The sequence below is a fragment of the Plectrocnemia conspersa genome, unplaced genomic scaffold, assembly GCF_051122295.1.
Source record: "Plectrocnemia conspersa isolate PC_06_02 unplaced genomic scaffold, ASM5112229v1 ptg000014l, whole genome shotgun sequence".
Taxonomy (NCBI): domain Eukaryota; kingdom Metazoa; phylum Arthropoda; class Insecta; order Trichoptera; family Polycentropodidae; genus Plectrocnemia; species Plectrocnemia conspersa.
Genome location: NW_028277178.1, coordinates 212,741 through 461,197, shown reverse-complemented (window position 1 = coordinate 461,197; position 248,457 = coordinate 212,741). Strand labels below are relative to the sequence as shown.

Genomic DNA, 248,457 nt, shown 5'->3' with positions numbered 1-248,457 from the left:
ACAAATCCTTCCTGGTTGATACATCTGCATATCTGGCGGATATTTTTACAAAGTGAAATGATGCTAACTTATAATTACAAGAAAAAAGTATTACAATTTTTAATATGAGAGATAAAATTGAATCTTTTGATAAAAAATTACAATTTCAGATTTTATCGGTTGAATCTAATAATTTTGATTGTTTTCCTGTCTTGGATATGAATGTTTAAATGAATTGAATTTTCAAGTAGATAAAAAAGTTTCACAAGTATTTTTAGAACACCTATATTACTTGAAAATAACTCTTTAGGAATATTTTTCGAAAACTAGTAAGGACGATTCCTGGGTTCGGAATCCATTTTCTGTGACAGTAAAACCAGTGGGCTTAAGGGATTATGAGAATTTAGTTAATGACTCTGATTTGAAACAAAAATATCAGCCATTAAATGATTTCTGGGCGAGTATGACTGAAGAGTTCCCCAAGGTGTCAAAACAAGCTCTGGTTTGTTTACTTCCGTTTTCTACGACATATTTATGCGAAGTGGGATTTTTTAAGTATATTGCAACAAAAACCAAATACAGAAATAGACTCCACGCCACGGCAGATATGAAAATACAACTAACCAAAATTGTGCCTGATATAAAAAAAAATGTTATTTAAGAACCCAAAATCATCAGTCATTATGAGTTTTATTTATTTGTATTTTTATGTTTATTAAATAAATTTAATAACATTTCTTTAATAACATGTTTTATTTTATTATGAATTACCCAGCCTAAAAAATAAGCTAAGTGTTCCGCCAAAATTTTCGAATTTGCCAAGTGTTCCGCCAAAATTTTCGGATTTGCTAAGTGTTCCGTCGCTGAAAAAGTTTGGGAAACCCTGCACTAGAGCATCGCCCTGTCGTAGGCTGTTGAGTGTTCGCAAAGGTTTTCCTAGATCATTTTGTACTCTCACTTGGCCATTGACATTTCTCATTGTGAGCTAGTTTTTTTGAGCCGATGTAATAAGTTATTTAAGTATTAATGAGGGGGCGGGCGCATATTTAGTTTTTGCGCCAAATAACCTAGGGCAAGCCATGTTCTCTATCACAAAAAAATAATTGCTCTATTGGCTTTGAAAATATCTTTTGTTAAGTAAATTACACAGAATTTAGTCCTTGCAACTACATGTTTCTTATTTCAGTATTAACACTATCTACCAGGCACACCAATTGGCATCATGAGCGTGCCGAATGCTAAATACTGCGGATGCCAATTGGCGTCTTGTTTCCATATCAAAATAAAAATGTATGTTTAGTATTTTAGGAGAATTTCAGTGTGTTTTTAAAACATGACTAAATATATGTATGTATGAATTTATATTTTATTTAAAAAAAATATATTTAAATACATATATTTTGTATTTCTTTCAATTTTGCCTTTTTATATTCATATTAAAATATTCTTTGATTATTTTTGCGAGTGAATTTATAATATCATTAACCCTTAGATAGTGTTGGATTACTGAGAATCTTAAAATTATCAGATTAGTGGGATTATTTTGTGTTTTTGTCTGTCCTGTAATAAGGAAATTTCAACATTTTTTGTGACTAAATATTATCTACCGTCATAAATTCAGTTATTCAGTGAATACCACATGAATAACTATCTGTACTATATTTACTAAAAAAAGAGGATTATATTTATAAATTTGCAACAATATTTTCCTTATATAAACGGTTTAAATGTTCTGACCAACGTTCGCTCACACCTAACCAGTTTAAATTTTAAAACGTATTTATGTAGTAAAGTGTTGTTAGTCAGCAGTATGATGCAGCGTGAAGCAACATTCTTAATAAGTACCATTTTTTGATGATTTTTTCTAACGAAGTTGAAATATTTGAATAACCGCCATTTTAAGACAAAATAACTGATTCTGATTTTACATAGTCATCTATTGGCAGTATTAAAAACTTATTATAATTTCTATTTTTATTACTTGCATTTTTTTAGTTTATATAAATTGCCAACAGATGTCTATAGCAATATATAAATATGATGTTATTATAATTAAAATGAGAGCGCTTGAAATTTAAGTATTTTCATTTAAACTATAATAACATATTATTTATATATTGCTAAAGACATCTGCTGGCAATTTATGTAAAAGTACAAGCAATAAAATATTATTTTAAATAAATTTTGAATACTGCCAATAGATGTCTATGTAAAATTAAAATAAGCTAATGAAAATATATATTTTTTTACATTATATATAATTATTATTTTGACGCTATACTTTAGATTCAGTTCATAATTATGCTTGAATAGTTTTTACACACTCTGCAAATCTTTATGACGCACTATTCGATGGCAGAAATTATTACAAATGAACAGTTTACAAATCATTTAGGAAGTAAATATATGTTACTATTATATATTTCAGTTTTTCTTGTGTATATATATTACAGTTACCAGGTACGTCATTGGGAGAAATGTGGGGTAGGGGCATTTGCACCTCTTGATTTTGGCCAGAAAAATGCATGTTATTTTATTAAATATTATTAATCTTAATGAAATCGAAATATTAAAAGTAGCTTTAAACATCTGATATGACATCCCTTATTCTAAACCAGAAATTCTTTCAAAGAAAATATAAAATAAACAGTCTTGAATCAATTCCAAAAATATTTTTTTAAATACTCCATTTCAGTGAAATCATATCGGAATACATTTTCATTGATAGGTATATCAGTGAAAATACAATTTATATGGCGGATGCTAGTAAAATTATATGATTTCAACTTTTCCATATGTAGTAATGTAATTATATACTGTACAAATTTTGTATTTTTTAGTGATTTCCAAATACATTTTCACGAGTATATATATATTTCTACTAGCGAAAATATAATTGACTGTTTTAATTCTGCTCAAAAATGTATATTAATTCGAAACGTTCATTTGCTGTTCAAACCAAACCTAACCTAAGTAGAAAGTACTAAAACTATAGTCTTAGAACTTTTATTAGGCCTAGTCAGAAATACAAACTCGTCTCTCAGGGAAAATTAAGCGGAATAATAAGTACAGTTTGACGTCACATCTCACATGTTGCTCAATAGTTTGTCTGTACTTGGATATTACACTATGTTTTAAAAATATAATAGTTATCCTTACTGATTCACTATGAATTTCTGATATTAGGGTATTAGCTAAAGTATATTCAAACTGAATTTTGGTCAATAGGAGGGCGCAAAAACAATTATCACTTCTCAGAAGTCAAAAATTCACGTCAAAAGTAATAAAATCGTGTCGGCGCCGTCGCAGTGGGATGGCGACGGCACGATTTTATTGCTTTTGACGAGGATTTTTGACTTCTGAGAAGGGATAATTGTTTTTTGTGCTCTCCTATTGACCAAAATTCAGTTTAAATATACTTTAGCCAATTACCTTGCGTGGTATACAGTACCTAAAATCACATTGAAAACTTTATTAAAATCATATCTTCATACATAGGTTTTATATCTAAGCGTGTGAGTGATTTTTTCGCAATGTTTAGAACTCGTTTCTCGTCAAGATCAAGGTGAGGCTTTCTTGCGTGCGTTCGACGGTCGAATCGCGAAACTACTTTCGATCGTCGAAAAAAACCGATCCAAGAATGCGCCTCGGACTTTCTTGCGTGCAAAAATAGCGAAGTTAATTATGCGAGCGGATTATAACGTCACGGGCGTCATTACGAACGAAAACACGCGAATTTCATGACATTTTTGGAATTATCTCTAAGGTTCCGCTCAAAGACACATCGACCTTCGATTTTTCACACTCGAACGGAGAACGTTGTGTATTTTATACGCTATCTGATGTTCATAATTGTTCAACAAACATACAGATACATACGGAGTACATAATTTTGTTATTAATATACTACAAAACGTAGATCTGGATACTGTATAGAGTCATTTTCACTAATTTATTGGGATTATAAAATATGACATTTTTTAAAAATATCTAGCATTGAAGATTAGTAATTCAGATTTGTGCTATTTTTATGCTGAACGTAAAAGCTATGAGCCATTTTACTTCTTATTGCTAAGGTGCGGTGTCAACTGCGAGTTTTCGAGTGCCATAGATTCGCGATCGCATTCCTTACTCCTGTCTGTTGCGGCCAGGACGTCAGCGCTTGAGAACGCTCCTCACTGTTATCTTGTCTCAAAGCCCGTGTGAGGAATACTTTTAATTTCTTAGATTTATCACGGTACTTTGCTCTATATTTCAAAACTGTTTTCTCACGGTGGTGTTCCATTTTAACAAAGAAAGCTTTTTTGTCTTAGACGATTAAAATCCATCTTTGTATATCACATACTGATTGGCTTTTTCACTAGAGCTTATGATTTAGTAACAAAATATTTAGATTGTCACACCTGTGGATTTGCCTAAAATTTTTTTGACCGTCATGTAATTGAATATAGATTAATGTTTGTATATATCATATATTGAAAATATTGTCGATCGAATGCAGAATTGTTAGCAATGAATATTGGTTCGGTCACGATCAACGGCAATAATAAGCTTCAAGCTGAAAGGTCAAGAGTTCGCAGATGCACAAATTGGCCGATAATGTTACGACGTATTCTAATAAGCAATTTTGCTAGTTATTGTCGATAATTTTATTAGTAATTGGTGAACTTTCGTTTTGTGTCATTGTTTGCGTCGGGTGAGCCGTAAGTCGTGATTGGTGTAATTAGAGAAGACGAGATCAACGAACTAAGAAGAGAATGTTCGTGTGACAATGGCGGTGCGTTCGTGTGCTCAAAAGTAAATCGAGTCGCGAGAAGCTGAGAACTTTCGGCATCAAAAGCAGACGACACGAGACCAGCCCAATTTCAGCGAAGGATTAAAGTCGCTGGCGTGAAATTAGCACGATTGGGTGGTCAGGTAAAGAGTTGCGCTCTCAATTTTCCGATTCCAAAAAATATTGGCTCTCAACATATTTTTTATATGTATGAAGATCGACAAAAGGCTAACCCGGAAATGATGAGTCAAAATAGATAATATTTTGGCTTTCTGACTTTCGTTTTTTTCTGGATTCTATTTATAACATATTATAATAGGCGTCATTTTTCAAGCTTCTTGGTTTTCTTCATGTGACGCAAACATTAGCTACGGTTTATCGTGTAACTCTTCTGCATATTATTTTTGTATAAAAAATAGATAAACCGAACATTACTCTTTTTGTGTATATATATATATATTTATAGCAATAATTATTTATATATAATATAAAGCAGTATAAATAGAAAATTAAATCTGTTATAAAAAATATTATATTATTCAAATTTTAATTATTGTTGTTGTGTTTTATAAAGAGAGGCGATGTTTTTTATTTATAAAATTCAATATATGATAATTGTTATTATGTTGAATATATATTTACATAAATACTATTAATATTCATACACAAATAACGTTTTAAATCATGCTTTAGAAATTTAAAGTTATATAACTATAGTAATTCGATATGCAATCTAGTTATCGTACTGTCGCACTTTAAGCAAAGCAATAATTATTTTGTTAATACTGAAATAATTGCCACAACCTATTAAAGCATATTGAAAATTACAGAATATGTAAGATATTGATCTAAATATATTACTTTTATATAAATTAACAATGAAATGAAATGGAAAATAAATGTAAAAATTGAATTAAGCGAGTTTAAAAGATAACAGTCGTTTTACTCTTATTGAAATAATAAAGTAAACATGATTGATCCGCTTTTTCCTTTTAAAATGTTTATTGGTTTAATATCTATAGGTATACTTTTAAATTAGAGTGTATACGTAATAATAGATTTCTTTAAATGTTAATATTGAAATTTTATAACGTCTGATGCGCACATAACGCAATAATAAATTATAGTGAAATTTCGCGCGACTGACTTTCGCGAATGTGAATTATTGCGGTATTGTTTTTTTCATCGGAAAAAACGTAACAATATTTATGCGAAAATGGTTCTTTATTGCCCGATAATTTGTTTCGGCGGTTTCACACTATTTATAGAAACAGCTTTATTTAGCTTGATGTATAAAAAGCTGCAATAATTAGATAGATTTCTGAATATAAAAATGTGTTAAGATAATAAAATTTATATCAGGTTATTCCATAAGTATTTAGCACAAATTTGCGTTAATACAGTCAGTTCAAGATTTCATCATTATTCATAATTGGGAAAGTGATAGCTCTGAAGCCCATGATACGGATATACGTTCAATATATTTATTATTACTCCCGTTTAGTTTTTGAACAAATAAATAGAAAATAAAATCGTTATTATATTTTTTATATTTATTAATCAACCGGAGTAATGAACCGGAGTAATTTAAAAACTTGTACCACCAAATATATTTTTAAAAATAAAAATTAAATAGTGTATATGTAAAATTAAATCTCAAAATTTTCGTTAGTTTAAAAGCTTTTGAGTTTAGATTTATCTCTTTGCATTGTAGTTGTACGCAGTGCCTTTTTTAGTTTGAAAATGATTTTTTTTAAAAGGCGCATAATTTTATTGCCAATTTTAAAACTAAATACTTAAATAAATATGAAAATCGAACTGACTGTGTTAACGCAAATAGAGGATAGTACTTTTACTTAATTAAATTTTACTAATTCGAAAAATTATGTATAAATTAAGCAATCATTTTTTTAATGTCGTTTTTTATATCCGTTTTTGTAAAATATTTTTTTTCACCTAAAAACTGTTGCAGGGATCTAAATAGATGATAGCCATTTGAAACAATGTCTGAAGAATACGGTAGATGAGAAAGGAGTTCTCAAGAAAATCCATTGATTTTCCTATCGTCTTCTTGGACACACGAGGGCGGGCGCTGTCTTGGTGTAAAATTACTCTTCTTTAATTTATAAGGTAAGGTATTTTATAGTTTGATTTGATTTTAAACAAATTAGTTGAGCACACTATGTGTCTCTCGTAATTATCTGCCTAAAAGCCGATAACTCATACGGCATTTTAGCTTTTTCCTGGCGGGAGCAAAATTTGGCCAGTATTTCGTTAAATGACATGCTATTTTCTGGCACAATTCAAAGGGGAACGGAAAATGTCCCCATTTGCCCCCCAAATGACATCTTAAGGCACATCTAAACCTACTTTTGACTAATAGGAGAGTGCAAAAAACAATTGTCACTTCTCAGAAGTCAAAAATTCACGTCAAAAGCAATAAAATCGTGCCATCGCCATCGCAGTGGAAACGCTCGTTACCGAGCGTTCCCACTGCGACGGCTCCGACACGATTTTATTGCTTTTGACGTGAATTTTTGCCTTCTGAGTAGTGATAATTATTTTTGCGCTCTCCTATTCGAATTAAATATACCTTGAACATACTAAATAATATCAGCAAAGATAGTTATCATATTTTTAAGAGTGTAATATGCGAGACGCGTCGTCTGCCTGTACTTTTTTCTTCCGCTTCATTTCCTCTGAAAGATGAGTTAGCTTTGTACTTGACCCAAGGGTACTGTATCTTCATCGGCAGAGATTTTTTATCACTGGCTTTTATAGACCTTGTTAAGTAATGTTTTCGAATCGCATTAACAAACATCTGCTGTTATTGGTTGCGCTGACAAAGTCTATGTTATTAAAAAAAAATAATGCAAGCCAATTTCATTTAACGCGACGATTATGCGTGGTTTTAAATCAAGAAACAATAGACTATTTATGTATAAAGTAACCATTAAAATTAAGCCCACTGATCTTTCAAAAAACAAAATGAGTACCCAACATTAAGAAAACTAATTCCATGCAAAACATTTAGATACTGTGTAAGTCAATTTTCTGATAAAATTCGATAATATATTATTTTAATAAATAAGATTTATCTTATCAAATGTACGTCCTCATAAAATTATCAAGATGAAGATTAATATCAATAAAACCTTAGCTATAATATTATTACTGAAAGTGTTTTGTTATTATTATGTCAATTTTAGATTTAATATAAGAAAAATGCTTTAGAAACTCTGTATTTGTGCTTATAAATTTTTAGAATGTTTTTTCAATAGCATATTAATTGCATATAACAAATATTGCTTTACACTAATTGGATTTTAATGATTTTTTCAGTATAAATATACATATAAACACATATGTTTATACTTAATTATTAAAATGTCCTTGGAACATTATTTTATTTTTAATTTACAAATCAAAAGAGACTGTTATTAACTATTTTTTATTGAAAATTTGCGTAGTGTTATTGAAATCGGTTGCATATTTTTGTTATCACAATTGCATACACAACATTCTATGATATAAAAATAAGCAAAAAAAATCAATGCTTGATACCTAATAGGATTTTGCCAAAATGTAATGGCGCTACATTCGAACATAACCAATACGTATGGGTGTAGAAATAACAACACAAAGAAATTATCATACTTTAAGGGTTGCACAATGATAACACCTTTGTATGACGTTACCCAACTTCCTAAACAATTTGGCTGACAAAGTTTGTCATTTCACTTTCGTTACGTTCTTCCTTAACGATAATTTTAATCACTGGCATTGTCTTGCGTTCACAAAAGCCATTGTTTATACTAAAACGACTCTATTTATATCTGTGGAACAATTTTTCTAAAGTCATTTGTTCATAAAAAGTGTAGTTGCACAGTCGTCTATGCAGTTAAACAAATTATGGTAAATAATCAATCAAATTTTACTCTTTCAATAATAAAATTGGCTCACTTTATTTTATAATATAATATCCCGTACTTGCAATTTTAAATAATGAATTTAATAGATTATATCTAATTACATTTTTATCAACAAAAATTAAAATATTCTTTTCAATCGAAACAGTAGTTATATAATCTATTTTTTGTGGATTTATGTTAATTATTATTTCTAATGTAATTGAATATTCGATACATCAAAATAAAATTAGAATTGAAAGCATGTATTTAGTATATTTGTATTTAAACGTCAATGATTTGCAACTAAAAACAATATATGTATGAATTTAAAACATTTTTGACTTCTTAATTCTTTTCTCGAGTATTTTTTTAATTAAATTTTATATTTATTCATTTCTATTTTTAAACGCTTTTTAATGTCTTAACTAATTTTTTTTAATAAAGTAATATTTTTTTGAATAGCCGCCATTTTGAAACAAGATAGCGAATTAGGTTGACTAATTTATAAGAGCTGTATTTTAAATAAATTTTAAGTCAATATAATTAAAATTACGACAGTTCTCTAATTTTGTTATATCTCACAAAAACGACAAAAAATAAAATAAAAAAACATTTTTTATATTTATATTTACTCATAGATTTGTTTTTCATGTTTTAAGTATCTAAGTACATTTCAAAGAAAAAAATGGCGGATCAGATTGGCTAACTAATTTAGACGAGATATTTACAAAGTCTATTTTTAAAATAAAATTTTAAATACAGCAGCTATCGTGTAATTAAATTAATATTTTTTTATGACAGGATTTGAAGAGCGTTTTACTTTTTGGATTCTTACCACTAATATGGTGCGTCCACGAGATTTTATCTATAAAAGTTCACGAGAACGTCAGCGATACTCAACAAGCACCGTTTACAATAGACGCGAGTCCTCCGATGGACAAAGAACCAAATTCAACTTCTAAACCAGAAACGCACTCTATTAGTCTATTCCTACCGGAGAGTAGTCAAGAAACGGACGCTGCTGCTAAGCATATAAAAAATCAAATGCACGTAAAAGAACATCAAAAATTACACTCATACACTGCTATGTTGACAAAGACAAACAAGACATTAGCAGAGAGAGATGAGAAGAAAAAGAAGCTCCAAGCTTGGCAAATACCGTCACCGCTATCTCCACTGGCGACATCTGATCCTAAATCTACTAATTCGAGCAAAAGGCAAACTGAATTCATCCAAAGTCCGGAGTTGTTCATTCCGAGTCAAGAGATAGGATCTTACGATAGCACAGAAGGATTCGTGCCTCACTTAATTCACCATCCAAAGTCTGTTCAATACTATCCTCAGCCCAAACCGATTAAACACGACGTTAACTATGGTTACGCCCTAGGAGAGCCCAGATTACCACCTTCCGCCACCTATAGGGATTTCAATTCTTTCGAACAAGATTTAGAAGATCTCAAGTTGAAATATCCAGAGTTTAATGACCTAGCTAATAATTATCCTATAATGGAAGAGATCGTTAAGCAGAAGATTGCTGAAAAGTTTCATCATACTTATCATCCGAAGCATCCGATAGAAGATCAAAGCTCAGATGAGAAGTATCAAGAAAACGAAGATAAGTCCAACGAAGACGATAAAAGCAGACCTCCTAAAGCATATCTACCCGCGTATCCTTTCGAAGGTGATGATCAAAAGTGGATTTCTACTAAAAAACCGTACGCGGGAGAGTATTATCAAGATCAGAAATTTCCATCTGGAGATGTTCCAAACTATGTAAGCGGAGAGAATCTTAATGGAAGCTATCCTGAAATAGTGAAAGAGAAGAAGATGTACGTATATATTTTTTAACTTAATTCAATGAATATATGTAGTTTAATGAGCTTGTTAATTATATTAAAATCACTAGATGGTTACCATTGCAACCGTGCCCTGGTTACCATTGCAACATTGTATAGCAACTTGATTTATCTTATATGAGCAAGTAATCGTCGCGACACTGTACAATTATACTGCCGTTATACTTAACAAGTACATGGTGAAATTTAGATTTAAATATATGGACGAACGTTATGTCTTTTCATATTTGAAAATAGTAGAGTTACAAAAGTTATTTTAGCTTGTTGACAAATTAAAACTGCTCTACCAATGTCTGACTTATGAAGAGTAAGACCCGAACACACCGGCGCGATAATTTGGAGCGATGGTATAATACACACGCGCCGGTGTATTCGTGACTTAAGTCTTGTGCTGCATAACTAAGGAAGTTTGTTTTGTTTCAGGGTCTCGCCATGGAAACGAGTCCTGCATTTAGTGACCGCTTTCTTGCCGGTCGGGCTGTTGATATCGGCGCTGACTCCGAACGTCATCAATATCTCTAACGTGCCGTAAGTGTGCGACTTTCCGATCGTCTGTCACGAGACTCACCGATGTGCACCGGACAAAGTGAAACTGACACACGACAACGACCTGTCGAAACACACGACACAACACATTCCCTAAATCTGTGCACCTGATTAATGTGACTTTCCATAAAAAACACACATATTCACAAACACAAAGCATGGAACGAGGTCGTAAATGCACTTATATCAAGCGACGAAGCAAAAATCTCGAATTTTTAATTTATATTTTTTCCTTAAGGTACGACGGAAAAGGTCTTTTCGTATAAGTCATCTTGATGGTGATAAAATTTTAATCAATAATTTATTTTTTATTAAATATATTTTAATATAATGATCAGCGTTGTAGTAAATACATGATTGCGATCGGTAGTAGTAAAATCAGGGACGGTATTTTTGGGGATGGGCAGATAGGGGCATTTACCCCGCCTTTAATATGGCCAGAAAATGCATGTCATTTAATTAAATATTATGAATCTTAATGTTGTTCTTGATTCTAAACCACAAATTCTTGGATTACCTCTCAGAGAAAATCTAAAACAACAGTCTTGAATCTATTTCGAAGATATTTTTTTAAATATTTCATCGGTAGATATATATTTTTATAGTGAAAATATAATTTATATGGCAAGTGCTACTTTATATGTGTAGTAATGGTTATAGTGAATGAGTGTTTTTCAGTAAAGTTATATTTTTACTAGCGTAAATATAATTTATTATCAGTTATTAATTAAAGTTTTTTAATAATTTTTTTTTTTTTTAAAAAACTTTTTTTTCATTTTTTAAAATGGCCGGTAATACCGGCCATTTTAAAAAATGACGGTAGTCAAGATTTTGGCAAAATATATTTTTTTTAAAGTTAATGAATGTCTTGTTACAAAAAAAGCAGTTAGTGTTTACTGAAAAATATGATGTTGCAAATTAATGACTTTTTTCTTAACTTTAATTTAATTTATATTATAGCACTTTTTGTAATTTTTTTTTTATTATATTTTCATGAATTTCTAAATATAAATTTGTAAAAATCTGGTTTAAGTTCATTAGTCAGACATTTTGTTTCAAATTGGCGTATATTTAAAAAATTAAAAATGGTGAAACAAATGAAAATAAATTAACGTATTTTGTCATTTATGCGATTTTATGAAACACGAAAACTGCCATAGTGTTAATTATATTGAAATAAAACTTGTTCTAAAAATAGACCTAGTAAATATTTTTACGAAGTTTGCTAGCTAGTATGATCCTCTATCTTGTTTTTAAAAATGAATTTTTAATATTTTTTTAAAAATATTTTACTTTACATTTTTTTTGTCCTTTATGTATGTAGAATATACCGAAATTTGAGAACACAATACTGCCGTAGTTTTAAACATATAGACATGAAACTTGTTTTAAAAATGGTTCTTGTAAATAGCTCGGGTGAGTGTATTAGTAAGCTTTATTCCCTATAATGTTTCAAAATGGCGGCTATTAAAAAATCTTAATTTTAGGGAAAAAAGTGAATAAGTAAAAAGTGACGCAAATATTTTTTCTGAGTATTAAAAACACTACAAAACAAATTAAAGAAAAAATACAAATATATTAAAAAAAAAAAATTTAAAAACATAAATTTTATATACAATATATTTCTTTGTAGCCATTTTAAAACCAGATGACCGAGATAAATTCGATTAAAATTACGGCTGTTATCGTAATTATAAAAATAATTATAATCCAAGTAAAATATGGCTAAAAAAAACAGTTTTGCTTGAATTTTTTTAAAGACGTTTTGTTTCTTTACACTTTTTCTTTATAATTATTTAACGGAATAGGATGTTTAAATTGTCTTTTTTTCAAAACAAAATGGTAGATCAAGTTTGGTTATGAACCTATCTGAGATATTTATAAGGTATATTTTATAGAAAATAATAAATCTATGACAGTTGTCTAATGACAAAAATAAAAAATATTTAAATTCCAATTGTGCATAATAATATATTTTTGACCTCTTTACTTTTTTCTCAAGACGTTTTTCCGGATTTTTTTATTCTTTTTTGAATGGCAGTTAGCATAAAATAAAGAAGTTCAAAATGTGCTGTAATAGAAATTGAAAAAATCGTTTTTATATATATTTTTCTGAACATAGTTTTAGTGAAACAATTTTCTGTGACCATTTCAGTCGAATATAATATATAGCTTGTATTTAATGCAAAATTATTTTATTCGACAAAGCAAATTTGTATGTCAATACTTAAATTAATAAAATAGCAGACCTTGCTCTAGCGATCGAGAGCAGGACTCGCGATTAAAGCGAGGTATGAAGCTTGTCTTCGTACGTCTCAGCGATTGAAATGTTTTTTTAAACACAAGTATTTAATCATTCTTGTCGAAAACCAGATATTATACACAACAGCATTTCAAATTTGACTAATATTAAATTTTTATATTTTAATTCGTGGCGATAGTATATTTTATATTAAAATCAATGCTTAGAATAATTTTAAGAAAAAAATTTGATTTTTTTTTATAAATTTTCTTTATTTTACTTATACATTCATTATTGTTATATAATTAAAATATTATAGAGCGTTGAAGTTAAATTACCTATATTACATTAAAACTCTTGCTAAACATATTTTTTTTGTTTAACAAGAAAGACAGAAAGAGAGATTGTTTTAATAGATATAGATATCTTTATCACGTATTTTATTGTACATGTATATTACAACTGTACTTGACATAATATCAAATGTGAATTTTAATACTAAGTATCGGCGTATTATATGTGTATGTTATTAAATGTAGAAAGAAGAGCTACAATATATAATCAATTACTTCTCCAAAATCACATTTCTTACATTGATATATAGTGCTTATAGTTTTTCAATTCGAATATTTTATAACAAAACTAGGTGCATTAGTGATTGCATAAGCAATAGAACAGGTTATGTTTTTTTTTTAATACTTCCTGTGTGTTTGAAAAATCCGAAAGCAACTCACCCGTCGGCTAGAGCATCCATCTTTGTCTCGAGACAAGAACAAATCGAGCCGAAAAGCCTTTTCCGCTCTTTTTAAGCGACAAATAAATAATCGCGTTTTTTTACCGGTAATTGACACGTACTGACCGATTTCACCCCTAGTGCGTAAAAAACGTCAGCTTGTTAATGCGCCTTTTCGTCATCAATCAAAGCGGTGTTTCTAATCTGCATTCCGAGACGGTTAATCGGTTAATCGACGGAGTAATGAGTCGGCGGGTCGCGAAATAAGAAGACTCCGGGTCACAGGTGAGATCGATCCGTGACCGGACTTTTACAATTTCCGATTTTTTTTCTTTCGTTTCTTCCATTACGATCGGTAATGATTCTCAATAACGGATTGAGTGAAATCAATATCTTTATGATGTGATAAACGGTTATTTATAACCGTTGCGTATTTTGCGTTTGCATACTTATCAATTTGAAAGTCAATCGTGCTGTATTTACATGCATACATAGATCGGATGATGGTTCTTAAGGGAAAGTTCATCAATTTAATCTCACTTTAAAATGTCATTTTTTCGGTAAATTGTATGTTTTGCGTAGACCCCAAAAAGTAATAATTTGTTTAAAAATTAGTGGTAGAATGATCATATTTTTTTCAGGGTCTTACGACTCGACTGAGTAAATTTCGCGATAGCAAATGATATGTGAAAGTATATCTAAAAAGTAACAGTGTTATCAAATGTTTACTAACTTTTTAAACTTATGGGCTGTAAGCAACAATAACTATTAAACAATACTTTGGTTCAATTTTATTTATTAATATAAAGGCAGCTTCTTCTAAAACATAATTGACCATATAAATCAGCGAGGAATCTTACATATCAATAAATTGATCTAATCTTTGTGGCAAAATCTTATTTCATAGTAATTAATATATACATGCAATATTTAAAAGCATTCAAGTAATTCACAGTTTTTAATAAAATATTTTTATATTTTTAATTAAAAATGGCGGAAATTGTTTTGTATGACGTAATGGCGGTTTTAAAAATGAATAATACAGACAATAATGTAATTCTATGGAACGGTTGTCCGAGGAATCAGTATCTGTGGCGATGATATGCGACGCATTTCTTTGTATTTGGCGCCGACTATTCGGTTTTGTTGGAACTGCTTCGTATTGATCGATACGGTGTAGCTTTACTTGTTGCGAGTTTGGCTAAACTTTTATTATTCCAAGTCAGAAGCGAAGTGGTGGTTCTGGGGTCAAGTTACAATAGGGAGTTTTACTACAATGCTTGATTGTATATCATTGAATAATATAGAAAAATTCAATGTTTTCTTTCAGACATCGACATTTTTATGAATACGGATGATTTTTTTTGGAAGGGAGGGGGGTTACTAAACTTATCTTATCAGACTTTGCGTGTATATACATAACATTTAATCAGTTTAGTTGACGAACAAAACACTCGCGTAAATGAAAAAAAAAAATTTTTTTTTTTTTAATTGTCACTATCAATATATCTATTTTTAGAAAATGTTTAATGTCGGATATGATAAAAACACAGTAGTTTTCGTGCCCTAAATTTCCTTATTTACCATTTATTTATAGTAAGTGATTTAGTTATTAAGTCATTAAAAAAATATTTATTCTTACTCGTTGATAATTCATATAAATATTTGATTAGGTTATATTTAGAATAATTTAGTAATAAGATAAAATTGCTAAATAAATGTAAATGCCACCGTTTTAAGTTGATTAGAGATCGCTTAGTTAAATTCAAAGGTTAAATTTGATCGATGCCGGATGCATTAGACAAAATTATTATTATTATTAACTCATTACAGCACTAACACTCCGTTGTGTCGCTTTCTCGTCTGAAATGCGAAAACATTTTTTTATCCTACCAAGATTTATATCTGCAGACTGAAGACCTCACGCAGAACGATTCCCGTCTCGTAAGAGAAATATTATAGACAAAAAAACACAGGCGTTTGTTTTGGCACAATTTATGGCGGCCGAAATAAATCGCGCAAATCGATTCGTCATTGTCTTCAATTACTTCCAATCGAAATTTCAAGCTACACTTGTCTTTTCTATGAATGATGATAGAAAGTTGCCATTTCTTTATGTTTTCCAATCGGCACCGGTAAAGTTTTCGATTCGTTTTATAAAAATGATGATCTGAAATGGATCGTCATATAAACGATAGATAAAGGTTTGTTCTTCGGTGAGTCAAATCTTTAGGTCATCTCGAGAGATTGTTTCTGAGAAACTGATACAGAACGTTAACGATTCGTTTAATTTCCGTTTTATTCAGCTTCCGGAAATAACTCACTATTCGAAACCTACATACGTAGGATCAATATTGGTCATGGGATAATAACCTCAAAAATTTGAGCTTTAGAATATATAATAAATATAATATGCAGATAAAATATATTTTAATAATATATTTTTTAATGTTGCAGAGATAAGCGATATCCAATCAGACAGAGGTCTGAATCAGACGTTTCAGATGATCTCAGAAATATTGTAGGACTTTTGGGCAACACCCAAAACGGCACCAATAGTGACCCCGAATGCGACGAGAGAAGATTCTGCGATTTTGCGATTAGAGGAAAAGATGAAGAGTCATCTTCAGCTGAGAAGATCTATTGGAGTTTGGCGCACAGGTAATATTATATATACATAACCCTTTTATTACCAAACAACACAATAAATTTTCACTTAAGTTGATTATTAAATAACTTTAACAAAGCAAATTTATATTACTGATTTTAATTTTAAAATATTTTTATATGATATTTTCTTATTATTTCCATATATATAATATATGAATATAACTTATGCGATTTTTCTTCCTTGTGTTTATGGTATTAAAAGGGTTAAAGAGGCTGGTTTTCTGGTGGCGATGGATGCAAGTCAGAAATGTAGTAACCTCGTTGCCGATTCAACTTTCTTTGGCATTGAAACCGAATCGTGTAACCGCAACTATTTGTCGCGGTTGGTAACGATCAAAACGTTTTTTACTTCTTTTTATTCTTATTATTGATTTTTGAACTTAGATACGATCTTTAATACTTGAAATCTAACCTCAAGAACTCGTTTATATGAGGTTAATATCGTAGGTTATGATTCATTTGTGATATATGTTTGAACCCATATCACTATCTATTATTGTGATTGTAATAGTGTGATTGTCCCTCTCAACTGTTAGACAATTTCTACACTTGTAACAAATTGAGAACTTCATGCCACACAATCAGAGAACACACTTCTCAAAAATATGACTCAACTCAAAATAAGTGCCAAAAAAATCTATAAAAATATTAGTGCAAGAAAAACAATTTTTAAAAGAACTTTCGTCTAAAAATATCGTGTAATCTTTAGGCTTAAATGTGTATTAAAATATAGCTGATGTGGTAACGATACAAAAACCACACAAATTGGCAAAGAAGGTCATTTCATACTATACATTTCAAAGCTATTTAAGAAATTATTTTTTTAACACCATTAACTACTACTTGTGAAAAAGCGGGTACTTCCGTTTTACAAAAGAGTAGCTGTTTTTGATAGATATAGTTTTTCAGCCATTTCGGTCATTAAATTTGTACGGTATTGAAATAAAATATCATATTTTAAACAATATTTGAAATAACGACTGTTTGGATAACCCTTTGCTTTATATGTCTTATATATGATTTTTATAAAGTCGCTTTCAGCGTCGAGCGGGCTGGCTTCAAAATTGAAACGGCCCACGTTAAAGTTGTTACTCTGTAAATTGTACTTCTTTGTATGAACAGTGAGAAAATACACGTAAACAAAAGAAAAATATGTAATTAAAATTATAAAAAATCTACTTTAGAATGTATATTAAATGAATATATAATTTAAATAATTAAATACTAAAAATATATTCGAAAAAAGCAAAATTAATTAAAATAATCCGGTATTCATACACTCGCTAGCTACGGTACCTCACGGTAGTGATGGACCGCATGTATCCGGCAGATTATCTCAAGGCAGGGCCGGCCCGAGGATAATCAGCGGCCCGGGTAAGAACTAAAATTTTCACCCCCCCCCCTCCCTGTTTTCATTGCACGTGCAACACAAAATAACTTTAAAAACATATTACATACAAATCTCTTCTGTCATTTAATTTTTATACCATTTTTGAAATTTCGCGATGAAATCATAATGTTTTTAGAAATAAATGAAAAGTCAATGATATAAATTTAAATAAAGTTGTCACTTTGTGGGGGACTACAATGAAGCATCTAAATTAAAACTTGGAATTTAGAAAAATAAAAATAAATTAATTTTCAGGCATGAAAATTGATCTTAACAAAAAAGACAAGATTTTCACTTATTTAGTGACTCGTGAATTCTGAGTTTCGCTTATTATTTTGGATCGAGATATATGTATATGAACTATAACTTGGTAGGTCAACAAGAAAATAATCTCCCTTGTCTACCGACCTCGAGTGTTAGTTGATCCGTTCTCTACTAAATGGACCACAACTCCGTTCAGTTGATGCCAAAAGATATCGACATTATGATCGCTGCTATTTCAGACCTTCTTAACGTAGGACCTAGCCTTTCCTTTATGTTGACGCAGACAGGACATCATAAAATGTGCACTTGCATATGATCTTAATCCGTCTTGCACTTAAGAGGAAATCCTAATAATTTAAATTATACAAATAGAGAAATTGATCCGTTACTAATAATAATTAACCAAGAAGTGGTACCGTATGGCAATGTCGCGGTGGCTGGGCATGACATTGGACGCAAAGTTGCGATGGAACGAACTTAACGTAACTAAATTATCGCTTTGATAAATTGTTATAAACTTATGATATACCACCAAGATCTAAATCCTATCCAATTATGGAGAGACGTACTAAATTAATTTATCAGTGTTACAGTAATGCTATAGAACAAACTTTTTTTATTATATGTGATATGTCACATTGTACGATCTAATTCGATATTAATTATACATCACAATATTTATTCATGAGATAAGGAAAATCTAGTCAAAAAGTTTCATAACCATTTTAGAGCAGCATATTTAGCGCCTATTAGTTAAATTATATTTTTGCTAGTAGAAATATATATCTGCTAGCGAAAAAGTATTTGGACTTAATAAGTGAAAATATAATTTTACCAAAAAATACACATTCGCTGTAACATTTATACATCGGATGTAAATATATATTCAATAATACTACATATAGAAAAGTAGTAATCATATAATTTTACCAGCATCTGCCAGATAATTTATATTTTCACTGGTAAAAATATATATTTACTGGTGAAAATGTATTCAGATATGATTTTACTGAAATTACATATTTTAAAAAATATTTTCTGTCTCGAGTTTACTCGAGACTATTATTTCTAATTTTGAATGGGCACATGAAACTGAGTTTATTATTTTTTATTTTTCTGCATTAAATCCAGTTGTCAAAGTACCGATAATACAATCTATAAAAACTTTGAATTTATATAATTCATCTTGTGCTGTGATTGATTTTTCGTTATTTCTTTACTTCTTCCTTAATTTACTGCTACTAATTTACATTCGTTAAATATTTCCTATCATGTCTAATATTTTTTAAATGTTCAAAAAGCAATAAAGTTAACAATTATTTTTAAACAAATTTTAGCACAAACGAAGCTGCGTCAAAAAATGATCTTCTGTCCCTTTGAATAATAATGTTTATTGCGAAAGTACTACTTAGAAAGTGTGTGCTTTTGAAGGCAATGTTCCGCTCCTTTTATTTCCTGTATAATATGTATAAAAAAGGCTAAAAGAACTTATACCTGAAATACATCAGTATATAAGTACATCTCAAGCAATTGTAGTTTAGTTTAGATTCATTATTTAAAGTCGATTTTTACTTTTTTTGTAAATATATACTTGCCCCTCAAGGAGAACGGGTCCGGGAATTTGCCCCCTCTCCCCCTTCCCTGCTCTTGGTGAGCTTAAATATAGAAATATATTCTTAAGCGAATGCAAAAGTAAGACACATGTAATTTATAAAAATTACCAGCACATAGATAAAGTAGTGATAAAGATTATGAGTTACATAAAAAATAATGTATCAAAAATTGAATATAATAAAGTTTGAGTATTCCATTAAGTTTAAGTGCTGCAATATCTCTATATGGCAATACTTAAACATATTAAACGTAACTAATAAATAATAATTTTTATTAAATTGCTTCTAATGATAATCTTTCAAGTACTTAATTTTAGATTGTATTTATAATTATCATAAAAAATATAATTTATTAATTAGAAATATATTAAATTGATTTCGATTTATAATCCTTGAAGTGTTTAATGAGGAAAACTCAAAAGGCTATTAAATCAATCAAGAACGAAAACAGAATATGAAAGTCGAACAATAATATTATGATAATCAATTCATATTATTATTTAGTTTTTTGGAAGCGGATCAAGGATACGGTTTTAGCATAATTTCTCTTCAAGTGTGAGAATCGGGGAAATCTTATTTTATGGCATTAGAATCATCATCGTCGAATTAAATTTTATTCTCGCTGGTGTGAGCTACAAATGAGTTTTTAGCGGAAGCAAATCTGCACAGTTCGAAATGAGTCGAAAACGGCATGAAAGTGTAAAATTTTAATTGTCTCGCATCTGTACCAGATTCGAAGATTGACACACATACACCATATGCGTCGTCATATTGTACCACTCTTCCGGCTAATTACTGTCTTATTTATTTTGTAAATATTTAATCCATGAACGTTACAATAATTATACATAATAGTAAATATATAAGAGTCAATAAATAATTTCAAGGGCATTTATTTCACTTAAACTTTAAGAATATTTAAAGGTATAATATGGAATTATTCTTACAAAAATAAAATTTATTGAAAAACTGTTAATGGTAAAAGTAAAATAAATGTAGGGTGTGAATGGAATACATAAAAAAAATCTGAAGCGCAGTGAAACTGGAGTAATGTAAAAAGGGCCGTATATCCAACATTCCAAGGTAGAGAATGCAGTTAAAATTTCAGAAACCAAATGGAGCCGGATGGAATTCCTATAGAATTGTTTTAATTCTTTATTTATGAAAGCATACAAATCGATGCAATGACTATAGACTTATTAGTTCAATAGTTCAATTAAAAAAAATATAGTATATCCAATCAATAGTTAAAAATATATTCTACGGCATAATCTGTGATTCAAAATTTGGATTTCATATAAAATATGTTATGTGAATGTTTGAATATTCAGTTTAGATATACGTATATGTTACGGTGATGATTTATCACCAGCAGTTCACCGTCAGCAATTAATCTTTAGCAGTTTACTGCCGCGTCAATTGCTCGCATAAACAATTTATAGCATACAAATAATCGCTAGCATATTTAATCGCCAAGTAGTACACATAATTTATATATATATATTTATTAGTCATTTTAAATTGAAAATAAGATTTAGTTTCACTTACCGCGCAGTGAATAAATACAGTTTCACTAATATTATAACCAGTAAAATGATAAATCAATTCCTTGATACATTTTAACTGACCTAATTAGTAAAATTATATGCATACTATTGAAAATATAACTTCACTGGAAAAGTTTCGAAAAGTCCATTTGCTATTCAAATTTAAACCTGAGCTAATAGAAGTTCTAGAACGAATTATAGCTTTAGAACTTCTATTAGATTAATACCTCTAAGTAAGGAATAGCAAATGCATGTATTACAACTATCAAAATGAATTTCATAGACGTTTCAGAAAAGCATGTAATTTAAATCCCCTAAAATACGTCACGATTTAAAAAAAATCAGACTTTCCAATTAACTAATGAAAAAGCAAGTTTGTATAAAGACATCTCACTGTTTTTTAACGGTAAAATATGCTAGCAATTATTTGTAGGGCATAAATAGTTTATGCGATCAATTGACGCGGAGATAAACTGCTATTGATTAATTGCTGGCGGTGAATTACGAAGAATAAATTTAATAATAATAAACACAATAAAACTTTACGTATTAATTATTTATTTTGCTGCATTAAATCTAGTTACATATATATATTTTGCCTACATATTACGGATTATTAGAAGCTTTCAATCTAAAATTCTTATTCTTAGTTTTTTCTCTAAGACTTTTTTAACATAGTTACAGTTTTTTGTCGTAAATTATATATATTATTTGTCTTTAACTCTTTGAGCGGTATCGCCGTACATGTACGGCGGTCAATCTTTCACTGTTTTGAGGTACTCAAGATAATTATATATTTACATATATAACTTAAGAAATAATAAATATAAGAAACATTATATTTAGATCATATTTTTAATAATTTGAGTTAATGTATATGATTTTTATAGAAAATAATAATTTAAGAGTAGAAAATAAATAAATATAACAAAAATTTTATAAAAAGTATTAAGTGCTTCTGAATTTATATAAAAAGTTTCACAAAAATCAAATTATTATATATATATATATAATAACAAAATTGTATAATAAAAAAGTGATCAAAAAAATTATTAAAACATACTAATACAAAAAATAGTGAAATAAATCAAAGCAATAAAACGTTGAGAATCGCTGAATTTTTCTATAATTTATTATATATGAAATAAATAACAACACTCCCAGGTGTATACTAACAAATTAACAAATATGTATAAATTAACTCACTACTCAAAGATTTAATATATTCTAGTTGTTTTGGGAGTCGACATTTTAAATTATTTTTAACGTCCTTCAGCTGGAGTTTTTCTTCACAGAAGTTGAAAACGTCACGAAAGTGTAAATTTTTAATTGTCTCGCATCTGTACTAGATTGGAAGACTGACACACATATAGCATATGCGTCGCCATATAGTACCACTCTGCTAATTATCGCGTTGCTTTCCACTTCCGCGGATGAGACCGATAAAAATCGATCCGATTGAGCAATAGTTTGCGAACCGAAAAATGCGATATAAGGTCAACGAGTGTGTCAATAAGTTTCTCTTTCGGATATAGAGAGAAGACGTTGAAGAGTTTCACCGTCATTTGGTCGGCGAATTTTTCCATCGGTTACACTCTCGCATCCGAAAAGTGAAATAATTTGACATAATTTCTGCAAAACGTGTTCTCATCGTTTTGCTTTTATTTTATGTTGCAGCACCCCCGACAGCGTCGCGGAGGCCGCCGGACTGAAGAAGATCTTCGGGGCGATCAAAAGTGAAGAATGTCACCAGTTTTTGTGCCGGAAGAGACGAAGGAGTCGACCCAGAACTAACAAGCACAATAAATATTCAAATAAAAAATAGAAATGATTAATATTAATATTATAATAATTGTTGGTAATAAAGCTGGTTATTATTTACATAAAAATGTGTTGAAATAAAATAAAATCTTTATTTACAAAACAATATTTTTTGTCTAAGGATAAATGACTACGTAATCGACATTAGTTTATCTAATGTCTGCACTACACTCTCTGGAAGTTGGCCAAGAACGGAGAATATAGTGAGTTACTTCAGTCGAGTTTGGTTCTGCCTGCTCTAAGATCTCACTGAAGTTGTCCGAGGTTGCCGAGAACGGGAGGTAATTCAGTCGACTTGGCTAGCTTCGAGTGCTTCCGAACATTGTCGGCAAACGGACCGAAGTAGGAACTGCTTTTTCGAGCGCGAGCGGTGAGATACTTCCCCTTTCGCTCTCTCGCATGTTAAGTGACGACAGTGAGAGAGGTAATGATGTGGTTTTTCGCAAACTGAGATAGAACGAGTAACATGGTTCAATTTCAGTATGCGCGTAGGCGTCCTATGGTCAACACGCATGTCGAGCGCTGCATCGTGGTCACGTGGTCAAGTTATAATACCACATGCTTATCGGGGACTTCAACAGACTCTTACTGACATATTTGAATATTTTAGGGCACCAAAAGGGATTAATTATATTTTTGATAGTATATTCTTCTAACAGATATCGTTAATATTTTTTTTCATATAAAATTAAATATTTAAAAAATAATTAGTGGTACTTGATTTTGGTACAAAAAATAGTTTCGAATATCCTTATGTATTTTCCCAGATCGGTTTATATACAATAAATGTCACACCATAACGAATTCTTATTTAGAATCGTTGGCGACAAATTTTAGGATAGTCACAGATGTGGTGTTCATATTCTGAAGTATCATTTTTATGGCATTTTGCAAAAGCCGACAAAGATTTTGCGTAAATTGAATATTTACGACCGAAAAATGTTCATTGATATTGTATTGGTGAGTGCCCACACAAACTTAATAAAGTGTAAATTTAAAAATTGCGATTATTTGGTACATTTTTCGATCGCGCGCAAATATGCCAGCTGTACGTAACAGAAGCCGCCGTCCGGATGGCATATGAAATTTGTGACGTAGGTCTCGGCCGACTTCAGCTGTAACTTCGGTTCGGACAACTTCCAGAGAGTATAGTGCAGGCATAATATTTGAAAATCATGTAGTTAAAAGTAAAACACCAAATATAATGTCGGGTTTACCAATTGAACCACATTTCCATTGAACAATTGGATCATTCAATGAAGTGATTAAATCGGCAGTTCTAAAAACGGTCAAAAAGTTTGAGCATTTGTCAAAGGAGACAATGCAAAATTGTACAGTAATTCAACTTTAAGCAAAAAAGTTTCGTTATGTACATATAGATAATAACCAATCGTCGTTTTTACATCCAAAGTCGGTCATAATTATTCGAACTAATTAAACATAATAGACAATAGTATCGACGTTCGGTGAAAATGGAGGTTAATCCGTCCCACGTCGAATAATCTCCCACGGCAATCTTCGCACTTGTTAGAAGTGTCGGTATATCACGTTTCCGTTGATTGGACACGTTATCGTGCCTCAATAATTAAAATAAAATCGGACATTAATTAAAGACGAAACGTCCGATCACAATGAGCGAGATAAATTAAGATCGATAAGCGGACCCTTTGAAAAGTCCCAAATCGCTCGCAAGTGGGCCATAACGGCTTTATTTAATTAGTTTTGCGCGTACCTGTCCAAAATTCGAGCTAATGCCGCTTAAAAAACGAAAGTCCGTTTCTTTTTTTATTAATTTCATTTAACAAATCGAGTGCATTCACCGCGTGCATTTTTTCCGTTTCGTGATGTATTAGCGTGAGATTTTATCGATGGATTAAAATTCACGATTAAATCATGAGAAATTGATAAATTATATTTTTATATTCCACTTCTAAGATTAACTGTGTATTAAGTTGCACTGTCCTGTTAAAATATATACTTTGAACTCTTATAAATTTAATAAAATAAATCTGCATAGCAAAGTATTTGTTTTATTATTTTTTTAAGATGTGATCAAATTAGACTCAAAACTAATTTAAAAAAGCTAATCTATCAACATTATCATAGATTTTTTTGAAACAGTGCAACTAAAATTCTAACTACACTTTAAAAAAATGGTTCCTTATAAGTCAATAACTCAAGGTTCGACAACATAGCTTAGAAAGAACCTACATCAAATTTTTTGTACTTCACTTAATTCTCACTTCTTGGAAATCGTAATTTTATTATAAAAAGTCATATAACGAACACTAGATAATCGAGCATTGCTAATTTATTAAGCATATACATATAACATTGTTGCACAATAATTAAATTGATACTATTGTATAACTTAACATGTTTTTCATCCTGGATAATGTATTTATTTTTTATTATGTAATTACGTTTCTTAAAATTTATTTTTTCATCAACTATTATTTTTAAATATTATTCTTACAAGTGAGTTATTTAAAACTATTTACATATTATTATTAAAAAATAAAGATACGCTAACTTTTATTCTTATTTAGTTTAAATACATTATTTTTGTGGCGACCACACATATAGGCACATTTAGAAGGGCGATTGTCTCATTGTCCGAAATACGAGACGGCTGAGGCACGAGACAAGAGACGTCACCAGACAGTAGAGCCAGCGACGCAGACGACCAGAGCAGCCATTCGGAGGAACCAGCCACGCGCCCTCACCGACAGACCTGAAGATCACACCTGACACTCGCCGCACGCAGCTACAGAGCCCTTACACACCTTCATCGCGAGAAATGTCACGCCGTAATCGTCCATAGTCAAAATTATAATTATAACTTAATAAACAATCTAATAGGATTCACCGAAGAGTCTCATTGGCCGCGAGGTCAACCACCCCTAGGGCTACGACCCCCAAAATTTTTATACCATATTTTTACTATACTTAATTAATTATTTAATTATCTACAACTTATTTAACATTATCACCTATGGAATATATTAAAGTTTCGTTCGCAAACAGACGTATTTTACATTTTATTTATAATATTAATTATATTAATAATATATAATATTATATAAACAGCAATGGTCCCAATGTAGCATAATTTATTTAAATTCTTTTTCATACCTAATTTATTTATCATTATTTTTTTGTCTGTTGTTTAAAAAGCTCTCTTGAAATGCAAGGAAACTCCACTGATGATTTTGTTTGTATTTTGCCTAACAACCAATTATTTATAACTATTTATAATGCATACTCAGTTAAATGTTTTTCTCTGAACCCTGATTGTTGTTAAAATAGATTAAATAATTGTTTGCTCACTACTTCTTCGATCACATTTTCCATACAAGGCAACATGATTATTGGTTTTATTTCATTTTACTATTTTTTGCGATCAATATATGTATTTCACTCGATTTTTTTTAAATCTTAATAAAAACGTTATCTAAACCATTTATTTATGGAACAATATTGATTTTAAGGGTTCAATGATTACATGAATTTCTGTCATATTAATTCTTGTTTTTTGGATATTGCGGATTTTTAGAATCACGCAAGAGACATAGTTTTGTGTTTGTAAGAACATATGTATGATAATATTGGCATAGGAAGTTGCTTCAGGTTTTTAGCGAAGAAATGTTGCAATTTAAATTTTTATTATTTGTTAATTAATCAAAACATACATAAGTTGAAAACATATATGTGTTCCGGAACGTCTTCGAAAATCAAGATTGCGTCCTCTTTTGATGCCCGTTAGGGCTCGTACACTCGCACTAGTCGACTCGCCTATGGATGTCGCCATTCGGCTCCTTAATACGCTGGCTGTTTATTATCAGCAATGAGGAGCTGGTCCGGTTCGTATTATTTAATTTTAACATTTTATGTTTCTTTTAAAGAATTATTTTTAGTATATATTTAAAGTTTATGTTCAATATAAATATTAAATTAAATAAAATAATTTATATATACTTCCGTTTCTTTAGTATTAGATAAACCCTAGATTTTTTATATTACCGAGCGTTCCCACTACGACGGTGCCGACACGATTTTATTGCTTTTGACGTGAATTTTTGCCTTCTGAGAAGTAATAATTGTTTTTGCGCTCTCCTATTGCCTAAAATTCGATTTTAATATACTTCATCCAATGCTCATTTATTAGAAGTTAGAAGTTAAAGATCAACTTCAAAAGTAATAGGTCGTCGTTATAGTAAAAACAATAAATAATTATGTCTAATAAAAATATGGTTAAAAAATAATGTACTTAAACAAAATGAGAATAAAACTAAATGTATGTTTATTAATTATAAAGTTATGCTAGATATTAATATAAAAATAGATAATACTTGATAATATAAAAATTTTAGGCATAATTGTAGATAATTGCAGATTAAATTTTAGAGAACATTGTAATTACATATTAAAATAAAATAGTAGAGAAATAGGTATATTATAAGTATAAACACAAAAAAATCTACAATTGCCCAATTCAATTATTGTGCAGCAATATTATATATGCTTAATAAATTATATAAAACGATGTTGCAAAATTAAAAAAATAGGGCAATGAGAGTAGTTTTAAATAAACATAGATTAACTAGTTGTGAAATTGTGATTCATAGATTGGAGTGGTTGGATGTTCAAGAATATTTTAGGATTAATATATAAGTTAGAAAATAATATGTATTTTAATAAAGACGTATATAGATTTAATACTAGTAATAGAGTCAATTTAAGTTTGGTTAGGTATAAGAAAACGAGTACGGCCAGGGGAATAATGCTCGGAGGTGCGAATTTGTATAATAATATTCCTAAGACAATCCGCAAATGTAGTGGGTTTCTTAAATATTATAATGAAACACCTTCGTGCATTAAGAAATAAATTATAATATTTTTTTTATATATGTTATGATTAAATTTGTTTAGTTTTAAAATCATTAGCTTCATTAGCTAAGTAAATTATTAAAATAATAATAATAAATAAATACAATTATTTATTCACGATATATTTTCCATTTTGTAGATCATGTGTACCTTTGTATTATCAACCTGATAGTCATTCAATATAAAGTCCTATGCAGCTAGATCGTGAGGTCAAAATGCTCCTTAGGATCAAAAGTCAAAGATGTCCATGATCATGTTCTTATTGTCGTCAAAAGTTTTTCCATTACGAATGTCAAGGTATACGTTACGTTTACAAATCACAAACTACCTGCTTTGTCTTTGCCTGACGCATGCACATAAGCGGCAAAGTCGTAAAACTAAAGATGGTGAGAATTCGTATCTTATATAATAATGTTAACGGTGAAAAATGCGCGTGCGTGAAAGCGAGATCGGTCGCCCTATAAAGGACACAGGTGGAATTCGAGTATGGCCGCGGCGGTGTCGGTGGACCGAGTCAAAAACGGCCAGTTTCAGTGAAAGTCCGTCTAAATGTCGGACGAATCCATGTCACGGCGCGTATGCGATACTCTTATCGGCTTACGACTTTGTTCAAATGACAACTTCGAAAGTGAAAACGCATTTTGCATTTTTACACACAGATTGTTCACCAATAAACGCGACGGCATTCCGCGGCCGCTCTTTCGGATAAGATTGGAATGGAGTCTTGTTGAGAATTTTATGTCTTTATATAATTTTTGGATAATTTAATCTTATATATAAGCCTTGAAATTAATATAATTTTATAAATACACATATACTGTTACCTCTCGCAAAGTGCACTTGTTATAATTTGACATAGAGTGCCATAAGAGAACCTAGATTAATGGTGAAGCTAAAAAACACTTTATTTTTTTTCTATTTAATTGTCTATTGATGTTACATACAATGTCATCAACTTTTCTGATTGTTCTCGTCGAAAGATTAATATTTATATTGAAATAAATATAATTATTATATTTACATATTTTTCATCAATGTCGTCATTATATTTTAATATCATGTGATACGATTACAGTATTCTATAAAATTTCATTTTTATTTACAATTAGTCCTGACTATTTTATATTATCAAATATTTCTACAATATAATTTTATATACTTATATTCAACTATTTTCATATTTTAACTCCTTTATAATTATTAATCATACTTAAAAAAAGTACTTAAAATATATTATTCTATAATCATATTTATATTATCTGTCCGGGGTATTTATTTGATTAAGACAGATAAATTGCTTGTTTCGCAACAATTGAGACGGGTTGTCCGTGGGTGCATCCGTGGGCTACATGCGTCTCTGAAGTGGTTCGCTCTGGATTCCGGACGTCGAGCTGGATCAGTGGATGAGAAGAGAAAAACGGCGGTTTATGCGATCTTTTGATGTTCCGAGTAGAATCTACCTTTTCTCGGTTGCCGCTAATGTCATACGAAGTATTGAAGAGGAAGTCTTTATATTTTCTTTAAATCAGTATTTATATTCATGGTACCTCTATGATCTGCTGCTTTGTGGTGGGACGATCAATTATAGAAGATCGGTGAATTTATTAAAAAATAAATTTCTGCTGCCCGATAAGGTAGATTAAAATCATCCATGACCGATTGTTGTCCGTGGGCGGGCCAAATCCGCTAGTCTATTCGAGTGTCTGTCTGGTCCTTATTAAAGACCAGCTTTATGTCAAAGAATCGGAAACCTAATTTTTCTAGTCGTAACAAAAGCTTTGTGTGGTTCTACTATTGTTTAGATTATCCTTATTTATGAATGATAGGATCCTTCACATAAAACATAATATAAACATAAACATAATATAAAAAATCCTTACCGTTTTAATTTATTTCATAATGCACGAAGGTGGTTGAAAAAAATTACTACATTTTTGTATACTTATACTGTATTGCCGTATTTATTCATAGTTTATAATATTCCTAAGATTCGCTAAGCATAGCTTAAAGTAGAAACTTAAATAAAAATAACTTTTTATGATTGGACTGAACAAATCTCATTGCTTCTAGACAGTAATATATGCTAACGATAATTTGTAGGATATAAACTTTGTATTTGCGATTAATTGACGCAGCGGTAAATTGCTGGCGGTGAATTGCGGGCGTTAAATTTTCTTAGACTCGTCTAGAATTTAGAACCGAACGCTTCCACTTTTATTTATGTAGCTAATATAGCTTATTGTTTATATACTAAGCAAATTACACTGTAACATACATATATAACATACTATAAAAATAAAAAAAATAATAAAAAATACCTAATATTAAATTTTATTTCTTAATGCACGAAGGTATTTCTTTATTCAATTGAGAAAACCCACTACATTTTTATTTTTGCGGAGTGTCCCAGAAATATTATTATATAAATTCACACCTTCATACATTATTCCCCTGGCCGTACTCGTTTTCTTATACCTAACTCGCTATTTCAAGTATTATATCTATGTTTATATTTATTTTTTAATAAATAATCAATAAAATGATTTAGTAACATAATTTTTTCTTATATATAAATACTAAGACATTTATCGTTATTATTTTTTGAATATCCAACCATTCCAATCTATCAATCATACTTTTACAACTAGTAAATCTATTTTTCTTCAAAACTACTCCCATTGCCCTATTTTGTAATTTTTGCAACATCGTTTTATCTAATTAATTAAGCATATATTTATAATGTATTAAAATGTAAAATTATAAAGAAAATTTGTGCTTCAACTTACATATGAAAAATAATGAAATACGCAATTTGTATTTTAAATCATAACATAATTTGAAATAAAACTGTTTTATACATTTTAAAACAGTCCGATAAACAGTAAAAATTTGGGAATTGATTTCATGATTTTCGGGACAATCGTTATTACAAGATTTTTAAATGGAATGTGATCCAAAAGAATAAAATTACCGTCCTGTCTTCCCTAAATTTATCTTTCTAGAGGAAAATGTTCCCTGCTCCACAATTTTGCCATATTCAATACTTAATTTGTAAGCAACTATTTTTAAGGATGTGTCACACAAAATTAAAAATTAATTACAAAATCTTACTTATTCCACTTACATGGAATTAATAGTCTTACAAAATCGGGTTCAAATATACTTTATTAAACTTTTATTACAATAGCTCTATTATATATTTTATGTGTAGCCCAAGAAGATTTCTTTTAATTCAATGTGGCTCAGAAAAGCCGAAATAATGGTACTGAGGTAAAGCTTTTAAAATTGAATCAATTCCATAACCGTTATAACAAAAGAATATTGTAAATAAATTTTCAAGGCATAAATTGAACTGGTTCCTAGCAATCTAATATTATCTTAGTTACGGTGAAAAAATATTTGAGCATCAAACAAAATATCGATTTTCAAAGCACTCGCTGTTTAAAATAGATAATTTTCTCACATCGAAATACAAAAAAACAGATAAATTCACTTCTCGTTAGAAATTAGAAGTGGTATGCGTGTGTGTATGCGCGTAATGATTCATTGGTGAACCGCGTGGTGCTATCTCGGTAGAAGGTAAAAGTAGTATGGCCATCCCACCACCGTTTCTTCTTCGCCAGGTGCCGAGGAGAAAGAGTCGAACGAGTCAATCGTGAATCTGACTTCGAAGCTCGCGCCACGGACTGACTGACACGACAATTGTGCGATTCGGGTGTTTGGGACATTGTGTGACAAGTGTGACATGAACCGACTGTGTGATAATTGAGTGTTGAGTGTTGAACCTGAAAAGTGCATTGCAATCGGCGAACACCAGTAAAGTGCACCAGTCATATCTGCAAGGTACGCATCGTTTAATCAATATATTAAAAGTCTGAATCGGTCCATACCGACCATATGCAACAGTGTAACGTTCGGGGAGTAGGAACAGCATACTATTTTTTTTATAAAAAAATGATGGAATGCTGTTCATAATTGTGTCACGGTGTTGTAATCCGACCCTTTATCTATACACGCTCTAAACAATCGATCTATGACATCATATTGAACAATGGTTCTATTGAAACAAGATCATTCTTTTCACATTTGTTCCAACACGTGAAACTGGGTCAAAAACGATCGAAACTCACGCGCGTGTGCTTCGCGTTAATAACGCTCTATGCGTTTTTTCCCCATTTTTTCTCCATTTATTTCCAAAATACAAATAGCAGATAAGACGCATTCGTAAACTTTCCCTTTTAAGTACACAAACGTTCGCTAACGAACCGCAAACTCAGACCGCAAACGATTATTGTATCGGCGAAATTTTTCGACTTTTTTTTGCCGGTTCGACCGGTTAACGATATTCAAACGTCAAACGTCTCAATTAGCAATTAAAACGCGCAAAATTTTAATTCGCGATATTTATTGGAGAAACTGTCATAATTGGCTTTCGCGCGGCGTGCGTGTTAGTGCATTAACTTTTATTGCGATCCATACCATTTGCATTCATTTGAATGGCATTATCGGCGATGTGGTGCGCGGATTAATTAAGCGGCGCACTCAAAAGTAGCCCAGTTTTACTATTTTTCTAAATATAAAACTATTTATCAACTGACCAAATTATAAATACCTTAAATAACATATTCTAAAATTTTTTTTTTTTGCTTTAAAATTTTATTTGCAATTTAAAGTATAATTTTACCGTCAGAAATTAAACTTTGCATTAAATATTATACGTATTAAAAAACCCACATCTGTTGAAAAGTCAACGGTAAGTTTTTTTAAATAAATTGTAATAAATAAACAGTACAAAAAGAGAGGGTTTGAAATACAATTTTTGGTCTTTTTTACCATTAAAATAATATTATTATATAATCACACGATTTTTGCCCCAAAGATGAGAAAAAATTTTTTTTATGGTAAAATATGAAATATTCTTTTATTATTTTGGGTATTATAAAATCATAGTTTTTTTTAAAATATGTGCCAAATTTACCATTTTTAATAACTAAATTAAATTCTAATTTAAAATCAGTTATTATGAAGTAAATCTTGATTTAATACCATTTTTTTTAAATAATCGATCTTTTTTAACATACATGATTAAAATATTTTTAATTGCATTTATATAATTTATTTGTTGTATATTTTTAATGCATTTAAAACAGTATTTGCGCAATATGAATTAATAACATCGTAGTTATAAAAATTATTATATAATGTCATAAATATTTGTTAGTAATATTACATATTTTAATTGAATTAATATTTTTTCTAAAGAATTCAAAATTATAAATGAATTGTATTTTTTTATTCTTGATATTTTAAAATCATACATTATTTTTAAAAATGTGCCAAATTTATCATTTTTCTACACAATTGATAACATAGTCTTGAGAATTATTATGAATTGCATTTTTAAGACTTATTAAAATAAAAAAATCTGTAGTATATTTCAGCTTCATTTAAAACCGTTTGAGCTTCACATTAAAATTAAAATAATTTAAAAACAGGAAAAACCGATTTTTTCCACAGAGATGAGATAAAAAATAATGCATAATTACACATTTATGTAGTAGTATCATACATAGCTCATTTGAAAAATCGTCTATTAAAAAAATGTGTTAATAAATTAATCTTAAAAATTATATTTTAAACGCATTTTTATGATTTAATATAATAAAATAGTATCTGTTCATTTTAAGTTTTAAATTGAAATAAATATAATTTGTATATATTTTAATATACCTAATAGTTTAAGCATATAATATTAATAATTTTGGTATTTTTGGAGCATTAAATAAATATAATTGCACAATTTTTTCTACGGAGAAATTATGATATTTTGGCACATTTTATTTTAGAAAAAAATTTGCAAAATTCAGTGTTTTTTAATACAAGTTGTAAAAATATTTTTAAATGCATTTTTTGATTTAGTACAGTATTATTTGCTCTTAAGTATGTTTTAAACTTATTTATAGTAAAGGGAATAAAAAAAATCGACGTATTTTATTATAATATAATAGTAAATAAACATACAGTTCAAAATAAAACTTACGGTATTTTTGTACCATTAAAATTTTATTAAAATAAAATGATTTTTGGCACAAAGATTAAAAAAATTAATTGTAATGCATAATTACACATTTATTTCGCCAATATTATACTTTTTTTGTTGCTAATTGTTCTAAAAACATATTTTTTTAATATCAAAATAATCTTAAAAAAATTACACTTGCATTTTTTTGACAAAATATAAGGTTTTTGCATTAAATAAATAAAAAAATAATAATAAAAAATGTATATATTTCAATATAAATTTTCTGTATTTTTATACTATAGAAATTACATTTTAATTAAGCACTTTTGCCACAAAGATAAAATAAATCAATTGTGACGTATGGTTACCCTTTTATTTTATCATATTATTTAGGACATTATTAGGTTTATTTTTTTTTAAATATGAAAAATACATTTTTCTTAACAACAAAATAATCTTAAAAAATGTATAATTTGCATTTTTTTAATTATATTATAATATATAGTTAATTTTTAAACTCATTTAAAATATTTTAGATTTTGAATAAAAAACTAATAAAATATCAATACATACAAAATTTGTATGTATCTTAATACAAAAGTTCAAAAGGGATTTTTTTGTATTTGTGTATTATTAAAATTATATTATAGTAACGCGATTTTTGCCACAAAGATGAGAAAATTAAATGCTAATTTAAAATCTGCTTTTTTTAAGTAAATCTTGCTTTTTAGATAGAATTTTTTAATACACAATATTGAAATATTTTTAATTGCATTTTTATAATTTATTGAAATACATATTGATTTGTTGTATATTTTTAACGCATTTAAAACAGTTTAGGCTCAACATTAAATTAAATATGAATTACAAAGTAGTCATGAAAATTAGTTGAAATTAAAAAAAATATTATATAGTGTCATAAAAATACACATACAATATTTTTTCTTAAGAATTAAAAATTATAAATAAATTGGAAATGCTTTTTATATCGATTGTTTTTTGAGTCCATTTTTCACTACTTTGCTATAACTTATAGCCATTTTTTACTAAAACACACTTATTTTACCACAAAGCATTTCACTAAAATAGCATTTTTTAAATTATGGGGCTATTTCAATTTATGGCACAAAATTCATACGGCAAATTTTACGGCACAAATAATTTATTTTAAATATACAAACGGCAATTTGTTCCATAATTTTTCATACGGCATATGAGTTACTTCAGTGATACTCCATACATAACCATAGTTAATGTTTTAAATCACACATCTATAATAAAAAATAATATTTTAAGCGTTATTATTGCGCAGTCTGATTGATTTCGGTGTCAAATTTAAATTTCGTAAAATTAACACAATCGTTTCTGATGAATTGAAATTATTCATTAGTTCATTAACCTCAATTGTATCGAATCGAAAAGTTATCAAAATCGAATCGAAATTGAAAACTAGCACAAAAGTCCGATGGGTTTTTTGTTTAGTTTCTTTCTTATTTTCTAATACGTAAATATTTTTTTCGCGTAAATTGCTGACCTTGCAAACCTTTTCTTGCTATAGGTCGGCGACCGTCGACTATTTTGACTTTTTTCGAATGGTTTTGTCGGCGAAAAGGCCGCTCAGAGTCTAATGTGAAATTCATTGAGTCATTGAGTGTTTCGATTTCACTTTTAGTCGCGCTGAGCTACTTACGGCCTTATGGCCACGAGCGGTGCTATCAATTAGTCCGTAATCTTCACGCCACAATTCCTACAACTACTACTAGATATTGCTAGAAAAAAACATGGAAAAGAAAAAAAAACATCAACATGTTGTTTTCGTTTTGAAGCGCCGTTTTAATGCTTGAAGATACATATAAAATAAAGTTTTGATATCATAATCTTTCGAAAACGATCAAAACGACAAGATTAAAATATCTTAGCCTATATAAAAATTATTAAATATATCTGTAATTAGAAGGCAATCCTAAATTTATTTATATATTTATATCAATTAACATTGATAAAATTGATTGACTCATAATTTCGAATTGAAAAAAAAACATGTTAATTTTATGACGTGATGATATTTTTTCCTTTCAATTTCATAGACATTTTTTCTCACATCAACGCAACAATGGACGATTAATCGTGTCAAAGTGCAATAAGTTCACACTATAGTAACCGCAACCGTTAATTGCGCTGTGAGAATCCGATTGTGGAAGACTCTATTAACAACGGATTATGTACACATATTGAATAACAATTCACAAAAAATATGAAGGATTATTTTGAAATTACACAAAACAATACGCTTGACTCACTTCGGAGTCCAAATAGTTTTTTTCGACCTTCGCATAAATAATTTTGGATTATTGGAAAAAAAATATGCAAATATGCAACTCTGCCCCGTTACTCATTCGGATTCATATTGAATAACAATTAGTAAAAAAATAACAAAGGATCATTCCTAAATTTTAACACTAGTTTCTTAAATATCAACTCACTTTATATTCGAACATGTTATTTTTTTTCGACCTTCACATACGTAATTGTCGATTATTGATAGAAAATATGAAAGCAACTCTTATCTATCCGGATTCGGCACTTTCCACTCTGCCGAATTTCAATGGGTCGTTTCGCGAAGTCGAGTTTGGTCTATAAATCTATAACAATGTATCAATGGGCAATAAATAAAATGCGCAAGGAGCCGCAATTAAGGCGCAGATATAATTTTTGTTAAGATTGATGCGACCAGTGAATACAGTTTGATATATTGCATACAATGTTATACACCTGTTTGTATCGAGTTGGATTTCTCCTAGGCTCGTATAAATTATCAGCTTGACAAAATACTTCGTGAGACGAAAATAATGCCATAGTTGATTGTATAGTTAAATCACATCAATAGCGACATTGAATAACGATATTTTAGGCGCAAAGATATATATTTTTTATAGTCGTAGTTTTTACAACTACTGCTATTAAAAAATATTCTAAGTGCATTTTAATAATTGGTTATAATAAAAAAATATTATACAGTAAATAATGTATATACATATATTAAAATAAAATATTGTCTGTAGACTAAAATTATGACTTATTCTTTATAGATTTGTAAAAAAATAGAATCCTCTGTTTTATATGTATAATTCTAGTTTTGAAGTTATTGTTTAGTCTACTCTAGAACCTTTTACAATCTAGTGTATTACTTGAATCAAAAAGAATAATATGAAATTAATTAAAATATATGCTTGAAATGTGCATAACTAAGAAAATTTAGTGCATAACTTTTTATATGAATCATATATTTTTAAGGCAAAATACATTTCATGAAATGATAGACAATGCTTAAATCAAGTAAAGTAATCTAAATAAAATTATTATATTATGATTTATATGTTTTTTTTTAGATTTATTGATTTGCATACATATGTGTATATAGCGTATTTTTTAGTTTTAGAGAAATTTAATAAGAACTTCAGCAGTAGTTGTTAAAAATCATTATATCCCATATACATACATATAAGGTCCATACCGTCTCAGACTAGTAACTCTGAGGTTGCGGGTTCGAACCCCAGCAGTGGTCTATTGGTTACAAATTATAATTATTAATATAAATGTATCCGATTTACAGACGATTTACAGTCTGGTGGTTAATACTTACAATTAGGTATTCATTATATCTGATTGATTTACCCCGTTGTAACGCCTTGGTCTTACGCCTGTCAGGTTACAATTGCTCTTTCATGAGTCATCCTGCTTCTCAACGAGCTTGCCAAACCAAGGATGTTTTCGGGGATAGCTTTATTTTATATGTACAAACATATATTACTAGATACATAATTTTTTAGAATTTTGTATAGAAATATGATAATAATTACAGTAGTTGCCTAAGATTCTTTTATATCACCAAATTAAAAATCTAGTTTTATCAAAAATTTGTTATATTTAATCTCTAGAATTTTGTATCTAGAATTTCTTTCAAAGGAACTATGAAATTCTTAATTGTACTAATAGCCGCCATTATGAAACTAAATAGTGGATCAAACCAACTAACAAACCAATATATTTACAAGGTCAATTTTAAAATATGGAAATTTGTCTAAAAAATCAGATAAAACAAACACAAATCCGTTATTTTCTATTAATATTATTATGATAAATTTTTTATATATAATTTTTATTGTAGACAAGGTTAGACCTATTTATATATCATTAGTAACTCTTCCTTTTAATTTTTAACGATATAATATTTTATATTTATAATAACCGCTTTTTTATTCATAAATCGACAATATATAAATAAGAATTTTCATTGGAAAAAACAATTGAAATCAGTGTGGATTTTTTAATATCTTAAATTTGTAACAAAAAAAATTGCAAAATTAATCTACAGTGTAATTTTAGCATGTAAAAATATATTTTTTAATAATTTAATTAGCTAATTTAGCTAATTTTTCATACTTAAAATTTATCAAAACATGCATTTAAAACATAAATATTATATAAAAAAATACTTCTTATAATAAAAAAATAATCTTAATGCAATAAAGTTTCTTTATTCCATTGAGGAAACCCGCTACATTTTTATTTTTGCGGATTGTCCTAGGAATATTATTACACAAATTCACACCTCCGTACAATATTCCCTTGGCCGTACTCATTTTCTTACACTATCTCTGTTTCTGGTATTAAATCTATGTACATCTTTATTGCTTATAAATACTATGGTAATCGCTTTATTAAGGCTTGAAAATCATCTACATAATTAATTAGACTATCACTCAACTCTACTTTATTTACTAACCCATCATTAGAATATTTTTTGTTGTAGTAGAAATGAAATCAAGTACGATCGGGTCGTAAGGATTCCGGTTCGCGTGCAATTAACGCTTTCTTTGCTCAGACCCACACTAGAAACGGAGGTCAAACGGCGACCGGACACAATAATGCATCCATTATAATGCATCGTGAGATTATACCAGTATATTATCTCAGTATAAGCGGATTTTCATCAAGAAAGTCGGATACATATGTACAATATGTATGTGTGTGATAATTGCGCGTCTGTTATTAGCTGCAATTTATAGCTTTAATAGATGCATTATATTTATTTATATAATTAACTATTTTAATGTACTTCAGTTGATTATTAGTGGCTTAGTGTTCAAGTAATAAAGCAATACGTCAAATCGACGTGCAGTAGAAACAATTTTTTAATTGAAAATTAAAGTATCTGTGTTTGTGATTAAATGTATGCTGTTCTTCCATTGAATTATATTAACATAGTGTATTAACGTATAACAACGAAGCGGTGATTAATTAATATATTTAAATATCACATATAAATAGTTTTAGCTCCTCATAGCTATCGCAGAAAACATCATTGTGTTTGGCAAGCTCGTTAAAAATCTGGTTAGCTCGTGGAAAAGAAATGTTTACAAGCGCTGACACTCTAGTGTATTCTATACAATGGATTGTCGACACCCCCCTCCCCAGTAACATTAAAAAATGTGCTATATTGAATACATGTTACGTCTAAAATGCAATGTATTTCAAACACTCCTAGCAAAAATGAGTAGGTTACAAATACAGATATGAATTTTACTGTGATTCTATACAATGTAACTATATTCGAAGACTTAATGGACTCGAAGGACCAGCGAAACACTTCGATTGTTCAAAATTCTTTATTGCGTCTTTCTTAATACTTATGACCTTTTTAGGCACCAACAATATAAAATCGAGCAAGAAGCTCCCACTCGGGTTAGTCCAAGCTTATTGACTGTATTGAGTAAATCTAAGCATATGTCACACAGTTGCATTTTCAAGGTTGTTTTTTTTACTAAGGATTTAGGTGTGACTTTCGAAGAACGTTGGAAATTTAGCCAGCACATTGCAGAAACTCGCAGCAAATCATTAAAAATGTTCGGTTTTATCTTAAGAAATGCACGCTACCTCAAAAATATTATAGTATTGCGCACTCTTTATGATGCTCTAAGCCGCAGAGTACTAGAAACTAGCTCTATTATTCGGATTCGAGGCGTAATGAGTAAATGTAATGAATTGAAGCTGGAAAAAGTACAGCGTAAATTCGTTCGATATTATACGGGTATTATCCGTTCTTGTTTCCCAGTGCTTTTATTTTGGAAGCGCTGGGATATGTTTTGAGCAAATTCCAGAAGTGTTTATATAATTAAACACTTCTGGAATTTGCTCAAAGGCATCGTAGACAATCCTTCGGTGTTCCAGCAGCTCTGGAACGTGGTTATAGTTTTCAGTCGCGTCCACTGTTCTTGACTGTAAAGTCTATAAGTGAAGCACTTACCAACTCTTCTCTGGCAAAGGCCGTTCGTCTGCTCAATACTGTGCATAGAGATATTTACATTTTCTCGTGCACAAATGGGGTTTTGGTTCAATTCGTGTGAGACAATGCACACTTGTTAAAGTGATCTTGTTTTCGTGTTTTTACTTATATGTGTGTATGAATTTGTATGTATGCATACGTATATATGTATATATTGGTATGTATTTTAAAATTGTAGTATATTTTTTGCTTTGAGCAATCGTGACGCATTAGATTAATCTTGGGTAAGGCAATCAAACATAATGAATACCTACAAGTTAGTATTAACAAACAGAGTGAATATCTGAAAGTCGGTGCCATCTATATAATTAATTACGAATTATTATTTATAATCATTTTATAGCTGGGCAAATTTTGGATATTAGCGTATTTTAAAAAATAAAAATTTGAGTCTGTTGCCTTGGCTCGAACTCTCAGCCTCTGGTTTACCAGTCTAAACCTTACATCATACGCTATTCCGAGCTTTAATTGCATCATGTGTGTCATTGATAAAGAGAAGAGTAGAGAACTCATGTAGCAACAAGTATGATTTGCTTAATATTTATAATAATTACTCTAGTTACAAATCATGTATTTATGTTACCTTCAATAAATAGAGAGTTAATAGCGCAAATTTTTGTATAAAAAATGAAATGAGAATTAAACCTAAGACTACTTGCTACACAAAATTTATTGTTATTTAATAGCTATTGCTTACTTTTAAATCAAATTAATGAAGCGTGTTATTTTATTGATATTTTTATGGCTTCGTTTGCGTTTTACGGTGTGCTAAAACTACAATTTGCTACTATATTTTACGTATAAAATTTTTTTTTGATTTTTTAATGAAAGAGTAAAATTAGAAAGTGCTTCATTTATATGTTTTAATTTTATACCCCTCGTATAATTTTCATGACATTTTCAGCCGCTACTTTCTATCGAACGTTTGCCGAAGCGATTTGTCGACTTTTCGCGATGGGAGCGATGGAAGAAATCGCCTGGTGAAGCGTCAACGTTTTCACCGAGAAAGTCCACTATTGTTTGCATAGATTCATGCCATAAATTTCGAACTGACCGGCAAATAGAGCGTCGTATCGGAACGCAAAATTGCATCGAGAAAGAAATCGATGCATTTCGAACCAATAAAAAACATATTCGATTGCGTTAACTGCTATGAGGCGCCACACTGTAATTGAGTTTTTGCAAACGTTTCAATGTCGCGACAAAATGGCGCCCTGAAAAATTAAATTCTCTACGAATATAAAAATCATATTGGCAATAAAAATATATTTGAGAAATTTCGAAATGCAATATTGCGTCTTATGTATAATATATTGATATCGTTACTTTTTTACTTCATACAATACACACGTTAAGTTAAAAATCAATTTGTTCGTTTCGTGATCCGTAGAAAGTTTCTTCTGCGGTCGCTATCCACTCAATTTATGACCGCTTGCGTCTAAATCTATGGTCGTGCATCCCATACACGACACAATATGAAATTTATTTAACAAATCTCAATAAGGCAACGTCTCGGCACTAAATTGTTTTGTAAAAGCGCCACCGTCGGTATTGAGATAACAGAAAAAAAGAAGAAGAAACATTCATAGATTAGTACGTGAGTCTCGTTGTGACAGTGAAAGATGGAGTAATAATCTTGGAATGCTCTTTGATCTCAGTACTGCATTGACTGGTTTGAAAAAAAAGAAAATCTTTTCATTGACATCTTGAATTGACATTTGAAGTTACCCTTCAATGAGTGATAACATCATTTCATTAATACGATTTTAAACGTCAATTGTAATACCTATAATTAAACACTAATTTAAGTTGCAATATTTTTTAAAGAAAATACAATAAAATAAATATTTCTAATAATTTTACTGTGTTATATTTTTAATTCATTATTTATTATTTATTATTCAGATGCAACTTAATATTTCAATACGTGTAGTTTTGATAGTGTTTTTGAGTTAATTAAATGACGAAATGTGTAGTTACTTATAACATATGTATTAAATCCACTAAAAAATTATATATTAAGGTTTTCTATGTGTTTTATAGTTACAACATAGGTATGTTATAAAACACTTTTTTAAGCAGAGTAGTTGTGTCAGCCATTTTTCTTAATCAAAAACACAAATCAACCAGAGTCATAAAATCAGCATTTCTTTAAATAATTAACTGGTTATTGTTAAGCTCTTGCTAGAATACAAGTAAGCAAAAATCGCGATGAATCCCGAGATTTCAAGTATAATTATACTCGCGAAAATCTAAAAATCTATATATTTTAGTGCATTCAGGAGTAAGAACTATACTAGACCATCCCATCGCGAATATGCCGCCCCCAAGCAAATACCGCCCGGGGCGGCCCGCTCTCTCGCCCCCCCTATAGCTACGCCACTGATTATAATTATTACTATATTTGAATAATTGATCGAATATTCGTAAAATATTCGTTTCTACAATCTTGAATAAAATTTGAAAAAATCACAGATATTTGTTTTTTCTCTTAAAATACCCGAGTGACGCTCCAAAATATGTGACGCTTTTTCTCAACAACAAAAAATACTTTTACGTATTCGTAAAATATCTATGAATATAATGTTTATCAGTTGTGTCTACTATAACTAAAATTCGCAGAAATAGTTCATTGAACGATACAAAATTTTGAATAAGCCCACCTTTTATTATCGTTTAATGCTCCTTTGTAAACTTCGTGTTACGTTTTTGTATTCGTTTTTACAAGAAAATTAATTTATTTATAATTATTTTACTCATAAGATCCGATCTTTATGCATTTAAAATGTTCTATCAATTTTGCTGAATTAATTCAGTCGCAGTTGATTTTAATTCTGTTGATTTAAAAAATCTGAAATGACGTCCCTGATAAAAGAGCATGTAATAATCAATAAAACATGTTTAACGATTATGAAAGTAATTATTGATTAATTAAAATAATTAATATTAGCCAATATTTGATTGATTTTTTTGCATTAATTGGTTAAATAAATTAATATCTGTAAAAACCGAGAAAAAAATACAAAAACATTCGAATACTTCATCCGTTTTTGATTCAATATTCGAATATTGAAAAACTACGAATAATTGAGAACCCTAATAGGTTAATAGAGTCTGAGTCACGGATTCGTGGTATTTTAGCAGATGCCAGAGTCATAAAAAAATCGATCGACTCTCAATCCTTTTATAATTTTCTTTAACACATTGAGTGCGCTGAAGTGCGTTTATTTTCTGCGCTTATAATACACTGATTTAAAAGCTTTCATAGACGTAATAGATTAAATTTAGATTTAATATTAATAAAGATTTAAAATTAGTTTTAATCAAAAATAAAATTATTGAAACAAGCTTTTATTATTAATTCGTTTAGATGTAATGTAAATATTTAATTTTTTTTAACGTATATTATGTATAATATATTTTTTTGCACTTACTTTTTTAAATTTAATCATCATAATACGTCAATAAGGGTGATTTAGTTGCCCTTTTTTATTAATTTTTATATTATAAAAATTAATTATTTTTTATTGTTATTAATTATATGCTAACAAAAAATAATTTAAATAAAAATTGTAAAATCAGAATCTAAATAAAATATGTTTAAAATTTTAATGACTTCACAGCCCTGGTTAATAGTGTAGTGACAAAAGTAAAAAAGACATATTAATATATTTCTTTTTATTTTAATTTTTATTATAAAATATTTTTTAACTCTAGTTTTTTGATAAGATTTTATATTTTTGATTAAATTTATAGCAATCTCAAATTCTCAAAAATTCTCAAAAACCATTGAATCCTATATTTATGTGCAAAAATTCTGAAAAAATATAAATCGACATTTGTAGTTCTTTATCAAAAAAAAAATAAGAGTATAATGTAGAAGTAAAGACTCAGCTTCATTATAATCAATCATAAACCTGATTTATTATTGTTTTATCATCAAAGCGAAACCATTCTATTTTGGATCAAAATACTGATACAGCTTAAATCTGATTAATACATCTTAACATTGCACCAAAATTGTTATACAGTGCTTGAATTAAATTCAAGCATTTTTTATTTCACTGACATTTTTTTTATCGAATGTTATTTAAGAACTTTTATAACTTTTATATACAAGTTGGTTTAGATTGCTTATCATTTCCGTTTGAAAGTGTCACATTCTGAATGCTAATATTCAAGTTTTCATATGAAAGTATGGTTATTAATAGCTTGTTTATCCTTTATTTCAGATGGCTGCTAAATCGGTGGTTCTGCTTTGCGGAATTTTCCTGCTGGCAGCCGCCATCGCCGCTCAAGAGGAAGCTAAAAGTGCCGTAAAAATACTTAGACTTTCACCGAGAACGACAAGGACAGAGTTGAAAGTGTCGAGAAGTCTAAACCCGGAAAACACTCAAACCATAAACGTGATGACGAACAGCGGTCAGGTGACGCAACTCATCGTGAAAAAACGCGATGGTAGATCATCTTCTCCCGCCGAGCTTTCCACCACTACCACCACCACCACGACAACGACTCCGTCGACTACTACCATCGAACCAAAAATTAACGTAACGCAAGAAGTTTCGACGGAAAAGGCGTTTATACCATCGCAACCCTTGTACTACAAACACGAAGGCAGGACTTTTTCCAAAGCTTCTAAAACCACCAACGATATCGAAGAAGCCAACTACAAATATTTTCATCCAAGCGGCGAAAGAGAAGAGACCGAGATCAAAACCGAGTATGGTAATTGGTCTCCGGTCGCCGTTATCCCAGAAGACGACTTCGAAGGTGAAAGTGCTCAGAGGCAGATGGAAGACGACGCGAAAAATTCCGACTCCCCGGTTTACATAACTTCCACCAGCTACGCCGAGAGTCGATCTCATTCCAGAAGCGTCGATCCCGACTACTCTAGCATCGTCATCAAGAACGACAGGAACCCGGTGCAGATCGAGGTGGTCAGCACCAAAGTGAAGGAGGACGACCTTTCGAAAAACGTTCCGGAACCGGTCTACATCCAGTCCGACCCCATGTACATCAAAGGGAGGCCCGACGCTGAATCGAAACGAGGCAAGTCCTTCATGAAGATCGGCGATGACGGCATTCCCGAAATTCACGGCATTCGCATGCCAGACGACGAATCGGATCTGAAGACTTGGAGAAACGCGAGAGTCATCAACGGCGAACTTCTGCCGTATCCGGTCGGATACAAACCAAAAGCCGTTTTCCCAGAATCGAATCCGAGCGAATCGGACAGCTCGAATCCCAGCATCGGACCGTTCATGAAAGAGGACAACTTCGCGTCCCACTTCCAAAAATCATCGGGCATCGGTCCTTTCACCACCGACGACAACCTCAGAAGAGAAGGTATCTTCCAGAGAGAGAACATTGGACCGTTTTTGACCAGTGATAATCCCACTTATAATATCAAAAATCAAATCTTGGCAGATTCTCTACGCAAAGGATACGGTCCATTCACTAAGACAGATAACTCTAGAGTGGCCAATTCTAAATTGATAGAATATATAAAGCAGATAAACGACCACGAACTCAAGCGAGACTATTTTGGCACTAGAAGTTCTAGATCGGAGAAAGACAACAACAACAACAACAACAACAACAACGTCAGATTCCCGGACGGACTTCAAAGGAGAATGCTTCATAATCCAGGCAACACTGTATACCCACCTTCTCAGATATATTCCCCTAAAAATGCTAATATAGTATCTAACGAAGGAGTTAGAAACCCAGTCTTGCAATATGCTCATCCTGAGTTAGGAATTCAGCCCGCTAAGACGGGAGAAGAGAAGAAACCTCAGAAGGTAGTGTATTATACACAAGACGACCGCACGCCTTCCACCGAAAGATATGAAGAATCAGACGATCATCTCATCAGAGAAGCGTACAGACCTAGCACTAGCAAGTATTACGACGGCAGAAATAGATACTACCAAAGAACTCCGTACAATAATTACGGATATTATAAAAGAGTGCCAGAAAAGCCGTTTTGGAGAAAAATTACAGATTCCATGAAAGATACCTTCCAAAGTGGAATAGAAACTGTGCAACAATTTACTAAGCCAGTTATGGATATGACGAAGCCAATTTTTGAACCACTAGCCAAAGTTACAGAGCCTGTTTTGGAGCCTTTGAGAGAAGCCACACATAAGATATCGCAGAATCTAGGTCTGATACCCAAGCCTTATTACGGACACGGATATGCAGCTCAAGATAAGGTCGGAGGAGCTGTAGCGACCGGTTCTGTGTTGTTCCCCGCTTTGGGATTGATGGCAGGAGGAGCTGCTTTAGGATTGGGAGCTGTAGCTGTCGGTAGATTGATAGATTTCGACATGAGAAGCATATCGGAGGACACGTTGAGTAAATTAAGGATGGAGCATAAGCGCTCCATGGCCAACGGACCTTATAATTACATCAGAGCTTATCGTCCAGATGAAGATAAAGATATGATGAGACAGCGAGTGTATACGGACAATATAAAAATGCCCAGTGAGAACGTTTTCGTGATTATGGAAGCTCCTAAAAATGGGCAAGGACAGAGAAGATCTAAGAGAGACGTACCTATAAAAATGTTGTCTGACGTTCATACGCTCATAGAATACGCGAACGCTTATGACAAGTTGCATTCTGTAAGAAGACGATCGCTGCAGAACGCGAAGGAAGAAGATGAAGTGCTGGAGAAAATGGTGCAAGATTTGGAAGTGGATAGGAACAGTCAAGGTTTGACGGAAGACGTTTTGAAGCATATTCACAGTACGGATTGGAGCAATACGCCGTGTGCTAAAAAGACCTTCTGCGAAGTGATGGTGGCTCAGCCGGCCGACGAGCTCTTCCACATGGAGAAAAAGATGGATTCGTTTTTAAAGATGTGAGTTTTTTTATTGTCTTACATGATGCACTTTTGACACGGTTCAATTAGCTGGAATCTCACGTTTTGACAATGTCTTCCGGTGTACTGAGAGGTCGCGAGTCTGTGAGAAATGTTACATTCTATTTTTTCATATTTAATAAATCAGAGGTTAACAACCTTTTCAGCTTCATTGGTTTAGTTTCATACATAAATACAATATTTGACTAATTATTTATATATTTTATCAATTTATTTAAATAATACACTAAAAAAATGTAATCAAAACATTAACAGAATCTAAAAAAAATACTTTACTAGCCGCCATTTTGATAATACATAGATAACAGATCAAAATGGGCAATTGTGTTTTTTAGGGAAATATAATTAAAGATATATGCATATATGTTACACCAAATTTGTGCAGTTATTAGGTGAAATATGCAAAAAAAATCCCAGTTCATAAAATGTGCAGGTCCGTTGCTTCGTTTATAAATTAGGCAAATTTTCTGCCGAATGCGTGAATTAATGCATTGAACGAAGTACATAGTAGCGCTCCAGTAGTGTTTTTTCTAACTATATCAAATGTCATTTGGATATATAAAAATAAATCAATCATTTTTCAAAAATTTTCATTTTTAAAAAATCTGATCCATTCTTTTTGAAAGCGGTGTAAGTCCATTTATTCATCATAAAAATATTGGTAAACGTTGATCAACTCGGGTAATGGTTTTAAAATGAAAAGCTAGTTACATTTTATTATGCAATAATAATTATTGAAAATGATTTTTAAGCTATAAATGTACTTTTTTTTAAATTTGAGCAATAACAATTTTAAATTTATATTTTATTTAAAGTTGGCTTTACTGAAATGTATTTTTAAATGTAAAAAATAATAATTAAAATGAAGACATGAAAGTAAAAAAATAATTGTAGTTACTTCAATTGTAATGAATTTATAAAAAAAATATAAAAAACTAGTATGAAAAATAAATTAGTTCGTTGAGATAACTAGTATTAACAAACTTATTTATATTTCAATCTTATCTATTCTTTACACTTGTGAATATGTATTTAAGGCACTAAACACATAAATTATAATTATTACGAATGGACTTATTCCACTTTCGATAAAACCATTCCTGCTATAACATTTTACAGTTCCACTTCTTTTACTTAATTTATAAGAATATTGTGCACCATTAAATGTGTGATTATAAATATAAAAATAAGACATTCTTATCTTACTAAAACTACATATGTACATACTTGAAAAAATGTGAACCTTTTTATTAAAATAGCCACCATTTTAAAACAAGATGATGGATCAGCCTCTCTGCAATATAAAACTTTCCGATCATAATCCACTTCAATCAATTCATGACAGAGTGAATAACTTTAAGTGTATCAAAATATTGAATCAAAATAACATTAACGAAAAAAAAATTTTGTATGCATTTCAACATAGAATTTTACATTTCTATTTAAAACTTTCAAATTTTGCAGCTTTCAATCCAATCATAAATCTATAATTTTAAACAATATAAAAACCAATTTAGTATATGTTTACATATTAATACATTTATTTTACCTTTGCATCTAATGTGATTCGCTTTTAAATGAAAAGAAAAACTAAGCAGCAATTACTTTTTATCAATTATTATAAATAAGCTGTATAGCTTTGCATGTGCTGACTTAGAATGCCAAATATTCGTTTAAAAAATAGACAAGCATATATAAAAAAAAAATTTGCCGATAATATATGTAATTACCAAAGCAAAAAATGAATAACAGTCGAAAAATGGTAATTAAACGAACGTTGAGCACTGTAAGCTTCTCTTCAAAATAAAAAAGAGATTCCAAAGCCTGTCGTTTTTATCTGTTTACTTTTTTTCCTCCTAAAAAAAGAGAAAGTCGTTGTGTAACGTCAGAGAATTATGTTATCCCTACATGTATCACAGTTTTCTACTATTTTTCAATCGAAGTGGGACGTGTCTCAAGGGTCAAGATAGGTTTGATTTTTTTACGATAATTTAAACGATACCTTCTCATGATCTGCGAAGAAGAAGGAGAAGAAGACAGGTCCAGCGGTACAGGTTTCATTATTCATGAGAATAAATCCACGTTTGTGTGGTATGCAACGGTATTTCGAGAGGTGCGCATGTCGAGCACATCTCACATCGGCAATTTACTGCTGAGAAACACTTTCTCCAGAGTCAGGTGCGCACTTATGTGTGCCGTCAATGTGCTATAAGCGCATTTTTAAAAATATTTGCCGTAAAAAATCTGTCAGAAAAGTAGTATATCTAATCAAATATACTAATGCAAATTACTTAGAAAAGTGTTTTATTATTTTTCATAAGTTATTATGAATATTAGAATGATAAAAAAACTATTACATACACGTGGATTTTTCTATCTGAATGTCTCAATAAGTTTATATTAGTAGCAATTGAAAAATAACAGTTTTTGCCTTACAGCACGCTTTTGAGTTGCGATATCGCAATCCAACTTCTGAACGAAATATCTGAAGAGATTGATCTCTTTCAAATGAGTACTTTCTAATCGTAGATCGTCTTTATTATATTTGTTCTATTTGTCATAATTATATAAGTTGTTTGGGCTCAAATACAAATTAAAATCTTTCATTAATCTCAAGTAAATAGTTTATTACACCACGGTAAAAAATGCTACCAAATATTTACGACTTCTGTTCAATGAATGAACGAAAGCGCTTTCAAAACCGCAAAACGCATTCTTTCATGCGTACCGCATAGCATAACTGATGAAAAACCGTAATGATTTTTCAATCATAGTATGATTTAAATGCCACAGTTTGACAAGCGTTGCGGTCGAGTGCGCGTGCGCAATAAATATTCTCGATGACATTCAAGATACCAGAAAGAAAGCAAATTTTTGCTTCAAAGCAACTATTTTACGATTAACAAATTAAGTTCAATATTCAGTCCATATAAATAATTATATTGCGTTCCGCTTATCAGAATACAGTAAAAACTAATCCCGTATAATATGTTTTTGTCAAAAAAAATTGTGATTGTATAGCAAATACTTGATCAATATCTCATATTAATGTTCTAAAATGTACTAAGAACGACGCCCGGCATATATTCATATCATATCATAACGCAAGATTTCAAGCGCGAAGCGCGAATTCATGAGCGCGTAATGCTTAATATCTGCCGGAAGTCTATGGTCGTACGCGTCCCTTTTCAATTGCTGATAACGCATGCGCAAACGTCGCTTTTGAATTATTTAATTATTTGAATTGTTCTATTGTGAACAAAAACCGTAATTATTATTATTAAGTGTTTTCACTTTTGATTTAACGTGACCGTAAATAATATTGCCGGTACCTGGTGATAATAGTAATTAAATTAATGTGAACGTGTGCATGATAATATAATTAATTGATGGTCGCGTTTTTGTTTGTTACGGCCGAGTGCGGCGCGTGCGCATTCGCGTCAATTATAATTATATGATTCAGTGTCAAGTTTATAATGCGCAATTAAAAACAATTTGATGTAATGCAAAAATAATAATTAAGTGACGTACGAAAGTGTGTATAATATAACACTAACATAAATATTGCCAGTGTTCTCCATTATTATTGACTGTCATTATTTAAAAATAACAAATGAAATATTCTTAACAGAGACTTCCAAACCTTCCGATTTGATTGAGCGCTAGCGTATTATTATTGCTTAATACATGTTTTTATTATTAACGATAAATGAATACTGATATACTAAAATATTGAAGACGATATAAGTTATGAAAAATGTTATACCTTACAAGCAATCATGTGAATAATTTTATTGGGAGTGGGCTCATTGTATTTTGTGCAATACAAAGTAAATTTATTATAAATTATTATTGTGCAGCTATTTTGAGATTGTGTAATTATTACGAACATACGCGAAGTTCTCATAGCTGGTCCAACTCATACGTTCGTTTGTATTGAATCTAAGTTATTGATAAAGTGAAGCGAGTTCCGTATAGAAGTGTAGATATTCGCTTAAATACGTTTGGTCCGCCTGGAAGAGGTTGTGTTGTTCGCTCTCTTTCGCAGTAACTGACAAATGCGTCGATTTAGAAGTGTAATTAGATTTCTTAATATTATTTAGCTAATATAGCTAATTGTATATACATTAAACAAATATAATTAAAATAAAATAATTTATTTTTAATCTATTAAAACATGAATTTTTATTTTTCGCACAAATATTTTTGTTAAATTATTTTATTTAGTATATAAAATGGGCATGAACAATGTTTTTATTTTTTTTTGTAATTTTTTATTTAGTACATTAAAGTAGCACGAAAAATATTTTTTTTGTATTTTCAAATAATATGCTGCATTTTTAAATAATATGCTGTACACTGTGATGTACAAAAAATGGCTACAAAAACAATCAATAAATTATTGTACATTGCAAGTCTGAAAAGGTTAATGTATGAAGGTGTTTTTTTTTATTTCTTTAAAATTAGTTTTTTCTCACAAAAAAATACGAATATGCCAATGCGTACCTTATAAGCAATACAGCAATAGGTCCCCAAATGTCAAATATAACAAAATCTTTAAGTAAAACTAGCACACTGGTTATATATAGCAATATTCTACGTTATTAAGTCATAAACAACGGCAGATATTTTGCGCCCTAAACAATTTCAAGTCATTCCAATCTTGAGGAAAAATGGTGATCTCAAATTTTTTGTTTAAATGCTAGCGGGAGCTAAAAAATGTCCATATCTCAGACATTTTACAAATAAAAATTCACAAAATGCCCTTTTTCATTTTTATTGCGGCCCACATTAAATTAAATCTTATATTTTTAAGCCATATAAAAAACTTTCCAGTGATTATGAATAATATTCGGTAACTAAATTTAATACAATTTAATTCGTATATGTTTTGCTTTATTATAAATATCGAATTTACTTTTTATTTTTTTTTTTATTTATATATTAAAGTTTTAACTGCCGTAAAATTTATGACAATAATATTTATGATTTTTTTTCTTAAATGGACGTATTTGAAAATTGTAAAAAAATAAAATAATAAGGAGGGGGGAAGGTGCCAAATAGTATATCTATTCTTGCTATGGCACTGCACTGCTGCTTTTGCGAACTTTGACTAAGAGAAAAGGCTGAGTTTCTTGATTTACGCTCGTATCAACTACGTAGGACTCCCACCTTAGCAATTTAGTTATCAAGTTTTGCAAATATTTATGATAATTAATTCTCTAGCGTAAGCGGAAGCGGATGCATTACCAAAAAAATATTGCAAAATCTATTCACATAAATTGCTGAGGGTGGAGTACTTCATAGCCGATACTGGAAATAATGCATAGCCATACAATTATTGAACAACTATTTATGGCAAAGTAGATTATTAAATTTAACTACTTAAAAATTATATTTGTGATATAATACAAACAAAATCTTCTATAAATAAATCAATATACATATACTAATATTGAAAAGCAAGTAATTTTATAAAATATTTTTAATCTAAAAAAATATTTTGTTGAAGAATCAGTTTTTAATTTTGTATGTTTTACAATTTGAGCAAAAATTGTAGAACAATGTATATGATAACAATATAGTGTTTTGTAAAGAAACTGCTAGTGTTATATATTTTATTAGTTTTCTACTGGATTTCAAAAGCTTCTAATAACAGTAATTCAATGATTAGATTTCACACGTCTGATTTTTTCTATATCGGACGGTCGCAATTGAATCAAGAGCGTCATTAGTTCTCGCATTAAAGAGTAAAACTGGTCGGTCGAAACTCGAAAGAGAGACGTGTTAAACGGATGAAAATTGAAAATTTTCCAGTTTGCGCTCTAAAAGGTCACGGCGATCGGACCTCGCAACTGGTAGTGTTCTTCTGGACCAGATATAGACAATGTAGCGTCTCGAAGGAAAACAAACTTCTCGACTCGTCGTTCAGATAACTTTCGCTGAGGTTTTAATTAATAGACGACCAGATGGTTTTGAGGTACGCATCGAGCTGAGGAGACTCTGAGGCGTCTCCGACTCATGGGAACCTGGCCCTGATCGCGGGTCAAAGACCCGAGTGTTTCGGTTTCTTCCGAGCGCTACTGACCCACATCCCGACCGAGAGCCGAAAGTGTTTTCCTCTTCCGACACTTTGTTTACTCGGAGCCGATCGTATCTGCGTCTCTTTCCGACTCTTAGAAAACATTATTTATTGCAGGTGGCTCCCAACAAACAGACATGTTTGATTTGGATTTCTTCTTTTCGGCATATCAAAGAGCTTGATGACTCTTATAATGTATGCCAAAATAATATTTAACAAAATACAAACAACGAATCAGAGTTTATACTATACCTGTCATTAAAATCAACTGTAAAAAATTCAATTCGCATAGACATTGTTGTAAACAGTATTAAAATTTATATAGTTAGCTTTACAAGACAATGTGTTGTGTTACGAGATGAATGAATCTATCCTTGGTTAGTTTAACATTCTCGATACAGTTTATATCGGAGAAAAAAAGATTGTATATAAATCATATACAAAGAAATGTAGATGCCGCTATCAGGCTTAAAATGGCAAGTCCTGGAAGTCGAAAAGTCTTCGCTGACTTGACGAGTTGTATTATTGTCGACTGTGATTTAGCTGAGCAGCTATATGTCGTTATGTGTTCCCATGATTATGCTAGACGATCCACTGATATGTCTCGTGTGCAAAGTGTCCTTGTTCATATCTGCTGCTTTGACTTTGCAGCAGCATCTTCCCTTCTGTGACCATGTGTCACATATTTTATAATCCTGGTTTGAAACATCTCTGGCAAATCACAGAAGAGAATCGCAATTGCATCATTTCTTTGACACGCCACGAAATAAGTTTACGCCTTTAAAGAGAAACGGTCTAAATAGCCACTTCGGCGATCGGTAACCAAAGGTAGAAGAACAAAAGTATACTATGCGCAGGATAGAACGTATTTTGAAAAATGTGCTTTATACGTGTCTCATATCCGTAAAATATTTTCAACTATTAACCCAATTGTGGGAATTTTAAAAATATTTAAAATTCTCACAATTTTATAGTTTCCACAGATATCTTTGTCAGATTTTTTTATTTCAACTCCATATTGGTTAAGCACTTCATTTAACATTGTTTTCAGAAGCTTGTAGTATTCACTTATTCTTAAATTTATAATATTTTAAGTAGTTTCCACACAAAAATAATGACGCATATATTGGTTCACCGGCGTTATTTTTTAATAAAAAAAAGTTTAATATTTTTTAACTATTATTGCATTTTGCCTAATCTAATCTAGATTGAATATTGAATTTTATAATCCACCAAATCGATTATGATGCATGAAATAATATTGTTGTATGTTATAAAATTAGCTTATTATTGTTACAAATAAATCTAGTATCTAGTAGATATTTACGAACATTAATTAAAATTACACTGCTTATTATATAGATTAAAATAATAGTTCAACATACAATAGATTATGATATATGAGTGATATTGTCTGTTTATATAAAATACAACAAAATAACAATTGTTTATATATAATAATATTTTTTTAAACTATTCCATTTAAAAATAAATAAAATATGAAACATTAGAATAACAAAAAATAGATAAATTATAAGATACAGGCTACTATTAAGTGCGCCTCTTATTTATTTTTAATTTAAATGTGTGTTTTTAAATATATAAATATACGATTTTTATCTCTGCATTCAACTGCGATTTTTCTCTCGATGTTTCGCCAAAAATGTTCTCAAGCATTTTCTGGAGAATATTTTTTACACACATTATTTAGCTTACAAATATTTTTAGATTTCTTAATACATTACAAAACCTAATACTTATTTATATTTTTTTTTAATTTAAATTATCGCAAAAGGATGCTCCAATGCGTCACGATGCTTACGGTAGTATTGAATTTACTAAAAAATATGCTATAATAAGTCATAAACTAATATTTATGTGTTATTATAGCACTTTTTTGTGTTTATGTTTATACATAAACGAATTTTACAAGAAAAATAAGAAAAAGCAATGTTACAATACTTATCTAGTTATTCAGATTTGGTCGATATTATTTTTGGGTATTTCATCGTTTTTTTTAATAATTTTGCTGAAACAACATTTATTTATAATGCATATTTATAATTGCTTAAAAATAAAACTTAAAGTAAAGTGCATTTATTTAATGCTTTATTAAAAAAAATAATTAAATTCATTATGAAAATATCTATAACAACTAAATCTGCAATTATTATGGTTTTATATATTTTATATTTGTGAATAAAATTAAAGATAATACAATTTAATAATTAAGTGAAGAGTACAGTTATCAAAAATGCGTTAGGCCTAAAAAAATACATACGTATTTATATTTTTAATATTCCGGTATTTTTTTAATATAGGCTAATTCAGATATATAAAAATCAGATTATATTATAAATATTGTATTTATACGACGGCACGACTCGCATAATTTACTGAAAGTAGGCAGTGTTGTTTCGCGGCCGTTTTTGCGAATAATTGAGTTATTTTCTAAATGATACCTTTGGAAAATTCGCCATCTGCGATTCGAAAGTATAACGCCGAAATATCATCGTACGCCGTTTTGCCTATGAAACTCAGATTGGATATGGACTAAAAAATGCTACGTGCTCGCCGCATCCATAATGCATCAAAAAATACAAAAAAGTGAAATAATCTCAGTGACCTCGAACGGTTGAAACATTTCACATTGTAATTTCGTAGCGGGACCTTGACTGAAACCGATGCACAATTTATGCATCGTTAAAATCATTAAGTTTAACATTCGAGACTTTCGACATTCTCTCCGAGATCATACATGGGCATGATGGTAATGCAGCGGATGTTCTTTAATGTTCATAGTGATATGTTAAACGTTCGCACAAAAAATCTCTCCCTCCCGAGAATGCGAATTCTTCTAATCCAGTTCATTCATCAAGTATCCATGACTCGTTAGCACTTCAAATCAGTGCTAAAACAATAAATTTTAAAAATCATGTTACAGAAAAAGATCTAACGCAAATATACTTTTACGAGTTCAAGTAAGCTATTTTTGTTATATTTACATACATGCATAGAGAAGAAGGTTGTTCTTCAGATTTTTGAACAATATTTTTTGTCTAAGGATAAATGACTACGTAATCGACATCAGTTTATCTAATGCCTGCACTACACTCTCTGGAAGTTGGCCAAGGTTGGCCAAGGATGGAAAATATAGTGGGTTAATTCGGTCGAGTTCGGTTCTACCCGCTCTAAAATCTCTCGGAAGTTGTTCGAGGTTACCGAGAACGTGAGGTAAAGTGGGGGTAATTCAGTCGACTTGGCCAGCTTCGAGCGCTTCCGAACATTGTTGGCATTATTTTCCGTGTCAAAGGGACCGAAGTCGGAGCTGCTCCTTCGAGCGCGAGTAGTAAGATACTTCCCCTTTCGCTCTCTCGCGTGTTAAGTGACGAGAGTGAGAGAGATAATGATATGGTGTTTGTATGCGCGTAGGCGTCCTATGGTCAACACGCATGTCGAACGCTGTATCGTGGTCACGTGGTCAAGCTATAATACCACATGGTTATCGGGGACTTAATCAGACTCTATCTGACATCTTTGAATATTTTACGGAACCAAAAAGGATTAATTATATTTTTGATAGTTATTCTTCTAACAGATATCGTTATTAAATGGTTTTCATATAAAATTAAATTAATAAAAAATAATTAGTGGTAATTATTTTGTTAAAAAAAATCGTTTTAAATATCCTTATATATTTTCCTAGATCGGTTTATATAAATGTCACACCATAACGAATTTTTATTTAGAATCGATGGCGACAAATTCTAGGATAGTCACAGATGTGGTGTTCGTATTCTGAAGTACCATTTTTATGCCTTATGGCATTTTGCAAAAGCCGACAAAGATTTTGCGTAAATTGAATATTTATGACCGAAAAGTTTTCATTGATATTGTATTGGTGAGTGCCTACACAAACTTTTATAATTATCTGTAGCGTAATTTTAATAATATGACATTTTAAGAATTGCGATTATTTGGCACTTTTTTTGATTGCGCGCAAATATGCCGGCTGTACGTGACAGAAACCGCCGTCCGGACGTCATTCACGGCCGCTGTCCGGACGGCATATGATATTTGTGGCAGTGTGGTCGCCGGCAGTTGTCTGAGTTGTCTGACAGTTGTAACTTCGGTTCGGACAACTTCCAGAGAGTGTAGTGCAGGCATAATAGTTCAGTCACGTAAATCCCAAGAATTAAACCCAATCTTCGATTCGACTCGGATACTACTGTGATTTTTTTATTTCAAAATATATGTGTATTTTAATTGTAAAATATTGTTACCTGCTTATCTACTTTGATGGATGTATGTACAATATTACCAAAAATCAATTTTATTTTTTTTATTTTACTAAATATTAATAACGTCCCCATAAGCGGTTAAAACGCCGTTTTACATATTTTTTACTGCATATTGACTATTTGCTATAAAATTTCTGTATTTGTTTTTAAATAATTAAAATGTTCACGTGTTGTATTGTGCGTGCTCATTACACCTTCACTATTTGTGACATATTTATTTTTGCTTTTTTTTTTATAAATCAGCAGATTTTGATGAAGCTTACCCATGCTAGCAATTTAATGTTGCTGCTTTTTTTATAATAATTTATATATATTAAAGAACATTTAAGACTTTTTTTATAATTTCTTTTAATAGAGTTATGATTTTTTTAATTATTGTTCGTAAAAAAAAAATTATAAACCATTTTTTTATTTTTTTAAATAGCTGCTATTTGAAAATTTGATTAGGATGACTGTCGTACTTATTCGAAATATTTATAATAATAGATATTTTTAAAACTAGTTAAGTGTCGATACGATTAAAACTACGGTAGTAATCGTTTCTTCAAATTTCGTTTTTAGAAAAAAGAATAAAAGTAAGAATAACATATAGTTTATTTTTAAAAGAAATACTTCACTTAGGCGATCGATTGTAACTGAAGTGAATAATAATTAACAATTATTGTGGGGTACCATAAAAATTACCTATATGCATATATGTAACGAATCGAGGAAAATTTATCGCCCGCAGTTCACCGTCAGCAACTAATCGCTAGCAGTTTAAGTCGCATAAGCAATTTATAGCCTACAAATGATAAAATCGTGTCGTTGCCGTCGTACACTACAATGCTCGGTTATCTAGCATTCATTCTATAACTTTTTATAGTAATATTATCAAATTTTGAGCACTAGAAGAGCGCAAAAACAATATTAACTTCTCAGAAGTCAAAAATCCACGGCAAAAGCAATAAAACCGTGCCGTCGCCGTCGTCGACTAAATTCTTTATTATTATTACTACAACGCCGACCTATTACTTTTCACATGAATTTTTACCTTCTAACTTCTAATGGATAAAGATTGGATGAAGTATATTAAAATCGAATTTTGGTCAATAGGAGAGCGCAAAAACAATTATCAGTTCTCAGAAGGCAAAAATTCACGGCAAAAGCAATAAAATCGTGTCGGCGCCGTCGTAGTGGGAACGCTCGGTAACGAGCGTTTCCACTGCGATGACGACGGCATGATTTTATTGCTTTTGACGTGGATTTTTGACTTCTGAGAAGTGATAATTGTTTTTTGCGCTCTTCTATTGGTCGCAATTCGGTTTAGATGTACTTCACTTATTTCACACTTCTTGGAAGTCGGAATATTATTATAAAAAACACATTGAATAAACGCTAGATAATTGATCATATACATTACAACGATAACGACACGATTTTATTCTATGTATCAATTATCAATTAACGCGGCGGTAAACTACTAGCGATTAATTGCTGGCGGTGAATTTGTTCGATAAATTTTCCGGACCCCAATATGCACACTATTTGATTTTTCAAAATTCATTAATATAATTCTCAAGCATTTGTTTTATAATATAAACAACTAATCGAAGAGTTCATGAAAAGTCCAGATTAAATTGAATCGATTCAGGTATCATAAATAAGTTATATTTTTCATGGGTAATAAAGATAGAAAGCTTCCGGTCAATTTATAATATGTTTATGCCTTCAACTGAGAGTCCGTTGATTTTTTAATGAGTATGATAGTTAATAATATCATTGAATCAAACAAATGTTAAATTAAAGAAATTCAAGCAATTAAAAAGTAGCAATTCTCTCATAAAAAATCGAGTTTAATGCTTTTACTAGTAAAAACAAAACGACATTCGGTAAAGTGGAATCGTGGACAAATAAAGCGAAATAAATAAATTGTGAACCTCGCCCGGTGGCTTTTCTTGCGACCTTTCCACTTTTTTTGCTTCATTGTTCTTTATCAGCGAGAGTCAGTGAACTCAGTAGTTACAGTGAACATCATGAATGAATCGACAGACGGAAGTTCCATAAAGAAGGTCCGAAAACTTGAATGAATCTCATTAATATTTAAGGTCCCGACTCTTGTTTTCGTGTCTTACTGTTTAAGGCGATCCCCCGCTTTCCACCTGTCTCTTTAATTACCGCCTTCTTCTGTAACTCGCAGCTTCCTGCGTCCAGAAGAGCGCAGAAGAAAAAAATCAGTACAGAGGAAGTCGATTAATGCGCTAATACCAATTTAATTGCTCTTTCGATAATTAAACATTTTCGCGGTGCGTTCCGTTGGAAAGTGTCAGCCGGCGCAAAACACTTTCTCTAATCTTGAGTACAATTTGCGCTCTTCGTTTTATTTACTTGCTGCCGCTTTGTGCTCTTCGCTCGTCGTTATGTTTGACTTGTCCTAAACGGTTTGCGGATTGTTTCGTAACCGAGTGTTCGTTGTGAATGTTAAATAACTGATTATTGTAAAGCGACACGTTCAATTATGAAAGTTGACGATGTGCTAATGTGTGGACTAAGTTATTGTCAATGTTCCTAAAATGTCGTGACTTAAGAATTGCACAACTTTGTAAGTTAGTGTCAGCTATTTGTTTTACTATTAAGGCACAGTAAATAGCCACTGATATCTAATACATATATTTTAAAAATGCGATGCGTCCCTTCGTTATTAATACCTAAACCTCGCTTTAAAAGCCTTTTTTACGTCATATTCTATTCTCAAAATTACTTTTTTCCGTCTGCTAAAATGCCGTTGTTTTTATGCATGTGCTTAGGCACGAAAAATTATATTTTTTCAATTGTAATACAATTCTATAATTACGACTTTTTAAAGTAGAGTAGTGAAAAATTTTGTATTCAAATTTTCAGCACTATTTTATACACAATTATGTATCGAATTTACTGCTGAAGATATTATTTTGGTATAGTAATTTTGTATTATTATTATGATTTTAGCGTTATTTTGTTTTTATTATACCGAATCGGTGAAAATTCCCAATTTATAAATAGTCCAAATCCGTTGCTTCATTCATGAACTAGCATATTATCTGCCAAATTCATGCATCAAGTCAAATGTCATTTCTGACAGTTGCGAAACGTCACGTTTATCCAAATTTGTTGCTCCTGTAAAGTGTATGAATAGTATCGCCGTTAAAAAATGTGGTCCATGTATTTATAGTTTATCTGGTCGTGTAACTAATGCCAGGAGATTGGCAGTAATATTGGAATTTAATGAAATAAAATAATTATCAACTTTAACAAGATTTTCATGTAACTTAAGCAAGCGAATAACTATGTGCAACGAATGTTCACTGTTCAACACACGTAACCTGTCCAAATTATGTTGTCATATTTATAGTTCTACACTTTTTGTTATTCTAAATGAAGATGAACATCGCTGTAGTTAATGATTGTTAATTTTTATATATGAATCAAATGACATTTGGTCTAGTTATGAAAAACACCACCGGAGCGCTACTATCGTACCTGACCACCATAAGAGATTAAAAATCGACCATATACTCACTATCTAAATTGGAAAAATACCCGTTAATAAAATTTTTATGTCGTCATATTTATCGTTCTAGACTTTTTTGCCATTCAAAATGGAAAAGAACATTACTGTAATTAATGATTTATTTATTTTTGTATAATAGAATGACACTTGGTCTAGTTACAAAAAACACCACCGGAGCGCTACTATCGCACATAACTTGTCCAACAATTACACCATAAGAGATTAAAAATCGACCATATACTTACTGTATTATTCGTGAAAATACGTGTTAATAAAAATTGTCTTATATATAATTCTAGACTTTTTTGCCATTCTAAATGAAGATGGCTATCGCTGTAGTTAATGATTGGTTTATCTTACATTATCTATCGTATTTCAATATGATTTCACTGAAGTTACATATTTTATAAAATATTTGAGGTATAACCCGAGAATTTATAATTTACAATCAAAGACATCTTTCAGATTTTTCTAGGGGGGGGGGGGGGGGCAAAGTTCGACCGTCAGTGGCTATTTTTTTATATTTCGATTTCATTAAGATTCATATTATTTCATTAAATGACAATCATTTTTCTGGCCAAATTTTAGGGAAGGCAAATATCTTACTTTCTCCCCCCCCCTCCTCCCAAATTTCGTCCCTGAACTTGGAGAAAAAATGTCCAGACTTAGGATTGCAATAATACAGTGATTGACATTATTATTATATTTTTAATAATTAGTAATAAAAAATACCAAAAAAATAATTTATATTTATTTGAAGTCGAACTGAATGATTTATTTTTTGTTGAAGATATAGTCACTATCGTCGTCTTCATATTTTTTTGGGAAATATAATAAACAAGCAGATCAAATTTCGACTTAAGTTGCTGACATTTATGAACTATTATCGGTCTGCCTGTTTATGCGTATTTCGTGTTTTAAATAATTTTCCTTACATTCTGGTACTTATAAAAATACTTTATACGCTGATCCTTTATTGTGTTGTCTACGAGTACTAATAAAACTCAATAAGACGACTGTGTAATTAACTTTTTTGTCGGAAAATCTTTCTTCTTTTGGAACAACAAGTCTAGAAAATCATTGTCTTTGATCGACTGCTTATGGATGCCTTCTAAATTTCAATGCCAGGAGCCTGAGAACCATTTGGTAATTTATTCTAATGAACATCCTATATTGCTTGTTTTTGGTCAGTTACGATTTTACGAAAAAACCTAATGAGAAAGGTGTGCGTAGAAAAGTATAAATCTTCTTGTTAAAAATGCGACATATTTTTTTCTAAACGAAGATGTTTGTTACATGTAGACAATAAACTTCAAAGGGTTAACGTAAATGTAATCGTAATAATAATAAAATCACCTATAGTAAAAAACATTGCGAACAAGTTTTATACAGAAAATTTTACTTTTCTACTTTAAATTCTCATATTTATCATTTATAGCCCGAAACTTTTAATTTAAATAAATTCAATATCCATTATATATATTATTTATTAACAAAAAAAAATATCAATAGAATCGGTGCTTAGAAAAAATATGATTTATATAGCATTGATGTAATTTTAGATATTATCTTTGTGGCAAAGATGTGCATAAACAGTATTATTAAATTATATTTTTGTATTCAATTATCCGAGAGTAAGAGAGAGAGAAAATGATAAATCTAGTCGACATTCTTGAGGCGGCAGCGTCGGACTTCCCACCTCTCCGTGTGGAAGCGAAAGTAGATTTTGCCTTTTGAACATTCCGACGACAGGTGAACGTGGATACACATTATGTCGTGGCCGAAAAACGCTTAATGAGCAAAAACAGAGTTCACACTCCTTAATTCCACCTCTCAAGTCACTTTATAAACTATTCTATAAAACTTATTCTCTTCTTAACCTTAGTTGAAAATGCATTGTATAAAAAATACAAAAAAACATAATGGCGCTATTCGACACTAAACATATTTTTTTTATAAAATAAGATCCAACGGTTGTATAGCTGATTTCTATGGTGCTATTAATAGACATGCATAATTGCTATTTTGTTTGCAATGTCAGTAAAAACTATGCTTCTCAGTAATTCAAGGGACACAATATATATTTTTCTCTCACTAATTTATTTTTATTTATATAAAAATAAAATATATTTATATTAAAAACACTTTTGTATTATTAATCTTGAGACATATCATTTATTCGATTCAATTGTTATTCCTCTCCTCGATGACGTCACACGTGAGCTGTTTGGCTTTGTATAATAGAAGGTGTTACGGACTGCTATAAATGAAAATTGTTAACACTGTGTTCTAAATTACTACCAATAAAAACAAATAGTTTCCACCTCACTTATTTCGAAATGAAAAGTATCTGTTTTTTGTTGTTGTTAATTACATTTTTTCAATTAATATCTGCGGTTTTATATAAGATTATTAAAATTATGCGTGTTCGCCTTAACGAGATTTTACCGTACGTTATTCATAAACAATTTCACTCGCGTGTCCGAGTGCCTTAGTATAAATGTATTCACGTCTCAATTAGTTAAATATTTTCATACGCGATTTCTACATTAATAATTTATAAACCACTGCTATCATTAAAAGCATTGATAGAATTATAGAGTACTGTATATCTTAAATTACAAACCAAAAACATAGGTATCGTGTACAGTAATTACTATACACATATATACATAAATCAATCATATTTATAAACTCATGAGCTACGCACTTATAATAATTAAACTGTACATTAAGCCGAGTAACGCAAAAATGTTGTATAATTTATTTCAAAATGCGATTTTTCACAAAGAAAATGTGAAGACATCAATAGTTTAAAATATTGTACTAAAAATCTGTTACCATTATTTTTAAATAGTCGCAATGATTGTACATATATTGTTTTATTATTTAATATGAAGATAATGTAGGCCGCGAAGCGCAAATTTTTTATTAAAATAAAACTAAAATAATTGAATTCAGTGGTCAGATTTCAAGAAGAATATTCTATATTTAAATTAATTATATTTTATAAAAAAAAACAAACAATGATATATAATATAATAAATCATCTTGTAATTTTACATTAAAATATAATTATCTATTCTTCGTGACAAAAAATTTGTTCCTTAGTTTGGCAGATAGATACATATTTATTGCTAAACTGAACAACATTTTTGCCACAAGGAATAGATAATTATATTTTTAATGTAAAATTACATCCTGATTTAATCTATTATATAGCATTATTTGCTTTCCTCTTTTTTTTATTAAATACAATTAATTTTATTATAAAATATTTTTCTTGAAATCTTTTTTAATTGTAATATATTAAAGTATATTGTTTATTTTACGGTTGAAGTTTAGGCTATATATTTTTAACAATTTTAAAAGTGAAATTTTTGTGTTGAAAATTTGTATAAAAAAATTGTTTTAGTACTATTTTTACATACCCATCTTATAAAAAATGTTTATCATAGTTTTTTTTTGTTATAGTTGTTTTTACTATTTTAACATTTTAGTAAGTAATTTATTAAAAATGGTCAGTGATTATGATTTTATTAACTCTTTAAACGCCAGCGACAAATTAGTGAGTCACCTGTTATTTATCTTGACGCGTTAGTATCTCTTTTCGAAAATAAATATAAAATACTTGGTTTACTTATAAATTATGCTAGTACAATAATCTTTATGGATTGAAAAAAATATGATAAATAATTAATTAATTTGTTTTAAAAACATGTTTTACAAAAATAATCAATAAGTGGCTCATTTGTGAGTCACAGGCGGCGTTTAAGTGGTTAAAGAGGCTGTAATTTTATTTTTATTTTAATGAGTAAATAGTGGTTTTTAATAAATGGTCATTTACTTATATTAATGGCTTGTTGTAAAACGATAAATAATTATGTTAAATGGTCAGTATGTATAAAGGGTAAGTTTTTAATAGTAGGTGTAATTTTTTTATTTAAAATTATTAATTATCTAAGCTTTTCTGACCATTTATCAAAAAAATACTGACCATTTATGACAAGGTGACTGATTATTTTTTATTGAAACTGACTATTTATCAATAACACTGATCATTTATTATAAAAAAATTACTGATTGAATCAGTTTTTTGTTAGATTTTTGTAAGTACTGTTCTTTAAATGGAAAAAAAAATAAGTAAAGCGTTTCAATAAAATAGGCAATAATTACTAATAAAAAGCTAAGCAGACTTTTTAGGCAATATTACTAATCATTTATTTATAATATAACTGACCGTTAAATTTCGATCTGTATTTGTTGGGATTTTATTCGGTAACTTAATTAAACGGACTTAAGTTCCAGTCAGTGCTCAGTCGTTGAACGGTCAGTCATTATATTAAATGGACAGTAACGTATTTAAGAGTATACTTTTATATACTGGATTAGAAAAAAACTATTTCAATACAGTAATATAGTAGTTTTAATTATATAGCCATTATTTTTTTAAATATCATTACGAATATAGCTGGACAAGCCTTGTTACCTTCTTTTTAAATGACAAATATTTAAAAATATAAAAAATCGTAGCTTCATTAAGAAAATCTACAGAAAATAGAAAAGATATTCAAAATGTTTTACTAAAAAAATTAGAAATCTACCTAATTCTTGCAGCATTTTTCATGCTGAATTTTTTTATATTAAACCTTAGGATTAAAGATAAATGGTTAGTTATGCTTTCACTGAATGTTCTAATATAGTGAGCTTAATCATAAAATAAGAGTTTGTACATCAGTCGTCGTGTTTTGTACACATTACAATATTATCTCATTTTTTTCAACATCTGTCGAAACATACATATATAAATTTATTTCTGGCTATTTCTAAAATGTTTAATGCAAGCATAAGAGCAATATATTTGCTTGTGATAATTTTCATGTCAACGTATATGTTAAAAGTATATGCATATATGCATAATGAAATTTATTAAAAACGGTCTCTGGGCTACGAAAGATCGACGTATTGACTACCCCTGCAATAGACCGTGAATTGATCATATTTTGACAAAGATCATTAGACCGATTGTCATACTTTCGAATTTAGAAATAAATACAGTAATCGGTCTCGTCTGGCACGAATCAGACCAAAAAATGCAAATGAGTGCTAACATACATTTTGTGTTTTTCAGGGTGCATCCGACGGTGGCCAGATCTGTCTCGACGCATTTGTCCGACGTGATGGCGGCTATCAAGAGCCACGATTGTTCCCAGTTCCGCTGCCAGAGGACCGCGCAGAGCAGAAGACCCTAGACGTCGCCTCCTCTCTTTTAGGTCATCGATACCAGTGATATGTCGCGAAAGTAAATCTTCTTACCTCCGTTAGAAACGTCGCACTCGCTTTCCGAATATGTAAGCAATTCTAAATCTTCCCTAAAAGACTCTCTAATCTACGATTAAATTGTTTCTTTATTCTATAACTGGGAAACGATAATAAAACGCGAATGACAATCAATAAATCTATCGGCGGTCGTCGTTCCAAAGTTTTATAATTATTTATTATTAAATATAACATTATTTATTTATATGAATATATATATGGGTTTTATTAAATAAGCGTGTAATTTATTCGATACATGTAGCAGTCACGCCATGTTATTTATTTTTTTAATTGTTAAGCGATTATTTTTAAGATGTGTGTAAAATATTGTGTAAGAGAAAGTATTCTATATAAATTGGATAAGAACGGATATCGAACGAATAACATTTGACAGGAAATTTGAAATTTAGATAAGATTTTTATTATTATTGCGTATATATTGTAGTTCTTGTACATTTATTTACTAAACGATTTCCTTTGATGTTGCCATAAGTGAATTTAAGAAGAAAAAATATACGAACGGACATACTGGAAATGTAATTAAAATATATTAATACATTTTTGTTTAATTTATATAAAGTAAATATAATTGTGCACCATATTTATACATATTTATATTGTTAATTCTGATCTGTTTTGTAAATATTATACTATACTACTCTGTTATAAATAATGTTATGTATTTAAATGAGATTGTTGAGAAATATATCCGTAAACTTAAAACATAATATTTTTATTAAAATATTTTCCCTAAACATATAATATTGTTCATTCAATAATGGGAAAAATTTCGCCAATTATTTGATTTTTTAAAAGTAGAGACATCTATTGATATATTTAAAAAATAATATAATATATTATTGGTTTTAAACTTTGATAATATAATAATATATATTATTACAGATGGCAAAATCTAGAGTGTTGCCAGTTTAAATAAAAAGGTTATCAACGGCTTTCAACATATAACGCCATATTATACGCACGCTTATGAAGAATATCATTAATATTAGTTTAATAAGAAATAAAGTTTATTACTTTATTTCTTATTAAAGTTTAATAAGAAATAAAGATGTACATAAATATAATACTAGAAATAGAGAAAATTTAAAGATAATTAAGTATAAGAAAACGAGTACGGCTAGGGGAATTATGTACGGAGGTTTTAATTTATATAATAGTCTTCCAAGAGAAATCCGAAACAGCAAAAATATAACGGGTTTTATAAATGGAATAAAAAAACACCTTCGTACATAAAGAAATAAAATATTATAATATTAAGTCTTTATTATTGTATATTTTTTCTTTCTGTTATGTATTTTTTATATATTTTATATATGTTTACTAAATTTGTTAGATGTAAAGATTAGCTATTAAGCTAAATAAATTAATAAAATAAATAAATAATGAAAAGGTATATATGGAACAACCTTCAGTCATCTAATATATGATTGTTTCAACCTTAATATAATGCTATTATTTTCTATTAAAAAATGATGATAGTTAATTTGTCAAAGAGACAATTTTTTTTTGTTTTTGTCAAAGAGACATGCGGTTTCACGATTTGCGTTTCTTATTTTATTATCCGCTTCTATATAAGCGTCCCACAATTCACAGTCCTGGGGTTACAAACAGTTGACTCTCATTCTTCATAGCAACAACTGGCAGTACTAAAATTTACAACATTATTTAATATTTGACAACGATTGCCATTTTAATTAATTATACTTTGAAGTTAAACGTCATCTTTATGGCACCCAATGATGTTTTTAAAAATATGGCTCACTCCACCCGCCCCAATACACAAAAAGGTTTGCTATGGCTTTTACCCACTCAGGAAAACAGTTTTTGCTAGCCTTCGAAAGACCAGGGAAACGCTAGACGTCTTTTAAAAAGAGCAGTAGACTTTGAGACGACTGGCTCCTTTGAATAAGCTTCCAGCAGCCTTTTATAATCCACGATTGCATTTTCAGTGATTGAAACATCTTACATCTATCTGGATCGAAGCTACATGCTAGGACAATGAGGTTTTGGCTGTTTTTCCCTTTTGCCACAAAATTAGTAATTTTTATATAAATATACTAAAGCAACATATTTATGTAACGAAAAGGTTAAATATAAATATTCTAATGAAATTATTGAATGTAATCTTTCACAGTTATTCTAATAATTTAATGTGATAAATTGTTACAAATTCGTTAAAAAATTGTGTTCTAAATAATAATATTATTTTGCTTTATAATACATTTTTGCGTGGTGGCAACACTGAAAGTTTGACGTTTGTGTGTGCTTTTTACATAACTAAGAGTCTGTCATCAAAACAAAATGTTCAATTTTCAGCGAATAGCACTGCGGTCATTAAGATGTGTCAAAATCGATTATAATCGAATGATCGACAAAAAGCTGTATAAAACACTGGTGATTAATGCTTTACCTAGAGTTTCAGTGACGCATAACAGTTTTGCACTGCCAATGTTGTGTGAACAATCTTGTTTTGTGACAGCTATTCGATACAAAAGCGAAAAAAAAGACGAAGAAGACGAAGAGGTATTTGTCTTCTACATAGTAGTTAAAATATTTTAAATGCCGATATCTAACACATAGTTTATTTTTATTGTTGTTCTTCAAAGCTTCAATTAACACAACTAAGCAAATTTTATACGTATTGAAATGAAAAAATACAATTATTTTATATCGACATTTAAATGAATTATATTATGTATTATTATTTTATTCAATGTTAAGATATTAGAAGAAGAGTTGACTGAATATAAAAATGAAGATTTATTGTTAAACAAAATATCAAAAGTATTGAGAATATCAGTACCTTCGATGCGCTTAGACTTGATTTTAAAAGGAGGATTGAAAATAAGTAGAAAGTGAGTTGTTTTACATATTATTGTGATTTATTTATTACTTTTAATTAAATATAATATATTTTTAATTTTTAGTAAACTGGAAAAGCATTTTTATGAGAGTAATATAAGAGTCAACGGTGAAAAAGTATTGAAGAAAAGCATTACTGTACGTATTTATGTTTGATGAAGTTTTTTATATAATCCATAGGTTTTATGTTACACTTGATTTTATCATTAACTTTTGGCTTTCCTGGGCTATAAAAAAAACTTTATATTTATTTGATATTTTTTAATTTCATTTAAAATAATAATACATAAATTAAAGAGTATGAAAATATATTTTATATTAATTTTATAAAAAATATGTAAAGTAAATTAACGAAATTTAATAATAAAAAAGTGTTAACAATAATTATTAAAACATAATAATACAAAAAAGTAGTATAATTTACTATAAATGCAATATTAAATAATAATAAATAAATAACAACAGAAATAATTACGGAGGTGTATAAATTAACTCACTAAAAAGGTTAAGACCTATAAAATATATGTATATAATACTCCACCCGTAAAATACATACTGTTTTTGTAAGACTAATCATTCAATGGCTGGTTTCATAGAAGTGTTCCAATCCTTGGTGTGATTCATCCTGAAAAATAGTTGCTCGCATGAATAAGACATGATTGTGAATCAAAGGATTTCTTTCTCCGGAAAGATATGTCTCTTAAAAGTTCAGTAGAGATACACAATCAACTTTTTTCTTTTGGCTTAATGTAATTTTTACCACCTTATACAATTCAAGATTCAAAATTTTAATGTCACCAAGGAAGCCATTTATTCAATGATATTATATTCGTTATCAATACCTCTATTGATAATGGCAAATTGAGCCCTATCCGTAGCATCAGTACTTTCATGTATCGCCGATGAATAAAATTTAAAATAGCAACTTTCCTATTTATTCGTTTCGTCTGGTTGTATAACTGAGTTTAATAAAATACTTTTTTTAATCAGGATAAATTATATTTTCCACATCCGGATAAATTATACATTGCTCAACAAATTCAATATCAGTTAATGGTTTTGACTTTTTTCTAATCAAACTTGCTACAAAATAACTGGTTTTTACAATAAAGTCTATTTGAGTTTTAACTTTTGTTACAAAATTATTTTTAGTTCTACAGATTTGTTTTTACGACACATTCTTTGATATGACTAATTTATCTGTATGTTTTTTTACCATATAATATCTTTGTATGAAATCCTCACTGGTTGTTTTTTACCATATGTAATTTTTTGCTAAATGTATTATTAACGATATGTAGGTTAATGAATACATATATTGAATTACTCTTTTGTAGAATTGCTATAATTTTTGTGTTAGTCTTAAAGTTTTTTTATGGAAGCAAATATATATATATAATATGTTAGCCCGATGTTTTCAGCTTTTACTGCTCAGAAAACCAATGGCCTTTTTTTTATTAAAAATCGTTTTCTTCTTATTAAAATTCGAATTTGCAAATAATTGGCATTTGATGAAGGCTAACCTAAGCATAGATATAATATATTTCGTCCAGGAAGCAGTGATATAAAAACAATCCATAATAAGGCTAACTAGTCGAAGACATAAGTAAACTGTAAAATTTTCTACATCATTTTTACCTTGATGTATATTTAGTCATTGACTTATTAAATGTCTAATAATCAAATTTATAGTTTAGCAAATTAGATGATAAAATAATAATAAACTTGCCTATCAAAATAATATTCATGCTATGGGATAATAACGGAATTTATTGACTCTTTGTGACAAAAATTATAACCAATTTGGAACCCAGTGAAATAATGCATATACATGTCACATGATAAAAACAGCTAAAACAGGTTGTTGCTTGAGAGGAGGCAAGTCCGTAGTCTATCGAGCATCGAGTATGTCTAGTCTGGTTTTGGTACTGCTTTATATATATGTTTGTGGGGCCAGCCGTATCCCTACCACGTAAGTTGGTAGGGATCGGAAAATCGCGAGCGTATGTTTCGACAGATACTAGGACTACAGGCAAAGCCAGCTCAGATTTCTGGATTTTTTCTGAGGTCCCGTTTACTGCCGTAAGATTGTCTCTTCATACATATAATATAACATTTTCCCTAGACCTCACAAATTTATATTTTCGCGGGTATCTATGGACTTTAAAACAAGTACTTGCGTAAATATGAGTCCTTTGTTTGACAATCATGATTTGCAATAAAAAAAAAAAAAATATTTAAAGTTAGAAAATTAACCAAATACATAGAAAACACTGAAATTTAATAAAATATGTAATTAATTTATAATTGGCAATTGCAGGTATACGTCGGAGACGAACTCGACGTAGTGAAAACATTCAATGTTAATAATCCCGAAAACCTGAACGTATCGAGGGTTGAGGTCTTAGATGCCAAAATGGGCGAGGAGGGCCCAGTAGTCATAGTTAGATCTTACAAATCCCTCGTCATTGAAAATTATGAGCGTGAAAACGCTTGGTCTGCTAGTAAACCTAGTTAATCTTGTTCAAATTTCACACGTGTATTCTAATTAAATTAAATTAAAATAAAATAAAATGTTACACCTATGGAATTATTGATTTTTTATTTCTGCATTATATAATATAATATAAAACTATATAAAACCAATGAAATTATTAAGGAGGATGAATGTTTCTAGAGAAGAGAAAATCTTTATTGCTTCTGGTATTGAGTGGTGCCATTTTTTTGAAAAAAGATCAAAGGAAGCGAAGAAAGCAATAAAACAGAGCGACTCGTATACACTTGTGTACAATGTATATGTAGGTGATATTTACAAAGTTTGCTGTGATGAAAGCGGGGAAGAAATAAATATACGTCTAAAGCAATGTATATGTATTCGTAATATTTAAGAATTGAGATATTTTAATATTACATTATCTTATAAACATATGCGATTTTAAAACTGAAATATTGTTTCATCTTTCATTTATTATATAAACTTAAAAATATACATGGTGTGTTTACATTTTTTGTTGTTTTGTTAATTTGCTTTAAGAGCTATTTATGTATAATTTTACTAAAATAGGAGCAATAAGACTGTTAATTGATTGAACTGTTATGTCAGCAGTACCAGCAACTGTTATGTCAAAACGTTCCCTCTAAGACGAGAGGTTCCCTGTGTGGAAAACCAAAAGGCTTAGTGAGCATGCCAAATAACTAAATATGCGAGCGCAACATAATTATTTCACATACAAACTTCAATGTCTCATTTGAATATCTATTATAAAATTTATTCTATAAAAATATAATAACCGTTATTTAATAAATTTTATTAATAATTGAACAATGGTAAAAATAAAAAGCAAAAGAATTTATAAACAAAATATATAGATAAAAAGGAAAGAGCTATTTTTTTAAATAATTAAAACAACAAAATCATGTTTTATTAATTTTTCTCAAAAAAAGTGGTGTGACTTCGCAGCTGGAAATTAGTAAGAAATTTATTTAGTTTATATTACATATGAGATTGTTATTCTCAGAGCGATGATGTCAGTGGAAGAACCTTAGAGTTCTGATTGGTGTGGCAGCTACAGTACAGCGGAGGTTGATCCCTCTGCTGCGGTGCTCGTATGGTGGAGTCCCCATCAGGATGTGAGCCTCCATGACCGTATGTTGTCCGTGGGCGGGCAGTGTTTGCTGATGTCTGTCCTCTTCTCATTTGAGACGTATTCAGGGCTGCAAAGCTCGCTGATTAATCACAACCATGCAGCGATCATCTAGCCCAGGCCTCGGCAACCTTTTTTGGCTGCGGGTCAAAATAATTAAAATGTGACTATTAAAAAAAATATTCGGGTCAGTGAATATTTTTGGTCCTAACAACCATATATGTGGTCTAGTCGTGACATCGTAACACGTTAAAAGAAATGATATTTGCAGAACTGAAATGGGTCACTTGAAATTACCAAACGGGTCACTTGGTGACCCGCGGGTCATAGGTTGCCAAGCCCTGATCTAGCCAATCGTTGCACTCTCTTCTTAGAACAACGAAATATGTATACGTCGCTAGAAAGTGACATTTGCTTGATGGACATATCCAAGGTCAAATTGTGCAAAAGGAATATTGTGACCTTACGGTGCTTTTTGACTTCCGGTGCTATATTTTTTTCTGTGACCATTTCACAACAAAAAAATATTATTTATGTGAAACCCTATTTTCTAGTCTTAACGAGGGCCTTTGTGTTGTCCCATCCTTTACACTATATTGTCTCGTTTCCATTTAAGCATTTAATTATGGGTTCATTTGATTCCTGAACTTGCTCTATGCAGTAATTTATTATTATATCATAATTTCTCTGTGCAGAAATTTATTATTATATCATAGCCATCTTACTTCATTGAGAGGTCTAAACGATATAACGTCAATATCAAAAATATCCGCTAATTCTTTAAATTTTTCAATTCTTATAGGTGACCTACTAAATATTGTATATATTGTTATTAAAAGGGCTTCGATTTATTAAATAAAAAGCACCCGTTTCCAGGCATTCTCTATTCCTAGATTTCCCCTGTAAGCCAAACAGTGTTGTTGATTCAAGTGCTCAATTTCATCTCGTAGCTGTGCAGCTACACAATTTGTTTTTTCCTAATATTGCAGAGGCTCCATCGGAAGTGAACAAAACCATTTTTTGAAAATCAATATAATTTTCTTTATAAAACTTTTTTAATTCTCTTTGGATAGAAATTCTGTAACATCAAATTAAATTAATAATTCCAGTTAATATTGTTTTATAACATAATTCAGAAACTGGTCTATATTTCATGTATAATATGTTTTTTTCACAGAAATATCAGTGCTTTCATCTACTATTAAAGTACGAAATGAAGATGTTCTTATTCCATCCGTAATTGCTTTACGCTTTTTAATTATGTATATCGTATCAGAATCACATTGCATTTTTTTATATTTTTGCCATAAAATTAATAATTTTATTATTAGATATGAATATTATAAAAAACAGCATAATTCATTATTTTTACAGTCTTACGTTGTAGAATGACAGGCGTTAGCCCAATACGCTATAAAGGGGTGTTACAATAGTAATACACCAGACTGAAATCCAAGTCTGTAAATCATCAATGACATATATTTTATTGATTATACACTATTATTACAGCTTATAATCAATATTTGATTCACTAATAGACCAGTGAAATTTTAAATCAATTGTTTGATACTAAAAGTGAATTATATCGCTTCGGGTTTTAAAACTTCTCGAATGAATTAATGTCCATTTTTCTATGAAAAGTCTTATGCAATTACCATGTACTGCTTTTTTAACAGAGTGTAAAAGTCAATTTTGTTACAATGTTATTTTTTATCCTGTACTACCGAGAATTCCGAACGCCAAATTACCATTTTATGGTAATTGAGACTTTGCTCAAGCTTTTTGTCTCTCCTCAGTGCTAGCATTACCGTCGTTTTATCAGCGATGAAAATTCTCTAAAGTGTTTTCCAAATGCGCTGAAATACGTTTCACTATTTAGATTTATTGTGTAATGGAATTTTGATGCATCTGCGATGAAACGTTTGAACGAGCACAGATGAAGGATTTTATTAATATAAAACATTGGCTCTCAAACTCTTGGGCGTGAATGTGCAATATTATATTATTAGATATGTGTTTTATAACAATTTTAAAACACAGTCTCTGTATATCGTTTCAAAGGTGTTCATCTGAGAATGCGCTGACTCAACGTGCGTACCAAAGCGTGTGCGTAAAAACATAAACATACCCAAAACGTGAGACCATAGATTACATTTTTATAAATAATTTTCATGCATTAGTAAAATATGATTTTAAATTAATTGATTTATAAATTAATAAAAATTGTACTTAAAGATGTATTATAATTAGTCAAAAATATTGAAGCAATGAAAATTACCAATACTACACAAACATTCTTAGATAGGGGAAAAAAATTGTGAAAAATATTTTCACGAATTTATTATTATTATTAAAGATAAAAAGCAGCTAGATATTAGGAGGAAAGAAATTAATACAGTTGTTTCAGAATCGATTTTATAATCTTATGACGTACTTTATAGTTTTTGCTGTGTGTTACTTCTCGAATATTGACGTGAAATTGCAATATTATTTTTTATGGAATTCGCTACCTGCTAGAGAAACATTCTAAATTAAAAATAATGTTTTCTAAATATTATAGTATCGGTATTTGCCGTAAACCATGAATAGACATTTTTTAATCGTCAATATAGTAGAAGTGAAATTCTTTGTAAGAATTGCGCTTATGATTCTGGCTTGAGGCAGAATAAAACATATCATTTTATTTTTGCACGTTGTTATAAATTCCTTTTTTATGTAAAAAAAACTTTGAATCTGTATTGAAAATTGCCAACCGTAATCCTTCTGGACACGTCATATTTCATCCTCTTGACGTGTTGATTGTTTGGCAGTCGCTAAGAGACTGAGAGAGTACGCAATCTGCGTCGCGTTGCTTGGTACTTCATCTGACAGCTATTGGGACTGTCTTCTGTTTGCCTCTGTTGCTGTCGTAGAAATTAATATGAATTTAGCTAACGCGTTGTTTTCACTATTTTACTAATAATTGATTAATAATTGAAAAAAAACATATATTTTTTGTCAAAAAAAATCTTTGAATTCTATGATCTCAAAAAAGATTTCATGTCAGTTTTTGCTGAATTTTCACCTTTTTCAAAATACACATTTTTTTATTATTTTGCATTTTAACAATATTAAATTGCGCTGAAAAGGAAATTTTACCTTCATATCACTAGTTCATTATTTCCTAAATTATGCACTTGCGTATAATGATTCTTAACGTATTGTTAATTTAAATAAAATAATATTTTCTTGACTTCGTGGCAGAGATTTATACATTCAAATATTATTTCAAAAGCTTTTTACTAAATTTAGTGTTCAGTACGTAGGCGTTGAAGGAAAAAAACAGCAAGTCATTTAATGACAATCTGGTGATTAATACTTACTTGTTTGTATCTTATTGACAAAATAAATTAATTAAGTACTGATTTACTGCTAGGTTACAACGGAAGATTAAATAAAAGCACTTGAATCATCCGTTATTGATAATTTAAAATTATATTATTTTTGTCTAACCTACATAAAAAATATAGCATAAAACCTTAACATTGCTTTAGATTAGACATTCGTTTTTTAAAACTTTCTGTTATACATATAACATGTTAGTCATTATGCTCAATGCGTTAAAATTCAATCTTATCATACAAGTAAGTAGTGAGACAACAGAATATGACCAAAACATGTAATTAAAAGCGACAGCAGATTACAATCAATATACATATATTTAATAATTTATTCATTCGTGATATTAGAAAAAGCTATAAATACCTAATCTATGATGATATATCGAAATCATAAGTATATATTAATCACTAATTACAATCGCCCAGATACCATATAAATTGAAAACCACTATTGTTCATACGGGATTTCAACCCAGGTCCTTAAGATATTAATCATCGATTTATATCATTGATTTATCGTGCTCGTTTTTACTTGAAACAATGGAGAAACTTCACCGTACTTCAATTACTATATGGGATTTTTGTCGGACCCGCCGTCGGGGCTTCGCCCTTAGTCTCAAAACGCAGTTACGCTAACGGAGGTATTGCATAACAAGACCACCAGTACATATATAAAACAGAAATAGTATACAATGTATGCTCTCAATCTAGAGTAAATCATACTAAAATATTAATCTAAATCTAATCACTACTAAAATATTAATCTTTATTACTGAAGCGAAGTATTTGCTTTTATTCGATGTAATCGTTGCCGTCGAAAGGAAAAAGCTCCTCTATATATACATATATATTTATATAGACGTTTCTTCAACTAATTAGAGCTAAGTGTGATACTATCAGCATCGTGGACTACGTAAATTTTAATATTTTGCAACAGCGCAAACAGCGTTTTTTTACGGTCCGGTCTATCTACATTGATGGAATAGTTTATCCGCATTCTTATTACGAACAGCATTTTATATAACAAAATTTGCAAGTCTAAGTTTTGACATTTAAAAAAATGTACTTTGCTATAAAAAGTTATTTTTTGTCGAATATGATGGTAACTTTTAGTGAATTCGGTTTGTTATCACCGCTTTGTCAGAGACGGAATTTGGGGGGGGGGGGTCCTCTTATTGGTCAAAACTCGGTAATAGTTCGCTAAAAAATAAATTTCTTAAAAAGGAAAAAATCTTTAGGTAACTTGTATGTCGTTTAAATACTATCAATTCATCACACCTTTCATAGTTAACATTTATCAAATAATTAGACAGGCAATATTTATTTTTGTCAGACTTAGCTTGGCATGTTTGCGTTCCAATCTGGCGAAGAGTGATTGATTATTTGCGGAAACGTGTCAGGAAAGAACTTCGCATCTCTCGAGGGACTATGCTAAATGGGACACTATTAGATTAATGCCTGCCTTTGAGGCCTCTTTTTTATCCTTTGTCTTAAATAAATTCAATTAAAGAACCTTCCCTTTTATTATTTCAGGCGCTCACCTTTTCTATTTGATATATCATTTGGCATGTTTTCACTTACCCATAACAATAAAGCTTATAACCCAGATTTATAGTTTAAGTTAAAATGAACGTTTATTTTTTTAACCAAGCTCTATTTACAATGAATCTATTGATAAGATTTACAATTATAATAATATTAAACTAGAAAATCAAATTTTCCTTTCCATAAAAAAATATATATTAAAAAATGTTCTCACTGAACGGTTTAATAATATTTTTTTATTGTGTTTAAAGAATGCTGGACGATTATTTAATTTTATAGACGGGTCGTGTGTTTGACGTGGCTTAACGTCAACCTATAAATTTTGATTATAACTTAAGCATCAAATAAATAGTTTCTCAGAAGTATAAATATTTTAGTTGGATAAAATCATTTTTAATGAACAAAGTGTGAAAAAGTAATTACTTGTTTGCTTGCACGTATAATGGAAATGCATTTTAAACGAAATTTGCACCTTTAATTTATGCGACGTTGAGAGGGTTGGATTTTTTAATTAGGATAGTGCAGCATAAATTATTCCTCTTGTGTGTATAATAAACGCTACCTTAGTACAATTTCTCGACAATAGAAAATGTAAAAAACTCTACGTACAACTTTAATATATCTGTTACAATGAATGTATAGTTTTCTGTAAAGTTATATTATCACTAGTATATATGATATACATATATAATTTCAGTGAAATCATATCCGAGTACATTTTCACCGATATATACATATTTCATTTAGTACTCATTGCTTTAGCCCCATTTTTTTAAATTATTTTCAAATTGTTTAATTTTTTTATTCTGCTTTGTCCATTTATTTTTATTTCTTTGAATATTTTCCGCATGTCATGAAGATATTGTTTTAAATTTCAGATAATTAATCCGACCATATCTTAAATGTTATTCAAAACTAAAAAATATTTTATTGTTTCAAGAATTCTGTAGTTATCTGAAAAAACTATTAAGTAATATATGGGTTGGTAAGATAACTGGTTTTGTAGCTAAATTATTAGCTAAGCAGAATGAAATTCGCTCCAAAAACAAATTATGTCCTAATTACTGTATTCATTAAAAAGTGTTAAATTTCAAAGTCATAAAATTAAAATATGTCAAAGTTTATTAAAAAAATTAATTTGATTTTTTTTCTAGAATTTAAACAATGGATTTACCTTATTACATAAAATTACACATAGGCTTTCCTGGTATAAAAAACTTATATTTAATTTACTGTGAGCAAAATGATCATTCATCAACAAGGAAACGAGACAATGGCGTAAAGAATGAGACCACACAAAAGCCCTCGCTACGACCAGAAAGAATCACATAACTAGCACGCAAGTATTTTACTGTAAATATTCTCCGGCATTGAAAGAATATTTCTTTGTTGCGAAACGGTCACAGAAACAATAAATCACCAGATCCACAAGATCCCCGTTGACAATGTCCATCAATCAAATATCGCTTTCTAAAGGCGTATACTTATTTCGCTGTTCTAAGAAACAAATACATCTAAAGCCTGGAATCCGATGAGGAGATGACAGTCACAAGCAGCCACTCGAAGAGACCAGCAGACTTGACAGATTTAAAAAAATGCCCATCTGCAAAGTGACGTCTATTAATTTTGAATTAAAATACATATAATAATTTATGATTCGTAGATTTTCAGTCTGGTGGTTTTAATATCTACTTTGTATTTATTCTTCTAGGAATTAATTTTATCGGATTGACTTATCCAGTTGGTACATATAAAAACCGTTGTAATGAATTGGGATTATGCCAGTCAGGCTCCAACGAAATATATAAAATAAATAAATAAAACTACCGGTAAAAAAATATTCTTATCAGTGAAAATATATTTTCATTAGTAGCACACATTTAATGTAACATATTCATATAACAGATATTGCGATCCACTTCAAAGTTCAAGACATCATAACCTTAGCGTACGGACTCTGACCATCAAAGATCACAGACTCCGCTGCTTCTCTCTTCACATCAACAAAGAGTTGAACACGCTTTTGCGTAACGGTCTCAATTTTTTATACAAAAAATATTAACATTTTAACACTTCTGACACAAGAATAGAATAATAAGCTCAATAAATATCAATTTATTATCACCCAATAACGTAAGTTAAAATAGTTAGGTTTGATTATAATTATAATTTTATACAAGTATTTTAAAAATAGTCATATTCTTAAAGAGGTTACTTTAGAATATGACTATCTATAAAATACTTCACAGCCTTGTGTTATTATAATTTGATATAATTATAAAAAATTATTGCTATTTAATCTAAGTTATTTTTTATTAAATATATGTATTATATTATAGCTTAGTTGTAAAACATAAAAATTATCTAGAAATTAAATAGCTCAATATACTTTTACATAAAAGAAAAATTAAAATTGGCATAACTGATATTTCAGCTGCAAGCAATCGATACGGTTCTATTGTCGGCATTTGTACAATTAAATTCGCTGGGGAATGCAAACTTGTTAAACCGAGCGGGAAATTATTCGACGACAAAAGCTTTGTTTTTTTACATGAACGATTTTTCCTCATTTGAACGTTTTTGTCGGCTGCATTGGAATGTTTAATTATATTATTATTGAATTACGTGTCAACGTATTATATAATTGTGAAAAGTAAATTACGAGATTAAGTTTTTAAAGCGGGCTATACGGTTTCTTTGTAAAATTTAATAAAATCCTAAGGGAAGGAGTAAGCTTATATTCTGGCTTCGAGTAAAGTGGAAAGAAGTTCAATTTTTCTTTCAACTAAATGGAATTATCAAATCAAAGGTAATGCTAGCCTTTCGTCAGCTTAAGTCTACCTTCATACATTATTGATTGCCTAAATCAATTTTACGCAAAGGGTTTTGGTTAAAAAATATTTGAGATAAATATAATATAATAAGTTTTCCTGAGAGGGAGCGCCGAAAAATATTGTATTTGAAAAGAGAGTATTGATTCATCGAAGTTATGGGCTCTAAATTATGTTTATGTACTTTTAAGATAAATATTTAAATACATAACAGCTACAGAGAGAAAAATAAATAAATACTTACAAAACAATAAGATATATTTAAATACAATAATTACTACATTATAATATAATGCGTTCTACAAACGATACTTGGAAATGCAAGCGCCAGTAATTAGGTGCCACACAAAAGCAAAATTCTTCGAGAATCTCTGCATTGTGTATGTTTCCTAGCAGCATTTCCAAAGTATCCCAGCAAACCTCGAGGGAAGCATAACTTATCAAACAAACCAGCAAATCACTCTTTAATGGAAATAAAAATTATCGAAAGTATTTGTTTTCAATGAATCGGTATGCTGTTTATTTTTTATGTATTTTATATATTGTTGATTATAATTATGACTATACTTAGTACAAGTAAATGGAGCAGGAACCCTCGACTTCTATTCTATTACCGACGGAGCTTTCGCGTTAATTATTTTATACCCCGATTACTCACCACACAACGTGAGAATTATTATCATTACCCATTGCACTAGAGTACCGCTTAAATGGTATATCATGGAACACATTATAATGCGCCGACAGCCTCTGTGGAATATACACAAATGGGTCAGTTGGTTGCCGAGCTTCGCGTAGGAAAGACGTCGCGACACCTCTGCTACTAGCATTAAACACCCGAACATGTAGTTGGACCTCACATCGGAAAAATAATCGAAAGCAGGTGAAAAATCTCATATTTATAAAAATATAACGTTTATCGAAAAAATAAAAATCCGTTGATATGTCAACGCGTGTGTACATTACTCTGTTCGGCATTTTTATCACGTCACTCTTCGAGAGAGTTTGGTTCAAGTTCGGAATCTAGGAGCATACGTGCTGTCTTACCTAAATTTCCTTGGCTATAAATCTTTCTGTTTTCCTCGCGAGGCCAGATTGCTGTTTTCGTACATGTTAATATAAACATATACATACGTTGCCGTCAATGTGTGAAAATATCATCGGTAGTGGTTATTTGATTTTTTTACTATAAACAAATATGTGTTGATTTCAAATGAATTTTTTTAATTTTCTTCTTTTGTTATAACGATTTTATCAAAGTAAATAACAACAAATATTGCTATAACAACGAAAACTATACGTACCAAGAAAAAAAAGATAGATTTTAAATTAGCACACTATGTACAATTGTTTGCATACTATAACCATAATTCATCAATCTTGGATTTATAAACATTAGAAATGATTTTTATATCTAGATGCCTTCATAAATATTGTATAGTGGTTTAAATATGCATTTTAATACTAATCATATTTATAATAAATAGCAAATATTAACGAAAATTGCGGTATAATAAAAATCGAAAACAATAACAAAATTGAAAAGCAAATTTGAGCTCAAATTAAAAAAATGTATTTTTGTAAAACACTTATTACAACGTTTAATCAGATATTGTAACAGGTAATACAGCAATTAGCATCTGCTTCTAATTCACTTTCACAAAACTACTGTGATTATAAAATGATCAAAATGGTAGTATTTCCCACAAATAATTTTCTATGCACATAAGCATACCATGATTGTTAATATAAATTGAATTTAACTTTTAAATTACCAGAAGCATTTATATCTAAATACATGCTTTTAAATCTACGACTATAAGTTTTGCTGCCAACTTTATAGGACAATCAAAATTGTAAAACATATGTGCCAAAGCTAACCTAACATCTTTTTAGGTAGATTTCTTAAGAAATATACACTGTTGCAAAATGGCAGCTATTAAAAAAAATAATTAAATTGTTATTCCTAAAAAAAATCTCAAGGAAAGATATAATAAAATCTGAAGACATGATCCATACTTTTAATTATATCGACATAAAACTTGTTCCAAATAGATTTTGTAAACACATCTCGTTTAAGTTCGTTATCCAATCTAATTCGCAATATTGTTTCAAAATGGAGACTTATAAAAAAAAATTATAAAGCTGGTTAAAATATTGTCAGAGGAAAGGTATAAATGTATGTTTTTATATTTTAAGCCACATATATTTTGCTGTAGCTTTAAACATATTCACATGAAACTACTTCTAAAATTTATTTTAGAAATATCTCGACAAAGCCTAATTCACTTTTTATTTTAAAATAGCGGCTTAATTAAAAATAGTATTTGGGTATCAATATTTTTTTAAAATGGTATATAAAAAAAATTATACTTCGTTAAATCTCTTATTGCCTAATTTTTTGCCCTTATTGACCTTTAAACTTTTTAGATAGGAAGTCAAAAATGTTTATTAAATATGTAATATTTTTTTACATGCATTTATATACAGAAATTTACCTTTGAAAAACACGAAAATTGCTGTACTTTTAATTATATCGACATGAAACTTGTTCTAAAATAGATTTTGCAAACATCTCCGTTAAGTTCGTTATCACGTCTGATCCATCATATTGTTTCAAAATGACAACTACTAAAAAAATTGAAAAATTGGTCCCTTAAAGAAAAAATAAAATCAGTAAAATTTGTTTTAAAATAAAAATTTAATTAAAATAAAATTTTAAAACATATTTTCTTTTAAATTTTTAGCCACATATGTGGCTACATATTTTAGCCACATATTTTGCCTTAGTTTAAATCAGGCGCGTACGGTAAAATACATTCCTTTTCGCTCGCTCGCGTGTTAAGTGATGAGAGTGAGCGAGAAGAAGTGGACGTGTAGAACGCTTAACGCACGCCCTTATTTCTCACTCACTCTCGTCATTTTACACGCAATCGAGTGAAAGAGCATGTATCTTAACATACGCGTCTGGTTTAAAGCATATCCGCATGAAATTTGTTCTAAAAATTTCTCAACAAATATCAGTTCGTTAGTCAAACTTGTCCGCTATCGTATTTCAAAAAAGTGGCTTTTCAAAAGCTGTGATTTGTTTAGTAAAAATTTTCATAAGTAGTAAATATAAAAAATTTTAACCTTTGTTAAAAATTTTTTTTCTTCTTTTACATAACATCATAACTTTTTAGTTATGATGTTATACAATAAATAATAAAATATTTTTTTACCCATTTTAATTACAGAAATCTACCTAATTCTTACGAACTTTGTCGGTTCGATATTTTCTAAATTTAATATTGTGTTAAAAACTCCACACTTATAATATTTTTATAAGTGTGAAGTTTTGCTATAAATTGATAAATACTATTTTTAAATTAGACGTAAAATTTTTGTTCAATAATTATTATATACATTCTTGTTTTTTCAAATCGTAGTTCTTCGTCACGTAGTCTTCATATCGTATCTAAGATGGTATTGGACTCTTGAAAATTTGGATAACCAGCTCGAAGCGGTCGCTTTCTCGGTCTTCGTAATCGTTTCGGCTTAGCTCCGCTTAGGGTAAGTTCAGCTGAACTCTCGCTTTTTAAGTCGGCAGTAAAGTTATACATCTAGATAAAGTTTCTAACCAATGTGTCTAAGATAAGTGTTCTGGTTTATATACCCTTGAGAATTATGGGAAGTACATCATCCTTTTCAGTCGTCAATCCTCTGACTTATATCGATTATTCAGGGTAGAATGTTATTGTCTAATACAGATCTTATCGGACATACTGACATTTTCTGCTGCATAATACGTAATCCATAGCTTCTGCATTTGCTTCTGCGTGGTTCAAAAATACTAATTAATTGGAAAAAGTATACCATGAACCGGATCTTAATAGACTTTTTGAAGTGTGTAACAGCGTAATAGTAAAGTCGATATTAGTATATTTTTAATGCGCGATACGAGAATGCTGTGTTTAGTGAGAGACCTGTTTGGTGGAAATATTTGACACCGCCTCTAATATGTGTTAAAGTAAGGTCCATGTTTTTTAGTCTGGTTCGGAAATAATTATGGACCATTAATGGATGTCCGCTTAAAAACGCATTTCTGTGCCGACGAAAAATTCAGATTCTTTGTAAATATAAGAGATACAATTTAGTTATATAACCCTTTTAGCAAGTCTTTCTCAACTCATTTCAATGCAATGATCTAGATAGTCTGGACATTGGCTTAATTTATTTTATTTGAAAAATTAAAATTTTATTATTTTAATTTTTTTTCTTTTACTTTTGTATTTATCATGATTTATATATAATTATATTGTCATTTATAATATAAAAATGTAGTAGCAATATATATCTTATTCGTGTATTAAGTTTTAAAAAACTACAACTAAAAAATCAAGAGTACAAATAATTGATAAAATATTTTCTACATAATACAAAAGAAAACTAGTATTACATTCATTGCAATGTAATTCGTTACAATAGATAGTACATATATATAAATATATTTACTTGATTTTTCAATATAAAAAAATATTAGTAAAATTTTGTTGTATTTTTTAAAAACAGACAGCGTATTAGGCTAGATTGAATTTTTACATCAGATTTTAGTTAAAAATTGGTTATAATCAAATCACCAAAAATATAGCTAAAATGGCCTGAGGTATACTTGATTAAGTATCTTAGCTAATCTGTTTCGCTACCCTGTATTAAAATTTTAGCTGTTCAAAAAATAAAAATAAAAGTAGCAAGGCAAAAACAGCTGTATTTAAAAATAAAACTCTGACATCTAAATACGTTACTTCCGACTGTAGTCAGAATCTGTCATCTATTATCTGGCGGAGGGAAGGAAGTTCTTGAAACCTAAACTTTTTAAATTTGGATTTCTCACTAAAAATTTTGTCGGTTAAAAACGGCGGTTTTTATCTAGTTCTGAGAAGCGGTTTGGCGTAACAGATGTATTTAATACTATGTTTGACGTTTTACTTATTGCGTGGATCATTTTTGCGACAAAACCCTGCAATGACTGTTAATTCAATGTTTTAAATCTCTAGTGTCTGCCAAAGTCCGAATTAGAATGTATTTTTACAAACTGGAAATTGTGATATTTTGTAATTACATCATTCATCGGCATGTTTCTTTACATATATATGTAAAAATAGTTGTAAAGCAATTATTTTTAGGGCTCAATTATTGTGCCCGTATTTCAAATACAATTTTTAAAGTTCATTTGCTTATAAACATTCTTGTCGAATATGACGTTTACTTTTAGCGAATTCCTTTTGCCTACGCCACTTTGTGTTAGCTATAAAGTATGTTAATTTTTACTGTATTATATAATATCTTTTGACATCATAAATACGATTTTTTTCTCTTTACCGGAAGTTAAAAAATCAACATAGATCATATATATTTATATATAAACAATAATGATAATGCAGTTCAGCTTTAAATATAAAAAAAGTTTAAATCAAAATAGAAAACTACATAAAATTCTTAAAATGTTGACAAGTTCTAAGCTAGAATAGTACGAATAAGCATGTTTTTTATGTATTCATATATTAAAACGGAAAGCGTAATTTTAGTGAATAACTAAAGTGACCATTAGATTGATTGGAAAAAATGTGTATAAAGCGACTAAGCACTTTTCTTCATCGTCATTTTAAATTTATTTTCAGCAATCGATTTTACACGTAAGAGACTTGCTCTGCTGGAATTATGTTTCCTTTGTGCATCCGATATCATACCTGGGTATTACAACATATTGTTAAGTAAAGCAGAGAGAGAGAGAGAAACCAATTTGTGCGGTTTACACAAATCTCGTCTCATCCGACAGATTAAGTGCACGACTCGACTCAGCAAAGAGAGAGAGAGAGAGCAAGAGATTTGGCTACCGTCACAACTTTGGTAGCTATATGACTTACTTTAATACGCTGGATAAAATGAACATGATTTTCCTAATGGAAACATCGAGGATTAATCTGATACTTGAAAGAGTGCTGTGATTAATTTTTCAAGTCGTACGCGTGCCAGATGTATGGCGATATAACTCAACAGGTCTGCCACAACGCCCTTCAAATATAAAATGGATTTCCTGGGCGGATAAAGCTCTTTTCCTTTTTCCAACTCTCGCGGAATACAACTAAAGTACCTATGCTCCCAAGGGGTTACGTAATACTTCATACTGCATGATACTATATATACTTTATATTTTATTTTTAGCAAAGTTTCCAACCATCTTTATTAGATGGGTTAGCGTCTTATTCAATTACTTAAAGTGTAATCCTATCTAGATTGAATTTTCCTAGTTCAATTTCCAGGATATGAAAAATATTTTCACGATAAAAATATTTTAAAAAACGTTTAGAACCACTGGCGCGCAGGCGAAGCGCACGTAAAATGTTTACGAGTGTTTGCGAGTGTTTCAATCTTGATGAATATTTGTACTGCTTTATTATATTGAGACTGGTACTTGTGCGTCTACATATTTCAAAAACGCATGGTGTCACGTATGTATAATACTATCAAACAAACAATAGTACAACGGCTTACATTTTAACTAGATTGTGTTAGCATAAACAGACAACTCAGTTATCTGTTACGTATCTAATATATTTTTTCCAAACAACTGCTTTTAAAAGCTGGAGATTTGGCAACGCACAGGGCAATTATATTATAGTCACACCCTACTGACTTGTCAGTACTTATATAGGTTCCTTTTTGTCAGTATAGACACCGACTATCGCTTGTTTAGCTCTATTTGAAAGGTGCATTTTCAAATGGTCTTACTCCATCCAAATCTTTGATCGTCACGTGCGCTTGTATAAAACTCGCGAGAATAATTAACTTGTTTTCTAAGTTGCAAATACTCATCTGCTATTTATTATAAAAAAGTAGCCATTTAAACGCGGAAATTATAAACGATTATTTTAGTGATATAATATTATCATCACAAAAAATTCATTTAAACAGTTTTTATGGATTTCATTATTATTAAATTATTAAAACAATATTCATGTTAGTTGTTTTTATTAAAATTTATTTTATAAGATATACTTGAAGTACTGTCTTGTAGTTTCTAAGTCATCTTGATGATCGAGTCGAACTCTTTAGCTAATTAGCTGAACCGAACCGGAAGGTTGATGTGAAAGCTACTGCTTTATCTGGCTTTTTGGGATTCAGGTGACAGCTGGATCTACTCTAATATCCAGAATGGATAATTCCTGCTTTCTTGCACTACTAAGGGATTTCTTTGTCAATATGACTATAGCTTGAGTTTGACTTAAGTCTCTTTTATTCCATGCTGGAAGCGAATTTGTAGTTATATGTTTGTTTTCGAAGGAAGTACCAGAAAAAAATATTTTTTTTATGTATCTGTTTTCTCCGTGAAAGTACGCTTTCAGTTCTCGGTTATCTGGATAATGTGATTATTCACAACGGAAACATACTATTTGTGGTTTTTTAATAAAGTTTGAGCAACGGTAATTTAAAAATTGTTTAAATTGCCAACGTTGTCTTTCTTCTAATTGTGATTTCAGTTTTAACTAGGCTTACTTACGGGATATCTAAAAAATGGCATATCGTAAATTTTTGCATTTTAAAATGCTGGGATGTGCTAGGTTGTAATTCTGGATGCTAAAAAAAGGTCATCTCAGAAATTTTGTAAACCGAGACTGATGGTATGAAACTGGGACGTATGCTAAGCCTATTTTCAACCAACTGTTGGTTTTTCCAAATGCTTTGAAGCTGTTAATGTATACCGTTTAAAAAATCTGCTCAGCTACAAAATTGATTGTTTACCACCTTAAAAAGTCCAGAAGCAGTATTGTAAGCTTTTAGTCCTTGACGATAGAAAATAGTCTTAAATAAAAAAAAATAATATTATTTTGATGCACTATTTCTTATAATATGTCTATATATTATTTTTGCGACAGTTTTTTGAGTTTATGTTTTTATTATTATGATTTGATTCTAAATGTATATTATCAAAAAATATTATAAATATCTAAAAACGACATTAAAAGTAAGATTCAAAAGCACAATTGAGTGACCATGCTCCAGCGATCGGGAGTGAGCTCGTGGAGGTAGCAAAGTTTTCTATTTTTATGGTTTTTTTACCTCACTCAATTAACGCACATTTACTGATACGAAAGCTATATAAATTTTCATTATTGTACTATCAAACTTTTCAAGCTACTGTATCACACCATATTCTAAATTTATACTTTTAAATAAGATTTTTAGAAGCCAGAAGGTGAAAATAAATCAAAAATTGTTATTGATAATTTGAGCTATCGCAGATACACGAACATAAAATATGTTTAAAAAAATATAATATGGTTTTAACTAACGGTCGGTAAATTATAGTCTGTACTTTGAACTTTATGCTAATTTTAATTTTGCCTGTCTACTTTTCCTACAAGGAATTTGGGTCCATATAATCAGGGGTTCCGTTCGTTTTTATTCCACCAACGTACAGTAGTCTAAATTAACAATCTACAGGTATAAGCACTGATTATTAATACTAAAATTTAATACAAATATGACAACAACATTCTATTATTCGGCAATGATTAATTAAAATATTACATATTTAGCATTTTAAGCCATTTTCAAACGTTCCTTTGTAGTATTTTTAATATTACACATTATGTATTTTTTATTTATTACTCACATAAGCAGCTAATATATTTATTTTCTAGTATTTTATTCAGCAGTGTCACTAGTATCTTAATATTGCACTAACACGTGTTACAAAGTGTTTTTTAAGTTTTCCCATGTATGTTTTAAACGTGTCAAAATACAATATTTAAAACTTACAAAAGTCACGTTATCAATACCTCTATCTAACAAAAATAATTCGACGCCTGACTTAATTCAAATTTAAACAAATTCCGAGGCGCAGCTGCAACATAACACACGCCACTGTTTAACACTATAAACATAATATTGTACAAAATTCCGTTTACACTTAATGAAAAGGCTTTTAATAGATAAAGGATTTTTCTCTCTCTCGAAAATTCAGAATTGAATAAGCAGTATTATAAAAGGATATTTAGAGTCGGTACTTCAAAGCAGTACTTTAATTTTTCTCTTTGGTTTCAATAAAGTTTAATTTAAGTTTAATTTGAGGTTTAAGACAACCGGTGTTTCAGTGGTGTTCTGACGAAGAACTACTACACAAACGATTGATTAAGTATTAATATAATAAATATATATACTCAATAAATTATAATACATGAGTATTATAATTTTTTTATAACACTTACTTGCTCAATCTAAGCATTTAATCGGTTACGGGCGAAGCCCCGATGGCGGCCCTTTGCTGTACTTCTGTAGAGATCCGACAAGATAAGAGCATGGTCTAGGTGTCTGACCTGAAGGTGTAGGCCCTCAGTGTTATTTCAATGGGTTTCGCGGAACCAAAACTTTTTTATTTTAATGAGGCTAGTTCCGAAAAACGTCGCCACATACATATATATATTAAAATAAAATTTACTAATAGTGTTATAAAAATTCATTTATAATGACTTTACCTAAATTTATTTACTTTCATATTGCCGAAGTCATCAAATAAAGTTTTACTGTTATTTCAACATTTTGATTGCCGAAATCAAAAAAATCGGTTTTTGCTATTTTAGCGAATTTTTATATATTTTGGTTAACTATATTTGCTTCAAATTTTTAAGAAACATCTTTTTTTTAATGTCAATAATAGCACACTAACTTCTTAAAATATAAAAAAATTTAATTTCAATTAGAATAGTATCTCTAAAATAAATTTTGCTTCAAAATAGAGGCTAATCAAAAATTTAAAAAATCATTTCTTCCTTAAAAATAATCTCAGAGAAAAATTGTAAGGGTAAAAATCGTTTTAAAATATAAATTTAAGGTAAATAAAAATAATTTAAAGAAATGTTTTTTTCACATTATTTTATCAATTATGCGGGATATAGCTAAATTTGGGGTAACGATAACTTCCGTAGTTTCAATCATATCGAGATGAAATTTGCTCTAAAAATATATTATGTTATATTTCATAATCTTGCTTCGAAATGGCGGCTTAAATTTTTTTTTTTAAATCGTATTTTTGTTAAAAATATTGATGTAATACATAAAAACATTTTTGTCGTTTATATGGGATATAGCGATATTTGAAGACATTATAACTACCGTAGATTAAATCAAATCAACGTTTAATTTATTAGTTTCTTAGTCAATATAATCCACTATGTTAATTCAATACGGCAGCTTTTAAAAATATTTTTTTTAAATAGTTTATATAAAAAAAATGTTCTATAATATTTGTAAAAATAATAAAAACAAAATTTACCTAGTTATTACGGCATTTACCGTTTTTTTTAATTAAACACATACATTGATTGAGAACAATTAGTTATCGAGTCAGTTAAAAATATTTACTTTAAATAATGAACAAAATCTAATTTCAATATAGCCCTGATTTTGGGTTTACCGCTACATAGTGACGAAAAAGGTTTTCGAACGCTAAGCTAGAGATATATTGATGTATGTATATACAGTTGTAACTCGCATTAGACACCTGTTTCTTCCCACAGAGACATTATTAAAAACAACCCAACCGCGAAAGCTCATCCTTTTCACTCTACCGGTATAAAAATTCGGCTCTAATTGTCATTCTTTTCTAAAAATATCATTCGAATAAAACATTTCTTCTGCTTTCAATTACATACTTCACGTTTATGAAAACATTTAGATTTCTCGTATGAATATTCGTTTTGCTATTCATAACATTCTAAAAGAGCGTACGTCGTGCCTTGAATAAAATAAAAGGGTTTCCTATCAAAGCTCAACGTTGGTCTTTTTCGCATATCTTATATATTAAACAGCGCAGTCTTGGTGAAATCCCGTTAAACGGGAAATTTCCTTATTAGATTTCGCTAGCGAACAATTTGGTTAGTAAAGTGAAAGCCCTAGAAAAGGTCTCGACTAGAATCGACTGTAAATTGGACGTCCTCGTGTGGGTTTAGGGGTCGAGGGAGAGTTCATTTCATGCATATTCATAAAGCGAGTGCGTAATGAAAATGATTAAAAATTAACAAAGTCGTAAAGCTATGCCCGACCGAACGGTAGCGATAATTAAATCCACGAATTTAATTATCAGCCGGGAGGGGTAGGAATTCTGTAGGATCTAAGCGCCGATTGGAGAGTGCTAATATAAGATCGAAAATCTGCGTCTAAATTAACGTGTATTTTTTCTTTTAACCATTTTTGAAAAATCACCCTACAATCTATGCTTTTAATCTTAATCATTGGTAACGACCGGTATAGACACATAGTGTTTAATGAAATTAGTTTTCAAAGCCCCTATTTTAAACTAATTCACAAAGGAAAGTGTACCACTATTCAGCTAACCTATATAAACAATGATATATTATACGTTTATACAATATATCATAAAACAGTTTATTTTATTATTTATTATACTATGTTGTATTTTCACCATTTGCATTTTTATAAACCAACTTTTTATCTTCGTGCTCTAAGAAGGGTGACTTGGATGTCTAGAATTTTTCTCGGTAGACCAAAAGCTTCCCGTTGTATTCTCCATAAAAAATCTAAAAGTAAGAAAATATTTTTTATGATCTTTTCAACTGAATTACGCTATAGAATTGCACCTTTTAATTTATTCTGAACCAAGTTCGCTTTTCATCACACTGGAATAAAAAATGACACCATTAACGGATATCTGGGTAAAGTTGGTAAGGTACTTTGTGAAGTTTATTTTAATAGTTAATACGCGGCTTTTGTGGTAATTTAAACTTACGCAGTTAACTAACTTAAAATAAGTCCACTGACAACACACAATCGCTCGCAACGATTCGGCCATCATCATTTTACGCGACAGCGTAACTTTATTTTTCGTATCATGGTGAAATACTTTCATAAGAGAAAAACTAATCGAAAACTCCCATAAATCTTTTCATGCGTGCGACTATTTTTATCTAAAACAAAGCCTTTAGTGAATCTATTGAAATTTAACAACGACGTTTATACACGAAATTGTGCAAATAACGGAAACAGTTCGAATATTTGATAAAATTCAATATAAAAAATATTCGCCTTTCATGTTATTATTCATATCATATTTTATAATTTTTGCTCGAAGTACACTTTACACTTTATGTGACTGCTTTAGCTGGACCAGATTTGACGGTGGAAGATATAGTTTTTATTTAGCTTCTAAGGGCCGTCTCGGGCGATTCGGTGTAGCTCTGCTAGTTGCGAGTTCGGTTTATCTCATCGTAAAATAAACACAGCGTTGTTATGGTTAAAATATATTTTAAAATCAGTAAGGATGTTTAACGCCTCTTCCAGCTCTCGTTATCTCGACCGTTGTTGAAGATTCAGGGCAATACTACTCGATTTTTTATTTTTGTCTAAAATAGATTTTATCAGACTTTATGTTTAAGTATATTTTCGCACGGCGTTATTTTGCATTTAGTATCAACCTTTTAGTGCATTTGTTTTACAGAGGTTTGAACATTGAATTTTTCTTTTGTTCAAATACACAATTAAATGCAAGTTCTTTTGAATTGTAAATGAATATCGTTTAATAAATGTCGTTTGTTTACGTCTACAAGAACGATAACCAGGAAAGCTAAGACATTTTTTTAACGAGTCTATAAATACGTTTGCCAAAACATAGGTACCGCACAATAAGATATATTTGTTTATATTATATTATTAATGTTATGGGGGCCGATTTAGATTTGTTATGGCCAAAACTGGTCGGCACTTGAGTAGCAAATATCTCAACACGGGCAATCATCGTCTCGCGTCCGCCCTTTTACAATGTAAACAGCTAATATCTTCAATAAAAATACTACTGCAGCGGCTCAATCTGTGTATAATTGCCACCCGCCACCATCACCGCCCCTAAAATATGTATATGCAAATATTTTTTATATCATTTTAAGTATGGAATTTTAAATCAAATGACATACGACCAACTTATTAGTTGAACTAACAAGTTATAACTTTAATAATACTATGCAATGTAATTTTTTTTAATTGCATACCTTGTTAGCTAAACAAAAACACGTTATAAAAATGACGAAGCAAAAACAAAATTTTGCTACGTTTAGTCCGGTATCCGCACGATGTTTAGCCTATCTCATACCTCATAAGAGTGAGCTGTCAAAATCCCATTATTTTTTTAACTGTTGGTCTTAACAAACGTAATATAGCGTCCACCCGAGGCGTCTCGTCCGCTGTATATTTAAAGAAATACACGTAAACCATATACTGGTACGCTAAAAGCAAAACTTTGTCGAACGCCCAGAACCATTCGAATCACAATCCATCGGTAGAGTTATTTTTTTATGCCATAATATAAATCTTTATTTTCGATCTAAGGTCACGCAGCGCCAGCTTTACTTTGTGTAACTCGCGAGACAAGGCGAAATAATTAAGCTCGACGGGAGGGTCGCGCTAATTAAGCCGGCCATTATTTATCCATAAGATCTTTACGGCGTATAATACAAGTTAATGAAAAACCATCGTTTCGAAACTTGCACTATGGCTGCTGCGTGCAAATCTCCCAGATGGGATTTAGTTTATAGGCCGCTCGTTAATTGTTACGGCGCCGCTAGGATCGATTTACATCAAAGCGCTACGGATTTGTTCCAGGGATTAATTTTCGCGGGGAACAAATATTAATCAAGACTTTTTAATTGAAAATTCGCATAGCGCTAATCCAAAATTGCCGACTAAAAAACCCCGTAATATACACGGTAAATTGAGTAATTAATATTAAATAACATTCGGCATTCCCGGGCGTGACATTAGAATGTTTATTGACATTTAAAATATGTAGATCAGGAGTGGTGAAAGTTTTTGGCCCCGCGGGTGACTTTCTACTAAAATTATTTATGGTGGGCAAACTTTGGATATAATTCCCTTCCGCTCTTTATTTTCGATTATATTTTATATAGATAATAATATAAAAACATCAGCAAAAATAATTAGAAAAACCTAAGGTCAGTTTGTCGAAATGTTTGGATATTTTACTTTAAGCTACCATTTTCAGTGAAAAGTCGTGTTACGGCCAACTAAATAACTAACGCTAATGGTCGGGTTCAATTATTGTAATTATTGTAATAAAAATAAATTCGCATAGTAATGAATAAATTATTAAAGAGACATCTTACAAGTCAATCAAATTGTATATAATTAAATTTTACACTTGTTGCACATTAATATGTAATTATCATTATTCACACGTAAAATTCTAAAAAATATATTAAAAACGATATATGATTCAGTGCTCGAGAATGTGCAAATTCTTTGTAGGCAATTGTCGAATTTTTGTTATGTTATATAGCACAATTTCAGCAACTTACTGTGTATTTATTATATTAGTAAAAACTAGGAAGCGGTTAAATTATATTTATTTTATTAAAGCCAAACTCACTGGCATCATATATTATTTACTTTACGCTGTACTAATTAAATGAAAATCACTGACCGAATAAAGTATTTTTACACAGCAACGAAGTAATTCGCGTAAAACAGCGTTCGGTTTTACCTCCCAGTTTACATTTAAAATCGATGGACGTTAAAATGCTGGTTTTGACCACGATAAATCGTAATGCAATTTGTATCGATTTTCATTTATATTTGTCACGCAGACGGAGAAGGATTAAAACCCCATTATTTCGATGATTGAAATGCAAAAGTGTAGCATTGAGCTGACAGATATTTTCATTTGAATTGTGTCGAATGACGCAAGCAATTTAATTGCATCAATCGCTCGGGACAAAACCAATTAAGCTACTCGCATGCGAGTAACATTAAAATTAGACATATCGACTTTGTTAATTGTAGTCCGAAGAGATAAACATGAACATTTTCAGCTTTAAAATATTATATACATGAGGCAGAATATTAACTATGGGGCTGTGGAAGCGTCGCTTTACCTTTTTCATTTTTTTTATTAAAAAATGCGTGGAATATACATTGAAATATTTTAAAAAAAAACACAGACTTAACATGTCATAATTGACTGGCTCGGTATTTTTTTTATTTTAACATTTTTTTATGAGCTAAATTAAGCTCATCATTTAAGCTTTTTTATACTATGTATGCACGATATAGCTCGATTTTGATAACTCATCCTAAGTGTCATCCGTGAGATTAGTAAAATAAAGTTGGATGAATTCATAAAAAAAATATTTTTTTAATTTCTTCGCAATTATTCCTAGTTGATTTTGTTAAATCATTAAAGGTTTTAAATGCAATATTATTTTTAAAAATTTTATTACTTCTGTTAAAAATTCACTTTTCACTACTGATTTTTACGTATTTCTATATTAAATAAAATTTAATGTAAAACAGTGATATTTTTACCGTTCCAGCTACTTTATATTATTAGCGTTACTTACGTTAGAAATCTTCGCTTGAGCTTCTAAGAATGCTCCACCTCTTCTCCTCTCGCATGGACATGTACGGGTAATATTAGTATAATGAAATTTTTTCATGAATACAAATTGTGCACGGAGCGAAAAAATGTCAAGTGACTTGTTCTATCGGTTTTGAAAAAATGGAAATATTTTTTTGCCCTTTTGTATTCTACGCGGACCCTCGTTGCGGTGCAGAGTCGATTCGAAACGACAGCGACCCCTGTCTTATATCCATATGCTACATAATACACAAACACATCGTATAATATATTAAAAACGAATTGAATTTACCCTGCGACCGCATTTTAATGATGCGCTCTCGTGTTTTAACAGTGCTAACATAATTACGAACGTGCTTAAAAATTATTAAAAAATGAATTCGTGAAGTGCTTCTCACCCTCCTTGATATAATTATAATAACGGGTAACTCGATAAGTACGCTTGAAATATTGAATTGCTAGATTTTTGGAATTGTATTGCGTTTTTATTATTTTATTCTGCTGAAAGATACATGTAACACGCGTATTATATAAGTTTCCTAAAAAATGTAGTCGTAGAATTGGCGGAGTAGTGGCAAAATACATTTTTTTATCCCTGTGAAACTGGCAACCCTTTTATATGTTCTCCCACAGAAGCGTAAACAACTGGAAAAATTGCTTATTTAGTCTATTTAGGCTGTATTAATGGGTGTTACAAAACAGCTAAACGCATAAATAAAAAAATTAAAACATGAAAATAAAAAAAGAAATATTAAAAACTGGAATAATGATCAAATAATTACCATTTTTTTGTAAATTTTACTGTTCCTTTTATATCATTTTAATTTTATGCAATATATAAACATGGTCATAATAATGGGGCATCCCAATAAATGTGTTATATCCTAAAAAATCGTGAAAATATAAATAAAAACCCGACTATGGTTGTTGTATTTAAAGCTTATATTTAATATTTAGTAGTCCCATACTTAGCTATAATTACAGCTGCAACTCATTTTGGCATACTATCAATTTATGAGTTGCGGGTGGACTGAGACAATTTTCTTCATTGCATCTGCTATTTTTCTTGCAGCTTAATTTTGGGTTTGCAATTGTGTTGGTTTTTGGTTGGTTTGAAGTATGGCATGGAGCGTTTTCTTACTGGAATTGGATGGTAGGTGCTTGAAAATATTTTTAGTAGGAATCCATTAAAGTGGATTCCAACATTGAAATATAAATGTCACTATCCATACTACTCTCGCAAGTTTACAGGTTTTCTACCCCTGCTGCTGTCATTCAACCCCAGACCATAACGCTTCCGCCATTATATTTAACTTTGGGTACTACGCAATCAGTTTGGTATTATTTTTCGACTCTTCAACGCACGTGTACTATACCAGGTGTCGCAAAAACTTTAAAAAAATGTTAACAGAGCATGATTATTTTTTTTTAAAATGCATAAATTAAGTTTTTGATATTTTTTTATAATAACCAATTTTATTTTAAAATTAGAATTATTAAAGTTGGAGTCATCGGACCAAATGACTTCCGCACAATCTTTAGATGTCCAACCTCGGCGTTTTAAGACCCACTCTAACCTTCGAGTTTTATTTATATATAAAAAACCACGGGTTGTTTTTTGTTTTCTTTTGGCTTTGATTTGTATGAACCACATTCGTTGAATCGTTTTAAACCATAACGACAAATAAAGGCCGAAATCACGCAACTGAACATAACATATTTTTTTTAAATTCAAGTGTGCAATTAAAGAGGACTAGTTCTTTTCTATAGTTCTTAGAATTACTGTTAAAACTATTAGCTAAAATATTTTGGTCAGACTATGCACTTGTAAAAAGCTACACACCACTTTAAGGGGTGCATCATTATTATGGCCAAGGCTGTATTTACTTTAATATGTAAATTCTCATTATTCAAGTTTCAAAATGTGTAAATAAAAAGATTTTTTTTAATTAAATCAAGTTTTAGCTTTCGTAAATAAAATATTTTGTTGCTGCGCCCTTTTGTTGCTGCGCCCTTGTCCGCGCTCTTATGTCTGCGCTTTTTTGTCTGCGCCCTTTTGTTACTGCGTCTTTTAATATACGCAAAAACTAATGACTCGGACGAATCTCAACAAACGGTACCATTGTATGCATCCAAATGATCAATAAAATCGAATTTTATTTTCAAAACATATTTTTTCAACATGCGTTTCTACGAACACAATACATTTTTTAACCCTGTCAATACGGACATTTATATAGTAACAGTAATTATTTTTTATGATTTTATTATTGTTTACGTCTCTTGGGTGCTTTAATTTGACGATATAGTTCGAGGGTTTGTTCGTAAAGTACTTTTGTTAAATTTTACAATTATATATGATCCCATTCCAAAGTTTTATGATAATAATAAGTAGTGTGGCATCTATACGTTAACAAAATATAAAAATAGCTGTAACATACTTAATTTACACGAATGTAAAAAAAGCATTTAAATAGCCCATTTAAAGCTAAAACAACGTTTTAAAGGTTCCCAAATTTTATTTATTTATTTCTTCACGTATTTCCGCACGAGTAAGAATTAACTCATTCTACAGTTATTCTCATTCTAATTTATTACATTAAATTAACATACATTACATGTACATTTAGAAAAAAAATATTTAGTTCACTTACATACAAATAATAAAAATAAGAAGCATAGTAAATGGATAATAAAAATAAAAATAGTATAATGTTTTATTTACTGATTAAATTAAATTTAATTATAGTTGTATTAATTCATTAAAAAATGTTTGAACTCTAATATATGTTAAAGAATTCTTAGAAAATGTTTGAGGGATGTGTAAATCATTGGCAGATCTAGTTTCATAATTATGAAGCTGTCTTCTAAATTTAAATTTAGTATTTATAATCGATTTTCTATATATCATTTTTGTACTTCACATTATTAGTTTATACTTTGGTAGAATATTTATGTGCAAAATTTTAGTTTTCATATAGATGTCTTTCGTGTAAGCTATTTTAAATAACCTGAAGTGGTTTTAATTTAAAAGACATACCTTAATTCTATATGAATATATATACAATGAACTTTTAACATAGTCTTATATGAACATATATTTTAAAATCTATATAAAGTTTTTGACGATGGTAAAAAAATATTACGTCATCAATATGCTTACAAAAGTATTTATTAGCAAACCTATTTCATATTTTCACGTTTTGTAAATAGATCATTTTTACAGTAATTATGATACCCAAATTATCATTAAATATCATATAGCTAGCTAGTCATATCTTCCAATATTTTAGAGTTATATGTCAACACTGTATCACAGCATATACCAGCATAGTTAAATCATTTATGTATAGATTGAATAATATAGGTCCCAAAATAGAACCCTTTGGAATTTCACACTTCACCTCACATTCGCTTTGTGTTCCATATATTACAACTACTTGTCCATTATTCAAAGTGTTGCTCCTACTATTATCATTTATTTTAATTTCTTTAATAATATGTTATGATGGTCTAGTCACTAGACCAGTGGTTCTTAACCTTTTCAAAGTCACGGTGCACTTTTGATCATGGGAAAAAGTGGCGGTGCACCAGAATTAAGAGGTCGAAAAAAATATGTGGACATAATTTTTATTACATATTTAAAAAAAATAATAGTTACATACAAAATTACATACAAATTTCTTACATATTTTTTTAAATTAAATTATATAAAAAAGTTTAGTATTGAAAATAAATTTAGGTAGTTAATTTTGCCTTAGAACCAATTCTTAATTACGTGTTTTATTAAAAATATTTGTATTAATATTTAAAGGTGCTCTTTGGATGGCAAATCTAAGTGGTGCATTTTCCCCCCTTTGTTTACCCAAAATGACGTTCCTGCTTAACATAATGGAATTTATATGATCGATCAAAAATTAATTATTGTGATACCTGAGCTTGTTGGCTTTTGCAGATATCAGAAATATTAGGTCGAATATTTTATGTAGTTACCCTGAATTCTTCGTTTAAATTTTTTTCTGTCTTTCTCGTTTTTTAGTATTCATATTAGTTCTTGTTGAGAAACCAAGCTCACACAAATATGATGTTGAAAACTGTAACAAAATTTTCAATGCCTTCATGTAAATAACTGAATATTCCTCTTGGACAGTAATCCAAAAATTCTTCACAGTTATTTCGGAAAATTTATTTTTTAAAGTACGATCAGTCGACAATTAGACTAATTTGATGATTTCGTATCCGGTCATAATTTTCTATATTTAAGAATGGAAAATAATGTGCAATTTTTTCTTCCAATAAAGGTAAATGTTCTATTATTGCGAAAATAACTTTCTTGGGAATGTTTTCGTTAAGTGAAGGAAACATATCTACTTTTTTTTCTACTGATTTTTCGAAAGAGTTATTTTTCTCCGAAATCCTGTCAATTTGTCAATGGATGTCATAATTTTTTTGTTTTTTCCTTGAATGCTTGTGTTAACGTTATTTAAGTAATTAAAAATATCTGCTAAATATGCCACTTTAGCATACCAATCATTATTTTGAAGACATTTTACAAAATCATCCATACCTTCATTTCGAAAAAAGATTAACAATTCATTCTTAAGTTCTTTGAATCGGCATAAAACTTTACCCTTAGATAACCACCTGACTTCAGTGTGAAAAAGCAAAGACTCGTACATAGCTTCCATAGAAATACAAAGTTTTTAAACATGCGTGTTTTTAAAGGTCTTGATTTTATGAAATTCACTATATTTACAACTTGATTTAGTACAGGTTTTAGTGTTGCTGGTAAAGTTTTCGAAACTAAAGATTCTCTATGTAAAAACAGTGCGTAAATATAATATTAGGTTTTCTTGTCTTTGCAAGTGTTACAAATCCTTTAAATGAGCCTACCATTGAAGGAGCACCATCCATACAAATTCCTACCCATAACTCCCATGATATTTTAAATTGTTCTAAATATGAATAAATAAGATCAAAAACATCTTGTCCTGTCGTATGCTCGGTAAGTTCTTTGCAGCATAGATATTGATTCACTATTTTGTTTTCATTTATGAAACGAACGAATCCTACTATTTGTGCCTTACCGCTATTGTCAGTAGATTCGTCGACTTGTAAAACAAAATATCGCTTGGAAAGTTTATCGTTAACTGTTTTCTCAGTATCATCCGACATATTTAATTATTTTTATTATTGTATGGTTTGAAAGAGGAATTTTCATAATTTCCTTTTTGCTTCATCACCAAACATAATTTTTCCTATTTCACAATATGCAGGTAAAATTAGAGACTCTGCTATAGTTTGTGGTTTTAATTGTACAGCAATCAATTCAGCAATTTTGTATGACGCCAGTTGTGCCTTATCGGAAATTTTAACAGTTTTTTCAAAATATTTTGCTTGTTTATTTTGCATGCTTAACAATCTTTTGAAGTTATCTTTACTTTTTGATGCAAGATCGGCGTGCTTTGTAGTGAAGTGGCGATTTAACTTGTCAGTATACATCGCGCTATTGGACAGTTTTTCTCCACATACAACACATAGTGGAATGTGATATCCTTCCTCATTGATGCTAGTAAAACTGAAACGTAAATATTCTTCAGAATACTGTCCATTTTTTTTTTTTTTACAAGATATATTTTCTTTTGTATGAGACGTATAATGTCTAGTAACATCTTCACTACTTCTTCCACTTGTACTCCCAGTGTCATTAATATTTTGTTCTTATTCACAATTTCGTTTGGTAATAAATGTATCCATTGTGGGGTATCACAACTATAATAAAATATAAATTGATTGAAACATTAAAATTTTACTATTTTGCGAAATTTTTGTTTTTACCAATTTTCTCGCGGTGCACTTGCAATAGGCTCGCGGTGCACTGGTGCACCGCGGTGCACCGGTTAAGAACCACTGCACTAGACCATCATAACACGCTTTTGACGCACTAGACTCTAGTGCGTCAAAAGCTTTTTTTAAGTCTTTAAATAATGCGAAAGTTGTATTTTTATTAGTTGTATTTTAAAGTTTTGCTGTATTTCAGTAATGAATTATAATTTGATTATTTTAAAAAATGTTTAGTCTATTGGCTAGAATTATTTCTTAGATAAATTTTTCAGAGCTTCTTATAATATACATAATTATCTATGGGTTTCACTTATTTGCTACAAATGAATCGTAAAATAATATGAAAAATCTAGAAACATATTTTTTTTAATAATATAAAAAATAAAAACGAAAATTTTCAAGCGCTTCTATACAATTTTTGATGGTGAAATTATGTTAGTCATTCCTGTAAATAAATTATTACTTATTTAACAAGCATAAAATCCAACTCTTTCGGAAAAAAAGCTAACGATTAATTGCACGCGGTGAACTATGTGCGATAAATTTTTCAGACTCCTCTAAAAATACACCTAATTATCTATGATACCCAAATTTTTCGAACCCTTAAATACACAGAGACGTACATACACTAGGGTGCGAGAATTAAGCACACGTCCTAATTATCCTAAATATCACCGTGCATCATTTGTCATAGTCTCTCGCATCACGGCATCAAGACATCAGCAAATCAATACCTGTGCCTATCACGACATTAATCGCCCTCACATTACACGTAATCACACATTCGGCACCTCACTTTGGAATACCTACTCAATGAAATATTATATAAACTTTGGTAAATAATTTATGCGTATTCTGTTGACTATATTAGACAAAGAAACATTGCGCAATTTCGTATCCAGCTCCACGCGTATTTCAATACCTACACATACGTGTTAATTAATCCCCAGTTGTAACGCTTTAAGCTAGCGCCTACAGTAGGTTTACAATAATAATAATAATTTGATAGTGGTGAAGTTTCGCGTTCTTCTCGCCACATCAATAGACGTTGATGAAGGATATATAGAAAGAAGCGTTTACGAGCCCCGAGAGATAAAGGGGCGGAAGAAAGTGCGAAATCGAATCAGCGCCCAAGGGGGTGACAAAAGTCGGTCGATAGATTGAATTGCACACAGTAAGAGATAAGAGAAAAAAAATGACACGTCGCGTTGAAATCGGTCAGCGTAAATTGTGCTTCTCAATTTTTCCCCGCCGGCTTATCGCCGTCTGGGATTTCAGAACTGAAATCTCTTGAAATCCTCGTAGCGGACTACCGACAATGCAGCCACCCTTTATAGCTTTTTTATTGTGTACGTATAGCGAGTGCTTCGTATTTCACTCGGTACTGTTTATTTACTTGAGCGGAGCTCTCTCCATTTTATTTCCACAATTCTATATTTTTAATATACTAGTTGTGGTACCCGGATACGCTCGAGCTACATGTTAAAATACTTAAAATACTCACAGTTTTTTATTCAATTTCGCAATCTCTTAAATCTGCACTTCAAAAATATGTCGATGTACTCAACTAGAGTAGTTTAAATATATTGTAAAAGTATTTAAATACCAGTGCATAGCTAACAGCAAGCGTTCCTACATACTCCGGGGACTTGCAGGTATCGCAGTAATAATCACCTGAATGCAGATCAATACACTTCTCGATTCATCTATTGATCTCGTCCAGGGGATTGCATGTCACTAAATATATTTATACACTAAATATATGTATGTATGTAAATTACAATTAATCTTTACATGCTTAATGTTTGGATATATCGAAGCAATCTTTCATATGAAAATATGATTTTGTTTTTTTTTGTTTTTCATTCACCAGTTTATTTTACATAATTTAAAAATATGGAAATAATACCTATTTGATAAACCACGCTTAGTCTACATCGTGACTATTTTTTTGTCCTTTCATATACATACTATACTATTATTCGGTTTATTGCTAGTGTTAGAGCTAATTATACTAGTTAAATATATTTTTTGGAAAGTGAATAATATAATCGAGTAGAATGGGCAGAGTGATCCAATTCGACTTTCGTATGTTGGCAGCACTGTAAATCAGACACCTGTCAATAATCACGTATGTTCAAAATGTCAAATACAGGAACGTCGTTTCAACTTTTTCCAGAGGTTAGCTAGTCAGTGTTTTTTAATATTTCGATTTATTTGTGATTCATAATATTTTTTATTAAATGAAATGCAGTCCTTTTTAGAATACACGTTAAAATCAATAAAATCGTATCGTCGCCGTCGCAGTAGAAGCGCTCAGTTATCCAGAGTTCATATTAAGACTTTTTAAAACAATATAACGACTTACATAAAAATAATGAGTTTGAATCTATTCCGGGCGAATCTGAGTAATATAGCTAGTAGTCATAAAACTTAATAAAAACGGTGAAATAAACAAATTACTGATATGCTTATAACCGCAGATCCATTTTTTAACAAGTGCATTAAAACCGTTAGACCGTATTTTAACAAAAAACAAAGATCGGTATTGCATCTCTGAATTGCATATTCCAGAAAATTTTGAACCAACCGTCTGATGGTAGCATGTGGTATCATAACTGTATATAGTTGAAACAATTAATTATGACTAAATTTTAAATATAAAAAGTGTATTTGTACATTACAATATAATTCATTTAACACATATTTTTTGCTTGATAATAGTATTGTCATAATACATAGTTTTCATAATATTAATTTTAAATTATCTGTGTCACTATAATCGTTCGGAAGTATCTTACTTATTATGAATAAATTTCGTTATATAATTATGGAACAGAATGGAGTTACGATACTCCGTGAATAATATGACTGTATGATCCTGTAGTTTTAGCGACTGATTGCTATATTAATTTATTAATTTCGTACATATTTAATTTAATTACACGTGTAAATAATTTGATTCATGTAATGTGTTTAATACAACACTGAGATAAATCTATAATAGTTTTCGTATCAATTATATTTATTACTTTTAATTAAAAATGACGAGCGCCTCGAGCCCGACATTATAATACATACATTAATTCCTATAAATGAGTCGCTAAAATATACAGTACAATGGAAAAAGCTGTGCCAACTCTAAAAATGTATTTTCAAAATAATATACTTAACTTTAAAATATGTAAGAGTACATAGAGAATGGATTTTCTCTACGCTGAGTGCACTTTGAACTTTTGAACATCACTTTTGCGTAAGTCGCATGTATCGTATTTTTGTATCTAAAAGTTTTATTTTAATTCAATACTCTTCTACAAAATCGTAAATCTTTTACGTTCCACACGCTCCGATCCATATTTATGCGAAAGCTCTGCAAAAAGTAGCAAAGCTTTTATGTCTATATGATCCGTTTAATACTTGGACAATAAATTACGTTTGCGAACTCTCGTTGAAGACATATTGCTCGCTTTAATGGAGTATCTTTGTCTTCGCTATCGTGCTTTTGACGCATTGATATAAAAATGAGAATTAAATTTCTCTAACACTATTAGTTATATTATGACGGACAAAAACAATAATGAGTTTATTCAATAATGATTTTACATTATTTTTATTTAAAAATAAATCATTTGTAATTATTTAATTCTTACAGAGCTGAAGCTCTAGAAATAAAAACTATTTGCGACGTTATATAAGCGAGCGTGATAATCAGAGATTTGGATGGATTATGGCTACTTATAAATGGATCTAAGGAAAGTCAGTTAAATATGGCAAATTGCTACCCAAATTGTAATTGCTCAGTGACTGTACTCCACAATATCTAGATGCTTAGATTATGACCATTAAGCAAAATTCTGTCTCCGCCACATATCTTCGCATTGGCCAGAAGGTCGAGAGTAAGAAAGAGGGAAAGCACCTCCATTATATAACACTTTCACTTGGAACTTATACAAGTCAAACCTTGACTTTCCTACAGCTTGGCTTCTTAGCTTATAACACGAGAGAGTTTGAGAGTTCGTATTTATTCGCTAAATATATTTTAGTAATTAATCGTTTCGTTATTCCTCGTAATTGCTATTTATATGATAATACATTATTTATTCACTTTGTTCGTCTGAATTTTATATACATATATACATTAATAACGTTGAACCTGTTAAAACGTTAGTTATAACCGTATTCATTATTCATAACGCGATTAGGATTAAAATAACAGGGGAAGCGAAATGTTCAATTTAAACGGAATAAATTACTTGGAAAATTTGCAACCGTACGCATTATTGCTAAAGTATGAAATAATTTGTAGTATTTCGTTAACATATTTTAAAAAACTCTGATTCGAATCGAATTTTGGAATAATTTTTAAGCATGAATTATTTATTTTTTATTATGGATAATTAAAAAAAATATATATAAATATATTCTTATATAAAAAATATTTATACATATAAAAATGCGCTGTATTCTATATAACTGTCGCTCCACCCCCTACGTGAAGACCATTATCGTGACCTAGTTGTCGAAAACATTTTGTTGCTAAACATGAAACATGGTTCCATCAGTACGTCAACATCGAGGCATCAAACTCCTCAATGTGTATTACTTAAAAAGGTATATTTATCATTACGGAACTCGTTTAGTATTGGTGATTGTGTACTGAACAACAATTTTGTTTTTTAATTTAAAACATATTTTTTTTTAATATAAAGTTAAATTATTTGCTGGTTATGTGTAAAAAAAGAGAATTTTCTATGTAAATGAACTGTGTAAATTACAATCTCTCACATATTTTTTTCTGCAAAATGCACTGGTATCTGTTTGTCTAATATGATGTTAGCTTTTAAATAATTCATTTTTGTCTTAGCTCTAATTTGCGTATAAATCAGCGGCATTGCATAAGTGTATATATGTATATCATTTTAGACTGTCTTTTATATGTATAAATACAGTATTTTTGGCTGCTCTTATTTGAATGCTTTTATTTACGACCACCAAAGTACCTATGCAATTAGTGAGACAGGCTTTTTGTAATTGTAATGTATCGTTGATGTGCGGTGTCATTAGTATATCACTTATATTTTCTACCAAATGTGTGGAGCCGTTTATTATTATTTTGATTATGGACACATTGCTTACTTTATTTTTACAAAAAAGAACTCTAGCGGCACAATTGAAATCCTCGTATACGATACTAATTGTTTTGGGTATCCTCGCCATTTGCGATGTAGACGTATTTAAGGTCGCCTAATTCGGGTAAGGCACTGTGAAACTTGGAAACGCAACACAATCTTCAGCAATATATAATGAACGTAACGAGTCCCACAGTGGAGACGTCCCATCGAGATTGCAGGAATTCAATTAGGGACCCTCCGCTCCGGGATCGAATAGTGAAATTGAATTCGTCAGTAGTACAAGTCAGCTGGTATTGACAAAGGGTGGATATGTGCCGTTACACCCACTTCACCCCGACCGTAAATTTTGTCAACACGCGCCTTTTTCCAAACTCGAACGAAACGTATCCCATCATTTCGTATTATTATATATATATTTATATGTATGGCAAATATTAGGGTAACGGAAAACCGTCGATAAATACGCTCGAGGCCGAAGTGTCATGTTACAAGTTCTGTGGTAATGGTGAAGGGATGAGTTTTATTGCTTTGCGATTTTCATCTCTCGCTGGAATGTGCGAAGCTTATAAAAAAATAGTATTCTTCTTCCTCGTTGTTTGCTTATAAAGACCTTTCAAAACACGATTCATACTTGTGCATTCAGTATCTTTAAAACAATGACAATGTACATTTTTTTTGTCACAAATAATTAAAATAAAAATATTCGAGTATGTAGTTAAAAACTAATAAATTGTGTGCGAATCTCTGGTGTTGCAATTTACAAAATTTCTATACAAACTATTTTTAAATCAAATTTCTATCAATTAAATCAAATTTCAAATTTCTGTCATATTGAAGATTGAGTTGCACAATGTCAGTTTGACGTAGCTCAGCTTAGTTGAGAGATGCTGTGTTTTAGTACACTTGTTCAGCAGAAATATTTAATCTCATTCTTGTTGAATACTATTTATTATAAAAGTAGTTGATTATTAAAGGACAACTACTCATACCTAATGTATATGATCTATATCGATTTTTTTTAATTAATCGATATTCATCCGTGAGATTTGGAACATCTAGATTTATCAATATTATAATTATATAATATTCACTAATTCACATCTCCCATACACGATAGAAATTGAAAAACACTAAGGTCAATATGGGAATCGTACCCATGTCTTTCAGATCAATAATCACTAACTTATATCATGCTGGTTTATTTGAGTAACGACTCTTCCCTTTCTTCAAGTATGGTCCACGATTTTGTGCAAATCGTTTGAAGCCGTTGAATGGACGTCCGCTCAACGTAAACACCGACGTAAAAAAAAGTATGCAATTCTTAGAAGCTACAAGGAACATAACGAAATTACTTTTATAAAACCCTTTTAGCAAGTCTTTTGCAAGTAATTTTGTCACAGTGGTTACGGGTGGTCTTGAAAATTTGTATTATATATATTCTGTATATGTATTATATATATTCTTTGAGGTTGATTATTCAATTTTTTATATATTACAAAATTTGTATATAATGATTTAAAAATACTAATTCATCGTAAATAGAGTTTAATATATTTAACTTAAAATATTTTTTTATATTATAAATATATAAATATATCATTAAAAAATGATTATAAAATATTAATATTTATAAAAAAAAACATATGTAGATATATAAGGATAATATTATTTGTTTATAGAATAGTTTATAAATAATAACATATTTTAAATTAGGACATGAAATAGATAGCTTTAAAATATTTTAACAAAACACATAATCTCAGCAAATCTGAAAACATCTATAATATAATTGTTTTAAGCCGTCGCTTCCTTTAACATAACTTTATATGAAACATTCTCCATTCTATTCTCTACTCTGTAAAACGTATCGCTTTGTATGAACGGTGTATAAAAATACACATAAACAAAAGAAATATATTTAATTATAATAATAAAAATAAAAATTGAATTTGCTTCATTGCTTTCCGAGGCACCGGTAATGCGTTCTGTTGTTTCGACCAATAAAAAATAAGCATTCAAATATAAAACAAGATGGCTTACAGTACCATGACAACAGTTTTAAATAATTATTATTTAATAAAATTTAGCTACGCGACAATAATTTTCATTAATTTATTTGACTGAATATAAATAATCGGATTGCAGATTAACTAGGTGTGTTATAACCATGAAAATTAAATATATACATAATGTGTTGAGGATTATAAGAATACATTGATTGAACTAGATAAACAATCATAAAACAATCTTCGTAATGAAATCTTCAAATTTTTAATTCCCGGCGACGGGATCCGAGGCCGAAAAGTGAGTTTTTTCTTTTATAAATAATCAGATTGCAAATTAACTAAGTGTGTTATAACTAGGAAAATTAAATATATACATAATGTGTTTAGGATAAGAAGAATACATCGATTAAATTAGATAAACAATAATAAAAGAATCTCCGTAATGAAATCTTCAAATTTTGAATTCCTGGCGACGGGCTCCGAGGCCGAAAAGTGAGTTTTTCCTTTTATATTACATAAACATTATCATTGCTTCCGATTTAATTCACATATTCGTTAGATTTTAAAAATTTCAAATAAATCAGGTATTTTTTAAACGTGAACGTGTAATATATCATTAGTATGTATGAGGATTGAAAGTTATGTCGATCAAATCGACGTTGTCGCAGTGGGAACGCTTATATATCAGCCAACGGACAGTTTATAAATGTGTAGTTTCTTGGATGTTATCTAATAAACTACATTTTACAATGATTATAAATATGTGATTGCATACCTGGAATAATCGATAGCCAAAATATCTAAGAGTGGGTTATTTTTAATTCTGATGTGGCAAAATATGTATACGTCATGGTTTTTATTCAATTTTTGTTCTGTGCCATCATTCCTCTTTCAGAAGAGCCAAATTCAAGATATTCAGTTACACCAAACTTATGTAGTATGTTCTTTATAAAAAGATAATACTTGCTGATAGTGACTTCAACATGAGAAGATTCACTCTTTGTTTATATATACCAATTTTACGGTGTAGCGATATAGGTCATCAAATTGTTCCATCATTGCTTCTGAAAATTAATTAAAAACAATAAGTAAACATTGAACACAGTATTACTACTAATATAATCCATAAATTAAATTTAAACGACAACCGAAGAACAAAATTGACGGAAGTTACTGTAAAGGATTAATCACGTAGATTGGCATCTCTTCATCTTCTACAAAATTGTCGCAATATGTCAAATTTTAATTGTTTGCCATACGTAAATGTTATTAGATCTATCATTGCTTCTTAAAATGAACTGTAAACGATACTATATAGTAGGTAAAATGTAACTTTTTGTTTATACTAATACGAGGTTTTTCATTATTACTAGCATTGTAATACGTTTAATTAACTTTGGTATGTATATCTCTTAGTTGCCAAATCACTGCTGTTTGTCTTTTAATATTAGATCCTGGAAAATCAATGGTAATTTTGTTAGAATAACCGTGATATATTATTCATATAACCAAACACTTACTGGCACACTCATAATTTATAGTTTTGATTATATTGTTTATAATTCCAAATGCTACATCACTTTGAATCATCTTTGACATTTTGTAAGAAAACGACGTAATTATAACATATTTCACTGTTTTTTTAATTGCACAGAAATGGGCGCAGCGAGCGCTTGCCAGATGACAGAAGAACTGTCATGTAAGCAAATTTGAAAGGGAAATTCCCGGTTTTGGGCGCTTGAGAACGAACTACGAAATTGATTTTAACAATTTAAATTGTAAGACAGCAAAATATGTATAAAAATCATCAAATTCTAAAAAAAATATTTTTTAAAATATGTTTAGTTTATACAGGATTTAAAATATAATATAAATAATGTGGATTTGTATTAGCTTCTTTATACAGAAAAAAATATGTGCTTAAATTTTGGTGAACGTTAGCAATTTAAAGTTATTGTTTTTAGAGACTTTTTAAATTACCGACAGCTAGTATAACATAAATATATTTTATATTATTTTTTTATATTTTTTTTTATTTAAAATACAAAAATATCAAACTTAGCTTAAAATAAATTTATTAAATGAACTTTGTGTTTCATAATCTATTATAAGCAGACATTAGTAGACGATCTATATACTTTAAAAACTTAGTGTTTTTAAATTTTTATTGTGTCTAGGAGATCAAAATTCATGATGATTTTATAATTTTATTTCATAACAAACATCCTAGTTTGGGTTTTTCAAGATTTTTCTAGCCTCACTGATAAATTTCTTAATAAATACCTTGATTTAAGCTTACCCCGTTATAACGCTTTGGGCTAACGCTTATCGTATTATCAAAATATTTTATTAGGAGTGCATTAATATTTTCTATTGAAATCGCTTATTTTTTTTAAATAAATATTATACAGTAATAAGGCAATTTTTTTTTAGCAAAATATATGTAATTTTAGCAACCAATTAGCTATCGGGATGTTTTTCTTGAAATAAAAATTCATAAAAATCTGCTGTATATATTCTTCGATCCGAAAAATAAGTTTAGTTTTTATATTATAAATTCCCCCTCGTGAATTTTGAAATATAGAGTGAATCCCAGTTCTGAAAGTTTTAATCATTTCTGTTTTAGAAAGATCACTCAGTAGGTCGAACGGCCACTGTACATTCCGTAGATCGGAAAATAACTTTTGAATAAAGCATTATAAGTTGTCAAAAGTTCCGCTCACCGAAATATCGGGAGAGAGGGAGAGATTTTACTTGGCTTAACTTTAAATCGGAAAATCAATATCTCAATGGGGAACTCCAACCCTTGAAAAGTGTGTCCAATTTAATAGCGGGCCATGATTTCGCTTCAAACGGCTCGGAAAGGGAATAAAGTACGAATTTGATAGCGAAACAACCGTAGGTATATACTTCCGATACATTTCATTTTTCGTGCTAACCCAATTGCGTCTAATTTGCATGCAAATCACGAGCTTACCCAAAAACCACCTACAAAAGTTATTTTCACGTTTTCATCCGCTTCAAACAGAATCAAATATTTAATTATGTAAATAATTTGAATTAATAATAAATAAGTTTATTTACCAATGGTTGACTACACCGCATATTTGTAAGCCGAACTAAACGAATTGCTATAAATTTAGAGATCCCATATATTCTTGTACTAATCGAATACCCTCATATTTAAATATGTTTTATTGATAGTTTTATATTTATTAATTTTAGAAGCTATTTTTTGATTTCTCAACCAGACGTTGTTCCGAGCAAGATTATTGTTTTTTTTTAATAATATATTTTTATAAGAAAAATATCATATGTTTATTTTATTTATTATTTTATATTTCAAAATGAATGCTATGGAATATAGCCATGGTAACTAAAACGCTATAATTATCTTGGACGCAATGATAAATCATACTTATAAATAATGTTCTACGTCTCTATTCGATGTGAGAAATAAACACCGATCGGTCAAGGCCCATACGCCTGAATTGGGTAGTTAGTTTTTATGGTTATTAGTCGCAATATAAGTAGGGTGGAGTCAGTAGGCCTCCCCTCGTTCGGATAATAGTCGGGTAAGTGGGGCGACGCAGTAACGCGTTTACCAAGAGCGAATTACATGCTTTATTGTGATGGCTGTAATTGGTGTTGTAGGATGAGCTGGAGGAAAGGGTCCACCGCCAGCGTGGAGACGAGCGGAGGCAGCAACGGCTCCAGGGTGGCAGTTTCCTCCAAGGGCGTATATCCGTTCGCCCTAGCGCTAAGAATACGAGTTGTACAGGTGATTACTTTTTTTTATATTCATAAGAGTGAAGCTTGAGGTGAGCATGCCTTGAGAACAAAGTATGACTCGACTCTATACCCCAGAAGAGTCGCGGTCTATTGATATCATAAACGATATGTTGTGCGATATTTTTTATGCTTTTTATATAAATCGCTATACAAGAACGTGTATTGTGTAAGTAAAAATGACGGTTATAACCTAATCGATACGCATATACTAGATTACTATTTAATACTCCATTTACACACCCCGAGTTTTTCAAATAAAAACTAGAAATTAAAACACTAAATTAACGACTCGAAAGTTGTCAATGTCGCAGAGAATGGGAAATGTCGTTAATGTCTGCGTAGTTGCCGGTGATTCGCTGGTTTTATCGACTATTTGCATATTTTAATTAGTTCATAGTTTGAGTTTTATTTTAAGTAAAGTTATTAAATGTTATTGGTAAGCATCTTCAAGCAAAGAATGTGTTACTCCCGCTGCCTCCGCGTCAGTGTTGCCAGTGTCGCCTAGCTTGTGGGCAAATATATCGGGTCTCATAAAAGTGTTTATGGTATATATACGTCTATGCTTGTGTATATGTTATATATACATGTATATGTTATACAATACAACTATTTTTTATTAAATTTTTTTATTATATTATTTATTTAAAAAATCTTAATATAATATATTTTTTAATCAAAATGCATTAAAAAATTAATGTTTAAAATATTAGCAAAATTATAGTATGTCAATTTTTTACCAAAATTGACAAAAACTAAATCAAATAAATATAAAATAACAGAAACTTTTATGAAACGAAACACATCTGAAAATAAATAAATATTTATTTTATTGTATTGCATTTTGTTTGATTTCTGTTGAATTGAATATCAATCGTTCGAAACAGCGAGTCGTCGGCAATTACGCAGACATGAACAATTCTCTCGACTGTTCGATGCACCTTGTCAAATTATTCGTCAGTATATAAAAAATACGTGTGTTGCTATTTATTCGATTTTGTTTTGAAATTTTCAAGACAAGATTCAGTTACATCGCTGACTTTGAATAACTTAGAGGGGCTTTTTTTAACGTAGCGTACGAAGCACGTTTCGCTATTACGTTGGGTTTACTGTATGTCGTAGCGCTCGCTCGCAATAATTGAATTGTCTTGGAAAAATGTAATTTTTTAGCGCGTTTTGCGATATGACGGAAAATCTCTTTTTTGCCATGCTTTTAAAAGCTTATTTTTTAGCATTCTCATTTTTTATGACGCAGATTTTATCGCGTTACCAACAGAAGCAATTTGTTCTAAGTAACATTTTCATAATTTATTTGCCCTATTTAGAATTTGAGAAGCATTCGAGTTAAATACACGTGAAAGAAACATGATTTATCAACTTTAAAGTTTTTTAACATGATGACTACAATCTGTTTATTCTCAATAGTCAATGTACAAAAACAAATACACACATAATTTACGTAATCACTAGAAACAAAATTAAATTAAAACATTTTTTAAAACAAGTTAAACATCAATCAATTAAGAAAAAAATAAAATATAAAAAACAGTTACAACATAAATAAAACATTAAAACATGTTATCGTCTAAAGCCAAAAAACGTTTTAACTACAGTTTTGGAACAATTTCTTTGTGATAATCAGCAAACAGGTCCATAGCGAATCTAGAACAAAACTTATGATCTGTTTTTTAATATTAGGTAATCCCGGAATTAATGTCGTTTTTTTAATAGGCAACTTTGGCTTAGTATTTTTGGGTCCGATGAGCAGTGAATACGTGCGTTGTAATTTTTTTCTTTTCTGTGATCCTTTGCCTTTCTTTTAAACAAAAAAAAACTTTTCTACCCCATTTACAAACAATGGCAGAGACGTGTCCTTCGGAAACACATTTAAGAAACTGTATGCTGTTTTCGTTTCATTCAAAAAAAAACTGCGACAGAAGCAACAGAATGCATTTATGACGTTTACGATGATATACTGGACAAAAGAAAGTGCCAAAGTGGGTTCAAAAAATTTCCAACGGGCAATCTCGATTTGAAGGACGAGCTTCGAAGTGGACGGCCCAGTCTAGTGGATAGTCCAGCTCTAAAGGCGGAAATCGAAGCAAATCCGATTATGACCATTGATGAATTATCGAAGAAAGTCGGCACATCACGGTCGAACACCCATCGTTATCTTGAGAAACTGCGAAAAGTTAAAAAATAAGGTATCTCGGTTCCTCACGCGCTCACCGACGCAACAAAGCTCAACGCCTCAACACATGCAAAATACTGCAAGAAAAGCAACATTTTACCCCGTTTCTCCATGACTTTATCACCAGAGACGAAAAATGGGTTCTTTATCATGATATAAAAAAATAGAAACAATGGTTAAATCGAGGTCAAACCCCAATTCCAACACCAAAACCAGGACTACATCCTCGGAAAGCATTATTGTGTGTGTGGTGGGATTCGAAAGGTGTAATTTATTATGATGTTTTAAAACAAGGGCAAACTGCTACTGCAGCCCTCTATTGTGAACAGATGGACAAATTAAATACGACGTTACAAAAAATTAGACCTGCTCTTGTGAATAAAAGTAATGTCATTCTTCAACATGATAACGCCCAGCCGCATGTTGCCGATATTACCCGTAAAAAAATCCAGGACCTTAGCTGGGATGTTTTATTGCATCCACCCTATTCTCTGGACTTGGTACCGAGCAACTTTCACTTATTTCGCTTTTTAGAAACGCAATTAGGGAACAAAAAATTCGACAATTCGACAAAAACTGAAATCGGGTCTTTCGGAGTTCTTCGAATCTAAACCAAAAGCCTTTTATGAATAAGGAATTTTAGATCTAGTAACAAGATGGCAAAGAGTCGTAGATAACACTAGAAATTACTTTGTATTAAAAAAATATTAAATAATTGAAAAAAAAAAATAAGTTTGAGTTTTAATAAAAAACGACATTAATTCCGGGATTACCTAATATTTTAAAAATAAAATTAATATTATGATATTGTAACAATTTTAAAAATCATTTCTATGAAATAATAAAACACCACTACAATGTGTCCTTACACGTACTAGTGCATCCTTTCCGGTGGAAAACCAATCACAGGACAGAAATTTAATAATAACTCTATAAAATTTAAAAATATATTATAGTTAAAATAACAATAAAAAATGTATATTATTATGTAACTAATATATGGCGGCTGTTTTACGCTACGTGCACATAATTTCATGTTTTTCGCTAAAAAACTATCGTTAGTGTAGCTCTAAACTCAATTATTGCTATTTGATTAGTAAATTTTGAGCGTTAAAATTAATCAGAAATATTTATTTAATAACAATTATAATAACAAACTATGCGAAATATGGGCTGTGTGATTTTTTTATTAAACCGTTTTTAATTTAGCTATTTAATTCACATGCTTATTCTTGTAATCTAAAAGTAATCTTGTAATCTAAAGTCAGCTAGGAGATAGGATAGAGCTCTTAGATCTAATGACTTATATAACTGTGAAGTTGCTGCTTTTTGGTCTTTTTAAAGGTCGTCTCAATCTCCCCTTGGTGCAATTTCAACGGAATTATCGTGTGTTCTAAAATGGAAGCAGGGAGGTAATTTAGAATTAGGAACAGGTGGGGGCATTCTCCCACCTTGAATTTATCCAAAATAATACATGTCATTTAATGAAATACTATTGCTAAAAAACGACTAGTGACTGAGCCTAAATATTATACTTCTTAGAGCTCAGTTGTGAATGTAAAGCCTAAATATTATATTTTATTTCCCGCATACCCTGCTCTTGATCGCTGGCGCGTGATAGCGCGTGTTTTTGTACACTCTAATATGACTGGTAAACTGAATATATAGATAGTAAACAATGATAATTACATAATAGTTGATATATGATATTAATCTAGCGCTGAAAAAGAACGCACGGCAATTTATACATACATATATATGTAAACAGGAGTACGTATATATATGTAAGTCTCATTTAGTTGGGGGATTATAAGATGAGGGGAAAAATTCGTAGCAAGATTTTCATCGTATTTATTCTCATTTTCAAACCACACATTTAATACATAATATCATATATCTTCTGATTTCATTTACAAGATTTGAACTTATAATGAAAAATTGGCTTCAGCAGATGAAACTTTTAAATCTAACATTAGCATATATTATATTTTCGTACGAACAATGCAGAAATACACAATGGGAGTACGTTCTATAGAGCGTTTTTCTTCAACAGAGACTTTATGACAGCTGTCAAAAACAGAACAGAGTTAATTTTATATATATATATATATTAAAATTGCAGATCGTCTGCGGGATTGCAGCTGTAGTTATGGGCAGCGTGGCCGCCATAGAAGAGAGGAAAAATTTCAACCTTAGCTTTGGAGTTCCGGCCGGTGCAGTCACAGTCTTAGCGGCAGGTGAATACTTTGCTTTATTTTTTTAAGTCACGTTTTCTTCGTCGCCTCGTTACCTATGTCGAGTTGCTTCGAACGGAAGATGTTCTTTGAGTGCTTTTAAGTCGCGTTCACGGGTCAACTGACATACCGTTTCGATTCAAGTGGTTTTTCCTCAGATGAAAAATCGTTAAATATCAAACTCACTCATGCCGATTAAGATGTTGAGAATATCGAGAGGCAACTCAACAAATATATATTTCATTGAGATGATTCTCAGTATATAGATTTATAAGATTACATACGAACTAAACGCATTTAATCACCGTCAAATCGGATTATAAAGTTTTACCTTCAAAATCCGTTTTTTAATCCTTTAAAATCGATTTTAAATTAGTTTTTCTTTCAAGTTTATCAAATATTTTTATGAAAATAAAAAATTAAACTTTTTATATATATTATTTTTCAAATTCAATATTCGATATTTTTTTTAAATATTGATAATAAAATATATATGTATATTTACACATTACTTTACATATTGTGATTTGTAATATTCTAAAAATGCAGTTAGGAAAATTTATTGCCTGCAATTTACCGCCAGAAATTAATCGCTAGCAGTTTATCGCCAAGTAAATTGTTTGTATAAACAGTTTAGATCCTACAAATGATCACTAGCATATTGTATTGCTATGTAATAAATATAATTTACATGAATTTATTGATCGTTTTATTGATCGTTTAAAAATAGTTTTTTTTAATAAGTGTTATTTTTACCATCTGCTCAGTGAGTAAATAGTTTTATTGATATTGCCCTGTGTAATTATGAATAGGTTGTTTAATACATTCTAACTGTCGTATTAAAAATAACGGTATCAAAAAGGACGCGAGCGTGATTACCTGGATGCCCCAAATGTATTTTTAATAATAGCCGTTTTGCAAAATATTTTAATAATAAATTTAATATGCAATAACAATTAGTCCCCGAATCATCACATTGGCCGGACGGTCGAAAATAGAAAGGGCAAAGGATATATACACATATATATATATATATATATATATATATATATATATATATATATATATATATATATATATATATATATATATATATATATAGAGCAAAGGATATATACACATATATATATATATATATATATATATATATATATATATATATATATATATATATATATATATATATATATATATATATTTAAGTATTGTTCTATTTATGTATATATACGTTTTTTTGTTTTATAAATTTAAAATTTGTTTTCAACCATCGTGGCGCATTGGGCTAACCTGTTAGACCACGATGGTCTTAATTTAATTCAAAAAAATAAAATAAAAGTACGTTTACTAAATTCACTCCAATAAAAACTACCATCAGGATGAGTAATGCAAGGACTGGAAATAAACTCATATGGTAAATTTAAGAGATTTGGGAAAAATTATATATATATATATATCAATTGTTGCTTAAATAATATTTTTATACACTTTCATCAAGGCATGTTGCTTCTTATAGCCTCTTTGATAAAGAATATGACAAAGTTAATCAAAACTATATCGATAGAATAATACAAAATTCTTGAATACCCTCGCGATAATTCCTACTCTTAAATATGCCAGAAAACTTTAATGAAATTAAAAGCAATATAGCCTTAAAAATATGATAATGAAAATATTATTATGTGTTGGAATAAAATACGACGTACATAACCTAAATAAGTTAATTATTTAACCCCCAAGAATATTGTTGAATTTGGCTCAATATAGAGTAAAATAAAACATATGGGTAAAATATTCGATACGCTAAAGTTTTAAATATAAATCACCTTTAGGACTGATGTCTTCCCCACCATTATTTGCTTTACAAAAATATTTTTTAAATTCCGGTTGTATCCGAAAGAATATGGTCAAATTTTAAAAACACCTACAGTAAAAAATAACAGATTAACTATTAAAAGGACGGCAAAATTAGTGGTGATTCAATCTAAATTTTTATTGCTAAGATTCAGTCAGACGAAACTTGAACCATGGAGTATTCTCCCAATTTTCCGGGTTTTTTACATCATTAATAAGGACTTCAGTCTTACTTGACACTTCTACTACATTTTGCTTTCGGCTTGTAACAAGCAAGAGTCATGTCCAGCTCTTTTTTATTATTTTTTCAAAGCAATGCCATTCCTTAAAATAATTCAGAATAAACATATAATAAAATAACTTAAAATGATATTTTTGTATATATCTACAATGAAGTTTCTTCTCTGTCTGTATGTCTGTACTTATTTTCGTATAAAAGATCGTAAGATTTTTATTGTAATCTATCAACTTTATTGTATATTTCATAACAATAATAAATTTACAAAATCGTTTTTTTTTCTCTCCTTTGATTGACACATTTGTGACAAGTTTGAAGTCTAACGACACATTTATATATTATATATAGAGCACAGGGTATTTTGTCGCGGTAACCCAAATCATGCTTCGCGGAACACAGTAATAAGCTCGTATTGAATTTTTTTGATAGCAAATTCCACCATATTTCGTTTAATAAAATATTCATCCCTAAAGTTATATTCCTGAAATAGAAATGAAATATTAATACAGAAAAAATATTTATTATTATAGATATTTTTTATCTAATATATTATAATTACAATAATGTTTATTATATAAGTCAGTAACGGTTCGCAATTATTAAGGCAATCCTCATTTGCGATAAAAAAACTATTAACTTCTTAGTGCTTATAATCATGATAAGGATCTTAAACATTTTATTCAATGCTCCATTAGCAAAATAAACTATGAACTGTGAAGAGAATTAATACGTATCATCCAATACTATTACAGCTTATCATCCAAAGGCAAATAAAAGGAAAAATTTACTCAATACAGCAAACTATAACTGTAGTTCACCTTGCAAAATAAATTATTATCAGGCAAATTCTCATCAGTGAAATTCACTCTGTTATTATTTGACTCACCTTCGACGAAGATATAACAGTTTAGCAGCCATTAGACCCGATATTAGCAGCCATAATCGTTATCGGGGGTACATTATTTATCAGCGAGTGAAATTTAATTTACCTTAACTCTTATGTGTATCGAAAAAAAATATTTTTTTCTATCATAAATTAAAATTAAATAATTTCCCCAAAGTTTTACTTTTTTCAATTTGGAAAAAAATGTTCACGACGAATTTATTTAATAGTACTGACTTACATATTTTTTCAAGCAAATGTTTCTTTTACTTCGGCGTATGTGTTTTTTAATGTACTCATCAGATATGATATTCTAATGAGTAAATTAAAAAAATATTATTTAATAAAATATTCGAACTATTCACCCAATTTTAATATACGAATAATTGTTTTTGCATTCAAAAAATATTTTTTGTAAAATATATATAATTAGTGCCGCTCCAAAATCCATGGTTCATTATGCGCCCATATTTTTTTACGAAATGCGAGACAATATTTTTCTCAATAAAAAAATTCATTTACTTCGAAAAACATTTGTGATTAAAATGTTAATCGGTGTATCTAATATGACCGAAATTCGTAGAATTCGATAGTTGAACGAAACAAAATGTTGGAGAAACGCACCCTTTATTATTGTTTAACGCTTATTACAAAAACAGGTGTGCATCGCCAATTTTTGTAAAATTCATTTTACGTTTTTGTATTTGTTGTGTCAAGGCGCAAATATTTTATCTCAATCAGTGAAATAATTCGATCGCTGTTAATTTATTTCTAGTTATTTAATTTATATGCAAATCCACACAAATCCGATCTTTATGTATATTAAATTCGTTCCACACATTATTAGTTATTGTACATATGTAGAATGAATTCGATAAAAATATGTATTTAATATGCTTCGTTAATTTTTCTGAATTAATTCTGGTGAAGAGACGTCCTTGATCAAAATATATAAAATAATAAATAAAGCATTTACTGATCAGTAATTCGCACAGAATTGTTTTATGAATATTTTATAAAAATCATTGTGACTTAAATAACAGATTTTCAGATTTATAATAAACTGCTTTCCCACCATGCAGTATCAAGAATAATTCTTAGAATTACAAAATCATGTATGATCTTTTAAAACTTTATTAAATTGTGTCGAGACAGAAGCAAAATACCTACATGTGGGTAGTTAAGCGAGAAAATTACTGTTTCCATTCCCATCATCATATTTAATTAAATGCTGTTTTAGTGCTGTAAAAGATATGTTATTGAAAAAAATAAATTGTCTGGATATAACAAAACGTGATTAAAATTGACCTAAATTGTACCACACATAAAAACTCTTTGCATATGTAAATATATAATTATGTAATATACCACAAAACAGTAAAAAACCAACCGCCGTACATGTACGGCGATACTCTTCAAATGTTAATTAATATTCTTTAATTATAATATACGTCACTAAAATAATATTATTATTATTATTATTATGTTTATATTCCAGCATGGAGCGTCCACAGATCGGTGCACAGGAATGCCGGCGGGCGCAGGGGCGGCTCGTGGATGGCCCGAGTTTTGTGGTTGACCGCTTGCTCGCTACACGTCACGTTGCTAGTGCTAGCCGCGCGCACCGCACTCCACAGGCACGAACGCGGAGAACAGTGAGAAATCGATAATGCCAATGATTATCGCATCGAGTCGTGGTTTGCGCTGATTAAACCACATTTTCAGGCACACTAGCAACACGTCTCTAGCGGTGGCTGTAGTGCAGGGAATGATAGCTGTGTCGACGCTGTTCACGATGGCGCTGATGGCCAGGCTACGCTGGGTTTACGGCCCGCCACCGTCTGGACCTCCTCCTCGAATGGACCGCTGCCCTCGCTCCACCTCTCACACGGCAGTCAGTATGGTAAGGTCTGAGTTTAGCTGCGGACACCCCGGTTCTCAATTCGTACTAAAATATTTTTATTTTTTTATAATTACATACTCAGAAGTCAATTTATTTTATGGCTTAGATTTGACAATTTTCGTTTTTTTACATACATAGTAAACAGCTGTGTGAAACACTTTAAGATTAAGATTTGAGTATACAGTGTATCGTATGTATAGCTTTATCTATTATATATGTATTTAAATAAAAAAACATAAATTTTCGGTTTTGATTCTTATATCGAAAAAATATAGTTTGGCGGCATTTCAAATATGAAATCTGAAGAGCTGCGTGAAATCCTTTTAAGATTAAATTCAGAGCCCACCGACAAAAAATATTTTTTTTTCAAGCGATGTGTTGTATGTTGCTTATTGCTTACCTGGAATATTTAGCGTTCCCGCTGCGACGGCGTCGGCACGATTTTATTGCTTTTGACGTGGATTTTTGCCTTCTGAGAAGGAATAATTATTTTTTGCGCTCTCCTATTGGTCAAAATTTGATTTAGATGTGCTTGAATATATTATTTTCTCCAAAAATATTCCGTAAAATTTATTTAGATATTTTAACTTATTTTTAAAATAATTTATTTAAAATTTTCATTTGAAATATGTCTGTCAGATACGACAATGACAATGCCGTCAGTCGTCTCGAAGAATCGTTTTTGAAACGTCGCTTTCATCACTTTCAGGTACCCCTGACGTCTACGTACGGATGTCAAACTCTGGCGAACGACGTCAGTAAAAGCGAAGGGAACTTGAGCTCAGAGAACGAAACGATGGAGATTAACATCGCCGACAACAAAGCCTCCTTCGGGGACGACAAAGTATCGCCTAAAATATCCAGCGTTATCCAACAAAACCCGACCAAGAAAGATTGCCAAAAACCGTTCAACAGCCAAAATATTATAGATAAAGATACGGATAAATGTATAACTTAGATATCGAATTACTTTATATGTTTTGTACTAATAAATTATTTATGCAAAAACGTCTTTTTAATAGCAGCTGTTTCTAAAGTTGAATGCTGAAAGTAAAAATAATGGAATATATATATATATATATGTATATATACATATATGAGACATATACATCTAACTACACACTTAAAAGGAACGATTTCTCATGTTAATGCTCAAGTATATTTATCATACTAACTGTATCTGAACACATGCCCTTCAAGGATATATTCAAGGTTAATGAGAAAAACAACTAATATTTCTTACCGAAGGTAAGCGTAACAAATAATGGGTTTAATTAAAAGTTTCCATTTTTAGTATTTTGTATAATATATTTACTTAAATTTGCTAACTCAAACGGCGTTTGAGTATTCTTCTCATATTGATGATCTTCAACGAAAATAACGCTCATTTATTTTCCATCTGTTATAATGTATAATCAGTATTTATTCAATGTTATATAAGAGTTATTTTATACATGTCATTATTGAAGCTGTAATTTTATTTGATTTCGCTCAGATATTAATTATTAAATGGTCAGTAGATTTAGTGCATAGAAACATACATTTTTACAATGTAACAAATTAAATGATCAGTAAGTTTAAAATGAAATTTTTAGTAATATGCACACATTTATTTTACACAAAGTATTTATTTACATTATTTTTATATCACAACCAGGCCTGCTGGGAGGGGGAGGAGGAGACAAATTCCAGGAGCCCAGCTCTGGAAAAAATCATAGCAAGAATATATTTATGAAAAAAGTAAAAATCGACCTCAAATAATGAATCTGAACTAAACTACAGCTGTTTGAGATGTACCTATATACTGATGTATTTCAGGTAGAAGTTCTTTTAGCTCTTTTTTATACATATTATACAAGAAATAAAAGGAGCGGAACATTGCCTTCAAAAGCACACACTTTCTAGTTAGTACTTTCACAATAAACATTATTATTCAAAGGGATAGGTTGTAGTTGTTTAACGCGGCTCCGTTTGTGTTAAAATTTGTTTGCAAATTATTGTTGATTTTATTGTTTTTTGATCGCTTAAAAATATTAGATATGATAGAAAATATTCAACGAATGTAAATTAGTAGCAGTAAATTTAGGTATTCGATTTGAAAATTCAGATCAAATACTTAAGGAAGAAGCAAGGCAATAAAACACAGATTACTTTCTACGGATTTATTTCATGTGGTTAATAATACATAAGTAAAACGTTTACAATTACGTTCCAAACGACGCCCTTCCGTCGCGTCGCCAATATACTCCGTCTTTTACCGCCTCGGTGTTGCCAGCGTAGTTTGAGGTTTGACAACCGTATGGACATCTACATGGACCGTATGAAATCTATCAAAATAATGGATAAAACAAATTCGTTTTTATCATTATTTTGATAGATTTCAACTTTCAATAGCTTTAGTTTGATGTAAATATCATTAGTTTTTAGCTATTATGTATCGAGTATTATCTGTTTTTAATTTATAAAAATCCGAAATTACAGCAATAAGCTACCAAAAAAAAAAAAAACTCAATGTATTAAATCTCCACTTTTAGAAAAATACCATCAATGATAATTTAAAAATAATATCCACTGAAGGGATTTCTCAGAAAGTAAAGACTCTTTAATGTTCAATATGAATACATATTTTTTAGTAACAGGAAACATGTGGTAACTGTTTGCCACCACCTTTACCACTCAAGGATGATGACGAAGTTTCACGGAACCGTTTTGAAACGGCTTGTCAAGAGAGATAAGTCGTAACAAGGCTTTTTAATATGGAAAATGTAGATCACGCGTTTTACAAAAAATACCTCGTCCATTTTCAAGACGCCAGAGATAGCGACAGTTTTTGAGCCTCGCCAGTCCAGTTGCTCCCGGGTCGTCGAGCAGTGCAGAAAGAACAAGGCATATTCCGTTCAAAGCATCCTCCGTATAGATCTCTTGAGATGTACCTCCACGGATAGAGACTCGTCCTCCTGATGACGATGATACAAGACGAACCCCGTCAATTACGCGGCAATAAGTTCTCAATATAGGCGAGATCACTCGCAGTTATAACTTAAAAATAATATACACTGAGAAGAATCCACCAACTACTGAGAACTTCATGTAACTGACTTAGCGATGTATATTTCTAAAAATATATTTCACTAGTAATATTTAGCTTAATATATACTGTATGTAATGATAATGAATTTTCTGCTTTTCTTCTTTCTTCGTTCGAATAGTATATAGTAGCACTTATAAAACATAATGAGTAATAAAGAAAAGTATCATTCCTGATTAAATATCTAAAACTAAAATAATATATTTGAATTTAAAAAAGAAATTAAAATCTGAAGTAAGAAGATTTCACTATTTAGAAGAAGCCTTATTAGATATATGTAATCAATAAATAATATATACTAATGAGTTCTCCTAAAAAGTAAAGACTGTATTTTCAATTTCTTAAGACACATTCAAGTTATATAGTGTATAGAATAACTTATTTTAAAAAAAACATGTTTAACTCTGCTAAAAAAAAATAGTAACAGTAAAAATTGCTGCATGTTATTAGTTATAAATTTCAGAGTAAAATATCCAGTATTATCCTAAATAACAATAATAAACTGAATACTTTTCTCATAAAATTTCAACTAGAGCAAACCGACATGAACCATAACGTCGTAAGTTTCCACTTTCAGAAAAATCCTACCAGTTATATTTTAAAATTAATATACACTGAGTAGTTTTTTCCATAAAGTAAAGACTCTTTTAATTTTCTCTGTTATTCATAATATATAATTATTTCACTGTGAAACGTTAGTTCAATTTCTTCAAGGGACCCCTTAGTACATCATATATTGCTTATAGTAATATAATGTACTTAGGAATACCGTGAGAAATAACAACTATACAGAAATTAATGACGACAAATAGTTTCCACTTCCTAAGAAAGACATACTGTGATAATGGTAATAAAAATATCCACATAATGCCTTTCCTAGAAAATAAAAAATAAAACCTCATCTTTGGCGGTAGTAACCACATACGGACTTTAATAAATGATAAAATAGTAACTTTAATTAAATTAAGTTAATCAGAAATCACTAACCTTACACTTCAAGTGCCCCAAAAACAGAAACACCGTGCGCACGAACCATGCGCCGCCCGAGTTGACTGCTAGCTTCTGGACTCAGTGTTGATTGTTGCATTGCCTGTTGAATGCTGGATAGTGTTTCTCAACGTTGAGAGTCTGGAAGACTTCAGTATCTACAGAATGGTATAAATATATTATGTTTGATGAGCGTTGGCTTCTCGGCAGTGGCGTAGCTAGGGTATGTGCCGCCCAGGGCGATCCTGAAAATTGCCGCCCCCCCCCCCATACATTTTTTGCAGAGTCATAAAATCAGCATTTTTAAAAATAATAAATTGGTTATTATTAAGCTCTTGTTATTCGTGAATTTATATATGTTTTAGTGCATTTAAGGTTAAGAACCACACTAGACGATCCCATCGCGAATATGCCGCCCCCAAGCAAGTGTCGCCCGGGGCGGCCCGCCCCCTCCGCCCCCCCATAGCTACGCCACTGCTTCTCGGTTTGACTTCAGAACGCTGGCTGCTGGACTCTTCTAAATGCTGCTTGCTGTTGTCTTCTTGGTGTAGATTGCTTTTGATGATGACTTCTTGGCTTGAAAGTTGACTCGCACGTACTGGAGGTGTCTCTTGATGAACTGAATTCATTAGTAAATTGCCCTGCCATTTATACTGGAGAAGCGGAGTGGCGTCGGTGTTTTCGCTGCAACGCGACCAAAATGTCGCACAGTAGGGAAAAAATATAATTAATTTAATTTTTATCTGAGCTTTGAGCTCTTCACTATACGTATCTATTTTTAAAGTAAGAAAAATTTCTTTAAAATATTTTAACGTTTTCTGTATAAAAATCGCTATGATATAATCGAAAGCAAAAAGGATTATTATTTCCCGAAACTTTAAAAACCAGACAACTAAATCGATTTCTAAAACAAGTTGCATTTTTAAAATCTAGTATAATATTTTTTTATATAGTGAACAAAGCTGAAATCAAATATTTCTTGAATTTAATCAATAACACTACCTTCCAAATCTTAAAAAAAATAGATTCGTTGCAGCAAGTTATTCATGAGGTGTTCACTATTCTGACCAATGCTCACTCGCTATCGCTCGCTCGCATCTAGCCTGTCCAACCCTATTTTTTTATTATCAACTCTACGATTATTTGCTCGCGATTAGATTGGTTGTAAAACACGTTCGTCTGTCAAATCTTGTTCGTTGACGATGTAACTAGCTCACATCGGAGTGTTCAGAAACTCACTAGGTAAAGCATACATTATCTTGTAAAAGTAACAAGTTGCTGTAACATACATATACATATATTATATATAATGCGAATGAATTATTTCCATTTTTTTATTATTTTCTGCCTGTTATGAAGATAAGTAAACGTTGAAATTTAAATTTAATAATCTGACACAATCTTAAAATGTAATTTAAAATTATTTTGATATTTCAAGAATTTTGTAATTGCCTGTACAAATTAATTTATGTAATTTATGGTTTATTAAGATCTTGTAATTAGGTTTTAAAAATAAAAATTGCGTTTAAAATTCACTACATTAGACATCAAGAAGTATTTAGTTTTCTAAAGTTATACAAATGAAATTTGTGCCGTACTGGTTTTGTTTTAATATTCAACAACAATTAATTGTAATTAGAATAGACTTAATTCAAAATAAACTACTACTCGAAAGTCCAAACATATTAAATATATTTTAATAAGTGCCAACAGTTTTTACCAGTCCGTAAAAATTTGTCATCTTTCTGCAAAATTTTCCATACTATAGATTTGTAATTAAATAAAATAATACGAGTTGAAAAGACTAAAATTCATGTAATAAAGTTGCATAATGAAAGACAATTACGCGGTTGGTTTGACGTTTTTTTCATATTGTATTTTATAGATTCGAACATTTGGTAATACTTTATGGATATTTATTGTATTTTAAACTTAACTAACAATATTTTAGTTCATAAACTAAAACAACAGCTCATAGTTTTAGCCTTTTAAAATAATGTATATCAGAGTGAAAAAGGGCCAAATAGAAAATAGTGGGGTTCCTGACCGAAGATCTGAAAAAAATTCTTATTATTTTACGGACAACGACTTGTAAGTGAATATAAATTAAAAAAATATATTTTGAAATACATAATTATTATTAGCTTATAATTCAGGTGCACAATTTCTAGAATTGATAAAATATACAACGTCGTCATATTTCACATGCCTATATTTGGTAATGAAATGTTCCGACGTCAATTGATGACTAATTTTGCTAGAATTTTGCTTATCGAGCGGTGCAACCATAACAATGGATGCTTACTAAGCTCAACTTTGTACTTAAAAAACAACACGTAAAGAAATGAATTAAATAAAAACCTTTATATCTCTAATTTAATCAATGACCGACACATTAAAAAGCATACATATTTAGATTATAGTTTTCATTCATACATTATCCGCGTTTTATACATAGTTATATCGTATTCTTCAAGACTTGATTATAGACATAAAAATGATCATATGAAAATAAAAATAAGCATTTATATACCACTATTACAAGAAGCTTTATATTTATCTTCGGATCGGTAGTTACTGTGGACATATATTTAAAGGGCTGTCGCCGTATTTCACTCTCCTAATACGTATTTATTTCCATTCCGTGTCTGTTCCTTATTTTTACATATTCAACAAACAAATGCAAAAACATACGAAAAATGTAAAATAATGTGAGTTTTTGTTAGCCTACTAATATTTGGTTTTGTAAGAGTTTCAAATTTACAAACACTCAATATTGAATATGTAGTTAATATGTAGTGATCCTAATTAAATAACTGTTATTTATTAACTCATTAAAGCTCAAAATTAAACAACTGTTAAACTTTATGCAGCGTATACATATAGATAATATTAAATTACGAGCGAGGGGAGTAAGGATTCTCTGTAAATAATACGATTGTACGATCTTGAAATTCTAACATGAGTGAAGGCAGGTGAAAGCATTTTTACATTTTTTTAATCTCCAAATTTATCCAACGCCATTTATTTTAACCCAAAAAACCTGTTTTTTCACAGGGGATAAATAATGTATTTTTCTATCGACAAATCCATACTGAAGAGTAATTGTAGATTTTCTCAAAGCTACTGATTTTTCAAATTTGTGCAATTTTTATTTCTTTAATAAAGTTCCAAGAGAAACGTAAATAAATATAAGATACATTATAATGCTTTTTTTCTTAAAATATTTTTCAGCCAAACTGTTTTCGTACAATTCATAAAAAAAAAGAGACGGGGGGGGGAATCTAAAAGTAATGTGTTTTTAAATAAATATTTATCACTAATTATTAAAAAATATTATTTAAATTAATTTGAAAATAACTGTGTTTATTTAAAGTTACTTTAAATATTTAATGTTATGAAAATGATGTATTTGACGTTCGGTCGCATTCGAGCGTGTTAAGACCAAAACGTCAAACGTCAGTTTGAATGGCTGAAGGCGGCTTTTGGTGGATCTAGTATTCATTATCGTCAGCCGCACAGTGACTACAATTATACACCAATCTGGATGACGAACACAAAAAAATGATTGCTGCTTCAGAACCTCTGGTTAATATTTGAATCGCTTTACATCCAAAGCTTCTTGTTTTTTCCAATATGTCTCCATTTTTATCTATAAATTTGCGCATAACATTATATAATCACATTTATTTACGACGGTTTAATGGTTTCGTATAATATCAATTCATCGGCGCGTAATAAATACCGTTTTTAAAAACGTAAATAAATAAACTAAACATAACCTCTAAATTTTATTCTGAGCTGCGGAGTCGAAGTCGAAAAAAATCGACCGACTCCGACTACTTTTTATAATTATTTTCCGCGCTTAAAATAATCAAATTTGATTGAAGAGCTTCCGTAAACGCTGACTTATAAGAAGCAATTATTTTTTAAGATCTAATTCAGTTTAAATTACGGATGGAAAAGATTAAATTTAGATTTAGTATTATTTTAGATTAGATTTTGTCAACCTGGCATAATAAAATCAATTAAACAAGCCTTTTACGTTATTTTAATGAATCGTTTTATTTAATACAAATATTTTATTTTACTTAAAGTATATTTTTATCATAAAATTCAAAAAATACAAACTTTTGAGTTGCCTCAGGCATGATCTGGAAGAGGTTAAAAGACTCCAAAGCCCGGATTTTATTTTGAACGCTTAATTGCAGGAGTTCGTTCCTCACGGTCGTCGAGCGATCTCTCGGCATCCAGGATCAGTTCTGAAATCAGCAACTTCGAACAAATTCGCGCCTCCGGAGTCGTCATCTCTTCTATTGAAGTTGAAGAATGTCGCAATCAGCGACAAACCGGAATCGGCGATGTACTTTAAGAACGTCGACATTGACCATCGGAAGGAGTGGTGGTGTGTTAGGCAAATCTGTTCCACAACCAAAAACAACAACGCCAATAACAGTGAGTTATTTAGAATTGGTGATAATAAATTCAGCTTTACGACTAACTTTTTTCATAATTTCAGATAATGAAACTGTGTATCAACAGATGATGAATCCGAATAGGACTTCTAATTTATTAAATCCGCAACCGAGTCCCAACTTAAGAATTAAAAACGATTACAACAGTTCGATAAGAACGGAAATAAACGCCAGCAAAAGACTGAAATGCAATCATGATCAGCGCCAAAACGAACAGCCTGCTAATAATTACCCTCAAAATGAAAACAAACCTGATCTTAGAGTTGATTGTTGTTTTGAAGAGGAACTGTACGTAAATGACAAAACGGCCGTATGGTCCAGAGGTTTGTATGTGCAATTTAGAGCTTCGTTAATTTGGTACTTTTTTTTACTTAAAATGCCGAAATAACTCAATTGCATATGAAAAATTCATCGTTTTGTCTTCGTGACATATTTCGAATTATGACTAAATTTTATTGTAATTATAGGTCTAAACTCCAATCCAGAAAATAAATTCACGGAGCCCGAATCTCGGATCACTATCGCTTCGTACACTTGCGATTCGAAGATAAGACATGCGTTATTTTGTGAGTTTCATGCAGCTGTCAACGATCGGTTGATGTTCGACGCTCTGAATTCGCTCAACGACGAATTCAAAGCCGATATAAAGATCAGAGATAATTTTGAAGAAGTTAAAAACAATCCGATTCCGAGTATTTGCTTAATCGATAATAATAGCTTGCGGGCGTTCACCGAAAGCGGAGAAGATTACATTACGAGTCTGCAGTTTCAAGTGAAGAACGTTTGGAGCACGAAATATGGGATTTTGTTGGAGAAAGAACCGATTCCGGTATTAAATCAATCGTTCTTGAGGAGTATGCATGCGGATAATCATTCTTTCGGGTTTATAAACAATAGATCGAGCATGAGCTCTACTATGAAGATGGGCTCGAACTTGACGACGCCCGATAGTTGTCATAAGATAGCGAACACGTTTTCGGAAGCCGACGTTCCGCTGCCAACTTGCTTTTCGCTCAGTCATCCGCTGGATGAAATGGCTCCCGTTTTGACTAAATCTCTGCCGTACGGAGTTCAATATTATAACGATGGCAACATGCAGATCGTATACGTCAGCAAAAATCCTAGCATCAGTCTGACGTACAGCAGTAAGACCGGATTACACAGCTTATGGAAGATCCGCAAAGCTAGCAGCAACGAATGCCACTCTCTATGCAACGTCGAGAACAAAACTAGCACAGTCTTCGGCCAATCGGCCAATCTGAATCTCGGCAACACATTTTCGCCTTACAAAGGAAATAGCACGCAAAAGAACAACTCGAGCTGGCTAGGCGGTATCAGCAGTCCGTACGCGCCCAAGTCGACCGTCTCCAGCGCATCGAAGACCAAAAACAACAGCTCGATGGCCGGAATGTTTAACAAACTAGGTCTAGCGCCTCACACGTCGATAGGACAAGCTTCCAACAGTTCGATGCAAGCGACGAATGTAAATCCGACGCCGCCGATGCAACCGCTATACCCGGATATATGCTTCGATCACATTTGGACTGAAAACCAAGGCATGTCTAGACCGAACGTCAACTCCTGGTTGGCGGCTGTTAAAGCTTTCTTGCACTGCGATCACATAGGACAGCACTATCTATGCTATTTATTGACGGGATCCGTAAGACAATTGTACGTCGCTCGTTTAGAACAACCGCATTCGATCGGAAACGACAACACCGAGAAGCAGATCGTAGTCGGAGTCACGTCGACGCTGTCCGCCAAAGACGCCATCAACATTCCATCCCTAAATCTGATCGCTCTGATCGAGCTATCCGGAAACATTGTCCTATATTCCGGTCTTTACATGATCGGTAAAGTCCACATAGGAGGCGTGCTATCGGGTCTTATAAATTCGCCCTACAATCAAACGAAGAAGTTCGACACCTCATTCCCGAGGAGGAGCAGCTTATTACCGATGTTGGCAAGAGATGCGACATTGTTGGACGAATCCGCTTTACATCAGCTCTCACCTGTTCCACACAAATCCAGCGATAAACATATCGATTACAGCGGTAAATATGATTTTAAATCATAGTATGGTTTATGCGGTATTTGATTTATTTATAATTGCAGGACTTTTGGGTCTTCGAGATGCTGTCGGTAATCGTATAACATTGGAATACGACAAAGGAGTCTATTATAGAATATCTCTACCGGACATCGCTTCCAGTTCTTTGGTTTTGAAGAGCATCACGGCACTGAAACATGTGTTGCCTAAAGATGTAGTAATGCAGGTAATTCTTTATTAGCAATCAGTTTAATGAACCGCCTGATTGTTGTATGGTAACCATTTAACTCATTGGAGTCAACTTTGCCTACACGTATTAGCCATTTTTACTCGCAGCTCCTATATCCATAACATCTGGACATTTTTTCTCAAGCTATAAAAAATTATATCTTGAAATTAATAATAATATTTACTAGGATTACAGAGGGTTAAGATGTGATTTTAACCCTTTAGTTGCCGAGTGTTTTATGATTGCTATCCAATTTATAATGTATTACATAACAAAAAAATAAGTTATATTCCCACGAGCAAATACTTTACAGCCTATTAAAAATGTATCTGATTCTTCAATGATGACATCAGATCCGACAATTCTCACCAATGTTCCAAAAACCGATATATTGAATTTCGGCAACCAAAGGGTTAAGGGTTTAATTCGGTGACTATTATGTCAATAAATAATGTTATAGTATTGATTTCAATTTTATACATCAACTTGCTGCTTTGACTATATGTTCCAGTGAATTTGTGAAACCAGTGAAATCACATTTTCACTAGTATAATAATTTATTTATTAAAATTATAACCATCGTGACCTGACTGGTTAACCTAATGCGTCACGATTTTCAAAAGCATAAAATATATCACAATTTAAAAATATATACGTATGCATACACACAAATTCATATGCGTACACACACATACTCATATAAGTAAAAACACGAAAACAAGATAAAAGGACAGACACAAATCACCTCAACAGGTTTGCATTGTCCCACACGAATTGAACAAAACCCCATATGTGCACGAGAAAATGTCAATATCTCTATGCACAGTATTGAGCAGACGAACGGTCTTTGCCAGAGAAGAGTTGGCAAGTGCTCCAGTTCTAGACTTTACGGGCAAGAACAGTGGACGCTACCGAGAACTATAACCACCTTCTGGAGCCCACATTTGGAGCTGCTCGAGCACCGAAGAATCGTCTACGATGCCTTTGAGCAATTTCCAGAGGTGTTTAATTATATAAACACTTCTGCGAGTTGACAAATAAATGTATCCCAGCGCTCCCAAAATAAAAGTATTACGTAGCAAGAACAAATAATACCCGTATTCCTTCAAGTATAAATATCGAAGGAATTTACGCTGTTCTTTTTCCAGCTTAAATTCATTACATTGCCTCATTACGCCTGGAATACAAATAATAGAGCTAGTTTATAGTATTCTGCATACTACAGCATCGTAAATAGTGCGCAATACTAAAATATTCCTGAAATAGCCGGTATTTCTTAAGATAAGACCGAGCATTTTTAATGATTTGCCGTGAGTCTGCAATGTGCTGGCTAAATTTCCAACGTTCTTCGAAAGTCACACCTAAATCCTTAGTAAAAGAAGACCTGTCTAGAATATATCCGCCGAGATGGTAGGAATATTTTGACTTCAATGTGTATATTGAACATTTGACAAATTATTTTTTTAAATCAAGTGTGATACTTTTTTAAAACAATCCTTTGGTAGAAATCTAAATTGTTTTTCACAAATTTAGCAATAATACGTTGTTTCTTATCTTTTTAAATATATATTGTAAATAAAATACCCAGAATATTTAAAAAGAAAACCTTTTCGGCAATAAAATGTTTTACAACATGTTTGAACATAAATAATTCCCATATTTAAGACTACCCTAAAAAATATCATTTCTAATGGTATTTCTAATTGTTCTGAAACTTCATATAATAGTCATAATCTTCACTATATTCAAATTCATTTTTGATAGTTTAAGACATCCTTCTGAACCATAAATTTACCAAAAAAAACACTAATTTGTATATATAATTAACTAATAAATGATAAAACCATTGAAATGTAAGTAGAGTCCAAATAAGAATGAATTACTGCAAAAATACACAAGATGTTCACGGTGATACGCTACGACACAGACTATTGTATCAGTATCAAGCACATGCTGTATCTTACAAGTAATTCTAGACAGACCATTTTATTACTAATTTCAGATGTTGAACGAATAGGTATTTGGTCGTAGAATCAAAAATTTGTCTCTTTTTAAACTATTACAGATGTTTCCGAAATAAAAAAATAACAAAATAGATTTAAATTTAAATTAAATTGAATTTGAAAATTTGATAAAAATGCCGAGCCTACCTCCACATTAGACTTGCTAGTAAAACAACCGATTTCGAGTCCACCCCAACATAGGAGTTCACTATGTTTGATGTATCTAGGCGTCATGACGAACAAGGCACAGAAGACGGACCTAGCCGTCATCAACTTTTGAACATTTCACAGTTGTTTCATACATGTTAGGTTTAAAAATTGCTTAAGCTGAATATTAAAATCTTGAATTAATGACATCTCTTGATAATTGCTTAAAAACATTTGTAGATATATTAAAATTAAATATTTTTTTAAAAATGATTGGTGTTTCCATTTGTCACCACTGCGGCGCTGCCATCGATTTATCATAGAATTGTATGGAGCCTGAACGTTTTTTTACAATTTACACTGAATATTAAACACATATTTTAACTTTTATGAATTGAAAAAATCCTTAGATATAAATTGCCATGTTTATTTTATTTTATGAAGTAACACGATAAGTTTATGTATCAAAAACTCATTTCTTAATTCATTTAAAACAGCACTGCGCACGAATGCTTTATGGATTTTTTGAACGCTGCCTAAGGGTTTCCCTTTGCACTCGTATTTTGATTTTGTCCTATACTCTATTTGCGTTAACGTAGTGCGTCGTCATTATTCATAATTACATCCATGAAACGATTTCATCTCATTAAGGTTGATTTTTGTCCAATCATTCCATATTGATCTTGAAAATGACGTCATGTTGGAAATTCTCTTGTTTCATAAATTATTTTACTAATTAGCTCGTCAGTATAAAACACAGATTCACAGAATTGTAATGCCACACATCGTTCGACAAAATACTACAATATTTCTAGTAAATTAAACCAAACCTAATCTAAATAAATTAACCTAATAAAAGTTCAAAAATAGTATTAAATTTAGAACTTTTATCAGGTCAAGTTGAGTTTGGTTAATGTGTTAAGGTTTGATTATGGTTTGAACAGCAAATGGACGTTTCATGGATATTTTAGAGCAGTATATAATTTCACTAGTGCTATAAGTTAAATTATATCCATGCTAGTATAAATATATATTTACCGGTGAATATGTATTCGGATATGATTTCACTGAAACTCCAATGAAAATATAACTTCACTATAATATATATATATACTAAATTTAATTTCAATCTAAGAAATAACCTAAATTAAAATATATAATGGATTTTTTATTTTTATAGGTCATTGCAAAATGGTATGGTGTACGGAACACTCCCGGAACTCAAGATTTATGCGCCAAATTAGAATGGTCCATGTTCGTCTCATTGATCTTCAGCTTGTTGGGTTACGACATTTCCAGACTAGAGCTGACGAAGCAACCAGACGTCGGCCCCGTAGAAATCGTACCTAAAAAACAAAAGACGTCCTGTGACGGAAAACATGACGATTGGGAATACTTACTCAATTCGGGACATCACATATCGTTCGGCGGCTCTTTGGCTACGATGCTAAATCTGAAAGCTCGGAAGGAATCGTCATCGGATAACATAAACTCGACCGTACACAAATTCACAAGATTCGGGAAGTCTCAGAGGAACTCCGCTGATATGGACACGTCGAACCAAGATAATCCGACTCATGTTAACTTTAACTATAGTTCGCTTCTATTTTCACACACGTTACAAATATTCTTCTCACTGCATTTACTATATGAAGAATTGAAACTGAACGTTTTGCTGATTGACGAACTACAGCCTTTGGCACAGTTTTTGTATCAGATATGCATTGATTTGAGATTAGAATCGTACTTAGTTCATTACTGGAAAGACTTTCCGGATGTGTGTCACTTGAATACGACGAACGCTCAGCGGCAAATATCGGAAAGCGATATCAAGAGACTGACGGCTCCTGTATATTTTTATACGATACCTCCAAACATATATCAACATATATTTTTGCTGATGCGAGGCAAAAATATCAACGTGCCTTATCCGTTTTTAAATAATGTCAATATTATCAGTCGCGATATTGTTGAGGTTAGTACTAGTTTTAGTATTTTTGGCTAAGAATTTAATACCTTCTAATTTGTATGTAAAAATATATATTGAGCATGCTACGGTATAAGCCGGTGCATTATTGCATTGAATCGTCGATTGTTTCTAATACAAAGAAAAAATACTTATTTTTAGATAATTTATTCAAGTAATTTTATTGATATATTCTTAATTTTTAGATCATCGGTCTAATAGCCAACGGAACGCCCGGTCATATTCAGACATTATTAAAGGATAACACTTACGCTTGCAGTACTCCGCTTCATAGTCGTGTAAAATCTACTTCTTACACTGTTGAACAAAAAGCAGTTCTTATGGTGTGCGATAAAGGTTATACGTTGCGTGAGATTCAGACATTACCCCTCTCCATTAGCTTGTACCTCCTCAACACTCTGTCGCAGTGCAAGGCAAATCCGCCAGAAAATTGGCCATATCAGGCGTACTCGCTGATCATGAGGGAAGATCTCGCTTTGCAAGCGAAGTTGACTAGCAAACAAGGATCATCCAATAACGAAGGTATGCTTTATGACGTTGACGTTATGTTTAAAGACGCTAATTAATTATGCTTTTAGAAGGATCCATGAAGGAAAATTCATTCACGCAAATGAAAGAATACAATCTGGATCATTTACCTGTGCCTCATAAGCCAGTGGATAGTGAGAAAAACACTGGACTAGAATATATCGATACGAAGATATTGAGGTTACGCTTCCCCGAAGATCACAGGTAAATTTCAACATCATCACAGTCAATCGCTCTCTTCTCTTTAAATGTCTGAGCTGAATCCAATGTTGATGTGACATATTGGAGAAAAGGCTAATGGTCGTATTGTTAAATACTGCCTATTAACACTATAATCACCCGGCACCCATCAATTTAACCGGTTTCCGATTTTTTCGGTAATTTATTTTTGAAAATCTAATCGCTATATACCAGGGCTGTGGAGTCGGAGTCGGAGTCGTAAAAAATCGACCGACTCTGACTCCTTTTTAACCCTTTTTACCCCGACCAATAATTTCTTAATTGTTCGTTGTGCGCCATGCGTTTTAAGTCAATAATACGAAGTAAACAAAAGCTATTATGCACTTAATCAAATACCAACCAACACAACAGCCAACCGGCCACCATAGATACAATGGCACGGCACTAATCCAAGCGAATGCCATCCAGGATCATCTTTCTACACTAGTCATATTTACATATTCGAAATAGTATGTATTTACTAATTACTTTCACACCTAATTCGCTAACACATCATCTGACTCGCATCTCGTCATAAAAATTCAGAACTCGACAACGTTTCTAATATATATAGAAAAATCAAGTAAATTGTATACCAAAAATTATTAATTATTTTTTATTCTTTCATCTTTATTGTTATTTACTTGAAAATAAATAAAATAATTAAAAATAAATTTAATATCCCAAGATTATCTTATCGAAATTTTTAAATTCAGAGTCGGGAAACATTTCCAACGACTCCACAGCCCCGATGGAATGTGTACTAAGCAGGGCTGTGGAGTCGGAGTCGGAGTTGGAGTCGTGGTGTTTTGGCCGGAGTTGGAGTCGGAGTCAGAGTCGTGAAAAATGAGCGACTCCGAGCATTTTTTTTAATTATCAAATTTATGAATTTTTAATTGCGTAATAATTAATGTGTATAGCGTATGAATATTAAACGTGTAGAAAAACACCAAAAATACCTGATAAAATTAAACTTTTTTGAGTCGGAGTCGGAGTGGAGTCGTGTTGTTGGTAAATATCGGAATCGGAGTCGGAGTCGTGTTTTTTTTTAACGACTCCACAGCCCTGGTACTAAGAAAATTAAATATGCTTGTAAAAATTTTCTGAATAGTTGAATATATTATTTTTATTTCATTCCCTTTACCATTTCACTTATAATAATATTTTTATATGTATATATATATAACTCTTGTTCAAGTTAAATAAATTTAAAAGAATTAAATTAGCACCTATGTTTATCCATCAATTTGATGGGTGGTTGTGTTTATCCATCAATTTGTGGGAATTAAGATAAGTACAAAAAAAATCATATACAACCCATCTATTGAAGCAATTGTATGTTTTCTGGGTGGCCCTTTATAAGCAAAACCGTTATGGTCGCTTACCATAAGTTGAGAAATAAAATAATAATACTACTATGCAATGTGCTTGTCTCTAAGATCATGAATAAATAAAGGTAAATAGTTTTTATTATTGTAATTACCGCTAATGGTTTTTAAAAATCTACATAGTCACTCATAAAATTCTTGGGTATTCCGAAATTACGATTGTGATTTCAAAAACTTTCAGATAAATAACAAAATTTGAAAAAAAATCCACTATACCACGTGTATCGAATCTGAGTGACAATGTATACACATTACAATAAATAATATTCGTTTTAGAGTCACCGAAATGTGCAACCTGTTACAATCTTCAATTCCTGTCACGATAGCTCTCACACAGAGACCCGAAGTCTCTGATCACGACTTCATCGAAGAACAAGAAAGGCACTTATACGCACTTTGCACCAGAACGATGGCTTTGCCCGTCGGAAGGTATTTCTTAAATTAATTAAATATCTCTTCAACTTTTTTATTTATTTAATAATATTATTTCAGAGGCATGGTAACATTACGTTCTGTTCCGTGTGTCGTGACAGAGCCGTTGCATATTCCTAAGCTCTGTACAACGGGACGAGCGCCACCCAGGAATGCCACCATCGAATTATCTCGAATCGAAGTTCCGCCGCATTATTCCGCTTGGCCACTTTTTCACAACGGGGTAGCGGCTGGTCTGAAGCTCGTACCGATGGGTTCCACCAAAATAGATTCGGCTTGGATCGTTTATAATAAGCCAAAGGTGTGTTTTAATTATGAAATTGCACTTATATAAAATATGTATACCTTAATTATTTTTCAGCAAGGAACCGTCGATATGCTGTATGAACACGCCGGCTTTTTAATGGCGCTAGGCCTAAATGGACATTTAAAAGACATGGCTTTTATGGACGTATACGAGTATCTGGTAAAATGTCACGAGATGACCAGCGTCGGTCTCTTGCTCGGAATAGCATCAACTTACCGAGGAACGATGGACATCTCCACCACTAAACTGATGGGAATCCACGTGGAAGCGCTTCTACCTCCAACGTCCATCGAATTAGACATTCCGCAGAACATCCAAGTAGCTGCTCTCTTAGGCGTCGGGTTGCTCTATCAGAGAACGGCTCACACCCACATAACTCAAGTTTTACTGAGCGAAATCGGAAGACCTCCAGGTCCAGAAATGGAGAATTCCAGCGAGCGGGAAGGTTATTCTTTAGCGGCAGGTTTAGGCTTGGGTTTGGTTTGTTTGGGCGCTTATAAAACGGCTCCACATCATCTGACGTCAACGCTGCGGCATTACATGCTCGGCGGCAACAAGAGGCCATTGACGGGTATGTATCAGAAATGTTTTTATTTTAGAGTTAAATATTTAAAATACTAATGGAAATACTTTAAAGGCGCCCAGAAGGAAAAGTATAAGCTTCCGTCGTTTCAAATACGCGAAGGTCCTACTGTGAACGTCGACGTGACTGCCCCGGGAGCTACTCTAGCGTTGGGGATGTTGTATTTGAAAAGCGGCAATACCGAAGTGGCTAAATGGTTAGCTCCACCGTTGACGCATTATTTACTGGATTTTGTAAGACCGGATTTGCTGCTACTGAGGGTTATAGCCAGAGGTAAGAATGTCCCTCCTTCTCCTGAATCAAGAGCATCTTCTTCATACAATCAGTGTATTATCGTATGTAGATTTAAACCCTTCGGTAAGGGCGGCCGGTTATCCGGTCAAGAGGGAAGAGGAAAGGGGGTTCTCAGAACCAAAACTTTTCTTGCGGGTTTTCAGAAACAAGCGGTTTGGTGTGGCTAGGAATTGCAATAATACTGGTATTGCCAAGAGAAAAACAGACAATACCGGTATTATTATTATTATTTTAATTAATCGCCTGAAAAAATAATCCAATACTACTCGTATGATTCACCGTGTTTATTGATTAGCAAAGCCAAAGCATTGATGTACACTGGCAATTATTGTTTCGATATAATTTATATTTTCCAATGAAAAGGTTTTTTTTTTTAAAAAACATTTCGCACCAATTTTTCAAATACATATTTTATTTAAATTTAATTATTGAAACTTAATTATAGCTAATATTTAACACCTATGTCAAGTGAAGCATATTCTGTGGACTATTTGGTTGAAAACGTATCTGAATGGAGTTACTGTACAAATATTAGAAAGAATTTCGTGTTTGCAATACTTACTTTTATTTTCACTTCGCCAGCCATCCTTATCACAAAAAATTGATGCGATCATTTACAATAATAACTGCGATTTTCTTCGATTAAATAAATTTAATTCTGTTATGTAACCTCTGTTACATAACAGAATTACTGGGAACTGCTAGGTACCATTAGACTTGCTTGAGATAAAGCAAATGTATTCCTTTTATCGTACAAAAATATCGTTAATTTTTTTATTTTTAAATTTCGCTAAAATATCTGCCGGTGGGATTTTTCCCATAAATAGGGTTAGCCTATATTTCCGCCTCCTTGAACTATCACTACTTTTTTTATAAAACAACTAGCTTAATTCCATACAATAAGCATAACTTTATTTTCCACTTCTGCTTTTAAGCAAAATGAGCATCGCCTTTTTCGTAGTTCTAAGCCATAAAGATATCGTTTTCAACAAATAACTTGTACAGATTTAAAAAAAAAATCATTTTCGGTACTACCGGTATTTAATTCTGTAATACCGGTAGTACTGAAGGTTAATTTTTTCCCCAACATCAGTATTACCGATATTGCAATCCCTAGGCGTAGCACATGATCCCCACAAATAAAAGATTATACTATCTTCGTAAGCCCTTACAGTAAACCTAGCTAATCTCACATTAATTATGATTTTTCAAGGATTGATTTTATGGGATTCAATCGAACCGACTGAAGAATGGGTGGAAAATTACGTTCCGCAGTCCGTTAAACCGTACTGCTTCGTCAAACCTACAGAAGCACACATCGATTATGAAGCAATGAAGTATTAAATTATAATATTTTTTAGTATATCATTATATATTTTTTCCTTACACGCATGTATTATAACTTTTCAGTCAAGTATACTGCAATATAGTGGCCGGAGCTTGCTTCTCCATAGGACTCCGTTTCGCTGGTTCTGCCAACGAGGACGCTTGCAACACGATATTGCTCTACGCCAAAGAATTCACTAGGTTAGGTCAAAAGAGCATCGGAGAACTAGCCGGAAAGAGCACCATCGAGACCTGCTTGAATCTAATTCTGATAAGTGCCGCCATGGTCATGGCCGGAACGGGCGATTTACAAATAATGCGCTTGTGCCGCCAGCAAAGATCCAGAGCTGGCTCCGTGGCCAGTTCTTTGACGTACGGTTCTCAACTGGCAGTTCACGCAGCTTTAGGTTTATTGTTCTTGGGAGCCGGTCGCTACACTTTATCGACATCGCCGGAGAGCATAGCCGCTATGATATGCGCCTTCTTCCCTAAATTCCCAACGCACAGTAATGATAATAGGTATGTAAAACTCAAAATTATCACGATTATTAAAAAATATAAAACGTCGATCTTGATCACAAATGTACTGTAATGCTTGTCATTATAAATTTTTTTTTTTTTAATTTTAGATATCACCTTCAAGCGTTTAGACACTTGTACGTTTTAGCGACCGAACCACGACTGATCATACCTCGCGATATATTAACAGGAACATTATGTTACGCAAACATTAAAATTATAAAACTGACCAACGAAGTAGTGAATATTAAAGCGCCTTGTCTTTTACCCGAATTGCACACGTTGAAAGAGCTGCACATAGAAGACGGCAGATATTGGCCGATCGTCTTCAAGAGAGATATGAATTGGGATCAACTATTGTATGACATTGTTGTATATTTTTTGAACACAAGTGGACGATTATTAATCTTGATTCAATTTCAGGTGCGTGCTTCAAACTATATCTTGCATCGACATCAAGCAAAGAGCCGGTTGTCTGTCGTACCTCGAAGATCCGCACGGCTTCCAAAGTCTCTTGGCGCAAATGCTGACGACCGAGAAAACGAACGTCTGGTCCGCCAAACTAAGAAACATATTTGCTTTTTCTAGCGATCAAACAGTCGTGAACTTTGCTAAGCATTATCTGATAGATTCGACGATCGATCCGGCGACTTTTTGCGAGAGAGAAGACGCTAAAGATAATCATGGCAACTCTACGAGTAACAGAATATGCAGCAACTGTTATTTTTCTAATCCGAGTAGTGAAGAGAGAGAAGGCGGAAAGAGGAATTGCGCCTGTGATAAGAATACAGTGGAGGAACGAGAATTTATACAGCATTTAACAATGGTCACATACGAATGCGTGATTCGAGATACTCTAATTATACTTCCAATTTGGTTGACACTTTTAAAGGTATAGCTTTTCTTCTCTTAAACTATTTTATACTTTTTGATATATTTTGCAACCGCAATTAATAATTAAAATCTGTAATACTTATACAAAATTATATATTCTCCATATTTTTCTACAATTATTCTCCACGTGTTAATCAATTTTTTTGTATATGATTCGAAAAATAATGTACTTTTGGAAACAATCAATTCTTTAATGTCGTTTTTTATATCCGTTTTTGTAAAATATTTTTTTCCACCTAAACATTGTTGCAGAGCTATAAATAGATGATAGTATTTTGGAGCAATATCATGAAGAGTACAATAGATGAGAAATAAGTTCCCAATAAATTCCATTGACTTTTTCCATTGTCTTCTAGGATACACGAGGGCAAGCACTGTCTTGGTGTAAAATTACCCTTTTCTTTTTACGGTCCAAGTCGTTTTTAAACAAATTAGCTGACCACACTATGTGTCTGTTGTAATTGTCTTCCTGTAATCCAATAACTCATAATGAATTACGCCCTTTATATTCCACCAAACGCATAACATTATTTTATCAGGGTGTAATTCTGTTCTCGGGATTGGAATTGGGGGTTGATTAGCGTCCAACCACTGCCTTTTACGTTGCATGTTAAAGTAAAGGATTCACTTATCATCTTCAGTAACAATGTGACTCAAAAAAAAAATCTTTCTGTTCTAGAATCATTAATTATTATCATATTGAGATTCGCTGCGCAAGGTTTTCCTTAGACAATTTATGAGATATTCTAAAAATTAACACCTTTCCTAATTTTGAATTGACGTAGACGACACGTTGAGCTTTTGCACTAGCTTCTGTATCGGTAATCTCGAACCTGCTTTGATGGCAGCCTAATATCCTCACTAACAACCTTTAAGGACTACCCTAATTTACGTAGATATTCCCTGGAAAATATTTTTAAAACCACATTTGCCACTTTTTATATTTAATGGCATGCCTGTAATTGCATTACATATGTTTTTAACTGCAAAGACTTATAGGACAAATTAAATTTATATATAAATTGATTGTGGCAAAATAGTGTTTTGGACAATCGTATACAAAATAAATATAATTAATTATTATGATTTCCAGATTTTAAAAGAAATGTCTTTTAATCCAAAATCGCATCACGTTTGGCAGATCAAAATATTAATGTGTCAAATGGAGAGTCACAACAACAAACATTATCAAGATCCAAACAGCATGGAAGAACCGATACTCAGCAGCGAACCGTTACTCTCCAACGAATTCGCATTATCGATTAAGCAGAAAATGGCTACCGTTATGGACTCATGGGAGCCAGAGCTCGTTCCATCTTTAAAGAACTACTTGAAGAACGTGGATAATTTTAGCAATGTAAATATGAACAAATTAGCAACGTATGTTACTTATCACGATATACCGAAAGCCTTATTGTGTAATAACGTCGCTATCGGTAACTTAAATCTGATTAATTTGATTGTAAATAGTGATATTTCGAATATAGACTCCTCGTGCATTCAAAATATCATTAGAATATGGAATTCATAAGTAAATTTGTGTATAAATGTATATTTTTTATGAATAAATGTCTGTGTTGCATTCGATTCCTTTTTTATTAAATAATTAGTACGGATTTGAATCTTATTATTAGCAAAGTTCTAAACCGTTTATATTTAATTATTTTTATTATCAAGAGATGGCGTTGGCTTTTTGTATTGAACGATTATATTATGTTTTCTACACTTAAATTAATATTATAAATGTTTTAATAGTATGTTCATAAACTATTAAAAAAATGTAATATATTTTTTATAACTTTCTATTTGGCTCAATTTATCGACGTGAAATATCGCATAATGGCTGCGAAATACCCAGTGAAACCCTGAAATGGGTTTTATTGTGTAAATGCTCACGCGTGAGACCCAAACGCTCCGTTTTCGACACGTTCATTTTTCGAAGATGTACTTAAAGGGTAAAACGTTTCAAGAGATTTCCGAGCTCGCGGTATAAAAGGGACATAAAAGCATTTCCCATTCAAATGGCGCTACATATAAATTATTGCTCAAGCAACGATTTCTATTCGCCGTCGATTATAAAGCACATAATATATCCATAAAAATAAAAAAATCAGGAAAGTACGAAAACGGTCGACAAGTAATAATAAGTAAATTGGAAATAAATGCGGTTTTTTAATCAAACAGAAAGATCAATTTTGAACGTTCATTTTTTTTAATGATATAAAATCGAATTTCTATTTAAAGATATATTCCACTAGCATTTTTTATCTACTACGCCTGTTGGTTTAAAACGTAGAACAATAGACCAGTTATGCATTTCTGCGCCAAGGTCCATTAAAAATATCAACAGGGGTGTAGCAATTAGTACTAAAACCTTTGGACCGTACTTTAATAACAAAAAATATTCAGCCCCATATATTGCCTCCGAGCAGGAAGCGTACATGTCTGAAAAAGGTATGCATTAGACAAATAATAAGATATTTAATAGTCCAGGAGCAGGGACCATTCAACCTACAGGACGTATGTGGCTTTAATGCCTAAGTGCGGCTTTTAGAATAAATACAAAGTTTGCAAAACAAATTATATTTATTTATTTATTTTGTTCCTCACTCATTCATATTATTTGAATCTTAAAATTATCAGATACGATTTTGACAAATTTCAAAGTCAAAAGTAATTTGAGTGTTTTAGAATAAAGACTAACTAAACTCTTAAATCTAATCCTCCACTGCTGTTACGTCAGTGTTACCAGAGTGCCACTTAGTCTTGATTATAATAAAATATATAAATAGGCCCCCACAAATGTATATTTGTTACGACCATTTTTTTCTTAAATGCGTCCTTATTATATTACAGTTAGCTTAAAGCGGCCTTCAATCATGGAAAAGTTTCCTACCCCTGTATTAGACAAAACCAAAGATTTTAGTATCGCTACGAAAGATCTGTTTTTGTCAAAAGTTCAAGGAGAGCACTTACCCCATTTCTCGAAATTATATAATAATTATTATATAAAAAAATGAAATTATTATATAAAGCAGCTATTTGGTGATAAGTTATTATTATTGTGCAATATTTTTTTAGTTCACCAATTATTATATACGTTACCATCAACGTGTATTTTTCAGAAAATACAATGAAATTTTAACTAGTATAATACAAATTCACTATCTAGGCCAGTTAAAATGTATCAAACAATTAATTTATGATTACACTAGCAAATATCAATAAAACTGTATTGTTACAAGTACGTTCGAAACATTTATGACGTGTTACACTAAAATATTTACTTCGTTAAGGTAAGGTTAGGTTTTTATTTTATTTTAATCAATAATATGGATGAAAATGTTATGTAAAATCTGTATTTTTTGTTTTATTTTATAATTTTAATTCTGAGTTGATTTATTTTTTAATTTGCTATTTTAAAATCTAAAATTGCACAAGCTATATGAATATTTTATTGAAAATTAATATATATATGTATATGGATATTGCTACGTTTACAATTTATGAATAAATAAGATAAAATTTCTTGATACAATGCTGCTCTTTGGCACGACTATCCCATTTGCACAGAAAACATGGGAATTTGCTGTAACTACTCTGAGGACCATGTATCATCGATATTACTTCTCAGTCGCCCCCAAATTTTCCATTTATGATCTGGACATGAAAATTTGTTAAGAATTAGCTCAAGATTTTAACAATAAAACGTAGCAGGTGCCATTATTTTTTTCACTTTTAATCTGGAACCTAAAACTTCTGCAGATTCCTTAGGAAGATGTAAGTCTCTGACTTAATCATTTAACTAGCACTGTGTGAGAAGTTTTAGATCATTGCTGCCAGGATCATATGAATCACTACTATCGTCATGGCTGTATGTTTGGGGCAGTGTTTCAATATGGTCTAAAATATTTTTTAGTGTATCTAGAGGGGATGGAACAGGTATTCCAGATCCATGTGTGACAGGTCATATTGCTAACAAAATGTTAAGATAAGAAATCTCATTTTTGTTCTTCGGTCTAAAACTTTGCTAAAGTAAGCTATCTCTATGATTTGGCTCCCTCCAAACCATTGGAATACCAAAGCGAAAAGATTGCTTTTTACCACGAAACTACTGACTCTTTCACGCAATTCAAACAAACTGTATGGGGGGGGTCAAGGTTTGTCTTGATCCCCTAGCTTCATGTCAAAATAAGCAAAGTACACTTTTTCTACAAAATCTAAATGCTTCTTTGTTATTTTTTTACAGTACAATTGCCACAAATATAGCAAAAATAACACATCCTCGGGAAGCCATTTTCGTTTAAAAAAAGTGACACTGTTTAACTAAAAAGTAGTCTCACAAAGCTCGGAGCACTATGAAACGTGTACTGCATAAAGTCTATATATATACACTGTAGGTGGACGAAGGGATCGGAGAGACACTGAGATGGGACGGGAAATTTATGAGGGATAGTGAAACATACAGACGCTAATAGTCTAATGAACTGGTTTAAACTGTTGTAATTATGCTAATTTTTACTAGTTTATAGCCAAATGCTTTTAATTCTGGTTTTTACACGGGATAGATTCAATATTTTTTCTTTAGATTTTAAAAAAAATACATTAGGCTTACTTATAATACTTATAAACAATTACAAATTCTTTGTCACATTTTTTAAAAGACCCATGTAACAGCCAGTCATAATTCTGCTGACACCCTCCCTTCTTCTTAACCTGTGACATAATTTATGGAAAAGTTGAAATCATATCATTTTACTAGCACTTGCCAGATAAATTATATTTTCACTAGTAAAAATATATATCTACTGGTAAAAATGTATTTCTATATGATTTCACTGAAAATAAAATGTATCAGTCAGTAGTCGTTTTTTAATATTTTGATTTCATTAAGATTCATAGTTTTTCATTAAATGGCGTCTTCGATTAACAACCTAATCTTATTTATGTTATGCAGAGTCAGAATAAATATCAAATGGTTAGAATAAAAATAGCTTATGGTCAGAATAAAAATATGTGAATTAAAAAAATATATTAAAACATTTATAAACATAAATGGGCAATAAATTACTTATTTTATAAATATATTATAAAGTATCTCGCTCGTACTTAAACTGTTGGATAGGTTAGGTACGAGCGAGAATTGGTGTCAGAAACTTAAACACTTCATGAATAACTTTCAACAAGTCTATTTAATTGTATGTAGGACGCAAATGTATTCATGGCAACGAACGAAGCGGGAATAACGACAAGCACGCTTGGCTTGTTGTGTTGACATCTGATAATGTTGCGAGCCCAACGAAACAAATTGCCCCTAAAATACCTTATTAATGATAATGTATTATTATGCTGACCATCTGTCAATATAAAACTTAACTTGAGGTTAAAATACAGAGCATATAATATAAATACTGGCTAGTCTTTATAAATACTAAGATGACCAGATGCCCTCCTTGGAGGAGGATTGTCCTCATTGGAAATGTTGTCCTCGTTGAATTCTTTTCTGAAATGACCTTTTTTGAGTGTCCATAACCCCCCCCCCCCCACTATACTAAATGTTAAAATTAGAAGTATGATTTGCAATGAAACTTACTTGATAGATTTTTTTCATTATTTTTTAATAATCAGCATCTGAAAAAGTATATAAATCACTAATTACATTCAATACAACTTTTATATCGTAACACGTATAAATATGTAATACGCTTGCATTTAAAATAGCTTTAAAGTGTTCTAAAATCATTTTTAAAATAAAATATTTTGTGACAAATTAATAGTTATTTTAACTCAAATCTGTGTACAAAATTCAGCTAACATTGACTATGTTGGAACTGAAAATTTTGATTGATTTTCAACATGCTGCTTTTATAAAATACAACAATATTATTCTCAACCAATTAAATATAAAAAAAATCATTAATATTTTCGAATAATTCAAATACTTTTTTTATTAAAATTCATTTATTTTATAAATAAATATTAATATCGTTAGTCGTTTATTGATATTTGAACCGGTATCATATCAAAATTTACTTAAAAATAAATAATTTCATTATTCGTTATACGAATATCAGTCACAAAGATGTGTGGCTTAAATAACATAAAACGTTTATTGTCAATTGCTTTCCTCATAGCGAGTAAGCGAGGAAATAGGGGAAGAGGCGTTGGAGTGCACATGCGCGCTACGAGCCAATCGCATGCGTCTACGAATTTAAAACACGCCCACTTTCATTAGGTAATTGCTTCGTAATTGCAAAAACGCCTCCTCTTTGCTTATGAAATGAATTTTATCCCGCGTTTACGTTTATCGCTCTCGCGTCGTTCTTTTCATGCTCCGCGTTATTAACGGCGTCGATTAATTGCTGGGCACAAAAGCTTTCGGGAAAACGAACAATGCGGTATCGTTTGCATCGGGCAAAACGGGCTTTAAGAGCGTTTTCCGTAACGGCGTGGGAGCGTAGGCGTCGTAGCCACCTGTCGCTTCCGAAAACGTATCCTGACGCACACCACCGTAAAGCTAATATTTACTCTTTCTACACTACGCGTATTTACTTCAGTGCAATCGTCCGACTGACTCGGTTTATTTAATTCTTTTCATAAAAAAATTTTTTTAGAGCATTTGTTTACTAAAAAAATAAACATTTATATCTAAGTAATTATTGCTAAAAACCTCTAATTGGCCATATTGATTCCCAAGTCGATGTAATTTCAATAATGTAGTATTCATACTGTTCATATTTTTGACGCGTGTGTCTAGTGATTTTTCTTATATTAACTAAACCGAGTTTAATATGTTATTAATATTTAAGCAAATTTATCTCGTCTGGTATGTGTTTATATTTTGAAAAAATGCTTGTGAAATTTTGTGTTTATAATAAATGCGTAATATATTTCACTGGCTTTTAAAAAATAGTAGGGCGACATATTAGCTGTTAAGGCAAAAATGTTCCAAACGTGTACCGTATCACCTAATGATGAATTTTTGCCAAGTGCATGCAAATACATGCATATCAATCAAACCCTACAGGCTTTGATTTCGGTTTAACGTCAATTGTGTATCTGCTGTATCATTTGATATGCATGTATTTGCATGTATTTGCATGTACTTGACAAAAATTCATCATTAGATGATACGATACACGTTTGGAACATTTTTGCCTTAACAGTTAATATGTCGCCCTACTATTTTTTAAAACAAAATTCGCTAGTGACGTATAGGATATAATAAGTTGTGTTCACAACTGCTTATGTACTACTGTAGGTACAAATAGCCAACAGTTTATACTTTTGGTAAGTGAAAATAGCCACTTTCATAAATGTATCGTATGTATAGGAAAAGAATAGATAAAGTCGATTTTTCATTAAAAAATCACAATTATATATTCTAATATCGTCACTTCTGTCCACAACTACACATATCTCTCGGTTTTACGCTGTTTAAAAAAATATTTTTTCAACACTTTAAATCAAACATATTTGGTTCCAGGTGTGTAGCGCAGCGATGTACAATGATTGCTTACTCCCATTTTTTGCACATGACCTACATATGGAACTTCTCCCACTGTCCATGCAGTGTGTGCGTGTCGCTAAAGATTTTGCTCGTTTACTTTATATTTAAAAAAAACGTTAAAAAGTATTCGTGAATACTTTTCGATCGTTTTATTACAATTTTTGTACTATGCTTCTATTTACGCGATATTTCCTAAAATGATTGTATTGACAATAGGTTCTCAAAGTGGACAATATCACCTACTGGTGGACAATGCTGACTTTGGGGAATTCGGTGGGCGATTAAGGAGCCATAAAGGGAGACGGAGAGGTGGGTAAAACGTTTTATTCGTTAAAAAAATAATTGCGCGAAAATGTTTTAGGCATTTTATATTTATAATAAAATAAATATTTTCTGCATAAAATTTTATGCATTTTATAATTTGTTCAAGTTATCACTTTAATCGATTTTTCAGATACTTTACTATTGCGAATACTATTTTTTAAATAGTAATTCTTATTTTTATAAGTAGTTTGTATGTTTGAGAGTTATATATTAGCACTGTATCATTAGCATACAGTTTAATTTTAATCCTTCCTGCAGTGGCGTAGCTATGGGGGAGCGGAGAGGACGGGCCACCCCAGGCGGCTCTTGCTTGAGGGCGGCATATTCGCGATGGGATCGTCTAGTGGTTCTTAACCCTGAATGTACTAAAACATATATAAATCCACAAATAACAAGAGCTTAATAATAACTAATTTATTATTTTAAGAAAAGTTTATTTTATGACCCTGCAAAAAATGTATAGGAGGGGCGGCAATTTTAAGTATCGCCCTGGGCGGCACATACCCTAGCTACGCCACTGCCTTCCTGCAAGTTTTTATAGGGTTAAATCATTTATGTATAGATTAAATAATAATGGTCCCAGAATAGAACCCTGTGAAATTCCACACTTCACCACTTTACGTTCGTTTTGTGTATCATTTATTACAACTACTTGTCTATTATTTAAATAGCTTTTTAATAAATTTTGCATTATTTTTTGTGAACTATAAATTATTATATGGAGATATTTTTGAATTTATGATGCGTAGTTATATTTTGCCACAAAGTTATTTTCACATGTCATTAGTTTTTTAACAAATATTTTATTAAACAGCAAAAAATATTTCATTATATTATTTTATTTATATATAATAGAAAAAATATATCGATAATACTCCAAATATTTTTATTACATCATATATTTTTCATCATATATTTCTTATCTAATGATTGATTTTTATCCTATTTTTATTATCTTATAGTTGTTAGTTATTTTATTTTATTTATTTTTTTATTACAAATCTGACCATCATGACTTGACAGGTTTCCCTAATGCATCATGATGGCCACTATTAGTGTATAAACAATAATTATTCCATTAATTTATGCAAAGTATTGAATACTATAATATTTAAAAATACTTATAGCAGAACTTAATTTATGAAGTGATAATTCCAAAAATGGTTAACACGCAAACATTTAATAGCGCAGTGTGAAAAATGTATATTTGTTCGCATATTCGCGACCTCGTTGCATTAAACTTCACCATTTTAAAGTTTTTATCGCTAATTTCACACATATAGTTTTATGCTAATCTTAAATAAAATTCAACCGTTTATATTTAGGCTATATTCAAATAGGTTTTGTGCGAAAGATGAGTGGCGGTGAAAATATTTTTGTTGGTGTGGCAACTAGAACACCATCCCCTAACACCTTGGCAGCTAATGATAAATCATAACACTGCTAAATTGAATCGGATGCGGACGGGGGTTACACCGCTTTACATCGCATAAAACGAAGGGTCTAAATCTATATTTTCTCTGTTTAATTTTAAATTTTAGACTTAATGCATTATTCTCAAATTTGATATTGTGACATGAAATGCTTTATCTGATATAAAATCAGCTCAATCAGAAATTCTTTTTATCTTGTATTTTTAATCTGCCGCAACCACCGTATTCACCAGAATACAAATAGTTTCAATTACCACTTCAAACATGTAGTTTGTCCACAATTATGAACGTATTCTTCAGATCGTCTCGCGCAACCGTGTCACGACAAAAGCATCGCGGACTTTTGGTCCAACGACAATACGTCCACGACAAAAGATATAGCCGAAATGGTCCATCCGACAAAAGCTCATAGATACGCAACAACATAAAATTTCAAGATACTGATCTTTAATGACAGCACGACCTGTATGTATTAATTCGTAGTATATATATATATCATTATAATTAAGAAAAAAAACATTGACATTCGATCGAACTTAACGCACTTTTTTGCTCTTGTCTTTTAGCGGACCAAACCTTTGTTTTAGTATATAATACATTTATAACCATGCATATTGTTTACGATACAGTTTTAAGACAAATTTAGCTGATGTATGATTAAAGCCCAAAGTGTTGCATGGACCGTACGAAATGTTAACTTCTTCAAAAATATTCCTAGCAGTGATTCGCCTATTACTAAGCACAGAGTCCTTCATTTTCTTTCTCTTTTGGCAATTTTAATGTCTTCGCGGCTCTCTTGCAAATGTCTGTTTTATTTATAAACTTTTTGTTAAGACATAATATCCTCGTCTTAATGATTAACGCAAATTAATCATAAATTATTTGCTCTTTCATTTTTAAAATAAAGAAAATGTCGAACGTGACAAAATGCGTCGTCATTGCTCGACTATCAAAAACAAACTACGCGTTTAACATTACTGATAACTGACATGCACACGACAGCGGTGCCAACAAAAACATGTGAGCTCAATCTAAAACAAATAGGATGTTTGGCTTGTGACAAATTACCTATAGTTATGTTATTATGTGTGTTCAACTCTGAATTTCAGACGTCGAGTTAGACCAGATAATGCGAAGAGAGAAGCGGCTGCTTCTGCGGTCTTCAGCTTACTCTTGATCAAAATTCGTACAAAATTATTAAGTCCTATTTGAAGAACTATTAAGGTTCTGCTGCTTTAAGTTCGGAAGTGTGAATGTCACTAAAAGTTCCCCTGGTGAAGAATCTGAGGAAGTGATCGTTAGTTGTACGCGTATATATATTTATACCCGTGAATTCATCAATAGAAGATTTTGTTTTTGATCCCTTTCGGTAAAACGGTCAATTACAAAAGGTGGGTGGGTATTTTTTTATCAGATCTCCTATAACTGCTGGAGCAGATTACGAACGGCCATTTGGATGGCATTCCCGAATGCGCATGTTATCCTTTCTCATGGGATTTGAACGAATATAAGTAATCTTTCTTATTTATGGCAGTTATTTTTCTTTATTTTGCAAAAGGTTTTCTCACGATGGTGTCCTATTTCAACAAAGAAGTTTGTTCTTGCCTTTGAAGCTTAGAATTCATTTTTCGTCGATTATATGCCGAAACTAGCTTTGAATTCAAAAGCATATTTGAATTTTCACGCTTATAAATTATGCTAGCGCGTTTTTGGCTCAGTTGAATGAAAAATGGTTCAATTTACTAACCCGATTTTGTAGGTATATTTCTTAATAAATATTCTAATTAAGTAATATATTTCTCAATGCAGTAACATTAAGATAACGAAATTTAAGGACACGATAGCTACCGTAGTTTTAATCATATTAACATAGTTGTATATTTGGTTCGGTGACAATTGCTCTCGGGACAATTGCTTCTGCGACAATTGCTCTCAGGACACTTGCTCTCGGGACAATTGCTTTCACGAATAATCGCACTCAGCTACTAGCCTTACCGGTATTACTATTAACTTTTGATATTAGAGAATTGGCTAAAGCATATTCAAACCGAATTTTGGTTTGGCAAAAACAAGTATCACTTCTCAGAATTCAAAAATTCACGTCAAAAGCAATAAAATCGTATCGGTGCCGTCGCAGTGGAAACGCTTTTATTTTTTTTTATTCTTGTAAATTTCTTGATAGTGGCATATATTAAAAAAAAAAAAATTTTATTAACTGAGTAAAACATGATATAGGTGTATTTTAATAAATATAATAATATTATACAATTTTCTTTAAAAATATAAAATACGCCCGTATGGCCGCGCAACGCTATTCGATCTGTAAAGGGGCACTTAATGTTGGTTGAAATGTTTTTAACTCACAGCAAAGTGGTCGAGGGTGGCAGGGTGGCTCAGGTGAGAAATCTCACCCTCTCGCCCTCGCCTTGTGTTCTGCCCGCAAATAGCTCGCATCAATTTCACTTTATTTGTAATTATCCTCAGAATCTGCAACTATTGAATGTGAATAGATAGGTAGCTAATCGATCGATTGCGATACGTGCTATATACATATAAATATTCACTAGAGGAGTTGGAGAGGGTGGCGTTTTTGTTGTAAATTGAATAAATTAATACGGGGCTCGGGGTTCGTTTTTGTTCCATTATTTGCAAAGAGCCTCTCGCGACGGGGGTCGTTTTTTCAACGCGGTAATTGAACGAAACTGTCCTTAGCTGCGTATTATCTTCAATACTCTGAGCTTTTCCGAGTTCGCAGTAGGGTTATGCGAAACTGTACAAATTATAAAAGTATATTTTAAGAAATTTTGTTCATTGTATTTGCACTTATTTGGATCACGTGCCAATAAAATTTGTATTTAAAAATAGGATGAGTGATAACTGCAATGATTAATATTATAAAAAGCAAAAAATACTCGAAATGTGTTTATTACCTAAAGACACAAAATACATGGAGACGAGGATATTTCGTAATAAAATTTATATTAAAAAACATTTTTTTATATAAATTTTAAATAAAAATCATTTTTTATCGCTTGCGTGAAACTTGTTCTAAAAATAACTTAATCTGCAATATTTTTTTAAAATGGCGGTAATTCAAAAATTAAAAAAAACTCGGTTAATAAAATAGAAAATGGTTTAAGTACGTCTAAAAATTGAATATAAACTTTGAAAAATGTTTTAAAATTTAAATAAAAATCATTTTTTTACGATTTTCCTCTAAAAAATCTTAAAAAAACAGTCAAATTTATTCCGAAAATATTTTTTAAAATATGGCATTTCAGCGAAATTATATCGGAATACTTTTTCACCGGTAGATATATATTTTAACCAAGAATATAAATGTTAGTGTATTTTTTAGTGAAGTTACATTTTCACTAGTTAAGCCTAAATACCTTTTCACCAGTAGATATTTCTACTGCCGAAAATATAATTTAACTGATTAATTTTATGCTGCTCTAAAATGTTTATGAAGCTCAATTTGACAGTTGCGAAATATCCATTTGCTGTTCAAACCCAAACATAACCTACACGAATTGACCAAACCCAACTTAACCTAATGAAAGTTCAAAAACTAATTATAGTTTAAGGTCAAGTCCAAAATACAAACTAAGCCTACTCATTTCTCAGGGGGGAAAAGTACAAAAGATATTTTACATATCGCTCCATAGTTTATCTACACTTGGATATCACACTATGTTTTAAAAATATGATAGCTATCCATACCGATATTACTACGGACTTCTTATATTATAGTATTGGTCAAATTTTGGTCAATAGGAGGGCGCAAAAACAATTATCACTTCTCAGAAGTCAAAAATTCACGTTAAAAGCAATAAAATCGTGTCAGCGCCGTCGCAGTAGGAACATATTTTTACTGTTAGCTATTGAATTCGTTCGATTTTAACAGCGTGGCTAACCGCATCAGTCATAACTGCATAATAGCACTCCGTTCCGTGTCGTGGGCGAATCACAACCTATGCTACTTATGCACTACTGCGTATTGTGATATTAGCGATCTAAAGCAATTTATTAAGTAAATATTCTAAGAATAATGCTTAAAGTTTAATATATTTTATGAATTTTCACAATTTTTATCTATTTATAATAAAAATATTTAGAAAATTTCCCTAAAAAAGTAAAATTTCCTTAAAAAAATATATTTTTATAATATAATAATTGTTGCATCGAAATAAATTATGCAAGACATAAAACTAACAGATTTATGTTTCTTGAATGTTTCTTATTAAAAAATAAATTTTGATAATATATGTATTAGACAAAATAAAAAAATCTGGTTCCACTGTAAATCATCTGTATTTGTGGAAAGATTATATATGACGTTTCACTTCTCCCATTCTTTAATGGTATTTATGCCAGAAACTTTTAGAATTACCGCTTCGCTTCCGACTTATACTCAAATATAGGAGAGTTCATCCGAAATCTTACCAAGGGAATCTACGTCGAATCGACTGAGACGACCCTTAAAAGCACTTTCACTTAGACCCACACTGAATCTCCTAGTGCTTAACCTGTTTTTTTGATCGACAGTGAAACGAAGATATTATTTTGGCGCAAATTGTATGACCATATTGTAATTTTAAAAAATGATAGATTATTAAATTTAAAAATAAATCTGTGAACCATTCAAGTACGACACAGAATCAGTTTCTTTGCCGATCTTGCTCGGGGTAACTGTCCGGTTGAGCAGAAAAGCGAGCGAATAACAAAGTGGCAAATAAGTTTATCGATCAATGAAAAAAGTTCTATAAAATGATCAAGTTTATTATTTATCTAAAAATGGATCATTTGTCAAAAATACGAATTCAATACGTGTTTTTATACTAGAGATAAAAAGGAAGAAGAGATTCGTGTCGGGTAAAAAGGAAGCAAATAGTTATTTACGTCGTGGGGTTGGATTAATGTGGGTCGTTACCGAATTCCCTAATCTGTTATTGCGTATCACGCGAGCCTTTGTGCGCCCTTAACGCAAACTTTATCTCGTTAACGCTAAACTGCCGCTTTTATACGCCATCTTGGACGTATAACGCCCGATATTTTTTTATAACAACTATAACCGTTATGATGTAATTCCATCCGAGTGTTTGCTCGCACGAGCTTATGACTGTGTAAGCTTTTTAGCGAATGTAAATATGGGCCACAGGTAAACATATCACCGACGTTTTTATGCACAAATCTATCATATAAACCACAACCGGCGATTTAATAGCTTTTCTATATAAATTTATCATGCGATTTTTTTCACATAAATTATTTATTTTATTAATTTACTTAGCTATACACTAAACAAATTTAATCAATAAACATTTTAATAAATAAATTTATTTCTAAATGCACGAATGTGTTTCCTTATTCCATCGAGGAAACCTGCTACATTTATATTTTTACGAATATTATTATACAAATTCATACCTTCGTACAATATTCCCCTGGCCGTACTCGTTTTCTTTTATCTAACTATCATTAAAGTGTCGCTAATTCTAGTATTAAATCTATGTACATCTTTATTTCTTATTAGTATTTTCTAACTTAGTAATAAAACACTCATCTTCAATAATTCTTGAACATTTAACCATTCCAATTTATTATTTATTATTAATATTATTTACTTATCGTATTATACAATTCCCTTCTACTCAAGTCTTTGTATATGAACCTGTATCAACTACAGTTAAAAGCCATATTTTGTTTCGTCTAGTTAAGAAAGTACTTGATTTACAGTTCTTATTACAATTATTTTAGGTATTTTTTTATAAATACATTCTCTTTTATTTCTTTAAAATAAATTACAACCACCATGAACTAACAAGGTATCCCAATAAGTCATGAATGCGTCATGGTGAAAAATAATACATTGCATTATTACAATTCACAAAAAAATATATATATTTATATATATTTATATTTATATATATATATATATATATATATATATATATATATATATATATATATATATATATATATATATATATATATATATATATATATATATATATATATATATATATATATATATATATATATATATATATATATATATATATATATATATATATATATATATATATATATATATATATATATATATATATATATATATATATATATATATATATATATATATATATATATATATATATATATATATATATAAATATATATATTTTTTTGTTATATATATATATACAACACAAAGAACAATCATCTCAATTTTAGATGATTGTTTTTTCATTTTTTTGTGAATTGTTTTTTCATTTTTTTTGGTCGTAAGTGAGAGATATAACGGAATTTGACGATACGATGTCTTTTTCTAAAAATACCCCGGTAAAAAAAATTGTTTTAAAATGGCGCTGATAAGAATTAAAAAAAACTCTCTTAGTAAAATTAAAAACGTCTAAGCATATAAAAAAAAATAGAATACAATATATATATTAAAAATTTAAATAAAAATCATTTTTTATCGCTTGTGTGAAATTTGTTCTAAAAATATCTCAGCTAAGTTTGTTAGTTATTTTGATACACCATCTTGTTTTAAAATGGCTGTTACCAAAAAAATTCAAAATAGCTCCCTTAATAAAATTAAAAAGTCTAAAAATAGAAAAATAAATTATATTTAAAAATGTTTTAAAATAAAAAAATTATTCTTAAATATGTTTTTATCACATATAATGCGTTCTGTTTTTCTTGGAAGACCTTAACGATAATTATTTCATTGAGTTTCTAGGAAAATAAGTGCGATTTTTGTTTTGTAAATGTTACTCTAGAGTCTGTATTTTAATAGCACCGATTTATTAACTCTTCTGTAAATTAAGCTTTTGAGTGCAAGTTAAAATTATATGATTTTTTCGAGACCATCCGACGATCGAATAATAAAATATTATAAGCATTATCATATTAGTAGTAACAATCCGCATTAATGCATATTTGTTATGCCGACGTACGTGATGATCGGAGGTCGGACGATGGTTCAGTGCCTTTCAAACGCCAATAAAATTCTGGGTGACAAGTTTTGCCGAATTACCATATGTTTAAATTGCGGCGGTTTAAAAATACAGCATAAAATAAACATTCAATTCCACCACCAAAATCGTCGCCATTGGTATAGGCGTTGAGAACATATAAAGTAAAAGAGCCTCCTCCATCTCGATCAGCGTATATATACGCGTACATAGCATTCAGATCTTTCAAAAAAACGTGTACCAGATTTTTTTGGAACTAAGAATAAACGAGAGTACAAACTCCTACTAAGCGGAGCTAAGAAGCGAGATAAAAAGCAGCCGCTTCCCCCTTCACGTCGACTCTAATCCAGCTACAAAGTTTAAAATGCAGATTTTATTTCGATATGAATCGTTTTAAATAGCTAGATATAGTAAAAAGGCTCGATAAATGGCTACCGCACAAACTGAAAATAAAATAAAAATTACGCGCTCTTTTACCCAACGTAAACGATCCATTCTTCGGCTGTATTTTAATCAGAAACTAAAACGATTTTTTTTATAATAACAGAAAGCACCAATACAATTCTCAAAAGGAAAATTATAATGAAGTTATTGGCAAAAAAAATACAAAATGGGGTAAAAACTGCGAAGGTTCTATTCTCTTGCACGATAATGCGCAATCAAATAAAGGATAAAAATGTATTTTAATATTCTGCAATCATTTAATACAAAAATAATCGTCTGTAAAATTAGTTTGTTATAATATTGATTTTGAACGTCGGTAGTGTGTTTTTAAACGGAAGAAGCGGAGGAGGAGGAGCGGACCTCGCTCCGCCTCCTCTCGTACCCTCTCTTGAGAGGGAAAAGAGGTGGACCACCCCGGCGCCATATTAGTCGCGATGCTGTCCCGCTGAACGATGGCCGCGCAGGCCGAAGACTCCACCGACAACTACGATTCTGACATAGAAGAGACCCCGGAAAAACTGCCCACCAACGCCAAGAACTTCTCTATCGACAACATCCTCGGCATCAATAAGGACAACGATAACAACTACGCAGGTCGGTAAAAACATTTTCATATTTTTTCTCTCCTTGATTAAAACTATCGCTTATTACAGATTGAAGAAATCGTTTAGATATTTTACATACTCAAAATATCGATAGAGTTTTTCAAATACATTTAATTTTACTAACCTTATATACAGATAAAATAAGTTCATTTATATTTGTATAAATAAATAGTATCAAAAATTATCTTACGGCTAGTTAGATCAAATGTCCAAAATTAAATTACCTTACCCCTTTTTAACTGGCTTAGTAAAATAAATAGATTAAATTTTACTTAGCAAGTTATTGTCGTGGGTTTGAATCCCGTGTGATTTTTAATTTTTATTGTAACTAGGAAATCGGAATACATAATTATTTCATAATAATTCGTGAGTAAAAGTAATCTGATGTGGTTAATTGTAATTGTAATTAAGTGTATGTATCTAGACTAAAAACACCAAATCTATTCTTTTATTATTATGTTCATACAACTTTAACCGGGAAAGCACTACTTTGTAATCTATTATATTCCACGGTAAGCTTACTGTTTAAATGTTATTGCTACATAGTAAGTTAAGTCATCTGAACTTTGAGAGAAAAATTACCGTTTATGTTTTTTATGATTCGATGACTTTTAATGTATATTTTTATTCAAATTTAAAAATATTTATCATTCTTTGATGCTGTTTATTAAAATTAAATTATATTTCGGACTGATAAGCCATTAAACACATTATTAATTTCAATTGGAAAATCCCAATCGAGTCTTATTAACGTTCTAATTTAATTTAGTTTAGTTTAGCATAATTGCCATTTAAAGGCATAAAATAAAAATTTCATGGCGTATACTTTTAGCTTCACTCTAAAAATATACATACACATTTACACGTATAATTTTTTTATTGATAATAAATTGTTATCTTAAAATAAAACTTGTGGCTTGTTTGATTAAATACTTACATCCATGGCCCATCAGTATATGCAAAAGATGCAATTTCATATTAAAACGAAGTGTCTTTGAATCTACAAACGATGACAATTAGATGGATTTTTTATTTTTAATTAAATCTTAATACAGTTAACTACTATTTCATTTAACTGTTGGACAGTGCAGTACCAACGCTAATGCACAACTTATTTATTTGAAGGCACAGATCACCACAAATAAAATGTTGCTCAATCCGATATATTTTATTAAAAATAGATACATTTATTTAATGATCAATTTTTATTATTGTAATCACAAACAATGCATTTAATGGAACAAAGTATATTTTTAAATGCACATATCTATTAAAATAATTCCCTGTTAAATTGCACCCCATCATTACCAAGCGAAAGTGTTTTCTATTTCAAATTTCATTAGCAAAATTAGGTCATCACTAAATAATCGATCAGTTTTTCAAAAATAAATACCAAATTGAATTTCAGTATTTTTTTGTTGTTGTTGTTGTTAATCAATTTAATATGGTGCTACTAAACATTTTATTTAAAAGTTATTGAACTTTCACTATAAATTATTTTCATAATTGTAAAATGGAATATGTAATCGATATTGAGAAGATTTTCAATAATTTTATTTACTGCCAAATAATTTGTAACAATTATAGTGAATAAATATATTTATGCATATAAAAAAATATGTATAAAATAAATAAAAATAAAATGTTTAAGATCTTAACATATTAAAATGACTGACTGTTTAATAAAATTGATGGATAAAATCAAACAAAATTACTGACACAATAAAAACAAGTTTTTTTTAATAAAGGACCAGTTTTTTAATATAAACTGGTCATTATTATTAAATTAATCCAAAAAGAATTGTCTATTTCTGGATTTTTACAAATGAAACATTGTCACTAAATTTGTTAAAATTGCTAATTTTTTACTAGCCGTATAATAAAAATATATTTAATTTTACTTTATAAGATTTTCTAACCCTATATTTGCTCTCAAATAATAGTATAAAAAATATTTAGTATTAAAATAAATAAATATTAGTTCTTAAAGAAAAAACTTTACATAGTATAATAATTGAAATTAAATACTGATCCAATAAAGTTATTGTATAAAAATAAAAAAATGTTTATATTAAGTAATAACTATTATTAAATTTATTAAAAACAGCATTTCATAAAAATAAAACTAACCGTTTATTATTTTGAACTTATCGTATAATAAAAATACCACGAATATTTTCTACCTTTTTATTTGCAGTCAATTATTTTGGAAAATTTAGGAAAATAATTTTTTTTCTAATTTAAAAAATTATCAATTATTTTTCCAAATAAAAAAATTGAAAATAAGTTGATAATTGGCACTGCATAAATATTTTAATATGTACATAACACATTGATCTTATAAATATTACTAACTTCTTAACATTAAATAAAAAATAGTTAAAAAATACAAGGAGCGCAAGATTATGAGTGCAAAGCGCATATTTATGAACGCGAAACCGTTACAGTTAAGCCTAGATTCTAGTTGTAACTTTGTAAATGATAACGTGTTATAATATGTTGCACAAAGAAAACTAAATCAATTTGAACAGTTGCTAAAACTTATATTAATTATACAGGTGGTCAAATTTCTTTTGCAAATCAACCAATCTCCTATGAAACTTCACTACTGTCGCCATCGTCTTCGTTTCCGGGTTCGAACCCCGCCACTTCGATTCTGGACATGCTGCATTCGAGCAGAGCTCACACGGCTTTGGATTTGGACCAATCCAGAATGTTTCCTGGAATGCCTCGCTTAGCCCACGGAGCTCTACTACAAGGAGGAGCCGCTACTTCCTCTCTATTTTACGGAAATTGGTTCGGAACACCTGGAAAACCGTCTCAACAGTTGCTAGGTCTTCAAGGTACGTAATAGTGTATGTAGCCAATTTTATTTTCATTTCTGTCCCATTAATTTAAACATTATATTTCATGTAAAATAGTAGTTTCCTTTTCTTTAATCGTCCAATAAAATTATAAATTGTATAGCAGATATACAGAATGCATAATTTATGTAGATCAACGATTGCAATATAATTTCGTGAATTTCTAGAAATTTTAATAGTTTATTCATAATATACCTGTGTATAATAAATTATATAATATACTATATGAACGAAGGAGGAAAAATTGATTTAGACTTTTGGCTTGCGAATAGCAATTTATCATTTTCCGGCATGCGACATTTCGCGGAAGAGTTTTGACAAAAGGTAACTTATTTCATGCTACTAAAATAATTTTAAACCTAACCTAATGAAAGTTCTAAAACCAATTATATTTTTATAATTTTCATAAGGTCAAGCCAACTTTACCCTCAGGAGAAAATATTATAAATAAATGTTGCATATTGCTCCAGTTTGTCTGCATTTCGAAATTACTATTTTTTTATATAAAATGTATATGCCTAAAATACTATATTTTAAAAATATGATGCTATTCTTACCGATATTAATACAGACTTCTGATATGAGAGTATTGGTCGAAGTATATTCAAACCGAATTTTGGTCAATAGGAGTGCGCAAAAACAATTATCCCTTCTCAGAAGTCAAAAATTCACGTCGAAAGCAATAAAATCGTGTCGGCGCCGTCGCAGTGGGAACACTCGGTAACGAGTGTTCCCACTGCGACGGCGACGGCACGATTTTATTGCTTTCGACGTGGATTTTTGACTTCTGAGAAGGGATAATTGTTTTTTGCGCTCTCCTATTGGGCAAAATTCGCTTTATATGGGCTTCATTTGTTTCTCATAATCATAATATTGTTATAAAAATTCCTAATATGAACGCTAGATAATCGAACGTTTTCACTGCGACGGGGACGGCACGATTTTATTGCTTTTTGGCGTGGATTTTTGACTGATAATTGTTTTTTGCGCTCTCCTATTGGTCAAAATTTGATTTAGATGTGCTTTATTCGATTCTCACTTATTTTAAGTCGTAATACTCTTACAAAAAGCCTAAGTATGAACGCTAGATAGCCGAGCGTTTTCACGACGGCGACAACGGCATCATTGTATTGCTTTTGACGTGGATTTTGTGGACAGATATGTAAATTTGTGAGTACTTGCCGTACATGTATAGTCCATCCAAGATGTTAGCGCTCATCATCGTTGTGTTGGAAATAAGGGTGCGTGTACGCATGCATGCATGCATATACAGTTTTCCGCGAATTTGCTTACACCGATAGGAGAACATTACCAATACTAAATCAGGCTGTTTTGAGGGTAGTGTGACCATACGTTATAAATTGAATTAAAAATTATAATGTGTTATATTTTTATTATAAATTATTGTCATGTTGTGTAATTTTGTAATCAATAAAACAATTTCTGTAATATGTTATTGATATTTTTTTAAATATTATATTGAACAGATATTCAACCTGGAGAGTGATACCAAAACTGTTCTCATGTTTTTTAGTCAAATATGTATATAAATAAACAAAATAAGTGAGAAAGTGATATTTTACACTTTCCAAAACAAATTAAATTAAAAAAGTATAAATTAATTGCACCTATAATTTCACATGGTCAGCCTATTATTTTTTCTCACCAATACTGTGACGATGAGCGTTCATATCTTGGACAGACTTCGATTTTTCACTGTTTTGAGGTAACCCAGATAGTTATATATTTACATATTATATCAAATGACCAATTGACAAAATACAAGGGGGGACCCTTCCTTGAATTTTGGTCATAAAATGTATATCATTTAATGAAATACTATGAATTTTAATGAAATCGAAATATTAAAAAAAAAACGACCACTGACTGACCAATGTATGCCCCACCCCCTGAAAAAATCTTAAATTACATCTCTGTACGGCGATCGATAGACTTATATTTTTTAGAGACGTTTAATAGTTGCCTGAATTTTTATTTGCATCTATTGAAAACAATATACCAAATCCATTGCAATCACTGTCAACAGTCATATCTCGGTTTGCGCAGTAGATAGGTTCCGCGAAATTTCATGTTAGTCCAGTGGCGTAGCTAGGGTATGTGCCGCCTAGGGCGATCCTTAAAATTACCGCCCCCCCCCCCTATAACTTTTTTGCAGGGTTATAAAATCAGCATTTCTTAAAATAATAAATTGGTTATTATTAAGCTCTTGTTATTCGTGGATTTATTTTAGTGTTTTAGTGCATTCAGGGTTAAGAACCACACTAGACGATCCCATCGCAAATATGCCGCCCCCAAGAAAGTGCCGCCCGGGGCACCCTCCCCCCCCCATAGCTACGCCACTGCATTAGTCGAATTCTTATAAATCTAGGCATAAAACACATAGAAAAATGTAAGATAGGTTACAAAAAATAAAAATCCACATAAATCAAGCCTTAGAACTCCATATAAATTTGAGAAGTTGGGAGATAGGTTACAAAAAAATAGCGTAAAACAAATACATACAATTAAATATGAAGTATCTAAATTCTCATATATCAATACAAAAATGATAGTTTGGTAAAAATAATATTTATTATTACTTCACAGTAACAATATGTACTTAAAAATTCTTTAAAATATGTACATAACTTAAAACGGGTAAACAATTTTAATATTTTTAATAATCTATTACTATCAATTTTTGCGTATATTTTTTTTAAATCTTTGTAAATTTCTTGATAGTAGTGTTACTTATTAAAAAAATGTTTTTTCTGGACCGCGTTAGAGCGAAACCGCGTAAATCGAGGTATTTGTGTATTTTCATATTGACTCTTGTTATGAAAAAATATTTTATATTTCCAATCAGACGCGTGAAAAGCGCTCATCTGCAAGAACAGACACAAAGTTGATTAATTTTGCTAGGTGTGAGTAATTTTAACGATTCGCACGGAGCTTTTATCTTCTGACAGCTTCCGTGAGTTGCGATCTCCCCCTGGGCGCGCTTAATACGAGGATCGCGTGACCGTTCCTAAAGGTGCAATGCAATTACAGACACCCTTCCGGAATTAACCCCCACTCGATATATTTCACAGAGCCTTAGACAAAGCGGCCATTATTTCCGTTAAATGCCACTTGACGATCTGTGATTTTAAAAAATTATCACTCGCCATGTTTGTCAACCGTGCAACACAAAACTTCATGGACTATATTATTATTTTTTTAACTTTTATCAAAAATATAATTTAATTTAAATGTAGAGTCACACAGTGTTTTTAGCTACAACGTAATGTTGTTTTCAATAAATCTTATCGATAATAACATGTATTATTTACTAAGTACATGTCACATTATTACTATTTATATTAAACGTTATTTAATTGAGTTTTATATACATTTTAGAAAAGCATTAAATTAGTTGAATTATATTTTGCTTGTAAAAATATATATCTACCGGTGAAAATGTATTCGTATATGATTTTTTTCGCCACTTTATTTCGGACTACTACTTCGCATTCGACTTAAAATAAATGAGAATTTAACTGAATTTGCACAATACGACGAACTTTAGAAGTTCGAGAAAAGCAGTCGCTTTCATTCGACCGTTTAATATTCTCCCGTTAAAGCCAAAAGTTCATCCTGATCTTTGATACGACTTTAAAACCAAGTGGCGCAAATTTATAACGGGAACATTGCTCAAATTATATGGACAATTTCAAAACTGTTTTAATTTACATTTAATTTATTTAAAACAAAAGCTAGTTATCAATATTCTGCCACACCGGTTTTCAATTGATACCTACTGAATCGTCAATATTCTACGTCACGCAAATACTCTTCTTAGATGTTTGTAGTTAAATATTATCGTATATCCCTCTTCCTCTTCTTGCTACGAGTTATAGATAAAATCCTATAACTTTTGTGTCGCACAGTTAGCATTGTATTTAACAGCTCGCTCGTTGACCGAACGCGTCTCAAAATTGTCGAAATTCACACCTGACCTCTCTTCCAGGAATCCTCTCCCGCGGTTCGGTGGCATTTACAAACACTAAATTTCTATTTGTCTTTCACCACAAAACACTCATAAGTTAGCCCCTTCGAGCGCTAAGGGGGCGCTAAATTAGCGCGTGCAAAATAAGCGATTATATCCTCTCTGAACCGATTGCAATTTGTCGCAATTACGACGTTGGCGACATTTTTTAGTTGTGTGTGCACAATTTTGTTCTCGCATTGTCACTGTTTGGTCGTTTCGTTAGACGCTCAAACTTTTGTTTGCACAAAAATCACGGCGACATTTGGAGAAAAGAATTAACAACTTAGTGCGACAACCGTTCGTGTCCAACCGTGCCCCTTTTTATATTTAAATAACCATACGATTTTATTGTCAAACAGCATAATAATAATGATTTGACACCCATGCGTCAAATCGGATTTCTGTGTTTAGTGTATTTTTATTTCATTATTAGAAAGACGTTTACCAACGATGTAAATATTAATTAATTTCTTTATTTCTAAATAGACATTCAACGTCGTTTAAATCCACATTAGCAAATTTAGTTATTTACGAAAACAATTGAATACTTTAATTATAATTGTATTTAAGTTCACAACAAAATTCAATTGTTTAAAAATTCAAATGTGTAGATTTCATTTTTTAGGTACTATTGTCTAAAATTATAATTAAAAAAAAGGGTTTTAAAAGTCAACATAATATTCCGTGTCCATTTATTTAGAATTCTGCTTCGCTGTCATATTCATCTTCATTCGTCAAATTGCTTCCAGCCATTTTTTTATTTAATTAAAATTATAGAAGTTTGATAAGATTCATAAAATATTATATAATTTGTCGCAATTACTTGTTAAAAGTGTAATAAAAATATATTTGCGACTTGCTGAGAATAATTACATGGTCCTGCGAAAAACTATTTTTGGAAATTGTTTTAGTTTTTTAACATTTTTATGCAATTTTTAGTGCTGATTCTAAAAATGCCATCCATTTTTTCTAAAAGATAATAAAATATTAAAAGAATGACAGAAAATTAAATTTTAATATATTGTGTGTTTTATTGTTGTCTCTTAATATATAACAGAATTACACACAGATATAGAAAAAATTACAAGTCCTTACAGCAACTTTTCCTTAAAAAATATTTTTTTGCTTTTCCTTTTGTAAACTTGCTGAAGATCATTTTTTTTCAACGTCCAGCATTTCCATTATCTTTATATCCCTGTGAAATATTTAATCTTGATCCTCGCTTAATACACACAAATTTTCAAGAAAGTAGTCCAGATATGTATGGAGGAATGGTTATTTTCCGGTCCCCAAAACTCATTTTACTAAAAAAAACTTACACACTTAAATAATTATTTAATATACTATAATGTAAACGTACTGTACATAAAAACCGTTTCACTGAACTTTTCATTCCACTAAATGTCAAAATTAGAAGTATGATTTGTGAAGAAACTTTACGTAATTTCGCACTTTCATTCGAAACACACTTCCACCCACGCGCTTATCTCTCGCTCACTCTAGTCACTTAACACGCGACAGAACGAAAAGAAAAAGATCTCACCGCACGGCCTTGTTTCCACCAATATCTTTCATCTAGTACTGTCACACGTCAGAACTTGACTTTTCTACTATTCGATTCCGACTTGGAACACAGACAAACTTGCACCAAGTCTAGCATCACCAATTATCGCTTTACACTACGTCAAACCTGGTCCAGCTATGAAGTCTGAAATCCAAGAATTCAACATAATCTATGAGACGAATACAAAGTTAAATGAACATCACATATCTATACTAATTGCACAAAATGTACGTATGTTAAAATCTATTGCAAAAATAATAATATAATAACGCGACACAAATTATTATAAAAAACTAAATTTTAAAAACCAAGTTGAAAACCGATGAACGCAAACATCACTCCCATACAAATCAAGAAATCGAAACGAAAATCACGGCCGAAAATTACTTATAAATATAATGAATAAAATAATAAATATTCGACATATTTATAAAGATATTCACAAATTAAGATGACGTGAACACTCGGTGTACATCATAGAGGAACAAGCATCATTTTTATCACTTTAGCTGCATCAGCTCACGATTACCAAAAAAATGATATATTTGCTCCCCTTCCTCTCTCCCCGTTTATATATTAATAGTGATAAAATTAATCAAGTACTTCAGACGTTTAAATCTATAAATATAATATGAAATGAAAGTTTATTTGGTTTTCAGCACCCAAAGCGTCAGGTAGAAGATCTCGAAAGCCCGGACTGGATAGAAAGCCTCGTCAGGCGTACAGCGCCAAGCAGCTGGAGCGACTGGAGACAGAGTTCAAGGTTGACAAATACCTGAGCGTATCCAAAAGGATGGAGCTCTCCAAGGCGCTCAACCTGACGGAAGTCCAGATCAAGACCTGGTTTCAGAACCGTCGGACCAAGTGGAAGAAACAGCTCACGTCTCGTCTCAAGATGGCTCAAAGACAGGGACTCTTCCCGACGCAATACTCTCAAGCCTACTCCGGCATCTTCGCTCCATACTACGTAGGACCTCTGGGTTGCGTCTTCGGAGGACAACCCCTCGATTCGAGCCTCTCCGGGAAAGTATTAGCCAACGCGGACTCAAATTAACGCCGACGTGACTAGTGATATGTGTAAATATTAGCAATAAAAACTAGATAAGAATCGTAAAACGTTCAATTTATTCATGAAACGTACTTATGTAATTATTATAAAATGTACAAAATTGTCTATCTCTTCGCAACATGAGATCATAACGCTCGTACGTCTTACGGTGCAAAATATACATATATTCTCTCGTTCGTATATTATATAAAAAATCTTCACACATTATATATTATATAAATATATAACGAAAACATGGACGGCACAATGCATTGCATCTTATAACATAAAACACTAACAACTAGATAAAATTCATTCTGTTCTTCGATCGCGTGTATATATTTTTAAATATGTAATATATTCATTAAAAAGATAAGGAATGTCATTCAATGTAAATAAAGCTTTGATAATAATTAGTTTGTACAGTCGCTTAACAATAACAATCGTCGAATCACATAATTTAGCAATAAAGTCTTCAATTTCGTACAAAAATATAAAAAAGTCTTATTGTTTACGCCAAACTAGATATAAAGGCACGCTTGAGCCTCGAATTCGAATACATCTCGTCGATAAAAATACTTAAAATATATTTACAGTATAATAACAAATAAGGCAGCGCTAGTAAGATCCACCGTACGATCTTATAAAGATCGACGAGCGGTACTTTTACAGGCACTTAAAATCAGTACTTTTGGTAAGGATCTACATGGAAGTCTCCAGCGGTTGACTTTTACTGCGACTCGCTTCAGTCATTGGCTGGTGTTGAGGAGTGCTCAATCCCTCATCCTCTTCTGCGTCGAAGTTCGTCTCCAGCAGAGCTTCGCTCTTGGAGCGACTTTTAGGCATGCCCGCTGGATGATCGCTTATGTTATAGAACGGCTGACTATTTGGTAACGTGTGGAATCCGTTGTTGTCGATGAGGGATTCGTAATGCGGAGGCAACGGAGGACTCGGCAGATTATCTTCGAAGTAAGGATCACCTGAAATTTGTTAAAGTTAATTCAAATAATAAACAATAAACAGAGTTAGACAAGGATGCATCATGTGTCTGTTGCTGTTTGTTGTCATAATTATTGTCATAAAATATACTCATAGTTTGTTTTTTACTAGCATCTTCAATTATCTGACATATATATGCAAAGTTGGTTCCGTGAGTAAACAAAACATGAAAAAACAGAACATTTTATACATGTCGAATCAAAACTGTTACAAAACAGAACCACGACAATTTAGAACATATTATTATTTAAAAAATATATTATTTGATAAGAAAATACTAACTTCAATCCAACTGCATATATGGTAACCGTATCGTTCAGCAAAAAGAGAATAGATACCAAGAGAGTAGAAGAGGTTTTTACTATTAAACCTGGAGAGTACTCCCAATTCTCGCAACAGTACACAATAATAGAATCATCTTTCCAACTGCCACGTAACGCCCACAAATACTCACCAGCAATGTTCTTCCTCTGCCCGAAAGTAGTCTGCTGCGGTTGAACATTAGACGGCGGTTCGGGCATCTTATGCTTCAACTCCTTCAAAAACGATAATTTAGGTTGATCTCCATACATTGGTGCACCGTACGGATTATACAAATTGTTTTCTTTAGCCAATTCTTTCTTCAGCGCCAGAGTATCGTCAGATTTTCCCATATTTCCACGCATAGGCAATGTATCTGAATTATAATACTGGTTATCGCTATGAGGAGTCAAAGTAATATCGTCTCTAAACGTATCTTGACTGAAGTTTCCTTCACTGTGATGGATGATCGGTGTTTCTTCAGTCATCAACGTGTTAATAGAAGCCTGACTGGGGAGAGTGGAATTGTCTTTGAATCCATCGTTTCTGTACATCAGGCCGTAAGCGGGGTTCACGTTTGTGATGGGCAAAGAATATTTGGGAGACTCCTTTTTGAACGTCGACTGAGACGATGCCATCGTCATCGGATTTGGATTGTGAGCTTCGTACACGTCATAGCTTTGATTGTCTTCTAGAGAAGAATTGAACTGACTCTTTTCAACTGAATCCATCGAGTACGTCGAGGATAACATTTTCTTATAATCGGAATTTTTCGTCAGCGTGTCGGTTGACCTTGTGCTCTAAAATAATTTAAAATATTAATAGTGATCTTAATAATAATATAAATTTTAAATAATCTCACCATAGGACCTTTCCTTCTGTAGCTGAGATCCGAAAAGTTTCCATTCACACTGGCCATCGATCGGACGGAATGCAACGATTGTCTTATAGAATTTCTTCTCTCCAGCCTTTGTACGTGCCTGGAATGTAAAATAAATAGCATAATGTAATTGAAATAAATCCAGGATTCGATCCCCAATATATGAGAGTGAATCAAAATGTGCGATAAATTAGCAGCAATGTTACATATTAACTTCATGTAACACGCAACTGTTGCACTAACATTCGTTTTCGAGTAGTGAGAAGAAAAATTCATTGAAATTCATCAACGAATGAAAGTAGCGTGTCTGTCACTCCGACAAGTGCATAAGTGGATTATGCCTGCACTACACTCTCTCGAAGTTGGCCAAGGTTGGCCAAGAACGGAGAATGTAGTGGGTTACTTCGGTCAATTTCGGTTCTGCCTGCTCTAAGATCCCTCGGAAGTTGTCCAAGGTTTACCAAGAACGGCGAGAGAAGTGGGAGTAATTCAGCCGACTTTGCCAGCTTCGAGCGCTTCCGAACATTGTCGGCATTTGTTCCGAGTCAAAGGGACCAAAGTCGGAGTTACTCTTTCAAGCGCGAGCGGTGAGATACTTCCGCTTTCGCTCTCGTGTTAAGTGACGAGAGTGAGAGAGATAATGGCATGGTGGTTCGCATACTGGTCACAGGAGCAAACGATCTGTTTTTTAAAACTACTTCAATCAGAGCCATGTATTTGGGACCCAAATTATAGAGGGCACAAAGACAGAAACAGATCCACAATGCCTGGGTGCAAATCCAATTAACAAATAAAATTCCGGTGTAGGAATGAAATAAAAAGAAAGATTCCATTTTTGCCACTTACAGGATCTATAATCGGAAAATAGCATCGTCGCTAAAATTTCGATTATTTGGTTTTGATTTTTTTGTGTTCAAAACACGCACATAGTTATAATACGCAAGTGCGCATAGGCAGTGACAGGAAGCGCGCATGAAATCCCCGAGAATGTGGGCGCTACTCGAAGTCGGCGATCTCGGCTGACTTCAGTTGTAACTTTGATTCAGACAACTTCGAGAGAGTGCAGTGCAGGCATTAGAAGTTCCCAAACTGAAAAGTTCTGCAGTAGACTCTTTTTGCTCAGATCAGGCACATCAAAGTACACTGCAGCAGTTGAAGTCAATGTTAAGAAAATTGCGTGGTAACAGTGGATGATGTAACTTAACTTCTATATATGAGTCAGGAATCAATACACCGCATTGTCTATGTATCTGCAAAATGAGTACTACTCCGGCTAACTACAGTTGAAAGTATGACGTATAGATGCCTACTGTTAATTTTTGATGGAAATGCAACTTGAATCCACTACAACCAGTGCCCCCGAGAGAAAAATCGGGCCCCATGTTTATTGAAGCCGCAGCCCCCCTTTAACATTTGTGCCATCTAAAATATAATATTTAAAGAATCACAGTTCGCACCAGGGACATCATTTAAAAATTTTCATTTCATTTTTTTAATATTTCGATTTCATTAAAATTCATAGTATTTCATTAAATGACATGCATTTTTATGGTCAAACTCAAGAGGATTTCTGTTTAGAATCAAATAAAACATATTTAAACCGAATTTTGACCAATAACAATTATCACTTCTCAGAAGTCAAAAATCTATGGCAAAAGCAATAAAACCGTGCTGTCGCCATCGCAGTGGAAACGCTCAGATATCTAGCATTCATATTAAGACTTTTATAAAAATATTACGAGTTACAATAAGTGAGAATCAAATAAAACATATTTAAACCGAATTTTGACAAAAAAAATTATCACTTCTCAGAAGTCAAAAATCTACGTCAAAAGCAATAAAATTGTCTCAACGCCGTTGCAGTGGGAACGCTCGCCTCCAATGGACTTCATATTTTCAGGTCGTTAAAACACACCATTTATGGAATATGGTTCAGGCTCGACGAAAAGATGCAACAGGCGGTGAGTAATGCCTTTTTTTCTAAAGGTAGCAATGCACTTTCTAAGCGCTAAAAAATATATATTTAGCACAATGGATACTTTTTTACTCACTCTTGTATATTTTATATATTAATAAAAAGTCTGATATTAAAAGTTGATAATATTTACCTGTGTTTTGATTTTGAGCACCAGCAAGCTATAACCATTGCTACAAATATCAAAATAGCGGCAAGTACGCCTATCACAGCCACGGTGACTATATCGTCAGTCCACGATAGAGGGTCGATGAGCACTTTGGGATCTGAAGAGAATTTAATAAGTAAATAATAATTTGGTGCAACATTGATACCTACAAATATAAGATTTCAACTTGCCAATTTCACAGACGAACGTATTCTTTTCGTTGCAATCGTCTATTTCTATAGTTTGATACGTGAACATTGTACATCTCGTGACGTGATCGATGTGCTGAATCCAAATTCTATCGCTGTACTGATACCATTGATTTTGCTTACGTAAAAATTGCCAAAGTGAAAAGTAATTGCTCGATATGAACGGCAGCGTTGCATTATCAGTCTGAAACGAAATTAAATTTTATAAAACAGCTCTCTATATGTATATCGCATATTAAAAAGAGCAACTCACGCTACAGAAATCTCTAGCTTCGTTGAAAGTCATCGGAGCGCCGATGTAAATATAGCAAGTATCGCCGACCAAATCCCAACCCGGCGGACACTTCCCGTTCAACACCGTCTTATTGCTCAGATAGAATGGATTGAACTCAACTTCTAAAAGTTCCGAATTGTCCGAGCGGTCTCGGATTCGCCCGCTGACCGCATAAGTCTCATTGTATCCCCAATAGTTGTGCGCTGCGTCAATCCGCGTCCTCCACAAATCCAAATTGCTGTAAGTGATCAAAAAATATTAGACAAACGATCGCACGTGTGTGAAGTAAACTGTTTATGATACGTACCTTAGCAAGCTTGTGTTAATGTCAACAAACCTATGGATCCGAATGACGCATGCAGGAAGCAAAACATGCAAATTGATTATTACAGTATAAATATCTTAAGCATTGGTATAATACAATCACCTAAGACTATGGAATTAGCTAAATGTTCTGTTCAAGTATGCAGGACTGCTCATTTCATATTCTTTCAATTGATGTATCACATATCGAAAAGAGGGTTTGTAATGAAATTTCATTAATATTAATATTTCACTAAATACCTACATTTTTTTACTTTTTTTAAATTCAATTTTAGTGTAATGTGTGATACTTTAACAGAAAGCACTAAAATGAGCTATTAATTAATGCGATCTCTTTTCTAAAATATTTATTATACTTGAGTATTTCAAAAGTCTTAATTTAAACGACTGATACACAATGATACATAGACCATAATATCTTATGTTTATAAAATTGTTTCTAAAAATATTGATAGTGATTTAAAAATTAATTTGGTTTAATTGCCTGCATACGTGTACTTTAAAGAATTAACAACACTTAAAAAAATACTAATGAAATTTAATTACATGTCTCGTTAAATGAGCTTCATAGTATAGTTTTTATTTTAGAACTATTTTGCCATAATAGCTTTAAAATAAAATTTATGACACATGGATACCATTATTCTAAATGAAGTATTTTATGATATAATGATTTTCAATATAGAATCCAATCAAACCTTATGTTATAATTATTCACAATTGTTATTATAATAATTTAATCCATACTAAATAAGCATACCGAATTATATTAAATACCGTTAGTAAATATTTTACAGAGCAAATAATAAAATCATATACTTACAAAGATCTGTTGACGGTGATCATTTCATAATCATTACTAGGATTATAGAATATATTGTGTATGTAATGCTGCCCGGCAGTTCCGGCTACGACTGTAGCACTCCCTTCTCTATCAACTGCGTAGTTTCTAAAGAATACATTTATTAATACCTAGTAAGAACATTACTTAAATAAATTATATAATTCATACTCATAAAAGCCATTGTGCGAAGTAGTCTGATATATGGGCAACCGGACTCGATCGAAACCGGAAACTTCCAAGATCCTCATTCCGATGTTTGAATGCACATAATTCATTGTGAAATTGGATACGACTTGTCTCAACACAATGACGTCTTTGAATGGAGTTTTGTTTCTAGTGAAATAGTTTCTATAGATGATTACTTCTTGGTAAGGTGATGATTGACGTCCTAAAAAATACACTTTATATAATATATGTAATGTAATATTATTTTAATAATTTATTTAGCTATACATAGTTAATTGTTTATATGCAAAATAAATGTAATAAAAAAAATACATATATGGAACATTATCTAATAATCCTATTCGTTTAAATAGTACATGGAACAAACCATGAAAATAAATGCTGTAAATAATGTGGAAGCCAAAAAGAGTTTGTAAAACTCCTACAAGCTCAAAATTAAGATATTCTTTATCGTAGGTTAATCAGTGCTTATTGTTTGGCAACCAAACAAGAGACCGAATGATTATATTAAATAAGACACAATTGCCTCAAGCTCAGTAGCTCGTTTGCTTAGTCTGATGAAATAAAATACTCAAATCAGTTATGGAATATGTGCGATAAAGCATGTTGCTACTTATTTAATAAATTCTTTACTCGAAGTAGGTAATGGAATGATTGATTTATGAGATTTTCAGTGTCAATTAATAAAAAGTTAATGACACTATACCTTCAATCTTTAAAGCAGGTAGATTTTGATTTTCAAAGAAAAGGTTGTTGTGTATCCATCCCTTGAGCGACGTAGCCGAACCACGGGAATCGGCTCTGATCATTAAACCGCCTTGATTTCCACGCACCAGATTATTCTATAAAATTAAATTTATTAAAAACTGATTTAAAATATAACATAATCATATAAGAGTTGTTAAATACCCTGAAGTAAAGTGTCTGCGTGTTCTGAACGTCCATATTTATGCTGGAGAGACACGTAGAAAAGTTTCCATACAATTGATTGCAGTTGTTTGTAATTCTACTCTTTTCCATGGTGATGATCGGATTGACTTCTCCGACTGAATAGTAAGTTAAAGCTCCTTCTTTGTTTCTATCGAACGTGCAGCTCGAGATGTTGTGCTGAACGTCGCGATCTATAAATTAATCATTTTAAAATTCTTTAAAATAATATATATACAAAGAAAGGAGGTGTCATGTTTAGGTACTGTCCGTATCTATCAGTACCACACTTCCTTGTTATACGACCAGCGACTTGTCTCTATCACTAAGCTTTTGTAGTTTTTAGTAATTAATTGATCAGGGACATCATTTCAGCTTTTTCAGGGGAGGAGCAACAGTTGGTCGTTTTTTAATATATTTCTATTTTACTAAATATTTCATTAAATGATCCACGTCAAAAACAATAAAATCGTACCATCGCAATGAAAATGTAAATACCTCCCCCCCTCCCAAATGACATCTCTGTAGTCGGTCAGTTTAAAAATACTAAATAATTTATTATTTAGTTTAATTTAATTTAATGGCTATAATATTTATATGACAAAAAATATAATGTCTCTTACTTTTCTATATTTTTTTGTAAATAATTTTTCTTTTTTTAGATTAAATTAAGACCATCGTGGCCTAACAGGTTACCCCAATGCGCCACGATGGTCGAAATATACTTGATTAATAAAAAATGTAAATTATTGTACACTCACTGAATCCTATGGCCGATATCGGTAGGGTTACTATTTCAGCTATGAAACCGTGAACCGAAGAAGCGCCGTTTGCAAACATCCTGATGCTGATGCTAGGTCCGGTCGTTTTGAACAATTTTTTCTCATTGAGAGCTCCATTTTCTAGATGAGCTATTATAGGAGCCGAAATGTTATAAATATCTCCATCGTATAAAGTGATCGAATCGTGTTTGCCATATATCTCCGTATGATTGAACAGATTGAACTGCAACAACCTAAAACCGAACGGCTTCACTCTATACATGCTATTGAAGATCTTGACGCAATTCACTGGATTGTTATCATATTTGTAATAGAGAATCACTCGTTCTTCTATAGTGATCTCTTTGGTGTCATCGCAGATGTCTATCACGGAAAAGAGATGATATGGCATGTTCAACGCTTTTAACGGCGTAAAACTAGACTCGTCAGACTCTCTGCCTTCTCCCGTTAATGAGATTATATTGACTCCGACTCCCAACGAATCGCTCACTTCGCTGTTCATTATGTTCACGTTGTCGCTGGGAGTGAAAAAGTGAATGCCGTGATGAGCCGACTTGGTCACGTTCACGAAATTGATGCTCGTGCTCTTCATGACGCTCTGAACCGCCGGAGACTTTTCATTGTGTAATATTCCAGCGCCTATTATCTTTACATGCTCTAACACACTCTCCACCTTTTTTCCAGCTTCGTGCGTGTGAACATCGTGTATTCTGTTCTCGTATAAATTATATTCAAAGTCAGAGTGAGCGAATCTTATCCCACCCCAATAATCTTGAGTTTCATCCAAGTTTCTAGCACCGCAATGAATGAATACATAATTAGAGTCCCACTTGCATTCGTGCTTATGTCCGTACAGCTGTCCATTCAATCTTATAGGGCAATTCTCGTATCTATCTTCGGTGCCCTTGCATTGTAGAGGCTCAGGCCAGGACCATATTCTAGATAAAGAATTACTGTGATACTCTATCCTTTTATCGTAATCAAAATACACGTCGACGGGATCGTAACCCAATTCTCTACAAACCACTTGAGCGTTCCTCTCCGTGAATCTCCGATCGCACATAGGAACCCACTGCAGCGTAGTATGGTTATAATACTCCAAAAACCCTTCGTTCGGAGTGCTCACTAAGTTATCGTTGATCGAACAATTACCACCACTGCATAATCTTATCGAATCGTGCATCACCATGTTTTCCAAATGCCTCTTACTCTTTTCGTTGATTAACTTTTTATGTTCGTAAGGGGTTCGCTCTTCATATTTGCCGGTATCGCTATTGCCGGAATACGGTCTCATTATAATCTCAAAGCCTTTGAATCCTTGAGCGACCAACTTTCCCAGCACTAAAATTCCCACATTAGGCATGAACTCCATCACCACTCCGGGTGCTATAATTAGAGTCACTCCAGGCATCACCGTGATATCGGATTTGACCAAATATGGTAAATCTCTTCTTTCTACAGTCAAATCTTGGAGTAAACGACCGCCTAACGAATTAACGTCGATTCGCTCCGACTGTTCGAACGGCACTGATAAACTGGACTCGAAAGAGTCTTCGGTTAGAAAAGGAAGATACTTGGCAATCGCGTGATTGTTCCAGTCGTCAAAATCGAAAATGCTCTTTTTAATGATAGTCTCGTCGTTATACCCCCACCAGTTTTCCGTAGCTTCCAAGAAGTTATTAATCTTGGCCGTTCTTATACCAGCTACTAGCGTGTACTCCAAGACATTACTAGCGAACAGATTTCGATTCACGTTAACTTTTTGTATACCATCAAAGCCCACGACGAAACTGGGCTCTACGGAGAGCTGATGCATTCCCTTCCTAAAGTGCGATATGTACTTATTGAACTTGACTTCGTTATATGCAAATTCCGCACTCACAACTCCCATGATCTCGCTTTGGCTATCGGCGACGAACTCTATCATGAATTTACCATTGTTTCTCTCGATCTTGTTCCTATCGATTTTCATCTGCTTCTCCATCCCTCTGATTGAGATCAAGCCCGTCTTGCATGTATTGTCCGAGAATACGTTCTTTGAAATGTTCACCGACGAGTAATGACCGTCTATGACCATCTCGAACATGTTATTGAATCTCCACGTGTTATTATTCAAATATACGGAGTGCGTAAAGTTCTCGTTGTACTGCCACACGTACGGCAGATTCACTTGGAATCCTCCTTGCCGATTCCTCTCGATTGAATTATCTTGCAATATATAGTGATAGATGTTATTCGAGCTCCTCAAGTCTCTGGCGAACTGCCGTATACCTCTGCCGTTATCCGTGATCAAACTGTTGTTAATCATGATAGTTATCTCGGACATGTTACTCTCGTGCACGTCCCAGAACGGAGTGTGCAGAAATATGGCTTCCTCTCTATTGTGCGATATCTCACAGTTGATCAACTTTATTGTCTCGTTCGCCTTTCTTAGGAAATGATCTCCGATCTCGTTCAGATATCTGTTATAATAGAAAGAATTAATCCCTTGAGCGTTGCCTTTGATTCTGGTCGAAGTCACCGTGAGTGTAGGTACTGCGCCTTTCACGATCTTGTTCCTGACGTCTTGAGCCGGCGCCAAAACGGTGCTCAGCACTAAGACAACGCCACCCAGCGCCTTCTCTCCGCTCTCGTAAGACAAAACAAATCCGAAACTGCTGGACGTGGTAGGAAACACGGAGAGATCTCTCTTCAGTGACCACTTATCTAGGCTCGATTCTATGACCGGCGCGTCGTATATGTGAATCTTCTCCGTTGAAAAGTTATGAATGGGATTTAGGAGCTGGATTCCGATCACGTATCCCGGATTGCATTTAATGTAATACTGCTTAACGACGCTGCTGCCGATCAGTTTAGATGAGATTATGTACCTCGTCTCGCCGTTCTCTAGAGTTATATTCGTGGCGAAGTCCGGTATGCTGATTGGATGATATTTGGATTCATCTATGTTAAAATCGGGCGCTGTATTGAACCATCCGGCCAACTCGCGCTGCTGTATTCCGGTCACGTGTTGATCGTGACTGATACCCGCCAAATGGTTATTCTCGATGACGGAGTTGTGTATCTTAAGACCGAGCTGCTTGAAGCTGATTCCGTTTCCTCTGTTACCCGAGAACTCAGACGTCTTCACCGTATTGATGGCATCGGCGCCATATAGATCGGAATACACCACACCGAGACCGTCTTGGAAATTGTCCGATATTCTGACGCTCTCTAAGCCGTGACGAGCGAAATCCATCTGCAGCGCAGGCTTGAACGCGTTAGTGGCGTAATCCAACAGACCTGCCTTTTCTATATTGATGAACTGTAGATCGGATCGTTCGGCCAACACTCCGAATCGGACACCCGCCCAAGATACGTCGTAGCACTTGACTCCGACGTCTTGATCGTGCGTGCAAGAGTTTTCAAACTCCCCCACGCGCTCTGCCTTACATTTTGTGATATCATAATCAAACTCTGTACACTCGACGTTGGATAAAAGTATACTTTCGGTGGTGCCAGCGCTGGGTATCTGATTCTTCTCCACGTACCAATCGTCAGGATTCAGCACCATGCCCATCTGGTGACAGATCAGAGCCGCGTCAACGATGTCCCATCTATAATCGCACACAGTTCCCCAGCGTCCATCCACCCTGACCTGCAGGCGACCTTCGTTGGAAGTCTTGCCGCCCAACAGCCGAATGGGAATCGCAGGCTCCGTCTCTATCGTTGGAGTTTCCGCCTCGTACTCTTCAGTGCCGCTCTCGTATGTGCCGTTATCGCCGCTCATGACGATTTCCTGCTTGAGCGTGAAAGTGATGTCGTTCGGCGACTTGCCCCTCGCGTCTAACTTTCCAGCCACCATCACACCTATCCCGGGAGGAAAATTTAGCTTAACTCCCGGCTGGATGACCAGCTTTCCGCCGGGTCTCACGTTGATGTCTCTCTCGACTGTGTATTCGCCCGATTTGAGCGTTTCTACACCGTCTACCTCTCCGCCGATAACGTTCGAGCCGAACGGCGAAAACAGAGGCACAAACATTGGATTCGCATTCACTTGAGTCGCAGCGGGATTACTACTGTGCAATAAATAAGGCAAGTAATCAATCTTTGCGAGATTGTATCTATCCTTTCTATGAAAGATTCTGTTGAATAGTTTGCTCTCCTCCGCGTATCCCAGCCAGTTGTACGTGCAGTTGATGATCTTGCTCTGATCCTCCAGGTGCGAGCCGATCTCGTAGTTGGATTCGGGATTGTGCAAGATGTTTCGGAAGACTTCGACGTTGCTAGATGAAATGACGAGCGCAGCTGCGACTCTGCTCCTGGGCGTCAGTTTATTATTGACTGTCTCGAACGGCTCTCTCGCTCTGTTCTCCCTCAAGAAGTTCCGCGTCATTAGTACGCTCTGGAGATGACTGTCAGGCGAGACGCCCACGTTTACCACGAATATTCCTTTGTTGTAATAAAAGTGGTTGTGTTGAATTCGCAGATCGACAGGGAAAGCGTCAAACTCGTCGTACAGTCGATTTTCTATTCGATTCTTGATGAAGATGGCTCCGAATTCACCTCTCTCGAAGTGATTATATTCGATTCTACCTTCCAGGTTGAGCGCCGGCTGCATCTTGATCGACAGCTTATGGCTCTGCGCGAACGCATTGTGGCCGATTTGCAACCTCATCAAGCCGTTGTCTCGTCGGTCGAGCCAGCACGAAGAGACGACGACGGCGTCGTCGACGCTGTTGTTGAACCAGTTTCCGGTGACGTTGATCCAACTCTCGCGGCAGTAGTTTCCGTGCAGTATTCCGACCTGGAGGTTCTTAAATATCTCCGAATATTGGACGACGGTGCTTTGGTTGAAGTGCAAGTACTCCGTCTCCAGCGTGTCGTTGAGCCAGATTGCGACACCATAGCCCGCGTTGGAACTGAGGGTGCTGTGCGACACGTTCCTGTTTCCGCCCGTGTACGTCACGTTGATTCCGTCGCCTCTGTTGAACGAGATTCGACTCTCGGTGACGTTGACGTCGCCGGCACCGCTGACCACGTGCAAACCCGCCACGTGATTATTGTTGGAGATGGAAGTCCGATGCACGTGCACCTGCGAGCGCAGATTTTCGACGGCGATGCCTCTGCCCTCGTTACCCGAAATCTCACCGTTGTCTACCTTGAGATCGTAAGTCTTGCCGAGGCCCGAGGACAGCCGCAGGACCCCGAAGATCTCAACTTTGGTGGTGGCGCGATACTCGACGTAGATCTTGTTGCCGGTGGTGGTCGCGCTCTGCGGCCTCGTGTGGTTCCTGATTTTAAACGAGGCGAGCAAGTTGTCTCTGGCGGATATTCCGTCGTAGACGCGGATCTCAGCCGAATCGTTTCGGTCGGTGACGAACTTGACAAAGTTCAACGTGAGCGCGTGGCCCTCGCGCGTCGAGAAGTATTTGCTGCAGTCGCGCTCCGAATTGGAGTACTTGCTTTGCTCGACGATGAACTGTATGGGGAACGCCTGGCTAGAAGTGGTCGGCAGCGTGCAGAAGTCGTACACATCCGTCCTGTCGAACTTATCGTCGATCTGGATCTCGTGTGCAACGTACTTGACGCCGTCGCCGCCGTTTTCGTTCACGATGCATCCATCGAGCAGCACCGAGCCGTACGTCGAATTGACGTATATCCCATGGCCTCTGTTGTTTCGAATAGTACAATTGGTTAGAGACACCGGTGCGTTCGGAGAAGTCACATTGATCCCGTTGTATGCGGAACCGAAGATCTCGACGTTTTCCAAGACCGGAGGCACTCCTATCGCGTCCAAGGCGCCGGTCGCGTTGTTCCCTCTTCCTACCCCCGCGAATCTGATCGCGACGTGTGAGAGTTTCGAGTCAGAAGTGGGCACGTACAGCGTGTTGGACAGGGTGAGCACTCTGTCGTGATCGGCGCTCTCGAAGCGCAGCCCCCGCCAATGATGGCTCGATCTGATATTGTCGTGAAGCGGCTGGCACTCGATTCCCAAATCCGGATGATAGTCGCAGACTCCGGCGCCGAACTGCCTCGAGTTCCAGTCGCAATCGGTGATCTTGGACTCGACGCCCTTGCACTTGGGCTCTTCGTACAGCAGCCGCGGTTTTCCGCCAGGCTGCCTGTCGATCCAGTTGAAGAAACGACCTCCGTGGAAGCCGAGCTGGCGGCAAGCGGTTTCCATGTCTGCCCTCGTCCAGCTGAAAATTATCATTCCATAGTGTCAGAAATGAAGTGATGTGTACATAGTCTGACTTTTTTTAAATACTGACTTTCTAGAATTAGTACAGACGGATCTCCATCCTCCGTTGTGTAGAAGCTGCACCCTGCCGGCGAGGATCGACGGTCCGTCGACCAAACGAACGTCAGGCACATCTTTCGTGGACGGCTGCGGAGGATCAGCGCTAGTGAATACTATTGGATCTCTTTCTGTGCCCTGAAATACAAATAATTTTCAATTAGTTGTCTCTTTTATGCTTTTTTATGTAAAGAAAGAACTGGTTTAAAAATGTAGTCCTTAGGTTCATCAACATGAAATATTATCGTATTTATTTGTACTAATCTCTGTTCGAGTACACAGAATAAAAAATGCAATTGAGCAAAAAATACTTTCATCGTCATTGTGGATTTCCAATAAATAGAATGATTTTTCTAATAGCGTATGTTCTCACATTACTGCGTAAAAAAGGTCAGAAAAAATCAGAAAGCTTTCAATTGATAAATGAGAAAATTTAATTATTAGTCAATGTCAGTAATTAATAATTATTTTGTTTATAGTAAATGCTTATACTTTTATGCTACGAAGATAAAACAACTCAATTAACATTTATACACTCATATTTAATTAGTTCCATGGTCTCTGGGTTTCAGTTCTGGTGTTAGCTGAATTCATATGGGTGTAATGCAAAATGCGCCAGAGAGAGCCATACGAAAAGCCCAAAAGCTGCGAGCACCGACGAATCACTTTCACTTATAACAACAATATTCTCGTGCGCCACGATGATGTACCCTACCCTACCTCCAACGATCCCAGTATCTTTAATTTGTTTCACTACATTGCGAATTGTTAATCTCTAACCCAATTTTATGACAGCGCTAGTATCCTCACTAACAACCCTAAGGACTACCTGTCCTTATGTAGATATTCAATATCAAATTTTTATGACACTTTTCAAATTTAATGACATCCCTGCTCATTGCATTACATATGTTTTTAACTGCTATTGTCGCATCATGAGTAAGTTGAAACTCATAAAGCATAATATAGCTTAACTAAGATTATTTTATCTCCACACCCATTGTTGATTTAGGGTTGAAAAAATCGAAACAAAAAATATTCCGTTACTAAATAGCATCATTGATACGACTATTGTTAACAAACACCGAAATGGCAGACAATTATTTTCATTATTGCACAATTCTACGAGCGAATACAATCGACTCATTTTAACTCAAACATGAGTAACTGTATTATTTAATATAATTATTATCAGTTTAAAATAAACACTTTAAAATGCTTCCGTGAATGTGCCATGAATCATGCTTGATGAATGAGTGTAAAACGCGTGTTTCTTTTTCTAATCAAATTAATTACGTTACTTTAGTGGATAGGTAGTATTCATAATTAGAATCACTTTAGCGAGCGTCGACTCTAATTTAAAAGGACGGAAACCTTAATTTGTGGTTTAATATAAGTTGAAAGATGCTTCTAATCGTAATAGATGAAAGATTTATATGTCAAAATTTATTTGTTTAGTGTTATCTGTTATTTTTAATACAAATATGGAACAGGTTGTACTAGTGCCCATTATCAACGCCTTATCAACACCTGACGACGGCTAACAGATAAGATTGCTTATTATATGAATAACGATTATTTTGGTAAACAATTCGCTGTCGCCGTTTACGCAATTTCGTTTATAAATCGCACCCTATTTCGCCATAATGCTGAAAGCTGGCAGGTGGACAACAGTTGTTGAGTCATTTGGAAAGTGCCATTGAAATCGAAGGCGACGACTTCTGCAGTTATCGAGGCATTTTCCCTAGAAGTCCATTCTTGTCTGCGACGACCTCGCATTGCGCTGTTATCGTTGATTCCGGTAACTGGCGCTTCGTCATCGTCAGATGAGACATCACTACGTCACAATATGTTGTACTATGAACAGCGATGGGTTCTATAGAGCCGGCAAATATGATCTATCGACATCGAATGGGGGTTGAACAGGAAATATTTAGGGGGGGGGGCAGGTTAGGCCATTCACCCCCCTTGAAATTGGCAGGAAAAATGCACGTCATTTAACTCTTTGAGTAGTGAATTAATTTATACATATTGGTTAATTTGTTAGTCTACACCTAGGAGTGAGTTAATTTTACTATTTTTTATTTTCTATTGCATTTATTGTAAGCGTATGTTATAATAATTTATTTTAATCCTTTTCTATTATTAAATTTTGTTTTTTATAATTAAATTAGAAGCTCTCAATATTTTTTTATAAAATTAATGAATAATATTTTTTATTATATTTATTTATTACGTATTCTTTAATTTATTTTTATTATTTTCTATAGAAATCATGTACATTCAATCAAATTAAAAATAATATTATATAAATATAATGTTTTTTATTTATTACTTCTTCAATTATATATGTAAACTAAATACATATGTAACTATATGGGGTATCTTATAATACTGAAAGATCGATATACGTACGGCGATACCGCTCAAAGGGTTAATGAAATACTATGAACCCTAAGGCCAACTTTTGCCTCCCTCATGAAAAAAACTGAAATGACGTCTCTGTTTCTAAACCAGAAATTCCCGGGGTATCCCTCAAAGAAAATATATAAAAAACAGTCTCAAATTATATCAATATTTTATAAATATGTCATTTCAGTGAAATCATATCGGAATACATTTTCACCGGTAGATATATATTTTTAGCGGTGAAAATATAATTTATTTGGCAGGTGCTCGTAAAATTAAATGATTTCAAATTTTTGGGTCAGAATTTATATTAAAACGTCAAAATACTTCGGTCAGAATATAAGCGGCTAGAATCAATATAATGCTAAGAAATATTTTGACAGATGGTCAGAATCATTTTTTTCCAGTCAGTATTTATTACAGTTCATTGGTTAGTATTTACAGAGAATAGCCAGTATTTATATTATATAATCTGACAGATGGTCAGCATCATAATACATGGTCATTATCAAGGTGTTTTAGGGGCAACTTGTTTGGTTTGACTCGCAACCAGTGACGTCATTTAGTGGGGGGCAGTTGGGGAGCATTTGCCTCTCCTTGAATTTGGCCAGAAAAATGCATGTTACTTAATTAAATACTATGAATTTTAATGAAATGGAAACATTAAAAAAACTGTAAATAGCTGAAATGATGTCCCTGATTCTCGAGTTATCCCTCAAATAAAATCTAAAAAACAGTCTCATATCTCGTAAAAGTATATCATTTCAGTGAAATCATATGGAAGTACATTTTCATCGGTAGATATCACATTTTTAATAGTAATATAATTTATCTGACAGGTGCGAGTAAAGTCATATGATTTCAACTTTTCCATACGTATTAATTATATATAGATATACATTACACAATAATCATTTACATGCGATGTATAAACGTTACGGTGAATGTGTATCTTTCAGTAGTTAGATTTTCACTTGTGAAATCCAAATACATTTTCACAAGTAGAAATATATTTCTACTAGCAAAATATAATTAAACTTATGGGAGCTAGTGTACTTATATGCTGCTTTAGAGCCAAACTATCAGCCATAGAATACAGTGAGTATATAATAATTTACATTTTTTTCATTATTTAAGTATAATTTACAACAAATATATAAAAGTAGAGACCTTATATTTTTATCATATAAATATTATAGCCATTAAATTAAATAATAAATGAATGGCTAAGCAGTGGCGTAGCTATGGGGGGGCGGATGGGGCGGGCCGCCCCGGGCGGCACTTGCTTGGGGGCGGCATATTCGCGATGGGATCGTCTAGTGTGATTCTTGACCCTGAATGCACTAAAACATAAATCCACGAATAACAAGAGCTTAATAATAAGCAATTTATTATTTTGAGAAATGCTAATTTTATGACCCTGCAAAAATTGTATGGGGGGGCGGCAATTTTAAGGATCGCCCTGGGCGGCATATACCCAAGCTACGCCACTGCACACAATACATTTTCTCGGATCAATACTGAAAAAAATGCGATAAATAATACTATTAATTTTCATCATCAAGTAAACGAAACGATAACAGTCTACGAGTATTCTTCCGCAAAGGAGTAATTTGCGTTGTCGACGACCGTAACCGAAATCAGTCTCGATCTCGATCCTCTAATTGCGTCTGCTGCGGAGCGTGCGCGACCGTAAACTTACCGGACCGAATTATTACAAAAAGTCCGTTTCGGTGGAAACACATACTCGCACACCTGTGACAATCGAGCGGAAACGCACCATGTGACAATGCAGAGCGATGATTAACAGTTCGTGACAGAAAAGAACGGTCATGACCCGCGGCTTTCTACCGCTTCTAATTATCCGACGCACTAATGCGGTAATGCACCAATTGAAGAGGTGTGTGTGCCTAAATTTATTACCACTGGATCGGAGACAATTGCAGCCTCTCACGGTGTCATCGTTCGAGAAACTCATAAAGCAATCAATACACATAGCAATGAAAGTTATCTCATGACGCATCTTTGCTCCGACTCTAAACCGGTGCAAAATGGAAATAATATTCAAGCATTCTATCTCGACTATAGATATTCAAATATATATTCACCACTACCTTAGTTAAGTTTTATCAGTAAAAACTATCTTATTAAAAATTGAAAAAAGGAGCGATAATGAAAAATCATACTTTCTCACTCACACCGCATAATAAATCTATTTGGTGTATGATTACACTAGTGATTTCATTATGAAACACAGTTTCAAAATGCCATATTTTTATTGGTGTGCTATAATTATATTATAGGGTAAATAGATATTTTACAAATTTCTAAAGAAAATTTATTTGTGAATCCAATTTTTCAGTTCAATAAATTAGTACAAAACAATAATGTAAAATTTGGAGAAATTTACAACATAATCTATATATTAAAAAAGGAATCAGTACCGATGAATTGGATGTAAATATAACTAAAGAAAGGTGTGAAATATTGGGAACTACAATAAATTATATTATTTAGTATGCACTATGTAAAGCACTTTCCGAAGGAGAAATATATGATAATTTAAAAATTGCTATTATTATACTTATTTATTTATTAAAATTATGACTATCGTGACCTGACAGGTTAACCTAATGTATAAAATATATTACAATTTTAAGATACATATATAGGTACGTATGCATACACACAAATTCATATACGCACACACACATACACATATAAGTAGAAACACGAAAACAGGATAAAAGAACAGACACAAATCACCTCAATAGGTGTGCATTGTCCCACACGAATTGAACCAAAACCCCATATGTGCACGAGAAAATGTCAATATCTCTATGCACAGTATTGAGCAGACGAACGGGCTTTGCCAGAGAAGAGTTGGCAAGTGCTCCAGTTCTAGACTTTACAGGCAAGAACAGTGGACGCGATCGAGAACTATAACCACCTTCCGGAGCCCACATTTGGAGCTGCTCGAGCACTAAAGAATTGTCTACGATGCCTTTGAGCAATTTCCAGAAGTGTTTAATTATATAAACACTTCTGCGAGTTGACAAAGAAACGTATCCCAGCGCTCACAAAATAAAAGTATTGCGAAACAAGAACAAATAATACCCGTATTCCTTCAAGTATAAATATCGAAGGAATTTACGCTATACTTTTTCCAGCTTAAATTCATTACATTGCCTCATTACGCCTGGAATCCAAATAATAGAGCTAGTTTCTAGTATTCTGGAGACTAGAGCGTCATAAAGAGTGCGCAATACTAAAATATTCCTGAAGTAGCGAGCATTTCTTAAGATTTGCCGTGAGTCTGCAATGTGCTGGCTAAATTTCCAAAGTTCTTCGAAAGTCACATCTAAATCCTTAGTAAAAGAAGACATCAACGACCTTCAAAATTAAATTATGTGACATTTCTTTACACTGAAAGCCAATTGGTTATAGCAAGCCTACTTCCCATATATGCCAATAACAAAATAATATATTACAACAAAAATAAAAAATAGTAAAAAGCTTGAGTAAATGAGTATTGCATAGAAAATTTGATGGAAGAAGTAGTAGTTAAACGATTAAAGGATTTTATTATTTTACAAAACTTACGTGTGAACAACAATCGGAATTTAGAGATTAACATTTCACTGAGACTGCATTACAGGTAGTGATAAATGATTGTTGTTGGCAAGGATACGAAAATGGTCTGATACTTATTTAAAAATTATGCTTATTTCAACGAGAAAATAATATATTAGGTGTATTACAAGGATTCAAATAAGGACCATTGTTGGTGATAATCTTAAAGAATTGTAGATAACTTAAATAATGAAGTATGTATAATAAAAAAAATTGTATGTACTTAAACTGAATGAGAATACAACCAAATGTATGTTTGTTAATTATAACATAGTTATAGATAATAGTTGATAATATAAAATATTTAGGAGTACGTAATTATATGTAAAAAAAAAATTTTTTACATAATCAAAAAATTAGTAGAAAAATTGGTACATAATTTAGGATGAAAAATATGTTCAGTATAAATATAAAAAATAAAAATCTACAATAGTATTATATTCCCCCACTTTAGTTATTTTGCAATAGTTATCTATATGCTTAATAAATTAGATGAGACAATGTTGCAAAAATTACAAAACAAAGTATAAGTTAGGGAAATAACAAACAAAATAACTAGGATAATCGTCTCCATGTTCACATAAACTAAAATCTCAGTAGTCAACCAAAATAGAGTAGTGTTTCGTTACTTTTTTTTAAGGTTACTCCACTGGATACATAGCAGCTAAAAAGTTATTCTTTATAAATAATTTCTTATACTTTTATTTTATTTCATCGTGTTCGGAAAATCTTGAACTTAAATATAAGATCTCTGCCTCGTTTTAAGCGGTGTACACTACACGGTAAAAAGAGACAGTTGTTCTGCCGCTCTTCGCAACAATCAAACATATTTTCACATTTCTTTATACACAACAATAGCTTAGATTTGTCATAATGCCCACAGTTTTTTTCATTTTCTATGCTATAGACCATGGTTTCCCAAACTATGTTCCGCGGAGCACTGGTGTTCCGCGGATCCAAAATAGGTGTTCCGCGGAGCCTAAATAGATATTTCACAAAAATTTGGAGTAAATTAAAAAAATGGTTAGTCTTGCTAATACATTCAAATTGTTCATACATCTGATAAAAAAGATTGAAAATATGTGTTAAATATTCAACATTGATGTGTATAAATTCTGGAGGGAAAAGTTTCAAAAGTCGGTGTTGTTTTTTTTTAAGTTTAAAATTTGATCGAATTTAAAGTGCTCATTCAATGGTAGGAAAAATGAAAGGTGTTGTATCACTTATCCTGAAAGTAGCTACTAGCAGTCATTGTATTTTGCATAGGCATGCACTGTTGACTAAAAAAAATTCCACAAATTTAAAAAATGTTATAGATGAAGCTGTGAAAATGATAAACTATGTAAAATCTAGACCACTTCAATCCAGATTATTTAAAATTTTGTGTGATGAAATGGGTAGTAAACATAAAACACTTTTATTACATACTGAAGTGAGATGGCTATTTAGAGGAAAAGCACAATTAAGACTTTATGAACTTCGAAATGAATTATTAGTATTCTTGAAGGCACAAAATAATTTGCAACATCATTTTATCAAATTTTTAACAAATCCTTCCTGGTTGATTCATCTTGCATATCTAGCGGATATTTTTACAAAGTGCAATGATTTTAACTTATCATTACAAGTAAAAAGTATTACAATTTTTAATATGAGAGATAAAATTGAATCTTTTGATAAAAAATACAATTTTGGATTTTATCTGTTGAATCTAATAATTTTGATTGTTTTCCTGTCTTAGGTGAATGTTTAAATAAATTGAATTTTCAAGGTGATAAAGAAGTTTCACAAGTATTTTTAGAGCACCTATATAACTTGAAAACAACTCTTTCGGAATAATTTCCGAAAACTAGTGAGGACGATTCCTGGGTTCGGAATCCATTTTCCGTGACAGTTAAACTAGTGGGCTTAAGCGCAAGGGATTATGAGAATTTAATTGATTTAATTATTGACTCTGATTTAAAACAAAAATATAAAGATCAGCAATTAAATGATTTCTGGGCGAGTCTGACTGAAGAGTTCCCCAATGTGTCAAAACAAGCTCTGGTTTGTTTACTTCCGTTTTCCACGACGTATTTATGCGAAGTGGGATTTTCTAAATATATTGCAACAAAAACAAAATACAGAAATAGACTCGACGCCATTGCAGATATTATAATACAACTGACCAATATTGTGTCTAAAAAAAAGAATTTAAGAACCCAAAATCATCTGAGTCATTAGGAGTTTTATTTATTTGTATTTTTATGTTTATTAATTAATATTTCTTTAATAACATTTTTTTATTTTTATTTATACTATTATGAATTACCCAACCTAAGAAATAAGCTAAGTGTTCCGCCAAAATTTTCGGATTTGCCAAGTGTTCCGTCGCTGAAAAAGTTTGGGAAACCCTGCTATAGACCGTTCTTAAATTTTCGTTAAATTCCTAACGAAATTTTGTATGACACGGAGTATTGTGAGTGTATAAACAAATAAATAAATATAAAGATATATTAAATAAATATTAAAATTAAAATCTGCGGCTCGCGAGCAGCTTACGGCTCGCGAATAGATACAAATATAATAATATAATAATTTTAATTTAATATAAATATAATTTAATAATTGCGCAAAGAAAAACTACGCACACAAAAATTCCACACAGCAAAAATTCAGAATAAAGGTGACTGATTGATTGAAAAATATATTGCAATAACTGCCAAACATTTTTCTTTATTTTTAATTAAAAAAATTGTGTAATTATAGGACATGTAAGTATATCAAACCAGTGTAAATTACTATTAATATAATATTGTAAAATATTTTTTAATTAAAATCATATTAACGTCTGTTATATATACATACACTATTTTTTATACATATTTACGTACTCCTAAATATACATATACATGTGTATATTGATAATCTATGATCTGAATTTTTGTTGTTTGAAATTTTCCCAGTGCGCAATTTTTGTCTGCGTAATAATTACCGAACCAAAAAAATGCGATGGCTTTCAAGAGGTGATATTTTAAAACATATTGCGTCTTGCTTATATTATTTGACCACAAAGATCAGTGTATTGATCCTAGTAGAAAAAATCTCGTTCTTTATGAAATTGTTATAGAAAAAGAATCCTTAATTAGTCATGAAGATTTTTAAAACAGTACCTGTATTAACGTTGATTATTTGAGGACAGCTATTTTAAATATGGGAAAATATTTCGGGTATTCAAATATATTAAATTCACAGAATTATATTTTTCAATTAAATTAAAACCGTGCATATAAAATTAACCATAAAACATCTGATATTGGTAAACAAACGTGGATATTGCTCCATTGTAACGCGAGACCTCATACTTTACTAATTACTGTTGCAAAATTAAACGAATTAAAAATTATATGTTTATAAATTTTGCATCACCCCTTTACTTTCTACTGATTATCGCCTTTTTAAACATTTAGAACTATTTCTTATAAATACGAAATTTGTAATAATAAAAAGGACTTTAAAGATTTTTTGATTTCTGAGAAGTCTTAATATGAACACTAGATAAGAGAGTGTTTCCACTGCGACGGCACGATTTTATTACCGATTTTACTACAGACTCTTGATATGAGAGTATTGGTCAAAATATTTTAAAACAATTATCACTAAAATCAAAAGCAATAAAATCGTGTCGTGCATTTTCTTTACCGCGTTAAATCGAAACCGCGTTAGTCGAAGTATGTGTGTATATTTATTTTATATAAAACTGCAGAGAAAATGGTTTTTTAAACGACTGCGAATTATAATGAAAACTTTTATCCTAGCCCATTTTATTAACTCGTATTGCCTCGGAGCCATAAATGTTATTTTAGGTAGCTCTATATAACTGATATTATATTTTCGCTAGTGAAAATATATTTGGACTACACTAGTGAAAATATAACTTCGCTGAAAAATACACATTCACTGTAACATTTGTACATTGCATTTAAATAAATAATATGTATATACTACTAGGTATGAAAAAGTTAAAATCACATATCAGCTGTCAGATAAATTATATTTTCACTAGTGAAACTGTATATCTACAGTATGTAAATGTATTTATTACTATATAAGGAAAAGTTGAAATCACATAATTTTACCAGCACTTGCCAGATAAATTATATTACAGGTAAAAATATATTATATATGTATATCGAAGAAAATGTATTTCAATATGATTTCACTGAAATGACATATTTTTAAAAATATATTCTAGACTATTTTTTTTAGATATTCTTTGAAGAATAATCTGGTTTAGAATTAAGGACGTCATTTCAGCTTTCTATTTTATTAAAATTAGTAGAATTTAATTAAATGACATGCATTTTTCTAGGCAAATTCAAGGGGAGCAAGGGGGTGGAAAACTTGAACTTGAAACTGAATGATTTCAGTTGTTTATACGATATTTTAGCCAATGAAATCGGTTTTGAAAAATGTTATTGTAAAACAAAAATGAAATAAGACAATAACTTTCCTATAAGATTATTGTATAATATCCGGTTTTCTGGATATTATACATATCACTTGCTTTCGCGATTTTGAATCGACGGGTTCAGATTGTAGATCGTACCGAAGTCAAAGCAAGTTTGTTTGACTAACCGCGAGAATGAGTAATGGGCGTTTCCTCGAGACGACAACATCTGTCAAAGACCGGTCGTCAGATCTGCTCGCGACGGATTAACGGTCCTTTGCGACGGATGAGTCACTTCGGTGGGCGCTCGAGACTCGGGTCAATCGAAGGGTCAACGGTAAAAGGTAAACAGCGCCGAGAAGACAAAGAGGAATACCTGAGCTCTGATAGCCCCTCGCACGGTGACGCCCACCATGGGGCCGAAGCGGACTTCCACTCCCGCCTCCACGGTGAGCGTCTGTCCTCTCGCTATGAAGATATCCTCCCGCACCAGGTAAGGGCTCTTGGATCTGCGCCACACCCCCGTAGCGTAGCCCCCGTTGACTTCCGTAGGGGCCGGCGTGGAGGTAGCGGTAGCACTGGGAACTTGGACATATTGTCGGTTGAGCGTCTGGGCTTGGACTGCTACCAGAAGGAGCGGCACGAGCACCGCGATTCTAGCGAGCATCGCGCAGACCGACTCATGCCGACGACGGTTGGCTTCGGATTGCGGGCGCGACTGGTTTCTGGTCACGTGACCGCCGACTGTACCTCCGCTACCTCTACCTACTCCTACTGCTACTATTCCCCTCTCTCACCTGCGCAGGTAAACCGCCGTCGCTAACGAAACAACGTACTTATTTAGATTGGTTTTTAATAAAGCAACAAATGAAATAAATTCTACTTAAATTATTTAATTATAATAAAAGTATTATATTAATTCAAATTTATATGTTTATTCAAATTTAGAATTTAAAATTTGTCAGTGATTATTTTAATTGTAATTTTCGTAATATCATCAAAATTAATAATTTCGCGCGTAATACTTATTTCTGGATTATACAGTGACTTTAAATAAAATTTTAAAAATCTTTGTTTTTTCTACACAATGCAAGAAACTTATTTTCGCTGCCGATCATCGAAGGTGCACCATCTGTCGTAATAAAAACGTTATTTTTTTGTATAATACGAAGCGTTTAAAAACGTTTTAAATATCTTCTTCTTTGGTTGTTCCTTTGATAGGAATTATTTTCATTTGTTTTTTTTTACATCGGAAGCAGGAAATACCAAACGAGCAAATATTCTCAATTGAGCTGTATCACAAGCATCAAGGTATTAATACTTTTATATGATCATTAACTTCGTCGCAAACGATCAGTAAAGTGTCATAACTACAATAACTAAACTAGTTGTTACATACATACATACATACATACAATATATGAATTTTGTATAAAAATATTACAAATTCGTTTTTTACGAAGCCAAAATTCGATTAAATTATTTCTGACCAGTTTTTAAAAATACTGACCGTTGAGTTAAATTACTGAAAAAATCAAACAAAATTAATGATCTAATATTTTTTTCTTTTCTAAATCCGAAACAGTGACAGAGGCGCTTCTTGCTTTTTAAATCACATCGTGTGCTGTGAATTACAATGAACAAACGACTTTTCTCAGTTACCATGGCAGAGATTTTTTTATCCGATTACGCCTAAACATCTCATACATAATTTTTCAACGGTTTTTGTCATAACGCTTAAGAAAAAGTACTAACATTAATTTTTGCATAGCGGCAATTAACAATGTTCCGTTTTCATTGCATATTCTGCTATTCTCAAATATGCCTGTGCCTTTTTTATTTTCTTTCTATATGATACTAACATAATTTACATGGCAGTACAATATGAATATTCAATTGTAAATATTTTTCTAAGTATTTTATTTGCTATTTTTGTATATTATTCTCGACGAGATTAACAGATAGAATTCAAACCTATATTTATTTAGATTGTTTCGAAAATCGGTTTGAAACACCTAGTCTTTGTTTTTTTGCTTTGCTGTGATACGACAAAAAATGTTTATCCGACGATCTCGAGATATTCCAATAATAATAATAATAATAAAGTACGGTGAGAAGCCCTTCTTTTCACTTTTTTCCGATCTCAAATATACTGCAACTTTTCAAATATTTAATTCACGTACTCAGTTCTATGTAAATTTTCACACCGAAATGGCATTTCTCAACTACACCGTTGTCTGTAGATTTAGGAAATTATGAAACATGATTTTTTGGCAACCGCTCTCGCGTTCCATTCTATTTGTTATGCGCCTCTCTCGGTATGACTTACAATCGTCAGTTTTCAGGTCAGTAATTACCGAAATTTTGCAAATTACATTTTAAAACAGAATGAATTGGTTCAGAATAATCAATCGATTATGATGTTATTCGTAAATTGTTATATTGTTGCTGTTGAAACAATGTTTTATTAATCTTCGTTATTACTGTTCTAGCTGTTTGTTGATATTTACGCGGTAGTAGTTTTCACTGGTGATATAACGTTAAGCACCCACAAATCCACAAAAAATACACTTAATGAATGGTTTGAAATTCCACTTGAAAATGATAATTAATACAGTTATAAATAAAACTTTAGCTATTTCCAGGGGAGAGGCAAAGGTTGGCCAGTCGGTGGTCATTTTTTTATATCTCTATTTCATTGAGATTCATAGTATTTCATTAAATGTCATGCATTTTTCTTGCATAATTCAAAGGCGTTCCTGCTTAGAATTCTCGACAAAAAAATCGTACTGTTATCGTCATAGTGGGAACGCTCGGTTATTTAGCTTTCATATTAAGACTTTTTATAACAATATATCGTCTAACAATAAGTGAGAATCAATAAAGCAAGCTCGATTAATAATACTTTTATAACAATATATCGACTTACAATATGTAAGAATCAAGTGAAGCATATCTAAACCAAATTTTGTGCAATAGGAGAAAGCAAAAAACAATTATCCTTTCTCAGAAGTCAAAAATCCACGTCAAAAGTAAAAACTCGCAGTGGGAACGGCGCCAACACAATTTTATTGCTTTTGACGTGAATTTTTCACTTCTGGGAAGTGATAATTGTTTTTGCGCCCTCCTATTGGCCAAAATTCGGTTTGAATATTCTATGACCAACACTCTTATATCAGAAGTCTGTAGTAATATCGGTAAAGATAGCTATTATATTTTTAAAACAGTGTAATATCGAAGTGCAGACAAACTATGGGGCAATATGCGAGATGCGACGTCTGTCTATACTTCTTCTGCTTACTTACCCCTACGAGATGTGTTGGCTTAGTTTGTATTTTGGATTGGTTCTTATATAAGTTCTAGAACTATAATTAATTTTAGAACTTTCATTAGGTTAGGTTTGGGATTGAACAACAAATAGACGTTTCGCAACTGTCAAATTGAGTTTCATATACATTATAGAGCAGCATCTAATTTCACTCTCAATTAAATTATATTTTCGCTATTAAAAATATATTCTGTTTTTTGGTGAAAATGTATTTGGATTTCACTAGTAAAAATATAACTTCACTGAAAAATATACGTTCACTGTAATTTTTATACATCACATGTAAATTGAAGTATGTAAATGTATATATTATTACATATGGAAAAGTGGAATCATGTCATTTTACTAGCACCTACCAGATAAATTATATTTTCACTGTTAAAAATATATATCTACCGGTAAAAATGTATTACGATATGATTTCACTGAAATGACATATTTAATAAAATATTTTCGGGATAGATTCGAGTCTGTTCTTTTTTATTTTATTAAAAATCAGGAACTGTATTTCCGCTTTTTCCAGGAGGGGAGTAAAAGTTGGCCAGTCAGTGGACGTTTTTTAATATTTCGATTTCATTAAGAATAATAGTATTTGATTAAATGATACGCATTTTTCTGGCCAAATTCAAGGGGGGGGGGGGTGTAGAGGTCAGATGTCCCAACTTGCCCTTCCCAAATGACGTCCCTGCTTACTCCTGCGGTTTACTCCTGGTATTGTTTAAAACCGCAAAAATGTTTCCATACAACGTATAGAGCGTAGAAGACGATGAATGAAAAAACAAATTTTAGTTACACAATTGTGTACCTACTTCTATTAGCACTTTCATGCTTTTATTAGCCGTTAGAACTCAACGAAACGTTTATCTTATCGTCTAGTTTTTACGTATCTCTGAGCGATTACGCGGTTTCGCTTTTTATACAAATCTGTAAACACAAACCGAAGCGACATGAAAAAATGCCGTCGCAGCTGAGAAGACCAAAAAGTAGCGGTCGATGCTCTGCGATTCTTCGTCTCTTTCAAGATTGAAATTATTCTGTCCAATTTTATGTTTATAGAAACTATGCATTGTGCATATAGATTCAATGTGTTCATAGTTCTGCTCGTTTTTTCGCAATGTTTTGTCGATAATCTGCAGTAAAGCCATTATGCAACGTCGACCTCGTAACCTTGTTTGCTATACTCTGTTCTAATCGTATGTATTATTTCAAAGGTTTCAATCGCATAATTTTATTTAAATCTGATTATGTGACAGTGACGTCATTGCATTTCAAAAACTATTGTTCTTAGTACTGAATTTCGCACAAACATTGTGAAAAGTAAGAGTGTATTCTCCCCACTTGTTTTAAAAATACATGCATGTAAAACGCGGCGCGTATCATACTAATATACAGCTACTTCCGTAAATATTCATCGTTTAGTCATCACGGCGATCGAAACGTGCGCTGCGATAATAATTACATTTTGTCAATAGTCAACATATGCTTGATCACGCGCGCGCCAGGAACGGTGCGCATCCACCCGACGCTTTACAATAGTTTTAATACTTCCTTTCCCGAACACACATTGTGTCTTCTTCCCGTTCTCTATATGCGTCGTCGAATGGGAGTATACAAACCGTCTTTTTAAAGTTCAAGTTCAATGCCTCCCTCTCGTTGAATCGATCCAACGGTCGATTCCATTGACACGATTTACAATTATTTTGCTAGCCCACACGCGGTGTAAGAAATATGAAAATCATGAAGCATATTTTTTTTAAATATAGGCCCACTAATATACAACATAAAATAGCTCGAGCGTAACGTCATCTTAGAAAGGGATACTAAGAATTTCGAGTTATATAGTAATTAAATTATATCATAGTAGATAATAAATTATACAGCTTAAAAAAAAATGCCCAACTTACCTCCCTCCCCCTCTCTCAGTCACATCTAGCAGCAGTCTTCTCAATTTACCCCCAATAAATAATCTGTTACCAATTTTTGTATATTCTTTTTTTCAAATCCAAGCGGCTGTGAATCATAATGAAAATTTTACCCTAGCGCATTTTATTAACTCACTATCCTTAAGAAAGTTTTACCTCAGAGTCATAAACGTTATTGTCGGTAGCTCTGTATCGCTAATTGGGAATGGGTTTTTTTTTATTATCATTCATTGTAACCCGACAGGCATGAGCGCAAAGCAAACTACACTTACAGCGGTGTAAATATGTACCAACTGGGTATGACAATGAGACATAATAAATACTTACAAGTAAATATTCTCTGCAACGAATCTTTTTTCGAATAAAAAACATTTATCTTAATGCACATCTCTCAAAATAATTCCCTATTAAATAGCACCCAATAAATATTCGGGTCTGCTGCCGTGGCTCGAACCCGTGGCATCTCGGTTACCAGGCAAGTCGTTTTTCCGACCTTGAATTTGATGATATATAATATATCTAAAATTTTATGATTTATAATGATAAGTTTTTTTTTCTTTTTCCTAACTTATCTTATTATTAATTTTATATTCGCTATTTATACAGATAGTATCAATCTAGGCCGAGCTGTTAAGTAAAAATAGACCCGTTTAAAAAAAATCGTATGACATCGCAATACTAATGACGAAACTCTTCAGTATTGCGATGTTGGGATTTCTACGCCATCTACTGTCTTAAATATGTATTATCGAGAGCAGGAATTTTAGCACGTCTTGTCATGTCACATTTTTATTTTAAGGTTTTAAACTTATCTTTTGCTAGAATTAATAAAAATATTTTATTGCAGAGTAAATAAATTAAAATACATACTTTTATTTGAAAATAGATGCACTATTAAAATTTCATTTATGTTTAAATTTATGATTCTCTCGCGTAATTAAGATATTATAATCACGATCTATAGTCGAATGGCCAACGTTTTAAACTTTACAAACTTAAGGTGATCAGATGTTCACCTCGAACACCAATTTTTGTAACAATTCATCATCAAGAAGTTTTCGAGATGACTTTTTAGCTCCCTTGGCATGTCATCTTCGGACAAAAATATCCGAGTCGGATTTTGAATAAAAACATCCATGAACTTTATTATTTTTAATGTTCATTGATATTTTCAAAACATGGCTACTTTAGTAAACTGAATCTACATATTTATGAGTAACCAAAACAATCGTTTTTAGATTATATTTAGTATAGGAAACTCAATTCATTCAGTAAAATAACTTATCGTCTAAAACCTATAAATTTATATTAAGCAGCATGCTGGCCAACTTTGGGATGTTTTTACCCCGCTAGAATCAGTTCTTATCCATTATAACATTTGACATGGTCATTTTTATCTACTTCTCAATGTAAAGATTCTATATCACTTACCGTTAATTATCTATTCTGACGTTTCACTGGCAAAAGCTGGTTTAGGTGCATTTTCTCATTGCGACGTTGATAACGGACTAACCCATTTTATTAAAACGAAAATCAACACACCGAATTCCACAAGATTCCAAGCTTACTGCAAGCACCAAACAAAAATATTCGAAATGACCTTTGTGGAAATCTATTCTTTATCGTCCTTAAACAAAAACTCCTAGATGACTTTTTGATATTTTCAAAACATGGTAATCTAACTTTATTGAATACAGCTTTGTAACAATAAATATCAGCAGCAGACAACTGCATTTCCAAGTCAAGTATCCACCCAGACTCGCTACTGCCGCAAAACGTGAAATAAGTACGAACAAAAACTTTTCCAATGGACCCTATCTTTAATTTCTAAGGTGACTCGATTGCACAAACTGATTACCTATAAAACCGTCTCGACCGAATAAAATATTTATTACCGTGGTGTACTCCATTTGGATTCGATTAAATAAAAGACATCGTTCATATAAAACATTGTAATTGTCATACAAACAGAATACATAAGAATCCTAATCATATCCACCTATTAGTAAACTGGAACTAGAATAATATCACAGTCAGTATCACAGCCCACAGCCTAGAGAAAATATAACGGAGACACTTACCGATTTCAACTCGCTATGCTATGCTATGGTATACTATACTCACCGCCGACCGACCGCTCGCTGCGACCTAAAAGATCTTGCACTGAAATCTTATCGGTTAATCGACCTCGACTTCGACCCCGACCACCCGCAGACTTTGAAAAGAGAGTCGATCGCCCCAACGATTTTCCGCAGCTTGTAGAAATACTCACATAGTGAATCTCAAGTCGACGACGACGATGATTAGAGAGATAGAGAGAATGGTATCGAAGCGTAGTGAGAGCCAGAACGCATTTGGTTTAATTATCGCTGTGTCAATACTAGTTTATCATTGCAAATAATATTCTGTGGCCCGATACGAGAAGGACGCTTCAGAGCGCCGATGAGACGACGTCGTTCTCGCATCGAGTCGTAGACTTTTGTTGTGTAGATCGCGCTTGTTTTGTAGGTTGTATAAAAAACATTTGGTTGCAGTCATTTTATTGGAGCACGTATATAGAATATCATGATCATGAATTGAATTGAATTAAATGCATCGACGAGTTTAACGTAGATTGTCCGTCGGTCGCGGAGCGTTCTAGCGCAGTCGGGGCTCGATCGCTCTCGTTTGTTTGTATATTATCGTAGATCGCGGCGAAGATCGTGGAGATTGACTGTAATCATTGTAACAAAACATCGTGTACTGTACTGTACCGACACCGGGGTTCGGCTCGATCGTACGCCGGAGCGCGGAACGCGAGGAGCGATATTCAATGGTCATATGTACCTTTTTGGTCGTCGGTTTAAAGTTAAAAGCGGTCGAAAGACTCGCGTCGCGGGTACCCTCCTCCGCCGGGAGCCTTCTCGTCTCCGAAATCTCGTCTACTAGAACGATCACACACACGGAGAATGTATTCGATGAGGCGATGGGAGGGAAGTGCCATACGACGAATTGCGATTTGCGATTAATACCTTCCTCCTCTGCCGGCGGGAGAGCGCGACCGGAATCGCGCTCCGCCCTCGTAGCCGCCGCCGCCGGAGCCTCCGCCGTACGAGTCCTGGCCGCCGCCGCCGGAGTAGTCTCTGCCGCCTCGGTAGCCCCCTCGGCCTCTCCCCCGGCCGCCTTCACCGCCGCCGCCGCCTCCGAACGAGTCTCTCTGGAAGGAGCCCCGCCGCCACCCGCCCCGGGTGCCGGCGCCTCTGAAGCCGCCCCCGCCTTCGCGGCTGCCCTGGTAACCTCCGCCGCCGCCGCCCTCGCGGCTGCCGCCGTTCGAGAAGCCCCTGGAGCCCCCGCGGAAGCCGCCCGAGCCTCCTCGACCGCCCCTCGCGTTGCGGTCTCCCCGCGAGCGCCGCCGGCTCAGCTCCACTTTGATCTTGGAGCCGAGGATCTCGGTGCCGTTGTAGCGGTAGCAAGCGTCCTCGGCGTCCACGAGATTCTCGAACTCGACGAACGCGAAACCGGGGGGGTTGAACGCGACCCACACAGACTTCATCTTACCGCAGTCCTTGAACTCCTTCTCCAGGTCCTCTTTCTTCACGTTCTCGTTGAGGCCGCCCACGTACACGACGCCTCCCGCCGCGTCTTCGCTGCGCGAGTTGCCCGCGTATTCGCCCATCTCGAGCTACTGCTGATACTGCAAATACTGCTGCCGACAGACGGAGGAATCAGTGCCGAAACAAAATGGCGGCGCGTCGCATATGCGACGTACACACCGAGACTCGTCTGGCGCGCATGCGTCGTCTCGCGCGGCGGTTCGTTTACGATTTAGCGAAAAATATCACCGCCCGCGCGTGCGCGAGACGAGTCTCGGCGTGAACTTCGGACTTAACCTATAAAGCGTGAACCAAAATGGCGGCGACCGGGTCGTTTAAACGAGGGGCGAGGGGTAGTTCGCCCCCGAGCACGCGGAGGCCCGAAACGAACGCGAGGCGCGAACAGATCCCGAGACTGGGCGAGGAAGACCGACGACGAGAGCTCGCGCCGCCATCGCCGGTGCCGAGACAGCGCGGTTCAAAGGAACGATAAAACGCGACGCGATCGAGAAAAAAGCACCAAAAATACGGATAGAACGAACCGATATAATTCCTCGCGGCGGATGGGCGGCTGCAGCCGGCGTCCGTCCTTCCAGAGTCGCTCAGCCCGGATGCGACGCAAAATGCAGCGTCGTCGAGTTGGCGGCACTGCTCGCGACGACGCGTCGGCGATCGCCGAACGGTGGCGCGCGTTCTTCGAAGTGGAGTATTAATTATTGTGCATATTATTTGCCAATAAATATGTATCCTAAGAGTTACTTACACGCCTTGATCGACAAAAGTAAAATTGGAAATAATAACTTTAAATCATTCTCGTATATATGTAGATGAAAATAAATTAAGGGAGGGGGGAGAATTTTAAAAATGTTGTTAGAAATAATACGTAAATATTTTTTGCTCAAACTAAACTGTTATTAAATGAAGTTAGAAAAGATGTTGAGTTATTAAATGAAGTTAGAAAAGATGTTTATAATATAAAGGATAAACTAAATTTAAATAACAATATTATTAAAAATAAAATGCAAGAGAAACATTATTCGGAAGTCGTAAAAAAAGGAAAAGATATTGCGATAATTATACCTAAAAATTTGCAAAATATAGAGCAGACAAAAAAGGATTGCAAAAATTTAATTAAACCAACAGAATTAGAAGTTGGAATACAAAATATAAGACCAATAAGCAAAGGAGGTATAATAATTACATGTGATAGTAAAGAAGATGCATCGAAAATTACGACAGATGCAGTAAAAAAACTAGGAGATAAATATAATATAAAAGTAGGAAATTTAAAGAAACCAAAAATAAAAATAATTGGAATTTCTGAAGAATTAAAATATGATCAACTAAAAAAGTGTATAATGAAACAAAACACATGTGTAGAAGAAAACAAATGTTATTTAGAAGTAAAACATATTAAAAAAAACAAATTTAATAAGTATGATGCTATTATTGAAGTAGATGTTACGACATTTAAAAATATAATGGATGTAGGCAAATTAAATATTGAATGGGATAGGTGTAAAGTATATGAAGACATATTCATATACCGTTGTTATAACTGTTATGGTTATAATCACAAAGCCAGTGAATGTAAAAATAAAAAAAATTGTATAAAATGTGGTTCGGAAGAACATTTAATAAATCAATGCAACAAAAAAGAAAACTGTGTGAATTGCTGTAGAGCAAATAAATTACTAAATCTTAATTTGAATGTGGAACACAACTCCATGGATAGAAATTGTTCAATTTATAAAAGATACGAGCAAAATTACTATAATAAAATACAATATAATATAGTATAGCAATTAAAAAAATCAAGTTCATATGGGAAACAAGAATCAGTAACTGGGATATTAATCAATGCACAAGGTTATTTAAAACATAAAGAGGAAATAGAATTAATTACTGAAAAGGAATATCCAATATTTTTAGGGTTAACTGAAACCCATATCACAAATGACATTGAAGAATTTGAACTAAATATTGGCAATTATAATATAATTAGATGTGATTCTAATTCCAGACATACAGGAGGTGTTATACTGTATATTAGAAATGATATAAAATTCAATACTATATTTAAAAATAATCAAGATAAGACATACTGGTCTATCACAGTTAAGATTTTTATTGAAAAAATTCCCATAATATTATGTATAGCATACAGATCTCCAAATAGTAATCCGAATATATTCATAGAATTTATAAATAATATTGCAGAATGGAGTTTTGATCAAATTTTGGATACTGTTTTAATTGGAGATTGGAATTTTAATTGGAACAAATGTGAAGATTTTTACACAGCAAAATTAGAAAAAATATCAAATATATTTGGTTTAAGACAATGTGTCAAAGAAAATACAAGGACTAATAATAGATCGAGCACATTAATAGATTTAGTATTTACCAACAACAAAAAAATTTATTGTGAAGTAAAATCAACTCCAAGAATAACTGACCATTCAATTGTATATATTTATATAGAAAAACATAATGAACTTAAGTTTAAAAAAACAAAAAAAATTGATATAATTAAAAAAATTAATTTTAATAAATTAAGATTAGAATTACAAAAATGTGACTGGAATGTAGATAATATGGATGTTAATAGGATATGGAACAAAATTTATAAGAATATAGTAGATTGTAAAACAAAAAGTCAATATAATTTTAAAAAGGAATATCGTTACAACCCAAAACCGTGGTTTAATGATGATGTTAAAAATGCTATAAAGAAAAGAGATGAGTCATACAAAATTTTTCAAATATTAAAAACAGAACAAATAGAATATAAAGTCTTTAATGAAAAATGGAAAACATACACACAATGTAGAAATATGGCAGTCAAAGTATTAAGAATGGCTAAAAAGAAATGGTATGAAAAATTGATAGATGAAATACAAAATGATCCAAATAAGATGTGGAAATCAATAAAACAATTAATTAATCCAACTCAGCAAAACGACATAATAAAAATGGAAATTAATGGAAATATATATCAAGATCCTAATATAATAGCAGAAAAAATGAATACATATTACATTGAGAGCATAGAAGAAATTGTGAATTCAATACCAAGGATTAGTAATTTAGTACAATATAATAATAAAGCAATAATTGTAAAATTTAGTAAATTTAAATCAGTATCATTAGATGAAATTCATAACATAATATGTAAATTTAAAAAAGGAACTAGTACTGATGAACTAGATATAAATATAATTAAAGAAACATGGGAAATAATAGGAACTAAATTAAATTATTTAATAAATAAAGCACTCTCCTTAGGAGAAATGCCTGAAAATTTAAAGATTGCTACTATTGTACCTATACCTAAAATAAAAAATAGTAAAAAAGTTGAAGAAATGAGACCAATCAACATGCTACCGTGTATAGAAAAAATAATAGAAGAAGTAGTAATCAAACAATTAAAGGAATTTATTACTTCTCAAAACATAATATGTGAACAACAATCGGGATTCAGAGAAAAGCATTCCACTGAAACTGCATTACAAGTAGTGATAAATGATTGGCTATTGGCTAAGGATACAAACAAAATCATTGGAGCAGTTTTCTTGGATTTCAAGAGAGCCTTCGAAACAATAGACAGAAAAATAATGTTAAAGAAATTGGAGAGTATAGGTATAAGTGATATAGTTTTAAGATGGTTTAATAATTACTTATATAAAAGAAAACAAAAAGTTAAAATAAATAATGTATATTCTGAAGAGAAATTAGTGTCTTATGGAGTACCACAAGGGTCTAAATTGGGACCATTGTTATTTGTTTTGTATATTAATGATATAGTTAATAACGTGAAAAAATGTAAAATTCATCTATTTGCGGATGACACATTAATGTATTGCATAGGTGATAACATTAAAGAAATTGTAAATAATTTAAATAATGAATTAAGTATATTAGAAATATGGTTAAAGAATAATGTACTTAAATTAAATGAGAATAAAACTAAATGTATGTTTATTAATTATAAAAATGTGTTAGATAATAGTACCAAAATAGTAATAAATAACTCTAGTATAGAAATAGTGGATAATATAAAATATTTAGGAGTAATTGTTGATACAAAATTAAATTTTAAAGAACATTGTAATTACATATTAAAAAAAATTAGTAGAAAAATAGGTTTATTATCTAGATTAAGAAATATATTAAGTATAAATACAAAAAAAATAATTTACAATAGTATAATATTGCCCCATTTTAATTATTGTGCAACACTATTAAACATGTTAAATAAATTAGATAAACAAATGTTGCAAAAATTACAAAATAGGGCAATGAGAGTAATTTTAAATAAAAATAGATTAACTAATTGTAAAAGTATGATTGATAGATTAGAATGGTTGAATGTTCAAGAAATATTGAGTATGAATGTTTTAGTATTTATATATAAGTTAGAAAATAATATATTACCAAAATATTTTAATAAGTATTTAATAAGAAATAAAGATGTACATAAATATAATACTAGAAATAGAGAAAATTTAAAGAAAATTAAGTATAAGAAAACGAGTACGGCTAGGGGAATTATGTACGGAGGTTTTGATTTATATAATAGTCTTCCAAGAGAAATCCGAAACAGCAAAAATATAACGGGTTTCATAAATGGAATAAAAAAACACCTTCGTACATATAGAAATAAATTATAATATTAAGACTTTATTATTGTATTTTTTCATTTTTTCTTTCTGTTATGTATTTTTTATATATTTTTATATATGTTTACTAAAATTGTTAGATGTAAAGATTAGCTATTAAGCTAAATAAATTAATAAAATAAAATAAATAAATAAACTAAATATCGAATCGTTTAAAACTAATTTAACCATTCGAGTAATAACTTAACACATTTGTTAATTCGTTATATCTATGGTAAATATTGAAAAAATTAATAATTCTCAACGTTTTATTGCTTTGATTAATTTTACTAGTTTTTTGTATTAGTTTGTTTTATTAATTTATTTTACCACTTGATCTCGTCTTTTACACACAGAGTTTATTATTAGCAAGCTAATAATTTGTATATTGCTAGCTTTGTAGCTATACAGCGTTTTTCGTTAGAATCGGCAATTTAAAAAATTTGTAAGCATTTATCAATTGGGGTGAAAACTTAAAGTGACCAGATTCTTAAAATATCAAAAAAGAACACTTAAAATAAAACAAGGTCATCACGAAAATTTATTTTCGAGAAGAACAAATTGCTGCACAAGCTTAAAAAAGGTCATTTCGCAATTTTAAAATTTTTATTTAAGGCGGTTTGGCGGACGGATTGTGAAGAGTGGCAATTAGAAACAGATTAAGCCGCCACGAGAATGTGTCGAAAGTTCTGGCCATAAAAAGATGTATGTATGTGTATATATATATATATATATATGAATTTTTAGATTTTCGCGAGTATAATTATTTTGTAAATCTCGGGATTCATTGCGATTTATGCTTACTTCTATTCTATATTTCGGCCGTGATTTTCCGGCCATGATTACGAATTAGAACGGCCATGATCACGAATAGCAGTCGCAAGCAATTCGTGATCATGGCCGGAAAATCACGGCCGAAATATAGAATAGAAGTAAGCATAAATCGCGATGAATCCTGAGATTTAAAATATATATATATATATATATATATATATATATATATATATATATATATATATATATATAAATATAAAATGGGCCCCACAGAGACTTCCATAAATTATGTCACAGTTTTTTTGTAAATTTTTACCCCCCGCTTATGTCACAATATGTCATTGAGCCACAGTCCTGTTTGTTTTACACTGTCACAATTCCGCTGCCTTCCTCCCCTCCTAAACATGTGATATAATTTATGGGACTCGCCCAAAGGCCATATCAGAAAATTTTATTTGAGGAGAAATTGCTACGGAAGTTAAAAAAAACAAAAGCGCAAAGGAATAATTCTGGTCACCTTATGAGATCTTCTGTCAAGCTTGCAATTTCCATGTGATTTTCTGGTGGAACTGGGTCTGAAGTGTCGAATTGTACTTCAGTAACGATTTCCTCGCACATCTCTATGACCTCATCGATTGTCAGCTCCTGACCATGTAAAGCATAAATCATCCAAATCTAATTGCTTGGCAAGATTGACAACTAATTTTATCACATGAACGACATAATCAGTTTTAGTTTAAAGTTTCTTCCAGACACCATTCAAAATTTTATCCCAAGAACTACGTAAGTCGGCGTATTACTGTAATATTAGTCGATACATTATTAGGCCCTGAATTGGGGCTTGTATACCGTGTATATCAAGGGATGGTACGACTGATGTTTCGCTGACTGCCAACAATCTTAACCCGAATGTCTGTCGACGAACAAAATATGTATCTGATATGTAAAACCGAAGAAGCGCGAATATTATTAAAAAATATACGTCGACCCGCACGATAGAATAGCGGTATCGTCGGTTTCTATTAATAATACCCGAAAGACCTGTAGATTCGAATCCTATATGTCCTTAATGCTTTTCAATTTTTATCTCGTTAGTGAGATGGGAATCGGAGCTTATTATATAATTTTACGTTTGATCGATCGTCTCGAGAATGAATATCATGCTGAGAAATTAAAATCCATCATAAGCTGTAATGACATCACTGATTTACAGACTTTGATCTCAGTCAGTGTGTATTTACGCGGTAGTTATCGATTGTGTTTACACTATTGTAACGCATCAGACTGGCGCCCAATCGATTGCAACGGAAATTTACAACAAATAATACACATCGACTTCAATGCATGTGTAACTTTTTTCGCTTTCAAATTCTTAATACCATACTGAAGGTCGAAAATTGCGGAATAATCGATCGTCAGACATCCCGTTTTTATCCTTCTCTTCTTGTCTACCAGAAGTATTCAAATTAACAAATAAATATGATCCCATGTGTCTGTGCAGGCTTTCTGTCATTTTTGCATATATGTACTTGCATTAAAAACGTCGTTATTTGTTTTATATGAATTGACCGAAGTGTCGTTAATTGCCACTGATTATATTTTTTACGACCTATGTTCAATGAGGTTGAAATTTAATTATTAAATAAAAATATAATACACATATATAAACAGTGAACTGCTAGTTCCATGCTAGTTACCTAAATCGTTCGCAACAGTAAGTTCCATTGATAAAAATGTAACAATTATGGGCTATTTAGAAGACTTTTATTTAAAAATAAAATGAACATACAATAATTTCATTTCAAGAAGGAATATTTTAAGTAATCTAGCAGAAAGTCTAACGGCATAAATATTTATTTACATAGATTTCTTCTAGAAAATCTGATACACAATACACTTTTGGACCGTCAGCGCGACGATCGGTAAGCTTCTAAAATAAGATCCGCGAGTGTAGGTTTTTTGTTATGACAGTTCAATAGTTCCGCGAGATCTTCGGTGTTAATGAGTCGTGAAGTTTTTCGATGCTTTTACACAATTATCACCTTAAGATCTTCGAGCGTTCACATGAATTTTGATATGTCGTGAAAAATTAAATTTAGTTTCGAATACCTTTCCACATTTTTCGCATTCAAAGTTACCTTCGTCTGTATGAGTTTGCATATGTCTTACGAGAATGGATTTTAACTTGAACGCTTTTCCACATTTTTTACATTCAAAGCTACTAACTTCATTATGGGCATTCATGTGGTACGAAAGAATGGATCTAGTCTTGAATGCTTTACCGCATTCCTCACATCTGAACTCGCAAACGTCATTATGAGTTTGCATGTGTGTTGAAAGATTATGTTTTCTTTTGAATGTTTTTCCACATTTTTTACATTGAAAGTCACGGACGTTGCTATGAGATATCATGTGTTTCGAAATAATGTTTTTATATTTGAATACTTTACCACATTTTTCACATTCGAACCCATGAGCATCGATATTACTTTGCGTATTTGTAGAAAAATGCGTTTCACGTTCAACGGCACAAACGTCACTATGAGTTAGCATATGTTGTAATAGTCTGCGTTTTAATTTGAACGCTTTTCCGCATTTCTCACATTCAAAGTGAAAAATATTGTCATGAGTTTTCATATGGCCCGTAAGATTGGGTTTGGATTTGAAAGCTTTTCCACATATTTCACACTCATAGTCACGAACGTCACTATGAATTACTATATGTTGTGAAAGAATATATTTTGATTTGAATGCTTTTCCACATATTCCACATTCAAAATCGTAAACTTCATTGTGAGTTCTCATATGCCTCGAAAGTGTAGTTGGCGTTTTGAATGTTTTTCCGCATGTTTCGCATTCGAAGGCATAAGCGTCGCTATGAGTGAGCGTATGTTTCAAAAGACCGACTTTGGATTTGAATCTCTTTCCACAGTTTTCGCATTCAAATTCACGAACGTCGCTATGAAGTTTTATATGACACGAGAGATTAGATTTGGATTTGAATCTTTTTCCACAGTCTTCGCATTCAAATTCACGTACAGCGCTATGAAGTTTTATATGACAGGAAAGAATGGATTTTGTTTTGAATTCTTTTCCACATTTTTCACATTTAAAGCCGAGAATTTTGCTATGAGTTTTAACATGTTTCGATAGATAATGTTTATTTTTGAATATTTTTCCACATTCGCTACACTCAAATATATGAGAATCGAGCATAAGTCGAACACTGGAACGTTTTTCTTTCCCCGGTTTCTAAAATAAAAACTTAATTCGTTAGTCAAGTTGAAAATAACGAAATAAATCAATTCCACTATTACTTGGTTAAAGTCGTAAATTTGGTTATACGAAACGTCCGATCTTGCATTGGTCTTAAGTATATCTTTAACATCGTGCATTTCTGAAATAATATAACCATCAATAATCGACATAGATATATTAAAATGCAAAAATACAGTAGCGTACAAAAATGTTAACAATTTTTTGCATATTTTCAATGAATCAAGTTGAGGAAAGCGGCTTTAAAAAAATTGCTACAAGTTTTGCAAAACATTTGATAAACAAATAAATGCAGACTAAGAACAATACTTTGCACGCTACCGTATATTAGATACGAATAAGTCAAACCTATTTCGAGCATATCGTCTTTGTATGTATCCTCACTGCTATCATATTCACGTTTTACATTTACCAACTTAAAAAAAAATACCATTTATAATCGCATACAATAACATAAGGTGACTAGATTTTGAAAATATAAAAGGACACTAAAAATTAAAAAAAGCAATTTTGAAAATCTTTGTTTAAGGACAAAAAAGAAAAAATGTCAAAATTGTTGAAAAGGAGAATGTCTGGTCACCTTGCCATAGCTAACAGTAACGAGTGTTTCATATTACGTTTCATTACCTCGACTTTACATTGAATTGGTTCATTGTCAGCTTCTGCAAAGATGAAGTAAACAATTTGGTTTCCATCTGAACATAAATAAGTTTGACTTAGAAGTGATATTAGCTAAAAACAATACCGATTTTTATAAACGCCATTGTAAATCGGCCAAGTTGACAGTTCGTAACTTACGTTTGGTCAAAATACGACGAATTGTTGAGCATGACAGAAAATTAAAATCGATCACACATAATTCCCTGTTTTGTGATCACTAGAGGTTGCAAATAGGCGCGTACGGTGAGATACTTTCTAGTTGGGGCCTATTTATATTTTTATATATATTTATTTATATTTCATTATGGCCATAACTTGGCGGCACTTGGGTAACACTGGCGTAACGGATACTCTTAGTTTTTCGACGCTGACGCTGAGTGTGAGCCCCGGGCTTTGATCACTTGTAAATAACATGTAACAACTTCGTATGCCTAATGCGTTACAACGGGGTAAAACTATACCAACTAAGTAAGTCAATCAGATATAATGAATACCTACAAAATAAGTATTTACCACCAGACTGAAAGTATGCGAATCGGTGACATCTATATTATTAATTATAAATTATTAAGTGTAATATAATTTATACCCAATAGATATTACTGCAGCTGGGGCCGGATATTTTTTTAAAAGCGCATTTTTTTATAATTAAGAATTCGAGTGCCGCTGCCGGGGATCGAACCCGCAACCTCAGAGTTACTAGTCTGAGACGTTAAGGACTATATTATTCCGAATTTAATATTTTTATTAATTTTCTTTGCATACCGTGAGCAAAACAGTATTGATATAGATTGGAAACCCTGATTGTGACTCCAATGACATAAAGAGCAATTTGATGGTCGTATTATTTTATTTTTTTAATATTTATGCTTTTTACTATATACATTTAGTTAATCATTCTTCCTTCCTCTGTGAGAAATAAAAAACAACTTTACAATACCAAAAATTAGATTTTGTTTTTTCACTACATATAGCACTTGGCTTAACGAAGTTAAATTTATTTTGAAGGTTTTTTAACGTTTTAAATGTTGAGGGGTAAAACTTTGAAATGGTATTATAAAACAGAAATTTTCTTTTTCCTTTTGTTTTTTGCCGTTGTTTATCTGGTAAATTGAATAAACAGGGCATATTTACAAAGAAAGACAGAACAAAAAAGTGGTTGTAAAATATTTTCCCATAAAAGTGAACTAAAGATATTCCTAAAAGAAAACTAAATTCAAATATAGAAATATATAGCATAATGTGAATAATAAATATTGAAAACCATTTTTATTATTTTAAATTAACTTTGCAAAAATTAAGTGGGCAATTCTAATGATGTACATCTATGGTCGTAACTTTAGTCATTACTGCCAAATCGCACGCGTGCTTTTGACGTTTGAAGTGACACTGCAGCACGTCTCTCTTCCGTCATGGGGAAGTTAAACGTAGCGGTGCTGCGATATTTATCGAGAGAAGACTTTCGCGTCCTGACGGCGGTTCGTTTTTATCGCATCATACTTACGTTTTCATGGTAACAACTTCATTATTATGTCGTCGTTAGATCGAAATGGGCATGAAGAACCACGAGCTGGTTCCCGGGGCGCTGGCGGCGTCCATCGCCGACCTCCGGCACGGAGGCGTTCACAAACTGCTCAAAGAACTATGCAAACAAAAGCTGCTGAGTTACGAGCGAGGAAAACACTGTGAGTTTCCTCTCTTTTCTCTTCTCTGAAGATTCGATAACGACTCGATTGTGCGTTTAAAGACGACGGCTTCCGACTGACGAACGCGGGATACGACTATCTAGCGCTGAAAGCTCTAGTCAACCGCGGCGTAGTGGCTTCTTTCGGCAACCAGATAGGCGTGGGAAAGGAATCCAACATATACACGGTGGCCGACGACGACGGTAACGCGCTCTGTTTGAAACTTCACCGGTTCGGATATATATATACTTGTATGCTCGCCTCTGTGCGTTATTTTCTTTATGTGTTTTTTTCCGCACAGACTGGGCAGAACTTGTTTTCGTAACGTAAAGAATAAACGAGAGTATCATCAGCATCGCAATCGAGCGTCTTGGCTGTATTTGTCTCGCATATCTGCCACTAAAGAGTTCGCTTACATGAAAGCGCTTCACGATAGAGGATTCCCGGTGCCCCGTCCCATCGACTACAATCGCCATTGCGTGATTATGGATTTAGTGAAAGGCGGTCCTTTGTGAGTAACTTTATTTCAATCTATTCATAAAACGATCGATACAATAATACAATTTTGTAATTAGAACACACGTAACTTCGGTTCCGGACGTGGAAAGCCTCTACGACGACTTAATGAACATGATAATTCGATTCGGCAACTGCGGCGTCATCCACGGAGACTTCAACGAGTTTAATATAATGATAGACGAAGAAGGAAGTCCGGTGATCATCGACTTTCCGCAAATGATCTCCACTTCGCATATGAACGCGGAGATGTGAGTTTTATTGTAGCTTTTATAAAATGTAGTAGAACCTCTTATAGGTTTATTTATCGGTAACGTTAAAATGGCGGCTCGTCAAATCGAATCTAGACTCGATGCAAAACAGCAGTTCGTCTTTGAAAAGCCCTTTGGCTCTAATGACGACACTGGGGATAGATCCATGCGAGAGTAAATATTTTATGTGATTGTTTATCGGGCAGTTCTCTATCGCGTAAGTTCCAGCCTTCGCGGGGCAATCGAACCTAGAATGAAAATTAACAATAGAAACTCTTCCGACTCGACCGAATCGAACTTCGTTCTATACTTAGGAGCGATCCTTAAGAACACGTCTTTGTAGTAGACTAACAGTTGCTCCATGACATAGCAACCGTTTTGCGTCCTCAGATTGTCTAAATATATCTCGCAAGAGTCGGGATTATAACCGTCGCTGCACTTGTACATTTCCACCTTGTTCATATAAAAAAATGTTCATCTGTAGTTTCTCACTTCGATAGATAATCAATTTTGACAAACCTTCGCTACCCAGTTTGTCGGAAGATCCTTCTTGACCACAATATTGCCTCTCAATAAGTAATTACCTTTAGATTCTTGATAAATAACAAAATCGGACAACACTACCGGTAGGTCTTCTTTGTTCCTGCATTGCTCGAGCTTCTTCATTAGAACTTTTCTTTTACTATATCCGTCGCTCAAGTTTTGATAAAAAAGTATATTTAAAAATATCATCCAAGTGACGTGCTTCATTTTTTGACATTGAATGCTATGCGAATCGAAATCGTGACATAATTGCATTATAATAACAGGAAGCTATGCTAATGATCATTTGTGATTGTGTTTTTTTTAGGTATTTCGACAGAGACGTCAATTGTGTGAGAGAATTTTTCAAAAAACGATTCGGATACGAAAGCTTTCTCTATCCTAAATTCTCCGATTTAGAAAAAGACGACGAAATGGACAAAGAGATCGCCTGTTCTGGGTATGGTTTCACTGCAGAAATGAACGACGATCTGATAATGGTATAATGGACGTTTTCCTATTAGATTTATATCATAATTTGTATGAAAATAATACACCAATTATTTTCAGCAATATGGTTTACCGAACAGCGTTCCGATTTACGACAACGAAGAGATCGAACAAAACGATGACCTATTAGAATCCACCGGCAGTAAAACGTATTCTGAAACGGAAATAGAAACACTGAGACGACAGGTGATGAATTCGTTCACCCATATATAATATTATATATAGATTATCGAAAACCTATGATTTTTTAAGGCTGCAGTGGAGAGTCAAATCAAATGCTCCTTTGCTTTAATTTCGGCCATTGCCAATTTTTCGTCATCTTGTTAATTCTGTATCAAAAGTTCACATAATTTATTTAAATGTCCCGCGTATAAAAAAAGTATGTTGTTGCATATCAATCAGCGCTGTCGTAATTTTATTTTAATTATAAATATCGGACAATATGACATTGTAATGACTCTTTTATCGCATCGAGCTTATATGAGAGTATTTTTTTCTAAAAGCTATTTTATTCCTGATAACTAATTTCGTTTTTTATATCTACAGGTAAACTTTTTGTGTTCTTCGGCTTATATTTAATTTTGAGATCCTCCTTTTTTTGTGAAGATGCTCCAAGCTTACCCTGATTTATAAAAAAGATGACAAGTCACGAATTCGCCAGTAGCTTTCAGTACCTGCGAAAATATTTGAAATTATATTAAAAAATTATAACAATATGCGACTTACAATAAGTGAGAATCGAATGGAACATATCCAATCCGAATTATCCCTTCTCAGAAGTCAAAAATCCATGTCAAAAGTAATTTTATTGTTTTTGCTGTGAATCTATGACTTCTGAGAAGTGATAATTGTTTTTGCGCCCTCCTATACTCTCATATCAGAAGTAAGAACATCAATCATATTTTTAAAACATGGTGTATTAATAGAGCAATATGCGAGATGCGACGTGTCTATGGTTCTTCTTCCGCTATTCTCCTCTGAGAGTTGAGTTAGCTTAGTTTGTATTTTGGACACTACTTTTAGAACTTCCATACATATATATATATAGGTGAAAATGTGTTTGGACTTTACTAGTTAAAATATAACTTCACTGTAACAGTTACACATCGCATGTATATAAATAATATGTATATACTACTAAGTATGAAAATGTTGAAATCATATATCAGCTGTCAGATAAATTATATTTTCACTAGTGAAACTGTATATCTACCGATTAAAATATACTCCAAAGTGATTTTACTGAAATGATATATTTAAAAAAATATTTTCGGGATAGATTCAAGACTGTTTTTCATAGCATTCCCCCGAGAATTTCTGGTTTAGAATCAGGCCCATCAATTCATCTTATTTTAGGAGGGAGGGGGGGGAGCAAAAATTGGCCAGTTAGTGGTTACTTTCTTTAATATTTCACCTTCATTAAGATGCATAGTATTTCATTAAATGATATTTTTTTGGCCAAATTCAAGGGGGGAAAATGTTCATACCTGCCCCCCTCCCCTCCAAATGCCGTCCCTGGTTCGCACAATTATGAGTTTTTTGTAATGAAAATGAAAACCAAAAAATGTAAAAAACTTTTTTTTTTTAATTTTTGCTTTATAATCAGGGACATCATTCCAGCTTTTTTCAGGGAGAGGGGAATAAAATGGATTGGTCTTTTTTTAATATTTCATTAAAATTCATAGTATTTCGTTTTTCTGGCCAAATACAAGGATCTTCTGCATTATTGTACACAGCAAAAGTAAATTCATCATCTTCACTACCGACATTTACAGAGTTACTATTTTTTTACGTTTATTTGACATTTTTGCATTAAAAATACTTTTTTTAAATGGCTTAGACGTGAACCCGAACGATTAATATTTCAAACTGTCTGAATGAATCAATTGAATGACTTAAAACAATAAATAACATTAAAAATTCCACTTAAGTATTGCATATGAAATTCTGCCGCAGCAGTGGCTTCCGAGCGCAACGGAAAAACGCCCATGCTGCCATAGTGGCGGCATCCAATCGCAAAAAGTTAATTTTAATAAATTAATAAATATTTGTTGGGCGTTGTGATTTTTTTCACAAGTAACCGGTATCTAGTTGTATACGCGCACTAAATCCTAGAATCCTATAACTAACTGTCACTGTCTGGGCCTCTGTAGTCTCCCTATATTATACTTATTCCCTGAGGGATTTCTCGGCTACGCGGTTCAATGGTCAAATCCAAGGGCTTTCGGATGCTCGGATGACATCAATCGACCTCTGTTAGAATTCGTCTTTCGCGATTTTGTACATATCAGGCACAAGTCAAATATATTTATATATGATCCAGAAATTATAGTACAATGGTTTTTTTTTTACTTCGATCGAAGTTTTTCAGCCGGTCGTGTGATCTCCGGAAATTCCTGGAGCAAATTTTGGTAATATGATATTTCTGAGATATATTTGTTTGGTTATCTAATATAACGAAACTGCAATGAAATACGAAAGTAGTGTGATGTTTTTTATATTGAGATTAATTGCTCTCTTTCCTCTATATCATGGTTTCCCAAACTATGTTCCGCGGAACACTGGTGTTCCGCGGAGCCGAAATAGGTGTTCCGCGGAGCCGAAATAGATATTTCACAAAAATTTGAAGTAGATTAAAAATATTGTTAGTCTTGCTAATACATAAAAATTGTTTATAAATCTGATAAAAAAACTTGAAAATATGTTCTAAATATTCAACATTGATGTGTACAAATTCTGGAGGGAAAAGTTTCATATGTCAGTGTTTGTTATGAAAACTTTATTTATGTGATGTCACTTTTATGCAATTTCTTTGGTGCCACGAATGCCACTTTTTACACGATTAATTTACGCAAATTCACTTGTACGTGATTTTTATACAAGATTTTTCAATCTTAGGATCCAAACTGTCAAATTTACAAAAGGTTATGGCGGATAATTTTTCACGCCTTTTTATTCTACGTATTAATTTATTGCGTTAAAACAGGATTGGGTGTATACTTTTGGAAATGTAAATTAATTAAATAAAGTTTGCATAAAAATGAATCGATTTTCTTGTACATTAATTTAGTTTGATTGCTACATATTTTTTACATTTTGCCAAAAAAAAAATTTACTGAATTTACATATTATTCAAAAACTACCCATGGATCTTTGATTGAAAACAGGAAATTTGACGAAATAAAGGCCAAATACTTTTACTAATACGTCTACATCGAAGAAGAAAATAATCCAAAAACTGTGATTTCTTAAAATCGAATAAAGAACAAGTGTCATCTATGAACAGACCAAAATTAAAGTACGATGAAAGTTATATAAATTTTGGATTTACGTATATTGGCAATTCAGATGCTCCTGATGCAATGTGTGTTTTGTGTCAAAAAATACTCGCAAACAGTTCTTGGGCTCCAGCTAAGCTTCGAAGGCACTTCGAAACAACACACTCTGATTCCAAGGAAAAGACATGCAATATTTTAAGAGACAGCGTGACTCACTAGAAAAGTTCAAATTTCAAATGATTACAATGGCTGAAACTGAAAATGAAATGTTTCACGACGCATTAAAGATATTTCTACTAGAGTTAATTCGTCGACTTGGACTTTGCAGTGAATATACATTGCAAATGGATAAATCTACAGATGTTGCAGGACTAGCTGTGCTATTGGTATTTGTTCGTTACACATATGATAAAAGTAATGAAGAAGATTTACTCACGTGTGCATATCTACATGGAAAAACTACAGTATTAATGATTACATTACAAAACAAGAAAACTGTAAGGTGTTGTATCACGTATCCTGAAAGTAGCTACAAGAGATACTAGCAGTCACTGTATTTTGTATAGACTTGCACTGTTGACTAAAAAAATTTCCACAAATTTAAAAAATGTTATGAAGAAGCCGTGAAAATGATAAACTATGTAAAATCTAGACCACTTGAATCCAGATTAATTAAAATTTTGTGCGATGAAATGGGTAGTGAACATAAAGCACTTTTATTACATACTGAAGTGAGATGGCTATCCAGAGGAAAAGCACTATTAAGACTTTATGAACTTCGAAATAAATTATTAGTCTTCTTGAAGGCACAAAATAATTTGCAACATTATTTTATCAAATTTTTACCAAATCCTTCCTGGTTGATACATCTTGCATATCTGGCGGATATTTTTACAAAGTGCAATGATGTTAACTTATTACAAGGAAAAAGTATTATAATTTTTAATATGAGAGATAAAATTTAATCTTTTGATAAAAAATTACAATTTTAGATTTTATCGGTTGAATCTAATAATTTTGATTGTTTTCCTGTCTTGTTTGAATGTTTAACCCTTTGCGCTCGTAAGTCGACTATGTGTCGACATCGTATTTCAAGCGTTGCACTCGAACGTAGACAATATGTCGACAAAACTTTGAATGCATTTATTGGCTTTGTGTTCAAGCAAATTTTGAAAATTTAAATTTAATAATATTAAAAAGACTTCTGCTAAACACATTTCAGTAATATTGAATTTTTAACTTATGCAAATAACTCAATAATTTTAAATTTACAAGTGTAAGTTTATTGTAAAATTTTTCATCGGAACATGGTCAAAGCGCGCGGTGTTAGGACGGCATCGCGCTAGACTGACAGATTTAGGTTGTCAATTATTTGTTCAAAAACTGATTTTTTCCTTCAAAGGGCATCTATATTTTTATGATATGGGATGAAACGGGATCATATGCTCTAATTGTGCATAATTATTACTTTATATTGTGTGTCTGCTATGAAATAAAAATAAAATTTGTAAGACGGAAAAAAGAGCGAGATGCCGTTATGCAAGCAGAGCTCGCTTACTCGCTCGCACTAATAAAACGAGCGATTGACAACTATCAACCTGGGTACTCAACTTAAATGATAATATTGGTCTCGACACATTTAATTTATTTTCGAGCTAGTAAATTACTAAATTATATAAAACAGAATTAGTAATCTGTGTTTTAATTATTTATAAATACATATATTGATTTTATTTTAAAAATTATCCGTATAATTACGAATGACGATATAATATTGAATTTTAAGGACGTGACGATGAATTCGATATTAACCGTGATATTATTACTGTGACAAGTAATAGTATGCGTTTATGCTAAGACTATTTTTACCAATTTTAAATCTGTTACAAGTATTTAAAGTTTCAAGTTATAGGATAATCTTTTAATGTAATCATTTTTTATGATCAATTTATTTATATTTTTAAAAACTGTTTTAATAAATTCAAAACTTAAAAATTTAAAAATAAAGCCACGAGGCCAAACTACGCTGGTTTGCTCTAGGTGTAAGAACGCCTGCCAATCCAAAACAGATCCCCACAAAAAACAATGTAATATTTATCATTTCTGCCTCAAATGGGCAAATACATACGAAAAACTTATAGAATATTTGTCTAAATATAAAATTTGATCATTTTCACAAAATATAATAAACTTTTACCGGCCCCACCTATTTTTTTTTATGTACAAAAAAATTGGGTGGGGCCTGGCCCCGATTGCATTTATATTATCACCACAGCTGATATTTTTGAGCGCCATTTCGAAATTTGTTAATATGTGGGGGCACCTATTCATGCCGTATTTTTAAAAATATTATGGTTCAAATAATTAATTTACAGCCTTAAATTATACTAAAAAGCCATTTTATTAGGCTCAAATGCTTACGGCACCTTTAAATGTCCAATGAGTACTGGCGATTTTCTTTATGACACATATAGAAGTCATCCGCGGTGAAAGGGTTAAAAGTCTTGTAAAACATATTTTTTTCAGTGAGTTTTAGGATTGTATTGTACTTATATAAATTTATCCATATTTAACACTCTAAAGGTGAATGACTCAAATATGCGTCATTGAAAAACTATTGTTAAAAGTCGTTTATGCACAACATAATCAACACTTACACGTTTAATTGGATAAGATTTAAAACACAGTTTGTAAATTAGTGATATCTATTATATATTGTTAACTATAATTACAGCTTACAATCAATAGATGTCGCTTAGCAGTTAGGGCTTAATTTTAATAATAGCGCATTCTTAATATTAAAATGTTTAGTTTTCTGCGGGGACCTGAACCGATAGTCTCTAGGATGTCAGTTCAACGCCTTAAGGACTACGACATTCCGGTTATACAAGACAATCTAAATATAAAGTTGTAAAATCGCCATGACGCGCTTTCAATGTCTCTCTGTACAACATATAACTGAAGAATATAGACAAGGTTATTTTGCTCGTGTAACACCATAGACCAGAGGTCGGCAAACCTTTTTTGTGAAGGACCAGATTGTAAATATTTTAAGCTTAGCGGGCCAGGAAGCAAAATTAAAATGAGCTTTATCATTTCTTTCAAATATTCAAATGTAGTGTAAATTTTAAATATAAGCACTGTTTTTGTTTTTAGCTCTAAGTTTAATCTGTTAAGAAATCTCATGATATCTGCAGCAAAGGCTAATTCTCAAATATATTTAATATTAGATAATAATAGCCGAGGGTGGGGTTTTTCGTTGAAAAAAAATTTTAATCGCTCCTATGATTTAAAAAATCTTAGTCAACCTATACCATGACTGGGCCATTGGACTACTGTATAGTAGAGAAAGTCGAAATATACGGCTTATATTATGATAAAAAAATAGTCACAGAACTGATGATGGTTAAGTTCACGATAGTTAATAAAGTTTACGGTTAATATAATTGCTTTAATAATACACAATAAATTTAAATGTTTTCTATAGTACCTGTTGGTGAATAGTGCATTTTTACAAAAATCATATTTTTTTCTAAAAAAGCTTATTCTTGTTCTGTTTTTAAATTTACCACCATCAGATGTTACACATTTTATTCGAAATTCACTTTAAAATGTACTTTGTTAACGTTTTTCAACTTTATTAATAATATTTTCATTTGTAGTAGTTCCATGCAAACTATTCGTCAAAACTAATTTTTCAGTCACTTAAACATAGCATTGACTGCTTGAATAAATAATTTAGTGCAAACCAGTAACTTACTTAGTAACTTACTGTTTGCAGAAGCCTTTAAAAATGGATAAATACTGCTACTATTTATACATAGCCCTTTACTTATAAAAAATATTAACTATTTGGCAAAGGCTACATGTAATATATTGACTTAAAGAGCCATGCGAAAGCCTGAATTTAGCAATGGTGTTAAGAGTCGAAAATAATTTAAATTCACCGAATTGAGTTAAAAAAACTGCTATTTAGTTGTCTATTGATGTTACACACAATGTGCTTATCTTTTAGCAACTGTTCTCGCCGAAAAACCTTTTGCAATAGACGAACAAATCTATTGCAAAAGGCGTTACGTGGGCACTGAAGATGCTGTCAAATTTAAACTGCATAACGTCACAGTGAAATCCAAAGCATAGGAGCACCTTATAAGGTGATACCTAGCTAGCTCCTTAACTCGACGGTTGACCGCTCTATTATAGCACATACTTTGATTTTTTTAAATGTCAAATCTAACAATTACTTGCAGGCCGGATTAAAATAAGCAGAGGGCTGGATTTGGCCGTAATCTGACCTCTGCCATAGACAGTGAATATATTAAAAAAATATCTAATTTAAATTGGCCTTCTTTTTCGTATTTTAAATATTCCTATCCTAAGTGCACGTAAACGCAGGACAAATACCCCCTGGACATATATCCCCCATCAAAACTCCCCTGGACATTAACCCCCCCTCCCACCCCCCCGTACAAATAATACCCTATGCAAATAATTAGTATTGATACTGATTATTTGTATTAAACATTATATTAATAAAATAATGACCATTTAGTATAAATACTAACAACTTATATAAAATACTTATATAAAATATTGTCAGGGGGGTTAATTGTCAGGGGGTTATTTGCACGAGGGGTCAATGTCCAGGGGGGTTTTGACGGGGGGTTATTGTCCAAGAAATATATTTCCAGGCGGTTAGTGTCCTAGAACCATATTTACTAATCTACATTCTCCTTTATATATGGACCTTCGCTTCACTTTATTCGAAATCTCATTATCGGCAACTTAGCGTCAAAAGTGTTAAATTTTCTTTTAAAAATCATTGATTAAATCGTCAAAATGTATCCTTTTGCTTAAAACATATGTACTGATGTGCATATTGTTTGTGTTTTATTTATTGTAAGGTGCATAACAATTTTTCGTATTATCTATGTTTTAAAAAATATATTATATGTTATTATATGTTTTATTTAACTAACAGTATATTTTTTTATTTTTTATAATACGTTTATTGTAATCTGATTTTCTATAAAGTCTAAAACATGTTAATGGGAATATATTAACTATTTACCAAGAAAAAACAACAATTAAAAAAACTAAAAAGTAAGGTTTTACTAAAAAAAAAACAACAAGTAAAAAACTTGTGCTCTTTGTAATTTTAATCTTGATTAAATTATATTGTCACCATTATTTTTTTGTATGAACGCAAATTGTTGATCGATGTTATGAGCGCTATAGAACGAGCGCGATGCGCAAGATAATAAGCGCATTGCGCAAGATAATAAACGATAGGTGCAAAAAAATACAAACAGTCCAATATTTTAATTATTCAGAATTCATATGACATCTAGCTATTTACAAATTTCCTAATGGTTATAAACCCCTGCCGCTACATCACTCAGCTGTTTTTTTAAATAATTCATTTATTTGTTTTACCGCGCATTTGATTGCGATGGACGAAAAATCATCTAAAAACATCATTACATTTACCTTCCTATACTATGTATACCTAATACTATGTCCTTTTTTTTTTTGTGAATAGTAAGTACAATTCTTCGTGAACACATTTCAATAAATTATTTTTTTCTAAGTTTAATGGTTAACGTTCTACAAATTATTTAAAAAATTGCAATAAAAAAAGTTATTTTCCGATTAAAGTATTTAAATTATAATATATTTTTCATATTTAATTTATTGTTTTTTAACTAAAATACTGAATAACTATCAATCTTTCGCTGTGCTAATTTTAATTTGTAAAAAGATTAATCAAAACATGTTTTATTTCATTTTTACTTTTAAAAATTGAACTTAAAAAAAATCTTGAAATTAAATACGAGCTGGCACTACCCCAACCAAAAAAAAAATACGAGTGCAAAGGGTTAATTGAATTGAATTTTCAAGTTGATAAAGTATTTTTAGAACACCTATAAAACTTGAAAATAACTTTCGGAATATTTTCCGAAAACTAGTAAGGACGATTCCTGGGTTCGGTATCCATTTTCCGTGACAGTTAAACCAGTGGACTTAAGTGCAAGGGATTATGAGAATTTAGTTAAATTAATTAATGACTCTGATTTGAAAGAAAAATATAAAGATCAGCCTTTAATGATTCTGGGCGAGTGTGACTGAAGATTTCCCCAATGTGTCAAAACAAGCTCTGGTTTGTTTACTGTCATTTTCCACGACGTATTTATGCGAAGTGGGATTTTAAAAATATATTTCAACTAAAACAAAATACAGAAATAGACTCGACGCTACGGCAGATATGAGAATACAACTGACTAATATTGTGCCTGATATAATAAAATTGTAATTTAAGAACCCAAAATCATCAGAGACATTAAGAGTTTTATTTTTTTGGATATTTTTATGTTTATTAAATAAATTTAATAACATTTTTTATCCAACTTAAAAAATAAGCTAAGTGTTCCGCCAAAATTTTCGGATTTGACAAGTGTTCCGCCGCTGAAAAAGTTTGGGAAACCCTGCTCTATATGTTTCCCGATTGTTTGTTTCACTTCTCATACTTTGATTGTTTTTATCACATCAAGTATATCTACAACAGCAGCTTTTCTCTAGGCTTATTGATTGCTTCAATATACTGAAGCTACGGCTTTTAGTGCATTGTATGCACGTCCAGTGGGCCCACCACTCCAAATCTTTTTAAAACTCAAATTTACTCCATATGGTTTGAAGGTGACAGTTAGGCTAAACCAAAATCTGACAATACTTGTAGAAGAGTCGCTTGACTACCGAAGTCCAAACTACTATGATGTCGATTTGGTTAACTCCACTGGTTGCGAGTTCAAGCTCTGAACTGTATTTCGAATTGCTACTGAAGTCACAAGTGACCATTCCGAGGCAGCATTCCGACTTAAATGTCGTCAGAGAACATAAAAAATTTTGCATACTTTTCTCTTTCCTGCCCTGTTTAAAAAATTACACCCCAATTGAGCAATGATTGAAATCTGTTCTTTTCCAATAAAAACAGCATTAAACATTTTCTACTTAAAACAGGCCCTGTTTTTATATTCAAATGTTTGCATAAACATCGTACGGTCTCGATCGGGAGTCTCGTAATAGACTTGACGCCGATGTTTTGAATATCAAACATACCGACAGTTCTCTTTGATCTAGAAAGCGGCGTGTAGTCTTCCTCTGTGAAATCTTCTTCAATATCATTCATCGAGAACAATTTGCGCTTAAATACTTTCATCATCTCATGCGCGTCATTGGAAGATAACGTGGAAGAGGACTTTGCAGCCGAATCATACAAATTTAGAATTTGGGGATCTTATATATTACACCAAAGAACCGAACGATATGGATCTCACTCGCTTTTCAAGAGGCATGCACTACGAAAAAGGACAAAAGAATGAACGTACAGAGGAGTACTTAAACATCGGTATTAAAAGAGTAAACACAAATTTAACTAATCTTAGCTCATATACTAATTATGCTTATTATATTGAAAGCTATAACAAATCGACTATCGCGAAGGATATTATACACGATGGTCAAAGCGAAATAAAATACATCATAACTGATACGGACTATCCTAGAATGCCGTCAGTACTAAAAGCATAAAGTCCATCTTATAATATGCTGTCGGCAACTTGAAAACACTATGTTACCATTTAAGAGGTGATTACACGTTATCTGATAGAAGTGGTACTTCTAAATGACAAAAATGATCATTTGGATCAGCGGAATTATTGTAACGATACACTGGCGAGAGAATTAAACGCCCTTAAGAAGAAAACTCAGTGATGCACCAAAAGAGTATGATTTATCAAAGACAAGAAAATGTCATCGCACAAAAGAAAAATATAAAAAGCAGGTGCAAGATATGGGGCTTTTAAAAGCTTCTAGGACTTATCTTCGGTTTGATGAGGGCAATTTTCAAACTCAAAGCCTTCCAATGACGCGCAAGAGATGATGAAAGTATTTAAGCGCAAATCGTTCTCGATGAATGATATTGAAGAAGATTTTACGGAGGAAGACTACACGCCGCTTTCTAGATCAAAGAGAACTGCAGATACGTTTGATATTCAAAACATCGGCGTCAAGTCTATTACGAGACTCCCGATCGAGACCGTACGATGTTTATGCAAACATTTGAATATAAAAACAGCACCCGTTTCGAGTGGAAAATGTTTAATGTTGTTCTTATTGGAAAAGAACAGATTTCAATCTTCGCTCACATGGGCTGTAATTTTGTAAATATAGCAAGGAAGAGAAAAGTTGAGAGAATTTTTGATATCCTCTGACAACATGCAAGTCGGAACGCTACCTCAGAATGGTCACTTATGACTTCAGTATCAACTCGTAACACAGTTCAGAGCTTGAACTCGCCGCCAGTGGAGGTAACCAAATCGACGCCATAGTAATTTAGACTTCGGCAGCCAAGCGGACCTTCTACTTCAATCGTCAGATTTTGGTCCAGTCTAGCCGTCACCTTTGAACCACGTGTAGTTAATTCGAGCTTCAATAAGACCTGGATATTCTATGACATAGTTACGGTACAAACAATCGATGCACGTATAATTTATTACAAAATTATTACACGTCTGTAATAACAACTTTAATAACGTAATAATAATTTATAATTTGAGTTTTAAAATTTATTCCGAACTGCCTTCGTGTTTTATCTGTTATTTGAGTGATAAATAAATATGTAAGTTAATTGGGATTTTATAAATTGTGCAGAACTTTTTCTTCATAAATTCATCCATTATATCTGTTTGTTTATTATACTCAAAAGTTAAGTGTTTCCTGGCAATTTGTTTAAAATTTCCATTAAAAGTAGATAAAAAAAATGCATTAGCTTTTATTACTTCTTTGGTGGCTCGATTTCTTGTAGCATAATTGATCACATTTCTGAATATTTTCCATGTAAACTTATGTCGATCGCCACAAATATAACTATTTTTTTAATTTTTTACAGGTCGAAGATTCGCTTCAATTGGACGATGACACCACAAAGCGCGTCTTAACAAAATCGATAGTAGAGAACGACTCGGAATCGACTGTGAGCAAAACTGTAACAAAAAAATTATCTGCACAACTGCGCACGTTAGAATATATCAATACGCTTCCTCCCGTTGAGAACATAATTAAAGAGGAATACGAAGATTTTGTTACACCGGTACCGATAGAAGATCCCAAAGACGAAATCAGCGACGATATCAAAAGTTTTAACAAAGATTCTCACAGATACAAACTGGCAATGGTGGAAAAGGCGCTATCAGACGCTCGGTCCATTAGATCGTTCTCAACTACCGCTTCTACATTCGCTCCCGAAGTGATCAAAGATAAAATTAAGAAGAACTTTGACGTCAAACAGAAGAAGATGGAGAAGAAGCGGTGCGTCGTGAAAGGCGAGGCGAGCGCCGCCACCAGAGTGAAGAGAGACAGCAAAGACACCATCAAACAGAGCAAAGGATTGTGGGGATGGGATGAATAAATTCCAGATGATTAAATGTGTTAGATATATATTACAAGCCTGAAATTTTAATTAAAATTCTAATACAATCTCTATTGTTGTTTTATTTTGTCGACGATGATTATGAAAGGAACCATTTTGTATTATTAACATGATTAACATCTTCCAGTTGAAAACTCACACGGTATATAACAGTGTCCCGTAATTGGGTTTTGCCACAAGTCGCCTTATAAAAATATACAAATGTAGAAAAAATGGTTAAAATAAATATGTAATAAATATTTATTATTTCTACCTGTCATTTTTTAGCTTTTTCCAGGGGGTGGGGCAAAAGTGGGGTTAGCAAGTCGTTTGGTCGTTTTTTAATATTTCCATTTCATTAAGATTCATAGTATTTTATTAAATTACATGCATTTTTATGGGCAAATGTCCCCAAAACCAAATATTTCGTCGCAGTGGGCACGCTCGGTAACTGCGCCGACGCGATTTTATTGCTTTTGACGTGAATTTTTGACTTCCAGGAAGGGATAATTGATTTTGCGCCCTCCTATTGACAAAATTTGGTTTAAGTATACTTTGTCCAATACTCTTATATCAGAAGTCCGTAATAATATCTGTAAGAACAGCTTTCATATTTTTAAAACAAACATAGTGTAATATCGAAGTGCAAACAAACTTTAGCGACGGGATGGTGACGGGTGGCCATTAGACACAAATTGAGCCGCTGCAGTAATGTTTTTTATTACGATACGAAGTTGTATACATACTTCAACCCACGGTTTTGGATTCAGATCTAAGCACTAACCAGCATGCTTATCCTTACACGCAACAAATGACATGCATTTTTCTAGCCAAATTCAAGCAGGGGCAAATGCCCCTACCTGCCTCCCTTTCAAATGATGTTCTTGATTATTAATTCATATTATTAGTTAACATATATTTCAATTGTTTTTCTTTTTTAAGTAAAAATATTAAATATAAAATTTAAGTACCTTATATTTTTATTGTACTAACGGTGAACGCAGGCTAATATTTAGGCGTTCTGGATCGTTTGTGGGACATAATTCATGGAGTTCAACCAGAATACCGAGCCCAGAGCAGTCGGTCGTTATTGCATGATAATGCACGAGCGCATAAGGCGAACATTGTACGAAAATTCTTGGGAAATAAAGACATCGTAGTGCTTAGCCATCCTCCACACTCACCTGATTTGCCTCCCTGTGATATTTGGCTTTTCCCAAGGACTATGTTGGCGTTAAAAGGAAAATGTTTTGACACCATTGATGACGTCTATAAGGATTCAACCGAGGTCTTAAAGTCACTTACGAAAAAAGTATACAAAAGATGCTTTGAAGTTGTCTATAATCGTCTCCAGCGCTGTATAAAGTCAAAAAGGGTGAAAATGAAATAAATTAATATAATATTGCAGAATAACAAATGTGTTTTATTTGTCCTCGCGGATTTGGAACAGACAGTGTCGTTAAATATTCTTTTTTATATCGATATTATTATTGGAATTACTTACACATTTTTGTATTGAGAATATTATTTTCTATAAAGAGTTTTTTATTTTTATATGTATATATTTTTATATTTATGCTTTGAAAATAAATATTATTTTCGTTTTTCAATAACGTTTTCGAGCAAGTAATTTTTAATGGTTTTTATATATTTTATAAATGCATGGGGTGGATATAAGCAAAGAAAAATGTCTGAGGTCCACCATTTTTTAGCTTCCACCAGCGGCTTGTAATTCAAAAATATACTTTTCTTGTAATTCAAAAATATACTATATGTCCTATATTTTTATTCTGACTGTGTGCTACTTTTATTCTAGCCATTTGATATTTATTCTGACCCTGAATACATAATATAATTTATTATGATCCAGCTGCTTATAAAATTTTAACCGAGATTTGATTTTTATTCTGACCCAAAGTTCATTTAAATTATGATCATATAATATGTTGTATTTAAATAAAGACGCTATCGTTAACTCGTCTTGTTAGCTCTTTCTGTTAGCTGCTCATTTCTGTTAGCTTCTTTGTGGTTATGTTTTGTCGCGCAGATGACAGATCTGTCAAAAGCGGCGTGAGTTTGGCGTGCGATGTCGTTTCCGTTTCGGAAGACTAACGTTCGCGGGGGCGTAGCCCGAAAGCGACAGCCGTCACTCTGGCCTCCGTATTCTGTGCGTATTGCGTCGCGTTTGACCTTTTTCGGCACCTAACTAACCCGAATTGTCACTGTTCTAGGCGCCCACTCTCGTCAAGGAATTCGGCGCGATAGACTACGTAGACTTTTCTCCGGCGGAACCCCACTACTTCGCAGTGACGTGCTCCGTTCGCGTGCAGGTGACGCAAGCAGATCTTCGAAATTCCTTCGAACTAGGGTAGAACTGACTTTTCACTTTTCCAGGTTTACAATCCAATCACCCGTCAAGTGGTGAAAAACCTATCCAGGTTCCGGGAAGCGGCTTACGGAGGCGCTTTTCGATCGGACGGCAAATTGATCGTAGCCGGCGGAGACGAGAGTTTAGTTCGGCTGTTCGACGTGCAGTCCAAGAGTCTGCTGAGATTGTTCTCTGGCCACGAGGCACCGGTGAGTGATTTAGATCTCTCAGGTGGAGTTAAAAACATTGGCACTGTGTTCGCAGTTTGGAACTTTTTTTCAATTCTTTGCTAAATATATAGTAAAAAAACGCATTTCTTATTAAAAACATACCTGTTATCGATCGCCACATCTCATAAGACGGTGGTAATTTTTTGTAATTTACCTGTAACTTTCAGACAATTCTCCTCGAAGGAGAACGTCTGGTCACCTAACCTCTAGTGAATAAATAATTAAGGAAAATTACACCAACTCTCACCAACAAAACGGTAGATTGCTTCCGAGTAGAATCAAAAAACAACATTAAATGTACAATTAAAAACAACAACAACTCGAGGAAGAAACTGAATACTACTTTTAGGACATAAGAGAGTAGACCCTAAGGATAAAAACATACTCCAAATAATAAAACGAAAAATTCTGAAACTTTAGGAAAATTTAATAAATAATTACCTGAATAATTTAACAGCATATAAAGTAACAGAATATTCTCTTTGAAAGCAACGAAAAGGTTAAAAAGACGTATAACCTATATGCCGCCGTTCAAAACGATAAACGATCGAGATTGGGCGAGAGATAACAAACAAAAAGGCAACCCTTTCGCTAAACATATTGAGGAAGTCTTGAAACCCAATGAAATTAAAATACATGACAACGACACAGGAAGCTAAAAAAAATATGTAACACCAACAGAAGTAGCTATAGAAATAATAACTAATATTAATTCAAATAAAGCACTCGAAACAACTTAATAACTGGTGAAATTATGAAAAAGCTTCCAAAATAGGTAATAGTTAAACTAACGTATTTAATAAACACATTGTTTAGATTAAAACGTGTACCCAGTGCCTGGAAAATAACAGAAGTAATAATGATTTCCAAGCCAGGAAAACCATTAAATGAAATAAAATCGTACAGACAGTATACGAAAAATGCAATTCTTTTAGGTAATTCAGCTTAGGTTCCGAAATTCACATTCTTCAATCGATCAGGTGCATCGCATGATTTAATATAAATAGCGCTAAAAAAAATATTTATTTGTCTATTTTATTCAGAATTAAAAGAAATAAAAACTGGAGTCCCACAAGGAAGTGTCCTATGACCGATATTCTATATGTTGTACACTGTGTTGTTGATTTGCCACAAATAGAGAACGTCACAATTGCAACATTCGGGGATGATACAGCAATAGTGGGCCTGACAGTGGGGATAGAAATAGCAAATACTACCGAAAAACTTCAAAAAGTTTAATGAATTAAAATCAGTACATATCAACTTCACTAATAAAATGGGATGTTTGCGATAAAGACATACATCGTGACCAAGGTGTTGAAGACGCCACCAGTGCTATAAAACGTTTTGCTGCTAAACAGGACAGCCCTTCAAACTGGTCTAGTTGTCATTACTGAAACTCGTTTACTATTAGTGATGGTGTAGTGTTGAACAGAAAACTTTTGAACGCCAATCAATGAACATAGTGTTCAAAACATAAACGATTAATACTGGTAATAAAGACCAGTTAAATGTTTAAAAATATACTGTAATTTTGCCAAATACATGCAGCTTATTATCCATTTAAGTGCCACTCAACTTTTACAAATGTATTTTTTTTCTATTATAATTAAAATATTTAAAAGTTACATAAATTGAAGTCATTTTCATAAACGAGGAGATAGATAGATCGACAAACGCCCATATCACATAATTAACCAATTTGTAATAATTTCAGGTTCACAGGACGTACTTTACCCAAAAGCAAACGAACATAGTCAGCTTTTCGGACGACAGGAGCGTCCGCATATGGGACATAGCCACCGAGGCGAACGTCTCCACGTTCAAAGAGCACGATGATTATATCAGAGCCGGAGCAGCGAGTCCCGTGTCGCCCGACATAATCCTGTCCGGGGGATACGATGGCGTCGTTAAGATGTACGACGCCAGAACCGGAAAGTCAACCTTCACTGTGAACCACGAGAGCCCCGTCGAGGCGACGCTGTTTCTGCCCACCGGCGGGATATTTCTCAGCTGCGGGGGTACCGAGATCAAAGTCTGGGACGCCTTCGCCGGTGGAAAACTCCTCGCTAGCTTCTCTCAGCACCACAAGACCGTCACGTGCCTCTGTTTGGCCACGGAAGGCAAACGACTCATGTCCGGGTCGCTAGACAGACACGTCAAGATCTATGATTTATCCACGTTCAAAACGATACACACCCTGGACTATCCCAACGCCATCTTGAGCATGGGAATATCGCAAAACGACGAAACTCTAGTCGTCGGAACCGTGGACGGTATGATTTCTATAAAACGCAAGGAGCAGATCAAAGTGAAGGAGAGCGAGAAGACGACGACGACAGCACGCGTACCGGCGCACATAGATCAAGTGGTACCTCAGCAGAAGCGAGAAAAAATGGCCCGCTACGACATGCACATAATGAAGTTCCAGTATTCGAAGGCGCTGGACGTCGTCCTGGCTTCGTACGTCTCGACTAAGACTCCCGAGATAACTGTTTCGGTGCTTCAAGAGCTGATCAGGCGGAACGCGCTGCATTCGGCGCTGGCCGGAAGGGAGGAGAAGAGCCTGATCGCGATGCTCAAATTCTTGATAAAGAATGTAGGCGACGCCAGATTCACAGGAACGCTGCTCAAAACGGGGAACGTCCTGATGGACTTGTACGGCGACTCGGTCGGCTCGTTGCCGTCCGGCGCGATCAAGTATTTTAAACTATTCGAGAATCAACTGCGAGAAGAGATCGAGATCGCCAAGGACATGGCATCTCTGGACGGAATCTTCCATCTGATCCTGGCCAGTTCGGCAGCGGACAAAAACTTGGAAACGGAAGACGAATTGCCTACGTATCGCACGCCTTCAGCGAACGCTGATAAAAACTTTGTTATAAACGTGTCATGATACAAGTTGTAGTTGGAACATTAAATGTATATTAAATTAAGTGATTATTTTGATAAAAAATGTCTCATTACTAAAACGTTTAAATCCTATTTTTATTAATGCCTCAACCTGCAGCTCACCGGCCATTGAAGTTAAAAATGAAAACAAATTTACTAAAATTGTTGGACCTTACTTTAACAAAAAAACAAGGGTCGATGTTAAATATCTCAGTCATGCAGGTATAGCGTAGAATCTACCACTGCGACGAATCATTAACATCAGCCAAAGAATCGAAAACTAGAAGTGACGATAGAATTCCCTCGATTCTTTAGGCTATATATGAGCTAGAACATTACCATACTCGATTGCTTCTGCCACGACTCAATTATTAAACAACCGCTTCGGAGCTAAGCCAAATCGACAGAGATGATCTTAGGAGCCTGAGAAAATAAGCAGTTTTTACGTCAACCCTCCGATCTAACTAGCCGAGCATTAACATTTTGTAAATCTATAAGTAAAAGAACATCTGTTATACACTAAGCAAATATAATCAAAACATATGTACATATAAAACATAATATAAAAAACTGGTATTATAATTTATTTTTTAATCCACAGTGTTTCTATATTCAATTGAGGAAACCCGTTACGTTTTTATTTTGAAGATTGTCCTATGAATATTATACAAATTCACACCTTCGTACAATATTCCCCTGGCCGTACTCGTTCTCTTATCCTTAAATTATCTCTATTTCTAGTGTTAAATCTATGTACATTTTTATTTCTTATTAAAATACTTTGGTAACGTATTATTTTCGAACTTACATATAAGTAAAATTGTAAAACATTTATCCTCAATAATTCTTGAACATCCAACTATTCCAACCTTTATTTTGTACTTTTTGCAACATCGTTTTATCAAATTTATTAAGCTTATATAATATTGTTGCATAATAATTGAAGTTGGGCAATATAATACGCGTACATAAAGTATGTAAATAAATAATATATAATTTTTTTCAAAAATAATTATTAACGGTAGCAGCAAAAGGTTAAACTAATATCATTTTTGCCACTAATTTGCGATTTTCTTTTTATTTTAATTGTTCTTACACATTAGTATTTAATAACCTGTCCAATTTAGGAAGATAAGAACGATAACTTGAAGAAGTTCTCTTGACTATGTAACACGCTCGATTCTGTCGAATCGATCTTCGATATATCGAGGCAATATCATGATTATAACGTATAAAATAATTCCTCCTTACCCATGACATTGCATACTTCCCAACACAGAAACAAAAATATTATAATATATCATAGTGCTCTCAGCGTCATTTTAAATATAAGGATGATAAAAATACTACGATTTATAGTAAATATATTTATTAATAAACAAACGTTACATCACAATAATAATATATTCACAGTAGGGTTGCCAAATTTTTAGTCTTGTATTTTATACTCCAAATATAGCAGCCGGTAAAACAGAGAGGCAGGATTGAAAGACCTTTGAGGTTAACTATCAATCGTGCTAAAGATATATAGAGAATTTTGTATGAGTTACCCGGCAGCCCTACAAATATTGTTTTAGCACATTTTGGTTTCACTTTTACAGTTAAACCGAATTAAACATTACATAATAAAATATTTAGGCAATTAATGATGGCTCATTAAAATGTATAATTTAAAATATTGATAAATCACAATTGCTGTTGATAATTATATCCGATTAATTTAATTTTAAATAATTATAAAATAAACAAATATAAAATCGCAATATCTAAATCAGAAGGCACCTTTAATAATATATATGTGTATAAATTTAATATTTATAATAACTAAGATTCGATATCTAGTTTTTTTATGTAAAATTCTGCGTGCATTTTTGCCGAGATATTAAAGAATCCGCACCTGTTTAAAATATTTATGTCTAAAAATAATATAAATCCACCGAGAGAATAAAAAATTGGCCAATTTGTAAAAAAGTAGTGAACATTTTTGAATTATTTTATATCTATGCAAAATGTTCACAGCAAATATAATTTAAAATATGGCATAATTTTACATATAAATTAAGTTATCATATCCTCGTAACAACAGTAAATATATAATCTTATAAAATATATATTTCGTATAAAATTGCATATTTATATATAAAATTGCATATTTATATATAAAATTAAGTCTTTATAAATGCAGGTGATAACAAGACACGTACGTACGTTACATACAAAGCGTAAATATGCATAATATCAGAAAGAATTATTGGAAAAATTGACAAACTTCTTTCCGTAATACCCTAATGTTAATTTAAAATTAATGTAAAAAGCCAATTACTTTCACCCTTTGCCGTAAAATTTACAATAAGCTATGTGCGTAATATCCGTGCAGGTTTAATCACTTTAACCATCGGTGCATATTCCTAATCTAAGTGCTTATCTCATTTACTTAACTTATATAATATATTCATGGAGTATTAGAGGAAGTAGTATTATTTAGATTTACTTTAATCGGTTAATTTTAGTAAGCTCTTTTTAAAGAACGAGGTCACTTTGGATGAAATTGGCACATCATATAAAGAAACATCAAATCAGCCATCTTTCGAAGGACACTTTGAATAGTTGCATAAATATATATATATATATATATATATATATATATATATATATATATATATATATATATATATATATATATATATATAAATGTATCATCACAATATTGAGGTAACGGGTGGCATACGTTCTAAGCTTGTGCATGTGCGTCATTTTACCCAGTGCTGTTTTTTTGAAACTAAGCTTCAGGTGAATTATCGCAATGTATATTTTCATGTCTTACAAAACAATTATTTGGGAAATTGGAAGCCGTAAGTGGGATACATGGGAGCGAAGTAAGTGTTTCCGCTGATCATGGTGTGTTGATTGTCGCCCGAGTCGTGTATGTTGCTCGTGCCGAACTGAGTCTGACGGAACACGGGCTGATGAGCTATGGACAAATCAAATCAGAAAATTAACCATGGATTTTACAGTTTATGTCCACCGTTTTAAAGGCATTGGATTAAATCTTTCCAATGATGCTTTCTAAGATTTTTTATTTACACTACCAGTCATAATTTGAAGACCAAACAGTTTTTTGTTGATATTCTTAAATAAATTATAAAAAATAACATTGCTCTCTGATTTGATCAAAACATTTCAAATTTTGATTCGTCGGACTATAAAACTGCACCAATCTTCAAGTTTCCAATATTTATGACTTTTAAGCTCAGTCGTACATCTTCTTTTCATTTTCTCGTCTTAACAAATGCTTTTTGGCAACAATGCGTCCTCCAAGTTTTGCTACCCTTAATCGACGTTGAACGGTTGATACTGATATTTTTCAACACCACTCTTTTTCTTTTTACAAAAGCAAATTTCTGTTGCCGATATTGCCATAATATTTCACTAAATGCCATGCATTTTTTAGGAGAGCGCAAAAAACAATTATCCCTTCTCAGAAGTCAAAAATCCACATCAAAAGCAATAAAATCGTGCTGTCACCGTCGTAGTGGAAATGCTCGTTACCGAGTGTTCCACTGCAATGACGCCAACACGATTTAATTGCTTTTGGCGTGAATTTTTGACTTCTGAGAAGTGATAATCGTTTTTGTGCTCTCCTATTGACCAAAATTCAACGGTTACCGATTAATTAATAATTAAAATAAATCAGGGTGGATTTGTGACTGTGAACATCGTTGCAAGTTTTGGTCTTAAACTTTTAACCAGTAATGTACACACATCGTAGTTTTAAAAGAGTTAATCAGTATAACCCATTATTAGCCCTTTCGACGCGGATGGCTTCTTTAGAAGTCATCAAGAAAATCGCCAGTACTCATTGGTCACATAGGTGCCATAAACCTTTGATGGTAAAATGATAAAATGATTATTTAGTGTAATTTAAGGCTGTAAATCACTTTAAATTATTTAACCATAATGTTTTTAAAAGCATGAATTGGTGCCCCACATATTAATAAATTTCGAAATGGCGCGCAATAATATGATAATAAAGGGTTAACAGTGGCCAAAAATGCATTTACTTCACAGAAAAAAAATATATGTACACTCACCTAAAGCCGGATAGATGTTTTGAGAGTTAATTTGGTCTATTTCTGGCGGAGCGCTCGGGTTCGCGGGATAAGGAACCTGTGGATTCGGATAAGGCGCCTGGGGATTGGGGTACGGCGCTTGCGGATCGGGGTACGGCGGCTGCGAGTTGGGGTACGGCGCAGCAGGATACGGGGATACGCCTACACTCGGAGGATACGGCTGCGGTGGACCCGAATTCATACCGTTGGACGGATCGGGCATCAGAGGGGAGTTAGACTGATCTTTGCCTGGGGGAATGTCCGGCAGAACGCTGACAGAGTGGCCCTCCGGAGGGGGAGATTGGTATCCTACGAGCGGCACGGTTCCTATGATCACGGGACTGGTCGCGTCCATATCTATGTGACAGCCCGAATTGTTGACGTCGACCTGAATAATTTCAAAGATCAGAAAAGCGCAAAAAATAAATTAAAATTCCAAAAATTAGACTCACCTTTATCTCGTAGTCGAGGTCGATGATGCCGCAGTTGACCAAGTTGGACGGGGGCAGAGGTGGAATCTCCATAACCTTGGTCCAGTTCACCGTGTTGTGAGCTGTGATGGGATCGGTGACGATTCTCGCAATCTCCACTTTGGAAGTTTTGGTTTCGGACGTGGGACTGTGACAACGGAAAGTGACTACCTGAAAATCGGGCGTACGTTTAGCATTTCGTTACGATCACAAAGCGTATGAGCTGAACATTACTACCTTTCTGAAAATCAAGGTGATGCTGTTGACGTCGACGTTGCTTCCGTTCTCCACGTTGATGTCGAACGGCATCGTCTGTCCGCAGCAAAATCCGGACACAGGAAGGCCGACGTCGATGATCAGCGGGCCGGACTTACACCAGCAGCAGCAGAAGTGTTTCTCGAGGTGCATACCGGTCGGCGCCTAAAAACACGATTGCAAATCTTCAAATAGATAATGTTTTTTGGCGGGCGGCGAGACGTACCTGAGCCTGCGCCAGCACGTTCAAATCCATATGCGCCACAACAGTGAAGGCCATCTTAGTCTCTTGGTCGAACTTCCACGGCCTGTCCAACGTCACTTTGACAGTGTAGCGCACATGGCCGTGCTCTCCTTCGAAGGAAGACGGGAGAGTGGGCGGAAGTGCGCATGCGAACGGGTAGGTGTGGGTTCCGGCGGGAATTTCCATCTCGCTCCCTGTAAACGACGCAGATACAGTTCGAACGATGAGGATTCAAATGTTCATCAGACTCACCCTTGCCCCCGATCAAGTAGTACGAGATGTTGAAGTACTCTTCGTTAGCATTATGATTGACCGTATGAGAGACGTTGTTGCCTTGGTCGTTTTTTCTGTTTTCCGTTGTACTCCATAACACTTCAGCTTCACCCCGGATTTTGACGGTGATACCTAGAATAATATGTTATCTTACGTTACTGTGACTTGAAAACTAAAACTTACAATGTAGTATACAAACTACAGACTAGTGTAGCCAGCTATAAAGTTGTTGAACAATCTCTACCAGGATATTGAGTTCCGTAAGTCTGCGTTTTTAAGGTGCGGTTCAAATGAGTTCAAAATTAAAACGTGTAATACATCTACTAAATTATATATTCTTCATTTTTTTCTACAATTATTCTCCACATGTTAATCAAATTTTTTATTGTTTTAATTTTTAAAGCGATAAATTCTTTAATGTCGTTTTTGTAAAATATTTTTTTCACCTAAAAACGTCTGAATAATGCGGTGGATGAGAAAGTTGTTCCCAAAAAATCCATCAATTTTTTTTATCGTCTTTATGGATACGTGAGTCCGAGCACTGTCTTGGTGTAAAATTATTCTTCTTTAAATTATAAGGGAAGGTATTTTTTATGGACTTGGTTGTTTTTAAACGAATTAGCTGATCACACTATGTGTCATTGGTAATTGTTTGCCTATAATCCAATAACGTACAGAATTATAATTATATGAAAAGACTTTCAGACACTATGAAAATTAAAAAACACAATGGTTCTTGAAATTTAAAGTTTTTATAAATATAAAATAAGCTAAGAAAAAAGTTTGTAGTACATTGGGACAAGTGATTTTATGTTTTAAAAATAATTAATGTAACACTTAGATCGGTTTGAAAGAATAATTTTATTATAGATGAAAAATAATATAATTGAAATAAATAAAAAAAGGTTTAACTAACAAATGAGTATGTGAATAAAGCAAAATAGGCAAAAAGGTTGGAATAAAAAGTTTGGGCTGCGGCCTTGGCAAGTTAATTTATCAAAAAGTATATTTCGGCAGAATGATCTAACGAGGCCAATGGCTATTGGTTAATGACTAACGGCTAATAATAGGGCCGCATAATCAAGGTTACCTCTGATCTTCTTGGGCGCGTCGAAGGTGTACTCGATCTGACCGTTAATCGTCTGGCCGGGATAGTATGTGGCCCATTGGTTGTCCACCGTAATGTTACACTTGACGATCCCCATTTCGCCTTCGTACCCGTACCCGTACCCCTACCGCACGGAAGCCGACACCTCCTCTCGCCTAGCCTACTCACAGCCGATTTCGTTTGACGCTATTTAGACTAGAGTTGCCATAAATTAATTATACTCGTTTACTAAAATGTCTACCATCAACTTTTTTCTGACCCATCTTTAGAGAGATAAGTGTCTTATTTTTAATATTTTATACCAAATGTATGTATATAAAGTCTATAAAATTTTCCGAAAAATAATTGATCCAAATCCACAACCATTAATACTAAAAAGGAATGACAAAAAACCACAATTTTTTTGTAAATATATATTAATAAAAAAACATTAATTACCATAACAATATATTTATTCGAAACTATATTTAGTAAGGTTGCCAAACACCCCCCCCCCCCCACTTCCAACAAAACTTTAAATATTGAAAACTCGTATCAGTATTTTTTCTTAAATTAACAATCCTTCGTTTCAGATATCTGGCAGCCTTACAATATGGACAAAGAAATTAATTATGGCTCATTAATACTTATCAATATTGATAAATTACATTTGCTTTTGGTGATTAACGATATAATTATAAAATAAAGTATAAAACATATAAAATTAGATCACAATATTTATAGATTAGCACCGTATATAAAGATTCAATAACCTGTTTTAAAAATAATATACTTATAAAGTGTTTTCACAGCAATTTTTTTGGTATAGTCAATTTTAATATTAACACAATTCATAGTATGACAATACAAACAATTTTGTAATAGGCGTATATCACGCATAGCAGGCCTGGAGCTCTTTCGAAAACTTTAAAACTTGCAGCTTTGTCCTATCTCAGAAAGGAAAATTGGGCTCTAGTAAGGCCGGGTATGAGCTTCGAAAAAATATAAGATTGCTTCCTCAGCCGATATTGGAGTTCTTACAGCCTACTCTTATGGTCTACGTTGAGTACGAAATATTGCCCTCATCGAGGAGTCCACCGTGCAAGGGTTATGGTAAAATCTTGATGTGACTCATTATATATTGTATACATATATTAAATTAGAATTTCATTTTTTTGTTTAACAACCGTTTTTAACAGTAAATATATTATCTTATACAGTTTGTATTCTTTATAATGTATATAAAATTAAGTTTATAGATGCAGACAAGACACTTGCAATACATATAAAGCATGTATATGTATTTAAATAATATACAAGATCATTTATCACGTTAGCCTAATGTCAATTTATAGTATAATATATTTAAGAAAGCAAATTAGATTCATCCACATTTGTAACATTTACAATAAGACATGGACGCTACTAGAGGGAATAGTAATATTTAATTTAATCGTTTTATTTTAATAAACCATTTTAAAGAACAAGATCATTTTGAACGAAATTGAGTGACTCTCGAAGGCACTTTGAATAGTTACATAAATATATTAAAGTATCATCACTCAGTTGTGGTAATGGTTTGCATACGTTTTCTACGCATGCAAACCACCAGTGCTTTTACTTTTGAAGGTAGGCTTTATCGTGAGTTATCAAAACACATATTGTCGTATCTTACTGATCAGTCGATTCTAAAGACGGAAGCCGTAAGTTGGATATACAGGGGCGAAGTATGCGTTTCCGCTGATCGTTGTGTGTTGGTTGTCGCCCGAGTCGTGTATGCTGCTCGTACCGAACTGAGTCTGACGAAATACGGGCTGATGAGCTAAGGACAAATAGAATTTTTGGTATTAAGATTTTAAATAACAATCTAAACTAGAATTCCCACTACGACAACTACGACACCATTTTACAACTTCTGAGAAGTAAGAATTAGATAAAACACATTAAAACTAAATTATAGTCAATTGAGTACAAAAAAAATTTCACTTCTTAGAAGTTAAGAAGTGAGAATTTTGCAAAGTTCACTACATATCTCACTCAGCAAAGTAAAACATCATAAGTTACTAATGTTGATTAATCGGAAACAGACGCAAAACTCATTGATTTTTTAATTCCCTTTATAATTTGCTTTTCAATATCGACAGCCATACGTCTTAATGATACACTTACCTAATTCGTTTGTCATCGGCGGAGCACTCGGCTCTGCAGAATAAGAAGCCTGCGGATTTGAATACGGTGGCGGCAGATCGGAATAAGGCGCAGTAGGATATGAAGGTCCACCTGCGTGCGGAGTGTAAGGCGGTGGCAGACCTGATTTAGCGCCATCGGGCGGATTAGATCGATCGGGCAGCAGAAGTGCGTCTTTGCTTTGCGGAACGTCCGGAAGAACGCCGACCCTTTCTTCCGAACGAGCCGTTCTGCCCGCCGGGAGAGGCAGTCGTAGTCCGATCAACGGCACAGTTCCTATATATACGTGACAGGTAGTGTCCTTGTCAAAGTGCCATCCCGAATTGTTGATTCCGACCTGAAAAATGACAATGATCAGAGAAGCGCAGAAAATAAATTAATACCGCAAAATTAGACTCACTTTTATTTCGTAGTCGATATCTATTATGCGGCAGTTGACAAAGTTGGACGGAGGCAGTGACGGAATCTCCAAATTCTTGGTCCAATTCACCGTTCTGTGGGCCGAAACGGGATCGGTGACGATCTTGGCGATCTCCACTTTGGAAGTTATGGAGTCAGGCTTAGGAGTATTACAATGGAACGTCGCCACCTGTAAAATCATCTTGCTTACAGATAGTAACGTCTTTTCGTGAAAAAAGGGAAATTAGTATAATAACATTACAACTTTCAAAAAGTTTTCTGACCTATGACATTTGTCATTTCTTATGTAAAATCGGGGGCTGAATCCGAAAATACAGGGATGTCATTTGTAGGGGGGCAGGTAAACATTTGCCTCCCTTGAATTTGTCTAAAAAAATGCATGTCATTACATGAATTACAATGAATCTTGATGAAATCGAATTTTAAAAATGTTGAAATAGTAAAAAAAGCCCCCTTCTGGAAAAAGCTAAAATGACGTCTTTGATTCTAAATTAGAAATTCTCGGGTTATCTTAATCTATCCCGAAAATATTTTTTTAAATATGTCATTTCAGTGAAATCATATCGGAATAAATTTTACTGGTAGATCTATAGTATATATATATTCTTAACAGTGAAAATATAATTTTTCTTGCAGGTGTTGCTAGTAAAATTGTATGATTTCAACTTTTCCACAAATATATACATTTACAATCTTATCATTATTTATTTACATGCAATGTATAAATCTTAAAGTGAATGTGTATTTTTTAGTGAAGTTATATTTTCACCATTAGATATATATATTAGTACCTACTAGTGAAATTATATGCTGCTCTAAAAGCTGCGAAAGGTCCATTTGCTGTTCAAACTCATACCTAACCTAATGAAGGTACTAAAACTCATTATAGTCTTAGAACTTTCATTGTGTCAAGTTCAATATACAAACTAAGCCAACTCGTCTCTCAGGGAAAAATAAGAGGAAGAAGAAGTACAAACAGAAGTCGCATCTCGCATATTGCTCCATAGTTTGTCGCACAGTAGTCAAAAAATGTTCTTAATTCAATTACTTTTTTTTCAGAGAGTAAAATACGAAAATTTAGCAATATCTCAAAAACTGTTTTACTTTCTTAATTTTCGACTTCATTTAAGGATTCAGCTTGCGATTTTACATAAAAAATGACTGTCAAATTTCATGTGTCAAAATCGCTGTAAACTAGTGTAATTATTTCAGTTTTTTTTAAAATAAAGAAGCAAACAAAAAACTCGTCACATATAATCCCAGCTAAATATTGTATATAGATTTGCCATAAAAAATTAAAAAAGTACTAACTCAAAAACAGTTTCTGCATACAGAGCTCTTGTATACAATCACAAAGCGCAACTTCCACGGAAAGAACTGTTTTACCTTACTGAAAATCAAAGTGACGCTATCGATGTCGACGTTGCTTCCGTTCTCTACGCTGATATCGAAAGGCATCGTCTGTCCGCAGCAAAATCCGGACGCGGGAAGACCGACGTCGATGATTGCCGGGCCAGACTTGCACCAGCAACAGCAAAAATGTTTCACAAAGTGCATGTCGACCGGTGCCTGAAAATATGATTGCGTATCTACAATAAGAGAAAGTTTCACAGTGCGCAGCGAGTTTTACCCGAGCTTGAGCCATCGTGTTTAAATCCACGCGCGTCACGACGGTGAAGGCCATCTTAGTCTCTTGGTTGAATTTCCACGGCCTGTCCAGAGCCACTTTGACAGTGTAGCGCACGTAACCGTGCTCTCCTTCGAAGGAAGACGGAAGAACAGGCGGAAGCGCGCAAGTGAACGGGTAGGAATGGGTTCCGGCAGGGAGTTCCATCTCGCCCCCTGCAAACGAATCCCATACAGTTCGATCGGATATAGCGCAAGACGTCGTCGAACTCACCGTTGCCGCCAATCAAGTAATACGAGATGTCGAAGTACTCTTCGTTCGCATGGTTGATGATCGGGTAATTTATAAATTTTCCCTGGGCGTTTTGTCTTTTCTCTGTTGTGTACCATTTTACTTCAGCTTCGCCTTTGATTTTAACAGTGATACCTAGAATTAGAAGTTTACTTAGAAGAACAGTTAAATAGGTCACAAATGGAGTAAGAAATTCATTTAATGTTCTCTATCTTTGTAATAAAATATGACTGTGATAATCGAGTTGGACCTGAGTAGCGATATTGAAATATCAAAACACACGCAGATTATGTTAAAAAATTGACATAACAAAAATTATAATTTTTGTGAAAATATACCAAACATTATAATTGAATGCCACCTCAGTGTTTAATCCCAGATAAATAATATTACGTGTCACAGTTAGCTGCAATAAACGATAAACAAGAAAATTTATCATTACAATATGAACAAATATTTATTTTTAGTCAATTTAAAATTTAGTTTGAATACAAAGCAAGCTTTAAATGGATTTAATATGTACTATATAAAAAATCAAACTTTTTTTGTTATTTTGTCAAAGAAAATAAATTTAATCGACGTCACAGCTGTAAACAGTGTGTAATTTTACATTATTTTAGTGGTAAAAAAGTTGTACAATGTAGTAAATAATAACGTCGCATAATCTAGGTTACCTCTGATTCTCTTGGGCGTGTCAAAGACGTAGTCAACGAAGCCATTGATCGTCTGGCCGGGATAGTATACGGCCCACTGGTTATCCAGTGTAATATTGCATTCTTTGAGCCCCATTTCGCACACACCTTCGCGCGTCTAATCTACTCACAGCCGATCTCGTCTGACAGCTAAGTCAAAACTGTAGAACGGCTGTGGGCATGATCGAATCGATACGGGCGTCGTTCGGATCGAAGCAACTTATTGCTTTTGACATGAATTTTTGCCTTCTTAGAAGTGATACGTTTATACATCGAATGTAAATAAATAATAATAATTATGTAAATGAAATGAATATATTACTACGTATGGAAAAGTGAAATCATGGTACCGGTGAAAATGTATTCTGATACAATTTCACTGAAATTAAATATTTAAAAAAATATTTTCGGGATAGATTCGAGACTATTTTTTCTAGATTTTCTTTTAGGAATAACCACATGAAACTGAGTGTATTATTTATTTATTTTGCTGCATTAAATCTAGTTGTCAAATTACCGACAATACAATCTATAAAAACATTAAATAATTCAGCCGGTGCTGTTGTTGATTTTTCGTCATTCTTTGCTTCACCTCAGGTACTCAATCGGAATTTTTAGATCGAATACCTAAATTTACTGCTACTAATTTGCATTCGTTGAAAATTTCCTCTCATGTCTAATATTTTTTAAGCGTTCAAAAAGCAATAAAGTCAACAATTATTTGCAAACAAATTTTAACACAAACAGAGCCGCGGCAAAAAACTACAATCTGTCCCTTTGAATAATAATGCTTATAGTGAAAGTACTACCTAAAAAGTAGGTGCTTTTGAAGGCAATGTTCCGCTCCTTTTATTTACTGTATTATATGTAGGAAAAAGGGCTAAACGAACTTATACCTGAAATACATCAATATATAGGTACATCTCAAACAACTATAATTTGGTTCAGATTCATTATTTGAGATCGGTTTTTACATTTTTCCAGAGTTGGGCACCTCAAGGAGAACGGGTCCCAGGAATTTGTCCCCTTCCCCCCCTCTCGGCAGGTTTACATATGGCGGTGTTTTTACTTAATTTATTTAATGAAAAAAGAAATGCTTTTAACAAAATTTTAATATTAATTATTATTTTATTAAAAAAATTGAATATAAAAATAGCTTCATAGAATAGAATTATGTTTTAATTTGTATACCACTAGGATATAAAATTAACTAATGATGGCAAAGTTAAAATTCAAACATAAAAAGTCTACCATTTTTGATGGATTATAACTTATAACTAGTATCTTATATGTAATTGTTCTAAGCCTAATTATAATTTCTATCGATCGTCACAGATTAAATTTTCCTTATCTCACGAACAAAAAGTTTAAAATATTATAAGCTGTAATAATAGTTTATAATTAATAAAATATTTAAAATGTCACTGATTTCAGTCTGTAAGACTACGAGTAAGTAGCCTCATTTCTTACTTGTAGGCGTTGATTGTGTTTACCTCGTTGTAACACATTGTCATGTTACAACATTTTCATCT

General features: G+C 32.1%; 14 protein-coding genes across 27 annotated transcripts; 8 read left to right on the top strand and 6 right to left on the bottom strand.

The window, feature by feature from the left end:
* The first annotated feature begins 8,615 nt into the window (after nt 1–8,615).
* Nucleotides 8,616–23,444, top strand: LOC148225902 (uncharacterized). Its single transcript, XM_088203980.1, has 5 exons — nt 8,616–8,668; nt 9,466–10,493; nt 10,944–11,048; nt 16,499–16,702; nt 23,203–23,444. Exons 1-5 carry the CDS (start codon nt 8,666–8,668, stop codon nt 23,348–23,350), a joined length of 1,488 nt encoding a protein of 495 aa, XP_088060106.1. The 5' UTR covers nt 8,616–8,665; the 3' UTR covers nt 23,351–23,444.
* An 8,413-nt stretch (nt 23,445–31,857) lies between these two features.
* On the top strand, nt 31,858–67,447 carry LOC148225901 (uncharacterized). The gene is made up of 3 exons (XM_088204325.1): nt 31,858–32,079; nt 44,837–47,472; nt 66,537–67,447. Exons 2-3 carry the CDS (start codon nt 44,837–44,839, stop codon nt 66,655–66,657), a joined length of 2,757 nt encoding a protein of 918 aa, XP_088060451.1. The 5' UTR covers nt 31,858–32,079; the 3' UTR covers nt 66,658–67,447.
* Nucleotides 67,448–68,738: 1,291 nt separating this feature from the next.
* LOC148225900 (uncharacterized) lies at nt 68,739–72,197 on the top strand. The gene is made up of 4 exons (XM_088204297.1): nt 68,739–69,268; nt 69,467–69,600; nt 69,673–69,745; nt 71,928–72,197. The coding sequence occupies exons 1-4, from the start codon at nt 69,047–69,049 to the stop codon at nt 72,123–72,125; spliced, it is 627 nt and encodes a 208-aa protein (XP_088060423.1). The 5' UTR covers nt 68,739–69,046; the 3' UTR covers nt 72,126–72,197.
* Nucleotides 72,198–81,781: 9,584 nt separating this feature from the next.
* Nucleotides 81,782–123,510, top strand: LOC148225899 (uncharacterized). 3 transcript variants are annotated; one of them, XM_088204295.1, is made up of 7 exons: nt 81,803–81,890; nt 84,436–84,559; nt 113,068–113,194; nt 117,516–117,630; nt 122,098–122,254; nt 122,325–122,502; nt 123,212–123,510. In XM_088204295.1, the coding sequence occupies exons 3-7, from the start codon at nt 113,069–113,071 to the stop codon at nt 123,458–123,460; spliced, it is 825 nt and encodes a 274-aa protein (XP_088060421.1). In that variant the 5' UTR covers nt 81,803–81,890; nt 84,436–84,559; nt 113,068; the 3' UTR covers nt 123,461–123,510. The 3 variants fall into 3 exon arrangements, with proteins under 3 accessions (XP_088060420.1, XP_088060421.1, XP_088060422.1); XM_088204294.1 differs by lacking the exon at nt 84,436–84,559 and having other exon boundaries at nt 81,782–81,890; XM_088204296.1 differs by lacking the exons at nt 84,436–84,559; nt 113,068–113,194 and having other exon boundaries at nt 81,819–81,890.
* Nucleotides 123,511–130,002: 6,492 nt separating this feature from the next.
* Nucleotides 130,003–145,545, top strand: shtd (anaphase promoting complex subunit 1). Of its 2 annotated transcripts, none has more exons than XM_088204057.1 (17): nt 130,003–130,165; nt 130,789–131,032; nt 131,097–131,375; nt 131,520–133,106; nt 133,168–133,328; nt 136,662–137,456; nt 137,654–137,990; nt 138,050–138,200; nt 139,880–140,032; nt 140,096–140,336; nt 140,397–140,913; nt 140,980–141,198; nt 142,433–142,556; nt 142,630–143,064; nt 143,175–143,423; nt 143,488–143,956; nt 145,052–145,545. In XM_088204057.1, exons 1-17 carry the CDS (start codon nt 130,142–130,144, stop codon nt 145,487–145,489), a joined length of 6,423 nt encoding a protein of 2,140 aa, XP_088060183.1. In that variant the 5' UTR covers nt 130,003–130,141; the 3' UTR covers nt 145,490–145,545. The 2 variants fall into 2 exon arrangements, with proteins under 2 accessions (XP_088060183.1, XP_088060182.1); XM_088204056.1 differs by having other exon boundaries at nt 138,047–138,200.
* Nucleotides 145,546–161,100: 15,555 nt separating this feature from the next.
* Nucleotides 161,101–170,942, top strand: LOC148225897 (uncharacterized). The gene is made up of 3 exons (XM_088203928.1): nt 161,101–161,243; nt 163,813–164,097; nt 170,372–170,942. The coding sequence occupies exons 1-3, from the start codon at nt 161,102–161,104 to the stop codon at nt 170,764–170,766; spliced, it is 822 nt and encodes a 273-aa protein (XP_088060054.1). The 5' UTR covers nt 161,101; the 3' UTR covers nt 170,767–170,942.
* Nucleotides 170,819–196,067, bottom strand: bark (C-type lectin domain-containing protein bark beetle). Of its 4 annotated transcripts, none has more exons than XM_088203923.1 (14): nt 195,736–196,067; nt 184,863–185,026; nt 178,588–184,790; nt 177,809–178,020; nt 177,606–177,741; nt 176,882–177,101; nt 176,693–176,818; nt 175,853–175,882; nt 175,525–175,783; nt 175,254–175,455; nt 175,048–175,180; nt 172,922–173,039; nt 172,214–172,859; nt 170,819–171,740 (listed from the first exon to the last, which is right to left on the bottom strand). In XM_088203923.1, the coding sequence occupies exons 1-14, from the start codon at nt 196,024–196,026 to the stop codon at nt 171,463–171,465; spliced, it is 9,018 nt and encodes a 3,005-aa protein (XP_088060049.1). In that variant the 5' UTR covers nt 196,027–196,067; the 3' UTR covers nt 170,819–171,462. The 4 variants fall into 4 exon arrangements, with proteins under 4 accessions (XP_088060049.1, XP_088060051.1, XP_088060052.1 ...); XM_088203925.1 differs by having other exon boundaries at nt 170,819–171,722; XM_088203926.1 differs by lacking the exon at nt 175,853–175,882.
* Nucleotides 196,068–203,132: 7,065 nt separating this feature from the next.
* On the bottom strand, nt 203,133–204,796 carry Rsf1 (Repressor splicing factor 1). Of its 4 annotated transcripts, none has more exons than XM_088204343.1 (4): nt 204,724–204,796; nt 203,621–204,294; nt 203,436–203,533; nt 203,133–203,322 (listed from the first exon to the last, which is right to left on the bottom strand). In XM_088204343.1, the coding sequence occupies exons 2-3, from the start codon at nt 204,262–204,264 to the stop codon at nt 203,458–203,460; spliced, it is 720 nt and encodes a 239-aa protein (XP_088060469.1). In that variant the 5' UTR covers nt 204,265–204,294; nt 204,724–204,796; the 3' UTR covers nt 203,133–203,322; nt 203,436–203,457. The 4 variants fall into 4 exon arrangements, with proteins under 4 accessions (XP_088060469.1, XP_088060471.1, XP_088060468.1 ...); XM_088204345.1 differs by having other exon boundaries at nt 203,436–203,530; XM_088204342.1 differs by having other exon boundaries at nt 203,621–204,291.
* A 6,567-nt stretch (nt 204,797–211,363) lies between these two features.
* On the bottom strand, nt 211,364–213,694 carry LOC148225894 (uncharacterized). 3 transcript variants are annotated; one of them, XR_015812266.1, is made up of 5 exons: nt 213,638–213,694; nt 213,473–213,554; nt 213,241–213,307; nt 212,934–213,013; nt 211,364–212,868 (listed from the first exon to the last, which is right to left on the bottom strand). XR_015812266.1 is itself a non-coding variant. In XM_088203921.1 (5 exons), exons 1-5 carry the CDS (start codon nt 213,654–213,656, stop codon nt 212,869–212,871), a joined length of 213 nt encoding a protein of 70 aa, XP_088060047.1. In that variant the 5' UTR covers nt 213,657–213,694; the 3' UTR covers nt 211,364–212,868. The 3 variants fall into 3 exon arrangements, 2 of the variants coding, with proteins under 2 accessions (XP_088060047.1, XP_088060046.1); XM_088203921.1 differs by having other exon boundaries at nt 211,364–212,880; nt 213,520–213,554; XM_088203920.1 differs by having other exon boundaries at nt 213,520–213,554.
* Nucleotides 213,695–214,900: 1,206 nt separating this feature from the next.
* Nucleotides 214,901–229,852, top strand: RIOK2 (RIO kinase 2). The gene is made up of 8 exons (XM_088203919.1): nt 214,901–215,030; nt 215,096–215,237; nt 215,300–215,468; nt 215,539–215,748; nt 215,813–216,004; nt 216,855–217,026; nt 217,097–217,222; nt 229,262–229,852. Exons 1-8 carry the CDS (start codon nt 214,965–214,967, stop codon nt 229,778–229,780), a joined length of 1,596 nt encoding a protein of 531 aa, XP_088060045.1. The 5' UTR covers nt 214,901–214,964; the 3' UTR covers nt 229,781–229,852.
* LOC148225892 (uncharacterized) lies at nt 215,746–231,094 on the bottom strand. The gene is made up of 4 exons (XM_088203922.1): nt 230,965–231,094; nt 216,524–217,710; nt 216,315–216,457; nt 215,746–216,252 (listed from the first exon to the last, which is right to left on the bottom strand). Exons 2-4 carry the CDS (start codon nt 216,800–216,802, stop codon nt 216,054–216,056), a joined length of 621 nt encoding a protein of 206 aa, XP_088060048.1. The 5' UTR covers nt 216,803–217,710; nt 230,965–231,094; the 3' UTR covers nt 215,746–216,053.
* Nucleotides 231,095–231,818: 724 nt separating this feature from the next.
* LOC148225891 (U3 small nucleolar RNA-associated protein 15 homolog) lies at nt 231,819–235,334 on the top strand. Its single transcript, XM_088203528.1, has 4 exons — nt 231,819–231,947; nt 232,012–232,110; nt 232,175–232,357; nt 234,096–235,334. The coding sequence occupies exons 1-4, from the start codon at nt 231,867–231,869 to the stop codon at nt 235,272–235,274; spliced, it is 1,542 nt and encodes a 513-aa protein (XP_088059654.1). The 5' UTR covers nt 231,819–231,866; the 3' UTR covers nt 235,275–235,334.
* A 2,551-nt stretch (nt 235,335–237,885) lies between these two features.
* On the bottom strand, nt 237,886–241,926 carry LOC148225890 (arrestin domain-containing protein 3-like). Its single transcript, XM_088204412.1, has 7 exons — nt 241,712–241,926; nt 240,601–240,753; nt 240,331–240,542; nt 240,087–240,269; nt 239,832–240,020; nt 239,362–239,767; nt 237,886–238,241 (listed from the first exon to the last, which is right to left on the bottom strand). The coding sequence occupies exons 1-7, from the start codon at nt 241,824–241,826 to the stop codon at nt 238,102–238,104; spliced, it is 1,398 nt and encodes a 465-aa protein (XP_088060538.1). The 5' UTR covers nt 241,827–241,926; the 3' UTR covers nt 237,886–238,101.
* Nucleotides 241,927–242,523: 597 nt separating this feature from the next.
* On the bottom strand, nt 242,524–247,183 carry LOC148225889 (arrestin domain-containing protein 17-like). 3 transcript variants are annotated; one of them, XR_015812360.1, is made up of 7 exons: nt 246,908–247,110; nt 246,216–246,368; nt 245,946–246,157; nt 245,707–245,884; nt 244,296–244,484; nt 243,878–244,232; nt 242,524–243,530 (listed from the first exon to the last, which is right to left on the bottom strand). XR_015812360.1 is itself a non-coding variant. In XM_088204591.1 (7 exons), the coding sequence occupies exons 1-7, from the start codon at nt 247,020–247,022 to the stop codon at nt 243,397–243,399; spliced, it is 1,341 nt and encodes a 446-aa protein (XP_088060717.1). In that variant the 5' UTR covers nt 247,023–247,183; the 3' UTR covers nt 242,524–243,396. The 3 variants fall into 3 exon arrangements, 2 of the variants coding, with proteins under 2 accessions (XP_088060717.1, XP_088060718.1); XM_088204591.1 differs by having other exon boundaries at nt 245,702–245,884; nt 246,908–247,183; XM_088204592.1 differs by lacking the exons at nt 242,524–243,530; nt 243,878–244,232 and having other exon boundaries at nt 244,350–244,484; nt 245,707–246,157; nt 246,908–247,117.
* Between the last annotated feature and the right edge of the window lie 1,274 nt (nt 247,184–248,457).

What these genes read in the sequence shown, in the direction of transcription:
- LOC148225902 (XM_088203980.1), top strand. An exon ending in ATAGTGAAAGAGAAGAAGAT is followed by an intron (nt 10,494 to 10,943) that starts GTACGTATATAT and finishes GTTTTGTTTCAG; the next exon opens with GGTCTCGCCATGGAAACGAG. An exon ending in ATCAATATCTCTAACGTGCC is followed by an intron (nt 11,049 to 16,498) that starts GTAAGTGTGCGA and finishes TTAATGTTGCAG; the next exon opens with AGATAAGCGATATCCAATCA.
- LOC148225901 (XM_088204325.1), top strand. Translation starts at nt 44,837, where the DNA reads ATGGCTGCTAAATCGGTGGTTCTGCTTTGCGGAATTTTCCTGCTGGCA. An exon ending in ATGGATTCGTTTTTAAAGAT is followed by an intron (nt 47,473 to 66,536) that starts GTGAGTTTTTTT and finishes TGTGTTTTTCAG; the next exon opens with GGTGCATCCGACGGTGGCCA.
- LOC148225900 (XM_088204297.1), top strand. Translation starts at nt 69,047, where the DNA reads ATGTTCAATTTTCAGCGAATAGCACTGCGGTCATTAAGATGTGTCAAA. An exon ending in GGATTGAAAATAAGTAGAAA is followed by an intron (nt 69,601 to 69,672) that starts GTGAGTTGTTTT and finishes TTTAATTTTTAG; the next exon opens with TAAACTGGAAAAGCATTTTT. An exon ending in TATTGAAGAAAAGCATTACT is followed by an intron (nt 69,746 to 71,927) that starts GTACGTATTTAT and finishes TGGCAATTGCAG; the next exon opens with GTATACGTCGGAGACGAACT.
- LOC148225899 (XM_088204294.1), top strand. Translation starts at nt 113,069, where the DNA reads ATGAGCTGGAGGAAAGGGTCCACCGCCAGCGTGGAGACGAGCGGAGGC. An exon ending in AGTCACAGTCTTAGCGGCAG is followed by an intron (nt 117,631 to 122,097) that starts GTGAATACTTTG and finishes TTTATATTCCAG; the next exon opens with CATGGAGCGTCCACAGATCG. An exon ending in CTCACACGGCAGTCAGTATG is followed by an intron (nt 122,503 to 123,211) that starts GTAAGGTCTGAG and finishes CATCACTTTCAG; the next exon opens with GTACCCCTGACGTCTACGTA.
- shtd (XM_088204056.1), top strand. Translation starts at nt 130,142, where the DNA reads ATGATTGCTGCTTCAGAACCTCTG. An exon ending in AGGATCATCCAATAACGAAG is followed by an intron (nt 137,991 to 138,046) that starts GTATGCTTTATG and finishes TTATGCTTTTAG; the next exon opens with AAGGATCCATGAAGGAAAAT. An exon ending in TCGTTTATAATAAGCCAAAG is followed by an intron (nt 140,337 to 140,396) that starts GTGTGTTTTAAT and finishes ATTATTTTTCAG; the next exon opens with CAAGGAACCGTCGATATGCT.
- LOC148225897 (XM_088203928.1), top strand. Translation starts at nt 161,102, where the DNA reads ATGGCCGCGCAGGCCGAAGACTCCACCGACAACTACGATTCTGACATA. An exon ending in CAACGATAACAACTACGCAG is followed by an intron (nt 161,244 to 163,812) that starts GTCGGTAAAAAC and finishes TTAATTATACAG; the next exon opens with GTGGTCAAATTTCTTTTGCA. An exon ending in ACAGTTGCTAGGTCTTCAAG is followed by an intron (nt 164,098 to 170,371) that starts GTACGTAATAGT and finishes TTTGGTTTTCAG; the next exon opens with CACCCAAAGCGTCAGGTAGA.
- bark (XM_088203923.1), bottom strand. Translation starts at nt 196,026, where the DNA reads ATGCTCGCTAGAATCGCGGTGCTCGTGCCGCTCCTTCTGGTAGCAGTC. An exon ending in TGCTCAAAATCAAAACACAG is followed by an intron (nt 173,040 to 175,047) that starts GTAAATATTATC and finishes TTTACATTCCAG; the next exon opens with GCACGTACAAAGGCTGGAGA. An exon ending in ACAGAAGGAAAGGTCCTATG is followed by an intron (nt 172,860 to 172,921) that starts GTGAGATTATTT and finishes AAATTATTTTAG; the next exon opens with AGCACAAGGTCAACCGACAC.
- Rsf1 (XM_088204343.1), bottom strand. Translation starts at nt 204,264, where the DNA reads ATGGGCGAATACGCGGGCAACTCGCGCAGCGAAGACGCGGCGGGAGGC. An exon ending in CCCGCCGGCAGAGGAGGAAG is followed by an intron (nt 203,534 to 203,620) that starts GTATTAATCGCA and finishes TGATCGTTCTAG; the next exon opens with TAGACGAGATTTCGGAGACG.
- LOC148225894 (XM_088203920.1), bottom strand. An exon ending in CAATTCAATGTAAAGTCGAG is followed by an intron (nt 213,308 to 213,519) that starts GTAATGAAACGT and finishes TTTTTTTTTAAG; the next exon opens with TTGGTAAATGTAAAACGTGA. An exon ending in AAATTTACGACTTTAACCAA is followed by an intron (nt 212,869 to 212,933) that starts GTAATAGTGGAA and finishes TTTTTATTTTAG; the next exon opens with AAACCGGGGAAAGAAAAACG.
- RIOK2 (XM_088203919.1), top strand. Translation starts at nt 214,965, where the DNA reads ATGGGGAAGTTAAACGTAGCGGTGCTGCGATATTTATCGAGAGAAGAC. An exon ending in TTACGAGCGAGGAAAACACT is followed by an intron (nt 215,238 to 215,299) that starts GTGAGTTTCCTC and finishes GTGCGTTTAAAG; the next exon opens with ACGACGGCTTCCGACTGACG. An exon ending in CTCTGTTTGAAACTTCACCG is followed by an intron (nt 215,469 to 215,538) that starts GTTCGGATATAT and finishes TTTTCCGCACAG; the next exon opens with ACTGGGCAGAACTTGTTTTC.
- LOC148225892 (XM_088203922.1), bottom strand. Translation starts at nt 216,802, where the DNA reads ATGCAATTATGTCACGATTTCGATTCGCATAGCATTCAATGTCAAAAA. An exon ending in CGACAAACTGGGTAGCGAAG is followed by an intron (nt 216,458 to 216,523) that starts GTTTGTCAAAAT and finishes TATATGAACAAG; the next exon opens with GTGGAAATGTACAAGTGCAG. An exon ending in TTCTTAAGGATCGCTCCTAA is followed by an intron (nt 216,253 to 216,314) that starts GTATAGAACGAA and finishes TTTTCATTCTAG; the next exon opens with GTTCGATTGCCCCGCGAAGG.
- LOC148225891 (XM_088203528.1), top strand. Translation starts at nt 231,867, where the DNA reads ATGTCGTTTCCGTTTCGGAAGACTAACGTTCGCGGGGGCGTAGCCCGA. An exon ending in CGTGCTCCGTTCGCGTGCAG is followed by an intron (nt 232,111 to 232,174) that starts GTGACGCAAGCA and finishes TCACTTTTCCAG; the next exon opens with GTTTACAATCCAATCACCCG. An exon ending in TCTCTGGCCACGAGGCACCG is followed by an intron (nt 232,358 to 234,095) that starts GTGAGTGATTTA and finishes TAATAATTTCAG; the next exon opens with GTTCACAGGACGTACTTTAC.
- LOC148225890 (XM_088204412.1), bottom strand. Translation starts at nt 241,826, where the DNA reads ATGGGGATCGTCAAGTGTAACATTACGGTGGACAACCAATGGGCCACA. An exon ending in TCACCTTGATTTTCAGAAAG is followed by an intron (nt 240,021 to 240,086) that starts GTAGTAATGTTC and finishes CCCGATTTTCAG; the next exon opens with GTAGTCACTTTCCGTTGTCA. An exon ending in AAACATCTATCCGGCTTTAG is followed by an intron (nt 238,242 to 239,361) that starts GTGAGTGTACAT and finishes ATTTGTCCATAG; the next exon opens with CTCATCAGCCCGTGTTCCGT.
- LOC148225889 (XM_088204591.1), bottom strand. Translation starts at nt 247,022, where the DNA reads ATGGGGCTCAAAGAATGCAATATTACACTGGATAACCAGTGGGCCGTA. An exon ending in CACGCCCAAGAGAATCAGAG is followed by an intron (nt 246,369 to 246,907) that starts GTAACCTAGATT and finishes TTCTAATTCTAG; the next exon opens with GTATCACTGTTAAAATCAAA. An exon ending in TTACTTGATTGGCGGCAACG is followed by an intron (nt 246,158 to 246,215) that starts GTGAGTTCGACG and finishes ATTCGTTTGCAG; the next exon opens with GGGGCGAGATGGAACTCCCT.